This window comes from Lygodium microphyllum, chromosome 26, assembly GCF_053477565.2.
Source record: "Lygodium microphyllum isolate KBCC chromosome 26, Lygodium_microphyllum_v1.1.10, whole genome shotgun sequence".
In the NCBI taxonomy this organism is placed as follows: Eukaryota; Viridiplantae; Streptophyta; class Polypodiopsida; order Schizaeales; family Lygodiaceae; genus Lygodium; species Lygodium microphyllum.
In genome coordinates, this window is record NC_141160.1 from 98,327,452 (window position 1) to 98,585,848 (window position 258,397).

The 258,397-nt window shown below is 41.1% G+C and overlaps 1 protein-coding gene, 1 long non-coding RNA gene and 1 pseudogene across 4 annotated transcripts; 1 reads left to right on the forward strand and 2 right to left on the reverse strand.

The window, feature by feature from the left end:
* The first annotated feature begins 76,666 nt into the window (after positions 1-76,666).
* LOC148013588 (uncharacterized) lies at positions 76,667-226,513 on the forward strand. 2 transcript variants are annotated; one of them, XM_087668510.1, is made up of 20 exons: positions 76,667-76,818; positions 85,384-85,548; positions 88,914-88,964; positions 89,247-89,322; positions 143,019-143,107; positions 175,121-175,304; positions 175,427-175,557; positions 175,664-176,227; positions 200,862-201,300; positions 202,826-202,950; positions 203,105-203,356; positions 203,509-203,706; positions 217,049-217,444; positions 217,672-217,770; positions 217,885-218,982; positions 219,189-219,941; positions 220,327-220,602; positions 225,112-225,177; positions 225,272-225,358; positions 226,331-226,513. In XM_087668510.1, exons 1-20 carry the CDS (start codon positions 76,747-76,749, stop codon positions 226,397-226,399), a joined length of 5,190 nt encoding a protein of 1,729 aa, XP_087524636.1. In that variant the 5' UTR covers positions 76,667-76,746; the 3' UTR covers positions 226,400-226,513. The 2 variants fall into 2 exon arrangements, with proteins under 2 accessions (XP_087524636.1, XP_087524637.1); XM_087668511.1 differs by lacking the exons at positions 225,112-225,177; positions 225,272-225,358 and having other exon boundaries at positions 220,315-220,602.
* On the reverse strand, positions 218,431-226,628 carry LOC148013589 (uncharacterized). Its single transcript, XR_015688938.1, has 3 exons — positions 226,512-226,628; positions 218,689-220,596; positions 218,431-218,569 (listed from the first exon to the last, which is right to left on the reverse strand). It is a non-coding gene; the product is annotated as an uncharacterized LOC148013589 (long non-coding RNA).
* Positions 226,629-237,121: 10,493 nt separating this feature from the next.
* Positions 237,122-240,642, reverse strand: LOC148013590 (E3 ubiquitin-protein ligase AIRP2-like; annotated as a pseudogene). The gene is made up of 6 exons (XR_015688826.1): positions 240,468-240,642; positions 240,028-240,359; positions 238,813-238,963; positions 238,401-238,467; positions 238,075-238,309; positions 237,122-237,997 (listed from the first exon to the last, which is right to left on the reverse strand). The product of XR_015688826.1 is annotated as an E3 ubiquitin-protein ligase AIRP2-like (transcript).
* Between the last annotated feature and the right edge of the window lie 17,755 nt (positions 240,643-258,397).

Consider the following 258,397-nt stretch of genomic DNA (forward strand, 5'->3'; position numbering starts at 1 on the left):
TCATAATTTCCTTTCCATGCATTGCGACTATTTGGACATCATTCAATGGGCATCTAAGATTACCTCATACACGAGTCTAGGAAATTATTACCTAAGTGCATTATGTGTTATATGCGCTGCTCTTTTTGCGAGGAAACAAGGATGACTTTAGACAAATCCACCTTTTAACTTATGCAATATGCGTTCAAGAATGCAGCTACAATGACCATGCAAGTACTCATCATGCAACTTACTTGGTAATTCGATGCGAGTATATAAATTTTCCAATGTATTCAAACTTGCCTATGTGAATTAAAGACATGCTTAAATGCATCATTTTCATGTAGGAAATTTATTGGAACTTGGGCATTAAGATTCGGGGTGTTGTCCACTCGCGTAGTCGAGGTGGAAGCTCCAGCGTGCGCTCCTCTCGTCTTTTGCTTGGGAGCCATTGACGAATTAAATCTCAGTTCAGCAACTTCCTCTTGGCTCTCTTACGCATTATGAAGCTACTTCTGTCCGATATCTCCTCCTTCGCGCAGAACACAAGCCCTGCAGGACAGTTTTAAAAACCAGGGAAAGCACAGGAGAACAAGGCTTATGGAAGCCTTAATAGAAGCTTCCAAATTAGAAGATTCCTAGCTTCTGTAAGGCAGATGACGTGGAGAGAGAAGAAGATGAGGATGACAACGACGACGACGACGACGACGATGATGATGATGGTGATGATGATAATGGTGATGATGATGGCGGGGGCGCAACAACCCGACGGCAGCAGCCTGCAATAGCAGTATGGTGATAGGCAGAACGCAGCGGCAGCAGCATACGCTTCTCTGTCCGCCTCCCCCACAAGCTTGGGGAGGGGGGGTTCATATATAGGCTTGAAGGGGGGAGGGTGGATAGCCACACAAGTGGCAATTTGCATGCTCCCCTCCCTCATGCTTCTCCAACACCTACTCAAGCTCCTCTCACACTCCCTCTCCCCCATCATGCAACAGCTGAAGGGGAGGGGATTTTATCCATTAAAAAAATTTTGCCAAAAATTTATCCATTATCCCTTTTCCCCCTTGAAGGGGTGTTCCTGCGTAGGCCTATGGTGGCTTGCGGTTTTCAAGCCACGGCTTGCTATACGCGACACGGAGCTGGAGTTTGCTATTACACAAGGGTGGAGCACTTAGCCAAAAGTTTTTCCATTGCGGGAGATTATTTTGAACCGCTTTTACGCGAAATTTTGGGTCTTCAATACATTCTCTCTCCCTTAGAGGAATCGAGATGTCCTCATCTCGAGAAGAACTGGGGGTATTGTTGGTTGAGAGTACTTTCATCCATCCAGGTGGCATCCTCTTCGGGATAATCTTTCCACTGGATGAGGTATTCTCTCAAGGTCCTGGATCTCAAATGCCTCTCCCTAACATCTAAGATTCTGTCAGGCCGTAGCTCAAGGACTCCTTGGCTAGGCATTACAACTTGTTGATCATCAAGCACGTGACTAGGAACACCATATTGGAGAATATGGGAATTTTCCATAAGTTTGGGACACGTGGTCAAATCTTTGGCTAGGCATTACAACTTGTTGATCATCAAGAACGTGACTAGGAACACCATATTGGAGAATATGGGAATTTTCCATAAGTTTGGGACACGTGGTCAAATCTTTGGATTTGTCATAAATTGAACACTAAAACTCCAAATCGAGTGCTCTATAGCTCAATAGATTCCATTTTTCAAGTGCTTTCCAATGATAGGTCAGATTATATGGTTTTGAGAAACTTATGGGTATGTTATCCGGGTTAGGCACATACTTTTTCAATAGATTGATATGGAATACATTATGAACTTTTAGGTTTTCGGGGAGTTGTAGTTTGTAAGCATTAGGCCCTAGACACTTGAGAATCTTGTAGGGCCCACAATACCTTGGACTTAGCTTTTTCCATTCACCCAAGGATAGGGAACTCTTCTTTGGGCATACATGAATGAAGACCATATCACCTTCAGGGAAGGATCTGTCTTGCCGTTTCAGGTCCCCGTAAGCCTTCTGTCTGTCCTTGGCGGCTTGGATGCCCTGTCTTATTGACTTGATTTGGTCATCCATGTCTTCCAGCATCTGCTTTGAAGCTTCAACCCTCAAGGTTGGATCCGAGAAGTTTAAAGGGGTACGACAATCGTGCCCATACAATGCTTGAAAAGGGGTCATCTGAATGCTTTGTTGGTAAGAAGCATTGTAGGCAAACTCAACCAGTGGCAAATATTGAATCCACTTTTTGGGTTTGCGACAGCAGTGTGCCCTAAGCATATCTTCAATGACTTGGTTGACTCGTTCTGTTTGACCATCAGTTTGGGGATGATAAGCTGTATTGAAACAGAGTTGAGTCCCAATGTCCTCGAAGATAGCCCTCTAGAAGTGTGATGTGAAGAGAGAGTCACAATCACTAATGATTCTTCTAGGTAACCCATGCAGTTTGAATATTTCCTTGATGAATAACCTTGCAATGCCAGAGGCTTTATAGTTTGTCTTAACAGGGATAAGATGTGCAACCTTGGTGAGCATATCACCACGACCATAATGGAGTTGTATCCTCCCTGAACTTGGGGCAGGGCAACAAAAAAATCCATACTAATGAATTCCAATTTCATTTGGGGAATATCAAGTGGTTGCAATTTCTCTGGCATTTTGACATGTTTGGCCTTAATGTGTTGATAAGACAAACATTCCGTAACATATTTGAGAATGTCACCTTTGAGCCTCTTAGCAATTTCTGATAAGTTGGGTCATGGCTTGCCTCTTCTCTAGCTAGCTCAAGAATTGGGTTGTTTGGCATGGATACCTTTGTGGCTAGAGATCTTGTTGTTGATGGATCTTGCAAAATCAGAGAATTTAGAAATGCCTTGCGACTGAGTGCATCAGCAACTACATTCTCCTTTCCAGGCCGGTATTTGATTTCAAAGTTATATTCCTCTAGCACTTCAATCCATCGACGTTGCCTCATATTGAGCTCATTCTTTAAAACTTTTTTGGTCTGTCACTAAGGTAAATTTGTTACCCAGTAAGTAGTGTCTCCAAAGTTTGAGAGCATGGATAACATCCAACAGCTCTAGATCGTGGTTAGCATAGTTCCTTTCATGGCTCTTCAGTTTCCTTGAAGAGTATGCTACGGGATGACCTTCTTGCATAAGCACACATCCTAAGGCAAGTGTGCTAGCATCAGTTATCACTTCAAAACTCTTACTAAGATCAGGAAGTTTCAGGATGGGTGCTGATACCAAGCTTTGCTTTAGTTTGTCAAAGCTGGTCTATTCAGCGAGTGACCATACAATTGATACTTGCTTCTTTAGTAGAGCAATCAGAGGCGCTGCAAAATCAAAGCATAGTTTTTGATAAAGATCCTATATCATCCTGTCAATCCAAGAAAACTACGTATTTCTTTGACAGTTGTTGGAGTTGGCCATTCTAGAACGCCTTTGACCTTGGCCGGATCTACTGAAATTCCTTCTGCTGATACAATGAATCCCAGATATTCAATCTGTTGCTTGAAAAATGCACACTTCTTCTTCTTGGCGTAAAGCTTGTGTGCTCTCATTGTTTCAAGAACAATGCGAAGCTGGGGTTCATGATCTTCTTCCTGCTTGGAGTAGACTAGGGTATCATCAAAGAAGATGAGTACGAAGTCATCACGATAGGGCCTAAAGATATCCTGCATTAGCCTGTTGAAGGTAGCAGGAGCATTTGTCAGCCCGAATGACATGACGAGGAATTCAAAGTGTCCATTCCTTGTGCTGAATGCCGTCTTTGGGATATCTTCTTCCTTGATCCTTATCTGATAATATCCAGACCTGAGATCTATCTTAGAGAAGATCTTCGCACCTTGAAGACGGTCAAGAAGTTCATCTATTCTTGGAATGGGGTATTTGTTCTTAATGCTTGATTGATTCAACCCTCTGTAGTCAATGCATAACCGAAGCATCCCATTTTTCTTTTTCTAGAACAACACTAGAGCTCCCCATGGCGAACTGCTAGGACGAATGTAGTCTTGGTCTACCAGTTGCTTGAGTTGCTCCTTTAGCTCAATCGCTTCGGGGATGGACATCCTATATGGTCTCTACGCGATTGGTGCAGCTCCTGGTGCTAGCTTGATTTCGTGATCGACTTCCCTTTGAGGAGGAAGTTCAATCAGCTCTTCAAGAAATACGTCTGTGTATTCCTTTAACCATGAAGGTTCTTCCCTAGATTCCCGATTCTGATCTAGCTTATTTAGTTTAATCAAATAGACAGGTAGCCCCTTTCTAACTCCTTTTATTATCCATGTTGCTTTGGCCAGTTGAATTTTTGGCTTCCTAGCCTCTCCTTGAGTTGTGACTAGTTCCCCTTCTGAATTTCAAAAGGAAACTTGGCCGTTTCCACAATGAATGTGGGCATCATTGGGTATTAACCAATCCATACCGAGCAAACATTCGTGGACACCTAGGTTCATAACCCTGAACCCAACCAAAGTCGACTTTCAACCGAGTAGGAATTTCACCTTAGCAGTTTTACTGGTACAAGTGACCTCACGACCATTTGCTAATTCCACAAGTAAGGTAGATGCGTCTTTTGTGGCTATTCTAATCTTCTTGCACAGACTGGTGAAATAAATGAATGTGTACTGTCACAATCAATCAAGGTTTTGAAGCTTTTACCTTGGTAATCCGAAGGAGTCTGAATCACCGAGAATTGGCGATTCGGGCCTTTCTTGTGAAGAGTGTCATGAACCGTTGCCCTCTCAATGTCAGCTTCCAGGGTTGGATCTTCTTCATCACCCAGCTCCTTGTTGGCAACACTAGAGGTTCTCCCTCTGGCCATGACGGTAGCTCCTTGGCCATGGACGGCACCTTGGGATGGCCGTTGATGTTGTCCTCTGCTAAGCTGGGGACACTGCCTTTTAAAGTGACCAGGCTTGTTGCAATGGAAGCAATGGAGATTGCGGCCATTACCTTGGGTAGGAACGAAGTTGTTAGCAGCGTTTGCCCTATCTTTCTTCCTTTGTGCCTGGTTTTGGCCCTGCGCTCTCTTGGCCTGAGACCTATACACGCCCTTGTCTTGATCCTTGTAAGACCAAGTCCTATTATTTATTGGCTTGGTCTGCACCTCCTGTATTATTGGTGAAGCTCGAATGAGTGCGTCCTGAAGGTCTGTTGGGCACATTGACTCCAAGACGTGTGTGAGAAAGATTTAAGCTAATTAATCATGAGAGTTCAAGGGTTAAGTGGTGAGAAAGAGTTGAGAAAGTGTATTGATTTGTACAAAAGACAAGAACTAGCGGGTGGGTCAAATCCCTAACCAGGTAGTAAGCTCATGATTAGAAGCCACGGGAATCAGTCGAGGAGGAGCCCATTTTATGTTTATGTGGTGTATTAGAGACATTATATTGGATACTCCCACTTGGAGTTTGAGGTAGGCAGTTAGTTGATTGAACCACAATGTAATATGTTAATGTTTAGAGAGAGTTCTTCTAGCTATAACGAGTCGATTATGGCTTGCAGGCAGGAGTTGAATATGTGAGGTCTGAGAATGAGCTCAAAGTGTAAGAGAGTAGTTGTCATGCCGTTTTAGGTCCTGATAATAATAAAATGTTAGGGACAAGAGTTGGATGCATACTTTCCATAGGGTTCTCTCTTAGTTCCTAGTCACTTGCCATTTTAAGGAAATAAAGATGAGATTTTGCCAAAGGGGTAGAGCTCAACTCCCCCTTCTCTCTCACTCACTATGAACCAAGTGTGGTGATTGACTTGCTCTCAGTCTTGTAGGGTCACAATTTGATTGCCTAGATAGAGCACTAGAATATTGTTCAAGATTATTAAGTCTTGTATGAATCTTCAAGTCTCTCCTCATAGTTGATCAAGGCCAAGTTCTTTGTTGTTGTGAGGTAGACCTAGGGCTACCTAGTTAAAGGGTGGGTATGATATATAGCCCTTATTCAATAAAGTCATTCTAAAAGAGGAACTTCGTGGCAAGCCGCCTTGATGGCCTAAACTTGTTAACATACATAGTGACCTATCATTGCAAACTCCTATGCCGACCATTTGACTTGGATGCACATGTTGAGCTCCAATTTAATCCTAGGTTTTTTTAATAGTGGCTATCATAAGATACAATCTCAACAATTACTCCTTAATGGGCTACACCTTGTGCATACCAATACTATCCAGTCATTCAATGAAAACAAAACCAAAAAATTAAAACACATAAAACAAATCAACTATCTTTCTATTTAGAAAGTTGTGTAGGGGAGAACAATTGAATTGCATACTAAGTTCCATTCAAAAAGTTTTTAAAATTGTATGCTAAGTGAGTATTCAGAAAGTTTTTAAATCTAAAAGTATTGTCTTTATTTACATAACTTTCTTGGTTGTTTTAGACACGACACATAGGCATCAACCAAAGGTTCTAGGGAACACGAGAGAGAGAGAGAGAGAGAGAGAGAGAGAGAGAGAGAGAGAGAGAGAGAGAGAGAGAGAGAGAGAGAGAGAGAGAGAGAGAGAGAGAGAGAGAGAGAGAGAGAGAGAGAGAGAGAACACAAAGAGAATGAGCTAGGAAAAGACCAAGAGAGCAAGAGGAACTCAAACTTACAATAAGAATAGAATAGCCAATGAGGGAAGAAGAGAAGGAGAAGAAGGTTCATCTACCTTGGGCTTTAATATAAGAGATACCTTGGAGGAAGGAGCAGCAGCCCATGCTACAAAAAGAAAGAGTAACAAGGAGGTAAAAATGATGAAGCCAAGATGAAGAAACACATTGAGAATTTTCAAAAGATAATTTTGCAATCGTTTGCTGAATAGAGATAGGAAATGATGCACATGCTTGTCCAAAAAATTTGAGTAATCATGATAGAGAAAGAGGAAGGTAGCTCAATCAATGAAAAAGAAAAAGCTGTTGAAAGTTCATAAAATCTTGACCCATAAATTCTTATGCAGCTAATGGCACAAATACAAGGCTTACAATACAACATCGTCAATCTAGAAAAGATAAAACCACTTAAGAAATCATGCCCACTTTATAGAATTGCAAGCACTATGCAGATTCCACCTCATGCTCATAGGAATATAGTTTGGCATTAAGCATAACAAGGGATCTAGACATCCTAGAGTTGCTATGTGCTAAAATGTGGAAAGATAAAATGGAAGCACTTCAAAGCTAATAGGTTATCCAAGATAGATTAGGAGAGACCCAGGAGGCCTACATGAGGTTCATAATCCAAGTCAATCATTAGTTATAGAACATCTAAGCACGACTTATGGAAAAAGATTTGGCTTTAGAAACAAACGATAAGGGACTAAAAAACCTAAGGAGGAGACATGATATTGCAACTTTTTTTTAAAAGGAAAAAAAAACTAGCTCTAATAATGAAACTAACTCTCATTATGAAGATGACTATTATTATTAATGAGGTATTATATGCCAGTTCATGGAAGAAAGACTTGGGAGACCCTCCCAAGACTAGCTTATTAAAACTATGTTTCTAGTATAGAACAACAAAAAGAACTAGCCTAGTGGATAGTCACTTGGCAGTTAAGTGCACTTGGGTGATGACACAATTGAGATGGGTGACCTCTTGGGAAGATTTTCCCACAAGCTAGTGGGAGCTTCTTGCGTGCAACTAACGGTGCTAATGAAGCCTTCGTAGCCCGTTGCCAAGTATACCAAGGCCAATATGCCAAGGTCTATGCCTTGGTCAGCACGCCACGCAATGCTCACCCATATATTCATAAATTTTTATCTTCGTGCCACAAAAATGGAGCTCCCTCTTTGACGTCATCAATGATGTCATCAGAAGCACTAAAAGAAAGTGTTCTCTCTTTGTCATTGATGATATCATCGAAGAATGCTAAAAATCAAGTGTCCTCTCTTTCCTCCCCCTTGCAAAACTATAAATCGAGGGCTTGGGGATGACCAGGGAGGGGGACAACAACAATCTTAATGAGGACAAGACATTGATTGGGAAGGAGGAGACTCTATTCCACGAGACGAAGAGATATCATTCCATTCAACCCAACGAAGGGGACATGCTGAAGGTCTCTCATCCTCTTCTACTCTAATCCGAGAAGAGAAGACACTGAAGAACTTTATCCTATTCTATCAATCCGGTTAGAAGTCATACCTCTACTCTCGTCCCTATTACTAGAGAGAGAGAAGTATTGCTCTCCACGAGGCAAGAAGAACCATGTGTGAGGCCTACATCATTGAATCCTGCAACAACCATCATCATCATCGTGAGTCTTACACCTTTGCTAGCCAGTATTATGATGTGTTATTCTTCTTCTACGAATCATATTCCCGTCATGGCCCCGAAGAAAAAGAATTCAAAAGCAAAAATTGTGAATGACCCTACTAACATGGAAGCAACAGTTGGAGTTGCAAGCGTGGGAATCACTAACGGAGTCACAGGCAGGGATAACAACCCTTTATCAATTGCGATACCATAGGTTTTTCTAAAAATTTCTATCCGAATTCAATAGAAATAAGATAAGTCTCTTAAGAAATATTGCAATCTTAGAGTATTCACTTGGTAAATTATTAGAACATCTTATAGGCTAGAAACTGTTAGGGGAACTATGAAAACCTAGAATTTAAGAGAAATCATGTGAAATTTTAATGTTAACCCCATAGAAAAGAAGACTAATGAATTCAATACAAATTTACTAAGAATGAAACCCTGAAGAAACTAGCCAATGATATAGTTTTAATCTAGAAGCTCCTATAGAAGATTTTAAAAACTAAAAATAACTCTAAGTTAAAGAAACTAACTTAAGGCCAAGAAACTTGGTTACAAGAATAAACCTTAAACTAGGAAGTTAAAGACCCTAAAATCTAGATACCCTTAGTTAAATTCCAAGGGGAAGAGTTCATTATGCAAAATTCAATGTCGATTGCTACTAGATTAATCATCACTTGAAAGCTACATGATTGATTGAAGCCATAACTTCTTGAAGACATCAATCTTGTTTGTGATTTTCTAGATTAGATCCTGATTGAATTAAGTATTGAATCAGATTAAAATTGAGGAGCCCTATACCTTCCCCAAGGATAGGTGTTGAATCCCCATACCAAGAGGGGATATTTTTTACCACCACGGAAGCATGGACCATTGGCTCCGATGGCGAGAGGTCTCCCAGTAGGGATCGTATTAAGTAGGAGGTGGATAGGGTGCCATGGGGGCTCTGGCTAGTAAATCCTTTACGCACCTAGGAACTACTTGGTCCCCTGTATGGCCCAAGTTCTACTTGGGACACCTAAAAACGCTAGCTATAGGTGGATTTGATCTTGGTAATATGAAAATGCATCAGATGAGGCAGCACACGAAATTGTAATTTTTCTCTTGTATGGGTGGGAGAACACACATTATGGAACATAATCAATGAATTTTTTTAATTCTAATTGTATATCCGTGAGTAAATTATGCAAATGAACAACTGTGCATAAAAGTTTTTTTAATTAATGAATCTTTTTTTATATGTTTCATGTAATGTGGTAGGTAATTAGATAACTTAGAACTCCCATAGAGGGAAGTGGGTGGATGGATTCTCGACGAATCTAGTCTTATGGCAGGGTGGTCTCGATGAGCCAAGAGGCTTCCCCAAAAATAAACGCTAGGAAGAAACTCTAGGAAGGGTTGATTCATTGACTTACCTAAGGTTTGGTTTAGAACCCAAACTATAATTTATCATAGGGGAAAGGTACGTCGACTGTATCAAAGCACTGAGAGGGATTTCATAAATCGTTAGTATGCTACTACTGAAAAAAAGCGTTGTACTCCATGAACCAAGGGTAATGGCAATCGCTCCTTCCGAACAAGAAGCCTCTCAAAGGACACCTTCGGATGTGAGCTAGTTGTTAATAGGTGATTGTTAGTGTTTACCACAGCACAGAGGAGCGGGAAATAGAAAAAAGGAAATAGCAAAAGGCGCAGGACAAAAAGAAGAAAAAGGCGCCTTAACCGGTAACCAGACCCTGAAAAAAATTAAAAGCACAGGCACGACCCTCAGGAAGTCTTAGAGTCGCCCAAGGAGAGTAAAAGAGTAAAAAGCGCACTATTACGTGTGAAAACGCTCCCAAATCCTTGTAAGAGAGTACCAGGCTCACTCCTGTGCAAATTATATGCATTAGTTGGGAATAGGATAGACTAGAACGGTGGGAAATGAGAAATAGGCCTAGGCTAATGGCCGGCCATGTAAAAAAAGGGGGATGACCGCCCATGAAAAGTAGGGCATGTATATAAAGTTGAAAAGTGAATGAAAAGCTCATTCTTGTGTGTGGCCAAAGCTTCTTCTTCTTCTTCTTCTTTTTCTCTTGTTTCTTGCCTCCTTGCTTGTGCTTGAGAGAGGGATTAAGAGAGTGTGAGGGAGTGAGGGAGTGATTGTGTGAGAGTGAGGGATCTTGGAGAAGAAGCTCTCCATCTTCTCTCTTCATCTTCCCTTCTTCTCTTCTCTTCTTTTGTCTCGCGCGTGGCTATGGAGCATGAAGCTCTTGGGAGAGGGATTGAGGTTGCTTGAGCTTGCCTCAAGGATCGTGGAGCTACCAGTGTGCAAGAAAGAGGAGGGTACTCAATCGAGCAACAAGGTAAGCTCACTACACCCGTACGGTAGGCATTGCGCGTCGGCTATGTGAGAGGTAGCCATGGCCGCTCGGTTCGAAACACTTGAGCAATAAGTGGTCCGTAGGTCTCGGGGTAGAGATCGAAGCTCCCCTCCATTTTGGTTCCGTTGCCGGGACCGATGGAATCGAGCCTTGAGCGTCGCCGCATTAAATCGAGCATAGAAGTAGGGTTTGCAGCCTTAACCGGTGCTCGAGATAGCTAGGAGATTTAGGATGTCTTAATCCGTGAAACAAGTAAGTATTTGGGTTTGTTGGAAGCATTAGTTTAGGACTACCATTCTGCATCGCATTTTGGCTGCACTAGATTAAGAATAGATTAGGTTAAGGAAGGAGAAAACAGAGATTTTGGCTGCTGCTGGAAACAGGGAAACAGGGGACCAGATTCAAGTTTCTGGGTGAAACAGGGAAAGGGAACTGGCTGTAAGGTTTTGTAGTGCTAGGAAAGGACCTTAAGAGGCTTGGGAGGCCAAGACAAACCTCATTTCACTGGTTAGCTTTGTGAGAGAGAGAGAGAGAGAGAGAGAGAGCTTCTGGTTTACAGGAAGAGGGAGCACTATCACGATTCTGGGTGCCAATGATTTGTGCTGTTCCAGGTGATTCTGGTGTTTATTAATAGTGCTCTAATCAGATATGGTAAGTCTATCGTGATCGTGTGCAGCAGGCATCAAGAGGGATCCAAACACGTCGGAATTGCGCCCGTCGCAGATGCAGTCAGACCAGGTTGTAGTGGTCCGATTCCCAGAATCGGACCACCCGAGTCCTGGATCGGACCATCCAATTCCCAGAATCGGACTCCGATCGGACGTGCCACGTGGCACTCAGACTGCCCACTAGAGTTGGACCATCATAGTCGGACCATCAGTCCATAATCGGATCACTTTGAGAATAGGACCACCCCCTGGTCCGATTCCCAGAATCGGGTCACCAGGATCGGACGAGTCCCAGAATCGGACCAAACCTGTTCGACTGCAAGAATCGGACCGTCCGACTCCTAGAGTCGGACCAGCTCTGTCCGATTCCCAGAATCGAACCATCCTGCTAGAAGGGAAAAATAAGGATCTTTAGTTGACCCTGCCACAGACCTGACCCCCAGGACACAACCCTGAACACCCCGAAGACCTAGTTTGACCATTAGAACCTCAGAGACCAATTGAACTTAGAGCAGAATAGAAAACGCAGCACAGACTTGCAGAAAGACCATAGAATAGCCGGGAACCGAGCTTAGAACTCAAATTAGACTGTGAATGTGGAGGGAAACAAGTTAGAATTCGAATTAAACGGTTTCTACATTGGCACTTCACTCTTGTGTTCCACTAAGTCTGCACTACAAGAAAAGAGAAAAGCATGTTTTCTCACCAAGCACCACGAAAGCACTAAGGATTGCAACTGCTTTCAAGTAACAAGGAACACATCAGGATATCTAATAACATTAAGGAACCCACTAGTAGGAGAAGACCCCAAAACTTAGACAGGTGCCTGAGCGCCTTACTAGTAGGACCTGAAGAACACACGAAGACACGGGAAGCAACAATATAGAGGAGTGGACGCTGCCGGAGCTACTTGGATTTATAGACAACCTCGTAGAGCTGGAAGCAGAAACAATGTCAGGAGCAAGAGGCGAACGAGCCAACCTCAGTCCAAGAACTGGTCCATGACTACGATCTACTCACCAGGACCGTGATCCAAGGCAGACCTGTAGAGGAAGTGGTAGCTAACCTGGAAGAAGAGAGAAGAGCTATCAAGAGAGCGCTAGAAGGTATAATTGCCTACAACCATGAGCAAAGGGCTAGAAGGCTGCAGCAAGATGTAGATATGTACGAGGCTAGACGAGTGCTAGACCTAGTCGGAGCGGCCAAATCCGGACCGAATGTGGAGAGGGAACGGGCAGCAGAGACTGACATGGCATTGAGCAAACTGGTAGCAAAGCGACTCTTGGACAACACGTCCGTTGAACAGAGCGCTACTGCCCTAGCCACCGCGCTACTATTGGGATTGGGAGTCATGCAAGGGGCTAAAGGGCAGGCTAGAATCCCCATCGTAGCAAAACAACTAGCTAGATACGAAACTAGCAATGACTCGTACAGCTTCATGGAGCAGTTCGAGCAAGTATGTGAGGCAAATGGTCTTATTGACCCTGGACAGTGAGCTCAAGCTTTCGGCCTGTGCTTAGGCAATAAGGGGAGGACCTGGTATTCTAGTCTGGATGACGCAGAATGTATGAACTTTGCTCGCCTTAAGGGCCTATTCATCAAGATGTTTTCAGAGGTTGGGTATTCGGATAACCTCATTGTTAGGTTGATGAACATCAGTCAAAGGGAGAAGGAGGATGTTAGGGATTACGTCACTCAGGTACGTAGCCTCTACAAGAGAATCCTTGCCAACGAGCGACCTACCGAGAGGGCAGTGTCTACAGTGTTCATGAATGGGATTCGGAGCGAGGAGCTCTATAAGGCTTTGGCCAGTAACTCCACCTTGCAACGAGATGTGCTAGCTAGAGTTTTCGAGGAGGCAATACGCGTAGATGATCAACTTAGAGAACGCAGCATGAGGATTACCAATCGAGAAAGTGCAAGCCAGAGGAACCCTGAGAGATCAACCGCTTTGGGGGGAAAAGCAACTGCTAGTGTGCAGGATAAGGGAAAGAGCGTAGACCACGACCAAGGGATGGCAGATATGAGAATGGAGATTGCATGGTTGCAAGAGCTCGTGAGGAAGCCTGTGAGATCGCATGTACAATGTTTATACTGCGGCGGCAATCACCTCCCAGTCGAGTGCCAAGATCCTATATCTTGGCTGTGCTCAAATTGCGATAGATTTGGACATGATGCAGTGCATTGCAGAATGCCAAGGAGATTCCCATATGCACAATAGTACAACCCTCCATACTTAGGTAATAGGCCACCCAGTTTCTTTGGGAGGGGAGCCCAGTTAGCTCTTCCAGCACCGACTGACTCAAGACCTGCCGTGCCTGGGCTAGAGATGAACCCAACTGGTATACCTAGGCCACCAGGGCCTTTTGTAACCCACCCATCTAGTGATGCTCCTGTTCACTTTGTGAAGGAGCCTAATGAGGAAGAAACATATGTCAACCCGTACATATCGTTTAGCTAAGCCAGAATGGAAATGGACCAAGGTCCACGACCTGAATTTGTTATATAACTGGGCTTTAGTTACTGATGACAAGGAGATTGAAGAGGAAAGATTAGGGGATGATGAGCAGTTAGAAGGACAGGACTCAGATGATGAGGAGTATGAGGACTGTCACTCTACGGGAGAGGAGAGTGAAGAAGAGATAGACACAATAGAGTACGACACGGAAGGAAAAGCGATAGAACAAATCAGGGCAGACTCGAGGCCTAGGAAAGAGGGGACCAGTCAGAATGAAAAAGGAGTCATGCGGATGGAGTGTGACAGATCCTGGCTAGAATGTATAGGAGCCGTGGACTACGAGCAAGCCGGGGTGGCACGACCGTGGGTAATCCCAATGCTCAAGACGGATGCACCTACTGAACTACGACCCCTTGGGGAAACACCTTCCTCAAGTGAGGGGTGCGAGTTTAACTCAGAGTCGGAAGTCAGCACTGAGAGTGATCCCAAGATACCGCAACCCTCTAAGGTCAAACGCACCAAGGGAGACTTGCCAGTCCACCTGAGGTGCAGGAGGCTAAAAGAGGAGGCCAGGAAGAAAGCAAGGGACTCAGAAGTAGAAAGGCAAAAGAAATCGCATGATCTACCCAAACGGTTTACAAAATTTAAAAAGGGTGACAAAGTGGTGATTCTGCTAGGTGCGAAAAGACAAGGCCAAACTAGTGAACCGATTGAGGGACTTGCCAAAGTCAAGGAAGTTAACTTGGCTGGGGAAGGTGAAAAGCCAAGACCGGTGTTCATTGCAGATGACTTGACGAAGGATGAGGAGACCAAGCTCGTTGCGTTCTTGCAAGAGTATATTGACGTATTCGCCTGGACATTGGACAAACTTAAGGGAGTCGACCCTAGGGTTGTGACGCATAATATCCCAATGGTCCCTGATGCAGTGCCAACGAAACAACAACCTTACCCCATGAATCCCAAACACGCCCATGCAGTAAAAGAGGAGATTGATAAACTCATGAGGGCAGGATTCATATATGAGATTAAGCACACGAATTGGGTATCACCTATCGTGATTGTCATGAAGAAAAATGAAAAAATCCGAGTGTGCGAGAACTACAAAAAAGTGAACGCCGCTACGAAGAGGGATAACTATCCTTTACCTTACACCGAACACATGCTTGAGAGGGTAGCGGGTAAAGAAGCCTATAGTTTTCTGGATGGTTTCTCGGGCTATAATCAAGTGCAAGTGCACCCCGACGACAGGCACAAGACTGCCTTTGCCATGGAATGGGGTGTATTTGCCTACATTGTCATGCCTTTTGGGCTAATGAACGCACCTGCAACCTTTCAATGCCTAATGTGCACTATCTTTAAGGACATGCTTCTAGTTGGGTCGAACACTTAGAGAAATTGAGAGCTGTCTTTGAAAGGTGTAGATTGTACCACCTCTTGTTGAACCCCTTAAAGTGCCAATTCTGGGTGAAACACGGATGCATCTTAGGGCACGTAGTGTCACAAAACGGCATTGCCACTGACTTTTCCAAAGTCAAAGTCATTGTTGACTTACCGCCACCCGATAACTACAAGGGAGTTCAGTGCTTCTTAGGACACACTGGATATTATCGACGCTTTGTACTAAATTATGCACTAATTGCTAGACCATTGTATAAGTTGCTGATAGTGTTCGAGTGGACGGAGGAATGCTAGCGCGCAAATGAGGAGTTGAAAAAGGCTCTTACGACTGCACCAATCTTACGAGCCCCAGACTGGAACATAACATTTCATGTACACATAGATGCCTCTAAGTTCGCTATTGGAGCCGTGCTATGTCAGCCTGGTGAACATAACTTGGATTACCCGATGAGTTTTGCCAGCAGGCAGCTCACAGAGACCGAGATGAACTATTCCACGACAGAAAGGGAGGGGTTGGCCATGGTCTTTGCGGTAAAGAAATTTAGGCATTACCTGTTGGCCACTCCCTTTGTCTTCTTTGTTGACCATCAGGCCTTGCTATATCTTGTGAACAAGCCTTGCGCTACGGGACGCATAGCTAGATGGTTACTCCTTCTACTCGAGTTTGACTTCTCTGTGGTTGTATGCAAAGGAAAGCAGCATTACATGGCTGACCACATGTCCCGCATACCCACAGGAGAAGCCGCTGGACAAGGCATACCTGACGATTTGCCGGATGCTCATCTCTTTAACCTGTCTAGTGAGAGAGAATTATTTAAAGCTGATCTGATGCCGTATTGGGCCGATGACATAGTGCAAGTGCTAGAAAACGGACTACCTGAGCGACCCATTGAGAAGGCCAGGCTGAGAAGACTTATCCTGAAAATTCAGCCATACCAACTGATAGTCGGCCAGCTCTACAGGTTAGGACAAGACGGTTTATTGCGCAGATGCGTATGTGAGCACGAGATGCACGGTGCATTGAACGAAGCGCATAGCAGAATCGCTGGAGGACACTTTAGCGGGGACACAACAGTCCGAAAGGTGCTGCAATCCCAACTATGGTGGCCCACCCTCTTCCGCGATGCAGCTAAATTCGTAAAGCACTGCGATGAGTGCCAAAGGACCAAAGTGCCTGTGCAGAAGGACAAGATGGAGTTGACCCCTGTCATAGCCCGACAACCCTTTGAAAAATGGGGCATCGATTTTATTGGATCGATCAGTCCTGCGGCACAATATTCCCAAGCTCGCTACATCATAGTGGCAATCGACTATCTAACAAAGTGGGTAGAGGCACGAGCCACGAGGAAGAATGATGCTAGGACCACTACAAAGTTCTTGTGGGAGCAAGTCATTTCACGGTTTGGCTGTCCAATCGAACTTGTAAGCGACCAAGGCACGCACTTCGTTAATGAGGTGATTTCCCACCTGCTCTCTACCTTCCTAATAATTCATCGGAAGTCCTCTCCCTATTACCCTCAGGCTAATGGCCAAGCCGAGTCCACAAATAAAATCTTAGTCAATGTACTTACAAAGGTCGTGTCTACTTCAAGAAGTGACTAGAACAACAAGCTCATGGCGGCCTTGTGGGCCTATCGCAAAGCTTATAAAACGGCTGTAGGACAGACGCCTTTTAGGCTGACGTACGGAACTAAAGCCATTTTTCCCTTAGAATTCTTCATCCCTAGCATAAGACTAGCAGTCCAGGAGCATTGGGAGGGAAGAGAGACTTGGACCAATCGCTTAGTGAAGCTAGAGCGCCTAACGGAGACTCGACTCCTCGCCACTCACTCTCTGATTTGTGAGAAGGCTCGACGAAAGATGTGGTTTGACAAGCATATCAAACAGTGAGATTTCGAACAAGGGGACCTTGTTCTGCTATACTATGTAAAAGGACATAAACAGAAGATGAAGTTTTGGGGGCTAGGGCCTTTCAGAGTACGCATGATTGGTAGAACAGGGAGTGTTGAGTTGGAGACACTTGAAGGTGAAGGAATAGGCTTTTTTAACGGCAGCCGCATAAAGAAGTACTATCCTCCTTCCCATCCATTACATGAGCCACCCATGCTAGAACCCCCAATGAACGTCTACATGGCTACTATAACCGACCTTACAGATCAGGACGAAGAAACTGCGTATCTACGAATCACAGTCACAGTAGGAGTGACGTATTCTTTCGATGCCTTGATTGATGAAGGTGCCGACTACAACATCTTGACGCACGACCATTGGACACGCATTTTTGGAAAAGTTTATTTATCTTTGCATGATGGTTAGATTAAGTGTTTATCATATGTTTTATATGTGCCATCCATCACAAAGAATTTAGTATGTGTTGGTCAAATGGTAGAGCAAGGATGGATTGCAAGTTAGATTTAATATGAAGGGCTATTTTGTTGAAGACTTTAATAATAAGTGTAAGTTGGTTACAAAAGGAAGTAAAGTTGGCGGTGTTTACTTTAGATGTTGGAATTATTCCTATAAATATTGATATGTGTGCTAAATGCAAAGGAGTGATTACAAGTATTGAAATATAGCACAAATGTATTGGACATGCCAATTTGCAAAGGTTGAAATTAATGCAATCAAAAGGGGTTAGTTATAGATTTGCTTACATTCGGAGTTGCAGAATTACATAGAGTTTATAAAACATGTTAATTTGGGAAGTAGGCAAGGCAATCATTTTTGAATGATAGTAATGTAAGCAAGAATATACTTGTTGTGCATCCAAATGTTTGGAAACCTACCCAAAATGTATCTTTTGCTAGCAATGAGTATTTTATTACATTCATTCATGTTTTCTCTAAAATTTGTTGGGTGTATTTCATTAAGGAATAGAGTGAAGTATTTGAGCACTTTAAAACTTTCAAGGCTATTGTTGAAATAGAAATAGGCTTGAAAGTTAAGTGCTTAAGGTCAGATGAATGGGAAGGATATCTCGCTAATGAGTTCATTGAGATCTCATGGGATAAAGTGACAGTTTATATATAAGTGCACCCCACAACAAAATGGGGTTGCAGAAAGAAAAAAGACCCATATTAAAGAAGTTGCATGGACATCGATGGTTGAAAAAAACATACCCAAGTATTTTTTATCTGAGGCTATTCATACTATTGTCTACATTATGAATGGGTCTCCCAGAACTATAGTTCATATTATGGCTCCTAAGGAATGTTTTATAGGCAGGAAACTTGATATACCACACTTGAAAGTCTTTAACTGCATTGCATATGTTCATGTGCTTGATGAGTTAAGAGAGAAATCGGACCCAAAGATAGAAAAATGTATTTTTATTGATGCATCTAATAGAGATACATTGGATGGTATTGATGATCATGATAGTCATGTCCAAATAGAAAAGTAATAATCACGAACTCTTAGTGCACTAGAGATCTAATTTGGTAGTAGATTTGCAAACAATCCTTTAGAAAGTGTCTGATGGTAATAATGCATCTACTAATCATGTAGTTCTAGATGGATATCCTACTGGCTCAGAGAGCTTGGATGATGAGCTTGGTATTCCTTCAATCAGGACACTAGGTGTATTGACAGCACATGGTGATGTAAAGATGTCTTTGAGTGGTGTAGTGTAATGTAGGTCTAGTAGGGTTTTTGAGATATCATATTAGAAGATTTAGTTTTGAGGGTTATGCAACTCACTATTATACTTATATGGTAAAAGTAGTAGTTGAGGATGTTAAGCCTACTTTTCTTGAGAAGGATTTTGGTCATGCTCATTGGGATGCAGCAATGGATGAGGAGATAGCTACATAAGATGCTAACGTGACTTAGGATCTAGTACCATTTTCCAAGGGCAAGAAAGCTATTGGTTGTAAATAGTTCTATAAAATAAAACATAATACAAAAGGGTTCTATTAGCAAGTATATGGCCTCTGGCTAGTTGCAAAACATTATACACATGCATATGGCATGGATTATGGAGAGACATTTAGTCCACTTACTAGGATGGCAATTTATGTGTGATTACTTTGGGGGCAACCAAAGAGTGGAGTTTACAACAAATGGATGTGAAGAATGCCTTCTTGCATGGTGATTTACAAGAAGAGGTGTATATGAGTGTATATGAAGCAATTAGCAAGTTATAAGGATTTAGAGCATCCCACATATATGGGTAGGTTGAAGAAAGCACTCTATAGGTTGAAAGAAGTACATAGAGCATCCCACATATATGGGTAGGTTGAAGAAGGCACTCTATAGGTTGAAAGAGGTACATAGAGCATGGTTTGACAAGATCATAGCATATCTTGTCAAAATTAGCTTTTATATTTTAGATGCAGATTGCTCACTTTATGCGAAAAAGAGTGATGCATGTTTGGTTGGCATGTTATCTATGTGGACAACTTGATTATTACAAGTAAGAGTGATAGTGAGATTGCTAATGTTAAGGGTCTCTTAAAACAAAAGTTAGCGATGAAGCATTTGGATTATCTAAGATACTTCTTTGGTATTGAGGTGATTAGATGTGCAAATGGTATATGGTTGTCCCAAAAGCAAGATGACTTAGATATGTTATTCAAGTATGGTATGACACCATGTAAGCCTCTTTAGTACCATTGGAGAAAAATATAAAGTTCAATACTGATGTTTGGGATGAGATAAAAGACCCTACTATATTCAAGAAGATAGTAGAGAGTTTGAGCTATATGACCATCACAAGGCCATACATGAATTATTATGCTATTGGATTTGTGAGTCAATTTATGAAAATAACTAGGAAGTATCATTTGGATATAGTCAAACACATATTGATATATATGAAGTACACCTTGCATTATGGAACTTTTTATGATGCAAGTAATAATGTGGAAGCATTTGGGTACACATATGCAAATTGGGTTGGTAGCAAGTATGATAGAGGATATACATGTGCAAATTCATGTTTTCCCTTAGTAGTGTAGCAATTACTTGGAGTAGAAAAAAGCAACCAATGCTTACTTTATCAAGTATAGAGGATGAGTATAGAGGTGCTACTATGATAGTAAGTGAGGTGGTATGGGTGCAAAAGCTATTGGGTGATTTGGATGTGCAAGGTGATGGTCCAATTGTCATTCACTATGACAACTTGAGAAATTTACAATTGGCTAGAAACCTAGTGTTCCATGTTAAACAAAACATATTGAGGTGCATTACCATTTTGCGAGAGAGAATATACTTGCAGGAGAGATCAACATAGTATATGTTGGCACATAGGATCAAGTAGTTGACATTTTCACAAAGGCATCGAGTGTAGAGAAGCTTCAAAAAATTCGAAGCTTAGTTGGAGTTGCAAAGATACAATTGAGCTTGAGGGGGAGTGTTGAGAGGTAAGCTCAACATGTGCAGAAATTGATAATGGACCACTTGGTTAGATGGGTCTGCACATCTACACTTAGCATGTTGGTGGTCATTATGATCTTCATATGGTGACTAACTTATCACTTATTATATTTGTTATTATATCTATCTACAGCTAGCATAGTTATACCACTAGTCAATTAATATAATTAGTTATGCATTGTTTAACTTAATAGGCCACTTTTTTTTATATTGTATCTTATTTATACTTTATGTACATTGTATTGTATGAGGAAGAAAAAAAAAACTAACAAAAAAATATTTTGGCTCTAGCTCTCTTCTTGTATTCTTGAGTGAGCTTCCTCTTGTGTGTATTGTGCGAGTTCAACATAGTAGCTCAAGCCAATCCCCCATCATGAGATTTGTGACACTAGCAAATTCACTAAGAACAAAAAATATACTTGAAGTGTGAGAAAAATTATATAAGTTGATAATCTCACTCCAATATGAGCTTTATAGAAAATCTATCCATACAGTTGTAGCTATATGGAAGGCACAAGTCATTAGGGCCAAAAATGCTTCAAAAAATGCACTTGTAAGAAAATGATTAAGTTGCTAATTAGTTGAGATTTTGGAAGAATGAAACTGCCAAATTTAGTTGCTCAAATGTGATTAATGAGAGAATATTTAATTCATTAAAGAGGTCAGCCATTAATTGCCCTTCATCTTTAATTTATATTAAGGTCACCTTTTCGGCCATTTTTGTCTTGAAACTTGGGAGAATTTGTCTTTTCGAGATATGTCCACCTATATCATGTTTGTCTAATCCCATGTCTTCTTTTCACATACTCTTTTGTCATTATCTTCTTTGTGCTCACTTTCTTATCACTGTGAGATTCATTTGTCATTGATCTAGTAAAATGTTTAGCAATACATCTGCAAGTAATATAGATGCAAGCACATGCAAGTACAAGTTCTTACCATCCAACTAGATCCAATTTATAAACATATTCATCTTGGAAACATATACATCATCGAGTAGTACTAACAGATGAGATGGAGGCCAACAGATTGCAAACTCAAGGAAAGAAACATATACATTTGTGGGTGAATGGAAATATTTATCCCAAGGATCCTTCAACATGTAAACCTCCTAATTTTTTAAATACTCATGACTACATGAGATATGTTGGGGAAAGTTGGGAAGCTTGGCTATTGTACAAGGTTATACTCTACATCTTACACATACATGGCTCAAATGAACGAAATGAAAAAAGCATTATTAATTGCACAGACAAGCATTTCTAAGCTTACAAATAAGATTAATGTTTTGGAAAATGCTAATAAGTCATTACAAGACAAGCTAGCACACTTAAAGAAAACTCCAATAGGATTCAGAGAGAGAAAGAGACCATTAAAAAATATAACTACCTTGTGTGTGTGAGTAAAGAAAAGAAGATTGAATCTTGCAAAAAAATATGTCTCTAGCATATCGGGCATTAATATTCAAGAGAGTGAGGAGAGAATCAATCTTTTAAAAGAGACCATGAATAAGAATAATATTTTGAGGATTCTTAAGTCACCTCAAAATGTGGATTTAAGAGGCCCAACTCTCAAAGAATTGGTAAAGGACTTAAAGGATATAGTAAAACCAAACAAAATTGTAGAGACATGTGATACTATGGGTATTAATAAAAAAAGGTTATCATGATATCTCTAGATTATGGTTTAAAAATCTTAAATATAATAGAATAACTGCATTTGGGTCACCTCGAGCCCTTGCAGTATCGGTTGCAAGGACTGCCATGAAACGTAAGATTCCACATGTTTTTGGGGAATACATTCATATTGAAGTGTTTATGCCATACAAAAAAAAGAAAATCTATCTTTGAATACAATGCATTTAACAATACATGGGTTGATCTAAGAAGAGTGCAGATTGCAATGTTTCACATGTATAGACTCACATTAGAGGAATGTCACAGTGTTTTAAAGTTTTCCTTGAAGTTAGATGAAGCACAAATTCAAAAAGGAAAAAAGATAGAAAGAGTCAGCATTTGCATCATGAGCAGGGTATTGGACTACAACAATGGTGGGGGTCAAGTACATTGCATAAGTTTCTATCTAAGATGGAGATTTGGTGGGCTAGTGTAGCAGCTTAGGTACCAATTGAGAATCATCAAACATTGAAATGGTTGTTCACTCATATAGGTATTCCAATCATTATTAAGTCTCAAAGTGAAGGAGAAATGTTGGTGGTTGATGGGGTTAGTAATTTTAATGTGGAATGGCACATGAGTGCTGACTTAAAAACTATCAAATGTATGCTTGGAATATGTATTGGAAAAAATACAAAATATCCTTGTATTTATTGCATGAAAAGTGTTGGGTCTAAAGATTACTTACGCCCTGCAAGAAGAGCCCCAAGTAGAGATTATGTAGATTTGAGTAAATATAAAAACAAGGAAGATATATGGGATCCCATGCTTTCAACTCCTCTTACAAATATTCGTTTATGTATTTTTCATGCAAAGATTAGAATCATTGACAAACTTCTCAGGTTACATCTCAACTATGCATACTCAATTAAGCCCTTGTCTTTATCGGATGAGTGTATTGACAAGTGTGAGGTATTACTCTCCAAAATGGGTTTTCATGGATGTCAAGTTCACTTAAAAAAAGATTCAACACTTTTAGGGAAAACAAGAGATGTCTTGGCTGATGTCTCAATGGGAGGTTCAAAATCTAGACGCTTTTTAGGAAACCATACCAAGAAAACATGCGAGCATTACTTGGGAGCATTGGAGAGAGATGTGTGGGATAATGATAAACATTGCAAGCATACCACAACTTGCATTTCTAAGGATGGAGGTTTGGAGACACCTTGATGTCTTCCTAAAGCTCCTCAAGCAACAAAAGACAACCTACACATATCCAGAAGAGTTCAAATATTTGATTACAAATCTTGTTCAAGCAATAAAGGAGGCATAGGGAGAAAAGGATATCACATCTTATTTGGTAAGAGAGAAAATTTAATCCAAGCTTTCTTTGATAAAATTTCCGATGGCATAAAATGATAGTTACTCTTTTGAATTTGTAGCATATCATTCATATCCATGGGCCTTTTTTTGTGGAGGAGAAAGACCCCCTAGTAACTTATTGCAGCCAAGCCATGGAAAAATCTCATTATGAAGCACGTACAAGTTTTTTTTCAAAGCACAAGACATGGAGAAGGAGTTACAAAAAGCAATGCTCTTGAGGAGCTATTCGATTGGTTTTTTCGATGACAACTTCAAAGAATGAATACTAAAGATGATAATGAAACTTGAGAATTCATAGTATTTTTCAAGAAAGAAAAGTACAAAGCTAGCTCTCAAGAGCTTTTATATCTTCCTCCCCCTCAGGGATCTTTCCTCTATAACGTAGAGATTTTCCTCTCTTGTAGCCAACTATTGATTTTATATCAGTTTGGTTTGTTGCCAAAGCATAATATGAGAGGGCGAGAAAGTATCCTACTCTAGAAGCAAAGAAACCATGACCATAACCAATAATCCTAATTACTGCAATCTTCTCCAAAAACATCGCCTTGTGTGCATTGTATTGTAATCCAAAGAAACCAAGTAGCCTTGTAAGTGCTTTGATACATAGTATAGGCCATGTTGCTTCCTCTAAGAAGACGTTATGAAATACCAAGAAAACATGGGGATCAATCCTTCCTAAGTAATTGCCAAGTGCAGCATCTTTCAGTGAACTAATACCAACTCTCAACCCTTTACCCCGTCCCAAGAAGTTATCAAAATCTTCAATCTCCAAACTGCAAAAAAAGATAAGTGTCAAATGAATGTTGAAATCAAACATATTAATGTATCTTACAAAATTGGAGATAATAGTACCAATTTATTTTCATCCTTCTTTAGCTTAATTGGATTCCATATATTAATTGATAATTATGCCTCATTGGTATCTTCCAATCCTTTAACATACTCTGACTCCTCTCTTCCAAAATTGGAAATTCCAAGTCGACGGTCTTGAAGGTAGTTGAACTCCTCAACATTAGTAATCCCATACTCTTTCTCAGCATTCTTTGCCGTGTTAAAACAAAGAGAAAAGGCATCCCCTGCTTCAATAAACTTGTCATCTGTAATTTCAATATCCAGTTTAAGTAACTCTTCTTTTGATTCACTTTCGACATCAACAATGCCATTTGCAACATCAAAAGCCTCTGCAATGATCGCTAAACAATAATCCTCACCTTTGGATGTCTAATAACAGTATGTATTCCTTGTCCTTGATAGGGAAAGTTGGAAGGAAAGGGATGATATAGAAAGAAGAGTCAGATAAAATATCTACATTTATATGGGTTTCTTCAATAATGGTCTCAGCTTTCTCAGCTTTGAATTGGGCAACATCTAGTTTGCCAGCAATATATGCTTCTTGCTCAGGGTCCAAATATTCATCTACATCCTTGTCATTTTCCACCTCATCCAAAAGGTAGAAGCTGCAACATTTTGGATCCTCTAATTGTTGTTCATCAAATTTGACATGATATTTAACAAGAGTATACGCAATGAGTGCAGCTTCTTTTGACATAAGCCTACATTTCCTAGGATGAGCAGAACAAAACAAATCTAGTGCATAAAACCTGTTAGGAGAATGAGATGTACACTTCCTTGAAAACATCAAAGCACAACCCTATCATTTTATTGTTGGGCAATTGTATCAATTAGGCCAAGATATCTTGCTAAGACCATGCATTTATGAGCATGAAATGCATGAAGTTTTAGTTGAAGCATACTAAGGAGTTTCAAGAGGTCATTTTTATGAAGATTCTACTACTCACAAGATTTTGCAGTCTTAGTTGTGGTGGCCCACCCTCTTCCACGATGCAACTAATTTTGTGAAGCACTGCAATGAATACAAATGTACAAAATTGCCTATAAGAAAAGGAAAAATGGATCTTACACTTGTAATAGCAAAACAACCTTTTGAGAAGTGTCGAATAGATTTTGATGGGCTTGTAAGTCCTATGGCCTACCATTTTAGGCTATTATCGTTGCTACTAAATTGCCTAACCAAGTGGATGGAAGTTAGAGCCGCATGAAGCAATGATGCATGAACCACAACAAAATTCATATAGGAGTAGGTAATCTCTTGTTTTGGTTGCCCCATTGAGCTTGTTAGTGACCAATGCATGTAGTTTATTAATGAGATAATCATGCACCTATTGTCTACATTTATGGTTATCCATCACAATTCTTCCACCTACTAACCACGAGCGAATAACCAAGTTGAAGAAATGAACAAGATCCTAATAGCATGCTAACCAAGATAGTCTTAACTTTTAGGAGTGACTAGGACAATTAACTTATGGCATTATTATGGGCATATCATACAGCCTACAAAATTGCAATTGGAAAAACTCCATTTAAACTGACATATGACATTGATGTTGTCATGCTAGTTTAATTCTTTTCCCCAAGTTTAAGAGTAGTTGTGCACAACAAATGGGAAGCTCACAAGGATTGGACCAACCATTTGGTAGAGCTTGGACAATTATCCACCAAAACTAGAGTGCTCACAATGCATGCTCTCATCTATGAGAAGCTTGATGGAAATATTGAATCAATAAGCATATTAAACAAATATATTTTCAAAAAGGTGACCTTGTGTCACTGTATTCAATTAAGGGGCATAAACAAAAAATAAAGTTCAGGGATCTACGTCCTTTTCACATATGATCGATCAACAATAGAACTAGCAATATGGAACTTGAAACACTTGATGGTGAAGGCATAGGTTTTTTTAAAAATAGCCAAATCAATAGATATTGCCCATCGGAACACCCATCTAGGAACCCCCAATAGCACTACCACCAATTTCCATACAGACTATCTAAATCACCAAGCTCAACCCCAAAGATGAAGATCAAATAACCATCACTCATCTCAGGGTCGCGTTGACAACAAAGACATCACATGAAGGGAGTGAGCCCATAGCCGAAGCATGTGAGCGGAAGCAAGAGCTATGGTGGAGAGAGAGAGAGAGAGAGAGAGAGAGAGAGAGAGAGAGAGAGAGAGAGAGTGTGTGTGTGTGTGTGTGTGTGTGTAATACACAAGCAGTTAGGCACATATGCCTTTATCCCCAAAAACCTCCCATTTAAAGGCAAATATTCCCCTAGTCATAAGAAAATAAGGAAAAAGTGAAAAAGTACTGATATACATAAGTACAACAGGATGAGGAAAGACGTCGTATCATCCAAAGCCCATCAACTTCCTAAGGAAGGAAAACACTCCACTGAGAGACTTTTCATGAGTAGATCTATAGGATTTTGGTTAGTTGAGATATTGACAAGGTCAAGAGACCTATCCTTAATGACCTCTCTAGTGAACTGATAATGCATCTCAATGTGTTTCCTCTATGCATGGAAGATTGAATTCTTGGATCGGATCCTTGGCTAACTAGATAGCACTCATAGAATCCAAATGCAATGTTCAGACCATATCAGTAATACCAAGGTAATGAAACACCCTCCTTTCATGCCTCAATTGCTATAACATACTTAGCCTCGATATTAGAGAGGGCCATGTATCTTTGCACCCTAGACATCTAAGAAATAGCACCTTCAGCAAAGGTGATGAGATAGCCAGAGGTGGACTTTCCACAGTATGCATATCTTGCATAGAGTCAAAGCCAATATATCCCATGACTCTTGTATCCTAGCCACCATAACATATGCATGTAGCTACTATGCCCTTTAGGCACCTCATGATATCCTTGATGGTATCCCAACGCCATCTACTAGGTGTAGCCATATAGTTTGCCACAACTCCCACTACAAATGCTATGTTAGGACAAGTGGCTATTATGGCATACATCGAACTGCCCACAGAAAATGCATAAGGAATCTTGGCCATCTTATCCTTTTACTCATCAAACTATAGACAATCAGTCTAACTAACCTTCACATGAGAAGGTAGAGGATAGCCAATAAGCTTACCATACTACATATAGAACTAGTCAAGGACTTTCTAGATATACTCCTTTTGTGATAGATAAAGAAGCCTCTTAGAGCAATCACGCGTGATGCACATCCTAAGAATATGTGAGTCATATCCCATGTCCTTCATCTCAAAGCTCTTCTTGAGATGAGTTTTCAAGGGCATCATCACTCCCAACAATAAGCATATCATCCACATAGAGTACCAAAATTATAAGGCTGCCAACACAAACCTTTTTTGTGTACAAACATGGATCCATAGCACTATGGCTATATCGATGTGAATGCATAAAATCATCAAACTTGTGGTACCATTCCCTAGGTGCTTGCTTGAGGCCATAAAGGGCCTTCCTCAACTTGCACACTAGGTGTTCCCTACCTTTTCTTCAAAGCCCTTAGGCTACTACAAATAGATCTCATTATGCAAGTTCCCATGTAAAAAAATCGTCTTTACATCCATCTGATAAAGATCCTAAACAACCAATGCTAGGACCAAGCGTAGGGTCATCATTTTGACCAGAGGAGAAAATTATTCATTAAAGTCAACACCATATTCTTGCTTAAAACCCTTAGCTACCAATTTGGCCTTATAAGTAGGCTTTGGGCATCTAGGGATAGTTTTCAGCTTGTATATCCACTTGCATGGCAATGCTTTCTTGCCACTAGGCAAAGAAACCAAATCCCACATATGGTTAATTTGTAAGGAGTCAAACTCCGACAACTGAATAGCCCTATCCCATGAGTAACTATCATCTTTGTGCATAGCCAGTGTGTTAGAAACCATATATGCAATAGGCATAGACATCATCCATAGAGTAGGTCTCAAGGATAAATGAAGAGAACTACTAGATGCAAGAATCTCAGCTCAAAAGGATGCCATAGCATATCAAGAAGTATACATAACAATCAAAGTAGCGGTACATCCACTAAGTATCCTCCTATAAAGCATCAATGAGCATTACGCAATAAGCTTTTTACTAATAAATACTTGTTACCCTTTTATTATAGCACTGAAATGATAGTGAAATTAGAGCTATTTCAGGCTCAAATCAATCCCAAAAGCATAACCATACCATTCATGCACCAAAATAGCATCCCCAAATCATCAAATATGCATTATGGAATTTAGCATTTACTATCCAAACCAAAACAATTATGTTCTATGTGAAATAGAGAATATAAGACTATGCATATTCAACTCTATGAGGACTATAATTTGTAGCTCTTATCACACTATTCATTTCTAGCTATAGAATGCATAAATCCAATGCAAAAGCTATGGCCAAAATACGACAACATTGTCAAGCTGCCATAGCTATCCACCACAACTTCTATAGTATGCTTTGTATACACTCAAAATGGGAAAAATGGATGCTCCCCAGCTTGATAAGCATTCAACGAGGCTTAGTTAAGCCTTGGAAATCTCATCAACAAGCAGGAAGCAAGCTAGAACAAGCTGGAAGAAGGAAATACTCAATGTATACCTCAAGAGAGAGAAACCATGGTTGCGATGAAACCTTGAGTTGAAGCTTTGAATCCAGGTTGAAGCAAAGGATGAAGAAGCTCCTCGAATGGTTGGCTTTGATACCAATTGAGGGGAGTGTGCCCAGAGTGGAAACATGGAAGTGGAAGTAAGAGCTATGGTTGGAGGAGCACGAGAGAGAGAGAGAGAGAGAGAGAGAGAGAGAGAGAGAGAGAGAGAGAGAGAGAGAGAGAGAGAGAGAGAGAGAGAGAGAGAGAGAGAGAGAGAGAGAGAGGGGGGGGGGGACAAACTATATGTGGAACCTCCAACAGTCACAATGTGTGACTGGCCTTTCCTTTGTTCAAATGTCACACTGAAATAATAAAGAATGAAGTGATAGTGATGGGAATACGCCAACTAGAGTATACAAGTGTGCGGGTACTATCAATGTAGTAATACATGAGTGGCTAGGCACATATGCCTTTATCCCGAACATCAACACAATCAATGTTTAATTGATGAAGGTGTTGATGACTATAATGTCAAGGCATATGATGATTGGATAAGTATTGGGCAACCTCCCCGAATTCTAACTATTGCAAAGGTGAATCCATACTAAGATACTCCTTATGCATTGTTGGAAAAGTGCTAAATAATGTTGAATATCAAGACTGAAAGGTCTTACCTACCATCTTCTATATGCTACCTAACATAGAGTTGGAAATGAGATAATGTGGATTTTCCATTTAAATAGTAAACCAAGTGTGTGGTCAATTTTAAAACACAATGCATTCACTTGATGATATTAATGTAAATATAATTACAAAATTTAGCAAAGATGCACTTGCTTCTTCAATTAAAGTTGTGCCATCGATGTCTTCAACATCTTTTAGCATACCTCTTAAGGAAGGGATGATATTCTCCTTAACAAAATGCTCAAAGCACAAATAACCCAAAGCATGTCAATTAGCCAGACATTTAAGCCAAATATAACCCACCAAAAATGGATTATCAAGGTACCATGTCAAAAAGGAGAGTGTAACGTGCCCACCTATCAGTTATCTAGGCACGTTTTTAGTGGTCCATCTAAGCGACAGTGCCCAACACTCCCAGGGAATGTTACAGGGTTTGTTGCCTAGTGTTTCTTGAGTCCCTGCCTTGCAATGGAACCCACTGGGATTGAACTAAATTTTGAGTCCCTAGTGGTCAAGGTCTCTTGACAGCATTCTAGCGTCAAGTCCTAGGCATCGTACTTTACGCAGAGATACCCAAGCCAAAGTGGACCCATGCCGCACTGGGTTCAAAGAGAATGGGAAACAAGAGGGATGCACCACTCAACCTCCCTACCTGTAGGGCATAGTCCCATTCCGGTCCCCTAAAATGGTATGAATCAAGGTTCTAACCTAACAATTTCTAAGGGTCGGATGTCGATAAAACCTTGTGAGAAGCCTCCTAGTTCTCTGAGTCCACCCTAGATCCGTTGAGGGTTCCGCCCACCCACTTCCCTCAATAGGCATTCTTTAATTATTTAATTAGGTCCCATCACATTTATGTGTGACATTTAAAATCATCTTCCTTAATTAAGCCTTTTGGGGAACAGGGTTCATTTGTGTAATTTATAGCACCGACACGAAAATAGAGCAAGCAGTCCTTTTGACAAACAAGTTCAAACAAGTTCCTTAACTTTTCTTCAAGTTAATCTTTGTCTCCTGCCCATACAGGAGAAATTATATGTCCCTTCTGCCCTGCAAAAGTAGCTAGTCCAAATCACATGGCACCACAATTTCCATCATTTATCTACAATAGGATCTTCCAATGCCATAGATGTTGGGGCCACGGAGGTCTTCAAGTCCATTTTGAACTTAGCAAGGGGTGTCCAGAGCTCCACCTAACCCGCAAGCTACCTAGGAGTGAAACATTATTCTCGTGGTTGGCCTTTCCACCACTAGACCTTCGGCCCATGAATCGAGCAAGTGCCGGATTGATCCGCAGTGTAATCATGGAGGTGATCCACCCATGCAAAGAACCTTTCCTTGATTTATTCATTTAAGAATCAAGCACAATCAAGGAAGTCAGCCCTAATATCATCTTCCAAGAAAACTTTCCTTTATTCCCATGGTAATTTTGTCATCATAGAACCTCGCCATGAATTTACCATCAATCACAAGCACTTGGAATAATCATCCAAACAAAAATCCAACAATCAATTGAATGTAAAAGCATTTAGGATGTTTTTTTATCAACCAACAAAACCAATTGTATTTTTCCAAACAATGCAAGAATAGACGCGATAACATTTCCATCCGCATATTCACTCTCCCCCTTGGGATCTAAGAGTGATACTATGCAAAATTTTACTTAACACTCCCTTTCTTCGACTAAGGCATATGTTAAGGTCTCATACAACTATGCAAGGTGTAGGTTCTATTGATCACTTACATTGATTGACAACCCAACCTTCTTCCCAACAAGTATAAAAGTATCGATCTTCCCTTTGACTTAGGGTTTCCTAATCCTTGAGCTCTCCACTTGCCTTTGAGACCTGGAGTTGTTGTTTGTACCTAGCCTAGCCCCGAATTAGATTGATGAAGGTAGTAGTTATTAGATGGATCTCAAGACATCTTAGTTTTAATCATTATGTTCATTGTTTATACTGCCTATGCACATCATCAAGATCCCAACCTATCAGACATGAGCTATCAGTTCGTGTTATTAGCAAGAGCTTGGGCATAGATCTAGAGTTTTGAAAATGATTCTCCTTTAGACTAGGTTGCTTACCATGCAATCCATTAGGCGTGAAAGCTGCAAAAATATACCTTTAATGTGGAAAAAACATAAGTACTAATTTGCAAGAAGAGGGAGTCGACAATACCCTGGAACCTTATATGCTTTTCATGCTGCATATGATTTTGATGCGTAGCACCGAGACGCAATTTACTTCTCTTAATACATGCACCTTGAAGACTCAGTCTTGCGATTATTTGAGATGAATTTTATCCCTTCCAATAATTTTATTTGGGTACAAGGATTTGTGTGAACCTCAATGCACCATATACATAAATCTATGCAAGGTCATTTATGGTTATGTTGAACCTATCACGAAAAGAATTATCCTACGATCCCCTATAAGCTCATTAACCATTGAAAAATAAATTCAAGCTGCTCATTTAAATGGATTCATGCACATGCCAAAGCGATATAATCTATGTCTTAATGAATAGAGGAGATGGCAATTAGTGCCTGGGTATTCGGAGATGAATTATCCATACCCAACATTGCATTCGTATTAACTACAATGCCCTAGCCAATGTCTCTATTGTTGGATGTGAGATTACCATTGGTGCGTGTCACCCTTCGTTTTGGAGCCATACTTCCAGCTTATGAATCTCTCTCTCTCTCTCTCTCTCTCTCTCTCTCTCTCTCTCTCTCTCTCTCTCTCTCTCTCTCTCTCTCTCTCTCTCTCTCTCTCTCTCTCTCTCTCTCTCTCTCTCTCTCTCTCTCTCTCTCTCTCTCTCTCAGTGTGCCATTCCTCTCCTCCTTTTTTCCATGGGGGGAGGAAGAGGTGGGGAGGAAGTGGAGTGGTGGTGTCTCCCCCACCCACCACTTGTCAGTAAGCATGGCTGCAGGGAGCCCAATTTGGCCATTGACTGATCGAGGGAGCCAGGGGGTAGTAGGCCATGTGGCCTCCCCCTAGTCATCATCATCGTCACCATCATTCTCTTCTTCCATGTCATCATCATCCACATCGTCAACCTCCCTCTTGCCGGGCGTCAAGAGGGGGGAAGTTAAAAATTTTCAAAAAAAAAATTTTGGGGGGGGGGGGGGGGGGTGTTCCTATGCGAAGGAGAGGAATATTACATAGAGGCCCAATTTCATACAATTTTTCTCAAAAGATTCCATTCCCTATCAAGTAAGAATGTGATGCCAACCTTGCAATCGCAATCACAACAAAGATAGAGGGGTCTCTAAGGTCTTGTTAAATACTTCAAGACTACTACATTGGAAACAAATGGATATTGTTGTTGAATATATCATATACCACAACCACAATATCCCAATTGCCTAATATTAGGATGATTCAATTCAAATAATCAAAAAGACAAGCCCCATTGTGCCCAATGTTGGGTGCTACATCTCAACTGGTCTATAGGAGGAAGAATGCACACTTGTTACATGACCTCACAAAAAACCCACTCTTTGAACTCGATCAAGAGAGCTACAAGGAGAAGCATATTATATTCCCACCAAGTTCAAATTGCCCCATTATTACATCATGTGCCACTAGCTGCAAGGTAAAACCAACAGCTACAAGTGTTGCATCCCACATGATCCTCAAACCAACACAAAAGGTTGTTATGAAAGACTCATCTAACTCTAAGGATTTTTGAAATGTCAAGGCCTCAACCTAAAGTATTGATATGGGGTTCCTAAATGTATTTTCTCTTGCAAGCACACCAGCAAGACCCACGGACCGCTTATTGCTTCAAGCATTTCAAGTCGAGAGCTATGGCTGCCTCTTACATAGCCATGCACACTCTTCCACACACAAATGTAGTGAGCTTACCTTTGAATACAAACAAGTGCCTCCTTCCACAAATTTGTAGATAGCTCCATGATTCAAGATGCACCCTCAAGCATGCTCCATCTCCAAGCTCTTAGCTTCGACCTCCATAGACATGTGTGCACGAAGGGAGAAGAGAAGAAGAAAAAGAAGATGAAGAGAGGAGACAAAACTTCTCCATGGTCCCTCACTCTCTCACACACTCTCTCCCTCTCTCACACACTCTCTCTCCCTCTCTCATGCACAAGAAGGAAGCAAGAGCAACAAGCAAGAAGAGAACAAGTTTGGCCACACATAAGAATGATCTTCTTCATTCATTTCTTGACTTTTATTCATCCACTTTTGCACCATCCCTCTTGGAATGGATAAAAATCCTTCCTAGGATTGTGGAAATCAAGATGGTAAGGGCCTTTAGTGCATCCATGGTATTCCTTACTTTTTCAAGAGCCAGTTGCAAAATTTGGGGTTATATTCTAGGGCCGCACAACAATCCATATCCTATGGATGAATGCCCACTTGTGTGATATAAGTTAATACATCAGTCAAGAGGTCATTAGAGTTGATTCAAATTGCAATGTGGAGTTTCTCCTCCATTAGGATCCGATCCAAGTATGGATGTAGCATGATGTTGTCTTCTAATGGCCAATTTCATGTCATGTCTAATACCCTAAATGAAGTTGGGGCCACATATGTTTGGTCATACTCAGAAGTCTTGATGGCACATTGTTGCTCTGCATTGGTCATGATTTGATAACTCTCTTGAGCCCATGAAATGCACAAAGTATACCACTCGTGTAAGAAATTGGACTCAAACTCAACTAATGATTGGAGCTCAACAAGTTACTGTGCTGGCAACATGGGAATTTTGATTTTCTTGAAGGATGTGATTAATCGTTGACTTAAGGCCTTTTCTCACAAAATTTCATTTTCAACAATCATTTCATCTACAATAGTGGGGCGCTTAATGAAAATGAATTCATATTCCTTCCAAGAACACAGTAAGGAATGTACCTCATTTGCTATAGGTTTGTCAAGTAGCAACCGTTCATAACTTCTAGCAAATAACGTAAAGGTTGAGTCCAATTGTAAGATGCGTGTGATTAAGTCATCCCTCGTGTCAATTGCTATGTTGGATCCCAATTCAAGAATGGATCAACACTGGTGCAATGTCTTAAGGCCTATAAGTGGCTTTGATTTAGTTGGACTAGACAAGTTGGGTCATGGTATTTCCACCTTGGGATTCTCATTGAGTGTGGCAATCTTGGTGTGAGAAGTTTGGAGTTTGATTGATGCTTTGTCATCAGATTTTGCAGTGGTAACCACCTTAGAGTCATTAGGCAGGAGCTCATTCATGAACGATTGCCCATGGACTCTTGGTTTGAGCTTTGGGTCGATAGACCATTGGAGCACTCATGGATTGAGCACCCTTCCTTTTAGTCTTTCTCCTCCCCTATTTTTGTTGATGTTTCTAGCCTTTGGTTTTTGGGGCATGAGATTGGGGATCATAGATGGCACTTGAGAGTTTAGGTAGACACATCAAGATGTTACCTTCATAGTAGCCTTAGGCCAATTCTGTTGTTTAGGCTTGGAGTTTGAGGCATGGAAGCCATGAGTTCAAAGTTGTGGTCTCTGCTTTGGGACCCACTTGAGTGTTTGGTCCGTAGCTTTGGGTGTCCTTTTTGGAGGGTGGTGATACTTTGCAATGGGCATACGTTGTGGTGTACTATCCCCCTCCTTAGGGTTGATATTAGGTTTAGCTATTGGTGGCACTATAGGATTTTGGATGGCCGTGGTGCCCTTGTTAAAAGCCATTACTATTCTAACATTACCTATGGCAAGTTGGATGCACCACGAGTCATAGTCAACATAACAATGAGCTTATTTTTTTAATAGTGTCCCAATAGTGATTCTTTACCAACACTTCGCTTATTAGGTAGTACGTAAAAGACAATGGGTAGGATCTCAATCTCAATAGAGACCATTAGTTTACATTTTCCCAAGAGTGGATAAGACTGCCCCCCAAATGGGCAGTTTTGCATTACTTAGTTGCAATTGGGGTTGACTCATGACACTTCAATTCATACATTAGGATATTTGAGTCAACTCCCTCATCAATTAGCTCATCAAGGGTGTATGCCTTTTGGGAAGTTACAATCATTCGTAGGTAGGCTGGTGCCACTACTTCCTTTCCTCCTTCTCTAGTTCTGTGATGGTTGCAACTCTCACATTCTATGGCGGTCCTATCATCAGAGGTTCATGAAGTGGATGAGAAGGAGAGTGATACTTTTTTATGTGACTTCCATTGAAAAATCCTATAACCTCCTCCTCTAGGGTTTTGAGTTCCACATTGCCTGTTCTACTAATATTGCGAACCTTAAAAGGTCCCAATCCCGTGAATTTCAATTTATGATTGTGTCCCTTGATAGAGTATAGCAAGACTAGGTCTTCTTACCCGAATTCTCATTGTTTGATATGTTTGTCAAACCAACTCTTGTGCCGTGCCCTTTCGCAAATTAGAGTATGGGTTGTAATGAGATAAGTCTCAAATAAGTGTTCTAGCTCAACTAACCAATTTTTCCATACTTATTGGCCCTCTCATCTCTCTTAGGTTGTTATTCTCAAGCTTGGAACAAAGAATTCTACTGGTAGAATAGCTTCAATTCCATAGGTCAATCTAAATGGGGTCTGTCCTATGGCTATTTTGTAGGCCATCCTATATGTTCACAAAGCTACCATGAGCTTGTTGTTCTAGCTACTGCATGAAGCAAATATTACTTTTTTTTAGGAAATTCACCAAGATCTTGTTCGTGGACTCGGCTTGACCATTATCTTGAGGATAATATGGTGAGGACTTTTTGTGGATTATTAAGAAGGTGGATAACAAGTGAGCAATCACTTCATTGATGAAGTATGTGCCTTGGTCACTAACCAAATCTATTGGAAAACAAAACCATGAGATTAATTTCTCCCAAAGGAACTTGGCCATGGTCCTAGTATCATTTTTGTGAGTTGCTCGAGCTTGTACCCACTTAGTGAGACAGTATGTGGCAACAATGATGTACTTGGCTTGAGTGTCTTGTGTTGCAGGGCTGATTGAACCAATGAAGTCAATTTCCTATTTTTTGAATGGTTGGTGCATGATCACCAAGGTCAACTCCATTTTGTCCTTACTAATAGGGACCTTGGTCTATTATTGGCACTTATCACAATGCTTCACAAACTTATCTACATCATGGAATAGCGTGGGCCACCACAATTGAGACTTGAGCACCTTGCATGCTATGGTGTCTCCACTAAAATGCCCTCCAGCAATCCTGCCATGTGCTTCCTTAAGCATATCATACAACTTTTATTTTTAGACACATCTCCTTAAGAGTCCATCCTATCCTAATTGATACAATTGACTTGCAATCAACTGATAGGGTTGGATCTTCAAGATTAGCCTCCTTAACCTAGCTTTTTCTATGGATTGTTTAGGCAATCCATTCTCAAGCATGTGGACTATATCATATGCCCATTGAAACCAAGACAATTTGAGAGCCACTTTGTGGTAGTGGAACCAATCGAAAATTTTTATTAAGCCCTTGGCAGTGCAATACAGTTGTAACTCACTGGTTATTCTAGCTGCTCGCCATATCTGAAAAAATCTAGATGTTATCTGTACTCCCTAGAATCCCCTCCAACATCTCCGTTCAATATTTCCTAACCTACTATCATCCAAACCACTTGAATATGGTGTGACGTCTACTCTAAACAAATATTGTTCATTGGACATTCTAAAAAGATGTGTATCTTGTAGATCATCAATGATGTCATGTCCAACCGCTTCACCTATGGGTATGTAGGACATGTGATCTATCATGTAGTGTTTTTTTCCTTTGCGTATGACCATAGAGAAGTCAAATTCCAAAAGCAAAAGTAACCATTAAGCAATGCACCCTCTTTGCAGGGTTTGTTCACAAGATAAAGCAATGCTTGATGATCCATAAAGAAGGTAAACAGTGTCGCTAGAAGATAGTGCCTAAACTTCTTTACAATGAGCACCATGGTTAACCCTTCCCTCTCTATTGTAGAATAGTTAATTTCCATATCAATGAGTTTTTTGCTAGCAAAGCTCACTAAATAGTCAAGGTTATGCTCATGAGGTTGGAACAACACTATCCCCATTGCAAACTTTGATGCATCAATGTGCACATGGAAGGTAATGGACCAATCTAGGGCTCTTAAGATAGGAGCTAAAGTTAGAGCACCTTTAAGCCTTTCATAGGCTTGTTGACATTCTTCGGTCCAGTCAATTTCCATCAATAGCTTGCACAAAGATCTAGCAATCAATGCATAGTTTAGCACAAACCATCGATAGTATCCTATGTGGCCTAAGAAGTATCGAACTCCCTTGAAGTTGGTCGGAGGGGGAAGGTCTACAATTACCTTGATTTTTGAGGAGTCTATGGATATCCCATTCCTCGACACAATGTGCCCTAAAATACAATCGTGCTTCATCCAAAACTTGCACTATAAGGGGTTCAGTGTGAGAGGTTCTATTGTCGATACCGTTCAAAGACTATTCACAACTTTTCCAAGTGCTCTTCCTAGTTGATGTGGATGCACACACCATTAACGAAGACTTCCAACCATTTTTTGAGCATGTCCTTGAAGATGAAACACATGAGGCACTAGAAGATAGTAAGAGTATTGGTCAACCCAAATGGCATGACTATGCAGGCAGACACCCTCCATTTGGTGGCGAATGTCATCTTGTGCCTATCGTCTGGATGGACTTGCACTTGGTTATAGCTGAGAAGCCATCCAAAAATTTGTAAGCTTCTTTTCTTGCCACTTTCTCTAACATGTGCTCAGTGTATGGTAATGGGTAGTTGACTCTCTTTGTAGTTGCGTTGACCTTCTTATACTTTACGCACACTCAAATCTTCCCATTTTTCTTCATGATGATAACTGTGGCTAATACCTAGTTCATATGCTCTATCTCATAAATGAATATTGCCTTCAATAGCTTATCAATCTCTTCATTTAGTGCATATGTATTATTAGGATTCATTGCATATAGTCATTTCTTGATCAATATTGCATCAAGGGTCATGGGAATGTCATGAGTTACAATACTTAGATCTATTTCCTTCAACTCGTCTAAGAACCATGCAAACATGTCGGCGAACTCCCTTAATAAGAGATCCTATGAGGTTGTTCTCTTCTGCCTTAGTTAGGTCATCTACTATCTACATGGGTCGAGACTTGTCCTCTTACCTCACCAAGTTGACTTCCTTAACTTTGGATGGATGGTTCACTTGTTTGCTCTTCCTACTTGGCTCCTACTAACACTACTATTCAATCATCCTTCTTGAACTTTGTGAAGTGCTTGGGAAGGTCATGGGGTTTCTTCTATCATTCAACTTCTAAAGACTTTGACTATTTCTTTCTCTCCTCCTTTAGCCTTTTTTGCACCTTAGGTAGACTGGAAGGTCCCCCTTGGTGCATTTGGTCCCAGGTGATCGAGGCATTTTGAGGCCACTATCAGAGCTCCTCTGATATGGAGTTGTACTTGCCCTCCTCACTAGAAGAGGTTGTCTTTCCTAGTGGTCACAACTTTGAGGTTAACTCCACTACAAATACTGGTGTGGAGCAAGGTTGAACTAATCTCACTTGCTCATAATCTACCACCTCTAGGCATTCTAGCCAAGCTTGATCACAATCTACATTGGCTACTTCTTTGTTCACTCTACGTGCATTAGAAAAAAAATGAACTCACAAATGGGCCTTTTAGTCCCCCCACTCTCTCCTCCCTAAATTATGGAAAAGAGGAGAGAAGAATAGTAAATTAATCATATTCTCTCTCCACTTTTGCAATCTCATTTTGCCTTTTTTATATTATCCACAAATGATATACTCAGATTCCATTCTCTCCTCATTCAAGAAGTCTTTTTCAACCAAATTTTATGTTTAAAAATGAGTTAGTTGCAGGAGTGTAGTGTTTCGTTTTCAATGCAAAATGATTAGTAGATATGAGGCAATTGATTTTTAATCGAGAACAAGGGAAATGACATTTCAAAAGTTCCTTTTGAGATATTTTGGGGATTTTTTTGTATTTTATTTTTTGGTTTAAAAAAAACCAATTGTTTAATTTTCATGTTTTTTTGAATGTTTTTGGAGGTAAAATAGAAATTTCTAAAATACAAAAAGTCTTGGACATCCCTACTCTTTGAGCTATTTTCCCCCATATCTATACTCTCTCATGGATCTATTGTGACCTCTTCTCTGTGTTTATACAACCTTCATTAACAAATTGGATTACTTACGCTCTCCTTTCCCTTGGCACCTTTGTGTACCTCTTTGTGCATTTCACTCTACATCCTGTGACAACCAAGTAGGCTCCCTATTTTTATTAATAAGTAAAATGAATACAAGAAAGAAGGAGCTACATATTGAGTTAGAGATTGAATACATCCCATTATTTAAAAGAATCCGGCGTACCAGTGTCAACCCTCATGTTCTATAGAGTTATAGACAAATGGGATTGAAACATGTGGACTTTTAGGTTGATGGGGGGATCTACCCAATTGATCCCTTAAATTATAGACCTCCAACTTTCTCAGGAATCACAAATTTGCTAAAGTATGTGTGTGAGGGTGAAAATGGGTTGCTCGATTACACTAGGCATCTCAATGATTAGGCATTCAAAGTATTTGCAACTTGCCAAGCAACCATAAAAAATTGTCATGATGTGATTGCCACACATCAACTTCATATATAGCAGCTCATAGGATAAGTGGTAAAGCTGAATAACACTATAATTCAACAAAATAATCAAATTATTACAATGCATGACACTATCCATGACATTGGTATCTCATATGAGGAGGCAAAGGCACAATTTGGACGACCTGAGAAAGATCAACAACAAGCTAACATAGGAGCACAAATGAAAGAAGAAGCCAATCAACGAGTTAATTGTGAATAGCAGCCAGTGGAAGTGACATATTAAAGCATGCAAGGTACCTCAAATTGAGAACTTAGGTGAGGGTGAGCTTGGATCATGTATTAATAGATTTCTGAAGGCAAGTACATTGGAAAATGCTTTGAGCAATCCTAAGTTTAAGGTTGTGAAGGAAAAGGTGATTGAGTGCACATTGAAAGATGTGTCAAATGATTTCTCAACTATGGATGCACAATCCATTTGTGACAGAGTTGATATTAGCACAACGACTTACTCAAAGATATTCAAAGGTGTGAAGGCAAGGTTGGGTCCTGTGCTGAAGAGAAATAGAAGCATGCATCTTCCTCAGTCTTCAAAGTTAATAGAACTTGACCGCAACTTAATGCAAAGGTTTTGGAGCTGATAGGAGATCCCATGCATGTTCAATAAGTGGAAACACTAAAAGTTAGGATGAAAAATGCATATGAGGTTATTTCATCGAACTCAACAATTACTATTTAGATTTATACAAGGTGCAATTGGAAATGGTAATGTACTACAATATGTCTATTGAGGAATGTAATGGTAAATTCTAGTTTGTTATAAAATTGAATGCAAGTGACGTCGTCAAAGGAGTAAAGCTTGAAAGAGTTAGTGTAACTTTGATGAATAGAACTTCACAATTTGACAAGAACGACCCAAGGAACTTTAGTGCTCAATCTGAGCACCATATATGGTGCCTCACAGCATTTGAAGTTCCTAAGGAAACATTTGAGGTGCTGCAACTATTCTTTATGTACACAAGCATTACAAACATCATCGATCGTCAGGAACATGGTGAGATGCTCTCAATTAAAGGGCATGGTCACTACTTGGTTGAATGGCATCTTGCAGGAGACTTGAAAACTTTAAAATACATGTGTGGAATCTCCAATGGTGCAAATACAAAGAATCCATGCCTATATTGCATGACAGAGAGAGTGGAAGAAAAGGAGGGAAAGAAGAATTGACAAAGGGTGACAAGTGTTGTACTGACGCCCAATAGAGAAGATCCCACTTATAAGCCCGTCTTCAACATTCCATTCGATCGTATTCACATTTTTTCATCGCATGTTTTTGTCAAAATCATGGAGAAACTTGTATATGAACGAATACATTTCTTTGCTTATAGGATGCAACCCGAAAAAAAAGCCATTGCAACATGTAGGAATGTGAAGCGAGTGCTATGAGAATTTGGGCTACACAAGCATCAAGTGATGATCGAAAAAGATCAGAAGAGATCAGGAAAATCTGGTAACCTGCTAAAAAATCCTTGGTTTGGAGGAGCAAAGGCTAGGAATCTTCTTTTAGCACCCATCAATGAGGAAGGGAATGTCATGGATTATAGGCTGCAAGACTACGATGAGTGGAAAAAGTTGCATTCTGCAGTTCTTGATTGAAGTAATGGAGGAAAAACAAGGCAAGCCAAAGCTAAGGTTTGGATTATTCTTAACAAATTGACTCCCTTACTTTGCAAGATGGTGTTTAACAATGAAAGATAAGCAAGAATTTATCAATGTTATGAATAGCTTCTACAAAAACATAGTGGAAGCATGGGGCAAAAGCTCTATCACACATTACACAGTGCGTACTAAGTCAATATTTTAAAATTGTATGAATTGTGTACATGTGTTATATGTGTCTTTGTAGCATATCCTTGAGGCACATGGACTATACTTTGGAGAAAAGGGAAGCATCAGAGTTTGGTCCACACAAGGGATGGAAATTTCACATTGGATAGCGCATGGTGCATACCAAAGAAAAATCGATTCATGGTGGAGGGATGAATGGTAGCAATCCAATAATCTAATTGCTATCTTGGTGGTATAGAATCATAGTAGCAGATGAAGCTAAACTCTTGCAAAAGAGAGCAAATGAAATTGCTGATGAATGACATGATGGAATCACGTTGTGTCACTAAAAGGGTGCATTATGAAGCCTCAAGTGCCAAAGAAAACCATGCCAAGTGTCTAGAAACAAGGCATCGAGAAGGCAACAAATGGGTTTGAAAAGAGCTAAGATAATAAGATGAACAATGTGTTCAGTGTGAATGCAATTCATTGTTTAAGAGAGTGAAAGAGAGAGTGTGCATCTAGGCGAATGAGTCTTATAGTTTAGGATTATATAAAATAGGGTTTCACTTTCTATCTTATTCATTGAGTTCTCACATCTCTTGTGCAGGAAAGATGGCTAGGCCTAAGATAGCTACAAAAAATCCTCCTCTCAGAGCCCCATATTGTGTTCGGCCCCTTGGAGCATCTACTAGCTCAAATGCACCCCCCCCCCCCCCCCCATTCTCAACCTAACCCACCTTCCTCAAGCCGCCTCCCTCACAAGGGTCCTCCTTAGCATCCCCACAAGAAACACGAGTGGAAGCCACATATAGTAGCCCTGAGACAAACCTAGAGGTATTAGCGCTCTTTTGATCTCATCATTCTGAAGGCGAGCTCCATAGGAGATGTCTCTACCATCAATGCTTCCATTGTAATGAGCTAGGACACATCCAAGCAGACTGCCCTGATCTAAGTATAGAAGACGTTGAGCCTCTAAGAAAACGAAGCTACACAGGTGCAGTTTATGGATATATAGAGGAATCAGATGAAGACGAAGACCTAGAACTGACAACACCTCTTCAGGATGACTAGAGACCTTAGAAATTTTGTCAATACGAAATATAGCTTGTATTAGAATAAACTTTACTCTTGTAACTACAGTTAACTTGAGTAATACGAGTTGCATCTATTTTGAGCCTAGAACTTGCAAATGATTAGAGATACTCTAGCAAGGAATGACAATTATAATGTGCAATGAATTTCTCTTAAGTCGTTTCTTCTCAACTAATATGGATTGGGTCTTACCAGAGTGTCGAAGCTTGGAAGTATAATTTAGTATTACAAGCAAAGCCAATTGTCCATGGAGCTCAATCCCGAACTAAGAAGAGGACAATCTAGGAATGTAGTTTCCAAGATAAAGGACCACTCCAATCTGCTAAAAGAATCCTATGAGACTTTGGTCTAAAGAAGAAAATCCTACCAAGGACAACCAAGAATCTTGTGACCACAAGTGATAAAGTTCCGCGATGTTTCTATTGCAGGGAGTTAGGCCATTTCAAAAGGGAACGTCCAAAGCACCCTAAACACCGATGCTCTGAGTGCCCCAACATTGGACATAACTACATCAATTGTCCCAACAAAACTTGAAGAGGACTTGAGCTTACAAGAAATGGAGTTGTACAATCTCCAGTGATCCAGAATATACCAGGTGCTTAGGAAAAACCTAGAAGATATCCATGAGATGTAACTACAATAATTTTTCTATTGTAATCAAGACTTTGATATATCAAATACAATAGGTTGTTTTTTCAAAAGATCGCATGCCTGTGAGTGATTAGAGTAGCGCAACGGAAGCGTGGCGGGCCCACAACCCACAAGTTCCAAAATGATACCCTGGTTTCTCTTGAGATGAGGACATCTTGATTTCTCTAAGGGAAGGAGGATGTAATATCTCCGCACAATAAAAGTTGGTTGGTTATTTCAAAAGTTAGTTAGTGAATTAATAAGTTAGTAAGATTACTAACTAAAGACTAGCTAAGGTAAAAACTAACTAACATTAATAATTAAGGATTTTTATTTAATTAAAAATAATTTATTTAGAAAAATCGAGTTGTAAATCCGATATTTTTCTCGGATTAACAAGGATCGTAGCCACCCTTCACGTAAGTTACAATGTGAACGAGACTTATGAGCTATATTAATCACTAGTATTAATGTGCATAGTTTGGATGGTCCAAAAATATTAGATTTTGGGCAAAACTAGTATATTTTAGATATTATCCAAAAAATATATATTGAGATTTCTAGAACTGGATGTTATTTAAAAGAAAACACAAGTGATGTTTTAGTTAGTTTGGAGATTTTATTAAAAAATAAAAATAAAGAGAGGATTTGTGAAATCGCATGCGCCGCGATCGTAGTCCACAAACAAAAAACAACACTTTGAACAAAGAAAAGAAGAAGGAGTGAACTAAGAGCTTTCTAAGCAAGTGTCTTGAGGGTTTTACACCCCTTTTGGAGCCAATGGAACCATCAGATCTATGATCTGAGCATCAGATCACTGGTCTTTCCAAGATCCCCCTCCAGAAAGAGCTCCACTTGGAAAGATCAGTGATCTGATGCCTCATATTTACAGTAAATATGAGGCATGAGGAGGCATAAGAAAGCATAAGGAGACCTCGAGAGGATGCGAGAGAGAGGTGGAGAGAAGGATACCCTCCAAGAGATTGTGAGAGAGCTCTTAAAAGAGAGAGAGAGAGAGAGAGAGAGAGAGAGAGAGAGAGAAGAGTCACCCCGAGAGGCTGCACAATTCCCTCTATCTCGATCCTCGACTTAACCATCTTCTCTTATGCTCCCCCATCTTGAATCGATTCCACCTTCTTAATCTCTCGAGTCTACTTGCGGACGATGGCCTCCAAGCAAAGAATGTCACGTGCGGATGGCAATCCCATAACCAACAACGAAGCTTCAGGCGAAGGCATCACTATCAATCCAACTGCGGTTTCGATCGTAAGTAATGTATTTCCAAATTGATAGATGCTTATTTTAATCCTCGTATGATTTACGTTAGGTCCCATACTATGATGCACAAGTATAGATCATTTCATCACATGCAAGAGAAGAAATTTCTTCTCAAGCAAATTAAGACACCTAAAGAAAAAAAAATAGGCATATTATAGAAGTTGCATGGGAATCGAGTTGAAAAGAATATGTCAAAATATTTTTGTTCTAAATCTCTTCATGTAGTTGTCTATATTATAAAAAGAACTTCCACAGTTACAATTCATGGGATGACCCCTAAATAATAGTTTATAGGTAAGAAGCCTGATGTGTCACACTTGAAAGTATTTAGTTGTACTGTATATGTTCATGTGCCAAATGAGCTGCAAAGGAAGCTTGATCCAAAGGATGAAAAATGTATTTGGATACTCTTTAGATAAGAAAGAGTATCATTATTATAACTCTATCATATGTGAGTTCATTAGAGTGAGGCATGATGTTATTTTTTATGAGATGAGTAGTTGGTATCCATCTAGTGGTGATGTATTAGAGGATGATCATGATCATGATAGTTATGTGTAGAAAGAAAAGCAATAAGCACGAAGCCTTAGTGGACCAAAAACATCATCTGGTACTAGATCTGAAGTTAGCCCTTGGTTTGGGGAACTAAGGATTACTCCCACATATTTAGGTACATATACTAGTGTTGCAGCTACAGACAAAGGGAAGAAGAAAGTGTCAAATGGAAATTATGCATCTACTAGTCATTTGGGGTTTGATGGAGATTCCAATGGTTTAGAAGGTTTAGATGATGAGCTTGGTATTTATTCAGTTAGAACACCAAAGATCTAGATAGAACATGGTAATTTAAAGGCTCTACTAAGTAATCCAGTGGTACATAGGTCTAGTAGGGCCAAATACCCTATTAAAATATTTGGATTTGAAGGTTATATAGGTCACCATTATGCTTTTATGAAAAAGGTGGTTGGGGATATTTAGCCACTTGTTTTTAAGGATGCTATTGGCCATGCTTATTGGGATGCAGCAATGGATGAGGAGATAGTTGCATGAAAAGCCAATAAGACTTGGGATCTAGTACCATTGCTGCCTAAGGGAAAGAAAGTTATCGAGTATAAGTGGATCTACAAAATTAAACATAATACAGATGATTGTATTAGCAAGTTTAAGGCTACATGTTCCAAAAGACTATGCTCAAGCATAGGGCATAGATTATGAAGAGATATTTAGCCCATTTGCTAGGATGGAAATTGTTAGATGTGCGATTGCTTTGCTAATAGCCAAAGGTTAGAGTTTGCAATAAATGGATATAAAGAATGTCTTCTTATATAGTGAATTGCAAGAAGAGGTGTATATGGAGTAGCCAATAAATAGGTTATGAGGATTTAGAGAATCCCACATATGTGTGCAGGTTAAACAAGGCGCTTTATGGGCTAAAGTAAGCACCTAGAGCATGGTCTAAATATATCTAAGAGTATCTTGCAAACATTGGATTTTATGTTTCCAATGCTAATCACTCACTTTATGTAAGAAAGGGAGATGCAAATTTGATTATCATAGCATCTATAGCATCTATATGGATGACTTGATCATGATAGGTGACAGCGATAGTGGGATCGCAGAAGTCAAGGACCTTTTAAAGAATAAGTTTGAGATTAAGGATTTTAGTGAGATTAGGTACTTTCTTTTGGTATTGAGGTGATTAAGTGTGATGATTGTGTATGGCTATACCAAAGACAGTATGGATTGGATATGTTGTCCAAGTATGGTATGATAGCATGTAAGCCTCTTTTAGTGCCATTGGAGTAAAATGTGAAGTTGAGTGCATTGGGGATGAGATAGAAGACCCTAGTATGCTTATGAGGATAGTAGGGAGTCTGATTTACATGAGTATCACAAAGCTAGACTTGAGTTATGTTGTTGGCCTTGTTAGTGAGTTTATGCAGATGCCTAGAAAGCCTCATTTGAATGCAGTTACATGCATATTGAGATATGTGAAGTCCACTTTGCATTATGGAATTTTTTATGAGGTAGGCAAGAATATACATGTATTTGAATACACAGATGCAGATTGGGCTAGTAATATATTTGTTAGAAGATCTACTAATGGATTTATATTTTCCCTTGGTAGTGTAGTAGTTACGTGGAGCGACAAAAAGCAACATACATTATGGGAGTTTTGAGGTCTTGAAAATGCCCTGTAAGTGATCCTAGAGAGAGAAAATATTTTAGGAAATAAAACAAATTTTTATATTTTTTAAAAAATTATATTTTGATAAGTAAATATATGAAAAATTATTAATTAGTCATTGTCACGATTTTCTCGTGGTTGCATTTATAATTAAATATATTGATTTGTGATGTTCATTTTGTTTAGGTCTCTTCTTCAACCGAATGCAAGTTAAAGATATTCTTTGAAAGCATCTTAGTTTTATTATCACCTTATTCCTTCAAAAGTTTCAAAAGATATTTTGGAGATAAAGAAATTTAAAAAGGCAAAGAAATAATGCTTGGAGTCATTTAGAAAGGATCATTCTTTGGATATTGAGTTAGTGCAGAAGACACTAGATAATATTGGTATCAATTGGGATGCTTATATACAACTTTTCCAACTTTTACAATCAAATATGAAGCAAGGACAAGTACGTAATTGCATACTTCCAAGGCCATTTGTGGTTAGAACTATTAGACAAAGAGTGAATAACAAAGTGATGGAGATTTTAGGTGAGTCTTTCCATATCAAGGCTAGCTTCGAGGGCAAGAAAAATGAAGTTGTATTCAATGAATTTAACAATATTTTCCTTGACTTGCCCACCCTACAATGTTTAATGAATAGATTCTATGACTTGTTACTAGAAGAGGCACAAGGAGTGGCTAAATTTATGGTTAAACTTAATGAAAGTGAGATTCTAAAATGTACAAAAGTAGAGAGGGTCTCTATTACATTGATGAATAGAGCACTTTCATCAGATCATTGCAATCACTCAGTGTCATTTAGTATTCAATTGGAGACAACATCTGGTAGCTAGAAGCATTCAAAGTAGATACAGAGGATTTTGATATATTGTATTGGGTTTTTCATTGAACATCAATACCTAATGTTATTAAGAGACAAGCATGAGAAGAGCTATTTATTGAAGGATTTGGGATTTATAAGATTGAGTGGCACATAGCTAGTGACTTAAAGACACTTAAATGTATGTACAATGTATCAAAGAGCCAACTCTAGATCTCCTTGCCTATATTGCATGTCCCTAGCCATAGAGTTGAACTCAAGCAATTGGAATAGAGCTCCCTCTAGGAACAACACGGATCCACAGTTTAAGCCAGTCCTAGATATTCCTTTAGTGAATGCCCATATTTGTACACTTCATAATTACCTCTTGAGAGAAGTAAGGTAGTAAGTGACAAGTGAGGTCTTGCTCGTGTTTAAGGCAATTAGGCTGTGTCACTGCTTTTGTCATGTGTTTTGAGCATTAATCCTCGACAGTCTAGTAAACCTTGATGGCTTCCTCTCAATAAGTTGGTAATGTTTTCAGTTCAGCTCTTAAGACACTCTGGGAGTGCTACAAATCATTGGGCAACTCTACAGTAATTGTGGATGAGTCACTACCGAGCTCTAAATGGATCCTTCCTGAGATAGGTGCATCACACATATGTGGTGAGAACCAATTATTTAAATTCAAAGATTCTACTATGTATATAGAAGACCAAGGTATATTAATAGTTGGTGATACTCTTTCTGAGGATCAACATGTAAATCTCTTAGCTCTTGTTTCGCCAAAAATACAAAAACATCATCACAAAAAAGACTATCCGGATCTCCACTTGGGTTATATAGCAATAGGTATTATTTTCTTTTTTCACAGAGGTTTAAATGCCTCTTGTATGACAATTGTCTTAGATACTAGACATCTTCAACTCCATGACATAATTATTGGAGCTACTATATCTCCATTATCCAATGGTCCAATATTTTTTGAATTATGCCCTAATTATGTAATAGCTATGGATGACCCTTACTTAGCAGAACTGCTAATGCTTCATGCTAGAACAATGGGTTTATAGATGAAGGCATCTTCTACTCATCTAGCCATCCAATATAGAATGGTTTTCAAATGTATGTCTTTAGCCATTCCAAGAGTGGTAGAAGGAGTCAATTCCCCCAAAGATAAAGGCCAGACAATAATCATGAAATCAGATGAGACCACACAACAGTTTCTTCATGACTATGTTAACTGGTTAGAAATTGAGCTTCCCCACAAATGGCAGATGGATATATCTTCTTTGAAAAAGAAAGAACTCTTGCCTCCCAAGATCATTAAAGTGTAGAATATTAGAGGCAAAACACTTCTCCTGCCTCAACATCAAGCTCTTGAACCACCTGTTGCTAATCAAATAGTCCCCCAGACATCCTTGCTGCCACAGTTAAAGGTTTCCCCCTCACAGCGAGCTAATGTTTTGAAGTTCCATACATGACCCTGTTCTCATGATCAGATTGTACATGGTGCATGTCAACATTGCAAGAAATTAATTGAACAAGCATCTTCGTCTTCTTCTTCACTGATCAATGTTGTTCAAGAATTTGAATATGAAAATAATAAATACAAAGCCACCCCATATTTGAGACCCCATGATGCAACTTCATGGATTGCTGAATTGCAGGTAGCGAATTGGGCACATTTGGCACTAACTGGTTTGATTAACAAAATGGATACTTTGCAACAACTTTCTGAACAAATTGTTGCATTATGCCAATAGTTGGTCAGATCCTCAAAATCCAATATTCCTACAACGCTGTCAGTAAGTACGGCCTCTTCACTAGTTCCAACTACAACTGTTGCTACTGATTGGACTAGTTTTTCAAACAAAAGACTAAAAAAAGGATGAAGTTCCCACTTTGCTTCTCCATCATCATGCACACTAAATGCCCACCAAATTTCCTCTAACCGCAAAGGCAAAGAAAAGATGATAATTCCTATAGGTGAAGGCACATCACGAACAGCTTCTACTTTCAATCTCAATTTATATTGTTATGAAGACTTGGATACTTCTAAAAAGATTCAGAAGACTTGTTAAAAGAAATTCAACAAGATTTAGAAGACTTGTTGAAAGAAGTTCAACACATTTACTGTCCTATACTACTAGCTGACCCCCTACCAAGTAATACTCTACGGCAGGAAATATTGCTGAAGGTTTGGCAGAATATCTTGAGTTCATGTTCCCTGATTGGTCTAACACTGATTATCAAATTTCTTTTGATAAAATTGATGATTATGATCTTGACCGCATCAAAAGACAAAGAGAGGAAAACATGGTTTTGGATTAAATTCCCCTGTGTATTGACATAGAGAATCTCCAAAAAGATGATATGCAAAGGCATGTTGAAGCTCGCATAGATTCAAGAATGATGGGTGAAACTATTGAGCAACAGCCTCCAGATATTCCTCCAAATGAATTACCGGCATGGTATTTTAGGGATCAAGTAGCCATTCAAAGGCAGGCCTCTTATACATTTTCTTCCTCCTCTGATGAAGATGGAGACAGTGTGGTGGATGAAGACTTTGTCCCTATAAACTCACACAGATCACATGCCTCTCCAAATTCAATACTACAAGCTCATTTGAATTCATACTATAAGTAAAAGATCTTCAATTCCAGTAAATCATGTTAATACTTCTACTGTTCCTTTAAATGCCACTTCTTTGTCGTCAAAACCATCCTATACCGATTTTTACAAGTTGGAAATAAACTGGATGATGTTTTGGAAGCTCAAGAAGAATTTTTAAAGTCCAAGCTTTGTGATCCCAAGCTATATAAGGAATACCTCATTTATATGAGGATTTACTTTATGAAGGTCTTGGTGCCCATGATAATTCCATGAAGAAACACTTAGTATGCTCCTTCCTAGAGCCAATTCCCTTCTATTGCAAGCAAAAAACGAAGACCGAGAACAGAGATTTCACTGATAGTGTGGGACAGATCGTACAAACAATTGAACAGACTATCAAAGAGATTTGTCATCATCAGAAGATAACCCAATTGAACCAAAAATTCCCTCAATCAATTTGTGAAATTGCTTCTAAATATAAAGTTGAGTTTGGATGCAAAAACTGCAATTGTGTCTCTACTAGCTATAATGGCTCCAAACACCACCATTCTCATCATTGTTATTAAAACAACAAGTCCTACTTCAAGAGGCAAGACCACAGTCATAAATCATCCCAATATTCTAGGCATTCACATCACCATAAAAATGGCAAAGCTCATCATAAGTCTGAAAATCCACAGCATCATGCCAAAGACTCCAAGAAGGACCTTAAATGCTATATTTGTGGTAGCTCTTCAAATTTAGCAAACAAGTGCCCGAAGAAAGGAAAAGCACAACCCAATGCTGCTAAGTTCAACATGCATTATCTTAGCAATTCTTCTTCCTCTAATGAGTATTCCTCTTACTCTAAAACTGAAGGCTATTCTTCTAACAGTGATGATTCTTCTTCTAACTCCCAAAACAGCAATACCTCTTGGCATACTGCTTACTTAGATACAGATGACTCCACAGGATCTGACAATTTTTGAAACTGATACTTTTGAAGATTCTGAGGATAACACTATTCATCCTAAACTTGTCAATGCACACTCAATCCATTTCCCTAGAAGAAAGGACAAACATGACAAATTGTTTATTGGAGCCACTTCTACTGTGAAAGGTGAATCTTCAAGGAAATACAAGGGAAAACTAGTCAAGCAAAGTTTGTCAGACTCTGATGATTCTGACACTTCTACAAGCACTTTCCCGCTATCTTGCAAGAACTACATTCCTCTTCTATTGAAATTCCTGCTAAGCCAGCCAACCAAATTTGGCTATCTCAACCCTAGGTACATAGGGTTAACGCCATGAATACTGGAGGTCCTATTCCCATGGTATGTGTTCAATTAAAGAACATGCCCCAATTTTCATTGTATGTAGATACTTTATTGGATATAGAATCAAGTCTGACCATCGCCCCTTTTGAACTTTTTCCTCCCCATTGTATCAAATCAACTTCTCCAATCATAGTGGAACTTTCAAATAATAAGAAGGTCACATTAATCCATGTGACATAGTCTTTTCTCCAACTTGGCCACTTTAAGGTTCTAATTGAGGTTCAATTAATGAAGAAAATGAGATATGATTTGCTTATTGGAACTGATATTTTATAGCACTTGGTCCCCTACACTTTTTGGTTTGATCATTTAACCATCTCCTACAAAGGCAATCAGCACAAATGCCTTTACTCCCCAAAATTGGCAGAACCATATATTCCATTGTGGAATCAACTTCCTAGCAGAAGACTACTACCAGAGAGCAATGGATTAAATGAGAAATGCAAGCACATGCCCCAGCTATACAGAAAATCAAAGATCATATTATGACCTTTATGCATGAAGACCCGCTCATGTACGGAGAAAAATGGGTGAAGTATGTTGTTTCTCTTCCTATACAACCAAATGTTATTCTAACAAAGGTTGTTCACTCAGGAATGAAGGATGAAGATCTTATCTTATGAAAAAAAGAGATCCAAACTCTTTTTGACAAAGGTCTCATTGAGCCAACTACTTCTTCTTGGGCGTGTCAAGATTTTTATGTAAATAAACATTTTGAGCAAAAAAGAGGAAAGAAAAGAATGGTGATAAACTATAAACCCCTAAATAAATATATGATAGGCCATGGACATCCTATTTCTTTGAAGGATTTATTGCTCAAAAGACTAAAAAGGCTAACATCTTCAGCAAGTTTGATATTAAATCAGGTTTTTGGCAACTCCCCCTCAAAGCTAAAGATCGATACAAAATTGCTTTTTTTGTCCCTCGAGGTCACTACCAGTGGACTGTTTTAGCTTTTGGCATCAAGACTGATCCTACTAAAATCCAAGAATGGACAGACTCTATTTTTCCCAAATTTCCCTTTTACTTGGTGTATATCGATGATATACTTGTCTTTTCAAAAACAATCATAGATCATATTGAGCATCTTACTCAATTTGCTAAAGTAGTGGAGGATGCAGGAATGGTCCTATCACCTACTAAGTCAGTGATGTTTCAAACATCTGTTGAATTTCTAGGTTTGGAAATTCAGCAAGGTACCATAAAACTACAAGATAGCACATTATTTCTCCTATTTTGATCTTGCTTCTGCTTTCGTCGCGCTCACTCTGTGTTTAACAAAGATTGAAAAAGTCTTATCTGCAATTGGTTTGCATGTTGATAATATTATTATTGAACCGTATCTTCACAAGTCTAAGAATGGAAATTGTGTCCCCAAAAAGCCATCTATTGGTGGAGTGAAGGCTAGAAGGTTCCTAGAATTTCATGGGAAACTTGATAAGATAAACTCTAGGAATGGTGGCTCAACTATTAGATACAATCAGTGGAAGTGCCTACATAATACAGTTAAGGATCATGCTGATAATGGACAAGCTCGGAATAGAAAAGCAATGTTTGGGAAACACTAGACAAAGCATTCTTTTATTGTGATAAAATTGAGTGGAATGATGATGATCTCAAAGACTTCAAAAACCAATTGAACCTTTTTAAAAAGGCAATGACAGAAGCTTGGGGTAATCAACACTTCACTCACTATATGGTAAGAAGTTTTCATATGTATGTCTCTTTATTGTCTAACTCATATAAGGTTTTCTAATTGAATTTCTTTATTTTTTAACTATGCAACATTTTTTATACAACCATGCTCTGTATTTTATCAAGAAATATGGATCTCTATCTATCTGGTCAACCCAATGTATGGAAAAATCACATTATCAAGCAAGAACAAAATACTTTAGACACATAAGACATGGAGGTGGAAGATACAAAGAAAATATTTTATTAGAGGTCTTTCAATGGTTCTACATACAAATTTGGCACAAATTCAAGCTCAAAGACAAAACTGCATCATGTAATACATTATCTTTGGCAATGACTATATCCAGTGTTACCCAATGAAGAAAAGAGGGATATTTAAACTCTTGTGCAAAGCAAAGATATTCATAATGGTTACAAACTAGACAAAGAGATGGAAAAATATGGGTTTAAAGAAACCCTTAACATCTTTTAGTCTGACTCTGTTATAGAAGAGTCTTTAGTTTCGAACAATTCACTAGGTCCTCTAAAGGAATCTTTTGTTTCATCCCACTCGATGAGACTTCTACATTTTAGGAACTCTTGTTTCCTATAGCCTAGAAGGAGCTTCAAATTCGTGGCATCTCCTACATGATGGGAGAGCAAATAAGAGCTAAGAACTCCAAAGTATCTTACCCTAGATCCGTTGTATCTAGGCATGAAGCCAAAAACTCTTATAACTTCTTTCTTCTCCACCAAAATTATATTGTTTAAACCTCTATTAAGAAAGCTTGGGATCCAATCACCTTGGAGATAGCTTTCAAAGCCATTATTGGTAAGCTTGGAGAGCTTAACAACTTGCTATGACAAATTGTAGCTGTTTGATTATTTAAGCTTCCAATATAATGACCAAGGCCTTGAATTTTGCCAAGCTTCAATGGCCTTGAGCCCTTGGCTCTTCCAAGAAAGTTGTCTGCATCTTCAATTTCTATCTACACAATAAACCACATTAGTATAAGATGTTAGTGCATAAATATCCAATAATACTTGTCTATAATGCATAACATACTCTAATATAAATCGCAATGGATATCTTAGAATTATGTTTCATACCTTAGGGTTTTCATATTCTTCAAAAAGACTATCATCATATAGATTTATTGAACTTTTTGGTTTCTCCTCTAATGGAGACTTCAGTTTCTCCTCATACCCCATGTTATCAATACCAAGTCTTACTCGATTTGTAAGAACTCTTCCTCTGTAGGTATCCCCCCTTTTCATATTCCACGATCTGACTAATACAATAATGCAAGGCTACAGAGTTGTCTTGAAAATTCTCTCCCTCAACATCAAGAGTTGCTAGCAAATTTTCCTCATAACCTATAAAATTCTTATCATTTTGACCCCATGCTATAAGGATTGCAAAGCATTCTTTAAGATAAAAAAGGTTTTGAATATCATTTAGCAATACATATCTCTTTTTGTTGATGAGATAACTAGGAAATGTTGGGACACATTCAAGAGGACCTATTTTAATCTCTGCACTCAACTCTATCTCCTTTTCTTCCACTTTTGTAATGTTCTCACTTTTAAACAAAGCAACATCAAATCCCTGCACTAACTGGTTCTCAATATCCTCCTGAAACATTTTTCCCTTCTCTTCAACTTCTTTATCTTTGCTTGCAATATCCTCTATCTTCTTCTCTTGTATTGTATTTAAAGAAAAACTATCCATATATTGAAGATATACAAGAAATCCAACATCCTTCTGTGCAAGAAGGCATTGATACAGATTCAAATGAAAAGGGCAATCTTCTTTCCACTTCTTGAATTCCTCATCAATAAGGCTAAACCTTGTTTGCAAAGTTGTTCTAGCAGCATTGGTAGCTTCCATTACATCGCTATAATGGAAAAATCCCTCAATCTCTAGGCCTTCCACATGTCTATCATAAAGCTCCCTAAAATCCTTCAATTTATCTTTAAGATCCTTCAAGAGCTCTTCCAAATCAAAGGGAACATTAAGCATATATCTCATGTAAACAAATTTAGATGAATTTTCAATTGCATGAAGAAAATCAAAGAGATTTTCATCACAGGTGTCCTACAAATCCTCTTCCTCCATTCCCTCTAAAGAAAACTTCATTTTAGTCATCTTGATTACTCACAAAACCAAATCTAGAAAACAACAAATTAAAATTAGGGGCATAATATACCAATCCACATTTGCTTATATCTAGAAGACTGAAAAAAGATTGCTAAAAAAAATTAGTCAAAACATACAAGGCACTACTTTTGTTTTTTGAAAAATTTAACGTATTTATTATGTTAGACATTTAGAAATGCAAGATGAATGAAGTGAATTTACCCTTTATGCAACAAAGAAAGCATGAAATTCTACGTCTCATTGATCAAATTTTGTTTTACATTCACGACTCATGAAACATGAAAACACTGATCCAAACAACTTCAAAGTTCATAAAATCGTGTTTCACACATCACTTAAACAAAAAAATTGATGAATTCGCGTTTTATACATCCGAAAAATTTGTCCAAAACAATGCATCTAGAACATCAAAACCCCATCATTGATAGAAAAACTAAGTAAAACCCTTATAGAATTTCTAAGTTCCTGATGTATCTTTCTCCTCTTAAACCAACAAACACATATCAATGTTTAAGAATGACACATTTTTTCATTCATCTTGCATGTCAAAATCCTTAAGATATTACACATGGTTAATTGATCAAAATACAATGCCTTATAAAAAGCGAGTTGACTAGAGTAGCAAAGGAGGCATGCAGTTTCGTGTTTCATCGATTTGTTTTTATTTGACATTGAAGACTCATGAAGCGCAACAACAAACTTTCAAAACCCTTTGCAAATGGTAAAATCGTGTTTCATACATCAGTGAATCGTTTCACAGGAAATGTTACAAATGTGATAATCTTCAATGCCTCAAAATTCAGGATTGCAAATAAAAAATGACAAGAAAAAGTTTGGTACCTGAGATTTGAAGCCCCTGCCGGTAAGAATAAATAGTTTTTTGTTAGAATATGCATGGTTTGACTTGCAATGCTTACAAGATAACTAACTCATTGTTAAAGACAAGACAAGGTATGTGAAAGAAATATTAACATAAACTTGACCTTGAGTTGTTATGTGAACATCTTATACAAGACAAGTCACTAATTCAGAGGAGGCGCACTTAAAATGAAAAGACAAGGTATGTTGAAGACGTTTGTTTAAGAAGTACAATGCACTAATTCGGAGGAGGCGCACTTAAAATGAAAAAGAAAATGCTAAGAATTATCTTTTACCTTTAAAAAGTGGAGCCATAAAAGCACTATCATGCCAAAAACATAAGTGACACGTGGCACAACTTCCCAAGCAAAAATGGTCTGCTTGTTGCACGTGTGAAATTAACTATGCATTACAGTAGCCACACGTATAAACCAATATTCTTTTAAACCTGATTTCTAAACCGCAAAAGAGTTTTTTCAAAGACAAAGCTCTTTCTATGCTTGATCACATCAACACAACGTTAACTTGGTCACATTATAAAATTATTTTGCAGTGCAAGGTGACTAAAGAAGGTTTCATTGCCCAACATCCACGTCAAGCCCTCAAAAATGTAAGTTTTTTAACAAATCTTAGCTAGCTCTAAATCACTAAACAAATCTTGCCAAATAATCCTAAAAAAATCTTGATGTATGAAATGCAATTAGTCATGGCTCTTCCCATGGACAAGAGTTACTTCGTGTTTCATACGTCACGAGGAATGCAAGTTTGTTCAAATAGAATCATGAATCAATAGAGCTTGATCACACAGAATGATAATTTTTTTCCCACTAATGTTGATAAAAATAGGTGGATAAGATTTAAATATTATTGATGTGAACATTCAAATAGATCTTCTTTCAAGGGTTGAACTCATTGAGAATAAGATGTGAGATTTGTAGAATGACAACTATTATGTTGTGAGACTTGTAAAACTTCATGACATTTATTGTCTTTGATGAAATATGTATCCAAATAAAGAAGTGATGTGTGAAACGCAAGAGGGTGTTTGTTTCTTTTGTGCAAAAGGCCTGTTTGCATTTCATATGTCTTGTGCCCTGCATTGTTTTATTGAAATTGGAGGTAGTCTATGTGATTTGTGTTTGTTTGCTACTAAGTGATGGTAGATAACATTACATTAGAGATTTGGAGATCTATCCTAATTTTGATATATTATTTGTTTTCTTGGATGTTTCAGATGGCTAGAACTAAGGCCACTGCTAGGAAGCTGAAAGTTGATCCTGGAGGTCTTGCTTCAAAGATCCATCAATCCTCCAAGCCTTCAAAACTTACAAGGAAATCAAATCCAAGGAGAAGGTTCTCACAACATGTCTTAGATGAATAAAGGAGATTAGAAGTGCAATGAAGGCTATGAATAATGCAATTCCAAAATAGTCTTTTCATAAGCTTATCAGAGAAATTTGTGACAAGCATAGTCTTGATAGTTTTAGATGAACTAGGGCAGCTCTCAATTGTATTTAGGAGGCTATAGAAGATTTTTTATTGAGTTTTTCCAAGATTCTTATATCTATGCTGCTCATGCACATAGTCTTACACTTATGTATAAAGACATGATAATTATCAGGAGATTGAGATACGGGTTTTCAAAGGTCCTTGAGCGAGTCCCCCTTTCTGATGTGAAGGCTTTCAATATTTTAAATGTGCCTCCATATGGAAAGAAGAAAAATGATCTAGGTCTTAAGGTTGAAGATGTCACCCATGAAAAGGACACAAGACAACATGAGAAAGAGAAAAAGGCTACAAAAGAGTAGGTAGATAAATGGAGGGAGTATAAAAGAAAGAAGGAAGAAGAAAAAAAAGCGCAACAACTCCCATCTTTTGAAGAGGAGCTATCTACCCTTCTTGAAAGGGCTGGCCCTAAGGGCTTCAATGTTTGTTGCTTTTTACCTAGTGATATTAACAAATGATCTGATATGGTATTTTTTGACTACGAGACTGAGACTCTATTCTTCTTGATTGCTGGTATGAGGCATAGTATACCAAAATTTATTTTTACTCACTACGTTTTTCTAGTAATAGACTTTCATGTTGATGCTTACTATATTCATTCCTTTGTTAGGTGTGTAATGCATGAGCTCCCCTTTGATATACAACAGAAAATTGAGGTTCTTGATCCATCTATCTCATACTATATGAGAAGTGAGCTTGATGCAAGTGCATTTGACCATTGGTTCAATTCAATTGACTTTGAAACTTTGGAGATTATTTTAATTCCATACAATGAAGAGTAAATAATTTGATATTTTGTTAGATTTTATGAGATCTTGTTTTGCTAGATTATTGAAATATGATTGTTTTCAGTTCTCATTGGAGCCTAATTGGAATAGACTATGTGGAGAGGTAATGTTTCCTCATAAATTCTATAAAAGGAAGCCATGGAAATGCCAAGTTGTAAGTTATATAATCTAGGGTCTCCTTGATATTTTGATATTTTTTTACAGGTACTCTAAATATTTTGATCTTTCTTTTGTAATTACTCTAAATTTTATTGCCTTTTTGGTACCGAGCTGTAAAAAGATTGATTGAAGTGCTAGAGAAAAAGCCTCCCATGCCTTCTGACTTACTTGCAACAATGCAATATAGACAAGTTGCGATAAGGTCTTGATTAATATGGTTAGAACATACTAATAAAATTTATTCTAAAAACTACCATAAACAAGTTTCAAAGTTTTACTTTATATTGTTGATTGCAGTGTCCTCATTAGTATGATAGTTACTCTTGTGGCTGGAGAGTAATTGTAAATGCTAGAAGATTGGTTCAATTTATTTATCTCAATGATGATAAACTTGTAAAGGTAATGTGAAAGATATTAAAGATAGAGGTTTATTGCAAAATAGTCCAGTGATGATAATAATATAGTCCATTGTAAAAAATAACAATGAACTAAAAATCTTTTCTTATAAATGTATGACAGTTTACAAGGGATTGCTATACAAGTGAGCATGAAAGCTCATGAAGTACATAATGGTCAATTGTATACAACCAACAAGAATGGAAATAGTGAGGGCTTGGACATTGAAGGAGAGGAGGTGCATGTAACTACAGCAGGTGAAGCTATGCCTTTAACACCCAAGGCAACCAAAGCATCAAAGATAGGCAATATGACACTTAGAAAGGATGTCCCTTCTTCTAAGAAAAGTTCTAAAAAAAAAGTAGCTTTTCCTCATTGATTGTAAGCCCTTGTGTATAAGTCATGGAGATGGCTGACAAAAATTTGTTAGAAAATTTATACATGTATTTTTATATTGCTAATAAATAGATATTTTCTTCAATATCCTTGCATTATATATTCTTCTCTCTCCTTGTTGATATTTATAAAAAAAAAGTTACAAATATTTATTAATCAAGAAGTGAAATTAGATATAAACCTAAGTGGATATAATATGATATAAAAACTTAATCATTTATTATTAAGTTGGAACACAGATGAGTATGGTAGCTCAATATCTTCATTATGTAAATCCATCCTCACTTGATGTAGCGTACATGATGATCTAACCTTTTGGATTGCAATAATGTCCTCATTGTATAAAAAATCAACCAGACTACCACCGACATAATGCCATCTATTGTAATAAAAGCTAAGGATGAAATTTTGAGTAGCAATCAATATTTAGAAGATATAAATTCTCGATCTAACCTATATATAATTTTTCCTTCTATCCTAGTGATCACTCATTTATAACATGATCATATGTTAGTCTCTTCATTGAAAGCATGGCGTTTGATCTTCTTATCTCAGCATTAGAAAAGAAGTCAACAAATATATTAATAGGCATGAACAAAGTAACTTTTCTTAAGCCTACTTGAGATACTAGGTTTTAATGCTCTCTGTATCTCAAAAAATGTTTTACATCTATAGCTCTCACTAGTAGCTGGACTTGGCAAAGGCCACTAAAAGCTTGGAAAATCAGGCAAAGAAAGGGGGGATATTGATCCCCATTGGCTATGTTACATGGGGACAATATAAGAATGGTCATAGAAGAATATTCCATTCTCTACAAGCTTTGTCTTCTTTCTACATTTGTACATCTCTTCTTCAATCAAGCCATGCATCACATCAATCACATCAACAATAGACTAGACCAATTGCCATTCCTCAAGATTAAAGGGATAGACATCTACAAGATAAATGGTCAAATGTTATAATGGAAAACTTTAAACCAAGTTCAAGAAAAGAAAGACTTTAAGAATTAAATCCTTACAATAATTTGGTTTATGCATTGGAAGATTTGAACTTCCAGGTTCCAAATATAGCTCTCTATGCATAAACACATGTTGCACTTGAACCTCTTTTATGCTATTCTTATTTACTCCAAGCTTGAAATCTCAGATTCTACCCTTCCAACAAGCAGAGATGAATGAGCTCTCATATCTTTGTCTTTTCCCACGTTTTGCCTGTTGCATGGTGATCCAACTGCCTTTGCTAATGATTGTAGGAATCCATCTTCCATCTTTTTGGAATGAGTTAAATACTGATATGGATGTGATTTGGGAGCTTGGACGCCTTGTTGAAGGTCAAATTTCTATATCCATGGCAGAGGCACACACACACACACACACACACACACACACACACACACACACACACACACACACACACACACACACACACACACACACACACACACACAGGGTTAAGCTACCACAAAGGAGGGAAAAACACGAGAGAGATAAAAGAAAGGAGGGAAAAAAATAAGTGCCAAGCTCTTTATTAATTTGAATTTAGATTAAACATGTCATTATCAATAATCCTGACATATCATTAAATAAAAGTGGTTAGGACTCCCAAGGCTACTACAAGAATAATTGCTACATATAGTTTTCAAAACAAGATCCTCATGCTTGCCAAAGCAAGCTACATGTGGACTCCAAAATGAGCTCCTTGCACTCATGAAAGTCAACCACTAAAATCTTGTGGAATGTAGCCTAAAAAAAAGTATTCATGATGACATCCTAAGACCCATGCCAAAAAATTTGTGTTTCCATAAATTATTTGGGTATATAAGCTAAAGAATATCCAAGGTGTAGCTAGGAATGTCTCTCTAATACCCTACAAGAATGTACCTCAAGCACATGTGCTCAAGGAAGAATCATCTACAAAACCCACGCAAAATGAAGCAAAGAATAGGACCATGAAATGCACATGGCCTCAAGAACCAAATATGAATGCTTAATCATTATTGCAATCCCATAATGAGTACCACTAAATCACAATTGCTAGTAGGATTGAAACCATATTCAACTCATTAGGTGATCTACCAAGTGGCCACAAAATTGGCTGGTAAGATCAATCACTTGGTTGTGGATTGATTCATCCATCTTGACAACACATTCAAAATGCTCGCTCGAGCATATGAAATGATCGATCTAGGGATAACTGATGATAGATCTTGTCTCCCATTTGAAAACTACATGGGAGGATTAGTGAACACATTTTTTGTAAAAGCAAAGAAAAACAAGAGAGTATACTCACAATAGATCCTAAAAAAAGCACTTAAATCATGTGTGTTGTTTCAAATTGGGCGCTAGTCGCATGAAAGCCAAAGACCCTACTAAAGTGGTTGAGATCCAACAAAAGTGTGAAGTGGAACACTTATTTCTCACAAGTTGGTACAATCATTACCTTGATATGCCTATAACATCAACCAATACATGACCAATGTGGAATAATGATGAGCTATACAAAGCTTGCAACATGACCCATCCCATTGTAGTGGAATCTACTTTGAGTAATTCTCATCACTTGCAATTTACCTTACCCAATTTTGAACTAAGAAGCACCCTATATAATAACAGCAAAGAAATATACTTTGGCATGATTTCAAATCTTGTATGTTGTCATCAATTATAAAATTACTCAAATACTAGGGCTCTCCATACCACAGGTGCACGAGGATTATGCGAGCTAAGTCACACTTAAATGGACATGTAATGAATGCATAGGAATGAAACTGCATAACTACATATAGGAACCACCCACAAGGGAAAAAAAATCAAAACCTCAATAAGGTTAGTGTGAAGGAAAAGGGAGGCAAGCCTGCAATAGGCTACTAATAGCCATGCCCCCCTCCCCCAATCATCATCTACACCACCTCATCCTCATCATCATTCACTTCGTCTCTCTCTCTCTCCCCCACATTGTGCCGATAGCTTGTGCCTCCCTTCTCTATGTGACACTAGCAAACCACCTTCATCCCATGTCATTTTTTTAGAGAGAGATGAAGGAAGAGAGAGAGAGAGAGAGAGAGAGAGAGAGTGTGTGTGTGTGTGTGTTTCCACCCCCGAAAAATTGCCATTTATGATAAGGTATCCCCCCATTTATTAAGGACTTGACAACAATACTCCCCCCTCCTGATCATTATGTGGGTTTTGCATCAAAGACCAATAGATATTTTACTCTCGTTATGCCACATGTTGACACATCAAGTTTCCATGATATCAGTAGAATCCCGCCCCCCTCTCCTCACCTATAAAAGGAATACCAATAGAGAGTAATCACCAATGGGAGACATGTGAGAATAGAGCAATGTGAGGAAGAGAGGAATAATAAAATTCTCAGAGATTTAAGAGAGAGTGATAATGCAAAATTTGAATTTCTTGACATATATTTTTTCTAAGCCGTAATGTAATAACCCCCCCGTATCCCATAGGATCCCCTTTTTAAAAAATTAATTACTTGAAATTTTTTATTTCCCCTGTCAACGCTGCCACTTGGTGGGAGAGAGGGGAAGTAGGAGATGTCGATGGCAAAGCTAGAGACGAGTAGGAGATGACGAAGACGATGATGTTGATAGGGAGGAGGGACACATGCGTGCCACCTCTCCCCCCCCCCCTCCCCCCTAGAACCTAGACTGCATGGCGATGGGCCAATCTTGCTGCCCAGGTGGAGGAGAGGGGTTCCGTCACACCCCCTCCCCATAATAACCCTCCTCCTCTCTATACCCCCCCTCCCCTGGAACGATATACTACCTCTTTCCCCCTGCCAAAAAAGAAATTGTGCCGAGAGAGAGAGAGAGAGAGAGAGAGAGAGAGAGAGAGAGAGAGAGAGAGAGAGAGAGAGAGAGAGAGAGAGAGAGAGAGAGAGAGAGAGAGAGAGGGAGAGAGAGAGAGAGAGAAAGAGAGAGAGAGTATTTGAGAGAGAGAAGTTTCCAACCACTCCTTAAGAGGGGTTCCCACGCAATATTTTCTCTCGTAAGGAGCAAACCATCCACCAAGGACGCACGCGCGAGGAGCGGATTCAAGCTATCCTGGTTAGAGATTATTTGAGTATTCGGATGGACCCCAAGAAAAAATTTCCTCATGCCGATGGAAAACCCACAAACCTCAAAGGAGTTACCGGTCAAGGTGGTACAACGAACAACAACTCAACAACTCGGGTTCGGGTGTAGATAATACATGCTTGAATAATCAAGTGCTATCAATAAATTTTCCTATGTAGAAAATAATAGATAAAAGAAATAGTTTCGACTTACGAAAGATCGTACTTCCTTGCATTGAAATGGTCTATTGAAATGATCATGTTTTATTGCATAAAATTGAACAAATTGGTGCATGAAATTAGAGTTAATTTGACATAGAGCTACCTATAATTCATGGGTCATTCTCACTCATAAATCACATAGCTAGCAAAGCTTACACTTAAGCTACACACGAAGAGTAGATATATGTGTTAACTCATAGAAAGAGTTAAAAATCTTGTCTTTGACTGATAAAGTTGTACTCCTAGGTGTATGTGCCAATACCTCTTTGGTTGTGAGATGCATCTTTAGATTTCTAAAATTGAATTATTGTAAGGTATGGTATCTCAAGGCATGCTTAGAAGAAATAGCTTGCATAAGCATAAATAAGCACATATTACATGGAAGCAATTGCTCTCAAGGGTGTTAAAAACTTGCATCCTGATTTTTCTCGATATCATATTGATTGTACTGCACATAGGACGTGGTCATCATCGTAATTTGTACTAAGACTAGCTTGTAGAAGGAACATTTGCTAGGACAAATTTTCGACTGTAATAAACTAAGAACTCAACCACAAGGTAGATCAAGAAACGTAACAAAGCTGAGTTAGTTTTATAGTCGAACTAACATTAGCGAGAAGATCAAACCTTGTCATCAGCCATTACTAGATTCAAGAATCCCTCTAGATAAAATTTATGGGCATGATACCATTTAAATTGATGCATCAAACGTCAAGGAAGGACCCTCTCCACTAGTAAAATATCATACCTAAAGCTTGCAATTCGACAAGAGCTAACTAAACTGAACTAGGTTACCCTTACCCTCACAAGAGGATTGAGTGAAAGATTTCCATCATGGAACCCTAGAGGAGAGAAACTCTTAATGGAAGTTGCAGTGGAATCAAAAATTTGTAATAGAATCTCAAGAGGGTGGAGCCACCCTTGAACGGTCCTTTCCATTGCAGTTGACACCAAGGCAAGAAAAATCCGAAGGTTGAATGCTAAGCGTTCAAAAGGGAACTCCACCTTAGCAGGTGTTCTAAGCACTCGCCTACATTATTATTTGTGTTTTGTAATTTTAGGAGCTTGTCGGACCCAAGCTCTCATAAGGAATTGGCATAATGAATCAGGGTAAATTCCTGGAGGGTGCACCAAACCACCTCGAGCTGGCCACCAACCCTATCCAAGGGGGTTCTAAATAACCGTAGCCGGAATATGAATTGAACCCGCCACGAGAGGTCTCTCTGTGGATTAGTTTTAAGGTAGGACGCTTGGATGCCAGGGGGGTTCTGGTCGTAAATCCTCTGCTCCTCCGAGTCCTACTCAAACAGTCTACGTGACTTGACATGGATTCTCGAGGCCCTATTACTAGTGCAAGGGCAAAAACTTGGAGGAAAAAAAGACGCATCCTCATGGATTGTGGGATTCGCCCCTTTTGGACGGGACTTGTATCTCAGTTGAAATATTAATATAAACTTTACTTCAAAGGAACTTATCTGAATTATTTTCGTGTCAGTGCATAAATTGCATAAAGGAATGTAATGTGCCCCTATCCAAGCACGTTTTAGCAATCCAACAAGAAACGAATATAAGCGTCGCCACCCGTCACCCCCATGGAATGTTCCGGGGTTTGTTGCCTAGGGTTTCCCGAGTCCACCTCGCAACGGAACGATTGCAGCCAAAACCATTAGGATCAATCTGAAATCTGGGTTTCAAGTGGTCAAGGTCTCCTGGCAGTATTCTAGCATCGGGTCTTAGATATCCTACTTTGTGTAGAGATACCCAAGCCGAAGCAGACCCATGCCGCACTTGCTTTAAAGAGAATGGGAAATGAGAGGGACCTCTCTGCCCATAGGGCATAGTCCCATTCCGGTCCCCTAAAATGGCATGAATCGGGTTCTAACTTACTATAACCTAAAGATCGTACGATCGTAGAACCTTGTGAGAAGCCCCCCCAGTCTTTTGGGACCACCCTTCCGTAGGACGGGACCCATCGAGGGTTCCGCCCACCCGCTTCCCTCAATAGGTGTTCTTTAGTTATCTAATTAGGTCTATCACAGTTACATGTGACAATTAAAATCAGCTTCCTTAATTAAGCATTTTAGGGAATAGGGTTCGTTCACGTAACTTATGGCACTGACATGAAAACAACTCAAACAGGTTCCTTGGGAGCAAACTTTATATTAGCATTTTAACTGAAATACAATTCTTGTCAAAAAGGACGTTTCTCGGAATCCATGAGGATGCGTCTTATTTCCTCCAAGTTTCTACCCTTGTACTAGTAACAGGGCCTTGAGAATCTATCCCAAGTCACGTAGATCATTTGAGTAGGACCCAGAGGTAGGGAATTTACAGCCAGAGCCCCCCTGGCATCCAATGTCCTCCTACATTCAAACTAACCCACGGAGAGACCTCTCATGGTGGGTTCGATCCACGTTCTCGTCACGGTTATTTAGAAACCCCTTGGCTAGGGTTGGCAGCCAGCTGGGGGTAGCTTGGCGCGCTCTCCTTGAATTCAACTTGATTCATTATCCAAGTTCCTTTTGTGAGCTTGGGTCATACATTCCTTTCACAGACATTGAATCTACATTTACAAACACAAACAACAATGAAGGCGAGTGCTTAGGACATCTGCTAAGGTGGAGTTTCCATCTTTGAACACTTAGTGTTGCCCTTCTTGGGTCTTTCTTGCCTTGGTGTCAATTTTCATTATCCCCTGAGGGCTTTGCATGTTTTTGGTGTTAAAAGCCATGTTGTATCTGTCACTAAACAAACCATCCATTTCTTTATGGCACTGCCATGTGGGGTATATGTCTCATTGGAAAGAAAGATTTATACTATTTAAAATATCTTTCTTGTCTAAATTTTTATCTTGGTTCTTGTGAGCATTCTTTTTGGAAAGTAAACAAAAAATGTCACATAAGAGAGGTAGTGAAAGTAGAAGACTAGAATGTCTTGATTTAGTTCAAAGTTACTTGTGTAGACCAATATCTATGGTTTCATTAGGTGTAGCATCATACTTTCACTTCATAGATGATACCATAAGAAATGTTTGGGCTTATCTTCTTCATAAGAAGATATAGAGAATCAATCAGGTAAGAAGCTTATGTACTTGAGGAGTGATAATGGTGGAGACTACACCTCGCATGTCTATATGGACTTTTGTATAAGTCGTTATATTAAGAGAGAGTTGAAAGCTCTTGAGAATCTTGCTTAAAATGGTGTGCTAAGAAGATGCACATGACCATTCAGAAAAGGGTTTGTAGTATGCTCTCCAATGCTAGTCTCACTAATGACTTTTGGATTGAAGCTATAAAGACAGCAATACATTTGATTGATAGGTCTCCTATCAAGCCATTGGATGGCAAGCAAGTTACTAGAGGAGTTATGGTCTAGCAAGAGATCTAATTATGATCATTTGCTTGCTTTTGATTGTGAGGCATTTATGCATATACCTATGGACAAGTAGAGTAAGCTTGATCCTAAGTCCAAGAAATGCATTTTTCATGGCTATAGAGATTTAGGCCAAATGGGCTATTGCTTGTGGGATCATGAATCTAGAAGGATAGTATGCAACCATGATATAATTTTCAACGAGGATAAAATACATAAACAACCCGTTAACATATTTGAGATTCATAGAGTGATATTTCAAGAAGGTGGGCACTAGCACAAGAGAAAGTTGTATGACATATTTCATATGATGTAGGACTTGGATAGATTGTTAATGGTGAGATGGATGTAACGTGCTTGATTGAGAAGCCCTTAGTGATATGATTTTAGTGGCCCATCAAGAGATATTCCTAAGTGATAGCACTTATAATTCCTTAGAATAACATGGGGTTTGTCACCTACGTTCACTTGAGTCCACTTCACAACAAAAGGTTCCAACCGTAACCCATAAGGATCAACCTAATCCAAGTTCTTAGAGTATGGCCATGAGGATAGTGGATTCCTTCTCTTCTTCTTCAACTTCTATTGTCATCTTCTTTCCTTCAGCTTTCTCTCTTAGCTTCACCTATTTTTTATTTCTCTTGTTATTCTTCTCCTGCCTCTATCTTCTCTATCTCTTTCTATCTCTACCTCCCTCTCTCTCAATCTCTTCTCTCTCTCTCTCTCTCTCTCTCTCTCTCTCTCTCTCTCTCTCTCTCTCTCTCTCTCTCTCTCTCTCTCTCTCTCTCTCTCTCTCTCTCTCTCTCTCTCTCTCTCTCTATTGATACCGATACTACTTTGTGCAAATAATATTGTACTTATCTCTGATTCACCAAAGGGCTTGCAACACCACTTGGATGCATTACATGCTTTTTGAAGGGATAGAGACCTCATAGTGGTGAACCTTGGAAAAACCTAAGTGATGGTATTCAATACATTGGCAGTGTGGGTGACCCGATCTATGTATCAATTCACAAGTGGAGGGGATGTAGCGGAGCATGTATAGTTGGAAGTCACCTTTTCTGGCTTGAGATTTTCATTGAGGGGGGAAGTTGAAGCTTGATTAAGAAAGAGGCTGTGTAGCACTTGGGGGTCTTGAGAGTCAATGCACTCATGTACAATTTCAAGAACCTTGCACCAAATTATGGTGACCTTGCTCATAGATCACATTGGCCTAGAGAGAGAACACTATGATGGTTGGGATCAATAGAGAGCCCACTGATAATGATGATATCATATATGATCAAGAGCAATGTCTCTACATGACACCCTATCATCCGAGTAGAGCTAGGGGCAATACTCATGGTTGTAGAGGCACTCTCTAGAGCATTAACATTCCTACATAGGATATTGGAGCTCTCACATTGTAGATACTCTAGATTGGCATCGGCCTCTTCCAAAATAGTTAGAAAAGGAAGGGGAGAAAGACTATTGATACTCATAAATGACAACATGGATGATGAGCCTACATGGGCTAAACATCAATAGGCTCCTCCCATTTGACTATAGTTTAGTGAGAACTTGGATCAAGCCATCTCTCCCTCTAGGACCAAGGATGGAGCATTACACTGGGATCATTTTCTACATCTCTTTGAGGATGGATTCATTGTTCAACCATAGTACATGGACACACACCTGTCCCATGGTATGCAAGCTGCTATTGGACAAAGAAGAGAATAAGAAGATGACGATGACTCTCACAAAGGATAAGCCTCTCTTCCATTGTGATTATACCATTCTTTGTGAGTTAAGCCTCATAAGATTAAGCCACAAATATGATCAAACTACTTGGAGGTTTGGATCATGTTGACAAAGCTATCTCCAACTCCTTCTTTGTCCAGATTTAGTATACTAATGATGCATGCCCGAAATGGTGCACTAAATGGGGTGCAACAATAGACTACCCTTTTTTAAAAATCCATTTTTAATAACCTTGAACTAAGGTTTAAAGAAGGCTCTCCTAAACCCTCCTTTCGCACTTGATTTCAAACTAACCATTTTGCCTTAAGGCTTACTCACACCTTTCTTGCCCAAACCAGTTCAGCATAGCTCCTGTTCACATTACCCTTCTCAAATTGGTTTCTACAAATGTGCTTTTAAACTTCTATGTTTTTAAAATGGTTCCTATTCACATTACCCTTCTCAAATTGGTTTCTACAAAGGTGCTTTCACACTTCCATGTTTTTAAAAAGGTTCTCAGCACGAGTCCTGTTCACATTCATTATGCAAACCATTTATCAAAATTCTATTCACACTTGTGAAAGGTTAAATCGGATATTATAAAAGCATAAAGGGGCATTTGTATGTGGATTTCCTCATTGATCAAACTCTCTTGTAATCTCCAAAAATATCCTCATTCTTTTTGTAAATTGAAGTTAAGTGGACCACCAATAAGACCTCTTGAGTCACATGGTAGTGGTTTTCAAATTTGGAAGATGAAAACCATGTATCACTTAATGCAGAAAGACCTTTGGGAAATGTTTGAGGAACCTGAGAAGCCTAATTATCCAACATGGAAAAGAAAAAAGAAGAAAGCACTCGGGTAATAGCATGGGGTTGACGATGTTCTTCGTCACATATTTGGGATTACAAAAGCAAAAGAAGCTTGGGATAAAGTGGATAAAATATTTTGCTCTTAAGCAAAGAACTCAAAGATAACTCTTTTAATAGAAAATTTAAGGCTAGATCTAAATTCTTATAACTCCTTGACTTCACTGATAAATATAAATTTAAAAGATCGAAGGTGCAACTAGCTTCTATTAATAAAAACATTGAAGAGGATGAAGCAATTGTTATGCTACTAAATAGCATAGACAAACCTAACAATAGCTATGAACAAGTTGTGGCTACACTAAGGGATCTACCCTATAGAAAGCTCAATGCTATGGAAGTTTCTTTGTACAAGCAAGAGAGCAAGATCAAGGCAAAGACGTCAGACATTTCAACTAATGAAGGAAAAAAAATAAATAGATTAAACTAATGAGGCAAGCACTAACAAGATATTGCTCTTAGATCTTCCTCTATTGCTTGTTTGAAATAAGAGCCAAGTATATCATTTTATAGCTTCTCACCTAAAACATATTAGCTTCTCTTTGATTGTGGGATGCAATACATTGCATGTGCCTTTATTAGCACTGTTTCTAGAATCATACCTTTTAACACCCCTCCCCCTTTCTATGCTAACTTATCCTTTAGATACTTGTAGCTAAGGATGTAGGCTCCCCCCTTAATGCCTACAAGGCCTTCTAGCTCATGCATTGTCAACAAAAAACTGTAGGCAATACAATTTTTTAATAAAAGTGTTTCATTACATTGTTCTGAAGATGATGATTCTCGTACATAGTTGGCTTTTTTATTCTGGAAACTTCTTAATGTGTCCAAATTTGTTGGAATTCTTGCACTTGGGTTTGTGGGAGCTTTCACTCAACCGCCAAGACCCTCGAAACGCTTATTGTTTCAAGCATTCCAAGCCGAGCACTAATGGCTACCTCTCACATAGCCGACGCGCCATCCATATCTACGGGTGTAGTGAGCTTACCTCCATGTCGATCGAGTTACCTCCTCTCCCGCGCACTCCGGTAGCTCCACGATCCAAGTGCAAGCTTCAAGCAAGCTCCATCCTCAAGCTTCACGCTCCAAGCTCCATAGCCATGAGCAAGACAAGAGAATATAAGAGAAGAGAAGAAGAGAGGGGAAGATGGAGAGCTTCTCCTCCCCGGTCCCTCACCCTCACACACTCACCCCCTCACACTCTCACACTCCCTCTCTCAAGCACAAGCTCAATCAAGCAAGAAGAAGAAGAAGAAGAAGAGGAGGAGAGCCACTTTTGGCCACACACAAGAATGAGCTTCTCATTCACTTTTCGACTTTATATACAAAACCCTAAATCCCTTTTGGGCGGTCATCCCCTTATCCTTTCTTTTGCCTACCAAGAACTACTACATCTTGTTGTTCATGTTCTTTGGCATCCAAATTTACCCATTGAGAAAAATGATCATGCATAGAAACATCCATATCCCTTTTTGGCATCATGAATATCCTACTCATAGAAAGCCAACTAATTGTCATCATCCTAATTATCATTTGCATCACCATTGACTAGCAATTCATCATCATGAGACCTGTTTAAATCCAAGTTCCCATTTTTGACCTATTTCGAAATCTTTGCATGGCCATGATGCATAACACTAGTTTATGATAGATTTGTATGTGCTGAGTTTCTTGATAAATAAACCTTTGTATGATTCTATTACTAGATGTAATATACATGGTCCATATAGAGCTTTCAATGCAAAAATTCCTTGCATGATCAATGGTAGGTGTAGAAAGGGCTTTCCAAAGAAGTTCGTGCGTGAAACTGCAGTTGATAAAATAGTTATCCTTTATATAGACGACGAAATGATGGGAGGAAGCATAATGCAAAGGGTAATAACTTAGACAATTGATGGATACTACCCTACAATCCTTACTTGAGTTCCAAGTACAATGCTCATATAAATGTAAAGGTATGCTCGACAATTGTTATAGTAAAGTATTTGTATATGTACATTTACAAGGGCCATGATCGTGCAACTGTTAGATTTACAAGTATGCATGATTCAACATTTAATGGAAATGATAAGGTGGATATTGATGAAATTGAAAGATACTTAGATGCACAATATGTTTTTGCTTCTAAAGCATGTTGGCAAATATTTGAATATAAACTTGATGAGTAACCTGATATTCAACGATTGCAAATACATTTGCCTAGAGAGAATAATGTTGCTTTTTGTGACATTGATAACATTCAAGATATGATACATAATGAGAATGCACAAAAAATTACTCTCATAGAGTGGTTTACTTGCAATCGTCTATATCTTGAGGCAAACATGGTTTTATATCAAGAGTTCTCGATGTATCGGGTTTGGAATGTAAAAAAGAAAATGTGGACAAATAGAAAAAGAAAATATATGTGGTAGAATCTATTTCGTAGCTCCTATGTGTGGAGAGAAGTACTACTTATGGCTACTCCTCACTAAATGTAAGGGGTGCACTTCCTTTGAGGTATTGCGTATAGTTGACAATGTACTATGTGCCATCTTTAAAGAGGCTTGCATGGCCAAGGGTTTGTTAGAGATTGATAATGAATGGAATATATGTTTGCATGAGGCTGCAATAATGCAAACAAATGCACAATCGAGGATTTTTTTGTGAGTATTCTAGTGTCTTCTTGTTCACCTTCCCAGCCTAGTGTGCTTTGGAAAGAGTTCTTGGAACCATTAACAAAGGATATACTACATTGATTGTCTTTGCAAAATTGCCAATCCATTTATCTACAAGATGTTGTCAATAATGAAGCTTTAATACATATTGAAGGGCTTTTGCATGAATATGGCAGTACTTTAATAGACTATCATGGACTCCTTGCTCTAAGAATACATGTCCATGCAAATCCTTACATTCTTGAAGAACAAATTTATGACTAAGTTGAAGAAGAGAGAATATTCTCACATATGGAATGTATGCTCAATGATAAACAAAGAAATTCCTTCCTGGCGATAATGAATGCTATTGATATTGAGGGTATGAATTTTTTCTTGGATGGACCAGGAGGTTTAGGTACATGTTTATATACAAATGTGTACTTGCAAGGCTTCGTAGTCAAGGTTGCATTGCTATAGCTACAACATCCTCCTTAAATATTGCAACATTGCTTTTGCTACATGGTGGCACAGCTCATTCAAAATTAAAAATGCCATTGTAAGCAAACAATAACTCCACATGCAACATACCTGTTTAAAGTAACCTTGCAACGTTGCTAAGAGAGACAAGTCTTGTTTTGTGGGATGAAGCTCCAATGATGTATCATTACAATTTTGAAGCACTTGATAGAACTCTCAAGGATATTATGTAGTGTGATAAGCGATTTGGTGGTAATATTGTGTTATTGGGTGGAGATTTTAGGTAGGTATTGCCTGTTGTGAAAAAGGGTAATTGTAAGGATATTGTTGGTGCAACTCTATTTTGCTCTAGTTCGTGGGAACATATCAAGGTGTTAAAACTTACAAAAAATACGTGAGTGGCAACATATCAAGGTGTTAAAACTTACAAAAAATATGTGAGTGACTATGAATGAGGACCATTTTATTGCATAGTTGCAAGGTATCGGTGATGGAAAAGATATGTTACATGGTAATAACCTATTGCAAATTCCATCTATAGTGATATTGAAGGAAGGATCGATACATGACATAATACAATGTGTCTATCAAAACATGCATTAAATACATAATTATTAGTCATTTTTTAGTGAGCGTGCTATTCTTGTACATCAAAACAATGATGTGAAATTTTTGAATAACCATGTATATGTAATTGATGTTGGGAGAGGTTAAACAATATTGTAGTGCTAATTCCATCAAGATAGAAGAAAACACCTTCTTGTATAATATCAAGTATCTTAAGTCCCTTGACCTTGGTGGTGGCATTCCTCCTCATGTATTGCTACTGAAAATAAATGCTCCAATAATGTTGCTCATAAATTTGAATCCTTCAAAAGGTTTATGCAATGGTAAAATACTTATATGCAAGGCATTTAACAACAAGATCATTGAGGTAGAGATAATAACATGCACCATTGTTGGGGGTAGAGTATTTATTCCAAGAATAACTTTCATCCCAATTACATTGGAACCTCCTTTTCTCAATGAAATGTTTGCAATTCCCTATTCGTTTGGTGTTTGCAATGATGATTAACAAATTTCAAGAACAAACACAATCATATTTGCGGTGGTATTTGAAAACCCCAGTCTTTACTCATGGACATTTGTATGTTGTATTATCAAGGGTAAAGTCACCAAACAATTTGAAAGTTCTACTTAATGAGAGAGATAATATGGTAAATGCTACCATCAATATTGTGTATAAAGAAGTTTTGCAAAAACTATTGTAGCCTCTAAAAAAGGAGCTCTTATTTGATTTGGTTGATTTTTTTGAATCATACTTCTTTAATTTCTTGATTGTTCTTATGGTTTATTTGTGGATTGTAAGGTGTTTTAACTTCTTTAAATAACATTTCAATCTTGATAAACATTTCTAGTTTACTTTTTTTCCTAATCTTTATTATTTTATGAATTAAATTGTTTTTGAATATTATTGTGTATAAGCTTACCAAATCAAAATTCAAGGTGCATTGTGCATTGTGGCTATGAATGATATTATCCGTACAACTTTGTGTGATGGAATTACTAATGGAAGTAGTCCTTTGTACATAGAAATTTTTTATTTATAAATATGTATGTATTAATGTATATGTGTATATTGGTGTTTAAATAAAGTATATTTAAGTTTTTTAATTTTATTTTAAAAATATAATAAGAATATTTATATCAATTATTATGCATAAATGATTTTGAAAGTACTTATTTTTAAATTATTTTTTATTATTATTTAGTACTTACTCACTTTCTTTGTAAATGTTTTATTGTACAAAATTGATAAATTTAATATTGTGTTTTCTAAAGTACTTTTTTATTTTTAGATATTGCAACATAGTCTAAGAGAGGGCATGTCACAGCTTTACTATTCCATGTTCCGCGTGCTATATCCACTTTGAATAACTCTATTAAGAAGAGAAGGCTTTCTTTTCAATAAATAATTTATAACATTACATACTTTCTTGCACATTTTTACTTTTTCGTCATTCATCTTTTTGTATTTACATGGTTTAGATAAACAATGTTATTGGTTTCATTCTTTTTTATGGTGAAGCCAATAAATTGCAAGAGTAATTGGATATCAATAAATAATGTAAATGTTTCTTTCTTTTATATGGTGATATCAATAAATAATGTAAATGTTTCTTTCTTTTATATGGTGAAGCCAATAAATTGCAAGAGTATAGATTTTAAAAAATCAAGATATTCTTCCAATAATTGACATTGGAGTGCAATACATTAACTATTAATAATACAAGTGCTTCACAATGGTTTTGGCTTTCATGCTTTGTTTTGTAGATACTCAACTGGCCATGAATCATATTGCTACGTAAAACATGCATCAAGATGTGAAATGTGTTAACCAATAGTAACAATGGTGCTTTTACAACACTAAACATGAACATGTGCATAGTGCCAATCCCAATGCAGTGTTGATATAGACTAGGTGTGTAAGACATGCTTAAATACGTGAAATGTGTTAATCAATAGTAACAATGGTGCTTCAAAGTTTGGCGCTACACTTTGAAGCACTATATGTAAGCTAGTGTGTAGTGCTAGCCCCAGCACGAAGCATTGGGAGGACACTAGGCACGGAGTGCCTAGTATAGTCATATATATGTGTCCATACATCTTTTACACAAGGCGCTTCTTGGGATGAAACCATTCCAAATGACAATGCAATTTGGCTAAGCATATTGTTTTCCATGTTATGGTTCTCCATGTTGATGATACAACCTCAATGCATGACTGTACACACCAAACTACTCAAGACAGTTAAGGGTAAATTTTATTCTCCTCCTTTAAAAGAAAAAATCAAAACTATGATATTGAGGGGGGTTACACACCAAGATGAAAGCCCCGCCCAACTAAAAAATTGAAGGGGCGTATTACACTCGTCGAAGATATATAAGTGTTGATTTTCATAGATCGCGGACACATTTGGACGAGCAATACTCCCCGCCCAACGTGCATTGTGTGTGCCCAACCCAATAAAGACAAACATTCTACTCAATAAAAAATTTATTGCACTCAATGGGATTTAAACTCCCGCCACTACAATGGAAGCGCATTGGCTATACCACTGGACCATGCCCCACATTGTGACAAGGGGTGGGCGTTTTAGTGTCAGAGCATGAAGTGCCCAGTGTTTGAGATTTCCCACTTGTTCGGGTGGGGAACTGGCGGTGTGTAACCGCCCTAAATGATCAAAGTTTAAAGATTTACAAGCATATGAAGTGCTCCTCCTTTTACTGTTGTCGTGTGTGAATGAGTAGTAAGAGGCTCTTTTTTCAATTTAGAAAAACAAGGGTTTCATTTTTATTTTTTGGGTGTGCATGGGCAGCCGGTGGTGCGTCTGTAAAAGGAAAGTCTGATTTCAGGGTCTTTCACGCCTGACCAGCGCACGTAAGAGAAAGAAGACACGGCTGGCGTCGAGGTTGGGTGGATTCGTCGTCGCCGTCCGCCATGTCAGCCAAGCATAAGCCCAAAGGAAAGGCAGACGAAGCCACACACCCTCCTCCTGCCCCCCCTCCCGAGGTACATTTCATGGCTTCCTGTGTACGACATCTACATAACGTTTACGTGCTTTCCTGTTTGCCGTGTCCCTAGACTAAGGTGGCCTTTCCCATCGTCTCTGCCTGCCACACATGAATGCAAACTTCTGAGCACTGTGATCTCTTGTAATTATAGGCTGCTGCTGTTGACCGCTCGCTATCCAGATTGTGGCCGCTCTCTAGAACCGTTTTCTTCGCCTTCTCGGAGGGGGTGAATCCCCACTGTTGGGAAGCTTTTTCGGATTCTCTCAACACAGGGAGCATCGAACGGGGTATGAAGCTTGAGCTCCTTAGGGGCCCCAAGGGGGGATGGGAGTGGGGGAAACGGAAGAAGGGAAATATTAATGTTATTCATGGAAAGAGAAATTCGAATATGTTTCCTAACTTTTGGCCAAAAATTGATAGACTAGACAATTTGCGAAACCGGTTAATCTATTAAGAAGCATACAGATGGCCCTGTTATAGTCCTTATCTCATTAGCAGCACCCTAGGTTAAGTATTTTGGGTATTCATTGTCTAAGCTGGTTCTTATTTTCACCTTTTGACTTACAATATGCTTGATCCTTCCTGAAAGTAAAGCGAATCCTTTAGTTTAGGCATGTTTTGGGGAATGGGTTAATGGGAAAATGGTTCTGCACAACGGGGAATAGGATCTCCTCTTTACTATGCTCTCAGCAGTGCTTTTTTAGCTTACTCTCCAAGAAGGGTGATTGACAGAATTATAGCTAGTAGAGATCCACTACTCTCTTGTTAGTTGCCTACGAGGCAACATAACAGCTCAAACAAGACCTTGCTCAAGATAAATAAAAGTTGCTAAACCATATGTGACTCAAAGTTGAAGAAGATCTTTTGTCTTATGTATGATAAAAGCATCTATCCTCCTCATATGCTCGTAGTGACCTTGTAGTCTTGTCCATCTCTTGTGGAGTTTGTAAATGATCTCTATCGAAAATCCAAACACTAGGTAGGTCTATAGTAGAAGTGTCCTATAGATCAATGGAATGATTGCACATTTGAATCCAAATGATCCAAGTAATAATGCTAGCAGACAACTCCAATCTGTGACAATGCCCCTCAATCCACTTTATTTGTGAAGAAGTATTGACTGGTGATGAGAAAGGAGGAATTCCCTTGAAGATCCTTGTATCCAAATGTAGAGCCTTTGTTTGTGACCCAAACTACTCTCCCCTAAGTCACTATCATTGTCTTGTTTGTACCATGGAGGAACATCTTGAGAGCTCTCCTCCATAGCTCCTAGGCCTTGGGCCCAGTTGTGAGGTGAATTTCAGATTTTGAGACTTCAACTTCCCAAAGGATTACTAATCACACATGGGTCTTGGGAAGATTACCCTAGAATGACACATTGCAGTTGCAACGTTCTCATTTGTTTCATTTTTTATGTTGGATTGGACTTTGGCACATCTAATGTACTAGAAATGCCTTTATCTTGGACCTTCCTCCAAAATTTAATGGCCATATTGATTGTATTTGAGGATTATTGTTGTGATAGATAGGTTCTAGCATATTAGTAGGGTTTCTCATTTGCTACATGGTTAGAGATTGCTCACATGACTTTGATCGCTACTTGTATGTGGTGGTGTAGGATATTCTTACTATTCAAGGGCCTCAACGAGTTTTCTCTTTCATGTTGTCACACTTTTGATCTTTTTCTAGTTTTGTTTTTTTTGGGGTTGGAGAAGTGGCTGCCAGTTCAAACTCTCATGTCTTTGGAGGACCAAGGCAAAGGGTATTAGTTGGAGAGTGTGTCATACTTTGATGGATCTTAAAATGGAGTAGGTGCCCTCTGAATGTGATCAGCAGCTGCAAATGCAGTTGTGTAGAATTTGGATCAGGCTGAACACATACTAGTAGCACAGAGCAATGAGCAGAAACAGGCTGGCATCAGCTGTATGCTGCAAACACAGGCTGTAGAGTGTCAAGTTGCAGCAAATGCAAACAATTGAAGGGTCACAGACTGTAGGTGATGGCTAGGAATAGGTGGGCTTTAGCAGCCCCCTTGGGTCCCATGCCAAAATATTGAAGGCTTAGTACTTGAATTCAGTAGCTGGAATTCGAGGAATTACTAGATATTTCAAGAAGCCAACCATCCCAATTGGATTTGGGGCTAGATTTGATAAGCTAAGGGTTAGTTCCGTGGGTGAATCAAGGCACAAATTGATAAGAATTCTTGCTAGCCATTTTTGATAGCAAGAGATATTGAAGATTGAAGAAGATCAGGTTGGATCTCAATGTACTTCAGCCTCTAGCAAGACAAGTTAAATAAATACTACAAGGGGTGCTAGTTTTTGGGGCCAAGCAAGTGTCTATTGTCCAAGATTGATTGGCAACATTTACATTTCAATTTATGTGAATTCTATGCTTGCTGTAATTAGTGTTAAATCAGGTCATTACAACCCTTTCTTCGAAAGGAAGGCTGATTTCATGGTTCCATTCCAGGATATATAAACTCCCTTGAGTAGATGGCCTGAGGCATTTGTGTCCAAGTCAGAAAAGTTGCATTCTTTGTAATAACCATGCACTCCTCTGCGGGAACACCCCCCCCGCCCCCCCCGCCCCCCCCGCCCCCCCCGCCAATGCCGACAGCCGGCAGAGGGAGGGGGAGATGAAGTATGAGACGACGACGGGAGGGAGGCAGAGATGACGTAGAAGATGATGTTGGAGAGGATGATGGCATCGATGATGACGAGGAGGAAGGAGATGATAACTTCAATGAGGGGGAGGCCGCGGGCCTACCACCCCTCCTAACCCCTTCTCGACGTGTCTACAGTGCCGCCACCATGCAAAAGGGATGGGTGGTGGAGGCACCACCACCACTCTACCTCCTCTCCACGTCCCCCTCACACACACACACACACACACACACACACACACACACAGAAGAAGAAGAAGAAGAAGAGAAAGAGAGGCAAGAAGGGAGAGAGACAAAGAAGAAGAAGAGAGAGAGAGAGAGGGAGAGAGAGACTTTTTGAAGGATCTCCTTCTCGGGTGTCCACATGCGTCCTTTCTTTTCCCATTGCCCGCAAACTTATACCTTGTCTCACGAGATTATTCCCTGCCCGCAAGCTTAATCTCTTCCCCAAATTGGCCCCCGCTAATCAAATAGGTGTAGAAGTCTTGTGCGATTCGCGCCTAAGGGAGACGAAGATCGGGAATGGCTCCCAAGCGGAAAATGTCGCGTGCGGACGGCAACCCCATAACGAGCAACGAAGCCTTGAGCGAGGGCATCACTGCCAATTCAACTACAATACCGGTCGTAAGTAATGTATTTCCAAATTGATGGATGCTTGCTTGATTTCCGCATGAGATACGCTAGGGCTGTACTATGTTGTACGAGAATAGGACACTGAAAAGGATAAATTTAATCTGAAGTATTGAAAGATGGAGTTTACGAAGTGTATGTATCAAGAGAAGTAGATTGCTTCACGTTGCTATGTGTTAAAATCCATGCATAAGATAAGTAGCATATAAGATTCTAAAGTATTAAGCATTGATAAGACTTCGATTAGTCTTTACTTAGGATAATATTGTTCAAGGTTTGCAGGGTTACCTTGAGGGTTATGCACATAGATAGTACATGCACGGGAAAGATTAAACGAAACATACATCAATGGTACATGAAAGGATCTTACATTAAAAGTCTTGCATTTGTCCTATGAAGATTTCGCATTGAATAACGGTTAAAGAGTTTACCTTGTGTTGCCAAACCATGAGTTGATTACAACACGCACAATAATTTAGGGATTATTTCACATTGGAAGATAGTCTTGTATTGGTACAAATTGTCTCACATTCTTTAGGGGAAAGAAAGATAAAGACAAGTTAATATTCTGCTTAGTATCGCTCTTTGATCCCAAGGGGGAGTGTAAATATGCGATGGGAAGTTTATTGCGACCGTTCTTGCAATGTTTGGAAAAGAGTACCATTGTTTTGTTGGTTGATCGAATAACACCCTAAATGCTTTTACATTCAACTAATTGTTAGATTGTGGTTTGGATGATTATTCCAAGTGATTGATGGTAAATGCATGGCAAGGGTCTGTGATGACAAGTTGCTATGAGAATAAATGAATGTTTTCTTGGAAAATGATATTGGATTGAATGCCTTGTTTGTGCTTAATTCTTAAATGAATTAATTAAGAAAAGGATATTCTGCATTGGTGGATCATCTCCAAGATCACATCACGGATTAACCTGAGAGGGCATTGCTTGATTCATGGGTCTAAGGTCGAGTGGTGAAAAGGCCAACCACGGAAATTGTGTTTCACTCCTAGGTCGCTTGGGGTCAGGTAGAGCTTTGGACATTCTTTGCCCGTCCGGAACGGAGTTGAAGACTGCCGTGAGCCCAACGTATGTGGCGTTGGAAGATTCTATTCTAGATAATGGATGGAAATTATGGTGCTATGTGATTTGGATCGGGTACTTCTGCTGGGTAAAAGGGATATATAATTTCTCTTGTATGGACAAGAGACAAAGATTGACGTAAAGATAAGTTAAGGAATTTGCTTGAAATTGTTTGTCAAAGGATTGTTTGCTCTATATTCGTATCGGTGCCAAAATTATGCGAACGAACCCTGTTCCCTAAAAGGCTTAATTAAGGAAGCTGGTTTTAAATGTCACACATAATTGTGGTAGGACCTAATTAGAAAAATAAAGCTATCAAGGAAAGCGAGTGGGCAGAACCCTCGACGGGTCTGTTCTATGGCAGGGTGGTCCCAGAGAACTGGGAGGCTTCTCACAAGGTTTTACCAACGTTTTGATCCTTAGAAATTGTTAGGTTAGAACCCGATTCATGCCATTTTAGGAGACAGGAATGGGACTATGCCCCACTGGTAGAGAGGTTGAGTGGCGCATCCCTCTCGTTTCCCATTCTCTTTGAATCAGGTGCGGCATGGGTTTGCTTTGGCTTGGCTATCTTTGCATAAAGTAGGATGTCCAAGATCCGATGCTAGAATGCTGTCAGGAGACCTTGGCCACTAGGAACCCAGATTTCAGGTCGATCCTAGTGGGTTCGGCCGCGAGTGTTCCGTTGCGAGGTGGACTCGAGAAACCCTAGGCGATAAACCCTAGAACATTTCATGGGAGTGCCGGGAAGTGACACTTAGATTCGTTTCTCGATGGACCGCTAAAGTGTGCTTGGACAGCTGATAGGCGGGCATGTTACATTCTTGTTGAAATTGTGATCAGCTGAGTGCCTTACACTAAGCTCGTCTTTGTATGGTGGGATGGGATCGAGCAATGATGGTGCCTCAGTTTGAAAATTCACAAAATATTGGGGGAAATGTAATACCTAATCTTGGACAAGGCCCTTAGCACAGGCAACAAGTTGAAAATGCTGGTGTAGATCAAAATGCAGATCCTTCTAGGCCTCTTGAAGCTGATGACCAGCAAGAGGAAGAGGAATTTGATGACCAATTTAAGAATTAGGTAAGGATAGTATTTGAAATGTTTGTGCAATTGGCAAATGAATTGTTGTATGGATGCAGGTAACAGATCTACCACCTACTCCTATTGTGGTGTATTATTGTTGAACCATGGATTGTTTTATATATATATATATATATATATATATATATATATATATATATATATATATATATATATATATATATATATATAAATATAAAATTAATGGTCCCTTGGCATATCTTTGTTGCTTCTTTGCCGTGACTTTTGTACTCTTTTAGTTTCTTTTGTAAGAGTTTATGCACGATGGCCTAGAGCCATCTTGCATCTTGTAATTATGTAATCTTTTATTTTTTTTCGTAATTAATACAACTACCTATTATGAAAAAAAAGAGAGTTTATTAACATCTACAAAAGGACAAGTTGGCCTATGAGACCAAAATGTTACATCTGAAAGTCATGGAATTTACCCAAGTCCCAACAGAGATGTCATCTAATGGTGTGACTAATGAAATGGATAATAAACAATACATAGTAGATGAATCCAAAGTAATGGCTAAATCAGATACAATGTGGAATTTCTTTGGGGATACTCTCATTCCCATATAGCTCTTATGGGTCTATCTAGCATAGAGAGATTGAAGCGGTGAGGTATGGTTTCTCGATGATGTACTATCCTCTGTATCTGCAAATGATGCCTCTCATAGGGGAATAGACTGGCTAGGCATGGACAACGAGCTTTGTATCTCTTAGTGGCTATGTCTAGGGTGACTCCCTGGGGTGGAGCCACCAGTTGGTTCAATGGGGGCTTTGTGATCGAGGGAGTGGTCGATGGTATTGGTAACATGCTCATGTCTTTCCACTTATGTCAGATGGGTTTTTTAGATCCCTCATGGATACTGTGATCTATGGGACATGATCTCCATGCATTTACAAGATTGTCACCCCTTCCCCACTCTTGATTCAGATCATCCTTGGCAGGATTGGAGACTTGTGGGTCAGTTGCATCTAGCTTGTGCTTTGGTTAATCAGGTCTATCATCTCATGATTAGAGACCATTATTGGTTGGTGGCTAAGGCCAATGCTATATGGGGCTTACACAAAAGTAGGGCTTGGTGGAAATCAACTATTATGGAAGGGTGGCTTAATAAGACCACATTCAAATGCAAAGTCTTTCCTTGAAGAATGCTGATAGGTGGCTTGCCCCTCACAACCCAGAACGCTTTCATCGTTGATTCCGTCTCTAGGGTTCAAAGTCATCTCGCTAGGCTGAAAGGACTTCTTCATCAGCAACTGGATCTTGTTTAGCACACTAGTCTTCTCCGTAAGGAGGATTTAGTTCCTTGGCATATGGCAGTCTCTTCTGCTACATTGCCATGACTCTTGCACTTCTCATGTGATATAATTGCCCATTACGAAAAATCAAATAGAGAGAGAACTGTTTGCAGAAGATGGTTCTTCAATTCAGTCATCACATGCATCATTAGGGGCTTACATGCTTGGTCTATTTTGAGTTAGAATGCTTGAAAGCTGGCTTGTGAGTATAGAGTGAAACATGTTTCCGTGAATAGAGCTCATGTACAGCGTTTGCTGGGTTTGTTGGCAGCAGCACAAGAATCAGTACAAGCTGGATCATCTTTGAATGGAAAGCTTGTTTTTAGTGGTTATGTTGATTGACCTTTATGTAAGAAAAAAATGAAAAATATCAGTTGTTGGCTTGCATGGATGCTTTGAGAAATAATAATTTTCAACATGGTTTCTTTGTGAAATTGCATGAAAAATATACATGAGAGAATATTGTGCAGTTGCTAGATTCTTAGGGTCCCATGGTTAAGGATCCACAAACAATCCTGAGTATGTGCATGGATTACAGTTCATCTCTTTTGGGCTTGGTAGAGATTGTTTCAGATTCCATCAGTGCGGCTTTGGGGTATGTGATTTGGTCCATGATCAAGTCACATGTGTGGGCAGCTACTTTGGATATGAACATTCTAGAGGACAAAGTGGAGTAGGTTTTGTTGCATCTGTCTCATAGAGAGAGTCCAAGTTGGGATGGCTTGTCAAATGAACTATTTGATGCTTACCCAGATCATCTCAAGGCTTCCCTCTCTCTCATGTATCAGGAGGTATGGAGGTTTGGTCTGATGCCTTCTGACTGGAAGTTGGCCTTGATTCATTTTTAGCTTCAAGTTCCTGCACTAATCAAGTTAAAGCAGTGGAGGCCAATTTTTGTGATGGGGCCATTGTAGAAAATCTTTACTAAGGTTTTGGCAAATAGATTGCAGAAAATATTTCCAGCATTGATTCATCCTCCACAGTATGGTTTTGTCAAGGGTTAGAAATATTTTGCATAAGATCCTTAATGTTCAGTGGTCCAACTTGACATAGAAAAAGTTTGTGATCATGTCAGTTGGTCATTTTTATAAGAACTGATGGCTGCTATGTGTTTTCACCCTTGGAGGACTAATGCCATAAATTCTGTTGGTCAAGGTGGGATTGTCAAATTGTGCTTAATGGAGGCGCTTTTGAAGAGATTACTCTTTTTTATTCTTTGAAGCAAGGATGCCCTCTCAGCCCTTTATTTTTTGTTTTGGTCACTGATCCCACGTTGGGTATACTGGATAAGCTTTCTTCGGATGGAGATATTGTGGGTCTCACCCTTCCTAGTTGTGCAAAGTTGTAATGTGTTTGGATGGTCAATCCTTTAAAGATACTGATTGTGTATGTGCATTCTTTCTTGGAGCTTCCAGATACATGCAGTATACACAGCCATACTATATATGTGCACTCTTTCTTAAAGCTTATCAACGTATTTTCCCCCTGGCTGCATATTGCATCTGGTCCAAGGACCCAGAAGATAAATATAGGGTGTGCCTCTCTTACTTGATCAGATTGCATTGCCGAATGTGCTTTTGGTGTGAGGTTTTGATACTATAAGGTTGTTGCAAGATCTGTTTTGCTTAACAGCTCGTTAAAACTGTCCATGTCATTTTCACATCATAAGGACATGTTAAAAGTATACAATTTTGTGAAAGGAAAAAAGTAAGAATCAAGGATGGCTATATCATGAGGAGTATGTTATTGTTTTTGTGAGTCAGTTTTATAATTGTGATCCATTTTTGTAGGTTGTTTTTTCGCCCACCTTTCCAATTACATGGATACCAATCGGACTATGCTTGGAGACTGCAGAAGGAGACTTGAATCGCCAATTCTTGTTGGAACTTATCAATAGAATTCTGAATCCAAAGATAGATATTGTTGCACTGGACATTCAAGATTTGGCAGAGCAGGTCAAAGCCTTAGCTTCAGTAACAATCTTTCTTAAAGAAAAGTTGTATTCCTTTGTTGTTCTTGCCAACTGCATGCATTTCAGTCCTCTTAGCTTCACTGCAGGTGCACATATTAGTTTCCACAAATCATTGGGGTTTTGGGTACTATTCCACCACGTAATTGGTCTCCAGATCCAGGTGGTATTTTTGGGTCCTGAAAGGGTCATCGAATGCTGCTTGAGATGCCAAGTGGGCGTTTGTAGTTCAGTACAACAGCAAATAGATCAATTACTTCACAGCATTCATAAAATTGCTTTATTGCAGCTTCGTTCAGTTATCTTTGGCTGGGTGCGTATTTATTACTAATCAGGTTTTTCTTGCCACGATGGTCTATCACTTATTTTTGGAATCTTTCTTGCTTGTGTTTGGATCCTTCTAATTTCCTATGCTCTGATGGTGATTGGTGGCTGCTGGTACGTGCCAAAATCTCTTGGTAGGCTATCTTTAGCTCCCTCTTGTCAAGGGCAACGGGGCATTATTGATCCAATACTTTGAAGTCAAGCTTTTGTGGTTCATGGCTGTTGGTCTATTTTCTCAGCTGATTGAGGGACATCTTAAAACAAGGATGGATGAAGACATCTTTGTACATAAAAAACTGCAAATGTCTCTGAAAAAAAAAAACAAAAAACAAAAAGTCACAGATGTGAATTTATCCTCAGACTGTGTGGATCTATGTGGCTTCCCGAACATATAAAGGAGTACTGTATTGATGGCTGCCAAGGGCCTAAAGCATGTGTGTAGTCAAGGATATAGAAAAGTGAGGGTTTTCCATTGTTCTGATCCAGGTCACAAAACTTTGATTGGAATCCTCTTGTTCCTTTCAATTGTATGGTGGGTTCTAATATCCACTATGCATGGGGTCCTATATCCACTAGTCTGGCATATATTATGGCTGATTGGAAACAGTTAACTAGAATACCCCTACAACCCTAATCTCCGGTCGGCCTCCTTTTCATGGTGCAACTGAGCTGCCAATAGACATCTGTGATGCTAACCTGGATGTTTTGCTGTTGTGATCAGCCTCCCTGTTCCTTGCTTTGAGGTGGTATCTTTTCTCCCTCCTTTCCGTGGTGCAGCTGAGCTGCCAATAGGCACCTATGATGCTAATCTGGACAATTTTGATGTTGTGATCAGCCTCCCTGCTTCTTGCTTTGATGTGGTACCTTTTCTCCCTTGCACGTCTTGGTGGTTCACACTTTGGGGATCTTTTGTAGTTGACGTGGAAAACAAGGGATCTTTCTTCCCTTGCAAAGTACCATGCTTGCACCATTCAGCATGTCAGAATCCATGCTACCACATTAGAAACAGTGGTATGCTGATCGTCTTTTTCAACCAGTATGTGGCCTACAGTGGGATTCCAGGAATGGTTTTGGCATGCTCCCGGCAGTTGCTTGAAACTCCAAGGTGCTTTTTTTCCCTACTATATCAATTGTTTGGATAGCTGCATTTTATCTGAACCATCAGCACATGCCCTTGCAACACTATCCCATTGGATTGAATTGTCAGCCAAAGATTGCCACAATAACTTCCCTCCAGCAGGGAGTTTTAAGCCTAGAATTTCATAATCAAGTACCAATCTGTCAAAGAGAGAAAGCATACAAATTGTAGCCATAATTAACAGAGGGGATCCTTGCTGCAAAGCACATGCCGAGACAATGGGATTCGTAAACCCACCATCGAGTATAATTTGAGAAACTGCATTACTACTATTGATATAAACAACCAAAATCAAACCTTGCATTAGTTCGTCAGAAATGACCATATATCATGTTCATATGCCTAGTCTATGTTTAACTGAAGCATCACCACCGTTTGATTAGAAGCCTTGCTATAGCTACTACCAATCTACATATGCAGAACATTATGGAAGGTACTCCATTTGCTTGCTCCAAAAGGCCACATTCTCAAATGATGTCTTTGTGGAGATTCATTGAGACATGTCATTTCCTTTTTCCCAAATAAAAGAACAATTCCTCTTCTGGACAAAATATCCCAAGGCAAAGTATAAACTTAGCCTACCTCATCTTCTCTTCACTGGTCCCTGGTGTTAACTGTGCAGGCCCAAAGATATGGACCTCCAGTCTCTGATAATGGCAGCTGCAAATCTAACAAGCATTGGGAGATCCTCTCTGCTGAGAGATGGTGCTCCTATTAGCATAGGGCTGTGATAATTTGCTTTATAATGATTCATTAGCATACAAAAATAATCTTAATTAGACTTAAATGCCCTCAGAGGACTTACATGAGCTCTACATTTATAAGAGCATAATGATTACCAAAAAATGTCATTTTTAATGCTAATGAATCATTCTAAAAGCAAGTGATGTATTGTGGGTGGTTGCGATAGTATCATTGTTGGGGGGTTCATGAAAATGATACTCTCAAGTGATTTGCAGGCAAGTTGTCCTTAGCATGATCAATACCACATCTAAGAGCAAAAAGGCATTAGAGAAGTCCTCATATTCATTGGGCGTTTCTTACATTGCAGATTTAAGATTATATTGTTTCTAAAGGAAAACGCATGTTTCAAAAACAGTGTCAGGAGTGAGCTGCTGTTCTTTAGCATCTGAAATTCACATCCCACTGTAGCTGCATTTATTCTTACCAATTCATCTCTCAGATCCTTTTTAGTGCTGGATGTGTGCCTATATATTCTGAGACTATGAGGCTGCATGCATCAAAAGGGTTCTAGTGCCATAATGAGTGCTGCTGTCAGGGGTATAAGATGGATTGGCAAAGATAATTCCTTGTGCACCCTAGGAGGAATCTTTCTGAAGACAAAAGGACACACGGTGGGCAGCATGAGCAAGGGCACATCTTTGTATATGAAAGAATCAGTAGAGAAATTGTGATATTCATTGACTGCAGATGATATGTTAGTTATTAAAGAAAACACATGTTCCCTATTAGCATCAGAAGTTATAATACCATCGGAATTTGCAAGTTTCTGTTCTTCATATTCCACCATGCAAAGACATTCTTGTTCAATGTAAAAATGTGAATGGACCGTAATTCTGGGCATTCTAGGAGGAATTATTCTTAAGACAAAAGGACACTGGTGGGCAGCATGAGCAAGAATACATCTCTGTATAAAAGAATCAGTAGAGAAATCTTGGTATTCATTGGCACTAAAATTGCAGATGATATGTTAGTTACCAAAGAAACACAAGTTCTCAATTAGCATCAAAAGTTGTAAGATGCTGTAACCTGTTCTTCATATCCCACTATGCAAATATATCCTTGTTCAATGCTAAAATGTGAATGGAGATGTTCTCTTCTGTGTTTTGCATATCATTAAAGAGTGCTTTGCTGATTTGTTTTGACAGGAAGTGTGTGCCAATTCGGATTTGGGCACAAGGCTAAAAGCTGCAAGACAGGCATTTTTTTCTTCGTAGCATTTGTTTTGATATGAGCCATTGGTGACTATGAAATCAATTGGATAATAATGATATTTGCTCAAATCAATGTAGATATATTCTGGTTGAAAATATCGGCATGAGCTTCTAAGATCAAACAAATTTCGAAGGGGCATGCCCTTTTGTTTTTCAGAGAAGAGAAAAAATTCTATCAATAAATCCAAGGGGCTTGTCCTTATTCATTCATATTTGATTTAAAAGAGAATATGAGAGAGGAAGAAAAATCATTAGTCTCTTTTTCAGGACTATTTGGAAAAAAGAAAGAAAGAAATACCTCAAAATTGGATGTCCTCAACTCTTCTTTTGGAACTGCTAAATGGTGAGGCAACTAAACCAGCAGATAGGTGACACACACAAAAAGAAAAGAGGAGAAAAAGTCTTCAATCACTTAAAAATCAACACTGTGTAAACTCTAAAAGAAACAGAAAGCACTAGTACACCCTTCACTGACCTCTCTGCTGGGTAGCTGGCACATATATAAAGGCTCTAGATAAGTGATGGCAAAGAGAAGGGCCAGCTGAGCCTTCTTTTTTTAGTGGATCACCTATGGCAAATGCTGGATAGGGAATGGGTCAAGAGGAAAGAGCCATTGTGGGGAAAAGTAGGGTTGTGGGATACTTTTGACTGATGCCTAAGGATTTCTGGATACTTTTGGTCAATGCTGAAGCATTCAATGTACATAGGCCATTAATCAGTAGATCCTAATTAGTGGGTGTGAGATAGCAATGAGATGTCCAAATACTTTAGGTTGTAACATTGAGATTAAGATCCCACCTTGAGGAAGGGAAATGTGATATAGCATGGGTCAATTTGTGAGAGAAGACCTTGTAAAAACTGGGTGTTGGAATATCATAGGCTAGTATCCATCCAAGGTTGATGTGCCAAGCCATGGCTTAGCATGACAGCATCACAACTTGTGCCCAAAAACAGTAGTCGACAGATCCAAAGCCATACTGAGTGCATACATGGTTTGGGCAAGAAATTTTGAGTGTACTTTTCAAGCAGTTAGTGAGCCCTCTTGTAAAGAAACTACTAAAATTGCAATAAGAAACAAGCATACAAAGTAACAACTAGCCACAGCAAAAAATCTCTCTTTCTTTTCATTTTCCAAGAAAGAACATAGGCATAGGAAATAGATAGCTCGAAGGCTGCTGCTTTCAGGGAAATATGTTAGGTACAAGGGGAAAAAAAGCCCATCTAGTTGTTTGCAAGCCAAACCTTATCAAATCCTGGCTAAGGAAGGAAGGGTGCAAATCCCAAGTGTCCATGAAGGCATCTTGCCCCCTCATACTGTTTGAATCTCAGTGTGATCATTCTTTTTTCTGAGAAAGGAAAGATTCTATTAATAGCACCTCCTAGCCCCCCCCCCCCCCCCCGTTAGAGAGATCACAGCCAGGCAGGTTTCAGCCTGGTGCAGTCCAGTCGGACTGCACAGTCGGACTGCCACGTGGCAGTCCGACCCTGCAGCAGGCAGTCGGCTGCATTTGCATTTAATGCAGCCGACTGGGCATTTCTGGCAGATCTCGGCTATAAATACCCGACGTCTCCAGCAGTCTGGCCACTCTTCTCTGTCGCAGATTACAGACCGGTGCCGTGCAGATTTCTGTCTCTGTTCACAGATTTCAGACAGCAGACAGTGCAGACTGCAGCAGACTTCGAGGTGGACAGCAGGTCGCATCGTCGAGGTGGAGACACGCAGTCCAGCGCACTGCGCCCGTGTATATCTTTGTATTCAGCATTCTTTATACAGCAGATCTTCATCGTCCACTGTCTCTTTCTCTCCCTTCTCTCTCTGCGTTCTCTCTCTCAGTCCTACGCTTCCGCACCGCTGCACTCTGACATGGTATCAGAGCAGTGTTTGAGGGCTGACTGAGCGCAGAATCAACCTGAAGTGGAGTTTCCATCGCGACACAAATTTGCGTTTTTTTGCGTTTAAGGGCAGACAGGAGGGCTGCGCCTTGGAACAAGGCTGAAACGAGTGTGGGCGCACAGGAAAGGAGTACAGGTGGTGGATTTGCTGCTGTTTACTGCTGTTTGACGCGGAGGAAGTTTGAGTTTTCAACCTAAAAGTGCAGGTTTTGCTTTTTCATCGCCTCCGGCGGGTGAAGAAGCTTCAGGACGCGGAAGAGCCTTAGCAGGCTGAGTTTACCCAGTCAGAGGGGGCTGCTTTTGCGTTTGAGAAGGCATTGCAGGTGAAGATGTCTACAGAGATGGACTTGGAATTCCAGGCGATTATGGACCGGAAGGTGCCTGTCTTACCGGCTCTTCCTATAGATCAGAAGCTCGACGGCGACAACTACCGCATATGGCGCGTTATGATGTTGGCCATCCTTGAGTCCTATGATTTGGCGGAGTTGGTACAGGAGGAGATTGACCGGCCTTCGGTAAGAGATGAGTCCAAACTCTCTTCCGATGCTCGTGCGGAGTTGGCCAGGGCCCAGTCTCATTGGGACAAACTGAATGCCAGGATTCGATCCTTTCTCTTTCTATCATGCACTACAGCCGTGATCGCTCACATCGAGCACTTGACGGTGGCTCGTGAGATATGGCTGGAGCTTGATCAAATGTACAATCGGATGACCCTGATGAAGAGGGTTTCTTTGGAGGTACAGATGGGGACTTTGTCCGTCAATAAGTCTTCTTCGCTAAGGGAACACATTGACAAGCTAAGGCAGCTACAGATGCAGGTTCAGAATGCGGGGAAGCCGATCTCCTCGGAAGACATGGCGATCACACTACTGTCCCAGTTGCCGCCACGATTCGGTGCATTTTACTCTGCCCTCATTGCTTCTGGGCGAGAGTCTACTCTTCGGTGGGAAGAGTTGGTTCCTATGGTCTCGGACCAAGAGGAACAGTTAAAGGGACAGAATGCTTCCAAGACGGAGGTGTTGACAGGTCAAGCCTCTCAGAAGAAGGGGAAGGACCAAAAGAAGAAGAAGGGGGATAACAAGTCCAAGAAGGACAAGGACAAAGACTCCACATGTCACATTTGTGGAAAGACTGGCCATTGGAAGAAGGATTGCCCTGACAAAGACACGAAGGACACCAAGAAGAAGGATACCAAGGATTCTGGAGCGGTGGCTGCACCCTCATCTGCACCCTCATCTGCTGCATTTCTACATCTAGTTATCATTGAGGACGCTTCACCGAATGCTTCTGATGCTGCGATGACGGCTCCCCAAGCTCGCGAGTGGATTGTTGATAGTGGTGCCTCATGGCACATGACTCCTTCATCAGATGGTGTTGCCCAGCTGCGACCTTCGCGTGGGCAGGTTCTCATTGGAGACAGCTCTTCAGTTTCTATTGCAGGTCGGGGTAAGATGCAGCTTATTCCGGATGGCCGAGGTGGCACCCATACCTCAGAGGTTTTGCATGTACCAGGATTAGGGTACCATCTCCTTTCAGTTCATAAGATTTGCTCCCTTGGTCTTTTGGTGGAGTTTGACAGTTCTACTGTGCGAGTCCTTGATCATGAATCGAGAAAGGTTCTATCATCTGGATATGAGGAGAACGGCATTTACAAACTGAAGTCTTCCACTGCCCTCTCTACTCTTCTTCTTACCTCACAGTCACAGTCTGAGTTATGGCATGCTCGGTTTGGTCACCTGAACTATGACTATCTTCGGAGGGCGTCACGTGGACAGCTTGTTCGAGGGTTGCCGGATATAGTGGTGAGCCAGCAGCCATGTGTCTCCTGCATACGGGGGAAGCAGCATAGGGATGCCATTCCCCACACAGCTTCGCGGCGGTCTACTTCATCGATGGAGCTAGTATCTACGGATCTATGTGGCCCTATGAGGAATGAGTCCCTGGGTGGGAGCTCGTACTTCATGCTGATCGTGGATGACTACAACAGGATGACATGGGCCTATTTTTTGGCACTAAAGTCAAAAGCTTTCTCGCAGTTCAAGGATTGGCTTCTCTTTGAGGAGAACCGCTCAGGCCGAAAGTTGAAGACCTTGCGATCCGACAAGGGAGGTGAATTTGTGTCTAATGAATTTGCTCGGTTTTGTGCAGATAGAGGAATTCACCAGGAGTTTGCCAATACCCATACTCCTCAAGAAAATGGTATTCTAGAACAGAAGAACCACAGTGTGATCGAGATGGCGCGCACCATGATGGAGCACCGACAGACCCCTCAGGTTCTGTGGGCCGAGGCTGTGGCTACTGCAGTCCACATCCTTAATCGATCCCCTACTTCGGCCGTGGAAGGGATGACTCCATTTGAGGCTTATTTTGGGACGAAGCCAGATGTTTCTTACTTTTGAGTCTTTGGGTGTGATGCCTATGTTCACATTCCCAAGGCTCACCGTGATAAGTTTGAAGCGGCTTCCCGAAAACAGGTATTTGTTGGCTACAGCTCCCAGTCCCAAGGCTACCGACTGTATGATCCCGTCAAGTGGGATGTATATACTAGCCGTGATGTGCGGTTTGTGGAGGTTCCGGCTTCTTCAACGGGTGAGGAGCACCCCGTTCTTAGAGATCCAGGGGAGAGTTGGGCTCCTTCTACAGTTCCACTGGAGCCCGTGCCTTTTGATTATGATTCTGTTTCTGACACAGAGTCTATTGTTCCACCGGACCCTTCTGAGGAGTTACCACCGGTGGACATTCCAGAGTCTTCTACTGCTGGAGAACGACGAGGGGAGGTTCGGCCTCCTCCTCGCTGGGTCCGTGACACACTCCGTGATTCAGGGATCGAGGGGGTTCCTGAGGAGTGGGGACCACAGGATGGTCCGCGGCGGTCACGGAGGCACCAGGCGCATTCTTCGGAGCTTGTTTGCTCCAATTATTGTTTGATGTCCCGTGTTATGCAGGATCGCGAGCCCACCTCCGTGAAGGAGGCTTTACAGTCCGCCCCATGGAAGAAAGCTATGGAAGCTGAGTTGGAGGCTATTGAGAGGAATGGCACTTGGTCACTTGTGCCACGCCCCCCGAAGAAGAAGGTGATTGGAGTCAAGTGGGTCTTCAAGACCAAATATCTCAGTGATGGTACTTTGGATAAGCACAAGGCTCGCCTTGTTGCTAAGGGTTTTGCCCAGCGCCCAGGAATTGACTGTCATGACACCTTTGCCCCCACAGCTCGTATGGCAACCATTAGAGCTGTTCTTGCTTTGGCTGGCCATCGGAGATGGCCTGTTTATCAGTTGGATGTGAAGTCGGCCTTCCTGAATGGTGATTTGAAGGAGGAGATCTACGTAGAGCAGCCTCCTGGCTTTGGTTCTTCAGATGGGAAAGTCTACAGGCTGAAGAAGGCCCTGTATGGCCTCAAGTAGGCCCCGCGAGCTTGGAACGAGAAGATTGATTCGTTCCTCCAGTCTCAGTTGGGATATCGGCGGTCCAAGGCCGATCCGCAGCTGTATGTTCACACTTCTGAGGATGGTTGTGTGCTTTTTGTATTATATGTTGATGATTTGATTGTCACAGGTGATGCTGCACAGCAGGTCCAGGAGACAAAGTCAGCTTTACATCGGACGTTTGAGATGACGGATTTGGGGCTACTCCATTTCTTTTTAGGCCATGAGATTTATCAGTCTCAGAGGGGGATCTTTCTCTCCCAACAGAGATATGTACAGGAGCTCTTGGTGTCTTTTGAGATGGAAGATTGTCGGGCCCTCTCTACTCCTATGGATCCGAACTGGAAGGCCACTTCCCATTCAGCTTCTCCTTTGGCGGATGCGTCCCGCTATCGACAGTTGATAGGGTCTTTGATTTGGCTTCTCAGCACGAGGGTTGATCTATGTTTTGCTGTTGGGCTCTTGGCAGGGTTCATGAGTGAACCTAAGACGGTGCATTGGCAGGCTGCTCAGAGGATACTTCGGTATCTGAGGGGGACGTCTGATTTGGGGATTCATTACCCCGCAGGGACAGATGGGTCAGATCTTGTACTTGCAGGTTGGAGCGACTCGGATTGGGCCGGTGACGTGGACCACAGGCGGTCTACAACAGGTTACTGCTTTACTTTGGGTGCAAGTGTTATTTCATGGAGTAGCAAGAAGCAGCCCACGGTAGCCCTTTCGTCTACTGAGGTGGAGTATCGGGCCGCGTCTTCTACCACATGTGAGGTTGCGTGGCTTCGGAGATTGTTGGAGGAGCTTGGGTGTCCCCAGACTCGTCCTACATTGCTGCGATGTGACAATGAAAGTTGCATTTCCTTGGCGAGGAATCCTGTTTTTCATGCCTGGACGAAGCACATTGAGATCCAGTACCACTTCATCCGAGAAAAGCTTTTGGATGAGACCATCACTGTGGAGTATTGCAAGACGGAGGATAATCTTGCGGATTTGTTTACGAAGGCGCTTCCTCAGGCTCTACTTCGGCAACATTCCAGATCCCTCAGGCTTCTGCCCTGCCCAGGCTCTGAGAGGGGGTGTTAGAGAGATCACAGCCAGGCAGGTTTCAGCCTGGTGCAGTCCAGTCGGACTGCATGCAGTCGGACTGCACAGTCGGACTGCCATGTGGCAGTCCGACCCTGCAGCAGGCAGTCGGCAGCCGACTGGGCATTTCTGGCGCCCTATTTCTGGCAGATCTCGGCTATAAGTACCCGACGTCTCCAGCAGTTTGGACACTCTTCTCTGTCGCAGATTACAGACCGGTGCCGTGCAGATTTCTGTCTCTGTTCACAGATTTCAGACAGCAGACAGTGCAAACTGCAGCAGACTTCGAGGTGGACAGCAGGTCGCATCGTCGAGGTGGAGACACGCAGTCCAGCGCACTGCGCCCGTGTATATCTTTGTATTCAGCATTCTTTATACAGCAGATCTTCATCGTCCACTGTCTCTTTCTCTCCCTTCTCTCTCTGCGTTCTCTCTCTCTCAGTCCTACGCTTCCGCACCGCTGCACTCTGACACCACCCCCCACACCCACCCCCCCCCCCCCCCCCCCCCCCCCCCGGTCCCCCGCCAAAGGTAAAATACAGAGTATAAACGACCCTAAATACAATGGTTGTGTGATGAACCAATCTAATGGGCCATAAAAGCTAGACCATCTGAGGGGCTAGGTGAAAGAAAGTGTTGGAATTTGCAAGATTTCATCTCTCCTTCTCCTCGTTCTCTCAAGAGTCACCTTGCAGCCTCTTTGATCTCTTGTGGAGAGTATGGATGCTCTTTGTCCAAATTCTCAGGAGGGTCTCTATAGTGGACACATCTTGGAGGTCTTTAGCATGGCTACACCTTGCAGTCAAAGGTAACAAGGAAACTGAAACCAGCCTTCCTTTTGGGGAAACAGTGGTAGTGACCTAATTTACACTGATTACAGCAAGATTAAAATTCACATAAACAGAAAATGCAACATTACCACTTAATCTTGGATGATGGACAATGTGTTGGCCCCAAAATTGGTGCCCCTTGTGGTAGTTCTCTCCAAATGCCTCTTGCTATAACAAATGACCAACGAGCCTTCAAACCAATTTTCCCTGTGGTATGCTTGGGGATTGGCCTTCACTCTACTCCTTGAGAGACAAAATTGACCTCAAATTCAATGTTAATTGACTGGCCTCTTGGAGTTCTTTAAAATGCTCAAATTTCAGCTGCTGAATACCAAGTCCTAGGCCCCAAATTCTGATCACACTTCTTGAGATGGCATCATGGGTGTCTTGGTGAGTTTGGCTTGCGTTGTGTCTTGTGTGCAGGTTGGATCCAAGGAGAAGGTTTCGTTGGTATTAGAGCATCAACTTGCAAAACTGGATGTGAGATCTGATGATGTGCACAAAACCACTTTTGCTCATGGAACCGTGATGGTTCACACTTGACACGTATCACTTTATTTTGTTAAGGGTGGTATGGGATATTGTTGGCAAGAGGGGCATGCATAGGAGGCATGTGTTGCACATGGGGGGTACGATAGCAAGGTGCTTTTGTACTTGTGCTCGGGTTTTGTGTTGAGTGATACTTGTGCATAAGAATTTTGGGTGGTTCTGATGATCGGAGTTCGGGGAGTTGCCACTCTAGGGCTATGGTAGATTGATGTCGGAAGTTGAAACCTTGTGGCCTGGGTAAGCATCAGAGTTTTGGTTGATAGTAATTTCTATTGATTTAATCTGTAATGTTAGTGTTAATATTACTTTTAATGTTAATGTAACATTAAATGCTATCATCACTTTAACATTTAATGTTAGTATTCATTTTAATCTTAACATGAGTATCCAATGCTAGCATAAACATGGCTATGAATGCTAAGCATCATGGAGAGAGAATAAGACAATTGTAAAGAGAGAATGAGATAGTTGTGGAGATAGAACAAGATGGAGCTGAAACTAAAGAAAAATTAAGATTTTTAAGAGAGATTCTCTTTTTGTCAACTGGTGTCCAGCAGGAGACAATAAGAGAGAGAGAGAGAGAGAGAGAAAATTAACTCTGGTCTTCTTATCAATGCCTTCAAATCTGCCCTTCTCAGTTGCACGGAGTTTGATTTACAGTCATTGGGCTGGCAGGGTCAGGTTGTTCCCCGTGGCTCCATTGTCAGGCATCTTGGGTATCCGTTGGGTGTTGATGTTCGGCCAAAGCAACTCGTGGAGTGGATTTCACAGAAACTGGCAGCTAAGTTTATGTATTGGAAGTCGCAAGCGTGGCCCTTCCATGTCCGCCTCAAAGTGGCTTAGACAATTATGCTGCCAATGCTCACATATTTCTTGCCATTGCTGCCCTAGTCTCCTACTACTTTGAAGGCTCTCACTCATCCCATTCGTTTCATGTTATGGAAGAAGGATTCATTGTACGCAGGTATTTCGTGGATTTCGTGGTCACATGCATGTACCCCCAAACGCCTGGGTAGTGGAGCTATTTTGGATGCCGAAACTCATATGCTGGCACTTCGTTGGTCTCTTTTTCGCACCATGTGTGGGGATCATCACCCGTGGGTCATTATAGCCCGTTATTTTCTTGAGGATAGCGGGCTTCGGCATGGTAATACACAACTTCGGAGCTCCTGGTGGCATGTCCTTAATGCAGACTCTCGGTTTTTGAGTCCGTCCTCCTCTCTGTTATTACTGCATTTGGTTGACTCCTGGAAAGTGGTGCTTCAAAAGGCGCGTTGGCATCCAACAGAGGACCGCTTGCATACTAACTCCTTTCAACTGGAATTGTTGGCAGTCTCGAGATTACTTTCATGGGAAGACAAACATGAGCTCAGACCAAAATTTAACCGCATGGCCCGGTTAGGTGTGACTTCAGTTGCGGATGCCACCCTTGCCAGTCGTAATGTCTTCACATCGTTTCGTACTGCTAGGAGACTTTTAGAATCCCACGTGGATACCGTGATTTATGGGAACAGCTCTTGTTAGTGCTTCAGAGCAGGCAACCCTTTCCTGCCCTTGCTGTGGATCGTCCTTGGCAGGACTAGGACCTTGTTGGGCGGTTGAGTCTGGAAAAGGCCACTGCTAATCAGGTGTATCATCTTCTGATTAAGGATCATCAATGGCTGGGGGTTAAAGCTAATACTGTCTGGGGATTGTAGAAATCTCAGTCATGGTGGAAGGCAACTGTGATGGAGGGCTGGTTGAATAAGACACCTTTCAAATGTAAGGTTTTTCTTTGGCGGGTGATGATTGGTGGTCTTCCTCTTGCCTTGGCCCTTTCGAAGCGTCGAATCTCGAACGGCAATTGTTTCTTCTGCACCACTACTGTGGAATCGCCCCGACATCGATTTCTTTCTTGCCCGCTCGCTAAGAATATTTGGTCGCTCTTGTCACAGATTTGGCGTGCGGTGGTGGGGTTCTCACTAACCCCTTTTGATTGGGTTTTTGCACGCCGGAAAAACCCCACACCGCCACAGTTGCATATGAAGATCTTATTCCACTTTTTGAGATACTGGGGATGCTGGCACAATTGGACCACTCGGAATGCCTTTCTTTTTGATTCCGCCTCTAATGTACTGAGACACATTGCCCGGCTTAAAGGTCTCTTGCATTGGCAGATAGATCTCATTCGGCACTCGGACTTGCTCCCTCGGGAGGACTTACTTCCCTGGCATATGGCAATTTCCTCTGGGTCTTTGCCATGACTTGTGTAACTTTTTCGTGGCTTTGTACTGGGATTCTACGAGAGAGAGAGAGAGAGAGAGAGAGAGAGAGAGAGAGAGAGAGAGAGAGAGAGAGAGAGAGAGAGATTACATGCGATGGCTTAGAGCCATCGTGTATCTTGTAACCATGTAAACCTATACCTTTTTTTCGTAACTAATACAATTACCTTTTACGAAAAAAAAGAGAGAAAATTAATGTCTACATAAGGCCAATGTGGCCTATGAGACAAAATCCAGAGTACATCCATGTCTAATGTCATCTCATTAGTAAGGTAAAGATAACATTACAAATAAGTGGGTGGCCTATGAAACAATACTGACAATAACTATACGATGGGACTATACTAGGGTTGAACCATGTGTAGTGTTGTTCCATGGATAGAAAAGAAAAGGGAAGGAAAGGAGAACCAGATCTGATTGAACCATGTATAAAAGTGTGGTGGAGACTATGGGCAGCTGATCTCAAGATCTGCACATGATCTCAGCTATGATGCGGTCCCTAGCTGCTTCACTGATATGCCTGGTGGTGAGTCTTCGGTGTCGTGATAATGGCTCTAATCCGACCTTGGTGTGGCCTCCTCGGGCGTGGTCCTAGTAGAGCATCTTCTCGATCAAAATGAGAGCGTCTTTTGGATCAAAATAAGAGCATCTTTTGGATCAAAATGAGAGAGAGGGTTTTTGTTGAAGAAAGAGAGAGAAAGAAAGAGGAAGTGTTGGTGGTTGTGCTCGCCGCTCCATCGAATGGGCAGACAGAATGAACATGGTGTATGAGAATCGAATGAGATTTGTATCTCATTTTTTTCTAAATGGCCTTCAGAGCAAACTGCCTTACCATCTAAACAAAGCTATCCCCTTGCTTGTCATATTTTCCCCTAGAAAAAAAAAGGATCTAGTTTTGCATTAAATACAGCCTGTTTTTTCTTCTTCTGCTATCCTCTTTTGCGCTCCTTGATTCCCAAACTCACCATGAAAAGGTGTGGACATCAGACTCACCTCCTAGTCATATGTCCAAACGGGAGCCTAGGAGCAAGCAATAGTCTGGGTCATGACCCCGGGGGTTGGCGTTCCATAGCACCAACCCACACCATCTCAGTGTATGGATGCATTGTGGTGTGGATTCGTGGTATGGGACACTAGCTTTTGAGATGTTGTGTGGCTTGGTTTGCTGCTAGCTTCGAGGCTCGAGGGTGATGTCCATTGACTTTATGACAACTGTGACAATGCTATTGATGCCCATTTGGATATTCAAACATATAATGACATGGTATGTTTCTTGTCTGGGACTCGTGTTGGGGATGATGTTGGGCTGATGCTTTTGCACAAGCTTCTGCATTGGTGCTAACAACTAGAGCTTGGGAAGTTGCCACTTTGAGGCTGTGGAGACCATTAATGGCATCCGGTAAGACCTTGTGCTTGGATAAGCATCAGTGACTGTTCTTAAAATGTGATGTTAATATTTAATGTTAGTGTATTTTGTCGACATTAATATCCAATGTTACTATTAACATCAACATATAGTGTTTAAGTTAACTTTAACATTAATGTTGAAACCAGCCCAAGTTTTGGGATGCATGCTGCCTATTACTTCTAATCGCCCCATACCCTGTCATGAGCAAGTGGAAAATATGTTTGTGGGCTACGCAAAGGAATCAGGGATGTTTGCATTAAATCCACAGTGTCTAGCATGTGTTAGCACGTAGAGACTATTGCTATAGTCAATGCTTTGTTGTGTGGGAATGATTTGAGCTTCCTAGAGAGTGCGAAGAAGGAGAATAAAACGTTGTTTAAGGTTGAGAGAAGGGACATATCTGAAAATTAACTTGTAAAGAGGCCAAAACAGCAAAGAAGGGGCTCAAAAACATTGGCATAGGGAATTGATGGCTGCAAACAAATGTTTTATTTGTGAATAGGAGGGCCACATTGCAAGGGGCTATCCCAATAGGCAGCAGCTGGAAATTTAGAAAATCAGGGAGATTTTAAAGGAAAGAAGCCCCAAATTGGGGCCGTTTTTAATGTAGGATGGCAGAGTTGTGGCTTACGAGAGCTGAATTCTCCATGGTACAGAAAATAATTTGTAGGTCTATGAGAAAGAGCTCTTGGCTGTAATTTATGCACTGTGTATGTGGAAACATTATTTGTTGGGGGCCGATTTTACAGTGTAGACAAACTATCAGACTTTAAGGTACTTTTTGATGCAAACAAAGTTATCAAAGAAGCATATGAGATAGGCAAATTTTCTCTCTATGCTTCATTTTCAGATTGTACATATTGATGGTAAAAAGAATATTGTGGTTGATGCACTGTCACGTAAGCCATAAATTTCAGCCGTCAGTATAGTTATTACATTGAGTTGGATGCCATGAAAGAGCAATATGTTGCTAATTCAGACTTTGCTAATGTTTATGATCAGCTTTGCAATGGCAAGAGGTGTGGGCACTTTGTGCTAAGAGATGAATTTCTGATGATGCATGGAAGACTGTGTGTCACAAAGTAGTTAAGAACTAGAGTTATCACTGAAAGTCATGCTCCTTCGTATGCAGGGCAGAGAGGTATTGATACCACGGTCAAGGCAATGGAGCATTTTTTTTATTGACCACCTTTAAGGCATGATGCAGAATAGTTTGTGAGGACATGCATTGTGTGTCAGAAGGTAAAGCATGATAGGCAAAAGATGCGAGGTTGATTGTAGCCCTTGCCTATTCCAGATAGACTTTGGTAGAGCATTACAATGGACTTTATTTTTGAGCTTCCTAGGAAAACTATAGGGAATTATGGGACATGGACTATCATTTGTAGGTTTGGCAAACAAGCCCATTTCATTCAGGTGAGAAAGAAAATAAAGGTTGATCACATGGCACAATTGTTTTTGCAGCACATCTTTAAGTATCATGGTATACTAGAGTCGATCATTAGTGATCGAGGCCCTAGGATGACTAGTTTATTTTGAAGGGGTTGTTTGAGAATATGGGTATCACACTGAAATTCTCATCATCCTTCCATCTGTAGACAAATGATCATTTTGAAGAAGCAAATTCCATAGTGTTAGATCTTTTGAGGTGCTATGTTTTAGACCACAAGACATAGTGGGAGCAGTATTTGCCCCTAGTTGAGTTAGCTTACAACACCACCGTGTATAGTTCCACTGGCAAAGCTCCATTTGAGGTGGTTGAGGGTGTTAAGAAGATACCACCTATCTCGTAAACTAAGGATAAGATCTTTGAGGCTGACCGTGATGTGGAAAACTTAGATGCAACCTATGCAAAGATAAAGTATACACTTTAGAGATCACAGGAAAAGCAAAAGAGGACAGCCGATTGTCACAGACGTGCTTTGCAGTTTGTAGAGGGCGATTATGTATTGCTCCGTTTTGAAAAGGCAAGGCTGAAAAAGATGAAAGGAAGAGAAAGACTGTGTGAAGTTGAGTATGAGACACTATGGGTCCTTCTAGGTGTTGAAAAAGATCAACGGTGTGGCATATCGGTCGAAACTACCTCCACATTGGTGGATACACAATGCCTTTCATGTTAGTTTGTTGAGGCATTTTCATGGCGATGTAGCAGAGGATATGCATGTTGAAATTCAGCTTGAGGTGGAGTAGTTGGATGAGATTTTGGTACTCGAGTAGATTTTGGCACCTAAGGAAAGAAATGCCAAAGGTAAAGTTTCCAGGAGAGATACTTAGTGAAATTTCAGAATTATTCACCAATGGATGCCAAATGGATGGAAGAGGATGGCTTGGCAGACCATCCTCAGTTGTTGCAGCTTTACCTCGATACCTTTCAGTTAGAGCGGACTTTAGTAGTTTGGGCTTAGTCAGATTCAACAAAGCAGGGGTTTGGAGAGCATTGCCTGATGCTCAAGAGGAATGTAGCAGTTCCAATCTGGTAGTTGCGGACTGCTCTTGAATGTAGTGGATCTCGGATGTATTTAGCATGCATCCAAGGTATTGTGTTGACAACATATTTGCCATGATGTCACTACTCAGTGTGCTAGTCATTGTGAGATGTATGCAGATGAGTATGAGTTTCACTTGGGCACTGAAATTATACTTTCGCATAAGCTTATGATAAATTTGACATGAATTTTGCCTCAATTTTGAGACAAAAATTCTGATCTATTTCAGCTCAGTTTTGATAAAGTTTGAGAACTGTTTATGGTCACTTTTGGGATCAGTGTTGTATCAATTTTTGCATTGATTGCTTGCCAGCTTTTGCAATAAGTTTGTGATCAGTTTCAGGTCACATTTGCAGCAGTTTGTGATTAGTTCTCAGATCGACAAGTGATTAGTTTATGATCAGATTATGTTCGGTTTTCAATGGTTTACAGTTGGTTCCATGGACAAGAGCATTTTAGTAAATGCATTGATATTTTTAGCCATGCTTTATGCTGAATTAATGCTATTCTATGGTTGATAGCCAGAACAGTTGTTGAAAAACATGAGTTATGGATGCATCCAATGAGTTTTTAGTAACAGTTTTGGACTGATTTTCAGTTTCATGTTATGTATATGCTGGCTGGAAAATTTTCTATAGGTTTGGGGCATGTAGCATGGTTGGAAAAAGAATGTGCAATGCTGTGACTATGATGCCTTGTGGAAATTCTAGTGCAGTATGCTTTTCCTTTGGCACAATGCAATGCAATCAGGGACAATTGCAGGGATTTTGAGGGGGAGGTTTATCATGAGGACGTGAAATTTTGAGATGCTTTAATCTTGCTGATAACATTTGATTAAGTTACTAATCAAATATGCAAGGTTGTTTAAGCACATGTGATGCACATGGCAGATATTCCATAGTAACAGGCAAAGGACCCTGAGGATGTAGTGGGCGTCTAAGGAAAAAGTTGTGATAAGTTATGCTAAGTGGGTTCTATTGGTTAGTTGATATCAGATTGGACCCTAGGGTAGTGGTTTGGCCAATAAGTGTTGATGGTGATACTAGGGACTAGCATTAATTAATTAATTAATGCCAGTCTAAGGGTCAACAGATCAACAGAGGTTAGGGACCACTCCAGGTTACAAATGGCCTATCCGATTTAATTATGGATAGGCATATTTAATTTTGGGCAATGTGAGAAGGGTTGAAATTAATTTTTAGGATTATTGAATTATGAAAATTAATTAAATGGTTGCATAATGTTGAAAATGGGTTTAGAAGGTTGCCACTTGGCAAAAATGCCCATGCAAACTAAGAGAACGGTTTTGGGGGCTAGGTCTCAGCCATTCAGTGAGTTTACGCGAGAGAGAGAGAGAGAGAGAGAGAGAGAGAGAGAGAGAGAGAGAGAGAGAGAGAGAGAGAGAGTATATTAACGTCTCTAAAAGGCCAATGTGGCCTATGAGACCAAAGCAGTACATACAATGATGGTGTGTTTCTCATCTGGAACGAGAGAGAGAGAGAGAGAGAGAGAGAGAGAGAGAGAGAGAGAGAGAGAGAGAGAGAGAGAGAGAGAGAGCTGCTGGTCCATTTTTTGATCAAAGAATAACAATTTGCTGCAGAAGATAGCCATCTAGGGGTCTCAACAAGTAGGGGATAGTAGGGAGTCACCTTCCATGGGCTGGCAACAGCATTGCTGATTAGATGACGACATTTTGGAGTAGGTGATTGCATTAAATACAAGCTGGAGCTGGCAGCAGGCAAAATTTAGGGTTTTCTCGCGAAGAAAATTAGATTTCTCTCTCATCTTGGCTTTCTCTCACTTCTCCAACCCATCATCAAGAGATCTCAGCATTTCTTAGGCATTTTGATCAGATCTCTGCCATTTTTGTTGGACAGCAAAGAAATCTTTGTTATAAACCCTAAATTTCTATAGATATTAGGGTTTGATAAACACCTCAGGACTTGTGCGAATTGGTGAAGGCATCATACACTGAATTCAGCACCTGAAATTTGTGAAATTGTTAAGGAAATTAGATGCCAGTCCATTCATTGTAATTTGGGGCAGCATTTGGGCAATTGGTGGTTCCTTTTGTACAAGTCTTGGGTGAAAAATCAAGGGGCAATTGGCCTGAATTAGTTGTTGATTGTTGCTATAGCAAAGAGGCCTTTTGGAACAACAAAGGAGATTGTAAATCTTAGCTTGTACTCATTCCATTAACAACCAAGTTAAAGAAATACCAAAATGGGCACTAGTTTTGCAGCCAACAGGGTGTCCAATGTTTGAGATTATTAGGGTAATTTGTGCATTTCAAGTTCTATTCATTTGTTGATTGCTATAGTTAAGTGCTTAATCAGGGAATTACCGCCCTTTCCCAGAAGGAAGACTAGCTTCACCTCCTCTCATATGCCCAAATCTCCATCCATTTACAAGACAAGTGGCTGGGTTACGAGATTGTAAATCTTCGCTTGTACTCATTCCATTAACAACCAAGTTAAAGAAATACCAAAATGGGTACCAGTTTTGCGGCCAACAAGGTGTCCAATGTTTGAGATTATTAGGGTAATTTGTGCATTTCAAGTTATATTCATTTACTGATTGCTATAGTTAAGTGCTTAATCAGGGAATTACTGCCCTTTCCTAGAAGGACACCTTGTTGGCCCCAAAATTGGCGCCCCTTTCGGTATTTCTTTAACTTGATTGCTAATGGAATGAGTACAAGGGTTGAGATTCGCAATCTCCTTTGTCGTTCCGGAAATCCCTTTTGTTGTAGCAACAATCAGCAATTGATTCGGGCCAATTGACCCTTGATTTTTCACCTAGGACTTGTACAAATGAAACCACTAATTGGCCAAATGCTTTCCCAAATTACAATGAATGGATTGGCATCTGAATTCCCTAATAAGAAATTAGGGTCCCAAGGTGATTGTCAAACCCTAATTTCTACAGAGATTTAGGGTTCACAACAGAGATCTCTCTGTTGTGCATCAAATTTGATTGAAATATGATCCAAAGGGCTAAGAAATGCTGAGATTGACTGAGCACAAGTTGGAGAAGGTGAGAGAATGCTAGAAGAGAGAGAAATTCAGGAATTCTTTGCAAGAAAGGCCTGAAATCTGATTGCGGCTTGTACCAGGCAGCATTTAATACTGTCACTTGTAGACAAGAGGGCCCAAATTGCTATCGCCAGCTTCAAACTACTGTTGCTAGTGCCCATGAGGACTAGAATTGCTGTCGCCTACTTCAATTTGGTTCTTCTCTTGCCCCTAGCTGCTTCAGAAGGTCCTCTAGTGGTTGCAAATTAGACCAGTAGCCTCTCCTTCCTCTCTCTTGTAGGCTGAATGCACTTAATCCCTCTCTCCAACCTCCAAAGATGTTTTTTAGTCTTGCATGGGCATTTTTGCCAAGTAGTAGTCTTCTAAACCCATTTTCCAGTATTACCCAACCATTAAATTAATTTTTAGAATTAAATGATTCAGCCATTTTGACCCTGCCAAAATTAAATGTGCCCATCCCTAATTTAATTGTCTAGGCCATTTGCATCCAGAAGTGGTCCCCAACCTCTGTTGACCCTTAGACTGGCATTAATTAATTAATTAATGCTAGTCCCTAGTGTCACTATTGACACTTAATGGTCAAACCATTGCTCTAGGGTCACATCTCATACCAACTGACCACCAGAACCTAGTCGGCATAACTTATCATAGCTTTTGCCTTTGACACCCACTCCATCCTTGAGGTCCTTGGCAATTGCCATGTGCATTACATGTGCTAAATAACCTTGCACATTTGATTAATAAATTAATCAAATGTTATCAGCAAAATTAAAGCATCTCAAAATTTCACGTCCTCGTGATAGACCTCTCTCTTGAAATCCCTGTAGTCGTGCTCGATTGCATTGCATTGTGCCAAAGGGAAAACATATTGTACTAGAATTTCCATGAGGCATCACAATCACAACATTGCGCACTGTTGTCCAACCATGCTACATGCCCCAAACCTGTAGAAAATTTCCAGCCAGCATAAATATAACATAAATTTGAAATACAGTCCAAAAGTATTGCTAGAAACTCATTGGATATATCCATAACTCATGTTTCTCAACGGTTCTGACTATCAACCATAGAAAAGTATCAATTCAGCATAAACCATGGCTGATACTATCAATGGCATTTTCTAACATGCTGCCGTCCTTGGAACCAACTGCAAACCATTGAAAATTGAGCATAATGTGATCATAAATTGATCACTTGCTGATCTGAGAGCTGATCACAAATTGCTGCAAATGTGACCCCAAATTGATCACAAACTCATTGCAAAAACTGACCAGCAATCAATGCTAAAATTGATCCCAAAAGTGACTGTATATGGTTTTCAAACTAATAAAAAACTGAGCTGAAACTGATTACAAATTTTATCTTAAAATTGAGGCAAAATTCATACCAAACTAATCATAAGCTGATGCAAAAGTAGAGTTCCAGTGCCCGGGTGAAACTCATACTCATCTGCATATATCTCATAGTGACTAGTACACTAAGTAGTGACCTCATGGCAAAAATACTATTAGCATAGTACCTTGGATATATGCTAAATACATCCGAGATCCACTACACACGAGAGCTGTCCACAACTAGTGGAGTGGAAGTGCTATCTCCCCCTTGAGCATCAGGCAATACTCCGGACCCCTGCTCTGCTAAACTTGTTTGAGCTAAAGTCAGCTCTAACTAAAAGGCATCTAGGTAAAGTTGCAAGAAGTGAGGATGGTCTATCAAGTCAACCTCTTCCATCCATTTGGTATCCATTGGTGAATAATTATGAAATTTCATTGAGTATCTCTTGGAAACTTTACCTTTGACCTTTCTATGTGCCAAAATCAGCTCGGGGACCAAAATCTCATCCATTTCCTCCACCTCAAGCTGAATTTCAGCAAATATATTCTCCGGTACATCACCATGAAAAGGCCTCAACAAACTGACATGAAAGGAATTGTGTATCCACCAATGTGGAGGTAGTTTTAGCCAATATGCCACATCTCTGATCTTCTTCAACACGTGGAAGAGCCCATAGTACCTCGTACTCAACTTTGGATACAATCTTTCTCTTTCTTTTTTCTTTTTCAGCCTTGCCTTTTCAAAACTCAGCATTATATAATCGTCCTTTGCAAACTATAAAGCATGTCTGTGGCGATCATTTGTGCTCTTTTGCTTTTCTTGCGATCTTTGAAGTGCATATTTTATCTTTGCATAGGCTACATCCAAGTTTTCCACATAACAATTAGCCTCAAAGATCTTATCCTTAGTTTGCAGAATAGGTGGTACCTTCTTGCTATCCTCAACCACCTCAAATGGAGCTTTGCTCGTAGAACCATATATTGTGTTGTTGTAAGCAACTCAACCAAGGGCAAGTACTACTCCCATTGTGTCTTATGGTCTGAAACATAGCACCTCAAAAGATCTAACACTATGAAATTCGCTTTCTCAAACTGACCATCTCTCTATGGATGGAAGAAAGATGAGAATTTCAACATGGTACCCATATTCTCAAACAACTACTTCCAAAATAAACTAGTCATTCGATGGTCTCTATCACTAATGATCGACTCTGGCATACCATGACACCTAAAGATGTGTTGCAAAAACAATCATGTCATACGATCAGTCTTTATTTTCTTCTTCATCGGAATGAAATGGGCTTGTTTGCTAAACCTGCAAATGATAGTCCATATCCCATCATTTCCTGTGCAACCAGCCTTCCTTCCATGGATGGGTGGTTAATCCCTCATTATAACTTAATTACAGTAGCAAACAATTAATGCAAATCTGAAAATACAAATTTACCTACTGATCTTGGACAATGCACACCCGATTAGCTCCAAAATTGGCGCCCCTTTTGGTATTTCTTTAGCTTTATTGAAGAAAAAGTTGATTTACAATGGGATTCTCTCGATCCCCTTCGCAATCCAAACTCCCCTTGCTGTCCAAAGTGACTAGCAAGTCTTCAATCTGATTTGCCTCTTGATTCAGATACTTAATTGACCTTCACCCACTTCATAACGATGGAAATGCCCCAAATTCAATGGCTGGCTAGTTCTCCACCTGAATTTAGCTGAAATTCACCTTCAACCCTGTTGAATCCAAGTCTTGGAGCTTTTAATTTGTGGCAAGCTTCTCGAGGCTGCTGCTAAACCCTAATTTTTGCTGTAAATTAGGGTTTACAGTAGAGAAATTTGCAATTTCTCAACTTCCAAGGGTCCAAATGCTGAGATCTTCAGAGCAAGACTGTGAAATGGCTAGGAGATGAGAGAGAAAGCTATAGAGAGAGAAAATTCAGAGTTTTGTCGCGAAGAATGATTGAAAATAAGTCAAATGCAGGTGCCCTGTTACAACAACTTGTAGATGTAAAGAATTGAAGAAAATTAGTCATTTACTGCTACTGCCCTGTCTCAACAGCCTGTAGATGGTGTCACCTGTAGTTGATTGGTCTTCTTGTGTCCCTGGTTGCCTTAGAAGGTCCTCCAATGGTTGCAAATCAGATTAGCAACATCTCCTCCTTCTCTCTTGTAGGCTGAATACACTTAAAATGCCTCTCTCTAGCCTTTAAAGATGTTTTTCAGTCTTGCATGGGCATTTTTGACAAGTCGCAGTCTTCACAAATGGTTTTTTCAGCATTAGCCATGATTAAATATTAATTTTCAGTCTTTAAATACTGAAAATTAATTTAATAATTATTTTAGTGCCCTGAAAAATAGTCTAACTGGCCAATAATTAAATTAGCTAGGCAACTTCCATTCCCGAGTATCTCTACCCCATTTTTGACCATCAGATGGGCGTTAGGTACCATTAAACGCCACTTCTCTAGTGTCACTAACTGACACTTATGGCCAAATGAATGACCTAGGCTAACAACTGGCACCAGATACCACTAAGTACTTGTGTGGTATAACTTAGAGCAACTTTTTCCTTTGACATTCCGTGATTTCCTTGGGTCTCGGGCTTGTAAATTTACTCTAACCCTTGTTACATCTCACATGTGCAACATTTACTTAACCATGTGATTAAAAATTAATCCACATGTTAAGTGAGGTTTAAAAAATACATGTCCTCATGACAGCCCTCCCTCTTGGAATCCTTGCAATCGTCCTTGATTGCACTGCCAAATACATAAAAAATAAAGTACTACACTGGGATGCCCATTAATCCACATGTTAAGTGAGGTTTAAAAAATACATGTCCTCATGACAGCCCTCTCTCTTGAAATCCTTGCAATCGTCCTCGATTGCACTGCCAAATACATCAAAAGCAAAGTACTATACTAGAATTTCCATAGGGCATCATAGTCAACACAACATTGCGCATTGGTGTTCAACCATTCCATATGCCCAATCTATGCTGAAAATTACTAGCCAACATAGCATAACATAAGGCTCACAAAGAATCTCAAAAACATTGCTAGATTATCATGTGACATGTCTATTTCTCATGAGCTTAACTCATCTGGCAAAACCAAACCATAGCATAGCATAACCAAGCATAAACCATGGCTAAAACATCAATGGCATCATAACATATGCTGTTGTTCATGGAACTAGATGTAAACCATTGAAAACTGAGTATAATTAGATCATAAATTGATCATTTGTGTTGATTTGAGGACTAATCACAAAATGTTGCAAATGTGACCCCAAACTCATTGTAAAAATTGACGAGCAATCAATGCAAAAACCGATCCAAAAAGTTACCATAAATGGTTCTTAAGATGATAAAAACTTGAGCTGAAATTGATCAGAATTTTTATCTCGAAATTGAGGCAAAATTCATGCCAAATTGATCATGATGCAAAAGTATAGTTCGGGTGCCCGGGTGAAACTCGTACTCATTTGCATACATCTCACAGTGACTAGTACACTAAGTAGTGACCTCATGGCAAACATACTGTCAGCGCAGTACCTTGGATGCATGTTGAATATATCCGAGATCCACTACATATGAGAGCTGTCCATAATTGGAGGGGAAGTGTTACCTCCCCCTTGAGTATCAGGCAATACTCCGGACCCTTGCTCTGTTGAACTTGACGGAGCCCAAACTAAAGCCGGCTCTAACTGAAAGGCATCTAGGTAAAGCTGTAACAATTGAGGATGGTTTGCCAAGTCATCCTCTTCCATCCATTCGGCATCCATTGGTGAATAATTCTGAAATTTCACCAAGTATCTCCTGGAAACTTTATCTTTGACCTTTCTTTTCTTATATGTCAAAATCTAGTCAGGTATCAAAATCTTATCTAGCTCCTCAACCTGAGGCTGAATTTCAGTAGACATATCCTCTGCCATGAAAAGGCCTCAACAAACTGACATGAAAGGCATTGTGTATCCGCCAATGTGGAGGTAATTCAGCCAATATGCCACATCGTTGATCTTCTCCAACACCTGGAAGGGCCCATAGTATCTTATACTTAGCTTCGAATACAATCTTTCTCTTCCTTTCATCTTTTTTAGCCTTGCCTCTTCAAAACACAGCAATACATAATCACCCTTTGCAAACTGCAAAACATGTCTGTGGCGATCAGCTGCCCTCTTTTACTTTTCTTGCGATCTTTGAAGTGCATATTTTATCTTTGCATAGGCTACGTCCAAGTTTTCCACATAACGATCAGTCTCAAAGATCTTATCCTTAGTTTGCACAATAGGTGGTACCTTCTTGCCACCCTCAACCACCTCAAACGGAGCTTTGCCTGTAGAACTATGCACTATGTTGTTGTAAGCAAACTCAACCAAGGGCAAATACTACTCCCACTGTGTCTTGTGGTCTAAAACATAGCACCTCAAAAGATCTAACACTTTGGAATTTGCTTCCTTAGACTGACCGTCTGTTTGCAATGGAAGGATGATGAGAATTTCAGCATGGTACCCATATTCTTAAATAAGCCCTTCCAAAATAAACAGGTCATTCGAGGGTCCCGATCACTAATGATTGACTTTGGCATACCATGATACTTAAAAATGTGTTGCAAAAACAATCGTGCCATATGATGAGTTTTTATTTTCTTCTTCACTTGAATAAAATGGACTTGTTTGCTAAACTTGCAAATGATAGTCCATATCCTATCATTTCTTGTAGGTGTCTTAGGAAGCTAAAAAATAAAGTCCATTGCAATGCTCTGCCAAGGCCTATTTGGAATAGGCAAGGGCTACAACAAACCTGACATTTTTTGCCTATCATGCTTTACCTTTTGATATATGATGCATGTCTTAACAAATTGTTCTACATCATGCCTCAAAGCTGGCCAATAAAGGAAATGCTTCACTGCCTTGATCGTGGCATCAATACCTCTGTGTCTTGCATATGGAGGAGCATGACTTTCAGTGATAACTCTAGGCCTTAACTGCTTTGTGACACACAGTTGTCCATGTATCATAAAAAATCCATCTCTTAGCACAAAGTGTCCATGCCTTTGGCCATTGCAAAGTTGATTATAAACATTAGCAAAGTCCGAATCAACAACATATTGCTCTTTCATGGCATCCAACTCAATGTGATAAACCATGTTGATAGCTGAAATTTGTGGCTTACGTGATAGTGCATCAGCCACAACATTCTTTCTACCATCAATATGTACAATTTGAAAATGAAACGTAGAGAGAATTTGCCCATCTCATATGCTTCTTTGACAACTTTGTCTGCGTCAGAAAGTACCTCAAAGTTTGATGGTCTATCTGCACTGTAAAATTAGCCCCCAACAAATAATGTTTCCACATAGACAGTGTATGAATTATAGCCAAGAGCTTTTTCTCATAGACCTGCAAATTCTTTTCTACACCGTGGAGAATTCGGCTCTCATAGGCCACAACTCGGCCATCTTGTATAAGAACAGCCCCAATGCTGTTACCACATGCATTACATTGAACTATGAATGACTTCCTTAGATCGGGCAACACAAGCACAGGATCTGAAGTCATCTTTTCCTTCAACTTTTCAAATGCTGAAATTTCCACTGTTGTCCATCTAAATGGCACATCCTTCTTTTACAAGGCATGCAATGGAGATGCAATTTCAGCAAACCCACGTACATACTTCTTGTAGTAAGAACATAAACCCAAGAAGCTGCGGATCTCATACACATTCCTCAAAGATGGCCATGATCATATTGCTTCAACCTTTGCAGGGTCCATATGAATACCATCAGCCGATACAATAAGCCCCCAAATGTTAATTTCATACAAGAAGAATTTACTTTTCTTGTCATTGATAACTAGTCTATGGTCACGCAGTTCATTAAACACAATGTCCAAGTGTTTTCTATGCTCTGCCTTGTTCTTTGAATAGACAATCATGTCATCAAAGAAAGTGTCCACAAATCCTCTATATGGACTAAAGATACAATCCATCATCTGATTAAAAGTGACAAGAGCATTCGTAAGTCCAAAAGGCATAACAAGAAATTCATACAATCTAAAAGATGTCCTAAAAGTAGTCTTATGCACATCTTCTGGTCTAATGCGTATCTGATGATGCCTACTTTTCAAATCTATACGGCTAAATATGGTTGCCCCTTGCAATCTATCCATAACATAATTGATTTGAGGAATCGGAAAGTGATTCTTTATTGTGATCTTGTTTAGAGCATGATAACAAATGCACATATGCCATGAACCATCCTTTTTTTGTACCAAAAGCACTGGAGAACAAAAAGGAGATGAGCTGGGTTGAATCAACCCTTTTTCTAACAGCTCATTTACCTGAGTCATAATCTCCTGCTGTTGGGTTGCACCAACTCTGTAGGGTGGCTTCAGGATTGTCTCCGTACGTAGTATGGATTGATCCGTACGGTACGTATCTGTACGATTTAGTACGAAAAAATGGGCACTTTTTGGCCACTCTACTTTAAGTCTACAACTTTCTTTTTTTCTCTCCTTTAAAAAATAAAAAATAAAAAAAAAATCTTTCCCAAGCCTCTCTCTCTCATAGCCATTATCTGGAGTACCAGAGCTACATACGCATATACACATACACGACACTTATCACACTCACAGCACCGTATTTTCAGTTTCCAGTTTTTAGCTTTTCATTCAGCACTTTTATTTTTGGATAGCTGGACCTCATCAGTTGTATCACAGTTTGTCTCATAGGCCAGTTTTGGTCTTTAGAAGACGTTAATATAACTTTCTTTCTTTCTTTCTTTCTCTCTTTCTCTCTCAAGCTTCTCACAACCTCTTTTTCTCTCAAGCCTTTCCTCTCTCTCTCTCTCTAGCCTCATCCTCTCTCTAGTTGCACTAGTATCACGTACGAAAGGTTTGATACTATACCATACTTTAGGTACCGTACCTTATGTATTAGTACCATAAGGTACCAACTTAATGGATGCATCTTTCCCATTCAAATTGCACTTTGGGACGAGCTAAATGCTCCTTATATTAATATGATTCTCCCATGAGATTAGGTTATTTGAGATTCAAACAATTTCTCTCAACCTTCTCTCTCTCAAGCCCACACTTCTCTTATTTGTATGATCATGCATGTATGATGTATCCACTCCTATCTATGTAGTTATAAGTTGTAGGTAGCAGTAGCGCATGTTGTGCATTCTGCATCAGGTTTTGAGCCTTGGCTTGTTACCCTTAAGTACTCATCTTATATACTCTAATAGCATTGCTATTTAGACTTGAAATATCTATTCTATTATCTTTTGTCCAAAATAATCAAGTTATTTTTTTTGTCGTACTAATATCATACCGTACCTTATAAAATCTTAAGGTACCATTTAGTATCGTATTTTATCGTACCGTACCGTATCGTATCTTTCGTACCTGACAACTATGGGTGGCTTATTAGGTGGGCTACTTCCAGGGATAAGATCTATGCCATGATCTTCTTGCCTTTCAGGCGGTAGCTGCCCTAGAAGCGACTGGGAGAAGCAATCATCATACATTTTCAGAAATGACACGCGATCCTTCTCTAACTTAGACATGTTCCCAACATTCTCACTATCATCTTTATCCTTAGTAAAAACCAAGTACACTGAAAGATGATTTTTCATTACTTTAGAAATGACAGTTGTAAATACAACAAGGATAAATCCACCTTTCAACTTTACATTTAAGTGTGAGTACCTTTCTCTTATGCTGAATACTGATCTTTTTTGCACGAGAATCAATCACTGCATGCATCCGGTGACACCATGGCATACCAAGCAATACATCACAACCCTCAAATGGAGCAATGAAGAACTCTTCACTACCCACATATCCTTGTATATGCAATCAAAGCTTTCCAATGAGTGGTGTGACGGGCTCTACATGGCCTTTACATGCCATTCCAACTTCTCCCATGGGTCCCATCTCATCCTCTTTGATGCCTAGATGGGCGGTCATGTCAACAGAGATGAAGTTGGCTCGTATACCATTATCAAAGAAAATCAATGCATGCTGATCCATAATTTTGCCCCATGCTTTGCATAACTCAATAATATCATCATTGGGCTAATCACTAACAATATCAGGTACCAATCCCACGGATGTTTTGGGCTTCTTTCTTTTAGAATCTCCTTGATTTTCTGATTTTTCAGCTTGCTGCCTATTGGGACAGTCCCTTGCAATGTGAACCTCCTGTTCACAAATAAAACATTTATTTGCAACCATCAATTCCCTACATTGTGCCAATGTTTTTTGAGCCCTTTCTTTGTTGTTTTGGCCTCTTTTCAGATTGATTTTTAGATCTGCCTTTTTCTTAGCCTTAAACAACTTTTTATTCAGATTTTCCCCACTCTCTAGGAAGCCCGAATCCTTCCCACGTAGCAAAGCATCGGTTATAGCAGCAGTCTCTATAAGCTGAGACATGCTAGACACGGTGGATTTAATGCAAAAATCCTTGATTCCTTTGGACAACCCACAAACGAATTTTTCCACTTGCTCGTGATATGGGGCGACGAGAAGTAATAGGCAGCAACGCATCCCAAAACTTCTTATTATATTGCTCCAAATTCTTACATTCCTTAGCATCCAACTTATTCCAAGCTCTCATGATGTCTACCTCAAAGGTACTTATCAACCAATTTGATGCAAACATTTGCTTGAATTGTACCCACGTTGACGGTGCTCTACCTTGGATCAAAAGAGTGGACCACCACTGTAATGCATTTCCTTTCAAGAAAGTGGTTGCCTTTCGAATCTTTGAGGACTCCGTGAAGTTCCCCCCTAAATAGGCTACATCAAACTGCTGAATGAAAGTCAAAGCTTTCAACCTATCTTGTACACTGCTGAAGGACTCAAACTTCAGTCTTGTTCCACCCTCATCATAGTCTTTTGCTGCCAATTTGGGTGTCAAGTTGTCATATATTGGCTACTGCAAAAAGTGTGCATTTGCTGAATTTACATCAAAACTAATGCCAAACGGAGCATCTGCATGACCAACATTCATTCCTTGAGCCCCATAAGCATTCGGGGATGCAGATGTAGTACCAAACATGCTACTTTGTACCCCAGTCATCAAGCCAATGTTGCCATACATAGGGTTTAGCATATTTCTAGCCATACGCAAATACATTGGGCCTTTCACACCATGCAGTGGTTGCTGCATACCGTAGGGATTTGTGCCATACATTCCCGTATGTGGTCCTTGTTCAACCATAGCATGAAAAATCGTGCTTCCACCAAAATATCGTGGATGCCCCATCATAGCATGCATGCCAGGCTGTCCAAAATCCATTGGATTAGCACTTCCATGATGGTGTTGCATTTGCATTCCTTACCCCGTAGGTACCAATTGTTCTATTTCATTACCATCTTTGGGAGCTTCAAACGAAGGATTTGGCATTATCTTCGGTGCATCTTGTTGTCCCGAAGGTGTAGAAGACGTATTCTTCTTCTTCTTGCCTTTGCTGTCCTTCTTTGGAGCATTCAAAAATCGGGTAAATTGAGGATCCTTTGCCAATTTAGCAAAGAGATTTACTGCTGTCCTCCTCCGATTCTTGAATTGGTCTTCAAATTCCTCTTCACTTTGCTGGTCATCAGCCTCCTTATGCCCTGAAGGCCGAGCATCTTGTCCAACAACAACATTTTTAGCTTGTTGTCCATACTCTGAGCCTTGTCCAAGGTCAGGCATTGCATTTCCTTCATTCCCATGTGAACGTTTATACTGAGAGGCATCATTATTGCTAGAGTCCATCTCACTGTATGAAGACATATTGTTGTAATTTCTCAGTTGAGAGTAAAAATCAGCATTAACACAAAGCTTTGGCTTGTAATTAGATGCCTTGGGCTCACCAAATCAAGGGATTGAGTGGTGTCCCGACAACGGAACCATGCAACTAGCATTTCTTCCGTGGATGGATGGTAAATCCTTGATTACAACTTAATTACAGCAACAAATAATTAATGCAAATCTGAAAATACAAATTTACATATTGATCTTGGACAATGCACACCTGACTAGCCCCAAAATTGATGCCCCTTTCGGTATTTCTTTAGCTTTATTGAAGAAAAAGTTGATTTACAATGGGATTCTCCTGGCCCCCTTCGCAATCCAAACTCCCCTTGCTGTCCAAAGTGACCAACAAGTCTTCAATCTGATTTGCCTCTTGATTCGGGCACTTAATTGTCCTTCATCCACTTTATAGACGATGAAAATGCCCCAAATTCAATGGCTGGAAAGTTCTCCACCTGAATCTAGTGAAATTCACTTTCAGCCCTGTTGAATCTAAGTCTTGGAGCTTCTGGCAGGCTTCTTGAGGTTGCTGCTAAACCCTAATTTCTATTGTAAATTAGGATTTCTAGTAGAGAAATTTGCAATTTCTAAACCTCCAAGGGTTCAAATACTGAGATGTTCAGAGCAAGGCTGTGAAATGGCTGGGAGATGAGAGAGAAAGCTGTAGAGAGAGAAAAACCAGAGTTTTGTCACGAAGAATGACTGAAAATGAGTCAAGTGCAGTTGCCCCCCTGCCACAACAGTTTGTAGATGCAAAGAATGGAAGAAAATCAATCATTTACTACTGCTGCCCTGCCTCAACAGCCTGTAGATGTTGTCACCTACTGTTGATTGGTCTTCTCGTGCCCCTGGCTGTCTCAGAAGGTCCTCCAATGGCTACAAATCAGACCAGCAATATCTCCTCTCTCTCTCTTGCATGCTGAGTACACTAAAAATGCCTCTCTCCAATCTCTAAAGACGTTTTTCAGTCTTGCACAGGCATTTTTGACAAGTTGTAGCCTTCCCAAATGGTTTTTTCAGCATTAGCCATAATTAAATTTTAATTTTCAGTCTTTAAATACTGAAAATTAATCTAATAATTATTTCGGTACCTTGAAAAATAGTTTGACTGGCCAATAATTAAATTGGCTAGGAAACTTTCATCCTTGAGTATCTCTACGCCATCTTTGACCCTCAGATGGGCGTTAGGTACCATTAAACGCCACTTCTCTAGTGTCACCAACTGACACTTATGGCCAAATGAATGACCTAAGCCAACAACTGGCACCAGATACCACCAAGTACTTGTGCGGTATAACTTATAGAAACTTTTGTCTTTGACATCCCATGATTTCCTCGGATCTTGGGCTTGTAAGTTTACTCTAATCCCAGTTACTTCTCACATGTGCAATATTTACTTAACTATGTGATTAAAAATTAATCCACATGTTAAGTGAGGTTTAAAAAATACATGTCCTCATGATGCCCTGTAGGTGTCCTAGGAAGCTAAAAAATAAAGTCCATTGCAATGCTCTACCAAGGCCTATGTGGAATAGGCAAGGGCTACAACAAACCCAGCATCTTTTGCCTATCATGCTTTACCTTCTGGCATAGGATGTTTGTCTTAACAAACTGTTCTATATCATGCCTTAAAGTTGGCCAATAAAAGAAATGCTCAACTACCTTAACCGTGGCATCAATACCTTTGTGTCCTACCTATAGAGGAGCATGACTTTCAATGATAACTGTGGGCCTTCACTGCTTTGTGATACACAGTCGTACGTGCATTATCAAAAAATCCATCTCTTAGGGCAAAGTGTTCATACCTTTGCCATTGTAAAGCTGATCATAAATATTAGCAAAGTCGGAATCAACAGCATATTGCTATTTCATGGTATCCAACTCAGTGTGATAAACCATGCTAACGGCTGAAATTTGTGCCTTACATGATAGTGCATCAGCCTCAATATTCTTTTAACCATCAATATGTACAATCTGGAAATGAAACATAGAGAGAGAATTTGCCCATCTCATATGCTTCTTTGACAACTTTGTTTGCATCAAAAAGTACCTCAAAGTCTGGTGGTCTGTCTACACTATAAAATCAGCTTAAAATAAATAATGTTTCCACATAGACAATACATAAATTATAGCCAAAAGCTCTTTGTCATATATCTTTTTTGCACTGTGGAGAATTTGGCTCTCATAAGTCCAACTCGGCTATTCTACATAAGAACAACGCTAATTCTGTTGCTGCATGCATCACATTGAATTATGAATGACTTTCTTAGATTGGGCAACACAAGCATAGGATCTAAAGTCATGTTTTTATTCTATTTTTCAAATGCTGAAATTTCCATTGTTGTCTATCTAAATGGCACATCCTTCTTCTGCAAACCATGCAATGGAGATACAATTTCAGCAAATCCACGTACATACTTCCTATAGTAAGAATATAAACCTAAGAAACTGCGAATCTCATGCACATTTCCAAAAGGTGGCCATGATCGTATTGCCTCAACCTTTGTAGGGTCCATATGAATACTATTAGCCGATAGAATATGCCCAAAAAAGTGGTTTTGATACAAAAAGAATTTACTTTTCTTATCATTGATAACCAGTCTATGCTTATGTAGTTCATTGAATAGAATGTCCAAGTGTCTTCTATGCTCTATCTCATCTTTGAATAGACAATCATGTCATCAAAGAAAGTGCCCACAAATCCTCTATGTGTCTTGAAGATGCGATCCATCATCTGATTAAAAGTGACAGGAGCATTCGTAAGTCCAAAAGGCATAACAATAAATGCATACAATCCAAAAGTTGTCTTAAGGCATCCTCAAGTGGAGCAATAAAGAACTCTTCGTTGTCCACATATCCGTATATATGCAATCGAAGCTTTCCAATGAGTGGTATGATAGACTCTACATGGCCTTTACATGCTATTCCAAATTCCCCCATGGGTCCCATCTCATCCTCTCTGATACCTAGACGGGCTACCATGTCAATAGAGATGAAGTTGGCTCATGTACCATTATCAAAGAAAATCAATGTATGTTGATCCCTAATTTTGCACCATGCTCTGCACAACTTAGTAGCATCATCATTGGGCTGATCACTAATAACATCGCGCACCAATCCCACTCATGTTTTGGGCTTCTTTCCTTTAGAATCTCCGTGATTTTCTAATTTTCTGGTTTGCTGCCTATTGGGACAATCTCTTGTAGTGTGACCCTCTTGTTCACAAAAAAAACATTTATTTGCAGGCATCAATTCTCTATGTTGTGACAATGTTTTTGAGCCGTTTCTTTGCTATTTTACCCTTTTTTCAGGCTGATTTTCAGATTTGCCCCTTTTCTCAGCCTTGAACAACTTTTTATTTTGCTTCTCCCCACTCTTTAGGAAGTCCGAATCCTTTTCACACAGCAAAGTATCGGGTGTAGTAGCAATCTCTTTGAGCTGAGACATGTTATCTTGCTTGTTGAGGCCGAATTTGAGGTACAAGTGGATGGAGAAGTGGAGGCTACAAGAGAAGTGCATATTGAAAGTGAAGCATAGGCCAATGAAGACTTGCATAGAGAGGAACTTGAATTCGAGGATATTATGCTAGAAGATATTCCATTCAGAAGTGGAGTAGGAGTAGATGGAAATGGTTATTTAAAATTGTTGGTGTAGCCCTTGGTATAGGTGATCCCCCCCTGGCCCACCCCCCCCTTCCCACAGGAGGTGATGAGCCACATACGCCTGCATCTTCCTCGCACCAGTAGACTTGCCCTCCCCACATAGCCACCAGCTCATCTGTCCCTGCTGCCCGTCACAACTTCCCGAGACAGGCGCAGCTGTTACCACAGGAGTTCTTCCGCAGTGGCCCATTGTCCTACCCGAGAGTTGCGGAGCACAAAGAGTTTCCACTACCTTTGGAGGTGGGGATCGTTGTGGTATGTAAATCAAGGAGGGGCAAGGTCCATCTACTAGCACCACCGGATGGACCAAACTACGCCTTCTTCCTTCAGTCATCTTACTCAAGGTTGGACGACAACACAAATAGAGGAGGAGGTGAAGAGTCAGGTGGCGGACCACATCTCCCAGTGGATGGGAGAAGAAGGACTAGCACCATTTGCACAGCAATGGCTAGGTTGCATGATGGACATTAACTGGTGGGTTGGTACCAAGGTCTCACACTTGAGCATTATTTTTTGAGCATTTTTAGTGTGTTTTGGGGTTGTTTAAGAGGCTAATCAGCAAGTAATGCATATTTTAGCTCAACAATGGAGACTGTTCTTGAGATGGATCTTCACGACAGCCTACATCACCCCCCCTAGATCCCCGTTCCTAGGCAGCTTGCTCCGTGTGTAGCAGGCCTTCCGTAAGGCCCTAATCCAGAGCCCCCCAGGTTGCCAAGAGGAGATAGATCGTCAGTTGGTGATTTGGAACCCCCAGGCCAGAGATCGGGATAGAGGCAGCACGCCGGGGGTGGGGGGTCTGGATTAGAGGGTGGCCTGGCGGGGGGGATAGCAGGGCAAGGGGTGGGTATGGCGGGGACAATAGGGGGGGAGGGGTGGATATGGCGGGGGGGGGGGATGGATTAGGTGGAGACAGGGCAGCCGAATCTGTTGGGCGGGGGGGAGGACGAATAGGCGGGGCGGGCTGTCGCAAGCCGTCGGGGCGGGGGGGGGGGGGGGGACTCAGTGTGGGGGGGCGAGCTGATGTAGCGGGCGTTGACGATGGCGCGATCGATCTTGGCAGGCGGGAACAGAGGTGACGGGGGGCAGCTTGGGCGTGAGCTTTTATCTATGATTGTTATATTATATCCCATCATAGGTCTAAAAAACTCAAACTTAGCTTTGCTTAGTAGCTTGGTGAGAATATCTACAAACTGCCTATTAGTTGAGTAAGACATAAGTTCAACATACTTTGCTTAAACCTTCTCATGAATAAAATGATAGTGAATCTCAATATGTTTGCTATGGGCATGAAATATTGAAATTTTAGGAAGTTGGATGCAACCTTGGTTATCACATATCATTTGAGTTGGACCACTAGGAATATCCCGAAGTCTCACCCAATGATTTACTCAACTAAACACATTCATAAACTACATTCTTTGCTGCAATACATTCAACCTTGTAGATAATAATGCGATTGTAGATTGCTTCTTACTCTTCCAATATATTGCCCCATATCTAAGAGAAAATACATATACTGAAACTAATTTTTTATCATTAATAGTGCCTAATATGTCTCACAAAATCTAAATAATACTAGATTATGCAATGAAAGATATTTAATACCCTGATGAAAGGTGTTTTTTAAAGTATCTAAAAATATGCTTTTCTATCCTCCAAAGTGACTTCTTTGGATCATTCATGAATTGGTTAAGATGACTCACTACATAGGCTATTTGCTAGAGTAATTATTAGATATATCAAGTTGCCTATAAGCTATCCATAAAGTGTTACATCAACACACACACCATCTGAGAGAACTGACAACTTCTAATTAGGTTCAAGAGTAGACATAGGATTTGCATCAACTTTAGAAAAGCTCTCTAACATTTCTTTAATATACTTTGCTTGTGTTAGAAGCATACTAGTATCATTATTTCAAACTTCAATAACCAAGCAATAATACAAGGACGTAGATATTTTATGTCAAATTCCTTTGACAGGGGTGCCTTAGTTTACTGATTATACTTTCCATTACCTTCAGTGTTGATTAAATCACCTAAATAAACACAAGTGATATCATCTCCCTTGCATGAAACATAGAGATTTGGATCAGAAATACTATGAGTGAAACCTATTTTGAAAAGATAAGAATCAAATTTTGAATATCAAGCTCTAGGAGCTTAATTAAGTTCATACAAAGCCTTTGTCAACTTGCACACCCAAGATTATTTGCCTTTTATAACATATCGTTTTGGGTGAGTTACATATACTTCCTCATCAACATAGGCGTTAAGAAAAGAACTTTTTACATCCATTTAACAAATATCTCTTGCATAATAGTGTGCAATTGCTAAAACTGCCCAAATAGTATTTATTTTAGCAACTAGAGCTAAAGTCTCACAAAAGTCAACACATTCCTTTTGAACATATCCCTTTGCAACCAACTTGGCCTTGTGTTTTTCCACACTTCCATTTGCTTTAAACTTTAGCTTATACGCCCACTTCTATCTATAACATACTTGCCCTTTGATAGAGGCAGTAGCTTCCATGTGTTATTCTTCATAATTGACTTATACTCTTTATCGATTGTCTCTTGTTATTTAGCGTTTTCAATTGCCTTTGCAAAAGAATTGGGCTCTTCATTAGATAAAACCTTTTCCATGAAGGAAAAATTGACACAACTCTTTGACTTTCTTTCACATAACACTCTTTGTTTAGATTGCCCATCACTTTCAGTTTGCTACTCCACTTTGTTGTCTTAATAGTTTTCAAATACCATTTTGGAAGCCTTTTTCCCTTCTTTGGAGGTGGCACTAGTTGAGAATTTGTTGCTATAATTTCAGCATTGTGCTAGATCGAAGCAAAGAGGCTTGATCTTCATCATGTTTTCCCGTGGAAGTATCCAACTCATGTTAAATACTTGCACCACCGTCTTGTTCATGATCAAACCATATTAGCCCTTCATCTACTTGAGTATCTTGTTGAAAATCTACAGCTTTATGTTCATCAATCATAACATCATGACTTATTTGAACTCATTAGTTTATGGGTTATATAATTTGTAGGCTTTCACCCTAGATGCATATCCAATCAAAATTCACTTCTTTGACTTAGAAGCCAACTTTGTTCTCTTACTCTTTGGTACATGTGCCTATGTAATACTTCCAAATGTACGCAAGTGAGACACATAAGGCTTCGTACCCAAAAATGCCTCATAAGGAGTCGTATCTTCCAACATACTATGGGCATTCTCACAAAGCGTCCTAGTTTTTCTTTTGGCAATACCATTTTGTTGGGGGGTGTATGCCATTGTGAGTTAATGATGAATGCCATGTTCCCTATCAAACTCATCAAATGCTTTGAAGTTGTATTCTCCTCCTCTATTAGTCCTTCAAGCTTTATCCTTAATTGCCATTACCCTTTAAAACATTGCAATGCCTCTTATTTATGTTTCAAAAAAAAATTCCATATTTTACGTCTATAGGTAATATAGTAGGAAGAACCATCTAATGGAGATACAAGTAAAGGGACCTGAATATCACTATGGATCAACTCTAGAACTTCTTTGGCTTTGAATGTTTCATGCTTCACAAAGAAACTCCTTGTTTGTTTTCCCATCATGCAAGGTTTGCACACTAGTGAATTCTGAAACATTTGAGGAATTCCATAAGCCATACCTTTATCACTTAAGACCTTGAGACTCCCATAGTTCAAATGCACAAGTCTTTGATGCCATAGAAGACTTTGCCCATCATTGACAGCCACCAACGCTTGCTGATTTGCCACTGATTCAACCTGATATAAATCATCTTTTGTACATGTACCATGGGCAATGACTTTGAAATTGCTCTTCATATCCTTTGTCAAGCACTTGTCTTTATAAAACTCTACCTTCATACCCTGATCTGCAATGCAGCCCACTGACAACATGTTCCTTGCAAAGTTAGAAATCAATACAACATTTTTAATATATCTGGGCACATTGTCAGAAAGCTGATAGGTATATCACCACATCCTTCTATCACTAGTGAGCTATCATCGCCAAGTATGACACTTTTTTTATTGCAGCTTTTATCCACAAAGTTAGAAAACCTCTCTTAATAGAAAGTCATGTAGCATGAAGCGCCTGAATCTAAATACCGTCATCATCCTCTTTTGTCGCGTCTCTTTCCATGACTAGTACCTCTTGCTTCCTTTCTTTGTGACCTACAAAATTAATGGACTTCAGCCTCTTCCTCTCTTTTTTCCATGCTGAAAATGTTTCTGGTTTTGCTTGAAGCGACGCTTGCTTTATTGTGATCATCTTTTCCACAATGCCAACATGGTCCTCTGGACTTTTGAAATGTTTTTTCTGGTTTGAAACCTCCTCTTCCTCTTATAGAATTTAATCTACAAAAGTAGTTGCTGCTGTCCATCATAAGAAAAATTCTGATTTGTCTTATAAGATGGTCCATTGAATAAGCCTCTAGGATTACCTCTTCCTTGAGCTTGGCCTCTTTGTTTTTGATTGCTTTCTTTAATAGTCAATGCTTCTTCACTCCCCCTTGAACTAGTGGATTTATGCATTTTTAAAGACAACTTGTCTCCTTCATATCTAAAGTATAAAATTTTGTTTCAAATACAATAACTAAGCGGAGTTTCCTACTTCGTACACATTACTTAGAATATCCCATGCTGTTGTTGGAGACTTGGCATTGCTGATATAAGAGATGATGTGAAACTGACAAGAGAGGAGAGAGGTGAAGAAACCAAGAGCATACACAAAACAATGGAGACTTCAGCACACAAAGAGATAGGGCTGATAAATGTTCTTCTTTCTCCACACAAAAGAACTAAGTCTACAATATAGTACAAGACTAATATGAAAGTACCACAATGTGTGTATACACAGTCACTAAGTGTGGATTCGGTAAGGAAAGAAAAGGTGGCACAATGAATGTGCCATAACCAAGGGTGGACTACGTGGGTGTAGTCCAGTTGTAGAATCACTAGCATATACTCATGTTGGTCACCCAAAAAGCCAATGAGTAATATCCTGCCACATCACCAAGGCACATAGTGGATGCTAGCTCATGTAGACCTCGACATCTCAACACTCACCCTGGAGCTCAACATGAGCTTGTGAACTCCAAGCATAGTCCTAAAGTATTAAAGCTTCTCATCTCCCAAGGCCTTGGTGAAAATGTCAGTAGCTTGATCCTCTCTGTTGACATAAACCAAGTCAATATCACCTGCTAGAATCCGCTCTTCAATGAAATGGTAATGGATCTCTATGTGTTTGGTCCGTGCATGATACATTGGGCTTATGGCCAATTGAATGCTACTAAGGTTATCATAGATAACCTTCTTGTCCACATGCATCTTTGAATCACCAAGTAGCTTGCATAGTCAAGCAACCTCACATGCTATAATTGTAGCACCTTTGTACTCTGCCTTTGTATTAGACAAGGCTACATGACAATGAAAGAAGCTGAATATAGAGACAAGTTAAAGAAGTATGAGAGAGAGGCTCAACAGACATTGTGTATGATCAATATGTCATTGAAAGACTCCATCATCTCTCATATCAGGGATGCTAAGTCTCTAGAAACATCATGGCATATTCTAAGTAATATATATGAGGTAGTGAACTCCACTTGGATATTGTATTTGAAGCATAAACGTAGATATGGAAGCTTATGATAATGCGATTGCCTACTTCACAGCCCTTAAAGAGATGTGATGAATCAGATGGAGATACATATCCGATAGATGCTTTGTGAGTGTTTGTAGTATGTTGATGACAAAAAACTTATGCGTAAACTTTTGGGCTGAGGGTGCCCAAACGTGGTGCATTTTCTAAATTGGTCTCCAACCAAAGCTTTGGAAGGTATGATTTCTTATGAAGCAATTTCGAGCATGAAACCTAATATGTCTCACTTGCATACATTTGGAAGTATTGCTATGTACACATATCAAAGAGTAAGAGAACAAAGCTGGAGTCTAAGTCAAAGAAGTGCATTTTAATTGGATATGCACTTCAAGAAAAAGCCTACAAATCATATAACCCACAAATTAAAAAGGTTCAAATAAGTTGTTGATGTTGTGTTTGATGAATGCAAGATTCTAGATTTTCAACAAGATACTCAAAGAGATAAAGGCTCGATATGATTTGATGATGAACAAAAAGGTGGTGCAAGTATTTAGCATGAGCATAGTAGCCCAAAAACACATTTCGTCCTAGTGAAATGCAAAAGATCAAAACGCGTGAAACTTTTTGTCTCATTTCGCAAAACAAGGTTGCAAACGAAAAAAATTTGTGAAAAAAAAGGGTTAAAAAAAACATGGGGGCTGTTTTTGTTTTACAATCAACATTTTTTCTACCCTCCTTGCATGCCTAATATAATGTAACAAAGAATGTCGTTTGTGAATACATTTTGTTGAGAAGATTGTTGGTTGAGATTGTGTTGTCATCTACAGAGGCTGAATATAATGTAACAAAGAATGTGGTTTGTGAATGCATTTGGTTAAGGAGATTGTTGGTTGAGATCATGGATGTTTCCAATGGTCTAACTCAGATTATGTGTGATAATGGAAGTTGTATCCAGATTGTTAAAAATCCAATATTTCATGCTCCTCGCAAACATATTGAGATTCCGTATCATTTTGCTCATGAGAAGGCTCAAGTAAAAAAAAGTGGAGCTTTTGTGTTGCTTAGCCGGTGGGCAAGTTGCATATATTTTTGCCAAGCCACTTAGCAAACCTAAGTTTCAGTTTTTCAAATCAATGATGGTTGTCAGAGAAAACAAGTTAATTATTAAGGGGGAGAAATAAAGGATGTAATAATCGCATGTTTTCTTCATCATCAATAATTTAGCGTGATTATTTTGGATGTGTTATGTGCGATGATTTATTATATTTGTTAAGATCTTTTGATTGATATTCATATTGATTGGAGATTGTGTACTTTAATGAAAGTCCTTCAAAGGGTGAATAACCTTAGAATGATTAAAAGGGATATTATTTAATTAATTATAGGAAAATGTGAAGACGTATGCTATCCAACAAAACCATGTAATGTAACTTTCATATTAGATGAAAATGAATGAAGATCAAAGAAGAAGATTTGCTTGTCAAATTCTTAGTGCTTTCACTTTGTCCTTAATGTTACATAATAATTTTCTCTTTCCTCAACATTAATTGTACTGAGTTCAATCTTCATAATTTTGAAATTTGTCAACACAAACTGAGATAGTTCAAAGTTAAGTAGAACAAAATCAAACGTTCTCATCTTTGTCACGCGCCTACTTAACAATTTGGCAGCACATTTTAGTGGTCCATCTGGGAACTATCCTAGACGGCTTCGCCCAACACTCGCAAGAATGCATAGGGTCTATTATTTAGGTTTCCCAGAGTCCACCGCGTAACAGAAGGTACTGGCCGTTCCCACGCGGATCAACTTGCAAGCTCAAGGTCCTAATTTGACAATAGAGGTCTCTATACATCAGCTAGCTCCATCGGAGGTGTCCCACAAGGGCTTCTCATCCGACTAGAGTGATTGTAGTTACCCTTGGTTCATGGAGTTCAACGCTTTTTTCCAGTAAGTGGTTAGGATTCAGGGAACCTTAATGGAGTTCTGGCACAGTTGCCGTATCTTTCCCCTAAGATAATTTTTTATCAAAGTTTTAAGACTTACCCTAGGTGAGTCAATGCTCGGCTCTGCTTAATTTTTTCCTAATTAATGTTTCGTTTAATCTCTTAAGAGAAGCTCCCAGCTTACCGGGACCACCCATCCATAGTAGGACGGATCCATCAGGGATCTCCCCACCTGCTTTCCACAAATGGTTTTCTTTAGTTTTCTAATTACCTATCACATTAAGTTATAGCATATAAAAGCAACTTCGCTAATTAATCCCGTTATCACAGGTTCGTTTACGTAATTTTACGACATAACACAAAGATAGAGAAAACAATCTTTTGGCAAAACATATTTATTTATTATTTCGCAAAGTTATTCACAATGATTTTTCCCTTTTGCCTATGTAGAAGATAAACCTCCGTTTACCGGAAAATCCATTCTATTTGCGCAGAAGAAAAGAAACCCTCCAAGATTTCCGTTCCTTCACTACTAGTAACGGGGACTTCGGGATCCCATCCTGATTCATGTGAGGGTTAGGCTGTTCCTAGGAGCAATCGAGAGATTTACGGCTAGAGCCCCCTTGGTATTTCTGTTTGCTTTTACCTAATGGATTCCTCACCACGAGACCTTTGGCCATCGGGGCCGGTTCAAAGCTCCTTACGGCGGTACAAAACAATCACTCTTGGAGCAGGGTTTTGTGTCTAGCTGTAGGGGAGGCATAGTGCGATCTTTCCTCTTATTATCTTGATTGTATATTTACAATCAGATCTAACTGTTGCAAGCACAATCAATCTTTCCTGTGCAACCATCAATGCATGCATAAATAAAAAAGAAAAAGCAACAAGTATTTTTAGCATAGGAAGCAGTTCCACCCAAATCTAAGGTCTCTCTTTTAAGGTCCCACCTTATTCTTAGGGTTTCCTTCCTACTTGCAACTCTTTTTTGAGATCTGCAAGTTATTTCGAGAATCTGAAGTCTATTTTATCTTTATGAAAAGTTTGGTATTTTTGCCCTAAAAAATAATATGGGTATTTATACTTATGGCAAGCAATTCATGTGCTGCTCTACCCTAACTTGCACTTAGCAGGATTTCAAATGCTTTTTCAAGTCTGTTTAGACTTTAGAATTTATATCAACAAATTCTTATCAATGTCCAATAAGTCCTATAGGCTTTTGATATTTATTTAATTTCTTGATATTGATAGTTTCAGGATTGTCTAGTATTTCATAGTTGTTTTTACTTCAATATTCTTGATATTTAGGTTAGGTTTTCTCGTTGATTTATACGCGTGGGCCAACTCATGATATTGACGCTCTTGCTAATATAATCATTAATATTAACATTGCGTGTGTTTTCAACAAGAAAATATTTTTTATTTTATTCTACTCATATTCTATGGTTTGATCGACAATGTCCGACCATTTGTCAAACTTTCAATGTTATCTAGAAAGATTAATTTTCATTTAGCTATGTCTTGAGTGCAATGCGGATTGTTTATCTGGAAACTTTATTCCAAGCAATGCAAAAATCATAAGTGTAAATTTTCTTTTATCTTTCGGACATCGAATTATATTTCCATACACCTAATTTACGTGCGTCTAGTATATATTTTTCTATGCAAATTTTTGTTAATTTAATGCATTGATTATTTTATGATATTATCTAAATGATTTTCTATAATTTATTATAAAATTCATATGCGTTTGGTTATCATTAGCAAAATGAAATAGAGATAGTTACTTTCAAGAAAAAATTATAAAATATTTCCTTCCCTAACAATGTCTATCTTTTTTCTGTTATTATAATCATATGTATCATTAATGAAATAATAATAAATATCACGAAATAAACCATAATTAAGATATTTTCCTAATGACATGCATATAATTCTTTTTCAAGTGAAAGAGTTTTTTCACTGAATAGCTAATTATTATATTACTTAGGTTATTTTCTTTAGCGGCAGTTGATATGCATTTTCTTTAGAATGCGTTTATAATTATCTAAAGCCAAATATAGCGATAAGATTATAAAAAATTTATTTTTTTAAAACCGATGAGATGTTACCTCTCTCAGGTTTGCTGTAACGGGGGTTTTGCCAATTCCTAGTGCGTCATTTTTTCCATCGGCCCCGTTCCTTGCTTCCCTTGCTTCAAATGGGAATTTTGAATTTCTGTGACCTCGTAGAGCCATCGGATGTTAGGTAAAATTGACGTGTTAGTTCAGGGAGAGTTGATGGTCGTCCAGAAAAATTTTACCAGCATTTCGCTTAGTGGTATGGTCGTATGGGGCGAAGGTGTAGCAGGGGATAGAGAAAATGAAAATGAGGTAGAAGTTTAGCAAGAGGGGATCAAAATGGCCTCTGCTACTGACGTTTGAGAAGATCTATCTCTCTCCCACACTCTCTTACTTTCCAATTTCCATAATATGATGGCCTATGAATCTCTCTCTCTCTCTCTCTCTCAATCGACATGAAGGGGAGGGGGGGTATTTTTCTCTTTCAAGCTTCAAAGCTTCAATGGATAAGAGAAGTCGAGAAATTTTGTTAGCAACAGGAGGTCTTCATCATTGTCTTTGTTTGTGAAGGAAAGGGGGTGTATTTGTAGGCATGAGGAGAAGTATGTAGTTGACTGATTTATTTGGCTACTTGTCAAGAGTCAATTGAGCTTTTGTTAAATATCAATTTTGATTGTCTACCTGTTGAATGGTGGCATGGGAATGATTTTTAAATGCTTTCTCTCCCTCCAGGCATAAAAAGCGTCATGTATTTTGGCATATTTTTTCAAACACGTCTTTTTTTCTTTAAAACCACTTCATCTTATGGTTTTTGGCCAAGTTACCTCATGACTTATCTAGTTTATAAAGTCATGTCATACTCTTTGACACTTAACTTTCTCAATATCATCCTCGTCCTTGCGCGTTCTTCGTCTACCGATTAAGGCTTTTGTGATTTGTCTTGTGGTTACGAAATCAATGTGATCTTTGACGCATTAAATGGAATCGGGAATGCCAAATTAAATATAATGTGGAAAAATTTATGATTAAGTTGTCGTAATATTATTTACGAGGCGTCTTTGCTTTTTGTTGGCTGGGAACATTGAGGCGTCTTCTCATGTCGGATTGCGGAATTGATTTAATGCGAGACTCGATATTAAGAAAATTACGTGCGGTCACTTATGTGATAGCTTGATGAGTAATTTTTTAAAACGCCTCAAGCCCGAATTCATTTTTTTGTATATATTGCTGTGGTGGGAATATATCTTGTAGCCCATGTTGCGTGCCTTGTCTAAGATCATATATTGCATCTCACCCAACACTTTGTGAATTTTCAGATTGAGAGGCATCATTCTAGCTTGATTCCATCTCACTATTTGAAGACATTCTTGCTATATTACTTAGTTGAATACGCTTCAGCACTATAGCAAAGCTTCTAACATTCAATCAGATGCCTTCGATCCACCAATTCAAGGGAGTTGATATATTCTGGTAATGGAACCATGAAACTAGCCTTCCTCCTTAGAGAGGGTGATAATAACATGATTTTATTGTAATTGCTGCAAGCAATTGCAGTATATCTTTAGCTTTTATTGCAAATGGATGGAATACAACTGAGATTCTCTAGTCTCCTTTGCTAATCGAAGTACCTCTTATTGAAAACCAACCAGTAAGCCTTCAAACCAAATTTCCCTTTGATTTGCTTGGGTATTGGTCTTCACCTTGCTCCTTGAAAGACAAATTAAGCCGCCAATCTGATATAGGCTACTTTGCCTCTTAAATCTCCTTGAAATTCTTTAATTTCAACTATTGAAATTCAAGTCCTAGGTCTTCAATTTTAAGCATGCATCTTGGGGTGGTTGTCAAATTAGGGTTTACAATAGAGATTTTTCAATTTCAATATCTCCATCTTTGATGAATCAAATGCTTGGATTTTGCTAAGATAACTTGATAGATGGTTGTAGGGTGAGAGAATGTTGTAGAGAGTGAAATTTCAGATTTTCATCGTGAGAAAGGCTAAAAATTTACTACTACCATACTCAAGCAGTCATGGAAGTTGTCACCTATAGCTTAGGCTGTTACAGATTGGGCTCAAGGCCCTAGCCGACAGTCTCAAAACCCTCGAAAAGTTTATTTACATACAGGGTGCTAAGAAAGTTGTCGAAAAGAAGCATTTGTCTTGATGGTAAGTGGCAGGGACTTATGCCTATTGGTCACGGGTTCAAGTTTTGACAATTGCAAAATTACTTTTTTGAATGAACATGTTTGTCCTATTCCACTTAGGCGGTCGCTTTTCCCTTGGAAAGGAAACTTCCTCCACCCAGACTTATTCATCGCATGTGATTCACGGAATAAATCAGAAGTTGCCACGTCAGCCAAACACCCCTCCCTTTTGCACACCAAATCAGCCATTCGGGCCTGTGTGTAACTGACCTAGGAGTACGAGAAAGACTGTTGCTTTCTCTTGTATATTGTCACCTACACCAAAACTTTGGGTTGCTATTACTTACACTTGGAGGGCTCCAAATTGTTGTCACTTGCTATAGGATTGATCCTTGGTGGTTGGAAATCAATCAGCAGTATCTCCTTGCTCTCTAACAACCTCTTTTTCTCTTAAAATGGTTGGAACTTCCACCAGCCCCAAAAAATGTTTCTCTCAATTGCATGGGCAAGTTCTGCCCAATGGCAGCCTTCTGATCCCATTTTTCAGTATTGTCCATCTTATTAAATTAAGCTTTAGAATATTAGTTCTAAAAATTAATTTAATAATTATTCTAGTGCAATTTTTTTTCTACTTGCCAATAATTCAACTGGCCAAGCCAATTTTTCTTTCACGTATCCTTGAGTAATTATTAGTCCTTAGACTGTGATTAATTAACTAATTATGATCTAGTCTCTAAAGTCACCAATGACATTAGTAGCCAATAAATTGGTCCAGGCCAAAATCTGACATCGGGTATCACCTGGTACTTGTTAGACGTAACTTATTACAACTCCTTTCTTTGGTATTAATTGATATTTCAGGGTGGTGGGTCTCACATTGTGAAATAATTGACCTACACATCACATGTGCAAGTCACATTAACACATTTGATTAACTTTTAATGAAATGCTAAGCAAAGCAGTAAAATTTCACGTCCTTGTGACACACTCTATAAAGGAAGAAAAGTAGCTCCTAGCATTGGCACATTCTCTTTAGATGAACTTACTACTACAAGACCATCTTTTGCTTTTTGCCTCTCTGAGATTATCACAATTCATTAATTCTATTCAAATGTGATCTTATCAACATGCTAAAATTATGACGTTATCAGAGGGATTGCAAGATAATGATTGACTATCCCATAAATACTATCGGGGTTTAGATTCTTCTTTTGCCATGGAAAATATGATCAAGGTGAGTAATTATATAGGTGAAATGGTTGCAGATCCTCAAGAAATTGTGCATATGTAAAGAGATTACTTTATGAAATTTCTCAGGTTGCAATTACACAATCTTGGTAGCCTGCTTGTTTTGTGAACTTCTTAAAAATCAAGTCTTGCCAGATAAAGCTAAATTGTTAGATGTGGACATATCACAAGATGAGGTGATGGAAGTTTTGTCACACTTGCCTCAAAATAAGAGTCCTAGGTTGCATGGTCTCACTAATAAGTTATTTGAGACATATGCATGTCAACTAGCCATACCTTTGACCCTTTGACCACTCTATGGTAGTAGGTTTTGATGCAGAAGGAGGCTCTCATAAAATAGATTACCAAAGTGTCATCCCCTTCTACTTTGAATAAATGATGACCAATTTCCTGGATGGGCAGTGCCTACAAGATTGTTAGACTAACAGATTGCATGAGTATCTCCTTGATATTGTGTATCCTGCACAATATGGATTCATCAAAGGAATATTTTGCATAATATCTTGAATTTTGAAGTGGGGATAGACTATGCACATTACACGAATCAAAAAATGGTGATGATTCAGTTAGATATGGAAAAAGCTTTTGACCATCTGGAATGGTCCTACTTGGCTCAGCTAATGCAATGGGTGGGATTGGGTCCTAGAATGACTAGACTCATAACACTATCAGTTTGGAATCTTCTTTCAGAGTTTTGCTATGGCAGAGTTACTGAAGCTTTTCCTCTCACTGATCTATTAGGCAAGGTTGTCTTGTGAGTCCTTGTTCTTTGCTTTGGCTACTCATCACATTCTGATGATGTTGTCCAACTGGCGGCTAATGGTGAGATGATTGGTTTCTCACTTTCTACAGCAAAAAAATTGCTTGGCCAAGCTTTGGCTGATGATACCTTTATGTTTCTAAAGGCTGACAGTGATAATATTCGTAGAGCAATGGAAACCTCGGACTTGTTTGTCCTTGCTTAAGGGATTCTCATTAATACCTCTGAATGAGCTCTTATTAGTGGCATAGAAAGTTATCTTGAGGCCTTGGGTTGGCAAGGTGAGGTGTCCCCAAAAGCCACTGTCTGTAGACATTTGGGCTATACTTCCAGGTAAATGTCTCAGCTAAGAAGTTGCTTACTTGGATTCCACATGCATTTCAGATAAGTTTGTACACTGCAAATTGCAAGCCTGGCCATTTCATCTATGGTTGAAAGCTGCTCAGACTATTATGGTACCAATTGTTTGATATTATTTACCATTGCTTCCTTGGTCAAAGTCTTGTATGTAAGAAAGCACTCAACCTCTTCGGTTTTTGCTGTGAAAGAAGGATTCTACATGATTGGGCATTCCTTGGATCTCCTGGCACTCTGAAAAGAATGGGAGATGGGGTTGTTTTGGATCTGGAGACACATATGATTGCTCTTTGTTGGTCTTTGTTTCAGGCTTTTTGTGTGGGATGGCAGCTCTGGTGTTTGATTGCTACGTCTTTTCTTGAAGACCAGTGTATTATGCATGGAAATATCAGGATCCTTGCTTCATGGTGGCATGTGATTGATGCCAAACAATTTGTTCATGTTAAATATTCCATGCTTTGGAATCATTTGGTTCATTCTTGGAGATTGGTGCTTACCAAATTAAGTCAGCATCTTCCTCCTAATTGTGAGCAAGCAAACTCCTTAAGAGCTCAATTGCTGGTTGTTTCAAATCTTCTTTCATGGGAAGGCAGACAACAACATAGTCCAATGTTGAATAGAATGGCACGACTAGGGCTGGTCACTATTGCCAATGCGCTCTTTCCAACAAGTGTTGCTGTCATGTCTTTCAGACCGGTTCGACGTTTTGTTCATGTTTCCAAAGGCCATTGTCATTTATGGGACACCATTTTAATTTCCTGATGTGCTTTGCAGCTTTGTCCCCATTTGAGCCAGGATATCCCTTGGCAAGATTGGATGATCCGTGGCAGTAGCGCATCAGTCAATTAGGTATACCACTTTCTTATATGAGATAAGGATTGGTTGGTTCAGAAGGGCAACCACACTTGGGGTCTCCATAAAGGCAACGCCACTCAGTGGAAGTTTGAGGTGATGGGCTGGCTCACTAAGCAAGAGATAAAAAGAGAATATAGAAAATTTAAAAAAACTTTGATTACTATAAATGATCACAATAGATTGATAAACCAAAGTATGTGCTTCTATTGAGAAGCTTCACTACTGTACTAGAAATAGGAGGGAGCAAACACTACATATATAGAAAAGCATGGCTGTAGTTTGTAAAATGAGCCACAAATTGATATGCTAAATAGGACATTGTATGAATGCTTTTTCGAGCATGAGACACAAATTGATATGCTAAATAGGACATTGTATGCATGCTTTTTCGAGCATGAGACTAAAATTGCTACTAAATGTATATTCGGTAGCTCCATGAGTCCCGCATAGTTTTTAGTGTAATGACCCTTCAAGACTATGACTGCCTGCTCTAGATTCCTGAAGAGAGGGGATTTGCTCCCTTTGTATCTCCCCTCAAGACATTTGGTGGGAAAGGCCACATTGTGATAGACTCTCCAAATAAGGACTCAATGTTCTGTCCCATGGTGAGAAATTTTGGTCTCTACTGTATACAATTTGGTCTCAAGTGGTAGGGCTGTCAATGCTTCCAAAGGACTAAGTCTTTTGACAGCCCAAATTCTCAAATCGTGTGCAGCCACATATTTCTTTTTGGCAAATAAAGTGTGGCTAATTATATTACTAAAAAAAGACTGATTACAACGGAGTGCTCATGCTCAACAGACTAGTTGGAGTTGATGCAAAGTCACAACTACATCATGTATACAAGCCTCTCAAGGTGGTCTGGGGGGGATGGGGGCAAGAAGCCATGGAGGGGGGGGGGGGGGGGGGGGTGTATCGCCATCTGGGGTTGGCTGCCTGCATCATGAAGAACAGGTCTTGGCCTCCCCCAGTCCACATGAAGTGAAAACAGATCTCTTGATGAGTATGAGACTTGCCCTGCACTTGGTCCCACCGTCCGCGGAGGGAGTGAATGATGGAGGTCCAGAGCTTTGCCAAAGTCGCGTGTAGTGAAAGGCTCTCCCCGCCAAAAACCTCTTGGCATCACGCCTTCCAGATGTGCTATCCAGTAAGACTCCCTATGATCTCCCATACCTCAGAGCCGGTCTGCTGTGGGCTCCAGTACCTGGCAGCTAGGTAAAGCCTCCAAGTCGACCACTGAGCAAGACCCAGTCTCAATGATGAAAATCGTGTCTTACATCGTGGCCTCATACAAAATGTGACAGCCCTAGCTGACTGCCTACTAGCACAAAGTTCCCGAAGATATGGATCCAAGGCTGGGAGCTAGACGGCGGAGAATGCGGCATGCTCCTCTCCACACGAGCTGTGCCGCCTCGCACGACCAAAGGCAGTGCTTTGGAGTCTCCAAATGTTGCTGTGTGCAGCATTTACATCCTTATCTTGCTGCATGTGGGCTAGCTAACTCCCCACCGCCAAACTTCCATGTGTCAAAAGCCATAAGAAATACGATACCCTCCTTGCCCTCCAGCTGTCCCATAGGCGGCGAGAGAAAGTTCGACGGAAGGCATCTGTGATGCTATGCTCCGCCCAGTATCTGTTGCGCGAAGGAGCTCAATCCATGTTATCCTACATCAGTACATGTCTGCTTATCTTGGCTATATACTCCAAGAACCTCGGTGGCTTCTTGGCGACCGCAGTGGCCGGCCATAGCCACTCTCCAGGGTCCCACTTCAGCTCATTAAGTGGCCTGCTCTTCCATATCCAGAGGCGCCACTCCTGTAACTCCTCCTAGAACACATAAGGATTCAGATGCCAGGTCTTCCCCTGAGGACCAACCACACGAATCCTTCTCCATGGGAGGACAAAGGTCTTCTCATCCTACTGCCCTCTGTCAAGGACCAAACGCCCCCCCCTCCTGCACGGTGAAGAAAGTCTCGTACGGGGCGTCTCCCACTCTACTTGTCACTTGTAGGGGGATACTAGTGGGTGAAAATCTAGCGGCCCATACCTCGCCAGGCTCTAACGGCTCTCGTATTGGGGGATCAAGACACTCCTGAGGTATTGCTGTGTCAATCTCCCTTCTTCTCAACTCAACTCCTCTCTAGCAACTGGATGCCTATTGCAACACGTCCTGACCACACCAACCTATACACCTCTTGCCATGTCCTGATAGTACGAGCAGGGCCAGCCTCCCAACCAACCCATTGGATGTGGGAACGCTCGCCAATCTGTAGCCATCCTGATCTCTGACTTGGGGGTTCTAGATCATCGGCTGGCAGTCTATGTCCTCTTGGCAACTTGGGGGGCTTTGAATTAGGGCCTTGTGGAGGCCCCACCACACACAAAGTAGGCTGCGGAGGAAGGGGCATCTAAGGGGCGTGATTTGAGCCGTCGTGAAGATCCATCTCAAGGACGGCCTCCAATCACCACTGAGCCTCGGTCAGCACTCTTGGAGACCCTCTTGTAGTAGGACCTTTTAGGTCTCCCCTCCTGGTCCAAGCCTGCGGACTACTAGCTTGTCCAAAAGGGCCAGGCTCTAGAACTCTAGGTCTATGATCCCAAGTCCTTCCTCAGACCAATGCCGGATGATGGTCGCCCACGTCACCTTGGCCTGAGAAATCCTAGAACTGTTTGAGCCGGCCTAGAGAAAATTCCGCACTAGGTGGTGAAGTTGAACTACACAAGACGAGGAAGAACACCAACACGAGGCGATGTATCAAGCTATCGCTAGGAGGACCTGGTGGACCACCAGGGCTCGGCCCACTAAGGAAAGGCGGCTCCAACAGGCCAGCTTCCGCTTGATAGAGTCGAGGACTCGAAGAAATTGTTGGGCAGGAGTGATGTCGAGTCCCACCTGGAACCCTAGGTATTCGATGGTTTGCCCTCTGCACACACATCTGAATCCCAACTGGACGCTCCACTTCGTGCTAGAGTTGGGGTCTGTAAGGACCGACTTTCGCCAATTGATTTTCGCTCCCGCTGCAATGCAAAACACCTCCAGATCTAGTCTCACTCTCTCCAGCATCAGCTCATCGTCCTCTATTTAAAGTGCGGTATCATCTGCATACTTTGAATCTAGCAGCTTTGTCTCCTCTCTCACCGGAAGTCGAAGGCCATGTAACCTGCTCACCCATGACCTGAGGGAGTAAGACATCTCTGCAAAGAGTAGGAACAAATATGGGGCTAGAGGACAGCCCTGCCGGACGGATCTCTCCAGCCGAAACTCCTCCCCCTTCTTGCCACCTATGAGAACCCTGTTGGTAGTAGCTGATTGTAAAGTGTAGAGACCCCGCGGATCCATGCCTAGGGGAACCCCAACCTCACTATGGTGCCCTCAAAGAAGTCTTAGTCAACCCTGTCATGGGTTTTCTCGAAGTCCAGGAGAAGTACAGCCAATCCTTGCTGACCACTGTGCTAGGTCCACTTAGTTGCCTCAAAGAAGGTGAAGACATTGTCTAGGATGCTCCTATCCTGGACAAAACCTGTTTGTGTGTCATGAATGATGTTTGGAAGCACGGGGTAGAGTCGCCTACCAATCACCTTGGCCAGTGCCTTACAAGCCACTGATAGCAGGGTGATTGGTCTCCATTGGGATAGCTCTAGCCGGTCTCCCCCTTTGGGGAGGAGATTGACAAGACCTATCGATAGACTCCCAGGCATCCGTCTTGAGCTGAAAATCTCCTGAAAGGCCAATAGTAGGGGGTCCTTCAACACCTCCTAGTAAGTAGTGAAGAAGGCCTTAGAAAGACCATCCTCTCCCGAACATTTCTGCCCGTCTTGTGCATCGAAAGCCTTCTCTAATTCCTTCTCTACGAAGGGGTCTAGGAGGGAGCATCCCATCTCCTTTGTGACGAGGGATGGGATGTGGTCTCAAATCTACTATCTACAGCGCTGTCCTCTGGCTAAGACTATCTCTTGTTGGAAAAGGTGTCTGTAGTAGTCAGTGGCAATCTCTACCACCTCATCTAGGCTAGAGCAAATCCTCCCATATTGATCACGGAGGTTGTGTATCTGCTCTCTTGAGGTGTGGGGCTGATGCACTTGGAAAAACTCCCTGCACATCGTGTCCCCCTTCCGTGCCCTAAAAGCTATCGAGGTGCGGAAGGAAAACTCCGAGCGCCTGTCCTCGAGGCCTCTTGTGCCTCTGTGGTATAGAACCCTCCCTGCCATAGTCCCCAATATCCAATCTGATCCATAGAACCCTCCCTGCCATAATTGTCCCATGGTGAGGTACACAGGTGGTGAGCCTTGGGCCAATAGAGGTGCATACGCCTCCACTTCTGCCATGGGCACTGGTGGTGTATTCCCAGTAAGTGTCTGAACTGCCTGGGAGTACCCTCCCTACTCCATGGGCCTGGGCAGGGGTGAGCTTATGCTCTTGTAGAAGTAAGATGTCCATCCGTCTGGCTAGGGTAGGCTGCAACTCTTGCTGAACAATCAACTTGCTGGAACCATGTGCCCCACTGTAGTGGAGACTATTCACATTCCAAGATGCAAGAGTAAACTCATAGGGAAACTTGTGACTGACTAAACATGCATCTGTTCGGTGTGGAAGCTGTTGATGAAGAAGAAGAGCTATGGGGCATGCAGATACACTTTGTTGCAGGCCTAGACGGTGAACTCCAATCCCCCATGGTGACCCTTGGGTGAACCATGGGGGTGATAGAAGCTCCAAGTGGTACCACTAGGGCATCTATCAGCCAGACTGAGAGGTGTGACTCTGTACACTGGTAGAAACGGGCCGTCTATGCCAGGGGCCGCTCGATCACATCCATCGGTGCTCTCCACTGTGGAGGGGCTTGAAAGATTATGCTCAAGTGTGCCCACCAGTTAATATCCATCATGCAACTTGGCCATTGCTGGGAAAAGAGTGCTAATCCTCCTTCTTCCATCCACTGGGAGATGTGGTGTGCCACCTGACCCTTCACCTCCTCCTCTATCTGTATCATCGTCCAGTCTCTGAGAGGTCTGAAGAAAGAAAGCATAGTTTGGTCCATTCAGTGTGGTGCTAGTAAATGGACCTTGCCGCTCCTTGACTTGCGTACCATGAAGATCCCCATCTCCAGAGGTAGTGGGAACTCTTTGCGCTTTGCAACTCTCAGGTAGGAACATGGACCACTGCGAAAGAACTCCTGTGGTAGCAGCTGCGCTTGTCTCGGGAAAGTGTGACGGGCGGCAGGGACAGATGAGCTGGTGGGTGTGTTGGGGGGGAGGGGCTAGGTTGCTGGTGAGTGGAGGATGTCGGTATATGGGGATCCTCACCTCTTGTGAGAAGGGGGGGGGGGGTCACCTATATTGGGTGGGGATTAGGGGAGGTGATCGGCGGGGGAGATGGTGGGGAGGGGGAAGATCGAAGGATGGTGGGGTGGTTGGAGTTACGAGGGGGTGTGGGGGGGGGGAGGTGGCTTTGGAGAGGGGGGGATGTGGGCTGGGGTTGGGAGGGGAGCCATGGGGAGGGGGGGGTGGGTATGGGGGCTATGGGATCTCGGGTGAGGTAGTCTGTGGCACCTCCATGGGTGGTGGATGTGGAGACTTGTGGTCCTACCGAGTGGGGCGAGCAAGGGAGGGCTGCGGGGTGCTCTGGGGCCGATGCTCGCCCTCCTGCTCCCTGCTGTTGTGGTTGTGTCTGTGGAGTTGACTGTGCCGCCCCCCGCCCACCCCCCCCCCCCCTTGCGGTCTCCCTCTTTGTCATGGCAACGCAGGCATTGCCGTGGCTGCCCAGTCACAATAAATTATTGCATGAAGGAGTGTCCGCCTGTCTCAATCTTTAGAAACTTTGGCATATTCTTTGTGTCTTTCACTACCACCCGTACCTTTGGGACTCTTGCGGCTATCATTGCATCCGCGAAGGAGGCAGGAAGAACTGTGCCAAAGAGCCATCCAAGGTCCTCCACTAACTGGCGATACTCTACTACCAGTCTGGGGAAGAGTAAGGTGACCGGATGTCCAAGAAACCTATTGTGGAGCGCGAATGCCTCCATTGTGAAGCCACTGTACTAGGGAACCATGTAGATGACCCCCTTCGTGGAAGCATAGAGTGAGCTATCCGCTAGCTCCGGAGCTGCATCTACAGAGGTGAGTCGAACCATGAAGATCCTTGACACATGAGAATTGCCTTCACGATCTGTGCTGTGCCAATGCACAGTGTTTAGTGAAGCCAATCCCGAAGCTGGGCCCTAGATGGGGAGTGTTCTATGACCTGACCAAAGATAATTGTTTCTTTTAGCTCCAGCTTTGTGGCACGAACAACTAAAAACTGTTCCTCAGAGAGGATGATGCACAAGGTGTTTGAGTGGGGGGCAGTTGCAGAATGCTTCAGCATCTGACTAGAGGATTCCATTGTGCATTCCTGCTGAGAACTTACCAATCTCTTTGCTATGCTACCGGGGGGGAGTTGCTGCAAAGGGAGGGAGCAATTGGAGAGGAGGAGGGGGCAGGGGGGACTGAACACCTCTGAAGGCCGGCTCTCAACAAGCACAACACGGGTGTTGGGCCTGATGGATGGGGCTAGGACCGTAGGGCTAAAGAGGCAGGGGATCAGGGCGGAGGCGGCGGGGGGTCAGGGCGGGGGGAAGGCTGGCGAAGGATAGCAGGTGGGCTAATAGGGTTTGGGGGGGGGGGGGGAGGACAGCAGGTGGGGGGTTGGGTGAGGCGGAGGCAGTGCTGATGGGGAGGGCAGTGCTCCCCAGGCAGAGTAGAAGGCGGGGGGGGAGTAGGCAGAGCAGACGGCAGGGGGGAGTATGTGGCCAGTATGCCGGGGGGGGGGGGGGGGCGGCGAAGACAGTGCCACGGGGGGAGAGAGCTAGGAGCGGGCCACAGGGCAGTAGGCGGGGTTGGAGAGCAGGTATGATGGTGGGGGCAGAGTGCAGTGCACGCGATGGCAGGAGCCTGCACGATATCAGACTCTCTATAATTGAAGGTGCAGCCACATATTAAAGTTCTCTTCCACTTTTTGCAGTTCTGGGGCTGTTTGCACATATAGACTGTGGAATGCATTCATTTTTTATTCTTCTTTTGGAGTGAAGAGGTATATTGCCTGTTTAAGAGGCCTTCTCTGTTGACAGCTTGACATCATTGAGCTAGCAGCTAGTCTTCCTCAAGAGGAATTTCTTTCTTGGCAAAATGCAGTTTCTTTGGTTCTCCTGTCAGCTATATAGACCATTTGAAATTGTAGTCATGTTGTACTACTGAATTTTGTTTCTTGGTAATTAATAAAATTACCCTTCATGAAAAAAGAAAGAGACTTGCTACAGGAAAGGTAGATGCGGATTGCAAACTTGAACACAAGAAAGAGGATCTCAGGCGGAAACAAGCTTTAGAGGAGTCTCAATATGGTTTGGAGGTATGCTTGAACCTGTATTTCCCTCAGTTATATATTGCACAAGTTGATTTTGATATAGTTATGGACCCTAGGGTATGCTAAACAATTTTGCTGACAATCACTTGTACATATGCTCTTGTATGATGAGTAAAGAACAAAAATTTAGTCCATGGCTGATGTTTCTGGTGTTCTTTGTGAGAATCTGTATTCACTTTGCTTACTGTTATTATAGCATTTTCTTGAAAAAAATTCGTTGCACTAGTCCACAAAAAACATTGTAGAAGGTGGGAATCAAGTGCAACATATCTATAAGACCCTTTATTATGCGAAAAGCAATTTATGGTGCAGTCCTATGCCCAAGAAACTGAATATTTGAAGGTGTGTGGATTCGTGCTCTTTACCTATTGTTATAATTCCATGGATTCTTCTTTCTTATTTTGGCATAAGATTCTATGTGATTATTTTTCTTTCAGCCCCACACACGACAGTCTGGAGAGCCACTTCAAGGATAATTTTTAGCTTTTTCTATTACTGTGCTTTTATTCGGGAGAACCTCCCTACCTTTGAGGATTTTCTTTTTATGATGTAGGTTAGGTTTCTAAGCACATCGTGATTTCTAAGAGATGGGATCCTGTTGTCAAGATCAAAGATGTGATCATGGCAGGTGTGCATAGGTTTAGAAAACCAACTACTGTGGTGCTCAGTAGATCATCAAGCTAAAGGTATTCCTAGTAGCTCATGTGGTTGTTATTCATCTCTATGATTTTATTGTGGTTTTTGTGTCCATTGAGCCAATGAATGCTAGAAGAGAATAATTGATGAGGAAGTTGAGGCATGGGCTCATAGGTGGCCTTATAGAGACAAGGGGCTGATTTGGAGGCTAAGGATATAAAGGGGATATCACAATGGCTGTGATTATGCATATCAGGTATCAGATACCAGCACACCCCACCAAACCCTCGTAGATATTCATAAGAGCGATGGTCCAATTGAGATAAGATGTCATATCTCAAGCATATTGTGTCATAATCTAATTCAGTTGTAGACAGTGGTGCTACATGAAATCAGTCCTAGTCGTTGGAGTTTCATCATACCCATGGTAAGATTGTGTGGTGTAATCATCAGTGTATTAAGTTTTCTTGGAGAGGACACTATTCTGATTGAGTGCTTTGATGGTTAAATAAAGTTAATAGAAGATACGTTGTCTGTTCCTAGAGTGGCTATGCATTTAATTTTAATCTCCCTGGTTGCATGGATGGGCAAGGCATTTTGTGTTGATGAGCAGTGTCCTGATGTTATTGATTGTGCTATATGATAGTTCTCAACCACATGTATCTAAGAGGGTGATCTTTACAGAATCACCTCTTATTTTATTGCAATTGATAGAGAGAAGCCTGCTTTCTTTTATGGCTGTGGCTGTAGAGTTGATGAGTGTTTGGTATTAGTGATATGGAGACGTATATTTTCCAGCTTGTAGAGACTTGGTAGAGTGGGTATGGTTTCAGGTTTGCCTCAAACAGTTCAGAATTTTGTACTGCAAGCTTGTCTTGAGAGCAAGCAACATAGTGCATATCTTCCAAGGAGGCTACCTAGAAAGATGCAGGTATGCTTGATCTCGCTCATATGGACGTGCATGGACACAAAAGCACCCCTCATTTCAAGGTTCTCTATTTCCTATCTAGTTGATCATCATTCTGGGACATAGGTCTATTTCCTTATGCATAAGTTAGAGACTTTTAGTAAATTTGTTGAGTGGCATTCTCTTGTTGAGATAAAGACACGTAGATGAGTCGGGATGATCAGGAGCAATAATGATATTGAGCTTTGTCATAGATTTGATGAGTTTGCAGCAGAGAGGGATTTTAATTCTGGAGGCAATTCAAATCTCTTTTCATACAGCCCTCAGTAGAGGAGTAAAATGAGGTGGAAGGTGAAACCAGCCTTCCTTCTTGGAATGGGTGGTGATAATCTGATTTAAGAGTTAATTACAGCAATAAAGAAATGCACATGAAATGAAATACACACTTTACCATAACATTCTTGGATAGTAGACTCCCTGTTGGCCCCAAAATTGGCGCCCCTTGCGGTATTTCTTTAGCTTTCATTCAATTGGAAGGAGTACAACTTGAGATTCTTCAATCTCCTCCGGCTAACCAATTGCTCTTGCTGTCATAAATGACCAGCAAGCCTTTTGGGTTATTTGCCCCTTAATTCACCCAGTACTTCTTCTCCAATTTGACCCTTGGCTGGCCAAAAGCTGTCCCAAATCAATCTGGGATGGGCTGGCTCCTGAAATCCCTTGATAATCTTCAATTATCAGCTGCTGATTTCAGTCCCTTGAGCCTTCAATCTCTAACACGAATCCCAAGGTGGCTGCTAAACCCTAATTTCTGTTGTAAATTAGGGTTTACTACAGAAATTACAGATCAGCCCACCAAAAATGGTTGAAATCTCCTCCAAATGGCTGAGAATTGCTGAGAATGGCTAAGCATAGGCTGAAGGAGATGAGAGAATGCTGTAGAGAGAGAAAATTCTAAGATTTGTCACGAAGAACTGATCAAAATCAGCTGCTGCCCTGCTGTATCAGCCCCAAACGGATGCACCAACAACTATAGGAGCATCAAAGACTGCGATCTTCAGGAGAAAGTGCATCAGCAGCAATTACCAGCTTCCCAAGGTCAATAATATGCAATCTCCATCACCAAAATGATCTCCAATGGCTGGGAAATGGCCCCAAAAGCTGGCAACAACAGTCCAACACCTCTTCCCAACAGCTCCAAAATGAAAAAAACAAGATTTTCCTCTCCCTTCAGCCCTATTTAGCCTTTCCCCCACTTGCATGGGAAAGTTTTGCCAAGTGGCAGCTTTCTTAATCCATTTTCAGCAATTTCTAGTCATTTAATTAATTGTCAGAATTAATTAATTTTGAAAATTAATTCAGCCCTTAATCCTTGCCCAAAAAATTGACCTTGCCCATCCAAAAATTAATTGGCTAGGCCATTTGCAACCCAAAGTGGTCCCATGCATTAATTGACCCTTGGACAAGCATTAATCCATTAATTAATGCCTAGACCCTAGTGTCACCATTGACACTTAATGGCCAATTAATGGTCCTAGGGGCAAACTGACACCAAAATTCACCTAGAATCTAACAAGTGTAACTTGTTACAACTTTTGCCTTTGACACCCATCTTTTTCACAGGGTCCTTTAGCCTTCAACTGTGAAAAAGTAGCTTGCACCTCACATGTGCATCTTTTAATTGCACATTTGATTAATCCTTTAATCAAATGTCAATTAATCATAAGCAAAGCATCAAATTTTCACGTCCTCGTGACAGAAGGACCACACAGTTGTGGAAATGGCTAGAGCCATGTAGTATGCTTGCAATTTGGAGTATTTTTCTTGTGCAAGGCAATTACTAATGTGGTGTACATCATCAACCAGTCCTACATCAACCCTAAATATTATCGCCTGGAGGATTGGCTGATTTCTTGGGGTTTTATATATAGTCCAAAATGCAGATTTAGACAAATTATGCAAAAAGATGGAGATCCTAGAGTTTTGACTCAAAAAGTTCTATAGGGCACCTTGTCCATCAGCAATCCTGATCATCCAAGCACCTTCTTCGTCATGATCCTTCATCACCATTCCTCAGCCTTCAACCCATCCTTCTTGTTCCCAGGACTGCATTCTTTCTCCCACTACATAGGTGCTGCTGTCTGCTGCCCTAGTGATTGCTATTACGGCTGTCTAAATGTGCCCTGCCATCCATGACAGTACTTGTTGCTCTGAGAAGCCTCAGCCTTTGACTTTTGGCTGTCCAGACTGAAATTGCAGCTTCTGTTGCTGTCAAGCACAGAACAGCCTGCCACATCACCTTTTCCTCTCCAGACAGCTATGTCTTGCTCCTCAAGAGACCATGCTGCTGCTGCTGCTGTGGCTTCTGCTGCTGTTGAATGCAGACTTTGCAGGCTTATCTATTGCCAGACTGATGCTAGTTAGGACCCTAAAACCATAAAGATAGAGGCATATTGGCACCCAAGTGCAGGGTGGTTGCTCCATCCAGGATCTGGTCAAGTATAACACAGATTCCTACTATTTGTCTCATTGGTGATGACTCTGATTTGACCTCTGCATTAAGCTGTCACATGAGCTGCAGCTCTATTGCAGTCAGAAGAGCATTGTAGCATTCATTTATTTCTGGTCATTCTCATTTCTTTCCATTGTCCAAGTGTTCTTTTGTCAGTCATGTTGATTCAGGATTGATACACTCTGTGCACTCTGTTAGCCATAATGTTCTCACTCGCGGTGCTGTGATTTCAGATCCTTAGACTTCATTTCCTTCCAGAGTGTCCCGGATGAGGATCATCCCCAGGTTAAGCATGGACCACTTCCAACTCCCTGAGCTTCTCCAGTCCCAACACCAGGACTTGCACCTCTTCCCAATCCAGAGAAGAAGCTCCGGAAGCGCTATGAGGCTCCTTTGAGAGTTCTGGCATTGCTGTGTTTCCTCCACCATCCAAGGGCGGTTGTTCACAAAGAGTTGCAGCTTGAAAGTCTTCTTTGTTGGCACTTTATGGTTTGTTGCTTCTCTAGTTCCTTCTATTGCTCAGATCTGTCTGTGCACTTGACGGGACACATGCTATGGAAGTGGAGCTGATTCCATATCTAGAAATCATACAAGAGTGAAGTGGATCTTCCAAGTGAAGTTTTGCTCAGATGATACCTTGGATTACAAGGCATGGCTAATGCCAAGGGCTATGTTGGAATTAGGTGTGAGGAGACGTTTGCCCCACAGCCTGCATAGTGACTATTTGCACTTTGTGGCTCCTGCAGCCCATCATGGCTAGCGGATCTACCACATGGATGTAAAGAGTGCCTTTTTGAATGGTGAAAAACTATGTGGAGTATCTTGAGGGGTTTCTCATTGCATGTTATGATGAACATGTGCATTGTGTGGAGAAGGCCTTGTACAGTATGAAGCAGGCTCCTCGTGCATGGCACCACCAAATTTATTCTGTCTTTATTTCACACGTTTTCACTAGCAATTGATTAGATGCAGACATATAGTGTCCCTTAGCTTATTCACTTCTTTGTTTCATTTCTTGTATGTTGATGATTTGCTTATCACTAGCTCTCACACAACAAAGGTTTCCAGTATTTGTATCAATTGAGAGTTGCTTTTTGAGATGACTGGTTGGGGCTGCTGCGTTATTATCTTGGTATGGAGATTGTTCAGTATGATTATATCATCTTTCTTTCATGCCAGAGGTATCGCTTCAAGCTATTATCTACCTTTGCTATGGCTGATTGTTCACCATTGACTAGAGATTGGTGATGATTTGCTTATCGTTAGCCCTCACACAACTGAAATTTTTAGTATTTGCATCAATTGAGGGTTGCTTTGAGATCACTGATTGGAGCTGCTGCATTATTATCTTGGTATGAAGATTGTTCAGTATAATCATATCATCTTTCTTTCATGCCAGAGCTATTGTTTGGAGTTATTGTCTTCCTTTGGTATGGCCGATTGTAATCCATTGACGACTCCTATGGATCCCAAAACAAGTTGTATGCAGATATTTGTTTGGAGTTGATTGAGGCTTTTTGCACTACTTAACAGACACACCTCCTGATTGAGCATATTCAATGAGTGTACATAGTTAATTCTGTCCAGCAGCTCACCGTACTCATGGACAGCTAGATATGAGAGTGCTTTGGTATCTTCGGGTACCTATCAGTTGGGGGACTCATTATCATTGAGTTACTTAGAGCCTTGGCTGCCCTATTGAAGAATAGGTGCCCAGAAGAGGTTGGGTTGGACATGAATGTTTCCTAGGCTTATTGGGAGATAATCAAAAGAGGCTTGTTGGTAGCATTTCAACGAGATCATGCAGATGAGAGAGATTCCTGAGATACTCTGTAAGGGGTTAATTTTTCATATATGGAAACACATTGAATACCACTTTAGTGGAGACTGATCGCCTTGCTAAGAATTGTCTTCAAGATCTCGCCAAATATCATGACTTCAGATAGGTCTTGTCTAGGAGAGTAGTATATCATACAACACCTTTACTTTCTGCACAACCTTTGCTTGATTCAAATGAAAGAGTCTAATTGTGCTCTTATAGGGCAACTATGCTTTGGATTTGGTTTTTAGAACAGTGGGTCAATGCAGTTTCTGCCACGTAATCTTCAGTACATAGGCAGGTTTGAATAGGTCAATGATAAAAGAAAGCCCCTTCAGACTTGCATGTTTGCTTTTCATTGTGGGGGCCATGAGTTCCTTTCAAGGGATTGACAGATTGGTGGTCGAGATATCATCCTTCCCACTTCAGAGGATGAGGAGTTGACAAATGTAGAGTTTCCTGATGACAATCCATTGGTAACTTCAAAACCTTGAGGGATGATGCTGGACATCACTTCTTGTTGGGCTTCTCTACAAGATGTTTTGACCAAGTGAAGTGTCTTATGAGGAATCTCATCCACTTTGAAGAGGATAAAAGCTAAAGAAGGTCAAGGTTGCAGGTGATGTCGTCCTTTTGCAGAGATTTAGAGGGGAACTGGCCATTATAGATCTTGACTGCACGACAAGCCTTATTGATGAGCCTTAAGCTTGATATCTTCTCCCAACAAAAGATCCATAGGAGTTTACTACCTCCAGGCCAAAGAAATCCTTATTGGTGAAAGCTTATTGTTCAAGGCTTCTCCTAGCAGAGCAGTGCTTGAAGAAGTTTCTTATCTCAAGCCTGCAATAAATTGCACCACAACTCTAAGAGGCTTCTCTTAGGAGAGCAGTGCTTGAAGAAGTTTCTTATCTCAAGCCTGCAATAAATTGCACCACAATTATAAGAGATCCTTGGAAGCTTAGCAGGAGATGGATTCTTAATGAATTTTGGGTTACATGCAATTGGCAGATTGTTGGACGGAAGAGGAGACAGCCCATTTTCTTTATCAATTTAGTTAGAAACATGGATGGCCACACCTTAGGGAAAAGATCTTACGTCTTTTGGGGCAGATTTTGTTCAGAGATGTTGGAGACCGTAAGAGAGTGGCAGACCTTCAGAGAGTTGAATCCAATAGTCAGAGTCAAAGACTTAGGAGGTCTCACATGCATCTTGACTAGTGACAAACGCATTCCCCTTGATTGGCTCACTTGACTAGATTGACAAATAGTGGATGGGCTTGTTTATCAAAGAAGATGAGTTATTAGCAGTATTGGTTTCACATGAGGACGTGCTTATGATGGTGGCGAATTGATCAGATAGTAGGTTGACTTGCAGGATTTTGCAGGTTCCAACCAGAGGATCTCAATGGTGGCTCATGTTGAAAGAAGTGGGTGTATAGATCCAATCGAGATCTCCACATCATCAATCAGCTGGGATAGAGATATCGAGCCTATCAAGGGGATTAGAATGGGATTGAGGAGAGTGGGTGGGAAAGATCCATTTTAGGAGCACCATTGTCTCCTAGACTTCTACCTCGCCACAAGTGGTGATCCCAGAGCTGATCCTGTGGCAGGTACGTGACACCCAGCAGGGTGAGGAGACATAGGAGAGGGAGCAGGAGGCAGAGGAGTTGGACGTATACTCCGAGGACTTCCTCCCACTTCACCTTGCAGAAGCAGAGATAGTAGAGAGGACACATGAAGGGTGTATGCTAGGAGACAGCAGAGACAGGCATGGGTGGCATGCCAGTCTGAGAGGCTGAGATGTATTCCATGAGGATACTCATGAAATGTACGAAGCTTCAGAGGATGACACTGATACTCTCATGTACGAAGCTTTGGAGGATACTCTCATGTAGTGTGACCCTAGGGAGAGCTATGTGGGTCTTAGTAAGAGTGGAGGAGTCACTTATTGGTCTGTTATTCATTAATACCCCGAATGGCCAATGAGATAGGAGACAGTTTTGGACTATCCTTAGTCCCTACCACAGGTGGATCATTGGATAGTAGGGGGCGACTCTAATATGGTTGAGGTTCTTGAGGATAGGAGAGGAAGATACACGGCCTCTAGTAGAGGAGGAGAGCAGGTTGCCTGTGGGAGGAGTTACTATTTCAGATTAGAGGCCAGGACCCATGGTTCACAATAGAGTTTGGCAAGTCCACAGGATCACTTCAATTCTCCAATAGAGACAGGGCAGTGGGAGCCAAGAATTCTCTAGCATTGATTTATTCTATCTGGACAATTGGGCCTGCGAAAGGGGTGGCCTAACAAGCATCATACTTGGTACGACCCTCTCGGACCACTCACCTATTCAGCTACTTCTCTTTGAGAGAGCTAGAGGATTCCACTCTGGTGTGAGGATTCAAGAGCACTTGTTCTATGAGGACGATCTTAGAGAGTCAAATCACACAGATATGGAGATCTAGACCCTTCTCAGTTAGACGAGCACCCTCGCGACTTGGATGAGAGATTGTAGGAGATTAGTTTCTTCTTCTAAGAGGAGGCCATGAGGAGGAGAGAGGACATTTTAGGGAAGGAGAGATCTAGCAGAGCATCATTGGCTGCCTTACAAAGAGGAGACAAGAAGACAGATGGCGAGGGTGCAAATGGTCAGCTGAGGGATGCACATTGCCATAGTAGAGATCGATGCTATGAAGAAAGCCAGATTTGAGTATAGGTTTCATGTGAGAGCTTCATTCTGGACTCAGTCAGGTGACAAGGTTAACATAGAAATTTTTCGCACCATAGGCCCAAAACACTCTTGATAGGGTGTTAGGAGACTAAGGAGAGCAGATGGATCCATTGCACAAGGCCCTTTGGAGGTGAGATAGGTGGCCACACAGTACTACATAGCTTTACTTGGGTCCACTACTAGGTCCCCAAGCTATGAGAGGGATAGAGAGATGGTATGGCAGAGCACCAAAAAGGTGATTATAGATAGGATGAGTAGATACTTGATGGCCCATTTTACAGAGGAGGAGGTGCAGAAGGCACTTCTTGCATTACCCTCAGGCAAGTGTCCTTATTGCATAAGTTGTCTTTTTTGAGATAGTGGGATCTCATCAGTGTAGGCCTCATCTCAGCTTTCTATGAGATCATCGTTTCCGAGGGATTGATTCACCTCATTCCCAAAGAAAGTGGAGATAGATTGGAGATCACACAATGGAGACCGATTACTTTGCTTGAAATTTCCTATAAAATCCTTGCAAAGGTGATCAGTCTCAAATAATCCCATTGATGTGAGATATCATCCACCCCACACAGATAGGTTTTGTCCAAGAGTGTAGCATCTTGGACAACATATTCACTCTTTGGGAGTCCACAGCTTTGGCTCAATCTAGGAACTAGGACCTCATAATGCCACTTCTCGACGTTGGAGAGAAGGCATATGACCAGGTCAATTGGGAGTTCTTAGAGGTTATGATGTTGAGGATGGGATTTCTAGAGTAGTGGGGGGAATAGTGGCTCTTTACTCCTCAGCTCCGAGCCAAGTTATGACTAGTGTTGCACGAGGAGATAGATTGAACATTTAGAGATTAGTTAGAAAAGGTTGCCCACTAGCCCCCTTCTTGTTCTTATTTGTATCAAAGGCCATGAGCTCCTCCTTGAGAGACAAATCTATAGGTATTAGAGGCATCAAGTTACCAAACCTTGAGTTTGAGGAGCCTTTGGATGTGGAGTTTGCAGATGACAAAGTAGTCTATCTAGATGGGGATGAGAGTAACTTTAGGGCCTTTGTATCAACCATGGACATATTTTGTAGAGCAATAGGTTCCTTAATTAATTGGCACAAGTCCTATGGATTTTGGGTATGTGACACTAGGCAGTAATTGACATTACCTTAGAACAACAACTGGCACCTCTCCTGTTAAGCATAAGACAAAAGCTTCTTTATTGGAGCTCAACAAGACTCTCACTAGCGGGGAGAGTAGAGGTTGCCAACTAGGTCCTTCTTGCGATTATGTGGTACATCACTTCCTGTTGAGGTCATGCATCGACTAGGTGAAGTGCCTTATCAGGAACTTCATTTGGTCTAGAGGAGATGGGAGCCCCTGGCTAGGGCGAAGGTTGCTTGGAATGTTATCATACAGCCTAGATTCAAGGGAGGGTTGGAAATCATAGACCTAGAAAGCTAGAGCAAAGCCTTGATGGCTAAGCTCATTGTTAGGGGTGTGCTTCTAGGTGAGGAGCCTTGGAAGAAACTTCTAATAGGGAGGCTATAGGCTATGACACTTGCACATGGAGGACCATGGCAGCCTAGCATCCACTGGATTTTTTAGGAGATTAGGACCAAGGACTTAGGCAGGAGCTTTGAGGCTAGATTCCTAGCTGCTATTATTAGAGCCTGGAGGTCTATACTACCAAGGCTTCACCAACTACCTCCAACTATAGCCAAAGAAAAGAGAAGGAAGCCTCTTCTCTTCAATCACCTTTTGAGATTAGACTTCAGCCACATTCTTGGACAAAGGACATACCTATCATGGGGGAGATTCTCTTTACCGGTTGTTGTATGAGTGGGAGATCGGTTTGCATTCCAGGAGCTTTTGCAAGAGGCTCAGAGACAGAGACTAAAGGGGCTTTGGGGAGCTAGAGTTATGATTGAGGCCATGATGGAGGGAGCTCCACCGCATCGGTGGACAAATAGAGGCACATCTTAGACTTGGATCGAGCTCTAGACCTCCATCATCCACTCCCTCTGCGGCCGATGGGATCAGGTGCAGGGTGAGTCCAGGGCTTGTCAAGAGCTCCGTGGTCACTTCATGCGTACTTGGGGCGGCCAGGGTCTATTCTTCGTGATGCAGGCAGGCAGCCCTAGTTGGTGATATATACCGCCCGCCGCCCCCATCCCCCCCAAACCGCCTTGAGAGGCTTGTATACATGATGTATTGGTGACTTTGCAGCAGCTCCAGCTAGTCTGTTGAGCATGAGCACTCTGTTGTAATCAGTTTTTTGAGTAATATAATCAGCCACATTTTACTTGCAAAAAAATGACTTGGATCGGGGTCTCTTTTCCAGAGGGGACATTCTTGTAGTAGTCGTTGTGACTAGCTGAGACAAGACATTTACTTTTATGGTTGAGGAGGATGGCCATATTGAGCAAGAGGACCTCAACCAGGCAGCATTCATTGGATGCTCGAGACACAGAATCAAAGTAGTGGCTCACTTCAAGAAGAAGTCGCAAATTGACCTAGACCCAGCCACTTGTGTGGTTGATGAATGGATATATTGGGCTTACTAGAGGAGACCTGTACAGAGATCACAGTGGGATCCAACAAAGTGGGTGTGGAGGGATCCATTCCTTGATAGACCTTGTGATGTGCCCTTCTTTGGCTACACTACCGGGTTGGGGAGAAGAATACAAAAGAGCAGGATTAAAGCATAGCCAAAACAAAACATCACCCCCGAAAAAAAATCCCCTCTTGGCACAAAGAGGGAATCATAGAGGAGTTCCTATGTGACTTTTGGAGGAGGTTACATGATAGCTTCAGGCCTAGGAAGATCTCTCTTCCTATGGCTTGTAGCTCATAGGAGGCTAGGAGTTGGCACGTGGCTTGGATACGATAGGGACCCAATAGCATGCGCGAGATGCAGCAATCCAGTAGAGACACATAGCATTGCCTATGGGACTGCCCCAGATCCCATGAGGCTTGGAGGAGAGCCCTCGGGATAGTTTTTCACAACACAGCAAAGACCATGGTGGCTACCTGGGGGGCTGTAGCATGGGTCACAGATAGAGGTCCAGCATGCAAGCAGCGGCTATGAGGATGTTCAGGGGAGCTGCTTTTTTCTCATCATTGGACAGCATCTGAGCAGGATTCTCATCCAGATTACACACAGCCATAGTGGACTCAGGGGCATCTGGTATATTTGGACTGCAAGATGCAGGCAGGTGATTGACCTTCTGGATGTATCCACAGCAGGGACTCTATCAAAGATCTGGACAGAGGTCATTCACACTACGCAGGAGATGGGAGAGGATGCAGGACAGCTCTGAGAGGATGAGGAAAAGAAGAGAGGCTTTTTTGTGGACATGGGATTCAGGCACCTTCTTCCACACTGTCTCTCATATGGTTTGGTATTACAGCACACTGGATTCGTTGTTCACACAACCATTGTCTTTGTGATGTACTTAGTTACTCTTTACAGAGTTCCTTGTACTTTGTATTTTACATCAGGTTATTCGCTGAGGTGTGATTAATAGCAATTTCTTTTCTTTGAAAAAAGAAAGATCTATTTTAGGAGGATCCCCAAGATATTTCCTTTTTTGGGTATACAATTAAAGTAGGAAGGAGGATCTAGATGAACATGTCAGGGTCTCTCCCCACTAACAGCACCACATTCATACAACCATGGCATTACTCGAGTCATTCCTCGTGTATTTTAGGAGGAGATTGAAACTTTGTTATGAAACTCAAAAGCTATTATTATTTATTTGATTTCTAGCTTACAAAAGCTTGGGTGATAAGGACTTGGCTTGGCAAGATTCCTATTCTGTGTTCTAGTTATAGGGAAAAAGAGGATCCTCAGAAGCATTGCCTTTGGGATTAACTTGCAGTGTAGGAGGTCTGAAGAGAAGGCCCGCTGGATAGTGTACAGAGGTACTCATAGATGGATGATAGTGACTTAGGGAGGAGTTGCATAGGTTTATAATAGGGGACCAGCTCATGGCTATGAGGATATTTGAGGGATCATTGCTTATGCCATTTCTGATCATGAACAGAGTAGAACTCCAGAGTCTCTATGACATTGCCAAAAGTGCAAGCTCATTGTTAACATTATGTCACAGTATGTTTGGGTGCCCAAATGGTGACAGGCAGTAGCTCATTGGGCTACCTCCGCCTCAAAGACCTTACAGATACGAATGAATATTCCTTATGCTCTGAAAGGAAGATGGGACAAGCTCCAAGCAGACTTGGAGAGCGTGCAGAGGTGATGAGAGGCATTCTTTGCTACTTGGAACCTGGCCATCTTTTCTACTCATTTCCTGCTGTGACCATAGTCCATATAGCTTTAAGGCACACCTGTTCACATGCAAGGCCAAGTTCTACACCAGGGCCTTTATCAGGTTAACCTAATGAGATCAATTCCTCCAACTCCACCATTGTCAAATAAGAGAGCTGTAAACAACCTAATCAATAGGCCATCAGTGCAAATGCAAAAATATCCCCAGACCATAAATATTATGCTTAGAGTGGCTGTAAATCCCTTGGAGTTTGCACGTCAGTTTAGGAGACTAGGCAATCCTCAAGGCAGCTTTTAAGGAGGCATTGCTCTCCAAGGTTGTTTGGCACGATTTGCTGAACCAGATCCATGCACTGCATCCAGGACCTAGTGAGATGATCAAAGAGTAACTCCAATGCATGAATTACCTGAAATCATGACTGGATGAACCGGATTAGTTCTTCTATTCTCAAATGAACAATCCTTTTATGCTGGGCATAATGAACATTCAACTGCATAACATGCGCCTTACATACCAACTGCTAATCTTGAAAGAAGCGAGCAAGTATGAAATCTTCCTTAGTGTAAATAAAGTTGTTAATGGATGGTCCTCTTACCTTGAAAACCATATCTTTAAAGAGGAACATTCTTATTAGATAGTCTTAGTATTAAACATTGCTAAAGATAAAGATACAATACAAGTCTACACATGACAAAAGAAGGTGGAAACCTAAGCACCTGAAAAAACATAGCTAAGGTAACAAACATGGTACAAATCTATGTGCACAAAAAATATATGCAAGGAATATACATCTCCTAGGCTGGCCACTCTCAATAGGGAGAATGTCTAGTATAAGAGCTAACAAAAAAAGCTAATCTGGTATTTCGTAGTGCCAAAACCATTTGAGGAACCGTCAATAAAAAGGATAGGATCCCAAATGTCTAGGAAGACCCTAGAAGAAGAAGCTCCTGCCCGTCGCGTCGCGCTGCTGCCCTGCCCTGCTGCCCACGTGGCATGCTGTCCCCCCGCCTAGCTCCCCCCCGGCGTGCCTGCCCCCCATGGCGTGCTTCTCCCTCGCTCGCCGCCCTCCAGTTGCTTCCTCCCTCTGCAGCAACTTTCCCCCCTTCCGGTAGCACAGCAGCGAGATTGGTAGGTTCTCAGCATAAAATGCTCAGACATCTGCCATATATCATCTACAACTTAAAATACAATAGCTCTCCTCCTGTTTTACTCAAGAAAGTGCAGGAATTGCAGCACTAGACCCAAATTTTATCGGCATCAAGATCCATGGCCACAAAGCTTTCATCTCTCTCTCTCTCTCTCTCTCTCTCTCTCTCTCTCTCTCTCTCTCTTTGCAACTTGCCAAGGAAATGCCAAAAACCTTCTCTCATGTTTCTCTCCCTTGTATAACTAAAAAGCTCTCTAAAAATCCACTTTTTCATGTTTTTCCTCTCTTTTACACATACATGACTATCCACTACTTCCCCTTCTTCTTTTGCCAAGTGGTAAACATGTTGGTATCTACTTAAAAATTTGTTTGCAGATGCAAATCCTGCTACAGGCATATGACTTCTACTCTATGGGCAAGCATTGCAAAGTCAAACAAACAACATTTATATTTCTTATCCAGCCTGTTCCCACTCAGTGACATGGGCTAGTTTGAATGTGTAGAGCTACATAGAGGAATATGTTCTAGATGTACTTGGAGACTTACTTAGTGTAAGGAGAAAAGCATGTTATTTGATGGTGAATGAGGTACAAACCAGTGAGTAGTTCACATTTTTGTAGGGTTGACTTAGCTTGCATTGCTTGTTGAGCTCTTTGTCCTCTTCTCAAGGTCTTTCTACTTCACATCTTGTTACTTGTCTAGTGCTTCAATGTTTTGTCTTCATATCACTTTCCTTGTGTAGGACCTAGTCAACCCTCATCAAATGGAGAGTAGGTGGAGATCTGCACAACATAATACTATGTGACCATTTGCTATACACTTGGAGGATTGCATTTATATTTCTTTGTAGTTGGTCATGATTGAGCTGGTTTGTGCCAACTAGTGTGTTCTCTTCTTGCCAATAAACTCATGAGGCTAGAGCAATGCTAGACCAAGGTAGAGCTTGACCCTTGGACGGCTTCCAATATTAAAGGTGAAAAGACTGTAAATAAATACCCTAATACAGAAACACAAACAGAAATAGTACGACAAAGCACAGATTGATAAAAGAACACATTTAGGGTTAGGGTAACTGAGAGACAAAGAACATAGAAAATAAATGAAATGATATGACTGCTGAATATACAATGCTTATGCAGCAAACACACTATGTAGTGAAAGAATACTGAACCTCAAACTCCTGTATCTCAAGGATCAGGGCAGTGGTAATGAGTGGAGAATGTGTTATACTCTGAACAGATCCCGTATCGTAGCAAGGCAGCCTCCAAATGTCGAACATCAACAAACGCAGCCAAGGAAGGCTCGATCTGATGCAGACAACAGTGCAGGAGAGAGAAAGACTAAAAATGCAGGTGAGGAGAGAGAAAAAGCAAACGTAAACTGCAGGAGAGAGACTAAAAACACTGGGGGTAGGAGAGAGAAAATAGTAAACGTAGGTAGTGGAGAGAAAATCTGCTACGACAGGTTGAGGAGAGAGAAAATATGTTGCGATAGGTTGAGGAGAGAAAAAAAACAGGGACAGCAGGGAGGAGAGAAAATTGAGTAGGCGGCAGTTGGAGAGTGATCAGCAACAGTCGCTCTGCTGTAAACAGCTGCAAACTACAAGTGGAAGGCTAGAAATAGGTGCTAAACTGTAGAAGACAGCAAGGGACAGCTGAGATTGCGATGTCCTCTACGAAAGGGGTGTGGGCAGCAAGCTGAAAATACTTGAAACCTGCAAAAACGAGATCTATCACTAAATGGAGGGCAACATACTTATTTTTAGAAAGTTTGGGCGTTCCCAAGTGGGTTTATGCTTATGGGACACAAACACTCTCTAGGAACGTATTTCTTTTAAATAAACAAGGTTACTTCATTAATTAAGCATGTTTTGGGCTGTTTAAGTGAAGCTAATGCATTTTTAGCTCAACACCCCCTCTCAGGCCCAACAACAGTGCCACGAGAATAAAGGTCAACCAAGTCCTTTTTCTTTTTTTTTACCCCAAGGCGTCCCACCCCAAAGTAGCTAGAGCATCAGACAAAGGGTGCACGTCGGTTGCCCAATGGCCTACTAAGACTACAGAGGTGATGGTTATCTTACCAAGGGAGTCTAAGTGATCACCCTAGAGAGGGTAGGGCATCATACAGAGGGTGCATGTCGGCTGCCCAATGGCCTATCAAGCCCTACAAAGGCAGATGGAATCAACTATGGACTTTTTTCATTTTTGGGAGGGATTTGTAGATTTGTTAGATTTAGCATTAAATGAGGGTTGCAAATCAGTTTTCGTCCTATTGAGTATCCGTGTCCCAATACAAGAGAGTGATAAGGGATGGTTAGACCCAAGAACTTCAGAAAACAAGCATACTATCCCTACCATACTAGGTGTTGGTGAAGAAGGAAAATGACTAAGGTGTGGGTATAGCAAATAAGTGAAGCAAGCAAGATAAGCAAAGCAAGCAAGCGAGCTAGGGAAAAATTGCCTGGGAGGCTACCATGTGCAATGCCACGAATATGGTGGATCCAAAGCTGACCACTCCAAAAGACCGGAAAGGGATAAATGCACACATATGGATGTTTATATGAATTGAATGCCAATGCATGAGGTAATGTAAAGGGAGATGCAAGATGTCATGCTCACGCAAAATGCTATGCAACGGTGCCACTTGGATAGTGCCCTCGCAGGGGAATTGTTCACTTGCCCAAGCATCCTTTTACAATCATATCATCCTGATAGTGTGGATGAAGTTACAAATGTCCATAATACAATACAAAAGAATAAATGAATGCCTAAAAAATGTAAGCATCATCATTGTCACTATCAAGAGAAGAAGCCACCTCCTCTAAAACTGGAAGGGAAAGCAAGAGGAAAGCACCCTTTCCCTGTCAATCTGAAGTAGGGGAGGGTGTATCCAAGCCGATGCTAGGTAGCAAGTACTAAAGAACCGGCCGGTTGACCGCTTTGGTCAAGATGTCTGCAAAATTATATGATGAAGGCAAAAACTCTAGGCGGATAGTACCTAGCTCAATCTGCTCTCTGGAAAAGTGGAAGTGGATTCCCACATGCCGCGTCTGTAGTGCAATGATTGGATTGTCCACAAGGGCAATGGCACTCTGGTTGTTGGTAGACAACGGTAGAAGAGTTGTAAGGAAAATGAAGCGCCGTTAGTAAACTCCTCAAATAGATAGCCTCGGTGGTGTCATTGAAGAGAGCCCTGTACACGGCCTCGGCCGTGGAAGCCACCACCATCTCCTGTTTATGGCTAGACCAGGAAATGGGAGCTGTGCCCAAGGTAAAGAGATAGCTGCCATGGGAATGCCGGGTGTCAGGATCTCCTACCCAATTAGAATCAGTGTATCCCTGCAAACATAAACCAGAACCATATGTCAGGCCGTAAGAATAAGTACACGGTAAATAATGCAACACACGAAGACATGCAATTCAATGTGACATCCTAGGTGCTGTGAAATACTGACAGAGTATGCTAATTGAGTAAGCTAAATCTGGCATAGTATGAATCAACCAAAGAAGTTTCCCTACAACAGACCAATAGGTGTGTGCATTGAAGGGCTGACCTAGGGTATCCTTTGACAAGTGGACAGTAGGATCAAGAGGCGTGGCCACTACTGGCCGTGTTTGATCCGTAGTGTACTATTCCACAAGTTGAAGTGCGTACTTTTGCTGTGACACAAAAATACAGCCCCCAGATCGAACTATCTCCATCCCCAAGAAATAAGACAACAAACTAAGGTCTGTCATCTCAAAGGTAGCACTAATCTTTGCCTTAATTTCTGCGATGATAGCAAAATCTGAGCCTGTGATGAGTAAGTCATCAGCGTACAATAGGATATAGCTGACCCCCTCTGCAGTAGATCCAACATATAAGTTCGGGTCATAAGGGGTAGAATGGTATCCGTGAGTCTATAAGAACTCATTCATTCTATGGAACCAAGATTGTGGCATTGCTTTAGTCCAAAAAGAGCTTTTTGCAAGTGGAATACCTTATTCTGTGGGTTTCCAGAAGGAAAGCCTGGTGGTTGCTCCACATAGACTTCCTCCTCGAGATAACCATTTAAGAAGGCACTCTTGACATCCATCTAATGTATCAAACAACCATGGTGAGCGGCTAGTGCGAGAAGCAACCGGAAAGATGTCAACCACGTAGTAGGGGCAAAGGTCTCTTCATAATCAATGCCATGCTTCTATCAAAACCCTTGCATGACAAGACGAGCCTTGTACTTGTCTAAAGTCTCATCAGCTTTTAGCTTGGTCCTAAAAATCCACATTGTCCCGATGACTTTCTTGTGGGTCAAACGATCCACCAATGTCCAAGTCTCATTTCGGTCAATACTCTCTAGTTTCTTCTCCATGGCCTCTTGCCATTAAGGGTGCTGAAGAGCCTCCTACCATGTATCCGGCTCAGAATGCGCTATGTAATCAGCTATAAACAACGATGCAAACGATGCCTAAGAAGCAACCTGGGCAGAACTTCTAGGACTCTTTGGAGTGGAATCCGGTGGTAAGATCCCTGAATCCTGCATGGTCTGTTGGTACCAATGAGGTAATGGGTCTCATAGAGGGGGCCGAGGGGCTGAAGAATTTGCAGGAATGTTAGGAGCAGGAAATAGACCAGGCTCAGTAGGCACGATCTTCGGTGATGTGGAAGGAGAAGTTGGATCGGAATCTGGTACAGAGGTCTACAGAATATTCCTCTAGTCAAAACTGATGTCCCTTCGAACGATCACCTTATTTGTCCAAGGATCGAACAAACGATAGGCTTTCGCTTTAGAGGAATATTCAACAAAAATAAAGAAATCAGCTTGGGGAGTGAGCTTTCCTATCTTATAATTAGGCATGTGTGTATAGGCATAACACCTGAAGATTTTGAAGTGGAAAATAATAGGCTGAGAGCCAAAGAATGCCTCATACGACGTCTTCTGAGGAAGAGCCGTAGTCGGGCACCGGTTGAGGATGTATACTGCAGTGTTAACAGCCTTGACCCAAAGGTGCTCACGGAGCTCTGCTGTGAAGAGCATAGAGCGTGCCATTTCCATGACTATCCTGTTTCTATGCTCTATGACTCCATTTTGAGAGGGGGAGTTGGTAGAGGTGAGTTGGCGAGAGATGCCATGTTGTTGTAGAAACTCGAAAAACTTATGGGAGATAAACTCACCATTGCTATCACTCCTCATGCAACCAACACGATGTTTAGTCTGGTTATGAACTAGCAGCACCCAAGCAGAAAAATATGTGAAAGCATCTAACTTATGCTTAAGGAAGTACACCCACATGTATCTAGAATGATCATCCACTATGAAAAAGAAGTATAGCGCGCTGTTCAAGGCGGCGGCAGTGGATGTCGGCCCACAAAGATCAACATGAATCAATCTAAGAGGCGCCTCAGCACGATGTGTGGACTGCTGAGGGAAAGGGGTATGGTGCTGCTTCCCAAGCTGATAGGATTTATAGACATTATGAGCTAGCTTCATGCGGGGAAGGCCCTTAACTAGCTCACGGCGTGACAACTCATAAAGAGAGTCATAACCAAGATGCCCTAAGCGAAAATGCCAAAGATGCTCATTGTTCGTAGGCTCCCGAGATATGGCAAATGCCTGGAAGCTATGGAACACACAGCCCTCGGTTGTCGGCTCTGTCAGAAAGTGTGTCATGTGGTATAGGCCATTATGCTGTGCCTCACCACGAGCAATCACTAAACCAATCTGAGAGTCAAGGACCTCGATTATGGTTGCTGTAAAGAAAACTGTATGTCCCAACTGGCAAAGCTGTTGAACAGAAAACAAGTTTACCCCAAGCTGAGGAACATGATATACATTGTCCAACGTAGCTAGATTCGGACCCTTGTCAGTGGAAAAAGTGATACAACCTTGAGCCTGAATCTTAACCAAGGAGTTGTTTCCTACGTAGACTCGTCTAGTTGCAGGGGCTCAAGTATGAAAGATGTCCTCTATAGAAGTCATGTGATGTGTAGCTCCACTGCCCATAATCCAAATAGGAGCTAAAGTGCTCGGCTGTGACGAGTGGGCCTTTGTGGAAACCTCATCAGGAGACAACTCACAGATATGGACAAGACTTGCATCTGATGCCTCTATGGAGACGATACGGGACGCTGCAGACCAGTCAGATAAGCCCTCTAGAGTTGAGAACGTTGTCGACTAAGATGGCTGACCTGCAGCAGTGTGAGTCTGAGCTTTAAACTGTCCCTTGCCATGACCCTGCCTCCCCTCCTGGGGGTTTCCCGACTGAGGGGTTGGGGTCTAAGACTTAAGTTTTGGTGTTGTGTCTTTTGCCTTTGATCAACACTCGTCGTCAAAATGGCCAGCCTTTTGACAATGTTGACAATACCTATTCTTTTTAGGTATATTCTACCACCCTGGTTTGAGTTGTGACCGGGAGTTTCCTTGTGATTCCATGGATAGACTTTTTTAAAGATTTTAATTGGAAGCTTGATTTTGTTTGCCTTTTCCTTGTTACCCCTTTTGAGAATGAGCAACAAGTGCCCCCTCCGAGGGATTATTAATATGAAATTGATGGAACAACCGTGCATAACGCAACAACTGATACTCAAATTCATAGAAAGTAGCCATGTTAGGCTTTGAAACTATACCTTCCACAAAATTTAAGTATCTCCTTGGGAGTTTGTTTAGAAACAGTGTGACATGATCGTCAGAGGACTTGGGAGTCCTTGTAGTGGAGTATTTGGCAAGTAGATGCCGATACTCAGCCAACTTGACTTTCAAGTCATCTCAGTCAAAGATTTTGAAAATTTGAAGCTCATAGTCAAGATTGATACGACGGGTTCTATCCCGAGTCGCATAGCGGTTAGTCAAGTGTGCCCATCACTTTGACGCTAAGTCAAAATGCTGAAGCTGAGAATGGAACTCGGGCAATAAGCTTTGCATCAGCTCAACAATAGCGGAGGCATTCCTAGCCTTCCATGAGCGCACGACCTCGTATGGAACAAGTGGGAGATCGGGTTGGGGTTCCAACCCCTGCACAAGATCCCATAGGTTCAATGATTCAAGGACATGTCTCAGCAAGTTCAACCAAGTGGTAAAGTTTAACCCGTTGAAACGAGTCTTGTCATTGAATACATGCTTGGTTGAAGATGGGGTGGAACCATGAGGTGTCCGGAAAGTGGGGTAAGATGGATGGGTGGAATAAGATGGTGGTGGTGGTGGAGGGGTCTGATAAGGAGGGGGAAGAGGTGGGTAGATAAAAATGGGCTGTGAATGTCCAATGAGTGCCGATTGAGGCGGAGGCATTGGAACATGAATGTTTCCATAAAGTGTCGGTGTAGGTGGAGGCATTGGGACACGGAAGCCTTGTCCAAAGTTCAGTTGAGGCACAATAGGATGACCAGAAGGTCCACTAGGTATGGCCATGGAGGCAAACTATTGTACCAAATGATCCATGCTCGGGAGAGACTGGGAGGGATACCCATGCTGCAATAATCCCGAAAGTGTGTGAAAAGAAGTGCAACACCACCTGGCTGAGGCAAGGATGAAGTCCTAAAGGGTGTGCCTATGTTTTCATAACCCCTTCGTGTGATGTGTGGTGCAACATGAGGTGTCTGAAATGGGAATGTGAATGGTGTGAATGGAAGTGAAGAAACAGTGGAAGAAGATAGTGGGATGGGTGAGTTTTGAATTTGTGGAGTAAAAGGTGAAGATGCATTTTGTTTATCTTTCTCATTTAATGATTGAAAATGAAAAGATGATGATAAAGATGTACCATGTGATGGAGGAATAGGAACACCAAATTCATTCTGATTTTTTGAAGTAAATTGAAAAGAAGGAAGGGTAGAAGAAGTACCTGGCTTTTTCTTATAATCTCCACGACGTGTGTTAACATACAAGAATTGGTCCTCAAGAGAACCTTTTCCGTAGTCAATAGACTGCACTCTTTCTTCCTCATGATTTCTACCAGTATATTGCAAAACAGAAGAGGTAAAAGATGAAGGAACAAAAGACAAATCTAAAGTACCTTGCACTGGAGTAGACGGAAGAAGATGAAAGAATGGAATATACTCCAGATCTCTTTCTCCAACAGGGGGGCCCATCCCTGGTGGAGGTCTTGGCAGCCCTGCAACATCATCAGACTTACACACAAAATTTGAAGAGAGAAAATCATATATACCTTCATTTAGTAGCTTTTCTTGAGGGAAAATCCTTCGGTCCAGCTCCTCAATCTTCTTTTGTCTTTAATCCATGATCATGTGATATTCTTCATTGGATAACTTATATAACTTTGTTTCTTTCTTGTGGTCAGAAGTGTCTTCCACCATGTCGGAACTTTGTGGAGCAGGCTGATCTGCCCAGTCTCGTTCGGTTCTTGGCATGGATGTTTCCGGAGATTGAATTGGTGTTGTTGTGCTCGAAGACATTTGAACCTACTGTTGTTCTTACTTCTGTGGAGAGCTTTCAGATCAAGGCCTAGGTTTCTCTCAGAGAACCTTGCTTTGATACCATGTAAAGAAATACCCTAACACAGAAGCTGTACGACAAAGCACAGACTGATAAAAGAACATAGTTAGGGTTAGGGTAACTCAAAGACAATGAACACAGAAAATAAGTGAAATGATATGACCATTGAATATACAATGCTCATGTAGCAAACACACTATGTAATGAATGAATATTGAACCTCGAACTCTTGTAGCTCAAGGATGAGGGTAGGGATAATGAGTTGGAGAGTGTGTTGTACTCCAAACGGATCCTGAATCGTAGTAAGGTAGCCTCCAAATGTCGAACACCACCAAACACAGCCAAGGAAGGCTCAATTTGATGCAGACGACAGTGCAGGAGAGAGAAAGACTAAAAACGCAGGTGAGGAGACAAAAAACAGCAAATGCAAACTTCAAGAGAGAGAAAGACTAAAAACGCTGGGTGCAGGAGAGATAAAACAGCAAATGTAGGCAGTGGAGAGAAAATTTGCTGCAGCAGGCTGAGGGGAGAGAAAATCTGTTGCGAAAGACTGAGGAGAGAGAAAAACAGCGGCGACAGTAGGGAGGAGAGAGAAAACTAAGCAGGCAGCAGTTGAGAGTGATCAGCAATAGTCGCTCTGATGTAAACAGCTGCAAATTGCAGGTGGAAGGTTGGAAACATGTCCCAGACTGTAGATGGCAGCAAGGACAGCTGATACTGCGATGTCCTCTGTGAAAGGGGTGTGGGTAGCAAGCTGAAAATACCTAAAACCTGCAAAAAGGAGATCTATCATTGAATGGAGGGCAGCATACTTATTTATAGAAAGTTTAGGCCCTCCCACGTGGGTTTGTGCTTATGGGACACATGCACTCTCTAGGAACTCATTTGTTTTAAATAAACAAGGTTACTTCATTAATTAAGCATGTTTTGGGGCTGTTTAAGTGAAGCTAATGCATTTTTAGCTCAACAAAGACAATGTGCAAGGATGGAATGGCCAAAAATTTGATGTGTAGTTGGTCGTTGTTGGCATCTATGAGAGTTAAACACAACAGGGCTAGAAGAAGGCATTGCCCTTTCCATCAACCATGCATGATTCATGATAAGAAAATGATATATCTTATCCTAGGGGCGTTCAAAGTCTAGGTCAGAAAAGGGTTTCCAAATAAGTAAAGAGTTTGAAATCTTGGCCCAAAAATTGCATTACCCTTAGCGCATGAAAAATCCTTCACACTGAAAGGGAATACCACAAGGCATTGCTTGTTGGCTCTAGTGCATCAACAATAGAGACTATAGTAAGTCTAGCCATCTTTTCATCTAGGGGCAAACTCCTTGTTTTGCATTGCAAGAAACTATTCTAGAAGTAGCCAAAATGTCAGCTGATAGGGAATTGCCTGATAGTTGATTCTAGTAGAAGCACAACATGACAATGGGGGATGAAGAGAATTTCCCATCACTTGTGACTTTATAGTTGCATGCACTAGGATGTGGGATGGAAAGAAGTCACTATTCTCGCAATCCTCAAAGTCCGAAAATGATTCTCACTTGTGACTATGGGTGGAAGCCAAGGAGACTTCTTTTTTTCAAGAGAGGAGAAAGTTTCCAGTCATAAATCTGTCAGATGGGAGAGGATCGAGGTGCAGCTGAAGTGCAGTAGACAGTGTGAGAGTGAGAGACAGAGTTGAGCACGATACCCAATGCAATAGTACTGAATAGAGTGATAGCTGAAAGTACAAATGATAACCCTTATACCTTAGGGTTATAAGGGGCTGTTCACACCCGAACACAGTAAGTGCCCGTAAGTGTGCACCACAAGCACATACAAAATAGTACACATAATCTGGGGGAAAAAAACCTCTCCTACCGAGAGTAAAAAGTGCCCCAGTGTCCTAGTGATCACCCGCACACTCCCATATGAGCGTAGGCGTAAGTAAGGCGTGTGAGATACCCAACAAACCCCCCTGGAGTGAAGAGTGATCAAGTGTACAAGGATCATCCGCCACCAAAGGGCGTCAAATTCAAAGCATCGCGAAATGCTTCAAATTTGTCTCGTGGAAGAGCTTTGGTGAAGATGTCTGCCACATTGCTGGTGGTAGGACAGTAGACAAGGCTGATATCACCTGCACGTAGCCTCTCTCTGACAAAGTGGTAGTGAATCTCTATGTGTTTCGTGCGAGCATGAAACACAGGGTTCCGTGCCACTGCAATGGCACTCTGACTGTCAGTATATAAAGGAGTAGGCTCCGTAACAGATACATCCAAATCAGCAAGTAAGCGTCTAAGCCATACGCACTCAACTGCAGTAGTGAAGGCTGCCTTGTACTCAGCTTCACATGACGACGTGGCAACAGTGGATTGTTTCTTGCTAAGCCAAGAAATGCATGACGAGCCAAGAAAGAAACAATTGCCACTAGTGGAGTGACGAGTATCAAAATCACCAGCCCAATCAGAGTCACTGTAAGCATGTAACTGCAGTGGTCCCCCCTTGGCATAAAGCAATCCAAGAGCTCTAGTACCCTGCAAGTAACGAAACACACGCTTCACAGCTTGCCAATGCGACATACGAGGCTGATGCATGTACCTGCTCAAAACTGAAACGGCAAACTGTATGTCTGGCCGAGTGTGGCATAGATAGATGAGACATCCCACTGCTGGAGCATAAGTATGGATATCAAACAAATCACTGTCATCATGTAATGACAGTTTGAGCCCAGGTTCCATGGGTGTACAAACTGGCTTGCAATCCTGTAAGCCAAACTTCTCAAGAAGTTGCCCAATGTACCTTGACTGACATAATCCAATGCCTCTAGCATCATGTACAAACTGGATGCCCAAGTAATAGTGCAAAATACCCAAGTCAGACATGTCAAAAGTTTGCTGTAAATTATTTTTGAATGCTGAAATCTGATCAGCATGTGTTCCAGTGAGCAAAAGGTCATCTACATATAGACACAAAATCAGCATGGATCCCCCTTCTTTATGTACATAAAGGGTAGACTCAGATGGGCTGTTTACAAACCCCTGACTAAGCAAGAAAGCATCTATCTTTGCGTACCAAGCTCGTGGAGCTTGTTTCAAACCATATAGAGCTTTTTTCAGCTTGCATACTAAATTTTCTGAGCCTTCAACTGCAAAACCAATGGGCTGCTGTACATACACTTCTTCCTGAAGTTCCCCATGTAAGAATGCAGTCTTTATATCCAGCTGATGCACTTTCCAACCAAAATGTGCAGCCAAGGCAATCATAGACCGAATGGTCGTCATACGGGAGGTAGGAGCAAAGGTCTCCTCATAGTCAATGCCCTTTTTCTGTGCGTAGCCTTTAGCTACCAGCCGTGCCTTGTACTTATCTATGGATCCATCTGCATTCCTTTTCAATTTGTAGACCCATTTCGTACCAATGGCACGCTTGCCAACTGGCAAAGACACCAAATCCCAAGTATGATTCTTATGAATAGAATCCAATTCAGCTTGCATGGCTGCCATCCAATGCACACTATGTCGTGCATCCTCAAAACATTCAGGCTCCTCATTATCATGAGTACATGCTGCCATAACAAACTCCATGGAATGTGCTGAATCATGCAGTCGAGTTTGCCTTCGAGTACGACCAGCCAAGGGTGTTTCCAAATGACTATCTCTCATAGTCTGCGTGTACCATCTAGGCACCTGTCTTGCTTCCTAACTGTGTACAAGTTCCTGCTGAATTTCAGTTTCAGCAATGTGCTGATTTACTGCATGTTCCATAGGAGCAGCTGGCTGAACATTAGGTTCATTTGCTGAAGTACCAGCTGAATCACCAAATGTGATGGGCAGCAGCCCTTCAAAGACATCACGGGCAGCCTGATATGTATTAAAACCAGCCAAGGATAATTCTGATTTTTCATCAAATACAACATCCCTGCTGACAAAAACCTTCTTGGTCACGGGATCATAGAGTCAGTAGCCTTTGCTTTCGCTGCTATATCCCATAAAGATGCATTTTACAGCCTTGTTGTCCAACTTCTTTCGAAGTACCTGTGGAATATGGGCATATGCAAGACACCCAAAAGTAAGGAAGTGGCCAACAGAAGGTTTGCGGCTGTGCCAAGCCTCAAAAGGTGTGACGGTTTTCAAGGCCTTGGTAGGGCATCTGTTCAAAATGTGGCAAGCGCACATGACGGCTTCCATCCAAAAACTATGAGGCAAACTCTTTGCCTTCAGCATACATCTGGCCATCTCCATGAGTGACCGATTTTTCCTCTCTGCTACCCCATTCTGCTGTGGAGTATATGCAGTAGTGTACTGATGGATAATGCCCTTCTGCTGCAAATAAGAATTCAGCATAGAGGACATGTATTCCCCCCCTCGGTCCGAACGGAGAGTCTTAATCTTGCAACCAGACTGAGTTTCCACAAGTGCACTGAAAGCCAAAAATGCATCATACACTTCTGACTTCTTTTTCAAGCAGTAGACCCAGCAAAAACGTGTAAAGTCATCAATAAATGTTACAAAATAGTAACAACCACCCAATGACTGTGTCTGCATGGGCCCACAAACATCCGAATGCACAAGCTGCAGTCTGGCTGTTGTTCTAAAAGCAACATCACGGGGAAAAGAGAAACGATGCATTTTCCCCAAAATGCAACCCTCGCATAAATGCTCAGGAGGTCTCTCCAAGAGAGGTAATCCATCCAACATCTGAGTACGCTGTAATAGCATCAAGCTGCCATAGTTTACATGCCCCAAACGAGCATGCCATAACTCTGCCTCTAACATAGCAGGAGTAAGAGTGGATGTCAAATATGCAGACTGATCTACCGAAAGAGCATCCAACTCATATAACCCATGACACAGAGAACCTGTCAAGACCAATGTCATGTGTTCCTTGTCACGGACCATGCAACGGTCATCATCAAAGGTGACCTACAAACCACAACGTGCCATAGAAGAAATGGAAAGCAGATTCTTCTTAATGCCAGGCACATACAAAGCATCCTGTAGGCGGAGAATAGAGCCATCAATGGCTGTAAGCTGAATCTCCCCAATACCACGAACAGGGTATGATGCATTATTAGCACACTGAACAGACTTCCCAACGGGAGGTGCACCAAGAGAAGCAAACAAATCTCTACGAGATGTGATATGCCGTGAAGCACCACTGTCAAAGAACCAAGTGTCAGCATCTTCTGTAGAGCTAAATGCTCTATCAGCCCAAGAGACATCATAACTGCAAGTGTAAAAACAATAGTCCCTGGCTGCAACAAAGGACGCGGACTCGCTAGCAGTGGAAGGAGCTGCAGAAACAGACATCCCTGACTCCTTCTTCTCGTTGGCGATGCGCTTCCTGCACTCAGTGATATAGTGGCCAGGCTTCTTGCAGTAATGGCATTTTCCTTTCTTGGCTTGCGTGCCCCCCTGTTTCTGACTTGTCTGTGAAGTGCTACTACTACCAGAACTCTGCGAAGCATTTTTCCCTTGGCTGTTTTTACCCTTCTGCCTTGACATAAAAGCCTGCTCAGAGGCTATACCATCCACACCACTGTTCCGTCTAGTTTGCTCCTCCTCTAGAAGCAAACTGACAAGCTGAATGAAAGTGATGGGCTCTTTCGAAATCCTCATAGTGAGGTTCAAGGCAGTATTAAAAGCCAAGTAAGAGGGAGGCAGTGAATTCAATGTCGTAGAAATCAGCTGCGCATCTGAGTAGTACTCATCCACATTCATGAGTTGCTCCCGCAAGTCCTGAATTTTGTTGAGATGATCCTGCATAGAATCACCCTCATTCATCTTTAGAGTCTCTAGCTCTTTCTTCAAGAAAGAGATGCGAGTCTCATTCTTTCCTGCAAACATCTGCTCCAATGTCAACCAAGCTTCTTGTGAAGAAGCTGCTGAACGAATATGAGGAATGATAGAACGCTGAACTGCCAATGCAATCAGCGACATAGCCTGTGCATCCCGTGTATCCCAAGCTTTCTGAGCTGCAGTTCTTGGGGGAAGTGGCTGAGCGGGCTGAGGTGGAGGGGGCTGAGGTTGCCCTCTTGCACGTCCTCCTGGAGGAGGAGTAGCGGGAGCCACAACTCCCGGTCGTGCTTCCTCTCCACTGACATAATCCCACAAATTTTTGGCCACTAATACATTCTTCATCATGAAAGACCAAAGGGAATAATTGTTCCCATCCAATCGGTCTTCCTTGGACACATAGGTGAATACATCTCCTCCCTGATTTGCCATTATTTCCCAAAAGGCAATAGAGCAATGTCAATGCAGTACGGGCTGGAAATCTGCAAATTTCCAGAAATTGCAGCAAACACAAGTCTGCAATTAATGTGCAAAGGGTACTCTGTCAAAAAAAAACTGTCACTGATGCACGCTTCCCAAGGTGCAATTAGTGCTCAGCAGCACTAAAACATCAAAAGCCCCAAAATTTTCTGCCCAAAATTTCTGTCACAAATGTCTGTTACAAAAGCCCCAAAATGTGCATTCAATGTGTCACAGACTGACACAGCACGTTTCCCAATGCTGAAAACTGAACCTGCTGTTCAGCACGTTTCCCAATGCTGAACCTGAACCTGTTGCACGAACTCCTGTGTAAAAGAAAAGTGCAGAATGTTACCTCTGCGTGTTGACGACGGGCACGATTCCCGAGGTAATGACTGCTGGGTACAGTCGGACTGACGCACAGGTACAGGGTACAGGATGGCGCGTCAGGAGACAGGCGGCACGTCAGGGCACTGGTGGCGTGTCAGGAGACAGGTGGCGGGACAGGGTACCAGTGGCGGGACAGGGCGTCAGCTGGCAAGGACGTGACAGGGCGGCGTCAGGAGGCGGCGTCAGGTGGCGCGTTAGGTGGCGACGGCGTCTGCAAGTACAGGAGGCGCGTCAGGTGGAGCTTCTCGCAGACAGGGCGGCGCTGGTCACGAACTGGCACACGCAGGAGCAGGGCTCGTGACAGACAAGGCGGCTTCAGCTCCAGGTCCAGGCGGCGCAGGCAGCTGGTGGCGCTGTCTGACGAGCTGGCGCTAGGGCACAGAGGCGCCAATCTGGCGGGGCTCCTGGCGGCGCTGCTACAGGAAGGAGATGGGCTGACTGACGAGTCTGCACAGGGCAGACAGATGCAGGCCCAAACCTGAGCTGACTAGCGACGGCGGCTGAGTCCTCGGGAGCTGTGCAGAATCCTCGGGAGTTGTGCAGAGCTGCTGACCAGCTCTGATACCAAATGTCAGATGGGAGAGGATCGAGGTGCAGCTGAAGTGCAGTAGACAGTGTGAGAGTGAGAGACAGAGTTGAGCACGATACCCAATGCAATAGTACTGAATAGAGTGATAGCTGAAAGTACAAATGATAACCCTTATACCTTAGGGTTATAAGGGGCTGTTCACACCCAAACACAGTAAGTGCCCGTAAGTGTGCACCACAAGCACATACAAAATAGTACACATAATCTGGGGGAAAAAAACCTCTCCTACCGAGAGTAAAAAGTGCCCCAGTGTCCTAGTGATCACCCGCACACTCCCATATGAGCGTAGGCGTAAGTAAGGCGTGTGAGATACCCAACAAAATCCCCTCAAGACAAAGTATCCCAAGGCACATTGCAAAGTACAAACAGCCATGTAAAGTACTTATATATATACAGCAAAGAGGAAGTCTATTACAAAGCCTGAGTGAATAACCAGGTTGGAGGTCTATAGTGTCAAACTATATGTGCTGGACAATGAAAGAAAGTGCTAGAATCCCAAGTCCTAAGAAACGTATCTCACCTCATAGTTTTGAACCGCCATGTATCTTCTCCCAACATTGTGTTTTTGGCGTAAGGGGCAGGGGTAATAGTTCCATAGGAGAGTTCAAGAAGGAATCATGTGATGAGGTTGGGGGGATTAGGGAGAAGTGGTGACCAGTAAGGATAAGAGGGAAGCAAAGAGAAAAGCCATTGGGCACCAGTTGAGAAAGAAGGGGGAGTTGAGATAGGAAAGCAGAGAAAGTGAGATTGGAGGGAGGGCTACAAAGGTGCAGGGAGGTGTAGGTAAGGGAGAAGGTGGAGGTACAGCTAGAGTAGTATGTGGGGTGTGGGTCTTTTGTGACTTGGAAGAAATGGCAAGAGGTAGAAAGAAAGAAAGAAAGAGAGAAAGAAAGAAATCAATATTAATGTCTACTGCGGCCAAAGTTGGGGCCAAAGTTGGACTATGAGACAAAGTGATATGCAACAATGATCGTCACTAAAAAGTAAAGTGTGATGTATTGGAGTATAAGCAGTGATGATGGTCTACTGTGTGCAATGAGAAACGAATGTCATATACAAGAGAGGATAATATCCATCCAGGGATACAGTAGAGGGATGATGAGGGAATGGATGGATGTCCATCCAGGAATACAATAGAAGGATGATGGGGGCATGGATGGGGCAGTGTGTGTCTAGTTGTGTAGTTGAGCATGGGTGAGATACAATTATCACTAGCTTCATCCAATGAAAATCAGTTGGGTAGAGTATGTCATACATCATTGATGAGATAGTATAGGGGTAGTACTTGGTCTGACCTCCTAGCTCTGTTAGGTATTGCTCATGGTGCTAGTGGATCTCCCTCATCACTCTTTGTGCAGCCTTTGTGCTTGGCACCCTTGCCCCCATGGTTGGCATGTTGTTCTGATCTCCTTGGCTCTCTGAAATGTTACCCCTCTCCGTGCAGATACTATGTGTGTGGTCACTACCTAGAAGTTAGTGAGTTGTGACTGCCTCCCTTACCTCTATATAGTGCCATCTAGTAGTAATGATGTGTAGATCCTCTAAACCTCATAGGATCCGACTGCATACAAGACATGGCACAAACTATATTCACTAATAAAGGGACTGGACATCAGACTCACATCCCAGCCATAGAGCCAACAACAAGCTCACCTCCGAGCCTGAGAGCTAGCAACACTCTGGGTCACAACCACATCCCAAGAGCTAGTGTCCCATACCACCAACCCACACCATCTTGGTGTATGGACGTATTGGCCTAAGGGTCAAGAGTCCAAGAGTGGTGATTACACAATGAATGTGCATAGTGACTTGAGTCCAGTCAATAGGGCTTGGTTGCCCTAACCTCGAAGTACCCTTAGTACATTTACACTATGCCACTTAATAACCACTATGACCAATGCTACTAGTGCCCATCCGGATGTCCAAGGATATTAGAGTGTGGTGATTGGATAACCAATGTGAGGGAAGTGTCTTCTCTGAAAAGTCTGGGGTATCTAGAGGGAAACAAATGTGCACCCCACTATCCTTAGCCGCAAGAACTGAGGATACGTGAGGAATTAGCAAAGGTTTAAACATATTGAAGTTCTAAGGACATGCTAAGGGCAGTTAAGATTAGATGGAAAATTGTCATAACTGAAGAGAACCTGTGTTAAACTAGCACTATGTGATGGATAGTTGGATTAATGAGAGCCTCACTTCATAAATTTATAGTGTGCTAACATGGTAGCTCAAAAAACCATGGTTCCATTCCACTTCTGATATACACTGTTTAGTGCATAGAAACTGTTTCAAGAAATTGTATGCATGGTCTCTGACATTGATGGCCACAAACTTTTCAGGGTGCAAGGACAGCCTTAAATGTTGCTCAAGAACAGCTACTGGTAGCAGAGAGAACAGTAGAATCATACAAAAAGGATCTTAAAAAGACAGCAGATGGGACATCTTCCAGTTCAAAACTCAAGGAGGCTAATTTGACCATAAAGGCAACATTAACAAAGGCTGAAAAAGAAAATCTGGTATCGGGTAACAGGAGTTGAATGGGGCTTTTCTTTCTTGCTGTCTCCCAACTTAACACCAATGGAATCAAAGTGAAACATGCTGTCATTAGATATCCACCAATCTTCACAAGTGTGATGTATCTGTAGGGAAGGCCTTGAAAGCTGGCAAAGAAAAGGAAAAAACAGCAGATCAAGTAAAAGTTGGAGAAGATAGCCTGCAAAAGCTTGAGGGTCTGGCTAATGAAGCTGAAAGGAATCTTCAAGACGCAGAGAATAAGGTGATCTCAACCTGAAAATGCTGTTATTCTGTTGACCTGGTGCAGGCTTTTTATTATCCTGTAAATGGAGAGTGATATCTGAAACAGAGTGTATTCTTCAAATCAGCTGGTTGCTGCTATGTCTATTGTAAAAAGCAATGAAAGTGCGTTGCAAGAGCCTTACACCCTGGTCCGCATATATATGCTGCTGAGCCTTGGGAATGATGCAGTTTTTGTGGCCAGTCTTGCAAGTGGTACAGAAAACTTTTTTGTTGCAGTTCTAAACTTGAAAATTCCCCGCAGTGGTGATGTAAAGGAAAATAGCAATGCACCAGACAGTATCAAAGACATGAAAGTTCCCAAATCAGAACAAGTCCCAATCCTAGTAACTGAGATGCGGGCATTAGCCAAGGCTGCAAAACTGACTGATCCTGTGAGGCAAATAGCTGTAATTGACATCCAATGTGAAAGTCCCAGCACAGATTTTCCCAAGGAAGCAGAAATTAGCGTCTTAGATGAAAAAAAATCTGGAAAGAAAAAAGAAAAAGAAGTTGGGAAGTCTTTACCTTATGACAGCATGGCAAAGTCAACTGCAGCATTACTCAAGCAGCTTGTTCAGAAACTAACAGTGCATAAAATGATTAAACAGAATGTGAAATACACTGCTGTGCCAACAGCAGCTCCTTTGAAGGTTCAGACTTTTTCAAGCTCCTATACTTGAAACTCAAAATAGTCTTTAAAAAGTTTTTCAAGCTCTGATGATACGTTAAAATTTCAAAGTGTAGGGAAGCTCCTTTGCTTCTAGCCTGCCTATATAACTGGTAAAAGTTTATCTAGTATGCCAGGGTTCGGGAAAAAGATTTTGAGCAAGAGGAAGTAAATCCTTTTCATCATCATCTGAGAAGGAAATATCCTCTATTGAGATGGTATTTTATATCTATGTTTAAAAAATATAACTATATTTTGACAAATTTGAAGAGGACTTATTTCCTTCTCCCAAAAAATTGAGAAGGATTTTTCTCAAGGTGAACAAGTTCTAGGTTGAAGTGAACCCTCCTTTCCCCAAACCTGTAGTATGCTCAAATTTCTGTAAGGCTCCTTGTAAACATGCTCAATGATGTGACTGCTGCAGTCACCCCAAATGCTTGGATCCTGACAAGAAAGGAAAGAGAAGGTAAGGTGAACTCAAAGGGGAGGCCTTCCTGGAAAAGGTGCATCCAAAGGGCGGGCTTCTCTTTGAAAAAAGTTTAATTCAAAGGACAGGCCTTGTTGGAAATAATCCCTTGTTCTTATGGTTGCTTTCTGGTCAAGTGTTGATTTATGAGAGGCCACCTGTGATGTGTCCACAAAAGGACCAGGTCATTTGCACAAATAATTGGACTTGATTGAGGAGCTCTTGTAGGGGTGGTATTAAAGGCTTACTACTTTTAGGCTTCCGTCTCTTTATATTGTAGGCTAAACTATAGGCTTATGATAAAAGATTGAAGGTCTTTGACATGCATGTACGGTAGTAAAACATTAGGCCTGGTCAACAGATCATGCCAATTGTGCATTAAAGAGCACATGGGGGACTGTACTCAAGGCCCTGAAAAAGGTAAGGTGAACCTTAAACATTCTAGCCTATTTTGCATGCCTCCAAGATAGCTTTGTATTGAGCTTCTGCCTACGATTCAGCATAAAGTGCCTCCTTTTGACGTGTTCTTACTCAACTCTCATGTGCTCACACTTCAGAAAGGAGCAACAAGAAAACTCTGCAAAAAACAGAAGAGAAACCTTTATTTCCAAGCAGAGGTGCTGTTGCTCGTGAACTTTTTCTTGCGTATTCATTTCCTGCCTCACGTTTATACCAAAGAACAGCAAGGTCTTTTGCTTCAACCTTAGCATCAATTTATTGCATCAGTCTGTCATTGCTGCTCCAAATCAAACACTAGCCATTTCAAAGAAGATTGCAGTTTAGCATTTAAGCTGTAGAGCCTCTTCTCACTATCATGATGTCTAGAGGAGCTTCTGTCGTTGCATTCCTCCACCCTCCATTTTGCATTTGTGCATCAATTGTTCCATCCATACTTGTGGAGCTGAATATACGATCAGGCTTTTCGTTTTGGAAAACTGGGTATGTATATCCATGGAGGAATGCAGTTGCATTATCCAACAGCAAAGCAGGTTTCTTTTTGTGATTATTGATGTTACTAGTTTGCTAAGATCGCCTATTAGTTTGGTAAGATCGCCTTCCTTGGGACTTGATGCTCTAAAACTAGTCTTTCATATACGAGGTTGAGTCTTTCCTGTAAATCCAAAAATTGAGCTACCAAATGGAAATGAACAACTATTGATAGAAAGAATAGGTCAACTGAGACTGTATGAAGAATCAACTTTTTCTAATCCACCAAAAGGGTCTTGCTCAAGTGTCATTTGATTACATTTAGGATTGATTGTCAAGCGCAGGCCTCTTGTTCTTAAGCTTTCGCTTAGTATGACCTGTCAAAGGCCCTCGCTGTGTTGAAGAGCAGCTAGCTCCTCCTGTTAAGCCCAGAAAACCCTACAGAAACTTTACAAATTTCTGTAGAAAATCCAAATTCTTTCCAGAAAACTCAAGTTCTCAGTCATCTCTACAGAAACCCTACAGAGAAGTCACAATTGTGTAGGGAAAACCGTACAGAAAACCTAGAAATTTCTCAGGTCCCTGCCACTTCTACAGAAAACCTATAAATTTATGTCAATCCTGCAGGAAATACAAAAGTCTATGGCAACAAAATTCTCCAGGGAAAGTTCTAGAGACCATGCCAATCACTCACGCACCTAGGAGCTCAAGTATGCCCAATTCTTACCACTTGTTCTTTCACTGTGGACCTTGTTCATACATGAGAGTTGTGGATGCACAACTCTCATGCACCTAGGAGCTCGAGTATGCCCAATTCTTACCACTTGTTCTTTCACTGTGGACCTTGTTCATACATGAGAGTTGTGGATGCACAAATTTCCCCTCTCCTTTGGAGGTGGGGAACTTCATAACCTACAAATCCAGGGTTGGGAAGGTCCTTATTTCAGACTGGATGCACCACCAAGACTGGATGGAAGACAAGTTAGTTGAGATCATTAGGAGTCATGTCGAGGAGCATATGTCATAGTGGTAGGAACAGGAGGGTTAGAGCTACCCTTAGAGCAATGAATCACCTGCAAGATGGACATCAACTGCGGGTTGGAGCAGGGAACCCTTGTCTCAGCATTCTTCTTTACACTGCACAAGAGTGGCATTCCCCCATGAATATGATGGAGTAGTCACAACAGTACACTTGCTCCTACATGTCATCGAATGCACAGTTGATGGCTTGGCTGATGCAGGCCCACTGTGGTACAGAAAAAGGCAATAATCACCCCTTACTACTACCTTTGAGCTTGTTCAGGAGTGGACATCCCCTCTAAACTGGAAACCAAGCATGTTTGTGTGTTTCACAGCTCGCCCACATCCTTGTCTTTGACCACTCTAAGCTGGAACTTGTTCAAATGACCACAGTGATCACCATGACTGTTCACCTAGCATCATGGAACGAAAACAACCTTTCCTTTAGTGGACCATGTGGATCCAAGAAGCTAATACTTTGGTAGGAGTTCTAGCCAGCCCTTGCAGGAGGCATTGATATTCTATTCTTATTGGAACACAAGCTCTGTTGCTCATAGGCCCAGCTACATCGTGAAAGTCTTGCCAGGCAGCTCATTCACCTGTTGAGAGCACTGGATTGGTACCCAAGGATGGAGAGAACAGGTGTATCTTTGATTGTGTCCATCCTGGTGTTCTGCAGGAGAAACCATGGAACTATTGTTGCAAGGCAGGCCTTGTGGGTCAGATTAGACATTGGGTGTTCCTATATTGGAATTCTGTCAAGTCTTTAGCAATGAAAAGAAATGCAAAAGGGCTAAGTTTGAAGGAGTTGTGCAGGGGGGAGGAGTCTAAAGACAAGTGGAGAGTGAAGTTTGAGAAGAAGATGAGAGTAATGGTGTAGAGGATGAGAGTGGTGGCATAGTAGACTGGGCACTGGAATAGAGGGAGGTAAATTGCATTGATTGAGGTGGTGTGGAATGTGGTGGGGCTGAGTGAGGTAAGGTAGAGTGAGTGGGGTGGAGTGGAATATCGATCGAGGAGGTGGACTGTATTGTGATGAAGGGTAGTGAGGAGTAAAAGAGTGAGAAAGAGGAGAGTGGGCAGAAAACAAATCACACTCTTATTATTCAACTTCAGCCTTCACAATGTCATTGCTTCCTTTTTATATAAAAGAGAGGGCAAGAGAGAAAAGTTAAAATCTCCATACATCATGGTTTCCAGCAGGATATCTCTGGGGAAAGCTAAAATCTCTGGAGAGAATCTGCTCAACTCTAGAGAGTCTAGAGAATGTGGTCGAGTGAAAAAATCTCTGCAGAAAGATAACGTTCAAGGAGAACTAGAAAAGTCTCTAGAAATGTCAAGTCATATAAAGTGATTTGAGTGTTCTGAAGTAAAGCAAGTGTAAAAAGTGACTAGTCCATCCCAATAAGAGCCTGTTTTTATGCTAGACACATGGGCATTGGGTAGTGCATACTCACAAGCTATTCCTATGCCTAATGGAACCTTTGGGGCATTTCCGTAAGGGTAATTTGACTCTTATCCTTCCATAAACACTGATACCCCTCTTGCTACAGAAAAAAATTACCTTCAGCTAAAAGATTAAGTTTAATGATAGTAACATTACAACTTGATTCAATCTAATGCAACAAGTGCTCAAATCTCAAATCCCTAGTACTTTGGGAACAAGTAATAGGTTAGAGCCTATGCCTGATCCAATACAGTCCCACCTTGAGGCTATCTGTCAATGGTGAGCTTACAATGCTAGGGTAAATGTTGAACTAATGCAAGGATTGCTGCCTTAGGTTTTCTTTTTCAGAGAATATAAATTCTATAAAAAATAAATGTCCTCAGGTCAAAGTATGCTAGGGAAAAATGCAAAGTACCAAGAAGCGCTGTAAGGGATTTCCATACCAAAAAATATTCCCAACAAAGGGAAGTGTATTAGAAGTCCAGAATGAATAAGCCAGTCGGGAGATCTATAATGTCAGATTATATTGGAAGAAAGTGTTAAATTGTCCCAAGTCCTGAGAAAAGCATCTCTTCTCTTCCTCATAGTCTCAGAACTGCTTTGTACCCTCTCCTATCTCCCGTGGAGAACAATCTCTGTCGTCCAAATCCTGGAGAGAGTATCTGCAGTAGGTATACCCACTAAATCTATGGCATGGCTGGATCTGGCAGTCCATGTATACCAAGCGATAATGCTAGCTATGAGCTCCCATCTCAACAATGCCCCTAGGTCCACACTGTCTGTGAGAAATCTGGCATGGCGATATTTCCCAAAATCTGCGCTAGCATTTCTCACTGACTTTTGACCACTGGGTTCATCTCACGGACCATCATATGGCTTGTGGTTGCACTAGCCATATCAATATTCAACTTCAGCTCTAGTAGTTCTCCATTTTAGAGGGGGATGCTTTGATAGTCAAGCTAGCTGAGTATAGGCAATTACTCACTGGTTTTCACTACTACTAGCCTTCCAAAGGTAGGAGATAGCCAGGTGACTATTTCTCAACAAGTTGCCAGTGTTTGTGTTAGCAAGATGTGTTTTTACAAGCTTGGGATTACCATGTGATTAAATCCTAGCTTTTTGGGCAAGAAAGACATTGCATAAGTTGCACGACATGGGCAAGTCCACCGATGGCAAGGGTTCAATAGTTGAGAGCTAGATTAATTATTTAATGTGAAATTACAAAGTGCACATATAAATAACTTCGGCTTTTTGAATCTCTTTCTTCATAGTAGAGAGAAAATCCAATTTCAGTGCTTGAAAGCGGATCCAACGCACTTGGCCTGCGCCGACAAGGTTTGCTCCAAGCATTTGTGGCACTTCTGTTTTGTTCACACATGCAGTGGCTCCCTCACCTTTGACCTCATCAACATTAGGACAAATGTCAAGTTTTGTTCACACATGCAATGGCTCCCTCACCTTTGACCTCATCAACATTAGGACAAACGTCAAGTTTGTCTTCTTCGCTGACGGCTTCCAGGCCCCCTGCATCCTTTGCCAAATAGGCCCTCTCAGCTTCACCCACCCCTCTCAACCGCTCTATTGCCATCTATCTGCTCTCGACTCAACTGGCACTTCTGTGTGCTTCTCCTATGGGATTAGTTAAGGCATTTGCCCCGCAACCTGCCTGATCGCCCTGCACTGTTGCTGAACTGCCCCCGCGACCTGTCTGACCTGTCACACTTGATTGCTTTGTACTGACCTACAAAGCCGGTTGTCTGCCTATCAAGGCCGAATACTTGACCACGAAAATCCTTTATTTAAAAAAAAAAAAAAAAAAAAAACTAGTTGCTCTCTCCGCGTGCGGCAACATCCCCCCGGTATCATAGCAGCTAGCTCGGTGGGTCCTCAATAGTGACATGCAATGGAAACCTTTGGTCAAACGCCAGTGCATTCTACAAGTGCCCCCTAGTCCAAACACCTTGCACGTCATCCTTTCTGAGGAACAACTCCTTTCTGTTTGTGTCATAGAGCTAGAACTGAAAGAAATAGCAATCTTTGGATAGGTTGTAGGACACTCTCGATCTAGGGCCCAGCTTCGAGATTGGCTTCACTCCATACTATGCATTGGCACAACACAGATTGCGGAGGCAAATCTTATGGGTCAGGGGATCTTCATGGATAGCTCACCTTATGCCTCCATGAAGGGGGTCATCTATATGGTTCCCTGGTATAGTGGCTTCACAGTGGAGGAATTCGTGCTTCACAATAGGTTTCCTAGACACTCGATCACCCTTCTGTTCCCCGGACTGACAGTAGAGTATCGTCAGTTAGTGGAGGACTTTGGATGTTTGACAGTTTTTCCTCCCTCCTTCGCGGATGTAGTGACAGCCGTAGGAGTCCTGAAGGTACGGGCGGCTATGAAAGATACAAAGAACATACCTAAGTTTCTTGAGATTGAGGCAAGCAGACACTGTTGTACATTTCTTGAATAGAGGCAAGCAGACACTGTTGTGCTAAGAAATGCACTTAGCCACTTAAACATCCCCAAAACATGCTTATTTTAGGCTTATTTTAGACAAAACCCTAAAATGGGGAGCCGATCAAGAGAGTTAAGTGGAAGAGGATCTAGAACCTTAATTTTCTATAAATAGGCAACTAGCCCTCCACTCTTCTACAATCTCCTTTTTGCAGATTTCAGGTGTTTCAGCTTGCTACCCACACCCCGTTTGCGGAGGACATCTTAGCCGAAGTTTTCCATTGCTGTCTCCATCAGTTGGCGCCTGATTTCTAGCCCTCTTCACGCAGTTTGAAGCTGATTCCAGTCAGATGACTGTTGTTCCTATACAGACCTGCTGCCGTACAGCCTACCACGTCATCACAGTCCTACTGCCTACGTTTTTAGTCTTTCTCTCTCCTCACTGCTGTCTCCATTAGACCTAGCTTCTCACTGCTACCTTTGCTGGTGTTCGACATTCGAAGGCTGCCTTGCTGCGATTCGGGATCCGTTCAGAGTACGACACACTCTCCAGCTCATTATCCCTACCTTGATCTTCGAGATACAGAAGTTCGAGGTTCAGTATTCATTCATTTCATAGTGTGTTTGCTGCATGAGCATCATATTATTCGGTAGCTATATCACTTCATTTATTTATTGTGTTCATTGTCTCTAAGCTACCCTAACTCTAAGTGTGTTCTTTTATCAGTCTATGCTTTGTCATATGGTTTCCGTTTGTGTTTCTGTATTAGGGCATTTCTTTACATGGTATCGGAACCTGATACTCTCTGAGAAACCTAGGCCTTTGATCTGAAAGCTCTATACAAGAAGCAAGAACTACAATAGGTTCAAATGACTTCGAACACAACAATACCGATTTAGTCTTCAAAACCAACTATGCCGAGAACTGAGCGAGAGTGGGCCGATCAGCTTGCTCCACAAAGTTCCGACATGGTGAAAGACACTTCTGATTACATGGAAGAAAAGCTAGGCAAGCTGACCTCTGGAGAATACAAACTGATCATAGCTTATAGAGAAAAAAGATAAAGGAGCTTGATCGAAGGATTGCCCTTTAAGAAAAGCTTCTAAATGAAAATATGCATGAATTTCTCTCTTCAGATGTTGCGCATAAATCTGATGATGTTGCAGGGCTATCGAGACCTCCATCAGGGATGGGACCCCCTCTTGGAGAACAAGACCTAGAGTATGTTTCTTTCTTTCATCCTCTTCCGTCCACTCCGATGCAAGGTACTGTAGATTCGTCTTTTGTTCCTTTTTCTTTTACATCTACTTTGCAATATTCTGGTAGAGATCATGTGGAAGAAAGAGTCCAATCTGTTGACTACGGAAAAGGTCCTCTTGAGGAACAATTCTTGTATGTTAACTCACATTTTGGGGATTATAAGAAAAAGCCAGGTACCTCTTCTTCTACCCTTCTTTTCCATCTACTTCATAAAATTAGAATGAATTTGGTGTTCCTTTTTCTTCATTGTATTGTGCATCATTATATTCACATTTTCATTTCCAATCATTAAATGATAAAAATGAACAAAATGCATCTGCACCTCATACACCTCATTTTCAAAACCTGCCCATCCCACCACATTCATCTGTTGCTTCTCCACTTCCATTCACACCATTCACTTTTCCATTTCAGACACGTTATGTCGCACCGCACATCACACCGGGGGTTATGGAAACATAGGCACATCCTTTAGGACCTCATCCTTACCTCTGCCAGGTGGTGTTCCACCTACTTTACACACACTTTCGGGATCATTGCAACCTGGGTATTCCCCCCCAGTCTCTCAAGCGTGTAGATTAGTTGACTCCACAGTTTGCCTCCATGGCTTTACCTAGTGGGCCTTCTGGTCATATTGTTGTGCCCCAACCTCACTTTGGACACGTGTCCCAGCACCTCCATTTACACTGGCACCTTATGAAAACATTCATGTTCCAGTGCCTCTGCCTCAATCAGCACTCCTTGGACACTAACAGCCTACTTCTGCCTACCCATCTTTTCCCCCTCCTTATCAGACATATCCACCTTCACCATTTTACCCTCCACAATCTTATCCCCCACATCCATCTTACCCTACCTACTCGACACCTCATGGTTCTAGCTTTACTACTTCCAAGCATGCATTTAATGACAAGACTCGTTTAAATGAGTCAAGCTTTACTACTTGGTCGAACTTGATGAGACATGTCCTAGACTCCCAAAACCTATGGGATCTTGTGCAGGGGTTGCAACCCCAACCCGATCCTGCATTTATTCCATACGAGGTTGTCCACTGATGGAAGGCTATGAATGCCTCCGCTAGAGTCGAGTTGATGTAGGGCTTATTGCCTGAGTTTCATTCTTAGCTTCAGCATTTTGACTTAGTGTCAGAGCGATGGGCACACTTGACTACTCGCTATGTGGCTCGCGATAGGACCCATCCTATTAATCTAGACTATGAGCTTCAACTTTTCAAAATCACTGACTGGGATGACTTGAAAGTCAAGTTGGCTGAGTATCGGTGTCTCCTCATTGAATTCTCTAATACGGAGCCTCTTGAGTCCTCTGATGATCAAGTCACATTGTTACTAAACAAACTCCCCAGGAAATACTTAAATTTTGTGTACCATGCCTACATTCTATGAATTTAAGTGTCAACTATTGCGTTACGCACGGTTGTTCAATCAATTTCATATGAATTCCTCTTCAGAGAGGGCTCATATTGCTCATTCTCAGCAAGGGAAACAAGGGAAGGGAAAACTAAACCAAAACTCCACTCAAAATCAAAATCAAAATCAAAAACCATCCAGGGAATCCCAAGAAACATTCCAATCTCTCAAACTTGGGTGGTAGAATGTATCTAAGAAGAATAGGTATTATCAACCTTGTCAAAAGGCTGGCCATTTTGACGACGAGTGTCGATCAAAGGCAAGAGGCACAGCACCAAAATATAAGCCTTAGACCCCCGCCCCTCAGTCGGGCAACCCCCACAGGGGAGGCAGGGTGATGGCAAGGGGCAGTTTAAAGGTCAAACTCATATTGCCACCGCTCAACCATCTCAGTCGATAACGTTCTCAACTTCAGAGGGCTTGTCTGACTGGTCTACAGAGGCCCACATCGTCTCCATAGAGACATCAGATGCAAGTCTCGTCCGCATCTGTGAGTTGCCTTCCAATGAGGTTACCGCAGAGGCCCACTCGTCACAACTGAGCACTTTAGCTCCTATTTGATAGTGGAGCTACACATCATATGACTCCTATAGTGGACATTTTTTATTCCCGAGCCCTTGCAACCGGACAGGTCCGCGTAGGAAACAACTCCTCGGTCAAGATTCAGGCTCAAGGTTGCATCAGTTTTGCCACTCACAAGGGTCCGGATCTGGCTATGCTGGACAATGTATATCATGTCCCTCAGCTTGGGGTGAACTTGTTATCTATTCAGTAGCTTTGCTAGTTGGGGTGAGCGGTTTTCTTTAAAGCAACCACAGTCGAGATGCTTGACTCTCTGACGGTTTTAGTGATTGCTTATGTTGAGGCATAGCCTAATGGCCTATACTACATGACTCATTTTGTGACCGAGCTAACAGTCGAGGGCTCCGTGTTCCATAGCTTCCAGGCCTTAGCCACATCTCGGGAGCCTACGAACAATGAGCGTCTTTGGCATTTTCACTAAGGGCATCTTGGTTATGACTCACTTTATGAGTTGTCACGCCGTGAGTTGGTTGAGGGCCTTCCACGCCTGAAGCTAGCTCGAGATGTCTGTATAGCTTGTCAGCTCAGAAAGCAATGCGTACCCCATAGAGCTGAAGGGCTCTTAGATTGATTCATGTTGATCTTTGTGGGCCGACATCCACTGCTTCCTTGAATGGCGCATTGTACTTTTTTTTTTATAGTGGATGATCATTCTAGATACATGTGGGTGTACTTCCTCAAGCATAAGTCTAATGCTTTCACATACTTTTCTGCTTGGGTAATGCTGGTTCATAACCAGACTGGTCGTCATGTCGGTTGCATGAGGAGTGATAGCGGTGGTGAGTTTAACTCTCACGAGTTCTCCGAGTTTCTACAATAGCATGGCATTTCTCGCCAGCTCGCCTCTACTAACTCCCCTTCTCAGAATGAAGTCATAGAGCATAGGAACTGGACAGTCATGGAAATGGCACGCTCTATGCTATTCGCAGCAGAGCTTCCTGAGCGCCTTTGGGTCGAGGGTGTTAACACTTCAGTGTACATCCTTAACCAGTGCCCGATTGCGGCTCTTTCTTAGAAGACCCCATATGAGGCATTCTTTGATTCTCGGCCTGTTATTTCCCACTTCAGAGTCTTCGAGTGTCGTGCGTACACACACACACGCCTGGTGACAAGATAAGGAAGCTCACTCCCCGAGCTGATCTCCTTATTTTTGTGGGATATTCTTCTGAGGGGAAAGCCTATCGTTTGTTCGATCCTCGGACGGACAAGGTGATCGTTAGACGGGACGTCGTCTTTGAGAAGAGGGATATTGTGCAGTCTTCTGCACCGCATTCCAATCCGTTTCCTTCTTCCATATTATCAGAGATCATGTCTACTGAGCCTGGTCTACTTCCCGCTTCTGACCTTCCCGCAAATTTTTCAGTTTCCAGGCCCCCTTCGCAAGACCCGTTACCTCACTGGTACTAGCAGACCATGCGGGATTCGGGGATCCTACCACCAGATTCCACTCCGGAGGAACCTAGAAGATCTGCTTGGCTTGCTCCTTAGGCCTCATTTGCGTCACTATTTACGACTGATTACATAGCGCATTTTGAGCCGGATACATGGCAGGAGGCTCTTCAACACCCTCAATGGCGAGTGGTCATGGAGAGGGAGCTAGAGAGTGTTGACCGAAATGAGACTTGGACATTGGTGGATCGTCCGAGCCACAAGAAAGTCATCGAGACAAAGTGGATTTTTAGGACTAAGCTAAAAGTTGATGGGACTTTAGACAAGTACAAGGCTTGCCTTGTAGTACAAGGGTTTCGACAGAAGTATGGCATTGATTATGAAGAGACCTTTGCCCCTACTGCACGGTTGACTTCCTTTCGGTTGCTACTTGTGCTAACCGCTCACCACAGTTGGCCGATACATCAGATGGATGTCAAGAGTGCCTTCCTAAATGGTTTTCTCGAGGAGGAGGTCTATGTGGAGCAACCACCAAGCTTTCCTTCTGGAAACCCGAGGAATAAGGTATTCCGCTTGCATAAAGCTCTTTATGGGCTGAAGTAGGCACCACACTCTTGGTTCCATAGGATGGATGAGTTCTTACAGACTCATGGATACCATTCTACCCCTTGTGACCCAAACTTATATATTTGATCTATGGCATAGAGGGTTAGCTATATCCTACTATACGTTGACGACTTACTCATCACAGGTTCAGATTCTGCTGCCATAGCGGAAATTAAGGCTAAGTTTAAAGCTACATTTGAAATGACAGGCCTTGGTTTGTTGTCCTATTTTTTGGGGATGGAGATAATTCATTCTGGAAGCTGTATTTTTGTGTCACAATAGAAGTACATACTTTAGCTCGTGGAACAATACACTATGGATCATACACGGCCAATGGCCACGCCTTTTGATCCTACTGTCCACTTGTCGAGGGATACCCTAGGACAACCCTTCGATGAACATACCTATCACTTTGTTGTAAGTAAACTTCTTTGGTTAATTCACACTAGGCGAGATTTAGCTTACTCAGTTAGCATGCTCAGTCAGTAGTGCCTAGCTCAACCTGCTCTCTAGAAAAGTGAAACTGGACTCCCACATGCCGCATCCGTGGTGTGATGATCGGATTTCTCGCAAGCGCAATGGCACTTTGGTTGTCGCAATAGAAAACTGTGGGAGAGACACAAGGAAAATGAAGTGCCGCCAGTAAACTCCTCGAATAGATGGCCGGTGGTGCCATCGAGGAGAGCCCAGTACTCGGCCTCGGCCGAGGAAGCCGCCACCATCTCTTGCTTACGGCGGCTATGGACTAAGAAATGGGAGCTGTGCCCAAGGTAAAGAGATAGCTGCCATGAGAACACTGGGTGTTAGGACCTCCTACCCAATCAGAATCAGTGTACCCTTGTAAACATTAGAACCATATGTCAGGCCATAAGAATAAGTACACCGTAAATAACGCAACACACGAAGACATGCAATCCAATGTGACATCCTAGATAGATGCTCCAGGTGGTACTATCAATGCATCTATCAACCATGCTGAAAAACGCGACTCTCTACACTGGTAGAATCGGGCCGCCTGTGCCGGGGGCCACTCGATCACATCCCTCGGCACTCTCCACTGTGGGGGGGCTCGAAAGATAATGCTCAAGTGCGGGACGTCGGCGCCAGCCCACCAGTTAATGTCCATCATGCAACCTGGCCACTGTTGTGCAAACAGTGCTAATCCTTCATCTCCCATCCATTGGGAGATGTGATCTGCCACCTGACTCTTCAACTCCTCCTCAGCCTGTGTGGTTGTCCACTTCTCTGAGTAAGATGATTGAAGAAAAAAGACGTAGTTTGGTCCATCCGGTGGTGCTAGTAGGTAGACCTTGCCCCTCCTTGACTTACGAACCATGAAGATCCCCACCTCTAGAGGTAGTGGGAACTCTTCGCGCTCTGCAACTCGCAGGTAGGACCATGGGCCACTACGGAAGAACTCTTGCGGCAGCAGCTGTGCCTGTCTCGGGAAAGTATGGCGAGTGGCAGGGACAGATGAGCTGGTGGCTGTGTGGACGGGGGGAGATTGCTGGTGTGCAGAGGAGGTAGGTGTATGTGGCTCATCACCTCCTGTGGGAGGAGGGGGGGTGGGTCTGGGGGGGCTAACCTGACCTAGGTGCAGATCAGGGGGGGTGCTCGGTAGGGGGGGTGATGGGGGTGAAGAGGATCGAGATATGGTGGGAGAGCAGGCCACTTAATGAGCTAGAGTGGGGGGGTGATGGGGGTGATGGGAGAGCAGGCCACTTAATGAGCTAGAGTGGGACCTTAGAGAGTGGCTATGGCCGGCCAGTGCAGTCACCAAGAAGCCACAGAGGTTTCTAGAGTATACAACCAGGATTGATAGACATGTACTGATGCAGGAGAACATGGATTGGGCACCCTCGCATAGCAGATATTGGGCGGAGCATAGCATCACAGATGCCTTCCGTCGGACTTTCTTGCACTACCTATGGGACAGCTAGAGGCTAGGGAGGGTGCCGTATTTTCTTTGGCTTTTGGCACATGGAAGTCTAGCAGTTGGGAGTTGGCTGGTCCAGATGCAGCAGGATGGAGGGTGTAAGCACTGCCCACAGTAGCACTTGGAAACCCCAAAGCACTGCCTTTGGTCTTGCAAGGTGGCACAGCTCATGTGGAGAGGAGCCTGCTATATTCTCCGTCGTGTGGCACCCAGTCTTGGATGTATCTTATGGGGGGCTTTTTGTTGGTAGGCAATCAGCCAGGGCCATCACCTTTGGTATGAGGCCGGGATGCAAGACACAATTTTCATCATTGAGGCTGGGTCTTGCGCAGTGGTCTGCTTGGAGGCTTTACCCAGCCGCCAAGTACTGGAGCCCACATCAAACTACTCAAAGGTATGGGAGATCATAGGAAGTCTTACAGGATGGCACATCTGGGAGGCACGCTATCAAGAGGTTTTTGGTGGGGAGTTTCTTTCAGTACAAGCAACTTTGGTAGAGCTTTGGCCTTCCATCATCCACTCCCTCCGCGGCCAGTGGAACCAAGTGCAGGGCAAGTCTCGAGCTCGTTAGGAGCTCCATTTTCACTTTTTGTGCACTTGGGGTGGCCAATACCTATTTTTCATGAGATCACCATGGCTTCTTGCCCCCATCCCCCCTAGATCACCTTGAGAGGCTTGTATACATGATGGATTTGTGATTTGCATCAGCTCCAGCTAGTCCATTGAGCATAAGCACTCCATTGTAATCAGCCTTCTGAGTAATATATTTAGCCACATTTTACTTGCAAAAAAAAAAGGACAGGGTTAAAAAAGGGCTGAATTAATTTTCATAATTAATTAATTCTCAAAATTAATTAAATGGCTGAAAATTGCTAGAAAATGGAAAAAGAAGGCTAACACTGGGCAAAAGTTCCCATGCAATGGGAGAGAAGGCTGTTTAGGGTTGGTGAAAGCTGATTGAGTCATTTAGGCTAAGAGAGAGAGGGAGAAGAGGCTGTTGATCAGTTTTCCAACTGTGGGAGAGCCTTCTCAGGCTGGCCACTGCTGCAAATGCTCTACAAGAGGCAAGCGGCAGCAGATTTGACCTTCCGAAGAACAGGCGACAGCAACCAAGGGCTGACGATAGCATTTATTGCACCCTCTAGCAATAGGTGACAGCTTTTGAGCTGATTTAGACAAGGCAGCAGCCATTTCTGGTGTTTTCCCGCACAGAAATTCAGAAATTTCCCTTGCTGCCTTGTCTGGGGTTTTCCCACATGGAAATTCAGAAATTTCCCTCTCTACAACATTCTCTCAACTTCTCCGGCCTATTCTCTGATATTCTCAGCAAATCTCAGCCATTTGGAGTAGATCTCAGCTAGATTTGGTGGACACTGACATTGAGACCCATGCCAGCAATTAGATGCATTGAATATTGAAATCAGCAGCTGGAATTAAGGGAATTGCTAGAGATTTCAGATATCAACCCATCCCAATTGATTGGGAGCAACATTTGGCCAATCAAGGGTCAAGATTTGACAAGTCTTGGATGAAGATCAAGGGGCAAATTTCCCAAACGGCTTGCTAATCATGTATGACAGCAAGGGCTATTTAGATCAGCGGAGGAGATTGAAGAATCTCACCTGTACTCCTTCCAATTGCAATATAAGTTAAAGAAATACCACAACGGGTGCCAATTTTGGGGCCAATATGGTGTCCAATGTCCAAGATAGTATAGTAAAGTGTGCATTTCAGTTTTGTGGATTTGTTTGTTGCTGTAATCAAGTGCTAAATCAGGTCATTACCATCCTATCCGAGGAGGAAGGCTAGTTTCACATCACTCCATGAACTCGCAAGTATCTAGGTTCCACCTCCCACATTGCAAATACACCTTTATCCTCACGGGCTGAACATCAGAGGGAGGAGGAATGCAAGAGGCTGCAAGGGCTGTGGTTCAAGGAGTAGGACCAATGTCCTGGGCTTTTAGAGGTGATGAGAGGTGAGCAAGATCTGTTAGGGAGGCCTTGAAAGCAAGCAAAGAATGCTCAAGGAGCACACTCTTAGCAAGATTTGATCCGGAGGCTTCTTAAGGAAATTTCAAGAGACCATGTTGTACAGGCCCAATGGTACATGCCTAGGCGATTTGTGCCAGATCAGCCCTAGCTAGTATTGAGAGCAAGAGGATGGAGTTTCTCTAACTAGGCCTCAGCAGAACTTTAGCCGTGATGATGGAACATCACATGTAGGGAGTTTTTCAAGTTCATCAGCCCTACAAAGCGAGAGATCAATTTTGCTTTTGCAGAGAGTAGTATGGAGGGTGAAAGCTTGTTAGTTCAAAGAGGAGGCCGAGGAGAGCATTCGTGTCACAAGACTGTGACAACTATTACCTTTTTGTTGATTTCTTTATTACATATTTTATTTGGTTTTTCTTTTTGGAAGGATCCCTCTTGAAATCTAAACGCTTGAGTTGCATGGCCAGTTTGTGAAACGGACAGGAATGTCTAGTGAGTCAAGACTGGACAGTTAAGGTCCAGTATAAGTCTGGAAGAGACTGATGGCACTGTAGATTGACAAGCCTGGAAGAGACTTGTGAAAGTGTATATGGACAAGTGTGTTGAAGAACTAGCCTGGAAGAGACTGGTTCAAAGTGAAGATGGATAAATCTTCAAGAGATTAGTCCATGTGGGGTCATCAGTGGAAATTCACTTTCGGTTGAGCTACATTATAGATTTGGATGTCTGTTCGCGTCATTACCTTCGTTTTTGTACGAGGATTAATCCTGTGGTCTGTGCCGAGGTCAAATTTTGAACCGAGGATGGAGAATTTTAGACCGAAAGGGTTTAAACAGGAAAATTGTTACATGTATGCCATGTGTCACAATTTGGGCATAAATTCCCAAAAGAGAGAGAGGGGGCAGCACAAAAACGAGTTTCAATGCATGGGGGGCTCATTTTTGTGAAAGGGAGATGGATTGCTACAGATGGAGAGCTCTTGAGAGCTGGTCTACCTTGTCTATGATGCACAGAGGCTTGAGCTTGCTTCCCACTCTCTCTCTTTCTCTCCCTGACAGTATGGTTATTCTGCAGAATCAAGGGCCTTTCTTCTGATTCAGGTACAGCTGTGTGGAATATGTTGTTTTTGCATGAGGCAAGAGCCTCTTTTCTCCAGGAACAGGAGCAGTTGTTTGCTACCCACAAGCAGGAACAGGTGAGGGTGGTAACCTCACCAAGCAAGTGTCTGAAACAGCATTAAATCAGTTCTGATTCTGGACTATTCAGAGGTTATTTGAGAGCCCGATTGATGTCAGAATCAAGGGGCACTTGGCCTAGATGATGCAGGACAGTGCAGGGAACAATATGAGCTGAGAAGAGGTGTCAGAACAGGTCTGAACCAGTAATTACAGTGGGCTGAACAGTACAGGGAACAGTATGAGTTGTATACAGGTTTCAGAACAAGTTTGAACCAGTAAATACAGCAGGTTGAAATGGTCAATTCTGCATTCCAACCAGAAGATTTAGACTTGGGCAGAGTTTCCCCTCCTGGTCAACTTGATTTGGGTCAGTAATTGTACTGTTATGTTGCCAAATTTCACTTAGAATAGGTGAAAGACAGCCCATTGTACTTTCTCTCTTTAAAAATAAAGAAATACCGCAAGGGGCGCCTGACTTAGGGGCCAACAAGATGTCTGTGTGGCAAAAGGAGCATTCTAGCTTCCTGTATTTCTTCTTGATTCTGTGTCTTTAAGTTCAAGTAAAGTGGGTGACTGTTAAATTGGGTGAAAGCATTTATATATTTTGGTTGTACACTACGGCCCTTCCCAATGAACAGGCCGGTTACAATTCCTTAGTCATTGATGTGAGGTGGTGAGAGGATCGAGGTGCAGCTAAGAGTGCAGTAGACAGTGTGAGAGTGAGAGAGACAGAGTGAAGCACGACACCCAATTGAATAGACTGAAAGAGTGTGGAATGAAAGTACAAAGTACAACCCTTAAACCTGAGGGTTATAGGGGGTGTTCACACCCGAACACGGTAAGTGCCCATAAGTGTGTAACATAAGCACATAAGCACATATGAAAATAAGACTATAAGTCTGGGGGAAAAAACCTCTCCTACCGAGAGTAAAAGTGCCCCAGTGTTCTACTGATCACCGACACTCCCATATGAGCGTAGGCGTAAGTGAGGTGTGAGTCAAATACCTAACAAACCCCCCTGGAGTGAAGAGTGATCAAGAGTACAAGGATCATCCGCCACCAAAGGATATCAAATTTTAAGCATCGCGAAATGCTTCAAATTTGTCACGAGGAAGAGCTTTGGTGAAGATATCTGCCACATTACTGGTGGTAGGACAATAGACAAGGCTGATATCACCTGCATGTAGCCTCTCTCTGACAAAGTGATAACGAATCTCAATGTGTTTCGTGCGGGCATGAAACACTGGGTTCCATGCCACTGCAATGGCACTCTGACTGTCAGTGAACAAAGGAGTAGGCTTCGTAACAGATACATCCAGATCAGATAGCAAGCGTCTAAGCCATACGCATTCAACTGTGGTAGTGAAAGCTGCCTTGTATTCAGCTTCACATGACGATGTGGCAACAGTGGATTGTTTCTTGCTAAGCCAAGAAATGCAAGAAGAGCCAAGAAAGAAACAGTTGCCACTAGTGGAGTGACGTGTATCATAATCACCAGCCCAATCAAAATTACTGTAAGCATGTAACTGCAGTGGTCCCCCCTTGGCATAAAGTAACCCAAGAGATCTAGTACCCTGCAAGTAACGAAAAACACGCTTGACAGCTTGCCAATGTGACATACGTGGCTGATGCATATACCTACTCAAAGCTGAAACTGCAAACTGTATGTCCGGCCTAGTGTTGCATAGGTAGATAAGACATCCAACGCAGGACCATATGTATGTATATCAAACAAATCACAGTCATCATGTAATGACAGTTTCAGTCCAGGTTCCATGGGGGTACAAACTGGCTTGCAATCCTGTAAGCCAAACTTCTCAAGAAGCTGCCCAATATACCTTGACTGTGATAGCCCAATACCTCGAGCACCATGTATGAATTGGATGCCCAAGTAGCAATGCAAAATTCCCAAGTCAGACATGTCAAAAGTTTGCTGCAAATTTTGTTTGAATGCTGAAATCTGATTAGCATGTGTTCCAGTGAGCAAAAGGTCATCAACATAAAGACATAATCAGCATAGATCCCCCTTCTTTACATACGTAAAGGATAGACTCAGATGAGTTGTTTAGAAACCCCTGACCAAGCAAGAAAGCATCTATTTTTGCATACCAAGCTCTAGGAGCTTGTTTCAAACCATATAGTGCCTTTTTGAGCTTGCATATCAAATGTTCTGAGCCTTCAACTGCAAAACCAATGGGCTGCTGTACATAAACTTCCTCCTAAAGTTCCCCATGTAAAAATGCAGTCTTGATATCCAGCTGATGCACTGTCCAACCATAATGTGCAGCCAAAGCAATCATAGACCTGATGGTCGTCATACGGGAAGTAGGAGCAAATGTCTCCTCATAGTCAATGCCCTTTTTCTGTGCGTAGCCTTTAGCTACAAGCCGTGCCTTGTATTTATCAATGGATCCATCTGCTTTCCTTTTCAGTTTGTAGACCCATTTCGTTCCAATGGCTTTCTTCCCAAATGGCAAAGACACCAAATCCCAAGTTTGATTCTTAGTGATAGAATCTAATTCAGCTTGCATTACTTCCATCCAATGCACACTGTGTTGTGCATCCTCAAAACATTCAAGCTCTTCATTATCAAAAGTACTTGCTGCCATAACAAACTCCATGGTATGTGCTGAATCATGCAAATGAGTTTGCCTTCTAGTACGACCAGCCATGGGTGCATCCAAAGGACTATCTTGCATAGTCTACAAATACCATCTAGGTAACTGTCTAGCTTCCTGACTGTGTGCAAGCTGTTGCTGAATTTCAGTTTCAGCATTATGCTGAATATTCCGATCAGCCAATGGCTGAATTTCTGCACTTTCCATAGGAGCAGCTGGCTGAATATTAGGTTCATTTTCTGAAGCTCCAGCTGAATCACCAAAAGTAATGGGCAGCAGCCCTTCAAAAACATCACGAGCAGCCTGATATGTGTCCAAACCAGCCAAGGATAATTCTGATTTTTCATCAAAAACAACATCCCTGCTGACAAAAAACTTCTTTATAACAGGATCATAGAGTCTGTAGCCCTTGCTCTCACTGCTATATCCCATAAAAATGCACTTAACAGCCTTGTTGTCCAACTTTTTTCGAAGTACCTGTGGAATATGGGCATAGGCAAGACACCCAAAGGTACGGAAGTGGCCAACAGAAGGTTTACGGCTATTCCAAGCCTCAAAAGGTGTGATAGTCTTCAAGGCTTTGGTAGGGCACCTGTTCAAAATATGGCAAGCACACATGACTGCTTCCATCCAAAAACTATGAGGCAAGCTCTTTGCCTTCAGCATACATCTGGCCATCTCCATGAGTGACCGATTCTTCCTCTCTGCTACCCCATTCTGCTGTGGAGTATAGGCAGTAGTGTACTGATGGACTATGCCTTTCTGCTTCAAAAAAGAATTCAGCACAGAGGACATGTATTCCCCCCCTTGGTCCGAACGGAGAGTCTTAATTTTGCATCCAGATTGATTTTCAACAAGTGCACTGAAAGCCAAAAATGCATCATACACTTCTGACTTCTTTTTCAAATAGTAGACCCAGCAAAAACGTGTAAAGTCATCAATGAATGTCACAAAATAATAACAACCGCCCAATGACATTGTTTGCATAGGCCCATAAACATCTGAATGCACCAACTGCAATCTGGTTGTTGCTCTGAAAGCAACATCACGGGGAAATGAAAAACGATGAATTTTCCCCAAAATGCATCCCTCGCATAAGTGCTCAGGAGGTCTCTCCAAGAGAGGTAAGCCATCCAGCATCTGAGTACGCTGCAAAAGCATCAAGCTGCCAAAGTTTACATGCCCCAAACGAGCATGCCATAACTCCTCTTGTATCGTAGCAGGAGTAAGAGTGGATGTCAAGTATGCCGATTGATCTACTGAAAGAGCATCCAACTCATATAAACTATGACACAAAGATCCTGTCAAGACCAAAGTCATGCGTTCTTTATCTCTAACCATGCAACGGTCATCATCAAATGTGACCTGCAAACCACAACGTGCCAAAGAAGAAATAGATAGCAAATTCTTCTTGATCCAAGGCACAAACAAAGCATCCTGCAGGCGGAGAATAGAGCCATCAATACCACGAACAGGGTATGATGCATTATTGACACACTGTACAAATTTCCCAACGGGAGGTGCACTAACTGAAGCAAACAAATCTCTGTGAGATGTAATATGCCTAGAAGCACCATTGTCAAAGAACCAAGTGTTAGCATCCTCTGTAGAGCTAAGTGCTCTATCAACCTAAGAGATGTCATAACTGCAAGTGTAAAAACAATAGTCCCTGTCTGCAACAAAGGACGCGGACTCACTAGCAGTGGAAGGAGTAGTAGAAACAGACATTCCTAACTCCTTCTTCTTCTCTTTGGCAATGCGCTTCCTGCACTCAGTGATATAGTGGCCTGGCTTCTTACAATAATGACATTTTCCCTTTTTAGCTTGCGTCCCCCCTTGTGTCTGATTCTGTGATGTGCCAGAAGTACCAAAACTCTGTGGAGCATTTTTCACCTTGTTGTTTTTGCCTTTCTGTCTTGCCACAAAAGCCTGCTCAGAGACTATAGCATTCACACCACTATTTTTCCTTGCTTGCTCCTCCTCTAGAAGCAAACTAACCAGCTGAATAAAAGTGAGTGGGTGCTTGGCAATCCTCATGGTGAGGTTCAATGCAGTATGAAAAGACAAGTACGAAGGAGGTAAGGAATTCAAGGTGGTGGATATCAACTGTGCATCCGAAAAATACTCATCTACATTCATGAGCTGCTCCCGCAAATCTTGAATCTTATTCAAGTGATCCTGCATAGAATCACCCTCATTCATCTTCAAAGTCTCTAACTCTTTCTTCAAGAAAGAGATTCGAGTCCCATTCTTTCCTGCAAACATATGCTCCAAAGTCAGCCATGCATCTCATGAAGAAGATGCTGAACGAATGTGAGGGATGATGGACCGCTGAACTGCCAAAGCAATTAGCGACAAAGCCTGTGCATCTCGTGTATCCCAAGCTTTTTGAGCTGCAGTTCTTGGAGGAAGTAGCTGAGGTGGAGCAGCTGAGGTCCCCGTTGTCCACGTGCCCCTTGAGGAGGAGGAGTAACGGGAGCTACAACTCCGAGTCAAGTTTCCTCTCCACTGACATAATCCCATAAATTCTTAGCCACTAATACATTCTTCATCATGAATGACCATAGCGAATAATTGTTTCCATCCAATCTGTCTTCCTTGGATACATAGGTAAATACATCACCTCCCTGATTTGCCATGATGACAAATTTCCAAAGACAAATGAGCAATGTCAAAGCAGTAAGGGCTGGAAATCTGCAAATTTCCAGAAATTGCAGCAAGCACACTTCTGCAATTAATGTGCAAGGGTGTACTCTGTCAAGAACTGTCTTTAATGCACGCTTCCCAAGGTGCAAACTGTGCTCAGCAACACTATAATGTCAAAATCCCCAAAATTTCTGCCAAAATTTCTGTTACAAATACCCCAAAATGTGCATTTAATGTCTCTGTCACAGACACAAGCACATGTCCCAATGCAGAAAATTGATCCTGCTGTTGCACGAACTCCTGTGTTTGAAATAAAAACTGCAAAATGTTACCTATGCAGAATGATTGCAGCTAACTGACGCCGTGCACGGATCCCGAGGCAACGTGTGCACACAGGAACAGGCTGGGCTTCTGCAGGTACAGGAGGCGGCGTCCTACGAACAGATGGCTCGTGCAGGCCAATGGCGCGTGCAAGCAGGGTTGGCGCACGCTGGGCAGAGGAGGCGGCGCCCAGGACTGGCGGTGTTTGCAGGTGGCGGCAGCTGCAACTGGCGGGTGGAGACAGGTGGCGCGCTGGCGGCTGGAGCTGCGCGCTGGTGGCTGGAGCTGATGGCGCAGGCTAGCTCAGCGCAGGGAGGCTGCGCAGGCAGACTGACAGGCGCAGGGGCACGCTGGGCAGACGCAGGGCAGAGGACACACTGGGCAGAGGTGGTGGCGCCTGCAGGTGTAGCGGCAGCACGCAGGTACAGGGCGCTGGCACAGGTGGCTCGGCTGCGATCGGGACTGCACATTGCAAACAGGAGCTGAGCTCAAAGCTGAGTTCTGATACCAAATGTGAGGTGGTGAGAGGATCGAGGTGCAGCTGAGAGTGTAGTAGACAGTGTGAGAGTGAGAGAGACAGAGTGAAGCACGACACCCAATTGAATAGACTGAAAGAGTGTGGAATGAAAGTACAAAGTACAACCCTTAAACCTTAGGGTTGTAGGGGGTGTTCACACCCGAACACGGTAAGTGCCCATAAGTGTGTAATAAAAGCACATAAGCACATATGAAAATAAGACTAAGTCTGGGGGAAAAAACCTCTCCTACCGAGAGTAAAAAGTGCCCCAGTGTCCTACTGATCACCGACACTCCCATATGAGCATAGGCGTAAGTGAGGCGTGAGTCAAATACCCAACAATTGAGGTGATAGAAATCTCCCAAGTTTTTCCCAAAAAGAAGCTGGTGCAAGCCTTTTAGGTTAGGAGGGGTAGAAATAACTTTCTAGGAGATCTTCAGAATTGATGGCAGCTAGGGTAGCCTCTCAGCAGGTCGATCTTCTACTCACCAAGGGGGAAATCTTATCTCTAGTCTATAAGGCAAGATGATTAGTTTTTACAGACTCCAGCCCTTTGTCCTAGACATCATTTGTAATACTTAGATGATTTATTGCACAAATGCAAGTATCTGACCAGTATTTGGGCTTGCAGGTGGGGCTCCTTGACAGCAGGGTAGTGCAATAGTTTGTCCTTGAAAAATTTTAGTGAGATACCCACTGGCTTTCAGAGGATTCTATTGTGGTTTAAATTATGGGTTTTGCTGGCCACAAGCACAAGATCAATGGCACTACCCTACCTTAGTGGCTCGTGCTGCGTTGAAGTCTCCCTATGTGATGGCAAGTGGTTGGGCGGCACAATTCTTACAACTAGAACTGCTCCTGCAGAGCCTAGGCTGATGGTTTGGCCTTCAAGTTGTTCCCAGACATTTTATTCATGTTGCATATGCCCGGACATTTTATTCACGTTTCAAGAAGATGGCAGGCTGATTTTGGATAGATAGTTGTAATGACCATCCTTCCCTAACTTACCTTGGAGAAGGATCATGGTGATAGAGCCAAGAAGAAAGAACCAGCAGCTGGGTGATCCGATTGCTTGGCAGAAGTTTCATGAGTGGCAGCTCTACTTTTGAAAGGTAATAGTCCTGGACAAGCTGGATTTGGATTGTGGGGAGTGGTTTTAGATAGCCTCTGTGGTATCTATGATTTCACTGAATTTCTTCTGCTACACAGCTAGGGCTGATATACAATTCAATGCGTGGGCTGATATTGATTGGACCCTGGAACTTCATACAAGAGAGGGCATGTTACTCACACTATACGATGGTACCTTGGTCAGTCTATACCCCTCTGCATTGGTTTCTTCTTCCAGTTCCCCAGACCTGAGAGGCTTTGTATAAATTTATTGCAGGTGCAGTTAGGCCGAGAGCTCTCCTGTTTTCTGATCCCCCTATGCATTGAGCCAAAGTACTACAATGGTATTTCTTGCAGTAATACAACTAGCCACTCTTTTGTGCAAATAAACAAAATGCTGCATGTCTTTTTATTTGAAGAATCTCCTGCTGATTATGTGCAAATCAATCTTTCATGGCCACACATTTGAAACTATTTCATTCTGGCTGGTGAACCTAGACATTTCAAAACTGCAAACTGCTTTTTGGCCCAGCTCTTTGAAAGCTCCATGCCTATAGTTCTTAATTTTCAACACCTGTTTTGAGGATCATTACTTCAAGTCACAAATGATAGCTAGTCCCTACATGAATCATGAATCATGCTGTACACTCAAGATTAATGCTTTAAGTGAGTCTCTTTTTGCTCTAATATCAGTTCTATTAAATATTTTAAGTGCAGGACATGACCGCAAGGTACTATAATCAGCTCCTAAGTGAAGTTCCTATGGCCTTATTAAGTGTACCTGTAATCTTGCATTGTGTGATCGAGCAAGTGGTATTGAGCTCTTCCTGTGCTTCAGAATCAAGGGAGTCCCATTGGGAAGAGAAACAAAAACAAATACATGACCATCTTACCAAGTGTTTCACAAAGCTAGGTCAAAAGAAACCAAATGCCTTTCCTTGTGCTGAATGTAGCAAGAAGAAACCCAATCTTGAGTGCAAGAAGATGACAGGAGAGAATGAAGCCAATGAATATTTGGATGTAGTCCATGTGTTTGATAAGGTGGGGGTGATAAGTGCTTATGTCTCTGAAACTGCCCCCAGGGAACTGCAAACAATGACAGCTCTCAATGTCATTGAGGTAGAGAAACACATGTCAGGATTAATCCCAATTCCAGGTAGAACATTGTTATCTTCTTTTTATTCAATAAAACAAACATGAACTTGGGCTGAATAGGTCATCGCATGTTTAAATTGAAGGAAGCTGCAGAAACTGTAGAATTTGCATGAATTTGACATTGGATTTATTTTTTTTAAAGAAGAGGAATATCAATTAACAGATTCTTAGAAGAAACTTTTGCATGGTAACAAGACAAACAAAGCCCTGTATAGGACTACAGTGTCACAAATACAAGGGCTGTGTACAAAGGCAGTACAGTGGGCTGAAATGCCAAACCATAAATCATCTAAATGGAAGAAGGTGCCAAAATCCCAAGTGTAAAGAAAGGCATCTCTCCTCATGCACTCAGAGTCGCCTGCAGTCTCTCCCATCTGCCAGAGAGAGTGTGAATGATCTTGAGCCAATTCCTAGGGATAGAGTCTCTTAGCAATGTCCTGCAAATCTATGGAATGGGATTGTATCCCAGGCCAAGTGGACCAAGTAATGGTATTAGCAACCAGTTCTCATCTTTGATGATGTTCCTCTGTAAGAAGTTGGCATGGAATCATGCTCGAGTGCTGACTAGAAATGAGATAAGAGCGACTCCCCTAATGAGTCGTGGAATAAGCTGCTGCTGTGAATGTAAGAGTCCATTAGATGTGCGCTTGGAGGATTGTGGCAGCGTAGCAAGCTTTGCATCTTCCAGGAGATCAGAACTAGAGATTTTGGAGGGTTTTTCAGGCTCACAACTGCTTACATTAGACCCTGGAGATCTTTCTTTTTTTCTGAGAGAAGAAATTTTTATTAATAACACCTCAGAGAAAGCCCCGTGAGGTAAAAATACAAAGTACAAGGAACTATGTAAAGAGTGTCTAAGTACATCATAGATACAATGGTTCTGTGGACAACCAGTGGGCTATAGAGCCAGACCATCTGAGGGGCCATATGGAAAAAAGTTCCTCCAAGTTCCTTGTAGTTTTGTATTTTTTACCGTGACAAGGAACTTGGAGGACTGGCTGTGTGAACTTGGAATACTGTGACTCTTTGCTTGCAAGATGACCCTTGAGATGAAAATACAAAAAAGACCCCTATCAGCAGCAAGAAAGGTGGTGAGCTGCAAGACTACATTCTATGAACTAGCTAATTTTGGAAAAGCTTGAGTAGCAACAGGCTTATTGAATCATATGTCAATATTACAAGACTTTCCTTTTCATTGACACTTCACTACTTTCCTTGGGTGTTCAAATGGCTATGCAAGGCATGCCAAGAGAACAAGCTAACCCCTTTGCGAGCACAGTCTGAGCCATCCCCATGATAGTATGGTTTTAGAGTTCCGCAAAGACGGTCCCTGTGAATGCCACGTGAGAGACAAACTAATCATCAAATGCCAAGATTCTGGGGTTCAGGCCATCTATACCTTGAACAGTCATGCTGCACGTGCAACACACACACTGCTGAAGGAATTCAAAAAAAAATTAGAATGTGGACAGACATGTCAGATGTTGCTGTTGGATAAGATTTTCTTATCAACTATATTATTTCAGGTAAAGATCGACAAGGAATGCCTAAAGACCCCATTTTAACCAAAGAAGAAAGAGGCATACTAGGTACCATGATTGAAGAGGATGGTCGTTTCTCTAACCCCACAGTTCAAAGATACAGAAAGTTGGTAATTAGCTCTTTCCAGTCTATTGTGAAAGGGTCTCAAACATTGTAGCCTTTCTCTGTCTAGTGTCCTCACAGTCCAATAATGCATAGCCATTCTAGTCTCTGTATAGGTGTGCTTCAGAAGTCTATAAAGGCAGTTCTGGTTGATTGCACAGATGAAATTGATGGAATTGGTGAAATCAGAGGACACCCAAGAGATGGACTGTATAGGAAACTGCATATCAAATATCAAGGACTTCCAGTTCATAGAAACTTTTCCAAATACTGTGATTTCTGAAGTTTACTCAAAGGCAAGACTGAATCGTCCATTTCACAAAACCATTTATGATGAACTGGAAGACTGTTTGTTATCAGTCCTTTATGCAGCAGAAGGAGACTTCCAATGTACATACAAGATTCCTTGTGAGGTGAATATATTCTGAGATGTTGCATCACTTTTTTCAAATTCATATGACACTGGTTTTCTTGCTCATATGCTTCGAAATTAGCTGTTAAAAGCACAATATTAGAAGCAATCTACCCAAAAAAAAAGGTTGCTTAGAAGCTACATCTTCTGCAGGTACCTTTTGGAAATTTTTGTCAAAGTAGTGAAGAGAGTAAATGTCTGAAAGTTTCTTCGATGGCTTATTCACTAGAGAAATTTCAAAGCCAAATTACTGAAAGGAAACTCTTTTATTTATGTGAAGGCGGTGGCTTACTATCTTGTGGCCTTCCTACTTTATATGCAAACAATGATCTACAGCCAACACTTTATATGGTAATTCACACACACACACTCTTTTTTTTTTCGTAAAAGGTAATTGTATGAATTACAAGAAAAGATTACATGATTACATGATTACAAGAGAAACGAGGGCCCTAGACCAACGTGTGGGAAATCCCCGTACTAATGTACTAAAAAGGTTACACCAATCATGGCAACGACCCAGAGGTAATTGCCATTTGCCAGGGATGCAAATCCTCCCGAGGGAGCAAGTCGGAGTGTCGAATGAGATCTAGTTGCCAATGCAAGAGCCCTTTAAGCTTGGCAATATGTCTCGGTACATTAGAGGCCGAATCAAAGAGAAAAGCATTGCGCGTTGTCCAAATGTGCCAGCATCCCCAGTATCTGAAAAAGTGAAATAAGATCTGCATATGTAACTGTGGCGGTGTGGGGTACTTTTGGCGCACAAAAACCCAATCGAAAGGAGTTAGTGAGGACCCCACCACCGCGCGCCAGATTTGCGACAAGAGTAACCAGATATTCTTGGCGAGTGGGCAAGAAAGAAAACGATGTCGGGCCGATTCCGCAATAGTGGTACAGAAGAAACAATTGCCATTCGAGATTCGACGCTTGGAAAGGGCGGCAAGAGGAAGACCACCAATCATTACCCGCCAAAGAAAGACTTTGCATTTGAAAGGTGCCTTATTCCGCCAGCCCTCCATCAGTGTCGCCTGCCACCATGACATCGATTTCCGCAGTCCCCAAACAGTATTAGCTTTCAGACCCAGCCAATGGTGATCTTGAATGAGAAGATGATACACCTGATTAGTAGAGGCCTTTTCCAGACTCAACCGGCCTGCAAGGTCCCAGTCCTGCCAAGGACGATCCACAGCCAGGGCAGGAAAGGGTTACCTACTCTGAAGCTCCAACAAAAGCTTTTCCCATAAACCACGGTATCCGCGCGGGATCCTGAAGAGTCTCCTAGCAGTCCAAAACGATGCGAGGACATTGCGAGTGGCAAGAGTAGCATCCGCAATCGACGTCACACCTAAACGGGCCATGCGGTTAAATCTCGGTCTGAGCTAATGTTTGTCTTCCCATGAAAGTAATCTGGATACTGCCAACAATTCCAGCTAAAAGGAGTTAGTCTGCAAGCGGTCCCCTACTGGATGCCAACGGGCCTTTTGGAGCACCACTTTCCAAGAGCCGACCAAGTGCAGTAACAAAGAAGAAGAGGGACTAGAAAATCGAGAGTCAGCATTAAGAACATGCCACCAGGAGGCCCGAAGCCGTGTGTTACCATGGCGTAGCCCGCCGTCCTCAAGAAAATAACGGGCTATGATGGTCCACGGGTGATGATCCACACACACAGCACGAAAAAGAGACCAACGAAGAGCCAACATATGAGTTTCTGCATCCAAAATAGCGCCACCACCCATGCGTTTAGGGGTGCATGTATGTGACCATGAAATCCATGAAATGCCTGCCTGCAGGGAATCCTTCTTCCATAGCATGAAACGAATGGGATGAGTGAGAGCCTTCAAAGTAGTAGGCGTCCACGGCAGCAATGGCAGGAAATAAGTTAACATTGGTAGCATAATTGTCTGAGCCACTTTAAGGCGCATATGGAAAGGCCACGCTTGCGACTTCCAATACATAAACTTCGCTGCCAGTTTTTGTGAAATCCACTCCAGTAGGTCCTTTGGCCGTACATCCACTCCCAACGGGTATCCAAGATGCCTGACAATGGATCCACGGGAAACCATCTGGCCCTGCCAACCTAATGACTGTAAATCAGGCTCCGTGCAACTGAGAATGGCCGACTTAAAGGCATTGATGCGAAGACCAGAGGCCTGACCAAAGAGCGTCCAAACATCTAATGCCTTTCGAATGTTGTCCCTGTCTGCCCGCAAAATCATAAAGGTGTCATCAGCCAAAGATTGGCTAATGAAGTGCTGCCCCAAAGGAAGAGACAATCCTACCAGCTGAGCAGAAGCCGCCATTGAGGATAACATTGAAAGGACCGGGTGAGTCGCCAGGGCAAAGAAGAGAGGACTCAAAGGGCAACCCTGTTTGACCGAGCGTGCAAGGACAAATGGCTCTGTAACCCCACCATTGAGCATAACTCTTGAAGAAGCCGTAGCACTAATGGTGTAGATCAATCGGGATATCCGGGTACCAAAGCCCATAGCAGACATGAGATCTGCAATGAAAGACCAGTCCACATAGTCAAACGCCTTTTCCAAGTCCAATTGAATCAATACCACTTCCTGACTGGAGTGCCGCGCATAGTCAATAGCCATTTGCACATTCAAGATATTATGCAGAATGTTGCGGCCCTTGATGAAACCGTATTGGAGAGGATGCACAATAGCTGGAAGGTGCTTGTGAAGCCGATTCGCCAGCACTTTGGAGAAGATTTTATACATCGAGCCCATCAAAGAAATTGGTCTCCAATGTTGTAGCTTTGACGGCGAAGGGACCTTGGGAATCAGTTTGATAAGGCCTTGTTTCCATGAGGAAGGCATGACCCCTGTTTCCCAAACCTGCTGACACATGACCGCCAATGGCTTTACCAACTGCGTGGCCGAGTTCTCAAAGAATTCATTAGTGAGACCATCCCAACCAGGACTTTTATCCTTCGGCAGGTGCAACAAAACATCCATAACCTCCTCCTCGTAAATATCCGCCTCCAAAGTGGCTTGCATATCAAGTGGAACCTGCTGGCGGACCAGATAATAGAAGACCAAGCGGGCATGCGTAACCTGGCTAGAAGGCGAGGGAGAAGAACCAAGAAGTTCCATAAAATAATTTCTACACATAGTGACAATGGTCTGTGGATCAGTGACCATGCGACCTTCCGAATCCTGGAGTCGAGTCATATTTCCGTGAGCCGGAGAAGCATGCAAGGCGCGAAAGAACTTATGAGACTGGCAGGCACTATCTTGCAATGTGTCAGTCAAGTTATGCAGCTTGGCCTGCTGATAAGATTTCAACTGAAAGACTTGAATAAGATGGGCCAAACGCCTTTCCAGTGACAGCAGAAAATCATCATCTGGGGAATCCACGAGCAAGGAACGGACCAAAGCCAGTAAGTCCTCTGCTGCATGTCGACGTCGCCGGCAAAGAGAGGCATGATGAATCCCATACTGGCGAGCAATCCGCTGCACATTAGAGAGCAGCCGGGCAAATGCAGCCAGGCCGTCAGAGGTGAAGTCCAATAAGAACCTCTCAATCAATTGCTGCATATAGCCCTGAAAAATGGGATGCTTTAAATAAGAGGAGTTGAAATGTAAAGGAAGCCTATCCAGCAACTGCATAAAAGGTGCAATAGATTGTGCCCGCATCTCAAGCTAGAGGGGGAAATGGTCCGACAACACATATTGCTGCAAGACCTTCATTTCTAGCATCTCGGGCAAAAAATCATCCCCTTGCATGATATACATTCGGTCCAACCGCGACCAAGTAGTTGCATATTGTGCGGAATGAAAAGTAAAGCCTGAAAAAGAAGAGTGAAGCCACGACCAAAGATCTTGCTTAAGCACGCGCAAAGCAAAAGAATTCCACACCCGGCTTTCCAGCGTATCCATTACCGAATGTCCTGAAGTGGACTGAGAAGAGTCAACACACATATTGAAATCTCCCATCAAAAACCCCCTTCGGCCAAGTGACATGGAGCCCTGCAAAGTCGACCAGAGATCCCGTCGGGATGCGGGATCATTCGGAGCATAGAGGCCCAGCAACCATAAAATCTCTCCTTCAAATAAGACTTCGATGATGACCAGAAAGCGGCCATGCACATCATTTTTGACAAGAACAGGCTGGTATTTCTCATGGACAATCATCAGCACGCCCGAATAGTGCATAGCATGTGTCCCTGCATAAAACAGACGGAAGCCATGACAATCCACAATTTTCCCTGCTTCAGCGTGACTTTTGTGCTCAACTGCACACAATACATCCCACTGGTTCTCATGCAAGACAGTCCACATGGCATGTTGCTTATGGCGAGAGCAAATGCCTCGCACATTCCACGTGGCTATCTTCATATATCTTCAAACAAGGGAGTCAGGAACGAGGCGCTTGTTACCTCGCTTTCACCTTTTCCGCGAGAGCATCTAGGACGCCCTCATCCAGAAAATCAGCCAATACTGCAAATGAATTATGGCGACCTGCTTTAGAGGTAGAAGGAACATCCACTGCCTTGGGAGTGGGGCAGGGATAACGCCGATCCCAGGGTGTAATGACATTACCTTTTGTATCAAACGCCAGCTTAGCAGGTGGGCCCATGGGGCCGTCTATATAGGCTTTCCTTGTAGACTGATTACGGGGGCCAGACAGAGCCATAGTACGCGTAGCCGACTGTGAAGTGAACATTTCTTTCCGGTGCATATACGTGCGCACGGAATCCTATGAAGTATTAGGCCCAGGATCCGCCCGGCCTGCATCCAGCTTTTTACCTTTTTTTTGACGTGCCTCAATCCAATCAGTGCTACGAGAATCCAAACCCAGGACCTACTGTTTGCCTTTATCCACGACATTTGGTGGCTGAAGGGCCTCCTGTGTCGGGGCATCAAGCACCATGTCATCCTTAGGCAGCACAACCGGCGCATCCTCGGAAGACGGTTGCCTTTCAGGGCATTTGGCCATGAAATGCCCCAATTTACCACATGAAAAGCAGTGGCCTGCAAAGTTGCCCCATTTTAAGCGAAAATGCAAAGGATGCATGCCAGAACAATTGAGGCAAAGCCACGCAAGCCTTTTCCTGGCTGTGTCCCATAACATGCATAAACGATTTCGATTCATAGCCCTGAGGCTTGGGGGCACCAACACTGTTCCCACAACGGCCATTGCATCCTTCAACAATGGCCAATAAACCGCCGAACAATTCTCCACTTCCACCCATACCAGGCATTCTCGTTGAAGCAGACGCTGGAAATCGCCCATAGGGCGCCAGGGTACAACATGGACCAAGCGGCGATCAAAGAATAATGGCAGCTTGGACAAGAGCTCAGCTCGATGTGTTTCCGATTTCAACAGCACCTCATAAAATCCGCGAGGTCCAAGGAAGATCTCCTCGACACACTCCCCTTGCAATAAATGGTGCATCCACTAGCGAATATGTGAAAGCACTAGGATCTCAGTGAAGAAAAGTATAACTGCACGGTCATAAAACACCGAGAAGGACCGCAAGACTGATTTACACACACACACACTCTCTCTCTCTCTCTCTCTCTCTCTCTCTCTCTCTCTCTCTCTCTATGTGTGTAATGGGCAGTATAGGATAACAAGATTACAAAGTGCAGGGTGACTCTAGGCCAGCATATACGAACGAGGTACAATGGATCCAACAGACACAAAAGGACGAGTGTGCAAGAGGCATCCGAGGACTAGACAGACACATAGGCTCAAGAGTGTTGATGAGATTTAGCCGCATGGACCTGGGCTTTTGCTGCCAATGTCTCCAGTACACCATCATCAAGGAAGTTTCCTAGCACCGCAAAAGGGTTCGGTCTCTAAGGTGTGGCCCATGAAGAGGGTCCATCTGCAAGGTGGGAAGTAGAACCTAGATACTTGTGATCCCATGGAGTAATGACACGACTAGCAACATCAAAAAACTGTTGGGCTGGAGGGTCGCGGGTGTGCTGTTGTTGTTGCTCTTTAGGAGGCTGCGGATCCTTGGGAGTAGTAGAGAGACTCGAGCAATCAGTGCATCCAAGGATTTGTCTTGGTGACACGAATAAGTGCGGATCAGGTGTGGCAATGAAGGGTCATCAGGTACTGTAGGCACTGAAGTCTCATTGGCTTTCCCTTTATTGTGTCGGGTTTCCATCCGTCCCTATGTCTCCAAATCTAAAGGAGGAGCCAGCTGCTTGGGTTTAGACTGATTGGGTTGAGTTATCTATTGCTTTATAGGACAAGGTGGTGCATTTTGATCCTGATCCATGGGCTAGTCTACCAAGGTACTCTTTCAATCTGGACATTTTGCCAAGAAGTGACCTAGTTTACCATAGGAGAAACAATGTCTAGCAAAGGTACCCCACTCCAGCCAAAACTAAAGAGGCCACATACCATTGCAATTGAGGCGCAACCAATTTACTCTCTTTCAGGTTGTATTCCATAGCATGCACAACCAATTTTGATTGGCTGCCTTCAGACTAGGGGGCACCAACACATAACCCACTGCACCCATACATCCTTGGGAAGGCCCCAATAAACAACCAAGCAACGCTCCACTTCCACCCATACCAAATACACCTGTGTAAGTAGGCATTGGAAACCTACCATTGGACGCCACAAAACAATATGCACCAACTATTTATCAAAAAAGAGGGGCTGTTGATGGAGAAAATCCCATGTCAAGGGAGAATGAAGCACAATCTCACAGAAGCTAGATAACCGGTGAAAATCTCCTCCACACCATCAATCTAAAGAAGATAATTCAACCATTGACGGATAGTGGCTAGGATGGTTGATGAAGAAGCAAATCACACCTCGCTCATGAAAGGCAGAAAAGGAGTGACGAACCTCCTAAGTATTCACTTGTACATCCAATATTTCTTCCTCCACGCAGGCAAGAATAGCTTAATGATTATGCTCGACATACTCCCCCAAAAGAGAGTTAGCAAACTCTAGCAACTTGTTCCAATTTGGCTCTTGCAAATCTTGTGAGATAGAAGCCACCTGGTCGTCAAGCAAAACAGAGAATCACCCGAGTTGCAATGGAAAATTCTTCATGCTTGCTACTTTTGACAGAAGGCTGAACATCATGGGGTTACAAGACATCTTGTCAATGCAAGGCACCATATCTTCCATAGTGCAGTCCATGAGCAGGCACCAGCAGGCATGTCACAAAGGCAGGCCCTGAACAGAAGTAATGCAACAAGGTGCTCCAAAGAGTAGGGCCTCAGGGTGCATAGTGCAGGATGGCAGGGCATCCAAGTGGGTTCGAGCAGGTCGAGGGGGCAGGTCAGGTAGCACAAGCCTGGACAACAGGACTATTGTAGGGGCAGTTGACGGCAGAGTGGCCATAGCTCTATCATGTCCTTGCACTCTCTCACTCATTGGTTCCATCTGCGTGCAAGTCAAGATAGCCCGCAGTGCTTTGTAGAGAGCATGTCAAGCAGATGCAAGTTAAAGGCGGCATGGTGCAAGAATAGGCTGAAAGTGGCATGGTGCAGGAGTAGGCAAATAGGATGATGCAAGCCTAGTGTAAGTGATTTAGGGCAACACCTTGTGCAAACGAAGAAGTGAGACTACTTGGTGAAAGAAGCAAAGATATATCGGTAATTTTTGGGATGGGATAGCAAGAGTGCATGGAAGATGTTTCATGAAAGACAACCCCCCATACCGATTACATCACTGGATACTTGGCTTGACTATGAAAGACAATTGTATGATCTGCCAATACACCCACCTATGCAGCCCCCACAGGTTTGTAGGCCAACACAGTGGTCTTTCTTTACCTAGAAAATGGTTAGGGATGTAATTTATAGATTACAAAATGGGATGGTACAAGATGAGGATGGGCTAGCGGTAGAACGTTTCTCACATGCTTGCGACATACTAGCACATATGTTCGATAGAGTAGTATGCGAGGTCTTCCCCTACAACCTAGTCAAACAATACTATAATTCCACTCTTCAAGAGCAGTGATCCTTTGATCCCTAGTAACTATAGGACTATCATGATCGGCCATACCTTGGCCAAGATATATGGATCTATAGTGGAACATGAACTCAGTGAGTGGGCTGAGATGCAAGCATAGTTGTCAGGTAGGGTACGGTACGATAAAATATGGTACTAAATGGTACCTTAAGATTTTATAAGGTACGGTACGATATTAGTACCCCAAAAAAAAATCTTGATTATTTTGGACTAAAGATAATAGAATAGATGTTTCAAGTCTAAATAGCAATGCTATCAGAGTATATAAGATGAATACTGTGTAACATGCCAAAATCTTATGCTGCATGCACAACATGCACTACTGCTACCTATAACTTATGACTACATAGATGGGAGTGGATACATCATACATGAATGATCATACAATAAGAGAAGTGTGGGCTTGAGAGAGAGAAGGTTGAGGGAAATTGTTTGAATCTCAAATAACCTAATCTCATGGGAGAAACTTATTAGTATAAGGAGCATTTAGCGCATCCCAAAGTGCAATTCAAATAGGAAAAGATGTATCCATTAAGTTGGTACCTTATGGTACTAATACGTAAGGTATGATACCTAAAGTATGATACAATATGAAACCTTTCATACGTGGTACTAGTGCAACTATGGAACTTGAGAGAGAGGGAGAGGCTAGAGACAGAGAGAGAAGGTTGTGTGTGTGAGAGGCTTGAGAGAAAAGGAGGGTGTGAGAAGCTTGAGAGAGAGAGAGAGAGGCTTAAGGGAGAGAGAAATAAGAAAGAAAGAAGAAAAAAAAAGGAAAGGAGAAAGAAAAAAAGAAAGTTGTAGGCTTGAAGGAGAGTGGCCAAAAAGTGTTTATTTTTTCGTACTAAATCGTACGGATATGTACCGTACCGTACTGTACGGATCAGTGTGTGCTACGTACGAAGACAACCTTGGTTGCAAGGCAAGAGAGCACAAGGGCATGCAGGCTTCAGACATGGATATACCACACTTGACCATATCCTCACACTCAAAGCCACTATCAAGGAGGATCAAGGATCTATTGTTTCTTTGTAGATTTTTGCAAAACTCTTGATATAGTGCCTCATACACACATTATGCAGAGATTGTAGGATGTTGGAGTGCCAGGAAGGTATACAATGGTGTATCTATGCATTATATGAAGTAGTGATAGACCTCGGGGACTATCAGAGAGGATTGATAGTACCATAGGAGTGAAACAAGGATGCCCACTTTCACCCACATTGTTTGATTTATATATAGATGAAGTGTCTGATTACATTGATTGAGATGGAGGAGCCGTAGCCAACCTAGTAGTGATGTTGATACTAATATTATTGTATACAAATGACATTTTTCTTATTTCGAACTCACTAGAGGGATTGCAGTAATGCCTCAATGCTTTATACGTATTTTGTAGAGATAGAGATCTCACTGTAAACCTTGGGAAGACCAAAACCATGGTCTTCAATACTTCAGCACCATGGGTGACTAGATCCATGTATTAGTTCACATTTGGAGAAGACATAGTGGAGCATGTGAGGAAATATGTTTATCTAGGAGTTAACTACCTTCTTTGGCCCCTGATTTACATTGAGAGGGGCATCAAAGGCACGTTTGGCGTGGGGCTATGTAGCACTAAGGTCACTTGAGAGTCGATGTGCTCACATATAGTTCCAAGAGCATTGCACTAAACTATGGTTGTTTGATACCTTAGTAACACCTACACTACTATATGGAGCAGAGGTATGGGTGTGTAGCTTATACCACAGGTGTCTCAATCCACTCATTATCAGACCGGAACACAGAGAGATTATTATGATAGCTGGGATAGCATGGAAAGACCATTGATCATGATAGCACATATGACCACTTCCAAGGAGGCCACACCACAATTGGATCAGAGCCTTTATCACAAGACACCAAAGACTCACTACCAAGCATATCTAGGGAGCAATTGGGGATCGCATCATAGTTGAAATCATGTGTAGATCTTGAGATTACTCACAGCCTACAATCCCCACCACATTTTTTTGTACATGATTTTGTCAAATTTGGGTTTCATTTTCTTTTTACCGATGGGACAACACTAGACATGGTTCTACTCTAGCATAGTCCCATCATTAAGTTATTTCTGAGCATTTTTTCGTAGGCCACTTACTTTTCTCCACAATAGAAAGTAAACGAAGTCATGCCATTAAATTAAACCTGGGTTGAGCATCTTTTTTTACTTCTTATGAAACTAACAAACTGTGAGAAATTCACACTACATAGAATTGGCATGCAATCTATCCTCTACTAGTTGCCAATCCAATTTTTGATGCACGACTTTCCATGAACAAACAAAATCAGTCAATAAAACTGAAGATTGGATACTAACAGGCTGATCAATATTGAGCACATGCTACCATGAACCATTTATTTAGTATCTTCATACACAATACCCCTATCTTCAAGGAAAAACCAGGCAATGGAAACCCAAGGCTTATGACTAGTACACATGGCTTGAAACAATGACCAACAGAGAGCCACTGTGTAAGTTTCTACATCCAAAATGACTCCACTGCCGTCTTTTTGAAAATACATATATGGCCCCATGAAACCTAGGAAATTCCAACATGCAAAGAGTCATTTTTTAAAAGCATAAAGTGGGTGGCCCAAGTAATGTACCTCAAGCTAGTTCTAGACCAAGGCAATAGGGAAAAGTAGCAAGCATGCATAAGCAATATAATTGTGTGCGCCACTTGAAGGTGCACACGGAAAGGCCATGCTTGATATTTCCAATAAATAAATTTAGCTTCCATCTTGGCGGATATCCATCTTAGCAACAACTGCTTAGGCAAAACATTCACCCCCAAAGGGTAACCCAAGTGCCTTGCAATATCCCCTTTGGGAACCACCTCACCTTGCTACCCGAGGGCTTTAAAATCATGTTCGATTCAGCTCGTGAGAGATGATTTGGAAGTATAAATGTGCAATCCTGAAGCATGGCCAAACAAGTCCTAGATGTCCAAAAATTTATAGCAGTTATCCCAATCAGCTTTCAATATCATGAAAGTATCATCAATCAATGCTTGACCAACTAACTACTAATTCGAAGGGTGAGACAAGCCCTATGTGTAGCAAGAAAAAAAATAGGGGGAATCAGAGGGCAGCCCTATCTAACTGATCGAACGAGAGTAAATGGTTCAATAACACCACCATTCAACATGGCTCTAGAGGGCATCCCTATCTCACTGATCGAACGAGAGTAAATGGTTCAGTAACACCACCATTCAGCATGACTCTAGAGGATGCACTCTTGTGAATGGCGTAAATCAAATGAGACATATAGGACCCAAAACCCATCATTTGCATGACCTTAGCTAGAAAAGACCATTCCAAATAATCAAAATCTTTCTCTAAATCTAAGTGTGTAAGAACCACCTCCTAATTGGAATGCTCTATGTAATCAATACCAATTTGCACATTCAGAACGTTGTGGATAGTGTTCCTCTCCTTGATAAATCCATGCTAACAAGGATGCACAATGTCAAGAAGGTGCTCATGAAGGTGATTAGCGAGCACCTCGGAAAAGATCTTATACATGCTACCCATCAACAGGAGTGGTCTCCAACATTTGATCATCAAGGGCAAGGGAACCTTTGGGATCAACTTAATAACACCTCTTTCCATGAAGCATGCATAATTCTACATGCCCAAATCTCCTGACACATAGCTATCAACGGCACCACCAGGCCACTAGCGTAAGTCTCAAAGAATTCATTGGTGAGACCATCCCATCCAAGACTTTTGTCTCTTGGTAAATTCAACAAAGCACCCATTCACCTCAAGCTCGCGAATATCAGCCTCCAAAGGAGTAGTTATTCAGGAGAAAGATGATCCCAAATCAGCACATAAAACACAAAACAAGCATGAGCAATGCCATCCAAATAGGTCTGCTGCAAGCCAAGAAGATCCATTAGATATTGCCTGCACACATGCACAATAGTCTAAGGATCCATAACCATTCGATTATCAGCATTTAGGAGCCACACCATATTCTCCCTTTCAAAGGGTACATACAATTGCCAATGGAATTTATGAGAGTGATAGGAGTTATCCTAGAGTTCCTCAGTCAAAGCCCTAAGTATAGCCTGCTAATAAGAGAGTAATTGAAAGTGTTTGATAAGATCAACCAAATGCACAGATAATGATACCAAGAAAGCATCAACTAGAGAGTCAATTAGAAGGGAGCAAACTAATGCCAACATTTCTTCAGCAAGATGCAAGCATTGGTTGTGAAGGGAGGCATGATGAATTCCATATTGCCTAGCAACCCTTTGCGCATTGCCAATCAACCAGTTAAAAGATACCATTTGTTGACATGGAAAGCCAATCTAAAACAGATCCAATAACTGCATCATGTAACCATCATCATGCTCAAACAAGAGGAATTAAAGGGCAATGGATGCTTGCCCCAAAACTTTGCAAAGGTACAAGTGAGTTGTCTAAAGCATTACAAACTCCTGCGGAAATTGATTTGACAAAACATACTGCTGTAAACCTTTCATTTCCGAAATCTTTGGCAACGATCCATCCTCATGCATCACGTACATGCAATCCAACCGGCTCTTGTTGCTATATGTTGGGGTGAATGGAAAGTACCTAGGAGTTTATGAACACAACCAAGGCCAAAGATCCTCCATTAATATTGCTGATGCAAACTCATCCTAGTCATCACCTTTGGAGCATCCACTACACAATGTGCAGAAGTAGAAAGTGGGGGATCCATGCACATATTGAGATCACCCATCAACAAACCGGCTCTACCAAGAGAAAGACTTAATCTAACTTGTTTCCATAATCACAATGATGTGAGACATCATTTGGGGCATAAACTCCAACCATCCATAAGAGTTCGCCCTCAAAAATGATCTCGCTCATTAGAAATGTACCAATCATATCATTCTTAACTAAACTAGGCTGAAATTTCTCGTGAATGATTATCATGACACGAAAATGCCTCATTGCAGTTCCCCGAGCATAAAACAACTTGAACCCATGGCAATGGATAATCATGCCTACTTTGTGATGTTTATGAACGATTATCATGACACCAAAATGCCTCATTGCAGTTCCCCGACCATAAAACAACTTGAACCCATGGCAATGGATAATCAGGCCTACTTCTTTGTGATCCTTATGCTCAACAACACAAAGCACATCCCAGAGTGCAAGTGGTAGTCTGGCTGATGCCTCCAAAGGACTAGGTTTTTGGACAGCCCAACTTCCATAGTCATGTGCTGTTGGCACATATGGAGTATGTGGAATGCATTTAGTTTTATTCTACTTCTATAGAGTTATATCACCCATTTGAGAGGCCTTCTCCATTAGCAGCCTGACATCATTGAGCTAATAGACATTCTTCCTTGATAGGATCTGCTTTCTTGGCACACTACTGTTTCTTTGGTTCCCTTATCAGTCATATAGACGGTTTGTACTTGGTAGTCATGTCGCATTTTGTGTTTTGGTAATTAATAAAATTTCCCTTCACCAAAAAGGAAAAACGTGTTGAGCATATGTACCTTATTCTAAAATCCTTTGAAGTAATATAATTAGCCACATCTTTTGCTGCCCAAAAAAATATTAAAAACTAGTATTGTTAAATTCATATAATAGAAGTGGTTCCACCCAAAAAACCAATGTGTTGTTGGTGTAGCTTTATAGATTGCAAGTTATTTGACAAGCTCCTGCAATGGATGTTTAGGATGGAAATGCTTATGCATTACGAACTTTCACAAGGGGCAATAAATCTGAATCAGAGCTATTGGCTTCCTTTGAAGATGGCCTAATCTTGTGTTTCTTCCTGAATCAAGATCATTCTGTAAGCCTTCAAATTTTGAATCCAAATGGAAATGTAGTAGAGTTTGGTTCAGAAGGCGTTATATACATGTATCCTGCCCATGTGGCTTCAGAGTATAAAAACCTCTGCAGTGAAACAGGGCAAGAGAAATGTAAGACTGAACAGAATGAATGTAAAAATGACATAATCCAGACTGGTATCCCAACTGCATTGCTTGCTACAAAAAAAGATGAGGAAATTTGGCGATGTATTCTAGCATCTGGTTCAGTTATCTCAGGCAAAAGGGATGGAGACTTGCAGGTAATCTCCACTAAGAAACGGATATTTTCACCTCGTGGAATAAGTGTCTCTGGTATAATATTGTGAGAAAGGGAATTAACTTGTGGCCTGTTGAAGTTGGTATGATTCCCTCAAGGTCAAACCTATAATTCTAGTGTGGAAATGACAACAGCTTTTTAGTGATTAATATGCTCTCTGCAGATCCTACATAGGAATGGTAATGTTAGTGATTAATATGCTCTCTGCAGATCCTACATAGGAATGGTAATGTTAGTGACTATAAAGCATCACAGATTGGTGGTCAGCAGTGGATGACAACAAATTCAAATGGATACCAAGTAATTCAGGTACCATGAGTGTGAATAGAGACAATACATATGTCCAATAATGACATTGTCATTAGCTTTAAATGAAACCATGGTTCTATTGGAACTTGAATAGATTACTTTCACACTGTTCAGGGAAGTGCTCTCAACACTGAATCCAAGCTTGAAAAACCCAGACAGCCAGACAGCCCTGAAATTGAACTACAGAAAACTGAATCCAAATCACAAGACAGAAAAGGGAAAACTCTGAAAGATTCCAAACTCAAAAAAGAAGATACAGGAGAGAAGATGTTGATAAAAGGTGCCCCGAGCAAGAAGATTAAAAACGCCCCAGAAGAAGCTGGAGGAAACACTGATGTCAGTTTAGTTTGCAACAAGGAGATCAAAACATCCGATGAGTCTTTACAGAATTTAAATCTACGGTCCACCAGAACTGGTTTGGAACAAATTGTGTCGGATGATTCTACAAAACCCTCCCTGTATTTGTTGCCAAGAAAGAGAGTTGTGCACTTTGTAGATCCACGTACAGAGTGGCTGATAAAAAGCCGTGAAGATCTGGTATCTGTAGGTCAATCTCCTGAACGTGAGTCAATTGTCATCCATTCAGATGGAACACAGATATACACACGACCTGTAGTATATCAGCAGTCGCCTCTTCATGCTTATGATAATATCACAGAACAAAGTATTTGTCCCAAAAAAGGGCAAGTAGCAGTTCGAGAAGATTTAGGGCCTCAAGACAAGCATATATCGGTTGGTCAGATGACAGAAGATGACCAAATCAAACCGCTGGTTGAAGACAAAGGTATGCCAAGGACATCTAACATATGCAATGAAGATTTAAGCTTGAGCACTGAGGTGCATGGAAAAGTTGATCTAAACTCCATGAAAGTTGATGATGCCTTTGAGAACATCTGGCAAGTGATAAAAGAATCTTACCCCACAGTTTCCTCAAATGGAGTGGAATTGACAGCGGATTTTTCAACTGGAGATAATCAATATTCTGTGAGATACAACAAAATGACAAATGAATTAGAGTTTTCCATGCCAAATGGATGTTGTTTGTCGACGGTTGGTGTTTCTATCAGTTTTAAAAGTTCCAAAAGCAAATCGAATGTTTCAGGTATTGAGAATCCCATTGCTGAGGTCAAAGCGTTGGAAAGGTGGGAACAGCTATATCTTCAAAGTGGGGAAGACCATGATGGAAACGGGAGTACTTTCTTATTCAATTTGGTGAGTCCTATCAACATTGATGCATTCCCTTAGTCCCTTTTATTGTGTAGACCCTTGTGCAGATTCGCCTTTAAACACACTTAGCATATGGCTTACATTATCTGATGCTAATTTTTGGCAGTGCCTTGTTACCCTCCCACACGTCAGCACATAATTAACCTGTTTGAGTATTTGGTCAAGTCCTCATAAATCTAATTTGTTTGCAGGAATCTGGTGTTGTTTCTCACAAAGATAGTACTGGAAATAGAATCCACATACCTCACTTCTTCAATTTACGTCCCCCAAAAGATCAGCTGTCAAGAACCAATCCTGGAAATGCTAGTGAAAAACAGTCACAAGGGAATGTTGATTCTGCATCTATTAGAACATCTAAGAGTATTCCCAGGTGTCAAGAAAATTCTGAGAACATAGGTAACATTGAAGAAAGAACCCTCCTAGACCGAGGCCCAACTACACGTTTTTTTATCTTTTATGAAGGTTGTCAGGGACTTGAAATCTTGGGCAAAAGTTGTTTTCAGAGTTTATTAGAAGAGTCGAAGAACAGTAACTGTTCAATGCATCTTTCCCATAACTTTGGGAGATCTTCCAGTAATACTCTTCTCCATAGCTTCATCAAGAGAAACAAGTGTCAAGGGAACTTTTTCCCAAGTAAAGATCATCCCATCTACCAAAAAGCCACAATTTGCACAAACCTGGAAGTTAATCATCACCAAACAGATAGAGGGAGACTTAGCAATAATAATTTACCACAAATATTCTTCAGTACAACGTGCAAAAGGACAAAAAGGACCAGAAAAGATTTGCTTTTTTATCGTCATATTCGTGAATACTCCACCCTGGATGAGGCAGATCATACTGAGATAGAAAACTTGTTATCAAAACTGACGCGTCAAATGTTGGATATACAGCCCGTTAACCAAGATGGTGAAACAAATCTGTCTGGAATTACCAAAAATCGGGTAGCCCTTTGAAAATGTCTAAGAACCTGCATGTATTCGCTTTAATTGTAGTAAGATTCTAATGCCAAGATGCGTTTTCCGAGATTACCATTGTTATAGTCTCTACTTCTTCTTCCTCCTCTTCATCGTCTTCTCCTTTTGTCTTTTTCTTCTCTTTCTGTTTCTGTCCTTACTCTACCTCTTATGCTCATGCTGATGTGGGCATAGTTTCCTGAAAGAACTCATTTTCAACAGGACAGATCACTAGGACACAAGTATTCATGTGTTAATTTCAAGTAGATTACTACTTGATCGTTTTCAACTGAGCATGATGAGTTATTTTGTTCTCCTCTGCCTTCATATATGTCCTGGTTTTCACTGGTATCAGACATAGGTTTTGGTACAGAATACAAGTGGAGATTACAATTTAGTGGAATGGCAAGAAGTTTCAAGGATCACAGAAACAGTGAAGAAAGAGCTTGCAAATTTCTTGCAAGGAACTGTCAACAAGGGTAGTAACACTGGAACTGAAAGACCGTGCAGGAAAAGCTCACCCACCGTATGCAGTCACTTACCAGAAAAACAAGTTAGGCCTCTTGGTCCATGGACCCCCAATAAAGATAAAGTGCTTTTTTACTTCAGCAGTGAGGAAGGATTGAAAGCTTTCAAGGAGGACCTACAGGCAAGTATCCTATGTCAATTTAGCTTGTGATGCAGACATTGATGTGGCAAATCAAATATATTTTTCGTAATGTGAGCATAATCAATTTTGAAGGAGCGTGGTCATTATTTCGTTGCAAGTCAATAATCATGGGTCCTAACTTCCTGAAGACTTTGGTGAGACTGGCCTTGTTCAATATAACATGATGCGTGAATTAAACATATTTGGAAACAGTAAGTAAAACCAGGTGTGGCAAAAAAGCTTGAAAGAAGCAGCATTCAAGTTTCTCTCCCTCCATATTTTTTAAAGCCTTTTTTGAAGTACTTTTGCACTCTTTCAACTGGAAACAGTATATCTATCTGGATGCTACTTAAAACATGATTTAAGGAGATCGATGACACAATGTTTTAAGAAACCGTTTAGATGATGTCTGCATGGCAGCAATGCTAAAATCATGCCAGAATCTACATCTCAATGCCCACAAGAAAAGTGACCATCACAACCACAACTCAACTATACGTGGAGTCATTTAGCTGCCACAGATGAACACACTCACCCCCCTTGTTATGAAGGAGAATGATAGTTCGAAGAGAATAGATGTGTTGTTCTTGATAGTAAACACATTTAGTTTGCATTTAAGAATCTTGATGCAGAGTCCTTCTCAAAGTAGTAAACTTTTTGGTTTTTTTTGTGCATTTTCTTGGAAAAAAGATCCTTCAATCAATTAAGAAGGCCCAAAGTAACAACTCCCATTGCAATACAAAAACACAAGGGATAGAAACAGGTCCTATGCTGTCCACTCTAGAGGGTTGCATCCTCATACAAGAGATTGGGTTTAGGGAAAAGCTACACCAGTGTATGTTCCCCTCCTCCGAAGACAAGGGCATGCTCTCAAATGCTCCAAAAGCCTTCTTGACTTTCCAACCTTAGAAGTATCCTTTTGAGTTTCCCCCAACAAAGAAGTTATCATTGGCATGTTTGCTTCCCACCCCCCATGCAGACAGAGGCCTTGTGTTGATGATAATCAGCTAGTTTATCACTCTGTCTATGAGCTCTTATGCTAGGGGATAATCTCAAATGTAGTGTCTCAATTCAAGTGATGCCCACAAGATGACTTCTTGCTAGCCAAGTACCAAGGACCAAAGGCTTAGTGAAGTATACAAACAAAGTCACCTTTTCACTCTTGAAGCTGTCTTCGAGTCTAGACAAATTATTTTCTTGTGCAACTTTGAGGAAGAGCCTTACTCAAAATCTGCTCCTATTCTACCTGGTCTAAAACCTATTACAATATCGATCTGCACCTTCCTCTTTCACTTTTCTGTTTTCCTTTTCCTGGGGGAGGAACGGAGGGAGAGAGAGAGGTGGGTTGGGGGCAGAAAGAACAGAAACAAAGAAATATGTATTACTTTCTGCCCAAATGGTATATGAAACCTAAACACTTCGTACAGAGTGCAACCAAAGTATGACTAAAAGGGAAATCTAACTGTGAAATGCCTTTTAGTCATGGTACAAGTGGTCTGGCATCCTAAAACTAGGACGGGGTCCTCTGACTCTCTTGTTGAATGGTCCAAAAGGGTAGTGCTAGGAATGATGCCTACTAGGCTGCCTCTGTAATAATTCCAGTGATCCGCATAAAACCTATCGATCCTAGAGAAGAGCCTGGCTCTTGTTGTCTTGTCTCTCACAGCTTCTGGGATCTACCAAACTCCGATTTGAGCCAAGGACCTTATCCTCTAGTTTGGAAGATGAACTTCTTCCAAGCAGCCTGCTCTCCTCCTCTAATGATCTAAGAGCACCTTTGTACTCCAAAGGCCTCCGTTTATATTAAAGTCCTCACCTACTATCCATTGATCAACTTGGGCTAATGACCGACTAAGGGCATCTCCTATCTTGCTAGTCATTTGGAGCATAAATGACTAGCAATGCAGTAAATGCATCATCCACTATCACAAAGACTGGCATGGCTCTGCTTGGAACCATAATGCCGTCCCAGTCCTGTATTTTCTTCAGTCCAGCACTCTCCAACACAAATCCAAACTCCTGCCTGAATCTCTGTCTCCCACTGCTTCTGCCCAATAAATGCAGCTCTATCTTGGCAAAAGCTTACTGTAGCATCCTGATATCCTCTATGCTGAGAGGTGATGCTCTTGAACCATGAGAAAATCTGCTGATCCTTGCACTAGTACTCTAGGTAGGCTGTGTCTAGTGAGGCTTCAGCCCTACCTAAATAGTCATTCACCAAAGCCTGATATGTTCCATGAGAGGTTCCTCATGGGAAGCGTCTGAGTCTTTAGGACCTATGTGGCTCAGCATCCACACTTGTCTCTTCTGTCTCCTGGAGTAAAGCGGCAAACCAATGTAACGTCCTCTCTGCCAAATCTGCTGCCTCATGTGAGGGAAAATCCTCTTAAGTCTAATGAGTCATCTGAATCATCCATCTTGTGCTGTTGGAATTTACCCTCTCTCTCCTACGAGACAGTCCCATCCTGCACACCCCCCTCCCCCCCCCCCCCTGCGGCCGCCCTGGAGCTTTGGAGAGATTTGTTAGATTAGACCCTTAGATCCACTAGAGCAAGGTAGATTGTGCCAGCAAACAATGTGATTGAAAAAAGTATAAATATCAATGCAAGCTTCAATAGTGGTAGGTTGGAGCACAAGAAAAGTGTTTTGTTGATAAGGGTTGCTCTTCAAAAAGGTCTTTCAAAAGCTCGTGTGCCAATCAGTGAACGCAATCTATTTCAGGGTTAAGAAAAATAATGGCTTGTGAACATAATCTAAATTGCAACCAGCACATGAATATGCTCGAAGATTTGAAAATATATTTCTAAGCCAGATGCTCCAGTGTCTAACATTATTAATGCTCGGCTGCAATTTGTACACTTTGTTACCTTGATTGTTGATTCTGTTGAGCTAGCAAGCTAGAAGAACCTTTCGCAGATATACAATCAGATGAGGCTGTGAAGCCTTGGGAAGATGGAAATCTCCACGATGAGATGGTCTAGTAGTAGTTCCATCTGGCCTTTTGAGATGATGTTTTGGTCAAAGTGAACCCAAAGAGGTAGTTGTGTGTAAAATTCAATGATTACATTATACATGTGATATGTAGGTTCATTGTTAAAATGTTGTTCCATAGAACTACAAGGGTTGCATCCACGGGAATATGGCTTTGTTCTTCGAAGTCAAATAAATGATAATACAGTGAACACCCTTATTGCTGTTTAACATACAAAATACACTCAGCAGATGTGTTATGCAAGCAGACATGGCAAACACATTTGACACAGTATAGTGAAACTTTACGTCTTAGGACATGATGAAATCAGACTTTTGGTTTTAAAAAATTTTGGTCCATGTGATTTGTTGGTTGTATTTAGATGCAGCTTCTTTATGCATTCTCGATAAGGACCTGTCAACATCTTGCATTGGGTAGATTTGAAAGACAAGGTTGCCACTTGAGTGCTAATCTAAGCTTTTGCCCTCTGCAATCTGTGAGCGGTATGACTTTCTTTGGTTGGGACAATTTTTGCAACCGCATAAGAGTGTCAGATACCTTGGTTATCTATTGGATAGAAAGTCACTATCAATTAACAAATACAATGGGTATCACAGAAATTGTGACAAAGACTAGAGCACTGGAAGCTATGAGCTTGGCTTCACATAGTCCAAATCAGCTGTCACAGATTGTGTAATTCTGAGTGCCTCTTCTAACCTGGACCAGAAAATATATTAATATGTTTATGTTCCCAAGAAATGGAGCTATTATTGAAGACTAGTACATATAGGAAAGCTTTGAGATTTTGCTAAAGGTAAACTTAATCTGCACTCCAAAGATGTATGGGATTCTAGTATCTTAGACATTTATTATTATCGGCTAGCAAGGAATGCCACCTAGCAAATATTGTTCTGAGAAAAAGTAGCCCTGGACAATCGTACTGGTTACCATGCGTGTCAATATGAGTATGAAGGTATTTGGAAATTGGATTGTGAAGTGATTTTGGGTAGTTTTAAAGGAAAAATTGTAGGGTGAACTCAATTGCTACAAGATTGGAAAAGGGTATTATCTCGCGTTCAATGGTTTGGAAGACCACCATCACAAGGTAATTCTATGCACATGGAAATCACACAATAGAGTGTTGTCTTTGAAGAGCCCGTGGCACCTGTCAAAGCTTATAATTTCTGAAATTGAGCATCAGATATATAGGTAATATGGTTGATGATGATAGTTGGGTTTTTTCTTTCCAATATGCATGTGGAACACTTAGACTTGGTATGTTGACCTGTGGACTTGGCATGTTGAACATGTGCACTGGTAGAAAATAAGGACTTTGCGGACCTCCAAATGAGAATGACAGACTTCTGGATTGGATAACTAAAAGCAACATCCAAGATTTTGTGCTCTTTGCCTACAAGCACCAGCATCCATGGTTTACATGCATATTTTAACTTCCACCTTTGGATAAGCATGGCAATGCACTTTGGCATTTGTATAAATCACTAAATTGGTGAAAATCAATGTTGTTATGGTTGTAGAAAATGAAACAAATTCGATTCCTTTGGAGATGTATTATTGGAGTGTTACTCGTGGGGCCAAATTTGGTAAAACACTGCATTTATATTTTCTTTCATTTCGAGTCACACATGGTCTGGCATTTTGTCCCCTAATTTGCTATTCACTTGAGCATTGTACCAGATTATCTCCTTGTTTTATATTTCTGATATCTCGGAAGTCCTTAGCATGGCTATTCTTACACTTTGCCTTGGGATAATTTGTTTTCAGGTACATTATTCTTTTCTTTTGAATAAACTTGGATACAAGTCAATACTTTTTATTTACTTGTGATTTAGATCTTGCTTTTGTTGCTTCATCCCTCAAACCATCTTCTGTAGCCACAAATTTATTAGGGGAAGATAAAAGCCACGATCAACCTTGGTAGAAAATGTTACCTTCATGCGCTAAGCTTTTAATTCAAATATTCTGGGCACTTTAATTGAATTAGCACTGTATGACCTAGGCCCTAATCTAATTACATTATCAAGATATTACCTAGGCCCTAATTTTCTAAACATCGTAATATGGAACATAGATAACCGTTTTCCTTTATATATGGAAAAGAGTGATCATAAGTACTGTTTTTCAAGAAGATGGTATTTATTGTACAACCAATGTCAATAACCTGAAGGGCTTGCTGGTTTATGCAAGCAGAGTGTTTGCACGTTCTGGCTGAGTTCAATTCCAAGGGATGGACCAGTCTTGGTTTGTCTCACCTATATTGGGGGTCTTCGCACCTTAAAAATCTTTCACATTTGATATTATCTTTAAATAATTGTATTGTATGACTACACAACAGACTCTAAAACAGTTACTATGTAGAAAGTGTATGATGTGACTAATAAGATTGACCCTATAATTAGTAAATTTTAGTTTTCCCCTAGTTATAACTAGCTAATTCTTGTTATATAACTCTAACTAGTGACATCATTTTTACTTATACTATCTAGAAAAGCAAGTTCTAACTAGCACACACACAGATATATATATCATTATTGTATAACTGGTAAAAATATCATATATCTAGTGTATTAATCTTAACAGCTTGTAATACCCATAGAACTTAACGCAAAGCCTCTGTGGTTTTGGCTTCAAACAAGCCTTTGAATTTTTAAACAAGACACGTCAATACATAGGTTGAACTACTTGGTGCTGCTGTAATGTTTTCTGATGTAGACATTCTGTCGGTTTTACTTGCAGCAAAAGCAGCATAACGATGTGTTGTGTTGCATTGAAGAGCTTCTGTGCAAGATGCGACTCTCCTTATAGGAGATGTATTCCTGACAACCAATTCCATGGAGGACCTTACACACATCATATCACAGCAGTTCAACACATGGAAGAGCAGACATATTTGACCCGAATTGTTTGGATATCTTACTCAATGGAAATTTTGAGCCTCAGGTTTGCTTTGTGGAAGCAAAGCCAACACCTGGTTGCAGTCTCATCTCATCTTTGAAAGCTGATTTTGTGTGCCTACAGCGAGCGCAAAACGGAGGGGCTTTAGGTTTACTCGGGATTCAGATGGAACCCTGATTGTACGCACGCAAGCAACATAAACGCTGCTTTATTAGATTATGTCGAAAATGTATCCTGAAGCTTTACTGTCTGTACAAAACTTATTGCAAGCTACTTACTAGTTATGCTGGGGTGCAAATAACCCAAGGACTCTGCTGGCTCGACTTCATCATCGACGCTTCTCAAACACCCAGGAATCAGAAGACTCCGATGGATCGCGTCCATCGTAGAAGTTTCTCAAATTAAAGTCGCAAGACTTACAAAGGATGAATAGGGGGGTGTGTGTGTGTGTGTGTGCACAATTGATCAGATTTCAATGCGCAGATTGCTTGTATCCACTGTCGGGGAGCATCGGGTTGTTCTCGTGCAAAGGTTGAAGAAGTTGCGCATGTGATACTATTCGTCTTTTATATCTCAAGAGAAGTGAACCACAGATTTCTCGCCGAGCCTATGTCATGGCAAGAGGAGATGTTCCCAAGCCTTGAAATTTTCATTTTCTCACACAGCTCCAGTCGCTCACACACCCACACCCACACACACACTCTCTCTCTCTCCGTCCGGGGGAAACTTGTCTGTGCAGGGAGAGAGCGATGGCAGCAAGCCGGACTATAGCAGCCAATTCGAGTGCGTCTGTCTGCCGCATGCGTTCTCATGCCCTTTTCATTCAAATCTGACACAGACAATAGAGAGAACTCTCATATCAAAACACACGGACAAACCAACAATCACATACTTACGTGAACACACTACAGATGCTCACGGAAGAACGCACATAATCACATCTAAATAATATGTGCGCACGTGCGAATGCCCACAAAGAGAAATCAACAGAAAAACAGTAACATCTACCTACACAAAACACACACACTCTCTTATAGCCTCCACACCTTTCCTTATGAGCATGTATGCACATGTCGGTGTATATGGTTCTTTATTTTAGGCCGTTTACACACCGGAACACAGCCGCCCAAGTGCATGTCCACCGACCAATAGGAAGGCCCCAAATCTGAAAACGGGTGCCCGCCCTCTTACACACTGGGGGTGCCTGGCATCTCCAACAAGGGGGGTATTCAATGCTCGCCCCGCCTTGTTTTGGCATTCTGCAAGGAGGGGGAGCTCCCCCGTCTGGTTTCATCCACAGACCCTTCGAGTGGGCTCCAATCATCCCTCTGTTGTCCGTTGCCAGGTTTCATCCACAAGCGTCCCTCTCTGTTGCCCATTGCCTAGGAGCTGTTGTGAAGAAGCAGGTGTTTGCATGTCACGCCAAGTTCTCCACAGGTATAAATATCAAGCCAGGGGTCGCCATGCATGTGTGTTCGTCTAGATTCATCCCTCTCTTCACATGAAACCATACACAACTTGAAGGTGGGAAGCCATCTTTGATGCTTATGCTTCCATCCATGTCTGTGAAACCAGTTGTATGTTAATGCATGGCCAATTGGTTACAGGTGATTCGAGGTGATTCGCAAGCTTCATCTATCATATGTATGCTCTCTCTCTCCCTCTCTCTCTCTCTCTTTCTCTCTCTCTCTCTCTCGTAGGAAATAAAAGAGAAGATACACAACAGAAATGCACTTTGTTATTAAAAGATGCTCCGTTCATTGTATTGATAGAGCCTCTTTCTGGGGTAAGCTTTGGAATTAAATTGCCTACACATAGGATAGAAATGTCCCAAACCACCAGAGGGGAGGAAATATGATAAAGAAGGATGAGCAGGTGATTGAAATGGATGAGGTCCTTAGGGAGAATCCAAGGGGCTTAATTGGCTTAATTATGTTGGAACCCATAGGTAATGCAACTTGTTCTAATTTTGGAGGGTCAAAGACTGCTTTCTGTAACAGATTATCTTGATTGGTAAATACATTAGAGGCAACAAGCAAGGTTGTGTTTTGCTTTCGGTAGCCATGGGTGTATTGTTGATGGGGCGCAACCAAGGTGAAAGCAAGTTATTCATCTGCTTCAAGTGTATTCGCACAAGAGGGGGCTGCTTTTGTTGTAGCAGCAGGTTGAATGTCTGCTTTGTGTTTATGAAGAAGTTGAAAGTTGTGTGCATACATGTTTGGTTTGTAAGCATGCATGTGTGCAGTTGCAAATTGAATAATTGGTTTGTTGAAGGGTGTTCGGATCACAATATATTGAAGGTGATTAAATTAGCTATGTTTTTATCTTATGTTGTAGTGTACTATACGTTTTGAATGTTGTGCGTACACATGTTCCATTTGTGTGCATGTGTGCTATTTTTTAATCTTAAAATGTATTATATTTGCAAATATAGTTGCCATTTGGAAACCAAGCATAATGGTTTTTGCAAACCAAGCAAGATCTATACATCATGGCTTTTGTAAAGAATGATGAAGCAAACTTTGGGTTTGTATATAGTTAGTTTCATCATTAGCATATTTTTCTAATCTATGCCAACACTCGGTTGATTGAGAACAAAATTTCACATAGTACCTGATTTGTTACGTAGTCTTGAAGTATTAATACACATTTGTGTACACTATGTTGATTGAGAACAAAATTTCACATAATATCAATTTTGTTATGCACACTGAAGTATACGTACATGTTTGTATATTACTACATTTGTGTATACTATGTTGATTGAGAACAAAATTTCACATAATATCGATTTTGTTATGCTAAAACTATCTAAAAAGACTATTCATAGTGTTGCTTATCTTTTTGAAATTATCCATTGGCCATTGTTTGAAACTGTGTATAAAATGGAACTGTTTGAAACTATCCATTGTCCATTTTAGCATGTTTGTGCTGAAACTATTTGAAAATGATATCCATTGCGCTGGCTATTTATAGGGAAATTTTCTCATCATGACATTTACAAATGGTTTGTGCATGGCTTCAAATTTTAGCAAGTTTGAGCTCTCTTGATTAGTGTAAAACCAATGCGAATGTGACATCAAATGTTGCTATAAATCATGGTAGGCATATGCTAAAAATAGTATCCATTGTGGTGCCTATTTGTAGGGACTTGTCTGTTTGAGCTGTCATAATTATTGTTACGCAAATAATAAGCTCTATGAGGATTTGTATATCTAAACCTTCATGAACTCCATTAGTTTCAATGACCTTTGTGAACTCCATTAGTTTCAATGACCTTTGTGAGCTCCATTAGTTTCGATGACAATCACCAATGTTTTCTATACCTAGATTCTATTCAAAAAATCGCCCAACTAATTTCACAATTCTCACATTTGGGACTTGCAAATGATTGCAATCAAGGATCATGTTGTTACTAATTGAGCTAAGAAATTTATACATGCACATATTTCAATCCATCAAATAATTATACTTTAAAACAAAGTTGAAGTGCACCTAAGGAATGACTAAAAATTAAACTCAATAGGAATTTAATTCCAAACACACTTTGTGAGTGTGTCAATAAAGAGTTTACCTACAAAAATGAAGAAATAAAAGCACAAGTAACATACTAAAGAAAGAAATGATTGCTACCTTCTTATTATAGAGCTCTCTCTCTCATATGTATGCATGTTAGAGAATCCACTAAGATTTTGCCTTTAGTCATGCAATGTTAGAGAAAGGGCAATAGACAACTCTTGCTAGATAGATCATTGCTAATATGGGAAGATAAGGAAAGGGTAGTAGTTAACTTTACAACAAAAAACACAACTGAAAGATCTAAAAGAGGGCAAGCCATAGATCCATGTGGAAGAGGAGGGCAACAAATGAGGAAAAGGACTGCATTGGTAATAGCAACTCGGCAGAAAAGGTAACAATGCGGGTAGCAAACTACTATGTTTCACGCTACAATAGTTGCACTTGTTGTAGATGATGACGTAGATCATGTAAGAGGCAGTAGACAACTTTTGCAAGACTCGAGAATCACACAAGATAGGGAAGGTTGAGGCTCCTTTGCCTTGCGCCACTTCATGCCAAGTGGAGCAATTGTTCATGCTAGCCTTCCATCATGTTCTCATGAGAAGTGGGTGAGTCCATTTACGCCTACCAATGGGATACTAAAATGGCTATGTCACCATGATTGGCTGCATTGCCCTCCTGCATAGACGCTTCCTTAACCTAGAAGCATTAAAACCATATATATTGACTAAATCAAGAGAAGCATCATCCAATCAATACTCATAGCAAGGATTATTCAGTCCTAAGAATAATATTTAAGTTTGTCTGATTCATTACCATAAGCACATACCAAAAGACAACATAATTTACATGTGTCATAATGGACCCACTAGAAGAATATAGCTTATGTTCTTGCACCATCTCAAACTTCTCTTAGCCTCACTATTTACGCCCTTCACGTTGAAGGATATTAGGCTTAAGACTGTCTTGGATGCTCATTAGAGTAGACTAGCAAGTTAGAGATCTTTTATCTCCTTTCTCCAAAGTGGTGATGCAATTTCCAATATGCTACAAGGAGATTGTAGCTATCCTCTTGTCCAACAGCCTCTCACAAAGTACATTCCAGGCCCTTAAGCAAGATTGAATGCTCATACTTTGCCATTCACAAACGAATCTAAATATCAAGAAGCTCATGAATGTCGAAATCAGCATAAGGATCAAGACTCTACTGTCTAAATGATCAACCCTCCACTAGATTGTGTCTCAATGCCTCTCCTTATGGTGGCCCATGGTTGAATGCCACAAGTTCTCACCGAGGGCTGTCCTATCCATTGTGGAAGTTGTTAAGCTGATATGGCAGCTGTATTTCTGTGGCAAACCATAAGCCTCCTACTCTTTGAAGAGTTAGTTAATACCCCTACCTAGCAATGGACTAATGTCCATCAAAGTTTTTAATGTGAGGAAGTCGGGCCTAAATAGTTTTTGGGATTTTCACCTTTTGGTTGCCACCTGTGCCTTTGGGTTTATGGTTGCAAACCAGTTGCCTACCCTCTTCAATCTCCTTCCTTTTATCCATCTGCTCATTTCCACCAAACATTCTTTGTCCTCTTTTAACCGTCATTGCCCAAAATGCCTTCTCTGAATGTATAGAGCTTAGATCTTCTTCATCTTTAGCTATTGGACATTATTTATCGTAGTGGCCCCAAAAACCACAAAGGAAGCAAGCGCCTGCAACCTTGCTCGAACTGAGGTTGAACTATAGATCTCCCACATAATGAACACTAAATTCCACAACTTTGTATCCCATAGCGTGCAGCTAGCTCCTAAGCAAGCTCGCCAACAAAGGAATATGTAAGGGCCTTCTCGGGCATTTTGTAATATCAACAAGAAGGAAGAAGGCTGCACAAATAAGCAGGAAGTTCAGGTGTTTCCACCCAAACACAACGTTCCTTGATGCAATCATTGCCTGTTTCCACAGGTTAGCATAGCATAAAGAAGACAAGATCCAAGCCCCAGAAATAAACTCCTTACCCAAGTCTTGCTGAACAGCCTCTTTCTTATCAAAGACCACTTCAAAGAACCCTCTACCACCCATAGTGAATCTAATCCACCACCCTTTCCCCTTGAGAATGGTATTAAATTAGGTTCACTCTCCATGGGTTTTCGGAGGCTTACCAGTGAAGAAGCCGCACACAGCCATTGAGTTGAACTGTAAAGCATCCACATACTTTGTCAGCGTCCAACGTGACCTTTTTGGATGAGCCTTCTTTCCTTGCCTCAGTTCTTGTGGCAGAACATGGGTTGCCTCAGTTCATATTAACTGAGGCAAGCACCTAATCTAACATCTAGACTTGCTCTATATTGCTCATGGTTATCATCTTTTCCTGCTCCTCGTTGCTCATGTTGGTTGCCTCTTCCTACTCTTCAATTTTATCTACAGGCTCTCTACCTTTGTAAATGCTTCGTCACTTTGGATCTCTACATCCACGTTCTTGGGGCAATTCTGGGTGAACTGCCCCATTTCTCTGCAGACCAAGAACGAGGACATTTTGATCTCTCCATCATCAACACTATTGGATTAGCGTCAAACACCTCCACAACATCAGGCGGTTCATTTTTTGTATCCCACACCATGCATGCTATTGAGAATCCCATTCGAGGAAGCCATTGGTAGCTATAACAATTTGCCCAATGCTTCAGCCAACCCTATAGCCCCTCTATCCATCCAAATAGGTAAATTAATTAAGATATATGACACAGATTGGGCATCCGAGGTTCAGGCTGAGCTCCAAGGAATCAAATATACGAGGTTCCCCTTATAACCCCCACAGCACAACCAAGGATCCCCCATATCTCTTATTCGATGAACGCACGAGCACCATAAGAAGCCTTTCCCAAATGAATCCACGTTAAACGAGCATAGCCTTAGCCTGGAAGGCATGTGAAAACCACCGATCGATATCATTTTCAGAAGGCAATTTGCCCAGGAAGTAAAACAAAAGGAGTAGCATGCAAGATTCGTGTATCTCTGCTCGGCTCTCGGAAGGAAGAAGGCCATATTCACCTTGAAAAACCTTCTTACCAGAGGTAGCCAAGTCTGCTCTCTAATTCCTGCTGTTGCAAGCGGTTTGATCTTCGTATGCAGTTGCCTCGATCTATGCTAGATCTATGTCGTGTCAACGTCTGCGGCGGTACAAGCAGCCCCAAGGTAGTCAAGCTCCAATCATTCTACCATTGCTCTATTCCAGTGGCTCCTTCCCTACCAGCTCCGCCTCAATCAGAAGATGCCCTCTGGGGGTGGAGGAATTGGCTCCTGCATGCACGGAGGAACGAGAGCCTCCGTCTGTCACAGTGGTCTGCTTCAGAGCATCACCCCTTCACAGATCCATGGAAATTTAGCTGCGAGAAATCTCGTGGATGAATGTGATATGGAGACCCATCGAGCGAGCGATAGGGAATCGGGGATCTCTTTAGGATACTTCACGCTGTGCCCAGAATATTCCATGCCACGTGTATTAGGGTTTTCTAAGACAAGAGCCCCTATAGCTGATTCCATGGCATACCCAAGGAATTTCTAGCTTTATTCACAAAAATCCCAAAGGGATAAGCTCTCCAACATTTTTCCCAAATGTGATGCCAAGTAAGCTTTTTCTCCATAGCAACTCATGCCTTCTTCTATTGCTCATTGGAGGCATACAACCCTCATGCGACTCCCCCCTAAAATCCTCGCTACATAATTTCTTGCAAGGCCAAGGGGTCTCCTTGCTAGGATATTTCTTGTTATTATTACTATTATTATTTAACAACTAAAAAATATAAACAATAATATAAAATCCTCAATAGCTCTTAATAGTAACCTTTTTAATTCTCTCCATGCATGTATATATTCTTATTTATTCATTTTACTTATTTATTTAATATTAGTTTTTCCCAACCATTAACTATTAGTTAAAATTTTATTTTCTATTTTTTATTTTATGAATCATGGTTAATGCTTATACCTCATTTTTCTCTCCTCTCGCTTTGTTTTTTACATTTTCAAAAATTTTACTTTCATGAAAATAGTTTATTTTATAAAAGCATGTTTAAATACTTCTCTTATTTTCTCCCCCTCTTGCTCAATATTCTTCTCTTAATAATTGTTTTTGTACTCTATATGGGGGTGAGTGGGTGGGAGGGTGGGTAGGTGGGTAAATGCCAATTTATTTGTGTGCACTAATATATGGTAAATTACTATTCATATACATAGAATACTTTTTATGTTCTTGCGTAAATATGTGGTAATTTAATTTTGGTTGAACAATGATCTTGGTCTTGAGAAAAGAAGATGTCTCAGCATGTTTATAAGGTGTCTATATATGTGTGGAACTATGTTATTATTTTTTTTTCAAAATCCTTAAAACAATATTGAGACACATAGAAGTGTTTTATCATGAAACCACACACGTGTAGGAGTTTTCACAAGTGTAAATTCCAATGTATGTAGTGTCTTTTTGTGCAAGACTCACAAGAAGAAAATATGATGACCATATGTGGCCTTTTTAAAGCCAATAACACTCATCTCACAAAGGGTAGCTTTAGGTGCATGTTGCACTCTATTTTCATAATGCCATGCACTACATGGCCTAGGCATGGAAAACTTATTTAATGGCCCCTAAAGTCTAAAATATTGGTGAAGTTATGATCAAAAGACTCAACCACCTTAGTTATTTGTTTTTACAATTAAAATATATTTTAACCTTGGCCTCCAAATCTTTTAATACATGGAAAACTTCATCACATGGCCTCAATAAAACCCAATTGTATCATTGTGCCATCATCGATGAGCAACACAATGGGTAAATCTCTTCTCTAAATACCCTTTTTTTCATACGATCCTCTCATACACACCCGCATCCACCTCACATGCCCCCTAGCATAATATTATACGTTGTATATGCAACATAACAATATATAATATACAAAATGTATATGATGTGTGTATATACTATACACACACGAAATATATGCAATAGTGTCTATACACACACACACACACACACACACAATATACAATACATAAATACATTAATATAATTATAGAATTTTAGTGATATTATTACATACATTAATAATTACATTACATTCATAAAGTTAATATGATGTACATAATATATGATAAATATAATTTAAAGAGGCAATAAAAAAATCTAGATAGAGTATAAACAATTTTGGAGAGAATGAGGAGAGGGGAAAGAAATGCTTGAGAGAGAGAGAGAGAGAGAGAATATAAAAATTGAAGATATAATAGAATATATTCAAAGCACCGAATTAAAAATCAATGTGAAATATTGGCCTCCTAACGCCTTAATGAAACACTAGAAAAATAAAAGAAATCCTCCAACTCACAAAAAAGCTTTGGGGTCTCTCATAATTGGTTTCTTTCTGACTCTTAAGACCCATGAACACTCTTGCCATTTGAAACATGCCTTCCTGCATTCTCTCATTATCACGAATGAGTTCAAAGTAATATATGAGTTGGACACTTGGGGACCTTCGTTTTCCGATGTTACCAAAACTAATATTCTTGTTATTTCCACCTTTTTACTCTAAATATATTAATTTACTCACGCATTAGACAAAGATTGGGAAATGGCATATCGTTGTGTTTGTTTTGAGATGGCAAACTTTAATAGCCCTCTTTCATTCGAAACTTAAATTGTATTTGTGTAAGTTTCAAGTTCAACACCCATAACTTGATAGCTTCATAGTGCATTACCCTTCCTAACATTTCTACCTTGGCATAAAAGTAATGTACCATTTCAATGCCAAGTAATCTTCACAACATCCGCAAAGATATTGACATGGCTTATGGCCAACATTATCAAAGGATTAGAGCAGATGAGATCTCCATATACTTGTAAAGCATTTACTCAGATGATTAACTGATTTTGAGCTACACAAGAACTAGGGTGACCACACATGATCTACACAAAAACTACGAGAAGGCCTCTCAACTGGGATGTCTGACCCAAGTGTAGAGCAGCACCTGCTCTTGCAAATCTGGCTTCAACAGCGGCAATACAACACAAAGGATACTCAACAAAGTAGACAAAATACCCCCCTCATCTCAATGACCCTCTTGCAAGGCATCTCATGGGCTAATGTGCTGTGTGTTCTAGAAGAAGAGCACCCTATGGGGGAGGAAGAGACCAGTGTTTTAGCCAATCATACAGAAAGCAGCCCTCGTGTCCATTGGCTGACGCTTATTTTCTATATCTAGTTTTAGCTTTGGTGCACACTTCCTGTCTGAAGAACAAGAGTGGTTGCAAAGATTTTGAGCAGAAAGATAGCCTGGTCAGCTCTGGAAGATTAACCCACTAAAGTATGGTGTCAGAAGGAAAGAATAGAAAAGAAAAGAGGCGTGAGTTGAGAGCTGCTTGAGAAGGAAAGATTTCTCTAAACAGTTGATGCAACACTTTCTGAAAACAGGGGACTACTGGAGGAGATGTTCCCTAAAAAGGCCTCGAAAACGAGAGCCGATTTGCATCGATGGCAACTCTCTCCAAGAAACTCAACATTAACTCTAGGAAGGTGTATTCTATTGAGATAAGTACCCTAACAAGGGAAATGCAAAGACAAAGCCAAGAGGAGAGCTAAATAAAGGAGTACTTATTACTGTCACATGCTCAGAGCAGAGGCTATTAGGCACATTTGGTTAGTAAAAAGGACATCGTTTTTGCTACGGTCCCAAGGTGTGTGATCCTTGGTCATACCAAAGGGTGATCACTAATAGACAAATGTGGAAGGCTGACATTTTGTCTGCACTTAGAGGTCTTACAGGGAAAGGTCTAGCATACATGGTTGCCTTTGTAAAAGCCTGAAGGAGCAAGTAAGCTTTGTATGCCCACAAGGGGAAAGGTATCATCGAATGATAAGACATCCACATAGGATTAAGCTAGCTTTCTGAGAAGCTTGGACACAGCTTTAAACGTGTAATGAGGCAACTTGGTAAGGCTGGTGATTGGAACATTGGGGTGTATCCAAAGTTTCACCTCTGACATGTCGCATGATGCTGCAGGCAGAAGGTTTCCACGAATTCTTAAGAGGGGAAAGAATTGCTTCAAGGCTTTTGAGACGAAAAACAGACGAGAAACATGTGATGGATAATGGAAACCATTATTCTCCTGACCTGATACAATTATTGTACTTGCTTCTTATCACAATAGTTGGAAATATCTTCACCAGGTATTTACAAAACCACAAACCTTGACATGCCACAAGGAATACAAAAGCTAACACAACCTCACTTTAGACGCACCTTCCTTGTAACCAGTTTTCCATATGACCTTCAAAATTTTCCCTTCTAAATTTCTGTTGTGTCACCTCATTGGAGAATGACTGAAAGGTATGGTTAGTAAGCTTCACATCTTCAACATGGAATGCACTCATCATCACCAGCAGTACACACAGGCAAACATGAGACATGTGGGCAATTCAAAGACTTAGAAAACCAAGATCAAATGTATGAAGTGTATATGCTTTTTGAGCAAATGTTCTGCCTTGCTGATGCAGGTGCCATCGCCTCAGACCTGCAGCCATGTGATTCCAAGGAATCCCAGTGATTATCAACACAATCACCCACGACACCAATCGTTTCATATAAACAGTGTGATTGTGGACCACCAACTCCACTCTCAATGCAAAGTATCAATCTGGAAGTTGATAATCAGCATGAAAGGACCATGTCCCTTAAAATTGGTGTGTACCCTCACTGTTTTGCAAATACTCTGCCCCCAAAGAATTTACAAGTGTTAACTCTTTACAATAGATTTTTCTTCTTTGTATCACAAAGATTACTGGAAAGCCAGCGGCAGCTTTTCCACGTATGTGAAAAGCCTTTCGAGATTTTCCTTTGTCAGGGTCGATACATCCTTCACATCAGTGTGGTCGGTATATATCCACAGATCACTTGAATTGACCCGCTTCAAACTGACTCGGCAGAAAGGGCATGACAAGGAGCGCAAGCGCCTACAAACATGTTCAGAAAATAAAGAAGAATACAGAGTGATAATAATGTATGCAAAAAATCACATGCACAAGCCTACCAGTCTCTGTAGCACTTTAAGCACATTGAATGACTGCAGCCAGGCAACACAACCTTGGCAACAGTCTCCAAACAAATGCCACATTCCAACTCTCTCTCCAAGTCGGTCTGTGATTTAGGATGACCTTCATCAGCCGACCTCCTCTTAAACCTGTCCATGCAAAATGCTCTTTGTTCTGCAACTTGGCTCTCTGTGAGTCCTCCATCCACAACCTGCAGTGAAGGAAGTATGTACCCTGCACAGGTGGTCAAAGGTATGACCATGTTTTAAGAGGGAGATTCAAAAATGCACTTTTTCTGTTCAAATTAACTGCTGGAGTTACTAACCATAGAACTCCCGAAGGCTTGCTTTCCGCTCATGAATGGACATTGTAGTGGTTCCATCTTTCAAAACCTGCAGCATTCCAAGTTTAGAAGAAGGGAATCAGTAACAGACCCTTGCTCAATCCGTTACTTATACAAACAAGGAAACACTCTGCTTAACCTCACACTTTCTCATATGTCATAGTCCCTGTACACCATAGCATGGAGGAGGCCAGCCAAGCCAAATAAACTCTGCTCCATGCTATAAATCTAAATCATTCACTTCGAGGGAAAAAGCAGATACCTTACGGACCCCTTAATCTCACACACTCCATATGACAGTAGGTGGTGAAAGACTTGCAAACTCCGTATTTTCCTAATTGACCTTGTAAACCAAAATGTGGAACTCTTGCAAACTGCATCTTTTTCTACTGACCTTGTAAATCAAAATGTGGAGCAGCCCAAGGGCACCAACCAAGTTGCAATCAGCCCAACTGAAGAGACATAAGAAAACATGCGAAGCGGAAGAAAAGGCCAATCTCATCTGCAAGCAAGCCCCTTCCTTCCCTTTGGGTATACCTAATGCCCTGACATCATAAGACAAAAACTTTTTATCTAAACGACTTTTCATCAAAAGAGTGGCATGTCATATGCTATAGATACATTCACAGTACCTCTAAATGCAATGAGAACGCAATAGCATCAATGTTTTCCCCATCACCACTACAACAGAATTTTGAACAAGGGTCGTGCACACATAAATGGAGTTCCCCCTCACAACTACTAAGTGAGCTGCACTCCCCACCATCACAACTACTAAGTCCTTAACAAATCACAGACTCTAGGGCACACATAAATCGAGTTTGAGCTGCACTCTCCCTCACAACTACTAAGTCCTTAACAAATCACAGACTCTAGAGCAGTCCAAGTTAAATACTTGATTCCTAATAGTCTAAGTTGAGTGCCAAGCAAGGAAAATAACCCTCATAAGTTGTGTGCTTGACTATTAAAGAATAACAAGTTGCAATTATCTGGAGATTAAAAATCCCTGAAGAAGAAGGTCATCATCATCCATTCCCGGGATCTATAAAACCCGATGCAAGGTTACCAGTGTTTCCTTCCTTGCAAGGAGGAGCGTTTTATCATTTTATACACGAGCACAACAGGAACTCACTCTTAAAACGATTTAAAAATCACTGGTATGGTTCCAGTACTAGCAGGCTAGAAAGAAATCCACCCTACTAATCAAGCTAGAAAGTCACTCTCAAGAAGGTAAAATCACTAATTTGATTCAAGGACTAGCAGGCTAGAAAGCCTCCCTATACTAATCCATAAAGCCTTTTCGAGGATGAAATCACCAATTCGGTTCAAGTACTACTCTTGACAGGATAAAACCACTGATGAAATTCAAGCACGAGCAGGCTACAAATCCACCCTGTACTAATCCATAAATAATCAGGAATTTCTATTTCAAGATAAGCAGGGTAGCAGGCCAAAATGAATATGGTTTTGTATTCCTTGTGGCATGTCAAGGTTTGTGGTTTTGTAAATACCTGGTGAAGATATTTCCAACTATTGTGATAAGAAGCAACTATTGTGATAAGAATTGAAATTCCGATGCCCAGATGGAAGGCACAGGGCTGCAGCTTACATAGTATTAGCATGCTGGATGTCTGCCTCTAAGGATTTAAGAGACTCCTTGAGGGATTTGGACTTGCGCCCTCCAATCAGTATCATGCTGTGGCGGAGCCAGAAGATGAATGGAACGATTCGCCCAAACTGATAAGAAAGCACAGATGTGGGTGCAGAAAATCAAGTGAAGAGCCTATGACAATGGTGCTCCAGCTTCCTCACTACTATACAGCCTCTTCCGGATTCAGTCAAGAGCAGCAGAAACGCAGGGTTGAAAGATCGCTTGACGCGATGGAACCCATTTTCCATTGACCCCTTCTCTCAAAAACCCAAATTTCCGCGAGCGAAATCCTGCACAGACATGGAGCAATTTAAAGGCCTCCGCTTCTCATCTCCTGAGTCCTCCTCGGAGAAATTTATCAATAAATCTGAATAAATGAACTCGATCAAAGTATTAACCTCTCTTAAACTGAATGAATTAGCAGCGTTGCAGGATTAATCAGGTTCCCCCTCCCCTCTCATTCTGTTCGTGAATGGAAACATGCCTGGAAAGGTCGAGACTGTGTGTGTCAAATTTTGTGCCATTTTAAAAAACGAAAAATCTAATTATGTTCCTTTTGATGTTTAATTTTTTTTCGTAAAAACAAAACCATTTTAGAGCGAACGCAGGATGGCGGTACCTTGGATTGCAAGAAAAGAAAGGGTGGATGGATAGCCCACAGAAGCACGCTTCTGGTTTTTTTTTTTTGTCTCTGGTATTTTCTTAGTTCAAAATACTTGTTTCATTATTTTTCCCTTACGATGATGCGCCGCGCGCGCTTGATATTTAAGCCGTAAAGTAGTCGCCAAGTAAATCTATTTTTATGTCTGGTATTTTAGTCAGTAATAATTTTTGTTCTTGTTTTCCGATAATCCGCTGCTGGATATTTGATAGCAGCGATGTGAATTTCCTTTTAATTCTGGTATTTTCGACATTTTGAATAATGGGTGGGGCGGTTGAGAGGTAAGAGAGAAAGTAATTAATATTAAGTATGTAAATGTACCACTATTAAGTGAAATGTACCACTTTTTGGACCGGAACCTTCCAAAACTTTTGGATGAAAGTAAATTAAAGAAAATAGAGAAATTCCAGATTCATCTCTCAACCCCACATCAATAATGGAAAAAATCTGGATAAGCTTGACATGCGGTGACATCACCTTGAGTTGTATCCCGAACATGGCACATTGGCATGCTGTTCGTTTCTTATTTTGTTCCATCCTTTGAAGAGGTAGGCCACCCTCCCCACTTGCCACCATACAAACCATGAAACGTACCCTACATACAAATATTTGAAAAAGGTTGTAACTTGTAAGGGACCCACCTCAATGAACCTAATTTATAAAATCCCCCCCCCCCCAAAAAAACCAAAAAAAAACTCCAACTTTTAAAAACAAAGGCTTAAAAACCATAAAACATTAATATCATGAAACACATAAATACATATAGCCAATTCAAAAATTCATTCCAAAATATATATTTTGTATCTGCTACCAAAAACGTATTTCATGAACACTAGGAGGGAGTAGGAATCGAAGGTCCATAGAGTTTCTAAGGGGTAAAGAGAGACATACTAGAGATAATGAAGGACCTAATGGCATGTTCACACTGTCAGGACTCTTGTCCCTTGCACACTCCCAACATATGAGCAGAGCTCTATGTGTGTTTGTGTGTGTGTGTGTGTGTGCATGTACTTGAGGTAGTTAATGGGGCGAGGGGAGGAAAGAGACTAACTGTTGGTGGCACTATTGGTCATGGTGTTGATGTGAGGAGGGGGCGAGTAAGATGTGGTGGTGGTGAACCCTTGGTAGGGGACCCAGGGAGGAGGAGGATCCCAATTGCAGTCAAGCTTTGTTGTTCATTTGGCTTCCAATTTATTCTCGATGTCCATAGGAGATGGCTACATTGTTTCATATCTAATGGAGGAGGCACCCCCCTTGTGGGCATTCAAGTGTGTGAGTCTAAAAAGGGGAAACACAAAATGAAGGACTTGATGGACATTTGGACCTTGTCCTCTAGAATGACTCCAAGTTCAACCAATGAGACCATACTCTCTTTCAAGCAACCGTGCTAATCATATTATCAATTGGTAAGCATGGTCACATGAGCTTATTCCCCTTGAACTTACATAATACTCCCCAACATTGCAACGTACATCTTTCACTTGTTTCTAACTCCAACAAGTCCTTGTGAAAAGTGTGGTTGCAACAGTGCACATATAGAATGCCTCTCTCTATCCCTTGATTGCTCAAACCTCACAGCAAGGTCTATTCCATTAGCCAACCAATATCAATGCAATGGTTGGGGGCATGTGTGAGTCACAAGAAGTTAAAGGCTCAAAATCAAAAATTGGTTAGCTCCAAAGTATTGCACCTTCAAGTGAAAGTTACCCATCATTAAACACCGTCGAAAGGCATAAATTCGCATTATCAACAAAGAGGTCTACTCCACTATAATTATTTTTTATTTTCATACATCCCTTTGATTTACATGCTTTCCAAGCTATCCATTAATTATATCAACAATAGAATAATCATCAAAATAAGTTAGGCATCCTACTATCCAACACCTTTTGTTCCTTCCATGGGGATCGAGGTTCACCAAAAAGATTTGGTGTAGTAGAAGAGTGGCCCAAATCCCACATGGGCTCACTTCTTGTAAGAGATTGGTATCACCATATATGGTTAAGGGAGATCCTCCCTTCAGGGCCTCCGTAACAATCACATGGGCTAGAAAATGACATTGGGAATCGTTTATTTGCTTTCAAGCGATTTGTAAACAAAATATAATTTCCTCATAAATTCTAAGAATCATGCGAAAGCAAAGTCTACCAAATCTCAAGGGAAAATCACAAAAATTTTGTTTTGATGCAAAAAGCAAATGTAATGTAAGGAGGTTTAGGTTGGGAATACGATTGATACTTGCACCCTCACGGGTGTAGTTTGTTGTGTATGTCCATCCAACCTTGGCAAAGATGAAAGTAACATGAGACCTTTTTGAAAAAGTTGTTCTAGTCGTGCAATTGAGAATTGGATGTCATCTCATCAATAAAGGGTATATCATATTGAAAGTACTCATTCATACATGTGCTCCCAATCCACTTAAGTTGAGAGTGATTTTTTAAACATGTGAGAATTAACCATTTTGAAAGCCCTTATTTTGGGAGGTGGAGGAGGAAAGGTAGAGGTAGAACTAGCACACATACACGCATGCACACACTCACATGTGCACACTATTTTCAAGGCGGAATCTAATGAGATCCAATAATATTACAATGCATATGCATACTATTTCTAGGGTGGAGTCTAATTTGATTCAATAATATTATGATGCACAAATAGACATATGAAGGTGAGACATCTTAGAAGCATCAATGAAAGAGTTCTAGTTAATAATGAGGAAAATTCCAAAATCAAAGGAGACTTGGGAGTTGGGGGGGATCACACACACGCATGCACGCACGCACGCATGCATGCACACACATACACACACACATGAATAGTAGTTGTGTGTTCCAGGGCCTATCTTTGTGCTTTTCTTGTTTCCCTCTCTAATTTCATTGAAATTTGTGTGGCATTACGTTAGAGGGTATAAACTTAGCTATCTCTCACAAGTACATGCGCACACTATGATGGTATGGAAGCTTCAATATAGTCAACAAAAAGACAAGAGATGCCTCACCAAGCCTTAGTAAACATATGGCTAGCTATCTTTTGGATACAATCGTGCTTTCATCTCCTCTTGGTAGCAAAATATGCTCACCTTTGACAATCCACAAGTAGTTTTCTTTTGCCCATTATGGTGGAGGCAATCTTGGCTCTTGTAGTCCATCTTGGCACATGCTAGTAGCAAGCTTGCTATGCAAGGTGTCTCTAAAGATCAAGTTTATCATGTTCCAAATTTTTCTTTGACCTTTTGATCATGTCCAATAATAGAGCAAACTTCGTAGACACCAAATTTTGTTGGTTGATTAGGAGGATGTATCTTGACTATGTTGAACGTCCTCATCAAGTATGATATTCAATATACATGTTCATATATGCAAGAGAAGTGTTTCAATGAAGAGAAGAAACAATGAATAGGCCAAGTCATTCAAAAAATGGCACTTATGCAAACATTGAGAAAAAAGGGGGTGAGATTGCACATCCACATGCATGAGATTTTCTAAGGTCTTATTTTCTCCTTGAAGAAGTCTTGAGCCAAAGACAAATAGCTTCTTGATTGCTCTATTATGGCAAGGTAGCAATAGTGTTTTTTTTAATCATGTTGGCCGTTACTTTTTTTAAAAAAGATGGTACAATCATTCTCAACCACTTCAAGTTATACCTAACCACTTTTAAATGGTCTAAAGTTCTAGAAGTGGAAGTGGAAGAGAATCGAACCACATACACCATTGTGTGAGGTTTCAACCTTTGCTTATGGAAATGTGTTGTTCTAAAGGCTATCAATGTCTTTACTTAGAATACTTTTTCCAAAATGTTGACATCACATAGAAATGGCTCGAGTGTGGTTCTAAATTACTACAGCATGGGTTTGAACCCTATACATTATGCACATGGGGGGCAAGGCATCTTATCAGCATGAAATCTTTTCACCTAAAAATTTATAAAATCAATTGATGCATTGTGTGAAGGCTTCAACAATGCAAAACCATGTGTATTATGTGGCTTCAACATATGCACAAGATAGGATTATCGTTAGAGGGATGGCCTTCATGAGTTCAAGCTTCAATACCTCATGTGTGCAACGTATTAGGGAGGAAGTTGAATGCTTTGTTTTAGGTAGCCATAATAAGCAAGTCTACCAAGTTAGGCAAAGTTTCATATATAGTGATACAAATATTTAATTTACTAGCCACACAACATAGATAATAATGAGGGCCTTCCAATCCACATGCAACTTAATAAAGAGCAATGTACTACATAAGTACTTCTATAGGAGTGTACATGCATTAGATAAAATATGAAAGTAATGAAAAACATAGGGAATCTTTCATAGGTAATGACATATCTCAACAAGATCCAACAACATTTCAAATTCCTTGAACATTCTTTAGTTCTTTATATACCTTTGTTGGGTTGGCTTTCAATCTTCAACTTAGGTTTCAATCCATCTTTGTCAGGTTGGCTTTCAATCTTGAACTTACAAATGGCTTAAAAACTATTGTTTAGAATAAGTACTTTTACAAGACTATACTTGGTCATCTTCATTATAGAATTCATGTATAACATAGTGAATCTTTCATGAAGTCTCGTTTATCTCAACAAATTATCACATTTCTTTAACTTTCTTAAGGTATTACTTACCTCTTCATCTTTTTTGGGTTGGCTTTGGATATGTAATTGACATGTCATGAAAATTTCCCTTAACTATTCAATTTTGTCCTATTTCCCTTTTCAATGTTGAGTGTATGCTATTTGGTGGGCACATCAAATTGGTTGCACTACATCTATGCTTTTATGTCACATTTCTTAATATAGTAGGCTATATAGCAGCCATATACCAACTCAAGACTTTCACAGATTTCTATGTGGATGATACTCAAAGTTGAAAGTTGGATCAACATGCAAAAGTGATGCTTTAGTTCTCAAGGTGGTGGAGTGGTCTAAAAAGTTTCTCAAGTCTTTTGCTAATGCCCATGGGTATTATACAACAAGCTGATGCTTAAATGCGAATGTGATAACACTTCTATTATTAGTATCAAAAGTGCTTATTTGTAGACGTTTATTGCTCTCATCATATGTGTGAGTGGTGAAGGCTTAAACCCACAAATTAGAAAAGAATCTCATGCTATGCATGGCATACAAGTATCTCATTGTTTGTGTAGTGGGGGAAGCATTTTAAACATATAAATTACAAAACAATATCATGTCACGTGACACAAACTTTAAGCTTCATACACAGGGTTCTTGCCCAAGTGCATCTATTACTAATTAATGGAATGACTCAAGGAGACCTCCACATTCTCCACGATTTTATGTTGTATCATACACATTTTTTGGTTTCAAGACATAGAGGAAGTACAAACTAAAATGTGTTGATGCAAAAACAAAAATACATTACCCATGAATGATTCTATATTTAAATAATAAAGGCAATTAATAGGTCATAAACATTACGATGCATTAGGCATCTTATGCTCCTCTAAAATTTGGGTGACCTTGTCACATGATAGTTGAAATTGAGAGAGAGAGAGAGAGAGAGAGAGAGAGAGAGAGAGAGAGAGAGAGAGAGAGAGAGAGAGAGAGAGGCTTTTTTTCTTAAGGGAATTCATTTCTCTCTAGCATTTAAACCTTTGTTTTCGAAGGTAAGCTCCTTGATTAGCACACCAAACAAGTGTGATGGTGTCTACTCCATTGAGATTTTTTACTCTCTCTTTTCCCCCAAAATTTATGGTAAGAACTATGTATCAAGTTGTCATTGATCTTTATTTGAAGATTCGATTTGTTGAATTTGTATTGCATGCTAAGTATCTTTAAAATCATTGTATCAATAAAGAGGCATGTCCATCTATCTAATGATTGGATATGCAACATGTGTTGCCTTTGAATTCAAGTCAGAAATCATGTTATCTCTTTATTTTAACTCCATATTCATGTGTGCAAGCAAATTATATGTGCATGCATGTCCAATGACGGTGTGCAGGATAATGAAAACACTTCTACTTGGAGTATGACCCTATATACATATAAAGTGGAATTTTAAAATTAGAGAATGTAAAGACTTCTCCAACACAAGCATCTTAAACATTTGTTTTGGGATTGAAAAGAGCCAAATGTGTGTGCGTGCATGTGCATGTGTGTGAGAGAGCATACACAACAATACTATATATTATAGAGACTATGACTAATGTAATGCCAACATTATACAACTCCCAAAACTATTAGTTTAAAATTTTATATGTTTATACTTTTCAATTTTATGCCAAATAAATATATGTATATAACATTTGTAATTTCATGGATTGGAAGATATTTTCTTCCTCCATGAACATCCATCTATGACAAATAAAGCTTTGTGTATAAATATTTGTAATGTCAAATAAATAATCTTCAAAGCTCTTTTCTTCCTCCATGAGTATATCCATTTATGACAAATAGGCTTTGTATATGAACATTTGTAATCCCAAAGAAAGTTCTTAGATGTTAGCCTAAGAGGATAAACATGTTTGGTTGTGTTGTTGTCCTTCAAAGGAGTTTGTTTCTTTAAGACTTCAAACCTTAATCGTTGGAAACATCATCCATGGTGGGAATCGATACATCAAGTTGATGAGAGTCAACACATGGGCATATGTTCCACACTATCATCAAAAGGCACCTATGAATGAATATGGGAGAAAAAGAATCAATACTATACTCATGATACAAAACTTAAAAATCATATCATCCTACTTGTCATGATGTTCTAGCATTAGGATTATTTATGTCTTTTGATACAAATTGGAGCTTATCTATATCATCCACTTCAAGTGATACTGACAACTCTTCCTACATGTCTTAAATCTAATAGGTTTAGTGGTTAGAATTCTAGATTTTAAATATTAGGAAGTCCATCAAAAGATCAAGGCATCAACTTACTTTCTTCAAAAGGCCATTTTTCTTTAGATACCTCATTCCATCTTACTTGTCTTCTTTCACCATGTGTAAACATTATGATCTCTCCATATGTACTCACATACATTTAACTTTAATGGTATGATTTCATGATTATTATTAGAGGAAATTAATTTGAAAATTATATTTTAAAGCAATTTCATGATGTAGATCATTTGCCTTCAAAGAGTCAAACCATCTTTGTACTTGACGATAATTTTAGAGTAAGAAAATGTGTTATCTTTTGAATCATTTGATCGACATCTGTTTCCATGAAATTACCCCATTTCTATCTCTTTTGAAATGGATGACATAATTTGAGGGTAGTAATGGTTTATTAGATCAATTATGTGAGAATAGCAATTGTCCATATGGAAAATTTGGTACCTATATTTTGACTTGAAGAATTATCAAGACAAATGACCTCCTTACCTTCCTTTCTTGCATCATACTTTAGACCATCTTTAGTGTTTTGAAAGCCATATACACACAATTAGCCAAATGTCGAAACTACACAAGATTATGAGAAATTTTAATAAGGTAAAGAAAATAATTCAATGTTGTAGTGTGAGATTGAATAACTTGAACATTGAGCTGAAGTTACAAGAAGAAAAGTGATGTTCTCCTATAATGGTATTGTATTATGTAGTACTTCTTAGTCACCATTCCAAAATGTAGTCTTAATGTCCAATGAATGTACACTTCGACCATTACGAGTTACTAATGCACAAATGCTATGAATTGTTGTCATGCAATAAGTGGGACTAGAGGTTTCATTAAGGTAAATGCTCTTCTATATCACAAGTCTAACCTTATAATGATCAACACTACCATTTGGCTTACATTTCAACTTCTAAACCCATAGCGTACCAATGAACTTTGTGTGAAGAGACTAGCCATATATGCATCGGATGCCATTTTTCACATTAGCATCGTACTCAAATTGCATCTCAAATTGCATAGCAGCCATCCAATTTTCTCAAATTTTGTGCATTTTAAAAGAAATAAACTTTTCCTCATTTAGAAATATTGTAAATAGCCAATGCATAACAATCTAATTCACAAGTGGCACTATGAGAGCTAGAACGAGTACGATTGACAAAATTGTAACGACATAAGAACTAACTGTTTTTTACAATAGCATCAAACTTAGATTACATATAGTAGCCATCAATTTTCTCAAATTTGTGCCTTTTAGAAGAAACAACCTCATCCTCATTATAAATCTTGTAAACAAAAATCGTATAACAATCTAATGTATAAGAGGCACTATGAGAGCCAAAACCAATATGACTAGAAAAAAACATATCCAATTTACTGTCACATAATGTTTGCACCATCCATCTAGCATAGTTTAAGATTACTTAATCTCTAGTAGACTCATAAAAAGTTGCATCATTCACATCTACATTAGAAATAATCTAATTTACTAATTCATGAGAAATGTAAGTAAGATAAATGACTAGAGTAATCACCAATATAATTCATGAAGTAAAGGTAATTGCCAAAAGAAAGTGTTTGCATCAGACCATAAACATCACTATATATAAGCTACAATTTGTGAGTAGCTCTCATTAAACCATTTTTTGGAAAGGAAGCACATTGCATAAAATTCCATATGTAGTCCTCATAAATATATTTTATAGGGTCCCAAGAGTAGGAAATTAATTTTCTTAATGGCACCATTGTCATAGTACGACACATCTAAATACACAATAGGTCAGCAAGGATCATGTAAACAAGGGTTGTAATTACATTACCTACTAAATGCCCACTCTATATCCCACACAACATTTATAGATTCTAAAATTGGGAGGATAGGTATCTACAACAATCATATTAGCCTTTTTCGTTTGTAGCTAGTTAAGGATAGTACTTAAAGATATGATCTCTTCCCTTACAATACATGCAATAGATTTACTATCAATTTTCTTCTTATCCTTATTAACCTTATTTATTTGAATAATATTTGTAAATTTTTGCTTATTAGCAAAAGAGAACTTTTCCTTTAATTTTCTAACCAACCACAAATCCTTGATCTATAACATACATAATGTACATATTTTACTAAGATTGCTCTTCTTGAGGGACTTGGAGTGGAAGCAAGGTAAAAAGGCTAGTGGGCTATTAACTTTGCATGTGTATTTATTGAATCCACATTGTTTGGAGGGTCCATGTGGCCTCCCATGAAACTATCTACATGGGAGCTTGTTCAAAAGATATCTCTACAACATGAAGGAGAGGAATCTGAGCATTGATACCTAAATGATGATGTGTTTATGGTGGAAGAAGTGGGTGAGAATGAGGGCTATGGATCCAACAAGCATGGAGTTGATTGTCCCTTTGCAAACTACACCCAATGCAAGGAGTTCGCCATTGGACTCCATGCCATCATGCCCTGAGGATTTTGGTTTTCCCAGAGATGTTAGAGTCTTGGTGAGTTCTTTCGTGGAAAACTCTTTGAGTAAAGACTCATTAATGCTCGAGTTGATGATTTTGTCAATCCGAGACAAAACATATTCCATGGCTCCATCATCACAAAAACTTGTCTCACTGTAAATTTGTTCAAAATGAGATTTGCAAAGTGAATGAATCTTTGATTCTTTAGTGACCCACCCTTTAGTGTTGATTTTGTTTCATTTTCTTCCTTGTTATGCTTTTTATAAACTCTAAAGAAATACATTTAGGGTCTAATATTAACCTTTTGCTAAATTGTAGATTAGTCTTCTCAAGCTCTCTAAGTTGTGCTATTGATATCACAAATTGAACTCTTTGTAGAAGTTTTACTTCCTCCTCATCCAATTGCCTAGCCCATGGTGACTTAGATATTCTTGCTGAGACTTTTTTTCCCAATTCAATCCAACACATTCTTGCTTACAAAGCCAAATGGCTTAGAGTGTTAGGAAATGCTAGATTGTTTGAATGAAGATCCCGCACGGATCATCCCTTAGTGATCAAACAAAAGACAGGCACGATCAACTTTTATTTCCACTACAACATGTGGCCAAGTGCCATCTTTTAAGCTATACCACCTATCTAGTTTTGCCTAGTAGCTTGGTGAAGTCAAAAAGTTATAAATGAGCCATTTTCTTTTCCCATCAACATAGGTATGCGTGCCCACTAGCACAAGATGATGCACAATCGACATCCATAGCTCTTGTTTCCCTCCACGTATTAGGGAGGCTTCTATGGAGGCATCCAATCTTTGGGTGATTGTATTTAAATCACCACTAAGTAACAATCTCCTGCATTGAATAATTGAGCATATTCCATTGCTCTTTCCTCAACCAAGGATCATTATAACCATAAGCATTGGCAATATTCAAATAGTCATCATCCCATTCAATAGACACAAGCAACAATCTATCATCTTGAGCATTAACAATCACTTTAGGATTCATGCAAGTTTTAATAACTGTCATATGCAACCAGACTCCCTGCAACAATTTCTCCTACAAAGCAAGTGTAGTCTCTATATTTAAAGCAATTTCCACTGAGTTTATGCAGTTTATGCTCTTGCACCAAAATTACATCTACTTATTGTAAGTATACCCAACACCAAAAGAGAGCCTTCTTCACATCTCCATTAAGTCACTTGGCATAGAAAGTAATCAATTTAAGTTTCTCAGGTCTGCACATGCTGAATGAGGTTATCAATATTTGATCCTTCATATCCTTTAGCACCATTTTCCAACAATGCATCTTGCTACTTGAACCAAGCATTAAGTTACTCTTGCTACAAACCAGTTATGTGCCTTTGCCCCATAAAGAACAGCCCCCTCATACTTGGATACCATGTGCAGTTATGCATCCGTCTCAGGTTATTCATGCCCTAGTTGATCCAAATGTATATTTCCCTCTTTTCTTTCTGATAGTTTGCCATCCTTTCTTTGCATTTCCTTTAGGTTTAGTATATTGGACGGTGCTACTCTGTGTGATTTGAATATTTGCCTAAGAGGCTTTCCCCCCTTCCAAATTAGCATCGCCTTTATCCTTGTGTGCCTTGGGACATTCTCAAAAGTAGCAACCCTATTGTCCATAGTTGTAGCATGATCCTACAAATCGACTCCATTGAGATTTGAATCATGAATTACCAACATAATGGACTTCTACGTCGAAGAATTCCAGTTGTGGCTCATTAGTATTCTAGAGGAGACATACCCTATTTCAAAAGGGACTGGCCAGTGGAGGAATGTATAATGGTTTGCCCAAACCATTGGCAATATCAAGTAACATATTCCACAACAAGGAGGAAGATACATAATTTCAACCCATATTAGACAGTCTTGTTTGAGACTATCTCTACCAATATCCCCATGTTACCAAGGCATAACATAAACAAGACCCCAGAGATAGACTCCTTGAGATTGTACCTTGTTACATGCTTCTTTGGTGTTGAAGACCACTTCAAAGAAGCCTTTGCCACATCGTAGTAAATCTAATCAACCACTCCTTCAACATCTCGAAGGATTACTTTCATGGGTTTTGGGGGATGACCATGGGTTTTGGGGGACAACTACTCAAGAAAGCTAGGATTACATTCCCTTTAAACTTGACTACGTTAGTATAAAACTTATTAGCTTCCAAGGTGATTTTCTTCAAGGGTAAGTGCCCCGTTTCTTCCATTTTCCTTTGTAGACTGTCCAATAGAGTTTCTTAGAGAACTTGCAAATTAGCTTCGACTAGTAATCCTTGTTGGAGTCTGATGGGGAACTGCTCCATGGAATGGCCATCAAGTTCTAGGATGATTTGAAAGGAATCATGACAAAGACGATCAATGAATGCGGGAATAAAGGTCAACTACCCACTTCATGGAAAGAGAGTATGATTGCTTCATTGCCCAAGTAGAGTCAATGTTTGGAGCTTTTAGACTAGAGACCAATCTCTCTGTTAGGTATAGCCTACAAAATTTCCACTAAACCCATGGATCTAAGGTTGGCTTCAATTATGTAGAAAGTTATTATTCGATGTCACTATGGGTTCTTAAAAAAGAGGTATTTGATTGACAATGTGCTAAATATCATCTTGGTAGTTAAGTGGGCAAGAAAATCCCACCAACAAGTTGTCTTCTTGCATATGGATATCAAAAAAGATTTTAGCAAGGTAAGTTGGGATTATCTTAGACAAGTCATGCTGCACATGGGTTTTGATAGCAAGATTGCAAATGTTTCTTTCATGCTTGGTAATGATGCATGCGCAAGAGTTTTAGTCCATAGTTCACTTATTGAACTGGTGGCTATACAAAGGGGGATTAGATAAGGCTATCCAGTTAGCCCAATGCTCTTTGCATTGGCTACATACCCTCTCTTCTATATGATAGATTCCTTGGCGACAAAGGAAGGAGAACTTCAAGGGTTGCAATATAGCGACAAACAACTTATCTGTCGGTTATGCAGATGATGATCTCTTTATGATTTTAAAGGCCACCAAGGACAATGTTGATAAAGCCATGCAGGTTGTGAATTACTACGAAAAAGCTAATAGATTGAAGATTAACATGTCTAAATCCTCCTTGATCAATGTCACAAAGGAATTCCTAGCTAGATTAGGATGGAAAGGGAAAGTGATCAACAGTTGTAATGTTTTTAGACACTTATGCTATCCTGTTAGCATAGGGTTAATTGAAGCTTCTAGGACCAATCAGTGTTGGAGAAGATTTAGAAGAAGATTAATAGCTAGAACACTATTCCAGTCCTTTACATGGTAGACTAAACATTTTGAAAGTTTTCATTTTCCCAACTCTAAGATTTTATCTTCCCCTACTCATGTGGAACATCAATTTGCAAAAGATTTGAAATGGTTTGATGGGTAAGTTCTTATGGAAGAGAGGAGGCACAAAAAGGTACATGTCTCTTATAGTTATGCCTTGTCTTAAGAAAGAGGAGGATAAGGGAGGCCTCCACATGCTTGATGATGTTATCGAATCAAGGGAGGCCAAAATGAAACTCCTAGCAAAATGTTGGGAGCAACAGAGGAACCATGGGCAATCATGCTTGTGGAGCTTTTTTGAAGGAGGAAAACAAATACCTCTATAGAGAAAGGGGACTCTTTGCAATGGAGCTACTTAATACAGATGCTTTGAGGGTTGTCAAATCACATGGAATGCTACAAGCTTTGATAAAATATTAGGTGGAGTGCAAGGAGGAGACAACACAATCTTTGGCTCGACATGGCTTTGATGACAATGAAAATGTATTTTGGTCTTGAAATGTTATCCCACCTCTTGCACTTGTATTGAGAAGAAGAGGGAAAATGCTTGCAAAGAAAGGTGCATTGAAAGTTAATCACTAGTACAAATCAGTTGATCCCCTTCAAAGACATTGTATCAAAATATCATCTTACCACAACAAGAAAAACCTATAGGGGAGTTCATTAAGTTATAGATGGAGGAGTCAAGGGGTGCTCTAGTAATTCAGAGTAGTATCTCTATTTTGAAGGCCTCTTTTGAAGAAGTCTACAGTGTTGGATAACAATAAGAACCAGAAGTAATCAGAGTCAACAAATTATGCAGGGTCAATATAAGTGAAAATTTGTTCAAGTAGGTCTAGAGGATCTTTAGACCATGCGCAACAAATTATGGAGGGTCAATATAAGTGAAAATCTATTCAAGCAAGTCTTAAGGATCTCTAGACCATGCGCTTCCCTCTCAAGTATAAAGTTTTTTCTTGGAGAGTTGTCATGGGATCTTTTTTCTCATCTCAAAAACTAAAAGAAAGGGTCATTGATGGCATGTGCTCATGTGGCAAAAAGGAAACTCCCACACATATCTTCTAGGATGGATGTAAGGTTGCTAATGTCTGGAAACAATTGAGGCATAAGCTATAACTAAAGGGAGATGATCAGGATGCCATTCTATTTGTGATTTTTGGCCATCATCATATGGCGAAAGATGCTATGCTTTTTGGTATCCAGGTTACATCATGGAATCCTTATGGGAAGCCAAAGCTAGCAAAATATTAGATTGGATTTTGAGATCAAGTGGGGAGGATATTTTGCCCAAGGTGAAATGGTTCCTTTTAGGATGTTCAATATGTGGGGAAAAATTAGCAAAAGGGAATTGGCAATTGCACTAAGGCTTCTTGCCTAAGATTCCATAAATTGTAACCAGTGTTATTCTTTATAAAGAGACCATGAGTTGTGAAAATAAGCTTAAGTGGGAGCTAGCTATGCAGTTTGAAATGGATTCCATTATGAAGTAATCAAATTTGGGAGTTAGTCCCTTTGCCCAAGGGCAAAAATGGTTTGCTATCTAATTGAATCTATAAGTTGAAGGTTATAAGGGATCCTAAACCAAAGTACATGGAATTTGATGAGATCTTTTCACATGTGGTGACATTGACTACTCTTCACACTATGCTTGCCTTGGTGGCTAAGAATGATATGGACCTTATACAAATGGATGGCAATACAATATTTCCACATGGTTATCTTCATGATGAGATCTACATGTAGCAACAAAATGGTTTTATGGAACATGGCAAAGAAAAGCTTCTTGAAAGTAAAAAAGAGTCTCTATGGATTAAAGCAGGAGAGCCAAGGGAATGATACAATAACTTTGATGCCTTTATGTAGTCTAATAGCTATAAGAGAAGTAGGATAGACCACTAGTTATATGCTAGAAAGGCTAAAGATGGCAAATTGATAGTATTGATTCTTTATGTGGATGATATGTTGATAGCTGAAAAAAATAGGTATGCGATTGATGCCCTAAAGAAAAGAGCAATGGAAACCTTTGGAATGAAGGATTTAGGACATGAAAATCACATTCTCAGTGCATAATGAGGGATAGAACAAATATATTGCTCTATTTGTCCCAAAAGGATTATGTCAAAAAAGTGTTGCCATGTTTCAATATGGAGGGAGGAAGGCAATTAGTACTCCATTGCCTCCATGTGTGATACTTAGTGTATATCATTTTCCCAAATCTGATGAGGAGGAGACGACTGAAATGGCCAAGGTCCTAGATTGATAATGTGTGGCTAGTCTCATCTATACTATGATTGGCAATCACTTGGACATTACATTGTAGTGGGAGTATTGAGTAGGCAAAACATGGAAAGAAAAATTGGGAAGCAATGAAAGGTAACTTGAGGCACTTGATTAGTGCAAAATATATGTGCATATGATTCGGGAGAAGTAACAATGATATACTTGGATACGTAGGTGCAAACTATGTGGGAAATATTGACAATAGAAAATCAACCAAAGAATATGTTTTTACCTTTTACAATGGTGCAATTTCATGGATGTCTTGCTTAGAGAAATGTGTGGAATTATCTACCACTGGAGCGAAGTATATTGTAGCCACGGAGATGTGCGAAGAAGCCACATGGCTTAATCATCTAGGGGGAGACTTGGGCCTTGGTGAATCCTATGTTTCATGAAAAAATCAAGCATATGGAAATGAGGTATCACTTCATTCATCATGTGCTTGAGGATGAGTGAGTTGGGCTTATCAAAGCTCATATTGATGATAGCCCTATCAACTTTTTCACTAAGAGCCTACCCTCCAAAAGTTTTGCACATTGCAAGGAGTTGAGTGGGTGAGGATAACTCACATGTATTATACCCCACATATTGTCTCATTCTTCTATCTCACTTAAAGGTACATTGGCCTTTAAGTGGGAGGTTGTTGGGATAAAGGCTAATGTTGTTGACCACCTTTCTTATTCACTAACCTTAGCTATATATGTATACACTCATTCTTTATCCTTTGATTGATAAGACAATAAGGTATTGTTACTCAAAAGAGAGCTATGGGAGGCACCACAAATGTTGTGTCTTCTGTGTGTGTGTGTGTGTGTGTGTGTGTGTGTGTGTGTGTGTGTGTGTGAAATCTCCATTCTTCTTATTGTAGCTCCAACAATACTAAGTAGATTGAAAAGATGATGGAACCCTATCCTTGGCCAATGGCATGGAAGATGTAACCTAACAAATATGTACGATCATATTTTAGGCTAACAATTAGCTATTTTGTGCATGGTAAATGTATTGGTTAATGATGGGTTTTCTTCACAATGAAAGTAGTCATGTGCATCTTGAAAAAAAATATTTACATAAGCTTGGACTTCCTCTAGTTGTCTCTTTTGGCATAGTAGATTCAATTAGTTGTTGCAAACATATTTTTGAGTATGTCCTTCTATTTTATCTTGCATAATGCTACTACCATGTTTTCTTGATGCCAATATAGTAGGTTGGAACCTATTTTGATGTCATATGTATGTATACTTGCTATTTTGCTATTAACTTAGTTATTTGTGCAAAACTCATGATGGCCTCCGATCATAATCTTATGTCATAAGCCATGTGATCTATATTTGGTGGCTTCATTCTCATCTGGTATTATTTTTCTCCAATCCATGAATTAGTGTCTAGCTTCCTATGAATGGCACCTCTCAGGGAACACACACACATAAACAATGTCAATACATATGTGTATGTGCAACTAATGGTTGTTGCTATATGCCTGATGGTCCACTTACATAATAGTAGGATGCTAGTTTTGATATCTAAGTAATATCCCTTTTAATTGAACTATCGGTGTACTAATCTTATCAAAGTTTTTGACATTGTATTGGAATCTAAATAACTATGTTTTTGTCTTTGATTTTGCATATTATTCCTCTAAGACTAGTAAGATTCTAGATATAGAATGCAACATCAAATAATATAACATGGTTTGAACATAATTGTATGGTAATTGTTCATCTAGAGATGAATATATATAGTGACAAATAATTACTTTCATTGTCTCTTACAATGTCCTCTAGGCTTGGCACTCAGTAATACTCCCAAAAGTGTTGGCCTTCAAAATTAGTTTCCTAAAACAATGCACCTTATTAAGAGATTGGGTTAATTCTTGCCAATTGGTTTTATAAGAAACCCTAACAATTTCTACTTTCAAAGTCATAAACTTTTGTGTGCATGGTGATACAAGCCCTTGAATATATTAAAGGTGACATGCTTAGCATAAGTTATTATTCTTTGATAGCATAGAAAGGAGTCATTTCTAGAGTAATCCATAATACTAAGGGAAACTTGGATTTAATTCTTATGGATAATTTGCTTTGAAAATACTTATGAAAGGTTTTAATAAGTGCCCCAAATCCTATAAGATACAAGATTCTTGTGTTCATTTGTCTTTAACATTGTATTATCTAGATAATTAGGAATTAGAAACATGGTCTTTGAAAAATTTACAATAGTTCATTATGAATTATAATATTGAAATTAACTATAACAAGAACCTATTATTTTTGTTTATTGCTTAGTATTTTTAGCAAAGGTATCAACTTCTTAGTTGTATTATGAGCAATGGTATAGTCATGGTTTGGATTCTATTGTACACTAGTTGTTATGATGATTTATTAATTTCTCAATAATCTTATATGATTTATATTTCTGTGAGGGGACATGCACTTCCATTTTCTTTGCTAACCCTTGGTTGGGTTAGTATCATATGGGATTGCTAAAAATTTAATAAATTATGAAAGCACGTGAAGCCCCTAATCTAGTTTTACACTAACAACCAATTTTGTAAAAGCTTTGATGCTTTGGGTCTATACTATTGGGAGTGTTACTATTATATTTACATAAGTAACCCTAAGTTCTAGCCCCAGAACAACCAAGCAGTTCTAGTAGGTTGTATAGATCCTTTAGATCCTAATGTTTTGAAGGGTTATTATTAGGGTGGGTGGATGTTTAAAAGACATTTGAAGTGAAAAATGGTACCATAACAAGTGGCACTACCCCATGCAA

Excerpts from the sequence above, each read along its gene's own strand:
- LOC148013588 (XM_087668510.1), top strand. The coding sequence starts at position 76,747 with ATGTCAGCCAAGCATAAGCCCAAAGGAAAGGCAGACGAAGCCACACAC. Across the intron at positions 89,323-143,018 it reads TCTTTTGGAACTGCTAAATG|GAAAGGTAGATGCGGATTGC; the intron begins GTGAGGCAACTA and ends GACTTGCTACAG. Across the intron at positions 175,305-175,426 it reads AAAAGAAAATCTGGTATCGG|GGAAGGCCTTGAAAGCTGGC; the intron begins GTAACAGGAGTT and ends ATGTATCTGTAG.